This window comes from Mustela lutreola, chromosome 17 (assembly GCF_030435805.1).
Source record: "Mustela lutreola isolate mMusLut2 chromosome 17, mMusLut2.pri, whole genome shotgun sequence".
In the NCBI taxonomy this organism is placed as follows: domain Eukaryota; kingdom Metazoa; phylum Chordata; class Mammalia; order Carnivora; family Mustelidae; genus Mustela; species Mustela lutreola.
Genome location: NC_081306.1, coordinates 20,222,974 through 20,444,037, shown reverse-complemented (window position 1 = coordinate 20,444,037; position 221,064 = coordinate 20,222,974). Strand labels below are relative to the sequence as shown.

The 221,064-nt window shown below is 54.2% G+C and overlaps 5 protein-coding genes and 2 long non-coding RNA genes across 23 annotated transcripts; 3 read left to right on the top strand and 4 right to left on the bottom strand.

Annotated features, from left to right (window-relative positions):
- Positions 1-34,825: 34,825 nt before the first annotated feature.
- On the bottom strand, positions 34,826-79,389 carry SRL (sarcalumenin). Of its 2 annotated transcripts, XM_059154872.1 has the most exons (7): positions 71,582-71,833; positions 46,178-47,200; positions 44,454-44,555; positions 43,316-43,411; positions 39,520-39,636; positions 38,565-38,798; positions 34,826-37,388 (listed from the first exon to the last, which is right to left on the bottom strand). In XM_059154872.1, exons 1-7 carry the CDS (start codon positions 71,640-71,642, stop codon positions 36,577-36,579), a joined length of 2,445 nt encoding a protein of 814 aa, XP_059010855.1. In that variant the 5' UTR covers positions 71,643-71,833; the 3' UTR covers positions 34,826-36,576. The 2 variants fall into 2 exon arrangements, with proteins under 2 accessions (XP_059010855.1, XP_059010856.1); XM_059154873.1 differs by lacking the exons at positions 46,178-47,200; positions 71,582-71,833 and adding an exon at positions 79,234-79,389.
- A 271-nt stretch (positions 79,390-79,660) lies between these two features.
- On the top strand, positions 79,661-82,138 carry LOC131819348 (uncharacterized). 2 transcript variants are annotated; one of them, XR_009349160.1, is made up of 3 exons: positions 79,661-79,885; positions 81,446-81,552; positions 81,675-82,138. It is a non-coding gene; the product is annotated as an uncharacterized LOC131819348 (long non-coding RNA). The 2 variants fall into 2 exon arrangements; XR_009349159.1 differs by having other exon boundaries at positions 81,446-82,138.
- On the bottom strand, positions 81,965-116,711 carry TFAP4 (transcription factor AP-4). 10 transcript variants are annotated; one of them, XM_059154321.1, is made up of 11 exons: positions 116,615-116,711; positions 112,891-112,994; positions 110,431-110,626; positions 101,301-101,473; positions 98,295-98,420; positions 86,902-87,067; positions 86,687-86,785; positions 86,104-86,274; positions 84,759-84,899; positions 83,813-83,965; positions 81,965-83,052 (listed from the first exon to the last, which is right to left on the bottom strand). In XM_059154321.1, exons 4-11 carry the CDS (start codon positions 101,345-101,347, stop codon positions 82,858-82,860), a joined length of 1,098 nt encoding a protein of 365 aa, XP_059010304.1. In that variant the 5' UTR covers positions 101,348-101,473; positions 110,431-110,626; positions 112,891-112,994; positions 116,615-116,711; the 3' UTR covers positions 81,965-82,857. The 10 variants fall into 10 exon arrangements, with proteins under 10 accessions (XP_059010304.1, XP_059010306.1, XP_059010309.1 ...); XM_059154323.1 differs by having other exon boundaries at positions 110,431-110,551; XM_059154326.1 differs by lacking the exon at positions 101,301-101,473 and having other exon boundaries at positions 110,431-110,551.
- Positions 116,712-119,345: 2,634 nt separating this feature from the next.
- On the bottom strand, positions 119,346-123,520 carry LOC131819871 (uncharacterized). Of its 2 annotated transcripts, none has more exons than XR_009349369.1 (3): positions 122,769-123,520; positions 119,779-120,591; positions 119,346-119,580 (listed from the first exon to the last, which is right to left on the bottom strand). It is a non-coding gene; the product is annotated as an uncharacterized LOC131819871 (long non-coding RNA). The 2 variants fall into 2 exon arrangements; XR_009349370.1 differs by having other exon boundaries at positions 119,779-119,931.
- A 184-nt stretch (positions 123,521-123,704) lies between these two features.
- On the top strand, positions 123,705-144,864 carry GLIS2 (GLIS family zinc finger 2). Of its 2 annotated transcripts, none has more exons than XM_059155269.1 (7): positions 123,705-124,226; positions 138,629-138,871; positions 139,692-139,864; positions 140,653-140,829; positions 140,913-141,046; positions 141,142-141,260; positions 142,124-144,864. In XM_059155269.1, the coding sequence occupies exons 2-7, from the start codon at positions 138,700-138,702 to the stop codon at positions 142,921-142,923; spliced, it is 1,575 nt and encodes a 524-aa protein (XP_059011252.1). In that variant the 5' UTR covers positions 123,705-124,226; positions 138,629-138,699; the 3' UTR covers positions 142,924-144,864. The 2 variants fall into 2 exon arrangements, with proteins under 2 accessions (XP_059011252.1, XP_059011251.1); XM_059155268.1 differs by having other exon boundaries at positions 141,139-141,260.
- On the bottom strand, positions 144,795-208,964 carry LOC131819867 (mitochondrial import inner membrane translocase subunit TIM16). 4 transcript variants are annotated; one of them, XM_059155266.1, is made up of 31 exons: positions 208,789-208,962; positions 206,224-206,320; positions 205,061-205,135; positions 201,351-201,421; positions 200,775-200,958; positions 197,961-198,037; positions 188,451-188,501; positions 182,861-182,947; positions 182,312-182,394; positions 162,172-162,226; positions 161,646-161,703; positions 161,423-161,568; positions 161,248-161,340; positions 160,991-161,137; positions 160,340-160,466; positions 159,879-160,054; positions 159,286-159,394; positions 159,093-159,179; positions 158,869-159,011; positions 158,690-158,794; positions 158,525-158,610; positions 157,609-157,750; positions 157,421-157,510; positions 156,760-156,876; positions 156,358-156,493; positions 155,867-155,958; positions 155,254-155,340; positions 147,497-147,581; positions 146,408-146,544; positions 145,939-146,004; positions 145,421-145,580 (listed from the first exon to the last, which is right to left on the bottom strand). In XM_059155266.1, exons 1-31 carry the CDS (start codon positions 208,846-208,848, stop codon positions 145,494-145,496), a joined length of 3,156 nt encoding a protein of 1,051 aa, XP_059011249.1. In that variant the 5' UTR covers positions 208,849-208,962; the 3' UTR covers positions 145,421-145,493. The 4 variants fall into 4 exon arrangements, 3 of the variants coding, with proteins under 3 accessions (XP_059011249.1, XP_059011248.1, XP_059011247.1); XM_059155264.1 differs by lacking the exons at positions 145,421-145,580; positions 145,939-146,004; positions 146,408-146,544; positions 147,497-147,581 and adding an exon at positions 154,523-155,139 and having other exon boundaries at positions 208,789-208,964; XR_009349368.1 differs by lacking the exons at positions 155,254-155,340; positions 155,867-155,958; positions 156,358-156,493; ... (22 more) ...; positions 206,224-206,320; positions 208,789-208,962 and adding exons at positions 144,795-145,060; positions 152,630-152,770 and having other exon boundaries at positions 145,442-145,580.
- VASN (vasorin) lies at positions 166,814-177,871 on the top strand. The gene is made up of 2 exons (XM_059155267.1): positions 166,814-166,972; positions 175,213-177,871. Exon 2 carries the CDS (start codon positions 175,223-175,225, stop codon positions 177,242-177,244), a length of 2,022 nt encoding a protein of 673 aa, XP_059011250.1. The 5' UTR covers positions 166,814-166,972; positions 175,213-175,222; the 3' UTR covers positions 177,245-177,871.
- Positions 208,965-221,064: the final 12,100 nt, after the last annotated feature.

Genomic DNA, 221,064 nt, shown 5'->3' with positions numbered 1-221,064 from the left:
ATCATCTTATCAGAGACTTACCAACTGCTACTCTTGCAAATAACTAATCGTATTAGAATCAGGTTCAGGTTTAGAGAAAACCTCCAAATAACAGTTGCTTAACCCATTCTCATTGCGATACATCCAGAAGGCTCAGTCTGGGGCTGGTCTGGCAATCCATGGCATTGGAGAACGAGGTTCCTTAGAGCCTGTTTTGCTCTTTCCTACAAAGGAAAAGTCATTGTCCAATACCTGAAGGTCCCCCTTCCATGGAGGATAGTATCTGGAGCTCCAGACAGGAAGGTGGAGGAGGGAGAAGAAAGACATGCACACAGCACGTCTGCTCATATCAGAACAGTCATACCGCCAAGTGACTTGCAAAAGACTTTTTTGAAAACCAATTTCACTAGATATAGAATTCTAGATCGATCATTTTTTTTCTTCCAGTGCTTTAAAGATGTTCCAGTGTCTTCTGGTTTACATCGCTTAATATGAGAAATCTAGAGAAATTCTAACCTTTGTTCTACATTTATTGTATCTTTTTATCTCTGAAATTAAAGATTTTTTTTTCATTATCACTGGTTTTCAGCAATTTGGTTATGATGAGTCTGGGTTTGGTTTTATTTTTATTCTGCTTGGGATTCTTTGAGTGTCTTAGCTCTGTCTATAACTACCTTTACAGCTTTCATTAAATGTGGAAAACGCAGGTGCCTGGGTGGCTCAGTGGGTTAAGCCGCTGCCTTTGGCTCAGGTCATGATCTCAGGGTCCTGGGATCCAGTCCCACATTGGGCTCCCTGCTGTGCAGAGAGCCTGCTTCCTCCTCTCTCTCTCTGCCTGCCTCTCTGCCTACTTGTGATCTCTGTCAAATAAATAAATAAAATCTTTTTTAAAAAATGTGGAAAACGCTTTGGCCATTAGCTCTTCAAATCTATTTTTTTTTAAAGATTTTATTTATTTATTTGAGAGAGAGAGCATGTGAGAGAGAAAGCACGAGAGGAGGGCAGGTCAGAAGGAGAAGCAAACTCACTGCTGAGCAGGGAGACTGATGGGGAACTCGATTCTGGGATTCCAGAATCATGACCTGAGTAGAAGGCAGACGCTTAACTGACTGAGCCAACAGGCACCCTCTTCAAATCTACTTCATCCCTGTCCCTCCTCTTCCTGGGACTTCATTACACACAATCACACATATCCATGCTGCTCAACATTGTCCCACAGGTCAGAGAGGATCTGGTGGGGTTTTCTTCTTTTTTTCCTCTGTGCATTAGTGTGAATGATAAGTATCCATTACCATGCTTACGAGTTCACTGATCTGTTCTGCTGCAGATTCTAATCTCCTATTAATCCCATCTGGTGAAAGTTTCATTTCATATATTGAAATTTTCAGTGCCACAAGGAGCTTTTGGGGTTTTTTTACTATCTTACACTTTGCTCCACATTACATGATTTCCTTTAAGTCTTTGAGGATATTTGCAGTGAGTGACTTAAAGTCCTTGTCTGTCAATCATTTCATCTCTGTCATTTCTGACTCTGTTTCTATTGACTGATTCTGCTCCAGATTATGGGTCACATTTGATCACCTTGTCTCATGTCAAGTAATTTTTTATTGGATGCTGCACATTGTCAACTGTGCAGTTTTTCTTTAAAGATTTTATTTATTTATTTGACAGACAGAGATCACAAGCAGGCAGAGAAGCAGGCAGAGAAGGTGGGGGAAGCAGGGATGATGCGCAGAGAGCCTGATGCGGGGCTCGATCCCAGGACCCTGGATCATGACCTGAGCTGAAGGCAGAGGCTTAACCCACTGAGCCACCCAGGTGTCCCCAACTGTGCACTGTTGAGTGCCAGAGTTCGCTGCCTTCTTTTCAAGAGTACCAGACTGTTCTAACAGGAAGTCAGGTTATTTGCAGATTAGGTTAATTCTCTGAAAGAATGTTTTTCAGCTTTGTTTGGACAGATCTTTAATAGCCTTTCCTGTAGAAATAGTTCAGCTCCACTGGTGATGCTGACCCTTCTGCGGTCTGTGAGGTGCCTGTGCTCGGTGACAACTCTCCACTCTAGCTGTTTGGAGCTTGGGTATTACCCAGGTCCTGTTCAGTTTCCAGTTCTCCAGATGGCCTCTGACCAGCTTCACGGATTTTCCCCCTGTGTATTTGTGGCTTAGTATTTGTAACAGTCTCCAGATTCTCAGAAGTCTTTCTCTGCATAGGATCCTCCTCTCTGGGGTTCTGCTCTGCAAATCTCACCTGCTTCGGGCTCTCCAAATGCCTGTATCTCTCTCCTCAACTCAGCAAGATTGCCATGCTCTGCTCGCGGTCTCCCTATTGGGCTACTTGGCTATGCCAGAAATGCAGGGCTGGTTTAATATTAGAAAATGTATTAATGCAGTTAACCACATTGCCATACTAAAGGAGGCATGATGATCTCAGTAGGCAGAAGAAAAAAAATCAATGAAATCAGGAAATTCAATAACTGTCTGTTTTTAAAAATTTCAGCAAACTAGGAGTAGAAACTTCCTTAGCCTAATAAAAAAGTACCTGCCCCCCACCCCCCCAAAAAGAACTATAGCCAACCTAATAGTTTTAAATACATAGCTGCAGCTGTAAATAGGGTGATCAGGTCTCACTGAGAAGGACACATCTGGGCAGAGATTTGGAGGATGTGAGAGAGGGAACCATGTGGATATCTGAAAAACAGTGTCAGAGGCAGAGGGAACAATCAAGGCAGCAGGAACAGTGTAGAGAGCACCTGCTGTGCTCCAGGAACGGGAAGGAGGCCCATGCGTCCGAAGTGCAGAAAGGCAGAGAGTGGCAGACGAATTCGGAGAAGCAATGGGGGTCACATGCCACTGAAGGTCTTGAGGTTTTACTCTGAGTGGGATGAGGATCTGGAGAATGAAGAGAAGAATGGAGAAGAGTGACATGACTTGTCTTAAATCAGTAGAAAAGATCTCTCTGCACATTGTGCTGAACATCAAGCGTAAGAAGGCAGGGCAGAGGCAGGAGAACCAGCGAGGAGGCTGCTTCAGGAGCCCACGTGGGAGATGACAGTGGCTTGGTCTAGCACATATCAGTGAGGGCAGTTAACAGCGGTGACACAACGCATATGTTGTCAAAGAGGAGCCAGCAGGTTTGCTCATGGATCTGATGAGGAACGTGAAACCAACCAGAGTCAAGATGACTCCAAGGTCATCAGTCTGAGCAGCAGGAAGGACAGGAGGATGGAGAAGACACACCTATAGAGGGGTTCTATCCTGGTTGCTTCTGTGTACCCATAGGAGAGAGTGGCTAGGAACACTTAAAAACCCTCCACCCGGGGCACCTGGGTGACTCAGTGGTTAAGCCTCTGCCTTTGGCTCAGGTCATGATCTCAGGGTCCTAGGATGGAGCCTCCCAACCGGCTCTCTGCTCAACAGGGAGCCAGCTTCCCCCTCTTCCCCCTCCTGCCTCTCTGCCTACTTGTGATCTCTGTTTGTCAAATAAATAAATAAAATCTTTCAAAAAAGAAAAAAAAAAAAACAACCCTCCACTCGGCCACAGAACATCGTTGTGTCTGTGTGATTAGCTCCTGGAGCAGCCCTTTGATTTGCACTGATCCAAAGCCAACTGGGACCCCGCAGGCAGCCTCTTCCCTTGTGTCAGCGGCTACGGCTGCTCACACTTCAGACCACTAGCGAGAGTGGGGGAGAGAGGACTACCCCATGAGGTTTCCTCCATGAAAGAGGATTTAGGCTTAGGCTTTTGTCCTCTAATTCACAACACCGATTTGATAACGTCTTATTTTAGAGATCCTTTGGAGTCACGGAATAACCACAGAATGCACAGGCTACTTTAAAATTGTTTATCAGATTGTGGTGTCCAAAGTCCAGCAGTCAATTCATTATGTTGGCTTGACTCCCTCCATATGGAGAACCAAGTTAAAGCTTCATCGTAACACCAATCTGCTCACTGTGTGATTATCAACATTTTCTTACTTAATGCAACATCAAAATATCATCCTTTTGGGGCGCCTGGGTGGCTCAGTGGTTTAAGCCTCTGCTTCGGCTCAGGTCATGATCCTAGCTAGGGTCCTGGGATCAAGCCCTGCATCAGGCTCTCTGCTCAGCAGGGAGCCTGCTTCCTCCTCACTCTGTCTGTCTGCTTCTCTGCCTGCTTGTGATCTCTGTCTGTCAAATAAATAAATAAAATCTTTTTTAAAAAATCATACTTTATTTTAAAATGGGTATCTTTTTATATTTTTATCCAAATGTTGCCCAAAAACCCCTCATGTTCCTCTATTCACTATAGTTGGAGACTTAGTGTCTGCTCGTCAATAAACCATTTACAGATTTTTCTCGAAGACCCATGACCAAGGCATGGAGCTACATTCATCATGATACACATAGACTTTGAAAAAAAAAAAAAAATGAATGACCGGGTTGGGGGGGGACAGTATTTAATTAATTAATTTAATTCTATCAAGGCCAACAGAAAATTCACTTGGACTCAGTTTTCTTCTTTCCTTTTACCATGTAATCAGACTGTGTTTTCAAGAAACATTCCCCTCGGGGCTCCTGGGTGGCTCAGTGGGTTAAGCCTCTGCTTTCAGCTCAGGCCATGATCTCAGGGTCCTGGGATCCAGCCCCACATCAGGCTCTCTGCTCAGCCGGGAGCCTGCTTCCTTCTCTCACTGTCTGCCTCTCTGCCTACTTGTGATCTCTGTCAAATAAATAAATAAAATCTTAAAAAAAAAGAAAAAGAAACATTCCCCTCCTCTGTTATCTGTGTTGAAGAAGAGGAAAATAATACTTGAGATCGATTCTGACTTTTCGGTCTAGGAAACTCCCTTCCCAGCAGCAGGTACCTGTTTGCAGTGAACCTGGAAAGCACACGCACAAAAAAAGTGGAACCCATGGGTGGAAAAAGGTGACACAGACCCCTCTGTGTGCACAGTCTCTTCCAAAACCAAGTGTTGGCTTATCACTGTATAGTCCCAGACTCACCCTCCCCTCCCTGCAAGGGGAAGGGCAGAGCCCGGAAACACATGAAGAGATGCTCCACATCACTCCTCGGCAGAGAAACGCAAATCAAAACCGCAGCAAGATGTCACCTCACACCAGTCAGAATGGCTATCATCAAAAAGATAAGAGAGAACAAGTGCTGGCGAGGATGTGGGGGAAAGGGAACCCTTGGGCAGGGTTGGTGGGATTGTGAACAGGCATAGGCACTGCGAAAAATAGCAGAGAGGTTCCTCAAAAAATTAAAAATAGAGCCACCATACCACCCAGTAATTCACTTCTGGGTATTTACCCAAAGAAGACAAAGCACTCATTCAAAAAGAGAGATGTGCCCCTCTGTTAACTGCAGCATTATTTGTAAAAGAGTCAAGACACGGAAACAACCTAAGTATCCATCAACAGAGGAGCCGATAAGAAGATATCTCACACACACACACACACACACACACACACACACACACACGATAGAATACATTCAACCATAAAAAACAAGATCTTGCCGTTCACAACAATGTGGATGGACCTTGAGGGTATTCTGCTAAGTGAAATAAGTCAGGCAGAAAACAACAAATACCACAGGATTGTGCTTATATGTGGAATCCAAACAAAACAAAGCAGACCAACACACAGAACGGAAGCGGACTCCTAAGTACAGAGAACAAACTAGCATTTGCCAGAGGGGATGGGGTTGGGGGGATGAGTGACATAGGCAAAGGGGATGAAGAGGGACAGACTTCCAATTAAAAAATAAATACGTCGGGGCGCCTGGGTGGCTCAGGTGGTTAAGTGTCTGCCTTAGGCTCAGGTTGTGACCTCTGGCCCTGGGATCGAGCCCCATGTCCGGCTTCCTGCCCTGCGGGGAGCCTGCTTCTCCCTCTACCCCTCCCCTCTGCTCATAATCTCTCTCATGCTCTCTTGCTCTCTCAAATAAATTAAGATTTTAAATAAATAAATAATGCATCACAGGGATGAAAACTATACAGGAGAAAAGGAGGGGGAGAATCAGCAGAACACCCCCAAAATCTAAGCCTATGCAAACCTGAATGTTGGCACCTTTTCCTTCAGGGTATCTGTCCCCCTCAGCGAGTCCAGCGCTCCTTGACCGGACACAGACTGCGGGGTCCAGAAGACAGGACACAAGACCAGAGATTAAACCCAGTTGAATGAAATTTGCCAACTGGGTGACTTGGGCAAGTCATCACTTACGTCTCTGGGTCTCAAATCTTCTCCTGCAACATGAGGCTATTCTAATACTGCCTTTGTCCATCCCAGGGAGGTTCGTGAGACCCAAGTAAGAAAACCAAACAGGGAATTGCTTTGTGTGCAATGATGAAATGCAGGCTGGAAAAATGTAGTGTGTTATGCTATCACGGTTAGTCTTAGTCCTGCCACTGAAGGTGTGACCTTGGGAAAGTTACTAGGTTGTCTAAGCTTCTACATCTGTAAGGCAGGGAAAATATGGCCTACCTCAGATGATTAAAATAGGGATTAAATAGATAAAACAGACACTTGGCTTTCCCAAGCCCAGGGGAGGGCTTCTCCTCCTAAATAAGAAGATAAGGAGTTGCTAAAGGAAAGCTCTGCATCCTGCTACTCTTCCTTCTTCCTGTCTGGAACATAAGTATGAGGCCTGGAGGTGCAGCAGCCATCTTGCAACCATGAGACAAGAGGCTTTAGAATAAAGGCTTCTGCTAAGGATGGAAGAACAGAAAGTGGAAAGAAGCCAAGTTTCTGGTGATCCCTGATACTAGTCCCAGGACATTTCCTCTGAACTTTCTGCTACAGAAGAGAAAAATTGCTTTTTATTGGCACCAGCCTGTAAAGTAGGGCTTTCTGTTGTTTATATCCACTATACACCGCAAACAGATACACTGTCTAAATTTTTTAAAAGATATTATTTATTTCGAGAAAGAGAACATGCAAGCAGGTTTGCGGGGGTAGGGGGCAGGGAGAGATGGAAGGAGAGAGAGGGAAGTGGACTCTCCACTGATCGCAGAGCCTGATGCAGGGCACAACCCTGAGATCATGACTCAAGCTGAAATCAAGAGTCTGACGCTCAACCGACAGAGCCACCCAGGCTCCTCTGTCTTAACTTACATTAAGTCTGGTCTCTACAGAGCACAGGTATGGGACAGGGCCTTGGCATGCGGCTTTTATCGTGTTGGCTGAGACAGCTAAAATAAATAAAGTTTGAAATTGAAGTTTAAGGACTGGATGAAAAATGTTAACCATGAGAACTCTGAGAAATTTGAGAAGCCTCATACATTTCACAGATGATGAAAATTGCTGTATTATTAAGTCAAAAAGTACCTCTTGCAAATACTTTTCTTTCTTTCTTTTTTTTTTTTTAAAGATTTTATTTATTTATTTGACAGAGAGAGATCACAAGTAGATGGAGAGGCAGGCAGAGAGAGAGAGGGAAGCAGGCTCCCTGCCGAGCAGAGAGCCCGATGCGGGACTTGATCCCAGGACCCTGGGATCATGACCTGAGACGAAGGCAGCGGCTTAACCCACTGAGCCACCCAGGCGCCCTGCAAATACTTTTCTTAAAAGTAAATGAATATAGAAGTACCTGGGTAGCTCAGTCATTAAACATCTGCCTTCAGCTAAGTTCATATCCCAGGGTCCTGGAATTGAGTCCTGCATTAAGCTCCCTGCTCAGTGGGGAGTCTGCTTCTCCCTCTCCAACTCGACCCTGCTTGTGTTCCCTCTCTCACTATCTCTCTCCGTCAAATAAATAAACAAAATCTTGAGGGTGCCTGGGTGGCTCAGTGGGTTGAGGCCTCTGCCTTCGGCTCAGGTCATGATCTCCCGGTCCTAGGATCGAGCCCCACATAGGGCTCTCTGCTCAGCGAGGAGCCTGCTTCCTCCTCTTTCTCTCTCTGCCTGCCTCTCTGCCTACTTGTGATCACTGTCAAATAAATAAATCTTTAAAATAAATAAATAAAATCTTGAAAAAAATTAAAAAGTAAATGAATAGAACAAAAGGAGTACAAGACTCTTACCATGAAAATTACAAAACACGACAAACCAGAAAGTAGATTAGTGGTTCCCAGGCTGGGGCTTGAGGTGGCTGGGGGTTAAGGCTAAGGGATGGGCACTACTTTTGGGGCTGATGAAAATGTTCTGGGAAGATGGTGGAGATGCCCAGACAACTTTGTGAATATAAGCGCCACCCCCAGAAATGTGCACTTTAAAAGGGTGAGTTTTGTGGAATGTAAATTATATCTCAGTAACAAAGAGTGGGGAAAAAAAAATGAACAAGAGTTAAGGAAACTAACTAGCTACTGAGAGCCCTTTCAGACTTCCATCTGAGTGCAATCATTGACCCCTTAGCCCAAAGACACGTCCATGGAAATTTCCACTGGGGATAAACTGAAAATTCCGCTCATATTGCCTCCTCTTTGGCAACGTTCCAGGCATCTTCTCTCAGTGGTTATGTTCACATAGCTCATAAAGCAGTGAAATTAAAAAAAGAAGAAAAAAACCCTCCATTTGCAACCATCTAGTTTGCAATACCAACACAGAGAAAGCAATCAGGTCCTTTCAACGACTTGCAGTGTTGGTCCTCTTCAACTCAGTACCTATGATTTTCCAGGTGGCAAATACGAAGGTTGTGGTCTGTTAATAGTATTGCGGTCTGTTGTTTATACTTATAATTAAAGGAAGTACAATATATCCATTAGGAGCTGATAAAGATGTAATTTTTCCCATTCAGAAAACCTCCATAAAGATGGATACATTTAGGGGCACCTGGGTGGCCTGGTCAGTTAAATGCCCAATTTTGATCTCAGTTCAGGTCTTGATCTCAGGGTCATGAGTTGAAGCTGCATGTTGGGTTCTGCACTGCATGTGGAGCCTACTAAAAAAAAAAAAGATGGATAGATACAAATACTTTGTGTGGTTCCTGGAATACAGCAGGTGCTCAATAAATGTTGGCTACTATAGTTATTAGCAGAGGCCAGTAGACATGCTACAGAATTCAGAAGCCTCCCATTACTGTGTCCTCCCGAGGTCCCCAGGCCTGGCTAACCCCCCATTCAGCCTTCCACAGTCGGAACAGATGGCGACATAAGGTCCTGCAACTGGCTCAGGCTGAGTGATCAGTGGCCAGTCGGGCCTCAGTGTGTCCCCTCCACCGTCTGTTCTCAGACGAATCATTTCTTCAGGCTCAATCCCACCCATGTGATCCATTCTTGCTGCCATGTCGGTGTGTGAATGCATGAACTTTCATCCATGGAAACGACCCTGTTGCCACCCAAACTTTCTCTAGGAAGGAGGAGGGATGGGTCCGTGTGGAGACAGTTTGGTCTCCATGGCATCAAAGCAAACTGCCCCCCAACACACACCAAGGAACTAGAGTTCTGACCTGGACCCCAACACATTAGCTAACCACAGAGCCAACCTCGGGCTCCCACAGCCTCAATACAGTCCCCTGCCCCCGCCGAGACACCCGCGGTCTCCAACCACACCCCCGACCCTGGGCCCCAGGCTCCCAGCTATCCTCTGATATAGAGGCTGGGTTTGGGGGACCCAGGGTGCCAGACAAGCAGGATGTCCTTGCCACTCCCCAGAGCCAAAACACCTTCCTCAAAAAGCAAAGACATGAAACCTATAAACAATCAAAACTTGTTTCCAGACCGTCAGAGTTCTCCCGCCCTGACCCATCTATCGTGCATGTACATGTACAGACACGGAAGACAGAGAGCTATAGAGACAGATACAGATACCCAGAAAAGAGATGCACAGATATGGTCTCTGAAACACTACTCACATTTTCTGGTTTCACCTTGTCAACCTGGGAAGAAGTATTTTACTGATGAGAAAAGCCAAGATTTACAGAGATTCTTTTACACTTAGCTAAGGTTGCCAGCTGCCAGGAGACGAAGGGGAGCCCGGCGCCAGATTGGAGGACCCGAGACACTGTGATGTACTCTTTCCATCTCATTTTCACTGGGCACCGAGAGCCCCACCTGAGCTCCACAGGCTTTCCTGCCATTTCTCAGACTCGGTTGCCCATGGCATGGCCCAGCCGCCCCCCCACACTGCATCCCACTCCTCACCTTCCAAGACTACTCTTCCCCAACTGGCTCCAGCTCACGGTCTGCCTCCTCCCGATCCTGCCTCCAACACCAGGAGTACTCACCAGTTCTTCCTCAGTTCTCCCTGCCCGAGCAAAGGCTTTGCTCAATGGAGTCAGGGCTTTTTGACTTCACCCCCAGAATCCAACTCTGGAAGAGTAAGGGTGGGATGGAATCTCTGAATCCTCAGGCTTGGCTCAGGAGCTTGGACAGAGCCAGCGGGCAAGGGGTACAAGCTGCATAACTGAGCAAAGCAAGTGATATTTTCACATCTTGCGATGGTAATTCATGGTATTATCCTTTGAGTAATCATTGACCATGCCGCGGATCTAAAAATGAGGACACTGGCTGGATTACATGCCTATTGTTTTTGTACTGTGGTAAAATACACATAAAATTTACCATGTTTAAGTTCTAAGGCATGAAGCATATTCCCAGTGTCACGCAACCATCACCACCATCGACCTCTGAAACTCTGCCTCCATTAAACACTAACTCCGTGCGTCCCCTCCACCAGCCTCTGGCAGACACCATTCTACAGTCTGTCCCCACGAATCTGACTGTCCCACCGGCCTCCCTCCCATAAGTGAAATCACACAGTATTCGCCCTTCTAAGTTTGACTCACTGCACTTCGTGTAACGTCTTCAAGGTTCACCCGCATTGCAGCATGTGTCAGAATCACGTGGTTTTCACCTTTTTTTTTTGGAATCTTGATACCCAGTGCAGAGCTCAAACTCCCGATCCCGAGATCAAGAGTAGAACCGCCTTTCAACTGAGCCAGCCCAGCGCCCCAGCATCACACAATTTTTAGCAGACATTTACTCGGTCATCAGAAAATATTGAAAACCTCCTGTTGCAAGCAGGGCCAGTACTCAGTGTTCAAGCTAAAACAAAGCAAAAAAGGTAAATGATAGAGTCTCTGCTCCAAGGTGTCAGACCACTAATATCATTTTGAAAGGGTCCAGTGTGCTGCTAAATGAGACAGGGGACACAGCCAGCCTTCCTCTCCACCCTCGAGAACGGCTTTCTATGTGCCAGCCTGCAGACTGCAGACTACTTCCCAGGTAAATCTATTGATTCCAGAAGACAATTTAAAAATGGAATTGGCTAATGGGAGGAATTTCAGGCCACACTGGGGTAGTGAGCAAACAAATGACAAAGAAAGTCAGGTATCCACTCGTCAGGTCGTACTTGGGGACAGCATTGCGTGGACGCTTCATCTATGGCTCTTTCCAGAAATCCTAAGAAATCCTAAATTGCCAAGACTCTCCATACAGTAAGACCAGTCCCTCAGCACCAGCCATCTCTGGTGAACCTGCTGAGAAGCCACCAAGAAGGCCTCAGATGGACTAGAGACCCGAGTTCCACAAGGTGGCGGGAAGTAGAGTTAGGGAGGTGGCATTGACTGAGCTCTTAATCAAGCCAAGCAACACGCTAAGCGCTTCCACACACAGTAGCCCATCGAATAATGTCAACAACGAAGTCCAAGAGACACCATTGCCTCATGTGTACAGAGGCAGAAACACCGGCTCAGGTGAGCAAACAGACAGCCCAAGGTCACACAGCTAATTCGTGTCAGAATCGGGCAAACAAATTCAGGCCTGTCAACCCCAATGCTCTTTTCTTTCACCCATGATGCCTCTTGTTCCGTGACGGGGTGATTCCGTGACATGTTCCTCATCTCCAGCCCCGCCCCGCACTGCTCCTCCCCTGAAGACCCCAGACATACATTTCAGGAAATGCCTCAGAGGTGGGACCAGCCGAAAGCACAAGGAAAGCTGTTATCCTCCACCCCACAGGAACCACAATGGGGGCTGGAGGGGGTCCCTCCAAAGAGGTCCATCTGGAAAGGACAAGACTTCTACAAGCCCTTAAATGAGAAAGGAGCAAATGCCTACAGCACCAACAGCTTAAGCACGGGCAGGGCTTCTGACTGAAACGAAGAACACTCAGGCAACTTTTCTAATTAATGATGGTTGAGTCATGCAAGGAAGGAAAAGTTGGCTCCAAGCTGATTCTGAGAGAAGGGTGCCCTCTGTGAAGGGCCTGAGTAGGCGTCTCCTGCAGCCGTATCCCCCACTCTCTCCTCCAACACTGATGCCACACCTTCTGGCACTTTCTTGTGGATAGAGGTTGGAAAAGCAGGAGGCCTAGCCCAACAGGTTTGGGAGAGCTCACTCTGGGCCAACCAAATGACTGGTGGGGAAGACACCTCTACATGGTGAGTAGATCATGGCTGGTCTTGTGCACCAGCCACAGGATGACCTGAGGGCCAGTGGCAGGTCCCAGCCACCTCCCCACGTGGGTGTCACTGCCTCTGAGATTTTACCTCTAAAAATGTCTTTCTCAGAAAGCTGTCATCAGCTTCAGAACAATCACAAAGTCACTGCACTCTAATCAAAATCCCAGTCTGGGACTTGACATAATTCACTCCAGATTCATATGGAAGAGCAGAGGCTGAAGAATCTCTAAGAAAAACCTGAAGAAGAACCAAGTGGGAAAACTTCACTCCTTCTTTTTTTTTTTTTTTTTTTTTTAAGATTTTATTTATTTGAAAGAGGCAGAGCCAGGAAGACAGCAGAGTGGCAGAGGGAGAGGGAGGAGCAGACTCCCCACTGAGCAGGGAGCCCGATGCAGGGCTCAATCCCAGGACCCTGGGATCATGACCTGAGCCAAAGGTAGGCTCTTCACCGACTGAGCCACCCAGGCGCCCTGACTTTACATCCTGATACGAGAATTCATTGTAACACTCTAATGATTAAGACAGCATTGTTCTAACAGCACAGGGATAGACAACACAGCAAAAAACAGACTAGAGAACTCAAAAATCCATTCAAATACAGAAACTTGAGAAGTATCAGAAGCAGCAACACATATTGGGAGAAATGTGGACTATTCCATAAGTCGTGTTGGAGTTAAACAAAAAGTCTTTCTTTGGGTTCCTTTCCCCGGGAGAAGTCTTCTGGGGAGGAGAACATTAATCAACTCCTGGTAAAGTGTTAGGCATAGAATCAGACGGACCTTGAAAGTCACGGGATCCTGCCCAGGGCAGGAATCTCTGACAGTATCTGCTTTTATATCCCAGGGATGTAAAAATCGTAATCAGGCAAGGAAGGCCATCCCACGGCTGTAAAGCTCCTATAGAGTTCTTTATATTAAGCAAAACATTTTCCCAAAACTTCTTCCCCTCCCCATATAGCACAGGAATAAATGTGTTTCCTCAAGGCTGCCAAGCAAGGCCCCGAGCATCTCCCAAGGCCTCCAGTTCTCTCAGTTATGCTGGGGGCAGGACATTCAATGCACATGCCCCCCCTAGGATGCCTCTGATGCACCCATTCTGAATGATGCCTGTGTATGATATTTGTACATACACACACACACACACACACACACACACACACACACACCACCACCACCATAACAGAGGGAAAAGCAAAAGGCTCCAAAGTAAGGTAACACAATGAACCCGAAGGGGGTCTCAGATGTGTTAGGTGGGTGTTCCTGGCCATCCGGTAGACCCCCAGGCAGCAGGCGCTCTGCCATCAAAGTCATTCATTCAGTTCCCCTCTCATACTCTGCTTCTTCCCATCCATTTTCTCCTCTTCCAAGTGTGCGGTTGATTTCGCCACATTTCCCAGTCACTATGGCATGGGTCCCCAAGCTGGGCCCTTGTGGAGGTTGCTGGCCACTGTAGCTCAGGGAATAGCCTAAGGAGGGTGGTCGGGAGTTGGGGGCACTACAGTTTCTCTCGGGAGGGAACAAGGGGCCGGATCAGCCTGGGCCTTACCTTCGTAGTACAGCTGGTGTCCAAAAGGGAGGACTAAAAAGGTGTTCTCTTGGTTCATGGAGGGAATAAGAGAACACAGACTTCTTGGTTGTCGTGTCCCCAGAGAATCAGCTTGATTCTGAAATCCAGATGGAGGGACTCAGTGAGAATCACTGTGTGACCAGCTGCTTCTTGCTAGTGATCACTCGGGGCTCTGAATGGGGTCCTGAATCAACCCCAAACATCAGCTCCACCGCCTGTCCACCTACCACCCCTCCGGGGCTTCCAATTTCCTGTATTAAAATAAAAATTCCACTTAGGAATAAATTTAACCAAAGACATACCAGACGTCTATGCTAAAGGCTACTAAACAAAATAAAAAGAAGACCTAAATAAATGAAGAGGTATACCATGTTCACAGATTGTAGGACTCAAAATTGCTAAGACATCAGTTCCCTCCTGAATGATCTACAGATTCAATGTAATCCCAATCAAAATTCCAGGAAGGCTTTCTTTTCAGAAATTACCATGCAATTAAATGGAAGTTTAAGTAGTCAATGTAAGTAGAAATGAAACAGATGAGAACAGCCAAAATAATCTTAAGAAAAACAAGGCTGAAGGGCTTACAGTAGCTGATTTTAAGATTTACTATAAACAATAATAATCAAGACAGTTTGGCATTAACATTAGAGTACATAAATAGGTCAATGGAACAGCAAACAGAGTCCAGAAATAGACCTACATATATGATCAACTGATTTTCAACAAAAGAACCAAGATATTCAATGGGGAAAGACAAATACCTTCAACACTTTTGGACAGACATAGAAATAACTGTCTATCTAAAAGGGAAAAAAAAGTGAACCACAACTCTATATATCACACCAGGAACAAGCTGAAATGGATCCTAGACCTAAATGAAATATGGTGTCGTTAAAAAAAAAAAAAAGGAAAAAATATCTCCATGACCTTGAGGTAGGCAAATATTGCTTAGGCAAAACACAAAAAGCTCTAACTGTAAAAAAAAAAAAATTTACAACTAAGCGCACCTGGGTGGCGTGGCTGTTTAAGCATCTGCCTTCAGCTTAGTACATGATCTCAGGGTCCTGGGATCAAGCCCTGTGTCCAGCTCCCTGCTCAGCAGGGAGTCTGCTTCTCCTTCTTCCACTGCCTGCTGCTCCCCTTGTGCTCTTTCTCTCTGTCAAATAAATTAAATCTTTGAAAAAAAAGAAAGAAAGAAACGAAAAGGGTAAACATATGTCCATGGGAAGACTTTTACAAGAATATCCATACCAGCTTTATGCATAACAGCCCGAACTTGGAAACAGCCCAGATGTCCATCTGTAAGAAAGTGCGGTAAAGTCATTCATTCTACTCAGGGCAGGGTGGGAAAGACACAAACTACCGTCATAACAACATGAGCAAACCTCGAAAACATTATGCCTGCTGGAGGAAGCCGTGCACAAGGAACACCTGATACATGACTGGAATCAGAGAGCTCCCCGAGCAGACACAGTTCATCTATGGCTGGAAAGAGAAGCCACCATGGCTGCTTCCAGGGGTGGGGCGGGACAGACTGGGAGGCGGTGTCAAGGTCTTTCTGGGGTGATGGGAACCTTCCCCATCCTTTTATAAAATAACAGTTTTATTGAAATATATTTCATATGCCATAAAGTTCACCTTTTTAATCGGTACAGTGCAGTGGGTTTTTGTATATTCATAGTCACTCAACTATCGCCACCATCTAGTTCCAGAAGAAACCAGACACCCACCAGCTCACTCCCCACCCCCAGCTGAGCCCTAGAGAGACCGTTTCACACCATTCTGCCAACCACCCATCTGCTTTCTGCCTCTATATGTCAGCTGATTCTGGGCATTGCACAGAAATGGATTGAGGTACTCTGAGGTCTCATGTTTGGTTTCTTTCACTCAGTGTCATGCTTTCGAAGTTCATCCAGGGGCGCCTGAGGGCTGCAGTCGGTTGAGCGTCCAACTCTTGGTTCCGGCTCAGGTCATGATCTCAGGGTTGTGAGATGGAGCTCCATGTGGGGCTCCATGCTAAGCATGGAGACTGCTGGGAACTGTCTCTCCCTCTGCCCCTGCATCATGAGCTCTCCCTCTCTCTGAAGTTAATAAATAAATATTTTTTTTTAATTTTTTAAAGGCCCCAGAAAAAAAAGAAGAAAGAAAGAATACAAGAAGAAAAGAAGGAATGGGGGGGGGGAGATGAAGGAAGGAAGGAAAGAAAAAGGGAAAGGAAGGGGGAGGGGAGGGAAGGGGGGAATTCACCCAAGCCCGCAGCACTGGTTTCCCTGTGGGCTGCAGCAACGGCTCTCGGTGGGATTGGGCTGTGCCAGGATCACCAGTGACCCTGCGATAATCAGAGCATCTACCTAGCAGGGCACATTCTATCCTGCAGAGGAAACCCAGCATTTGCTGCCAGGGCGCTCAGCTGGGTGGCAGGGTGTCTGCTTTGGGCTGGCCCACCCCGTAGAGGCCCCTGAGTCTGAGCACACTCTTTTTTAAGACTATCTGAGTCTGCTTCTTACGAAGCAAATCTGTAATGCCAAGATGTCTTCATTTCTGCTGCAAAAGGGAGATGTAGCTGGTCAGCTGGGCAGTTCTGTCTCTTGATGTAAATCAATAAATTGACATCAAGTTTGCCATTTCAATACATCTATTTTACATCTAAAGGGCTGCTGTGTCAGAATGGAGGGAGGAAGGGCCCTTAGACCGTCAGGTGGTTGCAAGACTCTGTGCAGGGCTGGAGAGCTCTGTTCTAATTGTGTTTGGGGTGGGGGTTGGGAAGCAGGGCACAGGCAGAAAAAAGTAACTCGTGACATGGGTGGCAGACACCAAGCACTGTCCTAGTGCTGGCCACAGAGCACACATGCCGTGAAGGCTCCAAAGGCAGAGAAGCCACATGCCACCATTCTGTCCACACACGCTCTGTCCAGGGCTCTGGAAGCCAGGATTCATTAGGTGGGGCCCCAAGCTCTAAGCTGCGCCCTCGTGGTCTAAGGTCGCACACTCACTTGCCAATGAAGAACTGAAAAGCACTGTAGGAGTCATTAAATGGAGGGGTATCTGAGTTCTGCCAATCTAGGACTTCTGCCTGAGAGTGGGGGAGTACAGTGGAAGCAGGGAGACAGGGGGCATCAAGCTGGGGACATGCCAGAGAGAAGAAAGAAAGGCTCTCAGAGTGTTGGCACAGAAGTGGAAAGATGCACCAACCAAAGAAGGTCTCCTTTGGACCAGAGAAGTGCTCGTGGCCAAGGTCATCAGCAGGAACCAAGGCTGAGCTGCATCCTGCTGGAGGGAGAGGGGGCTTGGGGCAGGGGGACCCCCTGGAAGAGCCAGCACAAGCTCCTGAATGATGGGAAGAAGCAAGACATGCAAATAGGAACACACAGCAGAAACTGGGTCTCTGGGCATCCTGCACGGGGCTGGCTGAACAAAGACCCCCGAAAAATGTCTACTAATCCCCAGATCCTGTGGCCATGTCACCTTCCATGGAAAAAGGGACTTTGCCAATGTGATTAAGAATCCTGAGAAGAGGGGCGCCTGGGTGGCTCAGTGGGTTAAAGCCTCTGCCTTCGGCTCAGGTCATGATCTCAGGGTCCTGGGATCGAGCCCCACATCGGGCTCTCTGCTCAGCGGGGAGCCTGCTTCCTCCTCTCTCTCTCTCTCTCTCTCTGCCTGCCTCTCTGCCTACCTGTGATCTCTGTCTGTCAAATAAATAAATAAAATCTTAAAAAAAAAAAAAAAAAAGAATCCTGAGAAGAAGGGGCACCTGGGTGGCTCAGTGGGTTAAGCCTCTGCCTTCGGCTCAGGTCATGATCTCAGGGTCCTGGGATCAAGCCCCACGTCAGGCTCTCTGCTCAGTGGGGAGCCTGCTTCCCTCTCTCTCTGCTTGCCTCTCTGCCTACTTGTGATCTCTCTCTCTCTTTCAAATAAATAAATAAAGTATTTTTTTAAAAAAAGAATCCTGAGAAGAAGAGATCGTCCTATGTGACTCGGGGGGCCCAGTATAACCACAAGAGTCCTCTTCAGAGAGATGTAAGAGGTCAGAGTGTGCAGTAGATGAAACCATAGGAGTCAGAGGTTGGGGTGATATGGGGAAGGGACTGCAAGCCAAGAAATGCTGGCCAACCCCAGACACTGCACGGCAAGGAAATGGAAGCCTCCAGAAAGAACATAGACCTACAGACACCTTGGTTTTCGTCTGGCAGGACTCATCTCAGACTTCCGACCCCAGGCCTGCAGGCAAATCTGTGTTGTTTAGAGCCACCGAGAATGGTCATTTGTTCCAGCAGCAAGAGGAAACTCATTTACTCCAGAATCAGTGGAAAAGCAACTTAGGCAAAGTCTCCTGCCTATCCCCTCTTCCCACCCGCAGCAGACACCTTTCCCTCTGGAGACTTCATGCCATCTAGAAGAGTCAGGCCACAGAAGCATAGATAAAATGTGCTCCCACTAGCTGCTGCTTCCCTCATTCGCTCACTTAGCCGGTGACAAGAACGGAGCAAGGTTTGTGATCCGTACCAACATCCCTGCCCTCAGCAAGCTCGGAAGCCAGTGGGGGAATAGCAGCACAGAGCAGAGCCAACGGGAATGGCTTCCCGAGGATGGAATGGCCCGGCACAGTTGGTCTCAGCTGGGCAGAGGGAGCACAAGGAGGAAGGCAGGCAGACCGGGCTGAATTTAGTGGAACGGAGGCAGCAGGAGATCACCTGGGAGAATGGAGGCCAGAGGCCAGGACAGGCAGCTCCCCGCTATGAGGTGGAAAAATTGCCCCATGGCTGCTCTCTTGGACCCCACATTCATCATACAAGAAGGCCAGGAGCTGCGGGAAGATTCATGGCAGAGATGGGTGAGGGTTCTAGGGACAACCCCCCTCGTGCAAGCACAACCTCAACCTTCAAGAGACAGTAGCCAAAAGAGATGGTGCAGGCAGGGAAGACCCTCCAGGGCTAATCCCTCTGACCCCGTTCCTCCCGCAGAACCTCATCCTAGGATTCGTGCCCCTGCAGGGCCACGGCCCATGACACACAGACCTCAGGGGCCACGGGCTCCCTGCCATCCCCTGCGGCGAGAGGCAACGCAATCTTCCCACTGCTTATGTTCAGGAGCACAACAAGGAGGAAGAAATTCCCTCCCGGGGAGTAGCCTGGCTTCCCGAGAGGGTCTCTGACCTGAGCCATTCCCAAGACGGTTCATATCACTGATGTCAATGAATGAGCCAAGTGTGTTGTCAGAGTCGCACGCACAAAAACAGCCACATTGTTGAAACGGCACTGCGCGTGGGGAGTGACCAGATGACGTTTGGTCCCAAGGGCAAGGAAATCTGGAGGTGGAAGGAAGGAGGAGAAGGGCAGAAGGGAAGGAGAGAGACGGAGGAGGAGAGAGGGGGAAATGCCGACAGAGGTGGAGAGAAACAGGAAACACATCTCCCCTCGCACAAGGGACACAGTTCAGACTTTCCAATTCAGAGAGAGCCTTCCAGGACCCCTGACCTCAGGAAACAATTCTGGGCCACAGCAGCATTACAGGCTGAGGCCACAGGGACAGAGTTCAGGCCTCTAACCCACTGAGGCCACCGACCTCGTCCAACATTCAGATCAGAGCAAGAAAGAGAGCGTGAGGAATTGTATTAAGTACCGAGGGGGAAGATCTTGCAAGTCATTTTTCAATTGTCACTATTTAAGTGCAAAGACTGAAGTCTGAGAAGCAACATTTTATTCTCTCTAAGCAATCAGAGATAAATAAAAAGGAGAACTCTCTGTACTTAGTAAATCTGCGTTGGTGTGGGCCCACACTCGGCAGAGCACGGCGGAGGGGGTGGGCAACGTTGCGGGGCTCCTTAGCGCAATTCCCACTCCAGATGGTGCAGGCGTGGAAGCCGAGGGGGCTGCCGCTGAGAAGGGAGAAAGCGAACGAGGAGAGGAGCCCACTCCACAGAGAGCCACGGGAGCCGCATGGAGAAGGGCGAACCCTTGCTGCTGGGGTGCACAGAGGCGCCCTGACATCCACCGTCCCTGCTCTGCCTGGGCCACGAAGGCTCCAGAACCAGAGGCTGTGGGCTGGGCTAGAGGAGCTGTAGGGAGCTTGAGGGGAACGGGCAGGAGAGCAAGGAGCTACGAGCTCTATTACTAACTGGCCGCACAGCCCTGGGCGGGCCACTTCTTCTCTTAGGCCCAGTACCCCGTTTTGATAAGGATGGTGGGTGGAGGGCTCACACTCTTCCTGGTAATGTCTGGGAGCTCTGGCAGCATCATCGTTGGGTGAGAGGGGCTTGACAACCCTGTGCCCCCAATTCTACCCAAATATGCTTCTGGTACTTTTCACCTTCAAACATTAGCCATCTTTCCTCTAGCTCTCCTTTCTATTTTCTTTTAAGATTTTTATTTATTTATTTGACAAAGAGAGACACACACAGCGAGAGAGGGAACACAAGCAGGGGGAGTGGGAGAGGGAGAAGCAGGCTTCCTGCTGAGCCAGGAGCTCGATGTGGGGCTCGATCCCAGGACCCAGGGATCATGACCTGAGCCCAAGGCAGAGACTTAACTGACTGAGCCACCCAGGCGCCCATCCTCTACCTTTCTTTTCTTTTTTTTTTTTTTTCCCACAAAATATCACTACCATTTCTTTTTCTTTTTTTTTTTTTCATCCTCTAGCTTTCTTAGCCCCTTATCTTTCTTCCTAGGCCAGTAAGTGTGCAAGGGGGCATCCAGATATATCCAGGAGAGATGTGCAAAGTTGGAGTGACACAGTGAAGCCTCAGTCCAGGACCCCCTGCTCCTCCACGGGTGTCTTGTCTCCGCAAACCTGGTCTGAGTGTGTCCAACACACAAGCCACAACTTGACCTTTTTCATACTCCCCCAAGCTCCCAGCACACGGCCAAGCACAAATAGACACTCGCAAACACTTGGTGACGAAACCATTTTCCTTCGGCTCCAGTGACCAGCAGGGCCAACAAACAGATTCAAACCCGAGGTGACCACAGACAGTCTCAGAGAGCCTCTCCCAGTGGACGGGCTTCCCCGCTGCCCGGGATTAATAAAGCGCCAGGGCCTTTCGTTAACATGAGCCAGTCACATTTCCCAGCACGGGCGAGCCTACCACTTCTCTGAAGCATTTTTTTTTTTTTCCCTGTACTGTTTTTCTACAACTGGAATTTTCAAACAAAGGAAGGGAGAAAAGGATGACTGGAGATCCCACAAAATACACTACCTGAGTTTTGTTCAACAACAGCCTTACCCTGAATACCTGCCATGTCCAGGCACCAAGCTGGGACCTCAGAGACAGAGACCTAAGCCACAGCAGCCCCCACTCTTGAGCTGCGGTCCAGGTGCCCCCTGAGCACAGAGGTCACAGCAGTGACTCTGACACTTTGGAAACCAGGAGCTGGCATTTCTTCAGGTCGAACCACAGAATCCGGTCGACTATGGGCAGTCAGTGGGTGGGGCTCCCTTCTGCATTCTACCCTGCCCCCCGAGACTCTGGGGCCGCCTTTGGTGCCCCACCCTGGGCTCCAGTAACATGCATATGATGTCACTGTCTCGATGTGCAACAGTCTTGGCAAGTTTCATCCAGAGCCCTCCAGCACAGATTAAAAAGTAAATCCATAGCATTTGGACAGAACTTTACAGTTTACAAGGCACTGTCATAGTCACGGTCCCAGCTAAGCCTCCTGGGAGCCCTAGGAGGTGGGAGGAGTACATTATTACCTCCCGCTCACACATGAGGGTACTGAGGCATAGAGAGCTGAAGTGACTTACCCAGAGTTACCTGGTTTGGAAGCCAAAAAACCACATCCTTCCATGTTGGTTCTTGTCTCTGAGCCTAAACGGGAACTCAGCAGAGACGGGCTAGGCTCTGCCTGGCTGGCCTTAGCAGCTGGTGACTGGAGAGTTTCTTCACAGAAGGAATAAAGGAGAGCTAAGGAATCAGGAATAAGGGGAAAACACAATGATGCCTCATCTCCTACTAACACTTCATGCTTTTCAAAGAACTCACAAAATTTTTTTTTAAGATTTTATTTATTTATTTGACAGACAGAGGTTACAAGGTGGCAGAGAGAGAGGAGGAAGCAGGCTCCCTGTTGAACAAAGAGCCCAATGCGGGGCTTGATCCCAGGACCCTGGGATCATAACCTAAGCCGAAGGCAGAAGATTTAACCCACTGAGCCACCTAGGTGCCCCAGAACTCACATATTTCTTACCTCATTTGGTTCCGAGAACAATCCCAGAAGGTCAATAAGGCAAGTATTTATCATCACCAAAAATGGGATCGGAACTAGTCCCCAGCTCTTCTGATTCCAAGGCTCTTTCTATAAGCTAAGGAGGGCACGCTTGCCACTTGCACCCTCCTCTTGTCCCTTTGGTCCTGAAAGGTCAAGACCAGAAGACCACTGGATTCCCCATCTCTTGTGTGGCCACACACATCCAGCTTATAGTGACCTTTCATTTCACCATGTGTCCCCTGCCAGAAACTGGCCCCAGAAAGCAGCCACCTCCCCCAACTGGTTTTACAGAACTGAATTTATACAAACTGTCCACCGAGGAGAAAGGAATCCGCTAAACTATCACTCATTTGCTTAGCGGACATTTTCTGAACAGGGTACCGCTCTGGGCTGCTGGCGGGGAGTTTGAGAAATGCATCAGGCACATTCCCTGCTTACAAGATGCTCACAATCTAGTTGAACCGACGAAAACACAAACATGCACCTGACAAGCTACACAACATTCATGAATACACAAGATGGAATCAATGTCACGACAGAGTCATCAGTAAAGGTCTATGTAAGATCAGCACCATGCTGGCTGGTGGAAGGGAAGAGCCTTCATGGGAAAAGCGGCACTGAAGCTGGGCCTTGAAGGATGAGTTGGAGAATCGTGACAAGTAGGAAGATGCAGACTGTGGAAACAGCGTGAGCACTTGGGAGATGGGCACAGACCCCGGAGAGGGCAGCAGCAAGCCCACCTTGGCCACAACCTCAGAACAAGGCTGGCTGAGATCCAGCTTAGACGGCCAGCTAGCTCTGGGTTGGGCCCTGCCCCGGCACCATCTGCCTCTTCCTTCCTCAAACTCGATGGACTGGCTGCACGTCCCACCAAATCTTAACCGCTTAAGTGCTTGGCTTTCCTGCTCTCTACTGGGTTCTCACGCGTGTCTTCCTTTCCCAGCTAGACTCAAATACTGATCTTCTGATTCCTTGAGAACACAGGACGGGCATCTCTATCCTACCCCAGCCAGCACAGGGTGGGCACACAGTGGGTCCAACAACCTATCGACTGGCTGCTGAAGCCCATCGGCCCAAGGATCATGGGACGAGAGTTGTGCAAACAAGTAGGGCGAGAAGGGGCAGTGCTTATAATAGCCTGGGATTACAGGAACAGGATTAGGAGAAGACACACACTTCTGGTTTCTAAAAACATTTTATAGAACTGTTGTTCCTATAGAACATTTTATAAAATGTTCTAAAAACATTTTATAGAACTGATCTCAATTTAAATCAAGAGACTCAGACGTGCTGGGTCACTCTGTGGGACTGCCCTGTAGTTCACCTTCAGCTCTGAGATCAGCCTCCCAGGGTCCCTTTAACCCGTTTTCCTAGTTCCTTCCTGTCAGCATCTTCCAATGAGACATGGTACCTCATGCCTCCTCTTGGAAAGAAGGATGGAAGGATGGCGCAGTGGACATTTCCAGTGTGGGGACTCGAGGACGATGCTGGAGGAGAGAGGGAAGTCAGGGCTGGGCTGGGAGTGGGGAGGACCCTAGGGCACAGAGCAGCATCCTACCAGCTGGCCTCTGAGGGGCTGAGGTCTCACCTGAAGTGCTGGGTGGACGGAGCTGACAAACAGGGAAACTGGATAGGGCCAAAACCCAAACGGGTCACAGCACCCCCAGAATGGAGCACAAGCAAGCAATCAAGGTAATCAACTAGGAGCAATGTTGGGGGTGAGAGGGGGGAACCAAATGCCCAGGTGGGTTCAGAGACACAGAAGTTCGTTTTAGGGATTTTCTAATCCAACCCTTTTCTCTAACCCTCCAAGTAGGTCCCCTAACGTTCTTTCCTGTGACGGTCTAACCCTGTTCCACCCAATATCTCTCCACATCTCTGACCTTCCAATCCATCCTCTGTATTTGCTGCCCCAGTGATATCTCTACAACACAGATCAGTTCAATGTCTCCCCTCCACCTCCAGAAGGTCCAGCGTCTGCCTGACCCACAAATGCCCTTCACCGTGAGACCCAGGCAGGCCTTCAAGCCTAACCTCCTCTCTGCATCCCCCTGACTTCATCTCCACCCGGCTCCGCCCCCAACAATAACACCATAACACTCTCCCAGGATGCAAATCTCTCTGGTCTGCCCAAAGGATCCCAATTTCAAGGCCCAGCTCACATGCCTCCTGCGCTGGCCTGTCCCCCCAGCCAAGATGAGCTCCTTCCTCTTCCACGCTCTCTAAACACCTCTGTTCAACCTCGAACACCCTGACTGCTGGGGATTTACAGAGACTGAGAGACCACCAGGGTTAGGGACAGGTTTTGCCCTCTCATGGTCCCCCCTTGTGCTTACTTCACTCAGCAGGAGTGCGTCATCAAAAACATGTTTCCTGGGGCGCCTGGGTGGCTCAGTGGGTTAAGCTGCTACCTTCAGCTTGGGTCATGGTCTCAGGGTCCTGGGATTGAGTCCTGCATCGGGCTCTCTACTCAGCAGGGAGCCTGCTTCCCTCTCTCTCTCTCTGCCTGCCTCTCCATCTACTTGTGATTTCTCTCTGTCAAATTAATAAATAAAATCCTTTAAAAAAAAAAAAATGTTTCCCTAAAGAGCAAAGCCCTTTCCTACATAGCCACACGGGGAGCTCCTGGTGGGGGCCAGTGACTCCCAAGGTTGTCTGATGTCCAGATCGGCTACAGCTTCTCACTGTTTCCGTGCCCCTGCAACTGGATGGCTCCCCACTCATCTGGACCTTGAGACCCCGGGACAGCAACAGGCACTTGCACGAGTGGGCCCCCAAGCTGCTAACTGCAAAAAGAGCCTTGCGTGCCTCTCCTAGGGAAGAGCCCGGATTCCCAAGGGCTTCCAACAAAGCTGTAGGCGGCGACAGAGCAGGTGAGTCATGTCGGTCCACACTTGTCATCCTCGGCTGAAGGGCCCCAGCGTCTGTCTGTCTTGGGTCACTGTGAGCAGACTTAGGTCCCAGGGAGGGGGTGCTGCTGTTCTGGCCCTTGGTGGTGAAAACAGGCATGACGGCCTTTATCTATGACAGCAAAACATAAGGAACCCGGGGAGCACATGGCCTTGGAGAACCACTCTTGGGCCATCCGTCTGCCCAACCTGTTCACCACTGCCTGCCCACATCCATGTCCCTTCGACTCCCCAGATTCCAAGTTCCTCGAGAGAGCTCCACAGGTTGTCCTCTGCCACCCAACCTCCAGACTCAGCCCAGACACTTATCCTGCAGGTGAATCTTGTTTTAAGCCAACTCAGCATGTAAAGTTGAGGGATTCATCTTCATTTTAAAAACTTTCTCACAAAAAAAAAAATAAATAAAAATAAAAATAAAAATAAAAACTTTCTCACCACAAAAGAGCTCCCTTGATGTATTCACTCCCTAGTGGATTACCATACTGTGAGGGCCTCAGCGAGAGGCTGGAGAAAGGAACACTGTTGCAGGATAGTCCTTGTCCTCAACGAAGTAAATAAGGTGCCTATTGGAATTACCGTAAATACAGGAAATAACGTGCTCAAGCCTTTAGGGGAGGCGCATAAGGTGAGTCTGGGAATCTGGAGGTGAATGAGTTTGGAGGGACAGTATCGGGGAGGTGGCATATGAGCTGGGCTTTAGAGAATGGGTTCCTTGCTGCCATTCAGGAACAGGTCAGCCGGCCAATATACGGAGGAGCTGGCGTCAGCAAAGGACTGAAGGAGGACACGCAGACCATGGGTGGAACCAAAAGTCAGACAGATCCATGTGGAAACGCACCAGGGTGGGCTGAAACAGCACATCTGACAGGCCCAAGCCCCAGGAACACAGGCCACGGCACAAGGAAGGGGCTCGGAAGAGCAAAGGTCAACATGAACCTAAACACTGCTGCAGCAGGCTCATTCTGGGTGAGGAGTGTGCCAGGATGACCTTGGAGTAGACCACAGGTCCAATGATGGCTCTACAGCTGGGTGATGTTGAGCCAGTTTCCCAACCAAAGTCTTGGACTTCCATCGGCAAGGCCCCTCCCTAGCACTCTCTACCTAGTGTCCTACTAAGAAATGAAATGGGAAGACGCAGAGCACCCGTGGGGAGCCGTGGCAGGTACCCCGCAGGTAATTGACCTATGTTAGCCTCCTCCTCTGTGCTTGAGGAGCTGGGACAAGGAGTGAGTGACAAGTACAAGACCAGGTGGGGCTCTCCAGGAAGAAAGAGGCCAATGAAAGAGGACTGTAAAGACGGGATGGTGCAGGAAGAGGGACCACAGTGAAAGGAAATGAAGACTTTACAGTGAACTTTCTGCCCCACAGCTAGGCCATTGTAGGGGTGCGGGCAAAAGTCCCCACCTTGGGGGCAGCTGGTTCATCCCTGAAGAATGCTGCGTTCTGGGAGCAGCACCAATGATGCAGTTAGCAGAACTGAGCTAGTGGGTGGAGCGATGGGTAGGAGCTGAGCCGGGAAGAGGCAGCATCCTGGACCCCTGCCCAGATTGTGGGGGCACCAGAAATCAGGACTGGATCAAGATGGCTTCAGAGAATAGAAAACTCCAAAAGCTTCCACTAGGAAAGCCCAGGAGTCCAAGGGTATTTTTGCTTTTTTTGTTTGTTTGTTTGTTTTTAGATCTAGATACCTGCTCTTTCTTTCTTTTTTTTTTTAAGACTTTTTTTTTTTTGCAGACAGAGATGACAAGTAGGCAGAGAGGCAGGCAGAGGAAAAAGGGGAAGCAGGCTCCCCCACCGAGCAGAGAGCTTGATATGGGGCTTGATCCCAGGACCCTGAGATCATGACCTGAGCTGAGGGCAGAGGCTTTAACCCACTGAGCCACCCAGGCACCCCTAGATACCTGCTCCTTTAACCTGAATACCAGCTCATTACAGGCCAGCAGCAGAGATACCAACGGGCAGGGGACTCACCTCCGCAGAGAGCCTCCAGGCCTACAGAGAGGAGGCCCACTAAGGATCTTCAGGGAGACGCACCATCTAATCCTGTGTGTGTTCGCTTCTCACTCATTCACTCACGCACCCACTGCATAAACGTCCATAGAGGAACTACCATACACAAGATCCCGGAGAGGCAGGTGGCAGCTTGGCTGTTCACGTCTCCATTCCGCAAGTTGGTTCACCAGTCATTTTCCTTATCTGTCAAGTGGAGAAAATGGGGTTTAGAGAAAATGCAGCAGGACAACGGACATATCTAACACAGACCTGTAAACTGTTAATAAACCGGTAGAGGGAAGTTTGCAGGTTACTGCGGATAACTTTCATTTGCTCCTCCAGGTCCTTTCTGTATCCTTTTCCACCTGGACTGTGCCTTAGGACTTACCTATATAGACTAATCAACACTCCCTTACCCTCTGACTTCCCACTGGGTTTGGTCCATGGAGAGCCTTGACAAATCATTGGGTTTTTATTCCCCCAACTGCCTTTCTGAGTCCCTTGACCTGAAGTCCCAGCTCTAGCAAGATGACCCTCCACACGGCCTCTCTGCCTCCAGGCATAAGATCCCAGTTACTAGCTCCAGGGTGTGTTTCCCACACTCTGCCTCAAATTACCCATTCAAAATGTGCCATCTGTTTTATGCTGGCCCCTAACATACATGGTGTAGGAGAGTGAAAACAGGCCTGGGAATCAGGAGACTTGTGTCCCATCTCTGCCACCAGCTGATTCTGTGACCCTGAATGCTCTTTGCTTTAGTAGGCATCAGCTTCTTCATCTGTAAAAAGAACAGAGGGGACCACGAGCCTCTCTAATGCTACAATTCCCTGCCACTACTAGGTGCTCTGTGAAGTTAAATCCAGAAAAGGGACACATGTAAGGGAATAAGGCTTCCTAGTGCAGAGGGCAAGTTAGCCAGCTAAGCCCCACCCCAACTCATCCTTACCCAGGGGGCACCTAACTCTTTTCCAAGGACTTCCCTTTTCCTCCCAGATTCCCTGGGAATTAGATGCCCACATGATCTCCACTCCAAAGCAACAGCCAACAAAACCCAGGAAATTACAGGTAGCCAAATGGCCAACACTGATTTAGCCACAAAAGCCCCTTCCTATGTTCTGGTATGCCCAGGGGGCCAAGCAGAGAAGCAGGTACACACTGCTCCTGTGCATTCCTCACAGGGCTGCGAAGGGAAGTGATGGCCTCTCACAACTAGTCTCTAGGGCAGAGGGACCAGCATCCTGTCAGAAAACCCTGAACTGAGGGACACCTGGGTGGCTCAGTCATTAAGCGTCTGCCTTCCGCTCAGGTCATGATCCCAGGATCCTGGGATGAGCCCCACATTGCATCAGGCTCCCAGCTCAGCAGGAAGCCTGCTTCTCCCTCTCCCACTGCCCCTGCTTGTGTTCCCTCTCTGTCTCTGTGTCAAACAAATATAATCTTTAAAAAACAAAACAAAAGAAAACCCTGAACGGAGATCCCTGTCACTGGACACCTTTCAAAGAGAGGCTAAGGACTAATAATAGGAGATTTCAGAAGCTCTGGAATCTGTTTTAGCTCCTACAAGTGACTCAGGGAACCCCAAGAGCCATGAGAAAGACATTCCAATGAGAACGTTACCCTCCAAATCTAGAATTTCCACCCGCCCCAAGTGCCTTCCCATTCACCTTCAACCAGAGGTAGTGCAATGTGCCAAGGGAGGACTGGGTTTCTAATACACAAGGGCAGGACGAAAGGGCAGTTTGGATACCAAATTCTCTGAGTTTCCGGCAAGGTAAGGGAGGTGAGACAATCTCTTTAAAATCTGTGTCTGGGCTGGCCACAGGTTCAAACCACAACCTGATAACGGCCACACCAATGTCTCTGACGTTCTCCACGTCCCCCAAAGGGCTCCGGAAACCGGTGGCCTCTCCCCGTAAGTCTCAGCAAGTTCAAAGCCTTTCCCGGTCCTAAATCAAAACTTCCGAGACGCTCAGGGCTGCCAGAGGCCGGACAGCGCACAGAACGGCTGGGGCCCAGGGAGTGCACAGGGGGTAAAGCCCAGCGAGCAGGGAGGGAGACCCCTGGGCTGAGTCACCCCCCGCCCCACTCCGCACCGGCCACCTCGCCGAGCCCCGCTTCCCAGGAAGGGCCGCCTTGCGCCTACGCATGCGCGAGCCTCGATGCGTGACTCGGGAGCGCGCGGCTCTGGAGGGGGCGGGGCCGGGCCCGCAGCCGCGAGCCGAGCGCACGCGCGGGGCGGGCTCCCGCGGGCGGGACTTGGCAGGACCGGGTTCCTCTGCTCCCCCCGCTGGGGGTCCGCGGGTTTGCAGTAGCTAACTGCTCTTTGGGATAGCGGTTTGTGCTAAGGAGCCGGCTTGAGGGACAAGGCGAAGCTCCGCCAGGGGCCCGGTTCCCCACCCGGGTCCAGAACGCCCTATTCGGAGCCTTAGTTTCCCCTCGAAAGCGTGGGGGTGCAGCGGGGAAGGCGGGCCCGTGATCCTTTCCCGTCGGAAGATCTGCACCCGCGGCCGGGCCAGGAGCAGCTGGGGTCAACCAGGAGTACCAGGGTCCAGGGCCCCAGAGGGGCTCTTAAGGAGGACCAGACTGCTGAGGTGGGCTTCCTCCACAGCCTCCTTACGGGGCTCTAGCACTGGTCCCCAGCTCCTAGCGCTGGGGCAGCATCTGGGGAGGACAGAGACCTGACGGCCCCCAAGCAGGAGACCGTGGACCACATAGGTGGGCTTGCCGAAATAGGCTTCTTGGTGCCAGCCTCTGGTCTCTGTGAGCCCCGCTGCTGCTGCCCGCCAGACTTTCCCTGCTTCTTCATGGCCCCCGCTGTCCAGAAACTTGCAGTGGCCTCAAGCCCAGACTCCTTGAGCTTCCATTTGGGGGCCAGGTTTCCCTAACCCACATCATCTCACCTTGACTGGACACTGGCCATTCACAGATGTCTTCCTTTTTGAGACTGGGCCCTTGGTCTTCCCCCAGGATCCGTGGGCCTCCTCCCTGCCCTTCCAAACCTGACCAGTCCTTTAGAGTGGAGCTAGAATTCCATTCCCTTTCTAAGCTCTGAATCCCCAGGGTGTCCCAGCATTCCCCCCAGTATTCCCAGGAGAGTCCTGATGTTATTATGTAAAGGGATTCTCCTCCCAAAGGTAATCTGTTAAATGTTTAAATAGTCTGTGTGAATGGGTGGAACTTTTCAGATAATTACAATGGAGAAAGAAAGTCCTTTGCCCCACCATGTGTCCTGTATTGTGATTGGGACATGTAGCCGGTTTTTCCCCAGGATCTGCCTGGTCACTCCAGTTCCATGCCCTGTGTCCCTAACTGGATGTTTAGCTCCCCTAGGGCACAGATTATACCTGAACAATTGTGTATACTCCAAATCTTTTGAAGTTTTGATAGGGGAAAAAATTCAGAAGTCTGGAGAAAATAGAAATATAACCCAAATAATTTGCACTCCTCACAAATATAAAGTCACTCTTTTGTGTGTCAGAAAAATGTACCATCAAAATAGCTTTAGGCTCCATATTAACACAAATCAGTGTGATTGAATGTAGTAGAAAGGATAGTGGGATGGGTAGAAAATGGGCCATTTCATTTGGTTTGTCATGTTTTAGCTGGGTGAACTTGGACTTCTCTGGAGATGCAGCTTCCCCGTGCTGGATTTGGATTTAAGGATAATAAATATGCCTGCCCCCATCTACTTTACAAGATGATCAGGGTGAGGATCAAATGTGAAAGCTCGCTCTCTCTCAAATAAATAAAATCTTTTATTTTTTTAACATTTTATTTATTTATTCGACAGACAGAGATCACAAGTAGGCAGAGAGGCAGGCAGAGAGGGAGAGCGGGAAGCAGGTTCCCGGCTGAGCACAGAGCCTGATACGGGGCTCGATCCCAGGACCCTGAGATCATGACCTAAGCCAAAGGCAGAGGCTTTAACCTGCTGAGCCACCCAGGTGCTCCAATAAAATCTTTTAAATAAATAAATTTTCTAATGCAAATCATGTTTAAGTGTTTTAAAATTTTGTTACCATCAAGTGTCAAGATGCTGACGGACCATTAAAAAAAATCAGGCAATTCTGTGTGTTTGCCAGTTTCTGAAGAGGGAAAGGTCTTGAGATCAGAAAGACCAGTGTCGGGGCGCCTGGGTGGCTCAGTTGGTTGGACAACTGCCTTCGGCTCAGGTCATGATCCTGGAGTCCCGGGATCGAGTCCCACATCGGGCTCCCCACTCCATGGGGAGTCTGCTTCTCCCTCTGACCTTCTCCTCACTCATGTTCTCTCTCACTGTCTCTCTCTCAAATAAATAAATAAAATCTTTAAAAAAAAAAAAAGAAAGAAAAAGAAAGACCAGTGTCCCCAAATGTGACCCTGGGCAAGTAAGCTCGCCCACCCTGCTGTGAGTCAGGTTTCAGATGGAATTCTGGCCTTCCCACTTCCACACGCCACCTCCCCACCGCTCTGACCATCAGTCTTCTCATCAGTAAAATATGAAGACTAGTAACAACATGGAATGCTTGCTGTGGGCTGCATACTACTTCAAGCACACTACATGTTTTAGTGATGTCATCCTCCCCCCAGTCCCACAGGGGAAGGGGGGAGCTATTTGTATCTCCATTTCATGGCTGAGTATTCTGAAGGACAAAACTGTCATTTGCCTGATGCTGCCCAGCCAGTAAGTACTGGAGCCCAGGACGAAACCTAAGCCATCCAACCCCAGAGTCTCTAGTCTTTTCCATGCCAGATGGCTTCCTACCTGTGGGGTTGTGTGAGCACTGAACAAAATAATAACATGGAAAATACCTGGCCTGTGGCCTGGCGTGTGGCTGTTAGAATTACCACATTTTGTCAAGTGTAACTGTGGGAATGTCTATAGGTCTCTAGCCCAGTTATTGGAAAAACTCTAGAAGCTGGTTCTCTTCCCTCCTGAAATGATGAGAAAACAGAACAGGCTCCCCAGTGCAAGCAGACACAGAAGAATGCTCAATTAGGCAGGTTACTTTTTTATCCTTTGATACAGGGAATAACTTAGAACCTGTAGGATATACCTTTGCTACAGGCAAATTCATATCTCTACTCTCATTTTCTTGTTTTTCTTATGCTTCTCTTTTATTGCCTTTACAGTCTTCTCAAGAAAAATTAAGGTTTCCCTGGACTGGGAGAAGCTTGAGTCGAATGTCACAGACAGTAGAATCAGCACAAAACATTGCCGGTACTTTTAAGTTTTTGAAGGCTCTAACTTCCCCCTTAGTTCACAGGGGCGGGGAGGAGGGGCTGCAACTGCAAAGCCAGAGCCTTGGAGGTGTCCTCCTATGGCTGGGTTTTCCTGGGTCTTCCCCTGGCTGGGGCATCCATCCCTCCCCGTGCACACACCTGCCTACACCTGCTCCCATAACCTGTCATCCGCACGTCATTCATACAATTACTTCTTCACAGCCACACCCAGACATACCTTTCCACTCCAGGACCCTCTATACACCACATATGGCGCACAGACACCTTCTTTACTCCCCCCAAACCTCCTTACTGTTTCATTCATTCTGACAGCTTGCAGGTAATGAGCCCTCCATGCTGGGTGCTGTGCTACATACTCAGAGATCTTTCGGCCACAAACACATACACGAGGGCTTGCACACACACTGATTTTCCGTGCAGGCATTTGCACACCCCTTGTACATATAACCACAGGTAACCCCCACATACGCAGATACATACAGATCCCCGTGGAGACCCCCTGTCTGTTAGGCCCTCCTTTATCAGGCTGGGTTTAGAATGATCTTCGATTTTGTTTTCTCCGTGGCATCCAGCTATCCTCATGGCAGACAGGGTAAAGGTGGTCAGTAGGGTACAGGGCTTATGAAATAGCACAATTTTGAACATGCTGGCAGGTTCTAGTGTGTGATGTTTATCTGTGAAACATCATTCCTCACCTACTTTCCGTTTTCCAGGGAAACGCTCCATATTTCTCCCAGTCATGGGAAAACCCTGGTTGCAGTCATGGGCGGGAAAGCTGACCTGGGGGAGGGTGGCAGTGGCCTGATTTAGGTCAGGGTACTCTGTTGCTGACTGTGGACCCCCGAATCAGAGGAGGGCAGGGGAGAGGGAAGCAATGAGTCACACTCTACTCATCCCACCCTGAGATCAGCCTCTCCCGACAGGAAACCCAGAGCGGGTGGCCACCGAATTCTCTTCCCTGTGCTGACCCCCTCATGATGGCACGTTGTTCAGTCTCACACCCCCATCTATTTCCAGCCTCCCACTGGCTCCCCAGAGCCCAGTTTCTTCCTTTGCATACACACTCTAAACCAGAGTGTGAGGTCCTCAGGACCCCAGAGGTAAAATTTCAAAGTAAAGGAGATCTTCTCTGAGGAGCACAGGGTTGGGGAGTCAAGGACAGTGTAAGTTCCCTTTAAAAACAAGTACAAGGAGGAAGCCCGGGATCCTGATGCAGGGAGAACCACTTTCAGCAGAAGCCAAGAAGAGGCACTGTCCTTCTATTCAGCCCAGACTCTCCAGCTCCCTCCCCAGAACCTTCAGCTACCAAGTGGGCAGCGGCATGGTTGAGGGCACAGACAGAGTGAACAGAGTGGTATGTCTGCCCCTCTGAGACACTTGGGGACAGAAGCTTCCATAGTTCCTATGAACGGGCTACCACCACAGACATCAGGGAGAATGACAGCCAGGGGCTGAGGAGAGATGATGTCTTCGTCTCCAATTCTACAACGGGAAACCTGGGTTTCAAGGTCATCTTTGACATGGGGAGGGGGGTGCTAGAAGCAGCAGAGGTCTAGAGAAGAAGCCGCTGGGGGTGTCTAAAACACGAGTGGGCAATTCGTGGATTATCTATCTATCCCTAAGAAACTTAGAAAGTAGCACTCGGGTTTGGGAAGAGACGGGAAGGATGAACAGGCGTAGCGCAGAGGATTTTTAGGGCAGTGGGAATACCCCATATTCTCTAAGGACAGACACATGGTGACACACTTGTCCAAACTCGCAGAATGCACATCAACGGGAGCAAACCCTAATGTGTTGACTCTGGGTGACTCTGGCCTGTCTGGATCAACTCACAAGTGGGAACACATGTCCCACTCCGGTGCGGGTGTTGCTAGTGGGGCAGCTGTGCATCGTGGGAGCAGGGGCGTGCAGGAAACCTCTACCTCCCTCTCCACTTTGCTGTGAGCCTCAAACTGCTTGAAAAACAAGTGTTAATAGAAATAAGTCTAAGAGGAAGAGAAAGGGATTAGGCAGGCTGGAGACCGTGAGAAAGCATGAGATGTCCCAGAGAGATTGAACTTTATTGAGATTTCCTCCCAGATGAAATCAGAATGGCATTAACACTGGAAAGCTTCCACTTTGGAGAGAAATAGCACTGTTCAGGCACAAACACTTACAGATAACTCCTCTTGGGGGAAAATCTCAGGATCCTCAATTTACCCCAGGTCCCAATCCACCCCCACCCCGCAAAGAGTCAGAATTCTACTTGAAATCCACATCCACAGAGCAGGGCCCAAACAGCATGGAAAGCCCAGGCGGGCCGGCTGATGAGCTTACTGGCAATTCAGAGAAAAGGCGGGTCAACGAGAGAGGAGAGGGAAAGGAGTGAGAAAAGGCAAATGAATGGAACGAAGAAAGGGAGAAACAATCACACTGGTCATGTCATCCCCCACCCCGTGAAAACACAGATCCTGAATGAAGGTACCGGCCTCCTCACACCCATTTCCCCCAGAGTGACGGGGCACTGGCTGCTGGACGGGTCTGCACTGTGCACCACCCCGCTGCATGGAGAAACCAGACCTTCCTGAGCTGCTCAAAGGCACTGGGAGCATCAAGGAGCAAGGCGGGAGGGCAGACTCTTGAGACAGTAGGTGTGGTGAGGCAAGGGTGGATTTTAATGAGAAGAAAAGCAGCTCGTTGGGCCCTGGTCACCAGACTCCTTGGGCGCCCCAGCAGGCCCCAGCGTTCTGCTTGGCTCTGTCCTTAGAAGCAATGTCCTGTAGGCTCTGGTGCCTCTGGCTGACTTGTGGGAGGTTCCAGGCCCTGCTGCAGCTTGCACCCCAGTGCTAATCCTTCTGGGAAGCAGGAATTCTGAATTCTCCGCGGGGACCTGATCTGATTGACCAGCAGTTCACTTCCATGGCCTCGTCCTCGGAGTGCCTCCCATCTGCCTTCATCTTCACTTTCCTTCTGGTCCAAGGTGATCTCCTGGTGCTGGTGGGCCCTGACTCAGGCCTCATGCTGAAGCTCCCCAAATCACTCACTCCCAAGGGAGACTGGCTCACGAGGCCACAGGTGCCGCAGAGGGCAGCCCAGGGCCAGGTCTCCTGGATTTGCACAAACCATTCACTCACCTACTTTTCATCAAAAGGTTCCTTCCCTCCACTCCCTGCTGCTCTCCGGGGTTGCGCACCAGCCAGGCAGGAGCCTCACAGCACATCCCTTCTCCATGCCCGCTGGCCTCTGCAGTCTCCCTCCTCTCTCTCTCGGACAAGGCAGGACATGCATATTCACACGGATTTGAAGGCACTGGCTGCCCTGTGGTACGCGTGGTGCAAACCAGTATCAGTTCAGGCGGACACTGAATGTGAAGCCTTGGCTTCCACCTGCACTGAGTGCCTGATGCTGGTTCTGACTCGTGGGCAATCACTCTTGAGTTTTGAGTGTTGGCACATCAGGGAATGGAGAAGAAGGGGAAGGAAAAGCCATGGCGTGAAAACCAGGAGGGAACGACTCTTCTGCAGAGCATCTCTGCAGAGAAGGTATGGAAACTGCCTCCTCCTCATCTGGGGGAGATGCGCTGCCCAGAGAAGACCCTCAGGAAAAGGAGCAAGGTTTCCATCGTCCCCTCTGAAACCCACCTTTGGGGTCTGAGTTTTCCAAGACATGCAATAGACAAAGACACACTGCAAACCAATTAACCCTCTGAGCCTCTCTGGTACTTGCACTGAAGTCACTTCCAAGAAGTAAATTACCTGAATGCATGGAACACTCAGCCTCCTTTAGGGGCAGAGAAAGACACTGAGCTTCCCAACCAGCTTAGAGAACTACATCAGAGAAATGGCAGGGGGAAGGCAGCGCCTTCTCCTGGCCCAGGGGACTCCTGTTCTCTCTCAGCATTCTGCTATCCTAAACTGTTCCCCTGCCCCATGAGGAAGGAGGGAGGAGGGCCTGGAAGGAGGAGGGCCAGGAGACTGCGTGAGAGGAAGTCACGAAGGACCCAAGCAGCCCTTCAGAAATCAAGTCTTCCCTCTTTTTCCCAGCTTAGAGACATAAAAGAGAATTTCAGCTGCTTTCAGCTGGACACGCATCACTTCAGTATACACTAGAATTTAGCTGCTTTCTGTCCCTTTGCAATAGGACCCAGGAAAAGCTGGCAGGGCCTGACCTGCCTCAGTCAGGCCCCCCACGGAAGCAAGGAGATGGGCACACTATATAATTCACAGTTTCCTCTTGCCTCCCTTGACCCACACGTTCCCCCACCACTGGCCTCAATTAACTCCCAAATCTCCGGCATGTAAGGATTCTTGCCAGTGTGGCTCAAAGGGTTAATAAACCAGGACTTCTCAGACAGGACACAAGCTCATCCACCAACAGGAACCCCAGAACGGAGACACGATGACCTAGTGTTTCTTATAGCGATTCTTTGGGGTCTCGCCACACCCTGTTTTGTCACAGTTGAGAGCACCTGGATTCTTTCCTAGCCCGAGGCTTCCCAGGAGGCCGGGGAGCTCCTGTGTGATGGCCCGCTCAATCTTCTCCAGGAAGCAGCCCCCCATATAGGAACACTGCTGGGACAGCAGCTTGAAACTGGAGATGGGGTTGATGCCAAAGAAGTCCTTGTAGGCCTCACGGTTGGGAAGGTCAAACTTGCTGACGTTGGTCTTTGCCAGGATGGTCTTGAAGATGTAGAACTTGTCGGGGTCTTCCACAATGTCCTTAAAGACCAGCTCTCCATCGCTGAAGAAGGTCATTTTGTCCTTGTAAGTCTGCAGATAGCGGTCAACCAGGAGGGCATGGATGCGGACCCGGATGGCATGCTGGCGAATGAAGGCGATCTTGTTCTCCAACCTGTTCTCGATAACCTGGTTCAGGTCTTCCAGAAGAGAGATCTCTTCCTTGAGAAACAGGTCCCGGTGGGTATCGGGCTTGTAGTCTTGTGGCCAGAAGGAGCTGACGTACACCCTCGGGGGCTCTGTGACGTTGATGAGTGGGGCCAAGCTCCAAAAGAGGGCCCCATAAACCCGCATAAGCATCTGTGTGGCCAGGTTGTCGGCCTTGTTCAGGATGATCCTTATCTGGGACTCACGTCCCTTCAGCTGGCGGAAGAGCATCTCCAGCTCCAGACCCACATCCAACTTGGTTGGGTCAAAGACGACAAAGATGAGGTCCGCTCTGTCGATGAACCACTGGCACACGTCATTGAAGGGGTAACCTTGGGATGGGGGGGGGAGTAAGAAGTCAAGCTGAGCAGGCTCACCCTAACCCTTCATGCCCCCTTCCAGAACCAAACCATTGCCTGCACTGAAGGAAGTAAAGGCAATAGGGATTTTCTGGGCTTTTAAAGACTCAAAGAATTAACTGCGTATCTCGTGGGCCTTGTAAGCCCTGAGCCAAGAATAGCTTGATCCTTGTCTTAATCTATGGAATCCAAGGCTCCAGGAAAACAAAATACTTTTTCAAAGTGGAGATCTTTCTACTGTCGAAAAAGATATGGGACAGTGGCAAAGACATTGAGGGGATGACGTCAGGGAATTAGAAGGATATGAGGGAGAGGATGTGCTATTTAGGGGGAAGCAATGTGGAGCTGGCCCAAGACCCAGACTGAAATTTGGTCTCTGCCACTGGCCAGCCCAGAAGAGTTAAAGCTTCCAACCTTCTCCATTTTAGTTACAAAATGACAAGAAGAACAATAGCACCTAGGTCTATATAAAGATTATGATGTTGCTGTAAGTAACAGAAAACACCTAACTAAAACCACCTCTCACATGGTAGGTTCTCAACATATTTTAACTCCTTCCACTTATTTCCAAAATGAGGAGACTAGGAATACCTGTCTTGAAATTATGCTACAACAATCAACGTAATGCACATAATTATCTGATGCATAACAGAAGAAGAAAGGTGAATTTATTATCATAATTATTAGTGAGAGTATTATTACCAGTAATAAAATGGTCATAAAATCAAAATAAGAGTTACAACCATAAATTGAGATCCACCATCTGGGCCTATAGTCCTACAGATGCCCTGTGATGACTCATGGCTACATACAGCCCCGTGTCATGGTAATCCTTAGCGACCTCTGTCATAACCTAGTGTCTGCTGGGCCCAAAATGCCACTCTTCTCCCATTGGAAGAGAATTTTGGGAAGTCTAATACAGGCTTATGGTCAAGCAGGCCTGGTAAAATAGACCCTGGACCAGGAGGAGTTTGAGGTCAGGTTCAAACCAGAACCCGAGTTAACCAGAGGTCAAGTACACATGGACTGGGATCCAATTTGCCTTGGACAACGCTGGCCATCTTTCCTCTCCCCTGCCTGCCTACCACCCGCCGCTGAACTGTTTTCTAACACAAAACTCAAGGTGTTCGGACACAAGTGCTCTATTACCTCTTTCTTGCTGCTTGCGGTTTTCGATGATGCCTGGTGTATCCACGAAAGTGACTCGCTCGAGAAGTTTGTGGGGAACCTCAATGCCAATCAGCTTCTCTAGGAAATTCTGGCCAAATTTCTCAAGGGGTGAGAAGGACCGGGCGCTGTCTGCAGCCATGACGATACCCTCGATGGTTTTCAGCTTGGGTCCATGCATGAGGACGGTGAACTCAGAGGTGGTGGGCTCAGCACCTGCACGCATGGGCATGAGGGCAGTTGGAACACAGTCACCTCTGGGACAGAGACCCTACTACAAAGTAAGTGGATAAGCAAGGGGTTCCAGGATGGGTTTGCCCCAAGAACTAGATACCCTGTTTGCTAAGCTAGTGTCTTCTTTCTTTTTTTAACTGTAAAATAAATGTCACGAAATTTACCATTTTACCCATTTTGAATGTACAGCTCGGTGGCATTAAGCACATTCATACCACTGTGCAGTCCTCACCACCATCTGCCTCCTGAACTGAACCTGTCCCCATTCATCCCCCGCTTCCCAGGCCCTGGTAATCTCTGCTCTACTCTGTTCTCTGTGGATTGGATGACTCTAGGCACCTCCTAAATGGAATTGGAGGACATCTGTTCTTTTGTGTCTGGTTTATCTCATTCAACATAGTATCTTCAAGATTCATGGATGTTGTAGCATGTTTCCGAAATGTATTCCTTCTTAAGACTGAATGATACTCCTCACTCTATCATACGGATAGACCCTTTGGTTTATCCATTCATTTGTCTGTGGATGTTTGGGTGGTTTCCATCTCTCGGCCGTTGTTTACAAACTCTCCTGTGAACACGGACTACAGCTGGCTTCTTGTATGTAACTCCCATTGTTCTATCGAAGACACCCATGACTATTTCATCATGCCCACACAGAGGACACTGCCATGCCAAACACACATACACGAGAATCCGCTATTACCTGTATAGAGCTGATAGCGAGTGTTTTCCAAGCCGAGGAGGTAGTTTATCATGGTGGACTTGCCAACACTCCACGGTCCCAGGAATAGCACCATGGGCTTGGAAGTAATCTCCCCATCTGTAGGCAGCAGGAATTAGACGTGGAAGTGACTGATGAAGTTCATACAGGAGTGACACAGTGCTTCCCGCCACATCCCAGTCCATCTAATGGAGTTTGAGAATTCTACACAGGATTGGGCAGGGTATGGCGATCAGTGGCATGTCTCTTGCTATGTAAATGTGATCACCCAGTTAAAAGACACGAGGAGATGTGATTCTGGCCTTACACAGATCCTTGGCACACAGGCTCCAGAAGGAGAAGATGACATCAACAAACACTGACTCAGAGCTCACTGTGGGTGAGGCCTCTTGGTTTGCATCTGAGGAACTGCTCATCAGAAGGGGAGAAGGGAGCTGCCACAGGGGGAGGGATTAGAACTCTGCTACCTGGGAACGCCTGGCTGGCTCAGTCAGTGTAGCATGTAACTCTCAGTCTTGGGTTTATGAGTTCAAGTCCAACACTGGATGTAGAGATTACTTAAAAATAAAATGTTGGGGCGCCTGGGTGGCTGAGTGGGTTAAGCCTCTGCCTTCAGCTCAGGTCATGATCTTAGGGTCCTGGGATCGTGTCCCATATCAGGCTCTCTGCTTGGCGGAGAGCCTGCTTCTCCCTCTCTCTCTGCCTGCCTCTCTGCCTACTTGTGATCTCTCTTTCTGTATCAAGTGAATAAATACAATCTTTTTAAAAAATAAATAAAATGTTAAGCGGTGCCTGGGTAGCTCAGTTGGTTGAGTGTCTGCTTCAGCTCAGGTCATGATCCCAGGGTCCTCGGATCGAGCCCCGCATTGCACTCCCTGCTCAGCAGAAGCCTGTTTCTCCCTCTCCCTCTGCTGCTCCCCCCTGCTTGTGCTCTCTCTGTCTGTCTCTCTGTCAAATAAATAAATAAAATCCTTTATCAGCACCACGCTCTAACCAACTGAGCTAACCGGCCAGCTGCTAAATAAAATCCTTTAAAAGACAAATTTTTTTTTAATTAAAGAAAAAAAAAAAAACCCTCTGCCATCTGGATTGGTAACACAAAGAAAAAGACATGAGATAGGCTCACACAATCTTAGACATCTTGGACGGGAGCCTCCTGACATCCTACCTCAGGCTCAGCCTGACCCTGGGCTCTGGGCCAGTCTCAAATTAGCCTCCAAAGACCACGATCTATTTCCCAGGACCAAGCACTGACGAGGCAATTCTTGGGCCCCTGGGCCCCATGTCCAATGTCAGGAAGAGCAACCTGCCTGGGCCACACCAGTTGGGGTCTCTAAGAAGGGAAAGTAGAATCCTTCAGTGCTTTCAAAACCAGGGGGTAGGGGAGACAGGGCCACTGGCTGCTGATTCACAGGCTCCTGCTCTTGCAACTTGTCCCTGAGCCACAGCACCGGGACCAACCCAGCGTCACATACACCTCACATTCTCCAACCTCTTGGTCCCCCTGAACCTGGCTCATAGGCCCTGGACAGTAGATCCTCTTTTTTTTTTTTTTTCCATTTTGATATATTTAATTTCTTGGTTCAAAAATCAGAAGTATATTGGGCGCCTGGGTGGCTCAGTGGGTTAAGCTGCTGCCTTCGGCTCGGGTCATGGTCTCAGGGTCCTGGGATCGAGCTCCACGTCGGGCTCTCTGCTCTGCGGGGAGCCTGCTTCCTCCTCTCTGCCTGCCTCTCTGCCTACTTGTGATCTCTGTCTGTCAAATAAATAAATAAAATCTTTAAAAAAAATCAGAAGTATAAAAGGGTATAGAGTCTCCCACCCCTATCCCCTGTCTGCCTCAGTCATAACACCCATGACGTACTCTTCCAGACATTTTAATGCACGCAGTCTAAGCAACAGGAGCAGATACCACATTCCCCATCTTCTTTCTACAAAGAGGAGTGAGTACAGTATTCCTCTTGTTCTGCACCTTGCTTCTTGAGTGCTGGTTTTCTTTCTCTGAGGTGAAACTTAGTCCCAGAAGACCAAGATGGTGTCTCGTAAGTGGCAGGCACATATATAATTGCCTGAAATTGATACCACGGCCCTGCCCCATTCCTCTCGGCCTGCAAACACACACGATGAGTTGCTTGCCTCCCTGAGTGCCAACACCTGGCTCCGGGACAGGAAGGGATAGGCAGACTAAAGGGGTGGCAGGAGTCCCTAGTTATAACCACAAAGATCCTAGGCACAGTGTCTTTCACCCAGGTCCAGGGGACACTAGGGGAACTGGATCTTCCAGCTACCTCTGAGAAGAACTATAAACGGGCTCTCTGGGGGCTGCTGTTTCAGCTGTCTACAGCAGGGGGCGTTACTGGCATGTGCAGGAGGCCACAGGTGAGCCGCTGAGGTTCCCCTGCAGGCAGGGAGGCAGAATCCCTGGCACCAGGACATGGGAGGGGAGAGAAGCCAAGCTCAAAAAGCAGGGATCAGAAGGCAGGAGCGCCCTCCCCCGCACAGCACCATTCCATCCGCCAGCCCACAGCCTCGGGCGGGCCACTTGGGTGGGTCTGTGGGCTTCAAGGGAAGGCCAGCGTGAGGACAGGAAAGCCACAAGAGAAAGTCACCTCACACATCTCCTGTGAAGCCCAAGAGGATGGTTGCCTCTTGGGCTTGGAAGAGGCTGTCCGGGAAGTCATGGAATAGGGCATTCTCCCCAAGAAGGAGCAGAGAGTTCCAGCTCTTGGTTCAGCTGTGTGATCCTGAGAAACCCAGCATTTCCCTGTGCATCTTGTCCCTCTTCTGTGAAGCAAGAGTAATGGGCACCCTAAATACCCTGCCCACTTTGGAGCCTTCGAGAGCATCACACAAGAGAATATGGCAGTTGCCCCTTCACACAGGGAAAGATGTGTAACACCCTCTCCGTTCAATCTGATACATTGTGAAAGTTTTCGGGGATGAACAACTCAGGAAAAGCACAGGGCTGCTGGGCAACAAGACTCTCCCAGACCAATATCAAGGCCACAAACCCCTCTGACCTAAGGAGACTTGACAACAGCTACAAAAATGTTTAACTCCACAGTTACACTTTGAAACATCTGTCCTACAAATGTATCTGCACATACATCTACAAATCTGCACATACATCTATAAATGTATCTAACAATTAGAGTCACATTTGTAACATTTCACAGAGCCCTGTGCTTTTACCATTTCAGTCAAATACAAACAGAAAAAGACATGCTTGCTCCTGGGAGCAGAGCAAATGTCTGCAAGTATTTGCAGGAAACTAGAACAGAGGAAGGCTCTGAGGTACAAGTAGAGATGCTAAAAATCAAGAGAGGGATTTTTATTTTTCAGTTCATACTATTTTCCACTATTTGATGGGGGGGTTAGGCAAAAAGTATCCCTTGTTTTTATTATTCCAAAAATCAATTTTTAAAAGGATCCAGACCCAAGGAAAGCTGACCAAAGTGATAAGAAGAAAAGAAAAAAAAAGGATTCTGGGCCAACTAGGGGTCTTAACACATGATCTCTTCCCTGTCAGGGGGCTCTGGGGGGACGGATGGAAATTGGCATCATGGTCCTGGGAAACCACAAGCATCCTACTGAACCATGAACACATGCAAAGTGATCCCCACAAAACCCCATGCAAGTTAGAGCACTCTTGAGGGGAAGGCTGGTCACATGACAGAGGCCTGGGGGGTGGGATTTAGGGGTGCTGGGCTCCATGTGTTCCTCATGCCCACCACTCACAGAGCTCAAGAGCATGTGCGGGCATCAGCCACGAGGGTACCTGTGATCTCGTGCTGCCGAAGTTCGTTGTATTTGTATGACTGCTCCAGGGGCTTGATGGAGGAGTGGTAGATCTTTCGAAGCCGCTGCAGCACCACTGGAGGCAGAGAAGGGTGAAAGGGAAGAGACCAGCTCACCTTACAGGGTAGCTCCCCCCAAGGCCAGTGGAAAGCAGGGCACCCCCATGTCACACCCCAACCCATACCTGCCTCCTCTGGCAGCCTCACAGGAGTGGGTCCACATCCCAACCCTCAGAAACTGTTAACCAAAAGGCATGCCCTCCCACCCTCAAAATCTCCTGCACTACTTTTTTTTTTTTTTTTTTTTTTTTTTTTTTTTTTTTTAAAGATTTTATTTATTTGACAGACAGATCACAAGTAGACGGAGAGGCAGGCAGAGAGAGAGAGAGAGAGAGAGAGAGAGAGAAGCAGGCTCCCTGCTGAGCAGAGAGCCCGACGCGGGACTCGATCCCAGGACCCTGAGATCATGACCTGAGCCGAAGGCAGTGGCCCAACCCACTGAGCCACCCAGGCGCCCCACTACTTTTTTTTTTTTAACCTGATCCTCTTCTCCCTCCAGGGAAAAGCAACTCACAGAGTGAGGCTGGGAGCCTGCAGCATGTGAGGCCCAGAAGGAGGAACGGGGGCCCCAAACCAGGCCATCTAGACCTGACCTTCCCACAGCTCCCCTCTAGCTGTGTGTCCCACGCAAACTGTGCAAACTGAGGCTCCTCTGAGCTCCAGCCAGCTCGTCAATGAAGAGGAGGCATGAGCCCTCCTGAAAGCCTTGGGTTATTCTGAGCGTGAAGTGCCAGAAAGAAAAGAGCTTTATAAACTTGTAAAAACCAAAACAGATGGGACGAACTCTTAAGAGCAAGCTTCCCCGGCCGCCACATGAAGGCTGGCACTGGGCCCCAGGCAGCGGCACTGGGATTTGTCCTTGGCCCTGGCCCTGTTCCCTCAGCTTGGATCACCTCTCCTCCTCCCTGCCAATTAAGAACCCCCACCTGGGCCTTGAACGCTGCTTTGGGAGTCTCTTCTACAGGGCCCCCATCTCCAGGGCTCTCAGCCCTGGAGACCTGCCTGCCTCAGAGCCCAGACCCAGCCCGACCCCCAGTCCCAGATCCTTCCTCTGGTTACCAGAGTAATCATCCACTGGCTTGTCCTCACTCAGCATCAGAGTCTTCTCGATGTGGGAACGGTCCCTCATCTGGGCTTCTTCACTCACATCCTCTGCCTCTTCTGGGGAGAGAAGCAGAGGGCAGGGTTAGGGCAAAGCAAAGAGCCGGGCTTTGCTCTTGGCAGGAAAAGGCATAAGGAAGAGCCGAGGGAAGGCTTGCCAAGTTCAACTGAACTGAGTTATATCTTGAGAGACTCTGAAAATCTAAACTCAGCTTCTGCTAAACTCCATGATCCATTTCACATATTCAGCAAAAATGAATTGAGCACCTAGCATGGGTCAGGCACAGAGCCCCACACTGGGAAAGCGGTGGTGCCCAAAACAGACACAGCTTGGAGAGTCTTCCTCTAGTCTCATGGGGAGAGGGGGAGAAATAGTCTTGAAAGTAAGGTAATAATTATGGTCAGTGTTGTGGCTATGGCAGGAAAGATTCCAGAAGCTACAAGGGCCTAAGGTGTGTGCCTGTGAAGTCTCAGCAGGCTGGTCAGAAACCCCACCTGGGAGCTGAGATCCGAGGGGAGGAGTTAAGTAGGTGAAGACGGGGCAGGAGACAGGAGTGGTTTAAAGGAGCCGGCCTTACTTCCTAGCAGTGCAGGCAGCCAGAGAGAGGCTCCAAGCAAACAACTGACCCAACAAAATGAGCATTTTCTCAGGATCACACAGGCTGCTGTGGGTGGGAAGAGCTGCGGCTGGATGTCTTGGGGCAGGGGGGTGGCCAACCCGTTGCTCTGCCCAAGCAGGAGAAGCCCCGGTGACCCCCTGCAGGCTCCCAGGCCTACCAGGTGGGATGGACTTGGGCGTGAGGGATAGGGGAAACCAGTCCCACAGCCAATGGGGGCAGAGAAGAATCACTGTGTCTCATGCAACACCTCAGGAACAGATTCTCCAAGATCCCCTGGGACAGCCCAATCCCAGACACAGTGAGGGGTGGGGGGTGGGGGATGGGGGTGCCTCCAGCTGACTGCAGGCCCTCCCCCTTGTGGAGAGTGCAAATACCCAACAAGCAATGTGGAAACTAAATCCTGCAAGGAAATATGTGGGGGGGCCACACTGGAGACAGATGACTGAGCCCAGGCCCTGTACCCTGCAAGTCGCTCTTGGTCCAGGCCAGCATATTCGGATACAGCATGGGGGGTGCTGGCCATCCCTAGGATGCACTGCATCACTAGTGTCGGCCCTGCCCTCCCCTGTGCCCCACCCCCCAGGCCTGCAGGACACCAGGGTCCCTCATTATCACCATCCTGACCCCATTCCCCATCCACCCCACCAGACCTGGCCTAGCCTTCAAGGGGAGACCCCAGGGGGCTCTGAACACACCCTACCCACAACTCTCTCCACCAGCCTGCCACCACAGGGCCTCAAAACCTGACACCGTGCCCCGTGTCCTTCAGGTTAAGGCAGTGGTCCGCACTGAAGTGGATTGACGGACCCTAACAGGAAAGCTCCAGAGGGCGTCACTCAGAAGTGACCAGGTTATTCTGGGCTGTCCATGGTGCGACCTCCCATTGAGCAGCCCAAAGGCCCCTCATGGGCCAGGCATCCTGGCTGGGGCCTCCACCCAGCAAACCAGGAGCTGGCTGCGGGTTCTCCTACCACAACCTGTCCCTGCCTAATCCACCACACACGTCTTGCAGGAAGAGAGCAGCTGCCCCAGGGGCTGGGATCAATCTTCATGCTCCCCTACCCTGAGGCCCCTCCTTAGGCTCCTCTGCCTCGTCCCCCTCGGGTCTTGTATTCAATTCCTCAGAGCTCAGCTGGGGCCCCTCATCTCCAGGGCTCATGGTTCCTACTGCTTCCTGGGGTTCCCCGGCTTCCTCTGAGGCACCCCCAGTTTCTTCTGAACTCTCCCCGTCGCCACTGTCCTCCTCAGATTCTTCAGATGGTGCTCCTCCTCCTTCCTCGCCTCCACTGTGGTCACCACTCTCTTCTTCAGAGGAGGCCTCGTCCAGGGCCTCCTCGGTCAGCCCTGGGGCCTGGGCCTCAGGGGGGTGGTCCTCCTGGGTGTCCCCCGCCTCAGAGCTCCGTGCATGGCTGGTCTCTGAGACTGGGCTGGGCTCCCCCTGGTCCTCGGCTCCCTCCTTGGTTTCTGTGTCCATGTCCAAGCCTCCATCTGGCACTTCTGGCTCCTGATCATGCCCTGGGCTGTCCTGTTGTGTCTTAGGGGCGTGGACCTCCGTGACCTCCATGGCAGGAGAGGCTCCCAAGCCTTCTGGTTGCACAGTCCCTCCTGCTGCCCCCTGTGTGGGGTGGTCCCCTAGAACCTCCTCAGCTTCCTCGGGGACTGCGCCACTCCCAGCCTGCCCTTCAGTCGCCCCCTCCTGTCCTGGGCCCTCTCCCAGTCCCAGCTCTTCCCCAGGCCCGCCCTCTCCTTCTGCTGGAAGGATGCTGGCTCTGGGTGGGCCCACTTCTTCCTCCCCGGGTCCCGCAGGGTCCCTGGGGGCAGCTGACTCTGAGGCTGAGGCATTGGAGAGGCTGGATTCGGGACCAGGGCCCGGGCTGGCGCTGGCAGGTGACCCAGCGGCTGTCTGCTCCGAGCTCTCAGCCTCCCTGCCATCCGGGGAGTGAAGGAGCAGGGTCTTCTCTTGAGGGGCCGCCTCCGCATAAAGCGCCCTTTCCTTCTCCTCTAGACTTGCTTCTCCAGCAGAGAAATGATTCTCCAACAAATTGCCAACATCTTCCGTGCCACCCGAAGCGGAAACTTGCCGTTCTAAATGATTAGAACACCATTGGTCAGTTTCACAGGGTTGGCACTCACTCTGCTTCTCTAAAGAATCTAATGCCACTTAGTTCCTGTCCTCTGGAAGGGAGGTGTAGACCTCCCTCCCTGCTCCTCACAGCTGCCCTCTGAGGCAAGCAGAGTGGCCATTACTCGGACTTCCACCCAAGACCTGGAAGCTGTGGCTTGGGAATTATCACCCACTCTACACCCCTGGGAGAGGGAGCAGCTGAGCTGCCTCTAGAACCCCACCCTTGGCCCCTGATTCTCAAGCCTCCACTGGGTCCTGATCACCATGAGGAGGGAAATTTAGCGATCCCTTCCAGTACTTCCTCAACCTTGCAGCAGGCACGTGCAGCGAGGCTCACCAAGAGATCTTTCCAAGATAGGACAGATGCTTGGACATTCCACCCCTTGGTCAGTTCCTAGAGTCATTAACCGGCAGGCTTTTTACACTGCTATCAGCAAAGGAGTGAAAACAGGTGTGCGCCGGCCAGATCATCTCAGGTTCCACAGCAAGTACTTAGGGGATTACTTGTGGCTCTCGGCCTTATTAAGTCACACATTCAACTCTGTCTCCTTATGGGCAGGCATTTGCTGGCCTTGCTAGCTTAAATTAGAGGGGACACGGCCTGAGGAGGAGGAGCTACCCAAAACAGGCAGGGCCAGGGCTTCCCGGTGGCCTTAGCCAACCCCTTCCCGAGGGGATCCCCTTCTAAGGGCCCGTGGCTTTACCAAGGAGAGCTGAGGGTGCAGAGAGAGCAGAGCAGGAGAGAGTCCATGGGGGCCTAGTCTGTGCCAGAGACCTCCAGCAGGAGGTAAGTGGGATTTAAGTGTAAAATGGGGCCAGGAGAAAGGATTGAGACTACCCCTTCTGTCCCCTCCCACCCAGGTTGGGACCTGTTTAAGGGGGAGGCTCCAGGAGGGGGACAATGGAGGTCTGGCACCCTATCTTTCTTTTTTTTTTTTTTTTTTTTTTTTAATTTATTTGTAAGAGAGAGAGTGAGAGCGAGCACAGGCAGACAGAGTGGCAGGCAGAGTCAGAGGGAGAAGCAGGCTCCCTGCGGAGCAAGGAGCCCGATGTGGGACTCGATCCCATGACGCTGGGATCATGACCTGAGCCGAAGGCAGCTGCTTAACCAACTGAGCCACCCAGGCGTCCCAGCACCCTATCTTTCAGTAGCTGATACAGCCCCAAAGACTCCCTTAACTCACAAAGATGCTTTCTGAGGAAGCAGCATCCTCCCTCTGCTGGGGACAGCATGGTACTCCCACCTCTGCCTCCCACAAAAAAAAAAAAAAACACATCTTGGAGCTCCCCTTTTAGGGTGGCCTCCAAGGGCCAAGAACAACTATTTTCTCACTGACCCCTATAGCAGCAACCTGCGATCAAACTCAGGAGGAAATTTGGGTGCCTTTAATTATAAAGGAGCCGCTTATATTGATAGGACACTTTCATACTCATGACCTCACTTGACCGCCTTGATTACCATCAGACACATTTCATAAAATCTAGAGAAAGTCTTTGACTTGCCTAAGACAGCAGGTGGCCAGTGGGTGACTAGAATCCAGAACTGTCTACTCCTCATCCAAGCCTCCTATGTCAACCTGTGTTTAGGGGTGCACACGGGAACCCCTTCTCCCTGGGACCTCACCCCTCCCTGCACACGCCTTCTGTCCACATCCAGACTGCAAGAGCTAAGGCTTTGATAATCCTCCCTGTGTTCCCCCAGTCCCTGAGAGCCACAGAAAGTGCTAGGGAGAGAGGTCCGTGGTGACACCTGGGTACAAGGAAATTTCTGGTTCCCCTAGGGGAGAGCTGGAGGTTACCTGTTAAAATTTTCTTTCCTTATCTCCTAATTCTTCTGTTTCCATCTCCATCCCCCCTGACTCCCTGGAGAAAAACTTATGGCAGGAACTCTGTTTAACTCATCGATACTGACACTCTCTGAGCAGCAAGATACAGGTACTATACCTCATAAGAGATAGATTTGTACAAGCTTTCAGTGTGCCAGGCAATGTTAAAGCATTTCATGCAAATAAGACATTAACTGATCTTACTCGATTTACTTCATCCCACTTGCTTCTGGAAGACAAGTCTTCCTCTTGCTATTTTTATAGCTGAGATCAGGACTGAAATCTGAGACACTGAATGCCTTGCCCAACACACAGCTGGCAACTGGCTGAAGCCATTTAACTACCGAGCAGCAAAGGAGGCTGCCTGGCCCTAAAGTGGGGTGTTTCACCCACGCTGCTCAGAGTGTGGCGGGGCACCTGCAGCAGCAGCAGCAGCAGCAGCCGGGAGCTTGGTAGAGATGCAGACTCTCGGGCCCCAGCTCAGACCCACTGAATTAGAATCTGCAGTTTCACAAGATGCCCCGGTGAGTCATTTTCACTTTAGTTTGAGAAGCACCAGACTATACCAGAGGATAAAAATGCTTCTGACGCAGTGGTTCTGGGCACTGGGTACACATTGGAATCACCCAGTTCTTGGTGCCACTCTTCCCCTCTCCTCAGAGGTTCTGATTGAATTAGGATATATCCCAAGCATCAGGACTTTAACAAAAATAAGCAAACAAACAACAACAACAAAACAACCTTGAGTAATTCTACTATGCAGCCAAAGCTGCAAACCACTGATAAACCAAATAATCCTGAGCCCTGAGTCCCTGAGCCCAAGACTTCTGCTCCTGGACCCTCCCCACTCTTGTGCCCACTGGGGACTCCCAAGTTGGATGAGTCACCCAAGGCTTGGCATTCGCCCTTGGAATAGCAATGGTCCATGCTTCTCTGGAGAATCTAGCCCTTTCCTCAGGCCCTGTTGCCCTCTATTATTGATGAATATAATGATGATTATGATGGTAGGGATGGATGGTGAGGAAGGTGATGGTGGCAATTGTGGTGATAGTGATGATGATGGTGGGGATGATGGTAAGAACTGTGGTGATGGGGATCATGGTGAGGGTGATGATGATGGTAAGGATGGTGGTGATGGTGATGATGACATAAGGATGGTGGTGGGGATGGTGGGGATGGTGAGATATGATGGTAAGGATGGTGGTGATGGTGGTGACAATGATCATGGGAATGGTGGGGACTGTGGAGATGGTGGTGGTGGTGGTGATGACAATATAAGGAGGGTGGTGGTGATGGTTATGGTAGTGATGATGGTAAGGATGGTGGTGATGGTAGTAATGATGGTGGGGACTGGTGGGGATGGTGGGGATGGCGGTGATGGTGATGATGATGGTGGAGATTGTGGGTCGAACATACTCTGGGTCTGACCATCTGTGGTGTTTCTAATATTCTCAGAACACCCTGTCTCTAGTAAGGATGAAAGGGCTACATAATCCCAAGGGAGATGAGGACCCCATACTTTGGGGGCTTAACATGAACTTCACATTGTTTATTCCCACTCCTGGGCCCCTGACAGGAGTGTGTGTGTGTGTGTGTGTGTGTGTGTGTGTGTGTGTGTTTCTGTGTGTCTGTGTGTGTACATCCATATCCTTTCCTGGTTTTTATGATTTAGTGTCAAGCTGTCACTGTCCTGCTAAGCAATTTGGAGCATAAAGTCCAAGGATGATGCCTCCATGCCCTGTGACCTTTCTTCCCAGGCTAAAAATAACTGATGGAAAAAACTCTCAATGAAACAAGCTGTGCCACTGGACCCCCAGAGCCCAATTCCCAAGAAGCAGCTATGCCATTGGGCCTGATAATCTCCTCTGGGAGGCAGTCAGAGGCTCTGAGTAAATTCAATTCCATGAAATCAAATCCAGTGTCTTCCCTCCCTCCCTGATTTCCCCAGCATCTAGCTGAAACCCCCCAGTGGCCCCTGGAGGAGGTGGGGGAAGGCACAGGGCACCCTGGACACCCCAAAAGGGTTCAGACCCTGGTAAGATGACTCCTGGTCTGCCCCAGGACACACAGTGCTGTACTGTATGTGCTGCTGCCAAGGCAGCTGCCCTGACCTGGGCAGGCCTGGGTGCTTACATCAGAGTACACGAATAGCAAGCCCCCAGCTCAACCCCACAGATCACGGGAAGGCCCGCGTGCCAGGCAGAGCATGGCCTAAACCAGGTCTGCTTTCTCTCCTGACACCGCCTCTGCCGTCTTTGGAGTCAGCCTTTCGGCAGCTTGCCCCACCAGCGGCCCCAGTGGGGGCTCCAGGCTCAGTTCCTCTCTCTACCACCAGTCAGCTCCTAACCCATTCCAAAGCTCTTCTCACACAGACTCAGAACTGTGGAGTCACCAGGGGCCTGAGTCCAGGTGCAGAGGAGGAAGCTCTGGCCAGGGAGCTTTAGAGATTTTCCCAAGGTCAGGATAGGGTTGCAACAGAGCCCAGGTTCATGGCTCTCAGTCCAGAGTTCATTCTGCCCCCATGTAGCTCGCAAACCATGTCCCACGAAGGCTAGAGCTCCATCAATGAGTCTCATAGGTGTGGGAAGATGAAGGAGCTGGGGTTCAACCACCCTTTATCTCCTGGCAGCTGCTTCCCTTGGGCCTGTCTGTGCCTCCCAGGGACAGGATAGGGGGCCTAAGGAAGGGGGGGTGACAGCCACTGCTCCTGCCTATCCTGCCTTGTCCCTAAAAATTCCATTAGCTTCCTATTGATCATTTTCCCCAAAAGTCCAAGGAGCCCCCTGTATAGCATCTGCTGACCAATGTTTGCCACGCACTGAGCTGGGTGATGTCTCACCCTCACGCAGAACTGGTGGTAAAACCAGAAGTGGTTTTACGTTCTTCTTCCCTGCCCCCGGCAGCCCTCTGAGGCATGGGAAGCAAGGACTATTAACCTCTAAGGAAGCAGACTCAGGAAAGTCATTTGCCCAACAAGCATTCCAGGAATGGGCTCGAGCTCGGGCCAAGACACAAAGCGGAGTTCCCGGGCCACGTGTGGGCAGTACCAGAGACCGGCAGGGCTTTCCAAGCAGGGACGCCCAGTCTCCAAGGGCGGGTCAGTGTAAGCTGCATGTTCCAGAAGGTGATGCTAACGAGCACCGATGTTTGAGAACCATGGCTCTGAGCCACCCTGGCTGCCAGGCGTCAGGGAGTCTGTGTTGAAGCTGGAGATCAGGAGAAGGAAGGTCAGAACCTGAGATTTTGTTTGGCTGAGCTGTACTCAGGCCAGCTCTAGAGGCTGAATTTATTCAGTGCTTCCACAGAGTAGAAGGTAAACTCAATCCCACCTGTCCAAGACTCCTTAGCACATGTGTTTCTGAGGCTCAGCCAAGGTTATCCTCCATGTGTCTTCTCATCCATTTCAAATTACGGAGTCCAAGTCACACACAGGTAAGATACCTTTGACGGTCACACATACAGAGTCACGTAGATGAGTCATCATAATAAGGCCCCAGAGAGACCATCGCTTTCCAGTTCTAGCCCTGGACACTTGTGTACCCAGGAGTCAGGAACACCAGTCTTGCATCCAGAGGGTCCCACGTCTTTCACCAGGCTGTCCTTCACCCAGACACTCAGACAGCTTGTCTGCCATGCCTCAAGTATAGCTGAGAGCCCTCGAGAAAGACAGTTTACAGAGCCAGAGCAGGAGACTGACCCCTTCTGGGTCCTAGATCTTGTCTCCAAACACTCCTGGACTGGGCCAATGGTCAGCAGCCTCTTTAAGTGTCACATTTTTTTTCTTGACCTTATTAACTGAGTAAATGTTCACCACTCAGGGCCCCTCGTTCTTTCGCTTCTTGGATGAGCCTTCAGACAGCTTTGCAGATGCCCGTGCTGAGGACCCTAGAAGGGAAGTGTCCACATCCTCCCAGAACCCCGGGACCCTCTCTCTTGCCATTTGGTTGGACTTTACCTCTTTCCCCCTGGACAAGGGACCCAGGGTACAGTGGGTGAGGCTGCCATCCTGGGAAGGTTCTTTGGCCCCCTGGCCAAGCTCCTAAAGTCAAGGTTAATCCCACCAGGACAGCTAGTCCCCAGCTGGACTCCAGCCCCAAAATGATTCACCCAGGGGATAGGACGCAATGACAATGGCACCAATCAGAGAGAACCATGGGATTAGGAGTCAAAAGTGACCGCCTCACAGACCAGACAAAGTGTTTTGATTTCACTGGTCAAGAACCGAAAACTCTGAAGAGTGGTTGCCCCAAGGACACAGTTAAACCCAAAGCCAGCTCCCCACCAACCAAGTCTCATTGGCTTTCCTGGCACCAGGCTACCAATCCCCAGAAAGGAGAGGGGGTGAGCCAGCTTCGAGTCTATCCTCTTCGTCCTCCCTTTAAAAAGGATTAAGACTTCAAGACAATTGCTTTAACCCATAAAGTTCAGAGAATTACAGAAGAACTCCACCCCCCATTCCCATCCCTAATTCCTGGGAATTCTTGCTTTGGGCGCTATGGAGAGAAATCACACACAACCCCACAACCATCACATATACATATTCTTGTTACTGATGCCCAGGGGATTCATGGTTCTGGATGAACACTCCTTTCTGAAAGGCAAATGCCTCTGAAAGAAGTAAAACCCGAAGTCCTCACCCCTTACTGTGACTCAATGATTAAAGGGACAGCTTGTGGAAAACCCAGTTTTCCCAGAGATCGGCCCTGCCTGAAGTGAAGAGAAATCCTTGTAGGAGTCATTGGATAATACTTCCTCCATTCAGAGGGGGTGAGCTGAGCAGGGGAGGGAAGGCAGGAGGGAGAGGTACATGCTAGATCCCGAGACAGGTAGCTGGCACCCTCCACCTCCCACCTTCCCACCCAAAGACATGGAGTCCCCCTGGAGTCTGGAAGATGACCTCTGGGAGGTCACCAGGCAGGGAGAGACCTCCTGAGAGCCAAAGGAGTGTGGCTCCCTAAGGTCCTGGTCAGATGGCTGCCCTGAGTTCTGGTCAGAGTCACCTGGGCTTGGAAATGGGGTGAACAATGACTCACCAGACCCACCGCATCCCCAAGACAGGGAAGCAGGGGGGAGTCTGCTTGATTCTTGAGCTTGGGAAATGGATCTGATGCTTTCCCCAGCCTGGGCTAGGACCACATCTTGGGGCTTCCTTCTGCCAGAATGGTCTCTGGATGGGGTCAGAAGCTCCTCCATGTCTCACTAACTGGCAATGTGACCTTGGTCCTCACTCCCCCTGCACCAACTCCATTCATCCATAAAATGCAGGTAATAATACCTCCTTTGCCATCCCCTTCAAAGTATTTTAAGCATCAGTTGATGTTTAAAAGCATCCTGCAGGGCACCTGGGTGGCTCAGTAGGTTAAGCCGCTGCCTTCGGCTCAGGTCATGATCTCAGGGTCCTGGGATCGAGTTCCGCATCGGGCTCTCTGCTCAGCGGGGAGCCTGCTTCCTCCTCACTCTCTCTCTGCCTGCCTCTCTGCCTACTTATAATCTCTCTCTGTCAAATAAATAAATAAAATCTTTAAAAAAATAAAATAAAATAAAATAAAATAAAAGCATCCTGCAATGTCAGATATAATAATACTAATTTCCTAGAAAAGCAAAGATGCCAGGCCAAATCCCAAGTTCACCGAGTAGGCCAAAACAGAACAAGCTTTGGACAGGAGCCAAAATGGTTCACCTTCACTCCACTCATTCCAACCCTCTGTTTCTGGGGGGTCAGTCAGTGGGCCAGGACGGTCTTTCTGCCGAGGGCTCCTTCTCCCTTTCGAATAGCCAGAAGCAGCTCGGGCGTAGAGTTGTGGGCATGCTGGGGGTAACCTGATTTTTTCCATGAGGTTCCAGCTGGCCTGGGATAAGAATGGGCCTCAGCTGTCAACACTCCTGGGCCCCAGATCCCATCCTGCTGAGCCCCACATTGACTCCTGTGGTAACTGACCCCCACCACTTCCAGTCAGTCCTGACTCACCCAGAAACTGGCTGAGGCAATGCACATCTCTCTCTCCCAGACTCCTCCCAGACCCCCAGACTCCTCCCTTTCACCACTGAAGGGAGGTAACCCTGCATGGCACCCCTAGCACAAAGGCACCCTCAGGAGGATGCCTAAGACGACCCACTTGCGGGCCGCGTGTGTCTCACCCGCGTGTGGGTGAGAGGCTCTGCCTGAAGGAAGAGCAAATAAGGGCCCATCTCAGCTCTCAGAAGTGGCAACACAGCCAGAGAGGCCACCAAGTGCCGGCATGTCCTCACTGTCCTTGGAATAAGCGAGCCCAGGGAGCAAAGCAATAAGCCCTTCAGAAATGACTCCAGTCTTGAGAAAGTCGCTTTGACCGTGTCACAGAGATGGAGCGAGAGAGACACTTCGCTTGTCCTGCTGGCCTGAAATCAGAACTAATGTTTTTGCAGCTTTGAAGGGCTCCACCCATGGGTCTGTGTGATCACAGGCGGCCCCTTCACCACCACTAGTGGTACCCAGCCTCCCCAACACCCGTTCAGAAGGTGTCCTTAGCAGATCACACCTCCAGCTGCCAAGATGACCAGAGAAGCTGTTTGCCCCCAAGTCTACTCAGAGAAGGTTACGGAGGAAGATCGAGCCAAGGGCAAAGGCTAGAGCAGCAATAACATGAATATTCTGCCTGGTTTGTTGCCCTGTGTGCTCCGGTCCAAACCCCCTTCAGCAAAACTGCTATCCAGATGCCAAGACAGATCTTTCCACCTTCTCTCCCAAAAGGCTTCACCAAACTCACAACAGATGGGCTCCACTCCCAGGTCCTCGAACTCATGGCCCCAAACCGCAACTTGTTTTGGTTATTTTTGTCTTAGAGATTTGTAGCACTGGAAGAAAACTTAGAAATTAACTAGTCCAGCTCACTCATTTCACAGCAGAGGTGACCTTCTGGAAGCTGCCTACTGAGCTGGGCGCAAGGCTGGATGTAAACACAGAGTCCTGGATCCCCCATCCCCTCAGAGATCCAGCACTCCTGGGGTCACCCATCTGTTCCCCTGGCCTGTTCCTACAGAAGGCATAGTCTCCCAACAAGGGCCAGCTGAGGGCTCTGACATCCAGCTGGGTCCCCCAACAAAGCTCTCCATGGAGATTTTGGGAAGGACTGGGGTAAGGTTCAAGCTCAAGGAAGCCCTGTACACCCAGCCCAGCCCTGCATTCCTCATGACTCCGATTGCTCTGGTGTCACAGGGAGGAGAATGCAGGGAGGGGCTCACTATCCTCGTCACCAGGGGACAAAGGTCAGCTGGTTCCACGAAAGCTACATGAGATCAGCCCTTAGCTTCTGAGTTCAGGATTTGGAGAGGCCAAATGACACCAGCCAGAAGAGACTTCCGGAGTCTGGGTCACAAGGGAAAAGGAAGAAGACCTCTGCCCGCTCACTGCTCCATGGACTGTACAAACTCTCAAAGCCTCAAGGGCACTTCAGAGCTTGGAACACCACAGGCAAGGAATATCCAGGCAACTCTATGGTAGAATGTTCTAGAAATCCCATGTCTCCCCAGGAGCAGGCTTCCCAGTTTATATCCTCAAATGGCCTGGCCCAGTGACCCTCAGACACGTGGGCCACGATTTCCCATTGAGATGTGGCTCTGTCCCTCTCACAGAGCTCCCCCTCTGGACATCCCAACCCCCAGGGAGAAATTATTTTAGGCAATTAAACTCAAGAATGACTTCCTTCTTGTTGGCATTAGTGTCACCAAGGGCCTGAGCTCTTGTCTTGTCTCTTCAAACACTGAAACCAAAGGAGGCTCTTGTCACCCAGAACTTTCTTTCCCTTCAGCAGTCTGGTGACCATGCAGGTCAGGGCAAGCGGAATTCTAGTTCCCACGGGGCTCCCCTGGGGAGAGGAAGGTCAAAGCCAAGGGCAGGCCAGAGGGCGGGGCAAGAGCAAGTGAACATTCCACACTCACTGCCCCTGGCAAGTGAACATTCTACACTGAATGACCCTTCCTGATCAACACCAGGGGCCCCACATAGTCTCTGCCAGGTTCCATCTGAGGCGCTCCAGCCAACGGCCTGTCTGCCCCCAGCCGGGCAGGACCAGGGCCCCAAATTCCTGCATCAAAGCCCGTTCCTGGAGCTGCTGCCATGAAACCCAACTTGGACAGCTTTAAGCCACAGAAGTGTTTCGATCCCTGGTCATGGGAAGCCTTTTGCTTGAAACTAATTAAATATGGAAGGAAAGAAGGAAAGAAGGAAGGAAGGAAGGAAGGGAAGAAGGAAGAAAAGAGAGAAGGGAGGGGGGAAGAAAGGAAGAAATGCCTGGCCCCATAGTTCTGGAGCCCAGAAGTCTAAAATCGGGGTGTCTACAGGGCCATGCTCCCACCAAAAGGGCTAAGGGAAGCTCCTTCCTGCCTCTTCCAGCTTCTGGTGGCTCCCGGCACCAGTCCCTGGCTCATCCCTGTGGGTTTCCCATCTTACTCACACAGCACACACTTCTCCCTATTTTGCGTCTCTTCTCCTTCACATCTAAGGGCACCAGTCAGATTAACTCACTACATCTGCAAGGAACCTATTTCCAAATAAAGCCACACTTGGATGCACTAGGAATTGGGACTTCATCCTGCCTTTGTGGAAGACACAAACCAACCCATAAGAGGTCCAGATGGCCACACTGGTCCCCGCCTGGAACACTCTCCTGCCTCTCCTCAGGTCTGACCACACCCACTCCCTCTTGCCAGCCTACAGCCTGCGGCCTCCATAATGTCCTCTGCTTCTCACCCCTCCAGGCTACATTATTCCCCTTGCTGACCTCAACTGACCACAACCATCCACACTGAGCCAAGTGACATAGCCCCTGCCCCATGTGACCTTCGGGGGGGCATGCCTGTCTCTGATCTTCCCTCCTCGGTTGTCACTGATTCTGCAGCAAGAGGTAAACCCAAAGCCTCTTCATGTCCCCCCAGGGCCTGAGAAAGCCCTGAGCACTAGACTCACACAAACCAGCACCTGCAGAATCCTCCAAGGAACCGCATTCAGACCCCATGCATTTCCAACAGTCTCCCCCAAGTGCCAGCCTCACTGTTGTCTACTCCACCACTGCTTGGACTAGGTAATTCCAGCTCACCCCTGGGAGAACACCCTGGGCCCCTCAGTACTGAGTACTGACGTGCTTCTACTCTGTGCTCCTACAGCACTTGTCACCCTATGTCCCTTTTAACTTGTATCCCCATTTCAATAAGCCCCCTGGGGCCAGGGCCTACAGTGTATCCCCACTAGGACTGCAGGTGTCCAGCCTGGGGCCTGGCAGATATCCCAGCACAGCAAACACCTATTGGATGACCTGAGAGCACCAGACAGTAATGAGCCTCCTCCCCTGGGTCAGCCCTTCTCAAGATGTGGCTCAAGGCCATCTGCAAAAGGATCACAGAGGAGCTTAAAAGTTAAAAAATCCATTCCTGGGCCATTCCTCAAACCCACTCAATCATACTCCACGTGAGGAGGCAGGCAAGGCTGATGTCCATCAGCTCTGGGAACATTACAGGTCTGGAGCCTAGCTGGCCTTGCTAGCCTACTGGGGGATATTCCCCCAGAGAAAGCACAAAGGAGCAGACAGAAGTGGCAGGGCCTCGAAGAAGCTGCCTGTGGGATGGAGCCTGGTGCTCAGGCAGAGCTGCCCGGTTCCAGGAGCAGCCCTGGGACCCTGGGACTCTCAGGGAGGAAGAGAAAGACAGAAGGACAGAGGGGCCAAAGTTGCTCTCCCCTAATCAGCAGTGGAGACTTGAGCAAGAATTTCAACTGCTCTGTGCCTGTTTCATCATAATAAAGTGGAAAAGAAAAATACCAGGTTTGTGGCGCCTTTATTCCACAGCTATTGATGGAGTGCCTACAATGTGCCAGATAGTGGGAGGCTCAAATGACCTGCAATTGACTTCTGAAAGCCAAATAATACCAGAGATGTATAAGGTATTTCTAGGGGCACCTGGCTGGCTCAGTGGATGGAGCATGTGACTCTTGCTGGGCATAGAGATTACTTAGAAATAAAAACTTTTTTTAAAAAAATGCATAAGGTATTCCTAATATTAAGACAAAATCTCCCGGGGCGCCTGGATGGCTCAGTCAGTTAAGCATCTGCCTTCAGTGCAGGTCATGATCTCAGGGCCCTGGGATTGAGCCCCGCATTGGACTTCCTGCTCCGCAGGGAGACTGCTCCCTCTTCCCCTGCCCCTCTCCCTGCTTGTACATGTGTGTGTGCTCTCGCAAATAAATAAATAAAATCTTTAAAAAAAAAAAAAAAAAAGACAAAATCTCCCAAAACCCGTCTCCACACAGGAATGTGCACATTGGGAGCGCCTGGGTGACTCAGTCAAGCATCTGACTCTCGATTTCAGATTTCAGCTCAGGTCCTGATCTCAGGGTCATGGGATCAATCCCTGTATCTGGCTCTGTGCTCAGCAAAGAGCTTGAGATTCTCCCTCTCCCTCTGCCCCTCCTCTCTCTGTCTCTTTCAAATAAATAAATAAATCTTAAAAAAAAAATTGTGGGGGTGCCTGGGTGGCTCAGTGGGTTAAAGCCTCTGCCTTCAGCTCAGGTCATGATCCCAGGGCCCTGGGATCGAGCCCCGCATCGCATCAGGGGCTCTCTGCTCAGTGGGGAGCCTGCTTCCTCCCTCCCCATGCCTGCCTCTCTGCCTACTTGTGATCTCTGTCAAATAAATAAATAAAATCTTAAAAAAAAAAAATTGTGTACATCAATGTTCAGAGAAGCATTACTCACAAGACCCAAAAGGTTGAAACAACTCAAATGTCCATCAACTGATGAATAGATAAACAAAAGCGGTCTATTCATGCAGTATTATTCAATGAATAGTATTATTATTAGTCAACGAATATCCATTCCTTGTGGAGTATTATTCAATGAATATTTATTCTTTGTTACTCAGCAGCTAAGAAGGAATGAAGCCCAGACATCTGCTATAAGGTGGGCGAACTGTGGAGACATGATGTCGGTGAGAGAAGCCGTACACAAGAGGCCACATACCATGTGGTTCCATTTGTATGAAAGTCCAGAACAGGGAAATGCACAGAGATAGAAAGCAGGTTAGTGTTGGGCAGGGGCCGCAAGGGCAACTTGCAGGGAATGAGGAGTGACAAGGGCACAGCTTCCTTTCGGGGGCTGATAAAAAAATGTTCTACAATTGGGACACCTGGGTGGCTCAGTGGGTTAAAGCCTCTGCCTTCGGCTCAGGTCATGATCCTAGGGTCCTGGGAGCCTGCTTCCCTCTCTCTCTCTCTCTGCCTGCCTCTCTGCCTGCTTGTGATCTCTCTATCAAATAAATAAAATCTTTTGAAAAAATTAAGCAATGCACATTTTTTAAAAACTACTGAGTTGCACACTTTAAATGAGCATATTATATCTTTTTGAATTTTATCTCAATAAAGCAATTGGAAAAAAATAAGGATAAAGTGTTCTTGGTTCCTTTCTTTCTCCAAAACTTAGCTAAACCTGTTGTCTGCCTTCAAAATCTATCATCCATCCAATCATTTCTTCCACCCCCAGCCTGTCATCTCTCATCTGGGTTGTGAAACAGCCCCTCCCTGAGCTCTGCACCCTCTCCCCCTCTGCACAGGCTCTGCTCCCACTCCCTGGTTCCCTCCACACAGGCTTGCTCCTCCTGGAGCAAGTGCACCAGACCCCCTGCCCCCCTGTGCTCACTCACTGTGCTTTCTGCTGGGAAGGCTCTTCCCACACAGCCGCCTGGCACCCCACTCTCCTCCCCTGAGACTTGGCTCCTTGTCACCTTCCTGGCAAGGCCCTCTCCTGTCACCCTGGTGACACTGTCTCCCGACTAGCCTTCCCCCTCCCCAACCTAGTCTTTTTTTCCACTGCCCCTAAAATCATCCAATAAACTAAATAACTTTCTTATTTGGTTTCCTCGTTAGAGATTTTATATCCCAGAACCTTGGACAGACATTGGATGGGTGGATGGATGGATGGATGGATGAACGGGTGATGGTGGCAAAATATAAGGCCTTCCCTCCACTCAGTGGCAGAGAGTTCCAGGAGAGAGGAGATTCGACACTGGGATTCAGAACCAGAGAAGTACCCTTGGGTCAAGTCATTTAACCTGCCCAGGACTATTTTTCTGTGATCAGAAGGTCACAGAAGCAGTTGCCTTATCGGCTCAGAAGATTGTTGTGATAACCATGACCTGGATTCCTGAATTAAAGACCCTCCCCTTAAACACAGGGCGTCTAATTGGAGGGGAGAGGAGGGGGCATGAAGAGAGAGCTCACCTCGTAGCAGCAGTCTTAGGGACGGGTAGGGATGGGGACCATAGGAGCTCCTTTGAGGAGGAGGGCATTTGGGGTTGATCACTGCAGGAGCCAAGGAAAGTGGTCAGGAGGATGGGAAAAGCCAGACAGAAGAGAATGAGGAATGCCAGGCTAGGAGTCCAGATGACATTCGCCAGGAAGCTTTTCTAGAAAGGCCAGCAGACCCTGGAGACCTGTCCCCATCCCTGATCTCCAGAAGCAGGACAAACCACAGAAAGGAAACAGCTACAGTCACCAGCTTCAAGAGCTTCCTCTGGTCTGGGGACCCTGAAGTCTGCTGTGAGGAGACCCAGATACCTACCCTTTTAGCCCGCAAGGAGGGGCAGAAAGGCAGACATGCCAGGAGGCAAGCCTCTCACTAACAGCCGCAGGGGACACACCTCGAAGTTCTCTTTCCAAGGGGCTCCCTCAGAGGCTGGGGAGGCACCGGCCACAGCTGAGGCAGGAGACTCTGAGGAGCCCCTCAAGGCAAGGGCAAGGGTAAGCTCACACAGGAGAGCTGGGCCTAACACTGCCAGGTCTGAGTCACTGGCTTCTGGGCCTGCGGCTCTCTCCATCACATAACCAGCTGAGAAGCAGAGCCCCCAGGACAGGCTGACTCCACGTCACTCCATACTGGAGCACACTCAACAGGGAACTGAAGAACTCCCCCCCACCAGCCTGGCCAGTACAAGCCCTCGGCTGAGCGGCCTCCTGGAATTGCCTGCCCCTGGCCAGCTGTCCATCCACCCATTCAACACACTTGGGCTGGGTGTGTCCGCCGAGCTCCAGATCAGCTGCTGGGGCAATCGTGTGGGCCATGGGGCCAAAGAGAGGCCCAGGGAAACAGGTGCTATTTGTGCCCAGCAGACGACCACCAGCTAGGGGGCAGACGGACACTACACATTCAGAGCCAGCACCTGCTCTTCTGTCGGGTCCGAGGCTAAGGAGCCAAAGAGGTTGAAGGGTACCCCCTCCCCCCAATTCACATCTGGTAGGAACCTTGGAAGGGGACATTATTTGGAAATAGGGTCTGTGCAGATGTAATTAAGGTAAGGCCACACTGCATACGGGTCAGCCCTAAGTTCAATGACTGGTGTCCTTACAAAAAGAGGAGAGGACACACAGACACAGAAAAGAGGCCATGTGAGGACACAGGCAGAGCCTGGAGAGATGCATCTACAAGCCAAGGAACACCAAGGACTGTCTGATCCGCCAGAAGCTGGAGAGGCAAGAAGGATCCTCCTCCAGAGCCTTCAGAGGGACCAGGGCCCTGCCAACCCCTAACTTCTAACTTCCGGCCTCCAGAACTACGAGAGTTTCCATTTCTGTTGTTTGAAGCCACCCAGTTTGTGGCCGTTTGTTACAGTGGCCCTGGAAAAATAACACAGGATTAGCACTGAAGCCTGGCCCTATAAGATCTTCCCAACCCCTCTCCCACTAAGCGGTGGTGCTTCCACCAGCCCCGTGACCCCAGGTCCTGACCCACCTGCTTCCCTTCTCTGCACAGTCAGGCTACTTATTTTTAGCCCCTGATTATATGGTTCCCTACTCCTGTCATGAGCGGGGACTCTCACCCCTCCTAGTTCATAAGCTCTTTGAGGACAGAGAATCCGAAGGATATTAACAGCCCTAAGGAGGGGCAGAGATGTGGACGGATTCCCTTGATTGTTCAGGTTTCATGATATTTGAGGAAACCAGTGGCAGATGTCAAGCCAAAGGAATAGCAGGAACAGCCTATAATTACTGCCACGGTCCTTTCAACCTGAAAAAGTATCTGATATCAAAAAACACGTTAAGCATCCGATAGCCATGTTTAAAATTTAGTCACAGAACAATGCCACGCTGTAAATAGGGCAAGTATTATTATCCCATTTTATGGGCAAAAAAACAGGTGCAAAATGGAAAAGGACTTGGTGGAGGGTTTGTGGCAAAGCCTGTGCTTGCCCAGCACTCTGGTCCCTTAGAGCTCACCATGCCCCCCTCCCCTCGCCCCAGGCGGCCTGCTCTGCAACCTGGGTGGGTAGCCTCGGGTGACAGGGCTCCAGGTGAAGAGGCTGCTGGCCTAACTATCAATTCAGGAAGGAAATGAGGCAGGAAAAGTCAGGAGAAAGATGGATTTGCCCCTGGGCTTCTATCCCTCTCACGACCTGTACCCAGGCTCATTCCTGAGGCTAGGATGGGCTCCCCAGGCCATGGCAAGGGCTTCTCCAATCTTTCCAGACCCCTTCCTGGTGTCCTGACTTCCTGGGATAAACCAGAGAAATAAGTGTTCTTCTACCAGCTGACATAAAGGATAGGAGGAAATGCAGGAAAAAACAAGAGACCCACAAGTGGCCAGAAGCCCCTCTGGTGGGCATAGGTGCACAGAGTAGGCACCTGGAGGACCAGGTGCACTCAGAGACATAGTTTCTATGGCAATGGCTTCATCAAATTTATACCTATTGCCATTTGGGAAAATTCCGTGGGGGACAACAGGGCTGGCCAAGGTCCTAACCGAATGGCCACTTGGAAGAGGACCAGGGGCCACAGTTTTGGCAGTGAGCTCGTAGGGGGAGGGAGTGGTAAGGGGGCTCCCAAACACCAGGGCTCTCCCGTGGCCTCATTCTGGTTTGAGTTCCCAACACAACCCACTTCCTGCAGGCCCAGAACTCCAGGCCAGACTTTGTCTGCACCTGTTTGAGCTCAGAATGCACTCCCTGCTCTGGATGGACCCAAAAATATCTGGGAGGGAGAAGAGGAGGGGCTAGAGTATGCTGAGGGCCCAGGGAGAGCCACCTGGCTCAGCATTCCAGACCCTTCACCCACCAGGGTGGTCTGATCTCCCCCAACAGGAGCCCCACAGCAGAGCCAGAGCTGGACTCCTCCTGCCCCTGCCAATGCAATGCTTTGAGAGTCCCCACTCCAGGTTCTGATCGCCTTCCTCCTCTGCCCATACAAATCGTCTGCTCTTTTATTGGACACTGTTTAGCGCTTTGAACAAACCAAGCAAACCAAGTGCCATGCTAGGCACTGCTGATGCAGAGGGGAGCAAGTTCAACAAACACACAACCCCTCTCCTCTCGGCACTGGCACTGACACTGAGTGTCCCCTTCCTCCCGGGGAAGCTGAAGCCCTATCCCTCCATGAGGCGGACCTTCCAGCCCTTCTCTGAACTCCAACCAGAACCACTGGGGGAGGGGGAGGTTAGTTCAATTTTCTCACTGTGCATGTCATAGCCCCAAATAGAAGTCAGCTCCTGGGGGCAGACACAAGGCCGTTCCTGTCTGGACAGTGCGGCTGGCCAGGGCCTTGGGCTGGAAAGCTCGCTTTTCAGAGGAGGGCCCCTATTGGCACCCCTTTCCTGTGTCTCTCCAATGTGTTCCTCCTCTCGGTTGCCACTGTTTCCCCCACATCTCTTTCGTTCTTTGATTGGCACTTAGTTAACATGGTGTTCTGTTCCTTCCCCGTACACAATCCAGTGACCCTACACTTGCACTCGTTACCCGTGCTCATCATGACAGGTGCGCTCCTTCATCCCCATCACCTGCTTCAGCATCCCCCACACACAAACTGCTTCCCTCCCGTCATCATCGGTTTATTCTGTAGCGTTAAGAGTCTGCTCTTGCTTTGTCTCTCTCTTATTTTTTCCCTTTGCTCATTTGTTCTGTTTTTTTTTTAATTCCACATATGAGTGAAATCATATGATACCAGTTTTCCTCTGGCTAACCTATTTTGTTAGCATTATACTCCCTAGCTCCATCCATGTCATTGCAAATGGCAAGATTTCATTCTTTATTATGGCTGAAGAATATTCCTATATAAACACACACTACTTTATGAATTCACCTGTCGACGGACATGTGGGCTGCTTCCATACCTTGGTTACTGCAGATAATGCTGCTGTGAACATCAGGGAGCATGTACCCCTTTGAATTAGTGCATTTGTATTCTCCCAGTGAATGCCCAGGAGTGTGACTGCTGGGACATAAGCTGGCTGCATTCTTACATCACTTGCTGACCACACACTCTGCTTCTCACCTCTAACCGTAAATTCATTCTGTTCCCAACCCAGGGTGCGCGCCCCAGGGAGGGCCTCATCTCCCCTTTCTCCAGGACTCTACACTGGGCCCTCCTTCTCCCCGAGGCTAGCCACACAGCCCACACCCACTGGTTGCCCTGTAGCACTCGGAGTGGACAGAGAACAAGAGGGTCAGTGCTTGTCGAGGTTGTAAAAGACAAGCAGGGAAGAAGAAAAGCCTTTTCTCATTGCGTAACAGCTTTGCAATGAAGCTGGGGAGCCACCCTCAGCTAGGCCAGTGTTCCGCCTGAAATCCTTCTGGGCCCCAGGATTTGGAATGGAAGGAGCAGCAGTGACTATGTTTTCATGTGGCTCTGATGACATGGTCCCAGGGAAGAGAGGCTCCTATGGAGGCAGCAGGCAGGAGCTGCCTGAAGGCACCATAGTCTCCTGGCCTTCAAAATCCAGCCTGTAGGCACACCCACCCCAGAGCAACGTTGGGCAGCCTCCTCTCTGCATAGATAGGCAGGAGCTTGAGAGCCCTGGAGAGGAGACCGTTGCAGGGTATGGCTGGGGGTATGAATGGCTGACCTCCTAACAGCTCCACACTTTCAGAGGCAGGAACCTGTTCTGCTGCCCACGCCCCCAATCCTGAGACCAGGCCACTCAGGAAAGGCTGCTCAGGAGCCCTCTGTGAGGGAGGATAAGGAAGTGACAAGCATGGACAGGTCCCTACCTGGGACCTTGACTCGGAACAAAACCACCTTCAGGGCCGGAGAGGGATGCGGCTGAAACTAAAGCAAACAGGACTTCCCTGATCCCAAAATGAGCCCTGCTGACGGGCGTGGCAAAGGCCTCCCAGCCAGGAAAACACCCCAGAGGGAACCTGAGCCTGGGCCTGTCTCTGTTGCACAAGAAGAATGAGAACCCAGGCGTCATCCTGGGAACTCACTGCAAACCTCCAAGCCAGCTCCCACGAAGTCACTGATCCTGTGGAATCCAGACACAGAGCTGTCCCTGTTGCAGGCCCAGGGGACACCTTAGGGGGTGGAGTTTGGGGGTGGACTTTGCACTGGCTCAAGGGGACAAGGTTACGAGGGGCCAACAACAGCTGGCTCATCGTTGACTCGATCTCTGGGCTCTGCCTGCTTTTTCTCCAGCATCTGAGACCAGGCTCTAGTCTTGGCCCTGCTGTTCCATTCCAGGAAATGTGGGGCAACCAGTCTCCCCTTCCACCTCACAGTCTGGTTCCTTCCCTCCTACCCCACCCCATGGCCCTCCAGGCCCTCTGCAGCAATCCTAGGGAAGCCTGCGAACCCCACCCCCTAGTTGAGCTCTCTGGCTGGCACCCCAGCTCCTGAGTTTGCCTTGGAAGTACAATGTCCCTCTGAGGCCCCCAGGACGCCATGTTATGTGTCCCCTAAGATCTGCCCCACTCACCCCACGTCTGACACTCTGGCCACTTCCTCTCCACCTTGTGTCCGTCAGTCCTTCTCTCTCTTAGGACCCTCACCATCGGCCCATAAACACACTTAATCTTTCTAGTGTTGAGAAAGCAATTTGCTACCTCTGCAAACCCCCTAGCCATGTACTCCTACGTGTCCTCTATCCCTGCCCAAATGTGTCACTTCCGTGCCCTCCCTAGATGCACATAAGGCCCCCGAGCTCTGCCAGAAACCTTGGAGATATCAAAACCAACACCTCCTCTTCCTCCGTATCTCTGTGGCATTCCATCCCTTCGACCACCCTTCTAGAATGCGCCCTTCCCTTGGCCTCCAGGTCACCATCTCTTCCCAGGTCACTTCCCCACTTCCTGAAATCCACTCATCTTCCTCTTCCCACTGTCCCAACCTGGCACTGTCCGGTGACCATCCCTGAATCCCTTCTTCTCTCCCTGCAAGAGCTTCCTTCATGACCTCACAGTCTCATCTTCACCCGACTGGATCTCATCTCTGGACTTCCAGACCTGACCTTCACTCCTCCAATATCCCGTATCTCCATCCCTTGGCACTCCAAATTTGTAATGACCCAAATGAACTTTTAATATCTGTTCTTTTCTCTCTCTCTCTCTCTGGCAAGAGCACGCCTCCAGTGACTAACGCCAGACCCATGAAGGCTCCCTCTGGCAGGAGACCAGTAAATTTCCACCCCAGCGATCTGCTGGGTCTGCCCTCCTCTCCACCTCCACTCCCTCATGGAGTTCACGCCCTCTAACCTGCATTTCCAACAGGGTCCTCCAAGCCTCCCTCACCCTCCGCTCCCCACAAACACCTGCTGGAGGGATGCTTCCCAAGCCTTTGGTGGTCGCCCACCGCCCACAGCACAAAGCCCCCTCAGAGGCTAAGCACGCAAGGTTCTTCACAGCTAGCCCGACCCAGGCTTCCAAGAAGCTTTCCACGATCCCACTTCACTCTGCGTACACTTTTCCCTGTCCAGTTCTCATCAGAGCCACAACATTTCCTGACAGCGAGTTCACTCAGCCTGTCCCTTACGTGGAATTCTCTTCCTTCCATTATTCCACGTCTGAATACTACTTTCTTTAAGGCCCATCTCAAATACCCCATCACCTATAAAACATTTCCTGGTCTACCCAGTCAAAACTAATCTCCCCAGGCGCTTCCACCCCACGTCACTCTACCTTTACCTCTGTCCCCACACTCACATGTGTCCTGCTTGTGTTCGTGCAGGTACAAGGTGGGAGACGCCCTATCTCCCAAACTGGTGGCAAGCATGCCAAGGACACAACACCTGTCTGGATACCCCCGGTACCACACCTAAACAACAGGAGGTATGCCATAAATCTGGGATGATTAATACATGGTGAGATGTGGAAAGGTGTTTGAATGAAAGGCTTTGCACTCAGGCAATATTTAAATACAAGGGTTTGGGCCACAAGTGGGTCTGGATTTGGATTTGGAGCAGGGAAGGTGTCCAGGAGAGAGCTAAGCCCAACATCCCACAGTAGCAGACCCTACCCCAGCCAACCATACTGACCACACCTTTGTTCCAGGCCAGGAGGCACAGCACCTAGACCCTGCCCTTGGCCCTGGGACCCTGCCAAAAAGGAAGAGCCACTTTCCTCCTGTGCCTCTAGTGATTAGGCTCCTTCCCAGCCCACCACACTTAAATGAGCACCAAACGGCCAGAGGGATATGGCTGGCCTCATCTGACCTCCTCCTGCGGGAGCAAGGAGACCTGAATCTAGCCTGGCCCTGCCTTGAACTAGCTATTTGACTTTCACTGTCACACCCAGACATGGGACAAAATCAGCATTTCCCACTCTAGTTCCATGGGCCACTAAGCAAGGTGGCACATCCATGGGCAAATCCCAGTGAATGCGTTGCAGACACGATGTGGGAAGTGGCAGACCAGATGCTCCCTATGGGCTCCCCCAGCCACACTGAGGCAGAGTCAGGAAAACTGCTTGAGACACAGCTTCTGAGGGGGCTGCAAAGGCTTCTGCTCTGTCCCTAAGACCCCTGAGCTCATGACCTGCTCTCGGTAGCCCTCCCCATGGTGGGTCATGCAGCTGAGCTGCCCTGTTGAGGGAACACAAACACAGACCTTTCTGGAGATAACCAGACTGGGGCATGCTAGGAGGGGCCACAAAGGGGTTCCGGACAGACCCTCATCAGTCATGGAGGGGCAGGTCAGCCCCAGTGTGCACCAGCTTCTCACCACTGGGACGGCAGGGTGCAAGTCTGCAGACCAGGGCTGGGCTGGAGAAGGATAAACAGACTTAGAATCCCTATCTGCCCCACTCTCCACACCAAGGAGACAGCAGGAACCAAAGACGTCCCAAATCCAGCCTAACAAACACCAATAGCAGGAACCCAAATGCCTTCTCAGCACCGGCCACTCCTTACCCCACCCCACCCCACTCTCAGAGGAGTCAAAGGATCAACAGCATCCGGAAGAAAGGTCCTCACAGGTGGCCTCTCCAAAGGCAGAGGGAGTTAGGCGGCCATCAGAGAGAGACACTGAGGGGAAGACAGGAACTCCAGGGTTAGGGGAGATGGCCCTGGGCTGCACATGCCTGTCCATAATTCACTGCCCAACCTTGTGTGCATCTCTCATTCCTCTGGCTTTCGCTCTTACTTTGACAATGAGGGGACAGAGTAAACCAACTCAAGGCTGCTTTCCCCCTGTCCTTGAGCAGGCCTGTCACCAGGCCAGGTCCCCAAGACAAAGACGAGAACCCCAGTGGTCACAAATGTCTGGGGGCCATGGATCAGGAGGGGGTGGAGACCTGGGAGGTGCCTAGTGATTGGGCTCTGGCAGCTCCAGCTGTACCTAGCATCAGGAGAAGCCCTTGGTCCCTTGCTTGGGAACAAGAAGAAGCTGCCATGGTCCAGAAGACCACAGAAGCAACATGGGGACAAAGAAAGAAGGGTGGCTTCAGTCCCAGGAAGCAGGAAAAAAAGGAAGCCATGCAGAGAGGAGTAGGGTGGGAAGAGGGGGTGGGTAGGGTGGGAAGTTCAGGAGTAGAGCTGCTGCCTTTGGGCAAGGTGGCATTTACTTAGTGGCACAATTCTAGGGGGAAATCAACCAGTAGGAAGGACTGTCATTATATGGGCAGGGAGAAGGCACACTTATGGTTGGAACCTCCCAGCAGGTGCAGGAAAGAAAATCCTTCAGGGTAACCTACAACTGGAGCAGTGATAAAATCAATCCCCATGGAAGAACCCACAGCGCAAGTGAAGAGTGGGAGTGAGGCGAGAAGGAACCCTGCATGTGGTGAGCAAGGTCCCCCTGGAAGCCAGGCCAGGGCCACACTGCAGAGTCCAGGAAGCAAAGCGCATGTGCAGACAGGATCTTCGCACAAAGTGCCTGCCTGCCTCTTCTCCCCATGATCCATGGCAAGATCCTCCCGTGAGGCCCATAAAACATTTCAGATGTCCAGTTCCCTCGTTGGGATAAAAGATGAAGGATGTCCCTAAAAGGCTAGAAGTCCCTGAGCCTGCTGTGTGGAAGCGAGGCGAGGTGGCAGCTGGGGCTGGGCGGAGCAGGGCAGGGGCTATGAAGGGGAGCGGACAGCAGTGGCTTGGGGCTCAGGATCCAATTACACTGCTGTTTCCATACTTAGCCACCTGACAGCCCTTTGGAATCCTCACCACTCCAGCCACAGCAGCCCTGCAAGGCCCAAATTAACTCAAGGGCAGCCAAGGGCAGGGCCCAGCGGCACATGCAAGGCCAGAGCCCCCCACCTCGGTCCCTAACCCGTCAAAGGGAACATCATCTGCTTCTGCCTGCCACTTGCTTGAGCGGCGGGGGCTGAGACCTCAACAAACAGAACCTCAAAAGTTGGAGAGGCTGCAGCTCTGGACCCCATGGTCCCCTGTACGTCTGAGGACTGCCAACTCATAGCAAGGCGAAGCGGGAGACCCAGATTCCTGCAGGCACCCCAGATCACCCCTGAAGCATCCCCAAGGGGGACCCAGCCCCAGGAGTCTCAGGAAGAGAGAGGTGGCAAACCCTCTGGTGTCCCCTCCATGCCTATAAATAACCCCCATGCTGTAACCCGAGCCTCCCCCTCACACACAAAGCGCTCAGATCCCAAAGGAAAAACCATTCGCACAGTCCCCCGTCCTCTTCCCCCGGCCTAGGTCAGGGATACTCTGGAGTATCCTGCTCCTCTCCTGAACTCCGTACCCAAGCCCCAACTCCATCTTCAATCCTGTACCAAACTGACCACTCCTCTTTCCCACCGGTCCCCAGACAACCCCCAATTCTGTCCTATGCACCCAGTCCTCAATCATGCAAAGCCAGCCCCTTGCCTAATCTCCACCAGGTGGGAGGGTCAACACGACTCAGACCTCCAGAGCCCCTCCAGCTCCAGGACTGGGCTCTTCTGTTCATCTAGGGGAGTCCTCTAGTCTTAACTTTTGGGGTCTTCTTCCCCACCATCCACTGGTCAGACCTACCCTCTGGCTCCCAGCCCTTGGCTCAGGCCTCACACCTGCCTGCACTGCTCAGTTCATGGCTCCTACTTCCTCTGGCCTCCCCACAAGCCCCCGACTGCACTTGGGGTCTCTGTACCCAGTTTCTTCCGGGGACCCAGGGAAAAGGGAATGGAGACGATGGTGAAACCAGCCAGGAGTAAAGGTTTGCCATCAACCCCAGGAATCCCAGAGGCCTCATCCCCCATCTATCACTCAAGCCTCTCTCGTCCCTTCGCCCCCCAAGGTAAACATAAAACCTCGGGGTACATGGGGGTCACCGTCTGGCCTGGCTGACAGGAGTTAGGGTCATACCTGTTTGTCCTGGGAGCAGGAGCGAGGCCACAAAGCAGCAGAGCAGGACCAGCGTCCTCATGGTGACTGCCAAGAGAGCCCAGCTGCTCCTCGCCTCTATTTATAGGGCTGGTGGCGGCGCAGGGTGGAGGAGAAGGGTCACACAGTCACTAGGGCAACTGGGTGGACGTGATGGGGAAGCAGAGCAGACCCTGACAGGCTGCACGGAGGCTCGCTCTGCCACTGCCCTGCCAGCTGCCAGGCCCCGGAAGGCACTGCCCAGGCCGGATTCTCTCCCCCCAGCAGCCTTGGGGTCATGTGACACAGGTCACAGGGGAGAGGTGGTAGAGAAAACGTGAGGCATCCCTTGGGTTAGGTCTGGGGGCTGGGAACTCAAGTCTTTGCAGTATCTGAGCTAACTTGTTCTGAAGTCTGGGACAAGTCAGTGACCTTCAGTATGCCTCAGTTTTGTGAACAAAGGAACCTATGTGATAGCCACCGACTGAGGTCTTGGCCTCTCCCCAAAGGTCAGGAAGGTGAAGCCACAATGGCCGGTTAAAAGAAACCTGCAATATCTGACCTCTGAGGTTAGTGGATAGATATAGAATGCTGACAGGACCGAAAAAGGGGGACCTAGGAGATGTGTACCCTGCTGTGATGTAAGCCAATGGACAGAGATCCATTTCCAGTAACAGGGGGCTCCAGAACCTTCCATCATGTCTGCAATATGCTATTTGATGTAATTTTCCCAAGAGCATGTGAAGGCCCCTAAGAACCAGTTCTGTGAAGCTGAGTGACAGCAGACACTGGTTGGTCGGGCTGGGGGGAAGGCATCACTGTGAGGGTAGCAGCTGGCCATTGACGAAAGGGGCTGAAGTCAATTGGCCATTCTTCTGTGGGCTTTACATTGAACACAGCCTTACTGAAGTATAATCCACATGCAGTACAGAACACTATTCACATCTGATACATTTTGACGTACATGTAGAAACACGATTAAAATAACAAACTGGGGGCGCCTGGGTGGCTCAGAGGGTTAAAGCCTCTGCCTTCGGCTCAGATCATGATCCCAGGATCCTGGGATCAAGCCCCGCATCAGGCTCTCTGATGGTGGGGAGCCTGCTTCCTCCTCTCTCTCTGCCTGCCTCTCTGCCTACCTGTGATCTCTCTCTCTGTCAAATAAATAAATAAAATTTTTTTAAAAAATAAATAAATAAAAATAAAATAAAATAACAAACTGATTCCTCACTCCCAAATTTTCCTCATGTCCCTTCCTCGTTCCCTCCAACCACCCCCTTCCCCACCGACCACCAGGGAGCTGCTTTCTGTCCCTACACCTTATTATGCATTTCCTAGATCTGAAAACAAATTGAATCTTATCGAGGGTGTTAACTGGTTTCTTTCACTCACCATAATTATTTTGAGACCAATTGCCACTGCAGTTACATATTGATAATTCAATTTCTTCTTCTTTTTTTTTTTTTTTTTTGCAATAGTATTCCACTGTATGGGCTGACCACAATTTGCTATTCATTCTCCTCTTGAGAGGACATTTGGGTTGTCTCCAAGTTTGGGCAACTACCAAACAAGCTGCTGTGAACATTCGTACATGATCTAACTTCTACACGTTCACTTTCCCTTCTCATAGGGAAGATCACAAGATCACATAGACAGAGATGACAAGCAGGCAGAGAGACAGGCCGGGGTGATGGTGGAATAGGCTCCATGCTGAGCAGAGAGCCTGATGCGGGCCTCGATCCCAAGACCCTGGGATCATGACCGAGCCAAAGGCAGAGGTTTTAACCCACTGAGCTACCCAGGCGCCCCTGCTTAATTTTTTTCTAAGATGTTGGTGCCTTTTTACATTCCTGCCACCAGTCCCTCCACATCCCTGCCAATCCTTGTAGATGTGTTGTGGTATCATATTGTAGCTTCAGTCTGTGTTTTCCTGATGGCTAGGGATATTAAGCACATTTCCATGTGTGTATTGGTTGCCCACTTCTTTCATGTCTTTGGTGAAGTGCTTGTTCAACTCTTCACCTACTTTTTAAAAGGGTTGTTTCCTTTTCAGTGTTGATAGTTTTTTTATATACACTGAATACAAGCCCTTCCTCAGATATTGTAATTTGTAAATATTCTCACCATTGGTGGCTTGTGTTCATGTACTATAGTGTCTTTCAAAGAGCACAAGTTCATAATTTTTATCAAATCCAAAGAACTCTTCACCTAACCCAAGACGCCCAAGATGTTTTCCTATTTTCTCCTAGCAGTGTAATAATTTTAGGTTTTACACTTAGATCTATGATCCATTTTGTGTAATTTTTAATATGTTGCAAGGTATAAATCAAAGTTTAGATTTCTACATGTGGATATGCAGTTGTACCAGCAGCATTTGTTGAAGACACTGTCCTTCCACTCAAACTGCCTTTGCAACTTTTATTAAAAATCAATTGACCGTAGGGGCGCCTGGGTGGCTCAGTGGATTAAGCCGCTGCCTTCGGCTCAGGTCATGATCTCAGGGTCCTGGGATCGAGTCCCGCATCGGGCTCTCTGCTCAGCAGGGGCCTGCTTCCTTCCCTTCCCCTCTCTCTGCCCGCCTCTCTGCCTGCTGTGATCTCTCTCTGTCAAATAAATAAAATAAAATCTTTAAAAAAAAAAAATCAATTGACCGTATGTGTGTAAAGCTACTTCTGAACTGTATTCTTTCTATTGGTCTGTGTCCTTCCACTGTGATTTCCTAATCAGTCTTGAAATCATGTAATGTGAATCCCCCAACTTCGATCTTCTTTTTTTTTTTTTTTTTTTTTTTTTTTTTTTTTTTTTTTTTAAAGATTTTATTTATTTATTTGACAGAGAGAAATCACAAGTAGATGGAGAGGCAGGCAGAGAGAGAGAGAGGGAGGCAGGCTCCCTGCCGAGCAGAGAGCCCGATGCGGGACTCGATCCCAGGACTCTGAGATCATGACCTGAGCTGAAGGCAGCGGCTTAACCCACTGAGCCACCCAGGCGCCCTCGATCTTCTTTTTAAGAGTCTCATGCTCTACCGACTTCGATCTTCTTTTTAAAAGTTGTTTTGGGGTGGGGGCACCTGGGTGGCTCAGTGGGTTAAAGCCTCTGCCTTCAGCTCAGGTCATGATCCCAGGGTCCTGGGATCGAGGCCCGCATCAGGCACTCTGCTCTGCAGGGAGCCTGCTTCCTCCTCTTTCTCTGCCTACTTGTAATCTCTGTCTGTCAAATAAATAAATAAAATCTTTAAAAAAAAAAAAAAGGTATTTTGGGATGGATTCCTGGGTGGCTCAATCAGTTGAGCATCTGACTCTTAGTTTCCACTCAGGTCATGATCTCAGGGTTGTGGGATGGAGCCCTGCATGGGACTCTGCGCTCAGTGGAGAGTCTGCATAGGATTCTCCCTCTCTCTTTCCCTCTGTCCCTCCCCCCATATTCTCTCTAAAATAAACAAATAAATTTTTTTTGAAAGATGTTATTTATTTTATTTGAGAGATATAGAGGGAACAGAAGCAGGGAGAGCGGCAGAGGGTGAGAGAGAAGCAGGCTCCTCGCTGAGCAGGGAGCCTGACACAGGGCTCAATCCCATGACCCTGGGATCATGACCCGAGTTAAAGGTAGATGCTTAACCAACTGAGCTACTCAGGGGCCCCAATAAGTAAATCTCTAAAAGAAAAAAACTCAGGGGCCCCAATAAGTAAATCTCTAAAAGAGAAAAAAAAAAAAATGCCCCATCAGGGCTCAAACAGGTCCCTGCACAGACATATCCATAGCAGCACAATTAACAAGAGCCAGAAGATGGAAACAATCCACGTGCCCAAGAGAAGATGAGCGGAGGAACCAAGTGTGGCCTATCCATACAATGGGATATTATTTAGCTATAAAAAATGAAATTCTGGGGCACCTGGAGGGCCTCCCACATGAGGCCAACGTGCTCCAGGGTCACATGCCCACCTGCCGCCTCATCTTGCCACAGGATCCCTCCCGGATCCCCCAGAGAATGAGAAGGCCTCTCCCCTGATCACAAAGCAGCAGCCCCCCACCAACCCCCAGTGCCTGCCCAACTCCACCAACACCTCCTGCTCCCCATAGGGTAGCAAAAAAATGGATTTTCATCAATTCTCTCTTCAAGTTTTCTGACCATCCTCTTTATCTACCACAGGGAGGAAGGCAATGGGAGACAGACGTGCTCATTTCTGATACCCATGAAGCACATGGAGCCTTCTCTAGTCATGTTCCTGCTTCCTCTTTAACTGGATCCAGAGGCTGTCCACCAGAACAGGCTGCACCCTGGGGGTGGGGTGGGGAGACTGTGACTTAGGCCCCCTAATTCAGGAAACTCTGCAGCTGTCACTCCTCGCTCCTTTTCAACACCAGGGGTGTGGTGGAGGGGACAGTGGGTTTAGGGAGGACATTCCTTTCTACAGCTGCCGCATGGAGGCCCTGCACCCCGCAGTCCTACCCTCTTCTTGGTCAGCATGCGCTCCTGTCCATCAACACCAGAAACTTGCAACTCAGCGGGGCCACAGAAGAGAGGGGACCAGGACACGGGGTGGTACTGGCTCTACACCTAGCCCAGGACCTGCAGGGCCAAGAGAGGGCAAGCAGAACTTCAGAGAGAATGATAAAGGCAAATGCCACAGTACAGTGCCATCCAGGAAAGCACAGAGGCAACTAGATAAAGAAGGGACAATCGGAAGGGCTCGGGTGGGACAGGATGAAGCCAGAGCCAACAAGGTCTGAGGTGAAAGATGGCCAGGCCAGCCAGCTCCAAAGACAGCTAGAGGATTTCCCTGTGCTTTACATACTTGTCCGAAGCCATTCTAAAGCCAGCTCATCAACTGCTAAGGAGGCTGAGGCCACAGGAAGGCTCCCACCTCCACCAGACAACCCTTCAAATGTCGCAGAGCGGGGCCGACTCCTCCCCTGCCAAAGATGCCCCAAATAGTGGCATATGTGGCATTTATTTATGAGAACCCACCCTGTGCCAGAAAAGCATGAAGACGGCTCATGAGTACTCATAAAGTTTAACAAGCAAGCAAGAACTGAAAGTTAGAGTACAAGAAAACCACACCAAGGCCGGCACACAAAAAGGAGCCATTTGTAAGGCTGACACAAACACGAATGGCACTGCATACGTAAGGCCCTCACATGTGTGTAACTTGATCACTCGCCAACTCACAGTGTCCTTAAAATAAGAACAAACCAACTGCTTGGGAGAAATGAAATGACTTCTGATACTGAGAGACTCTACAGGAATTTCTTCCAAGGATCTTCTTCATAAGAAGGACACAGTGTAACTTAATGATCCTTGAGAACATCAGCAGACATACATTTCCATGAGGTTTATCCCCAACAGACACCCTTAAAATAGCCCAACAGAGGGGCGCCTGGGTGGCTCAGTGGATTAAGCCGCTGCCTTCGGCTCAGGTCATGATCTCAGAGTCCTGGGATCGAGCCCCGCATCGGGCTCTCTGCTCAGCAGGGAGCCTGCTTCCCCCTCTGTCTCTGCCTGGCTCTCTGCCTACTTGTGATCTCTCTCTGTCAAATAAAATAAATAAAATCTTTAAAAAAAAAAAAAAAAAGTGTTATGGGAGCTTCCTTGCTCCTTCTGCCTTAAAAAAAAAAAAAAAAAAAAAAAAAAAAAAAAATAGCCCAACAGAGGCCACCAGGAACCAATAATGCCCAGTCCCCTCCCCAAGAACCCAAAGAGGGTCAATGATACGTGTTCAGGATGTATTTTCTCCTCCGCTGCCACTTTACCACTTCACACACATGACAGTAGAAGGGGAAATTGGCACAATTTATTTGGGGTGACAATATCTATTAAAATATATTCATGATAGGGGCACCTGGGTGGCTTAGTTAAGCATCCTACATTTTAAAAAATATTTTTAATTATTCCTTTATTTGAGAGAGAGAGAGAGAGAGAGAGAGAGGGTGAGAGACCACAAGCAGGGGGAGCAGCAGAGGGAGAAGCAGGCTCCCCGCTGACCAGACCCTCCCAGGACAGGATCCAACCCAAGCCGGAGGCAGACACTTAACCGAATGAGCTACCCAGGCACCCCAAGTGTCCTATTCTTGATCTTAAACTCAGATCATGAGTTTAAGCCCCATGTTGGGCTCCATGCTGGATGTGGTGACTACTTAAAAACACAATAATAATAAAATAAAATAAAATAAAATATATTCATGATAGCTGTTTAAGTCACAAGCAACCCAAACGTCCATGGCTAGGTGAAAGGCTAAATCCACTGTGGTATGTATTCATGCAACAGAATATACTTGGCCATAAAAAATGAATAAACTGCTGATACACAGAAAACTGTAAATGCAACTCAGAGACATTGTGTTGGGCAGAAAGGCAGACAGTAAGAGTATAAATACTATACGATTTGTAGGATGATCTAAAATAGGCAAAACTAGTCCATGGTGACAGAAATGAAAATGGTGGTGAGATTTCACTCCACCCCCACCAGAAAGGCTGAAGAGATGCAGGCATAGTCTGATGATGCTGACTGCCGGTGAAGATGCAAAGCAACTCCGACTCGGCTGGTGTAAAACGATCCAGCAACAACCATACCAAACGCAAGCAGATAAAACTGGTAACACGTGACTGAGTAAGGCTGGTGCGCTGCACCGGGCACAATGATCTGGTTCTGGTCTGGACCTGAGGTATGCAAGACCATAACACTGGGGAGGCTGGGTAAAGGGTACACAGTACCTCCCTAGACACCTAGTTGTTTCCACAAAAATTTGTAAAGCTTTAAAAAAAATAAACCACTTGGGGCGCCTGGGTGGCTCAGTGGGTTAAAGCCTCTGCCTTTAGGCTCAGGTCATGATCCTAGGGTCCTAGGATCAAGCCCCGCCTTGGGCTCTTTGCTCAGCAGGGAGTCTGCTTCCCCCTCTCTCTGCCTGCTGCTCTGCCTACTTGTGATCTCTATCAAATAAATAAATAAAATCTTAAAAAAAAACACAAAACACACTTGAAGCCCTGGTGGGGTGCTGGGTACACGGGTGTATATTGAGTTTGTGAAAACTCATGGAGCTAAACACTTAAGCTATGCTCCTCTTCTGAGCGTGTATGATGTGATACCTCAGTAAAGAGGTTTTGTGGGAACACTGCCTTGATCCTGTCCCTCCTAGGCCCCCAACCCTTCAGGAAAAATAAAGTCCAAGCTTCTCAGCAGCCTTGGATGTCCTATGCCATCCCACTCCCACATCTTCTCCACTTATTCCTCCTCCCAGGCCAGCCTGTGCAAAGCCTGCAGGACACCATAGCCTTCCAGGCCACTGGGCCTGGCCCCCAGGTGGCGTGGTCATCTGGACTGGGGCCACTGTACAGGTAGCTGCTAACCCTAGACCCCTGTCACTGTCCCCCTCATGGCTGCTGACCCTGGAACCCTGTCACTGTCCCCTCGTGGCTCCTGACCCTGGACCCCTGTCACTGTCCCTCTCGTGGCTTCTGACCCTGGACCCTGTCGCTGCCCCGTGCGTGGCTGCTGACCCCACATAGGCATGGCCAAGGCAGACAAGCTTCCCAAACGCGGCAGGAAGAAAAGAATGAGGTATTTCCTTCATAGTTTCTTACATTCGTCACCTGTTCTGAGATGACACTGTGGATGCTGTGGCTTAAAAATCAAACATGTCATTAAAATTAACGTCACCTGTTCCTTTCACTGCGGCTCTGTTCCTTCCACTAAGACTCTCGCCGGCTACGGCACTGACACCTGGGCGCGTCCTTTGCCCCCTCAGGCGCGTGAGGAAGTAGGCGAGCGCCTCCGCGCGGGGAACACGCGGAAGCCGCACGTTTGCGGCGTTTGCGTGCGAGGCGTGCGTGAGAGACCGCGGGGGGCGGGGACAGGGGCGGGGCCAAGAGTGCAGGCTGGCGGGAGCGCGCTCAAGGCCGCCTGAGGCGCCAAGGAGCATGCGCACCGAGGGGGCGGGATCGGGGCGGCCGTGTCCGGGAAAGGGCGGGGCCGCCTCCGCGCCCTTGACTTCCGCTGCCTGCTGCGGAGACCGCCTACTGTCGCCAGGCGCGCCAGAGGATCGGAGGAGGGGGACTTTCCTGCCCCGCCCCCAAGTTCCTCTTCTGGCCTATAGGAACTGAACAGTCCCGCGAGCACCGGAAAGAGGCGGAGCCTCCGCCCTCGCCGGGCCTGGCGCACTGGGCCCACAGCGCCCTCTATTGAGGCTCTGCATGGAAGGAGCTCTGCATTGAGGAGCTGCATGGAACCTGTCCCAAGCGCTTTGCACCTGGCTCTTTTGAAAGGGTAGCTCCTTGGTCCTTGGGAAGGGGCGTCCCCACCCAGATCCTAGGTAAGCCCCTCCCCTCAGACACGCCTTCTAATGTAACTAAGTAAATTCATCGGTATAGACCCAAAAAAGGAACATTTGCTATAACGCTAAGTGAAAGAAGCTAGCTAGAGTAAAGAGGCTAGACATTGCATGATTCCATTTATACGACATTTTGGAAAAGGCAAAACTATAGAACAGATCAGTGTGGTTGCCAGGATCTGGACTACAAAGGGACAGTGGGAACAATGAGGATGAGGACTGAGGACTGTAGTGATAGTTAACACAACTCTACACATTTGTTAAAACTCATAGAACCAAAAACTAAAAGGTGTGACTTTTAGCAAAAGTAAGCTACACACTTTCATTTTTAAAATTCTAGAACACATTCATCTTTAAAAACTCCAACAGAAAGCAGATTGGTGGTTGCCAAGGGCTGGGAGGAGAGAGGAGTGGGGAGAGACTGAAGGAGGTAAAGAGTTCATTTAGAAGTGATCGAAAGGTTTTGGAAATGGATAGAGGTGTCGGTTACCCAACAATGAATATACTATATTCATTCACTATAAAGTGAATTGTTCACTTTAAAATACTTAATTTGGGGCGCCTAGGTGGCTCAGTGGGTTAAAGCCTCTGCCTTCAGCTCAGGTCATGATCTCAGGGTCCTGGGATGGAGCTCCACATCAGGCTCTCTGCTCGGTGGGGAGCCTGCTTCCCCCTCTCTCTGCCTGCCTCTCTGCCTACTTGTGATCTCTGTCAAATAGATAAAATCTTTAAAATAAAATACTTAATTTTAAGTTATGTGAATTTCACCTAAAAACATTAAAAGTTTGGGGCACCTGAGTGGCTCAGTTGGTTGGGCGACTGCCTTCAGCTCAGGTCATGATCCTGGAGTCCTAGGATCGAGTCCCGCATCGGGCTCCGTACTCGGCGGGGAGTCTGCTTCTCCCTCTGACCCTTCCCCTTCTCATGCTCTCTCTATTTCTCTCTCTCATTCTCTCTCTCTCTCTCTCTCAAATACATAAATAAAATCTTTAAAAAAAAAAAAAAGAAACATTAAAAGTTCTTTAAAAAAAAGTTCAGGCTCCTGCCTCCCTTTCTATTCAACAAGCTGGTGTCTAGAGGCATTCACTGTGGGGTGAGATGTGAAGTGGTTATTCCTCTCTGGCCTCAGTGCCCATGTACCTGTCACAATGCACACATGACAAAAAGCAGAAAAAGGGGAACACTTGAGGGGTTTTTTGGTGTTTTTTTGTGATCTGGGTTTTTTTGTTTTTAATTTATTTACCTATTTGAGAGAGAGAAGAGAGCACGGGGGGGGGGGGGGGGGCAGGTAGAGAGAGAAAGAGTCCTAAGCAGATGCCACACTGTGCGTAGAGCCCAGTGCAAGGCTCGATCTCATGACCCTGAGATTACTAACTGAGGCAAAACACAGAGTCAGACACTCAACTGCTCAACCGACTGTACCACCCAGGCACCCCAAGGGGAGCAGTCTGTAAAGCTCTCTCTGGGCACAGAGGATTAAGAGACTTTAAGGTCCACCACCCTAACCAATAAGGCAAACTTCCCTTGCCCACTGACTTCCAGCTTCAGATGATGATGAAACTGAGGCTCAGAGATCAACGGGCTCCCCCAAGAAGGAACTGGCTGCCGGCAGACTCCAGGACCTGCTCTCTTTAACACCACACCAGGAGGTAACACTCCCTTCCCTTCTGTAGCTGGGGAGACTGAGGTTCAGGGAGGTTACACAAGATGAGGAAGTGGCAAAGCCCAGGGACAACCAGGACCCCTGAACATCCTGTGTCCTTTCTCTAAGACCTAGGAACCTGTTTCTTGGTGGTTCATTCTCTCCTTGCCTCCCACCAAGGAGTTGGGAGACACTCCTCCCACTCCCAACACCATCTCCCGTCTCTGCACGATTGAGGGAGTAATCCTGGGAACCCTGGAATCTGGAACCCTGACTGCTCATTGCAACACAAGCTGAGGGAAGTCATCACACTCAGGCACACCCAGTCCCCTCCGGGGGGCCCCAAGAACACCCCATACTCTACTCCAGGAGCCTTCCCCAGCTCCTCAGGACAACACACACCCAGAAGACACAGGACCTAAAAAACAAAGTACAAACTTTATTTTGTTTCTTTATAAAGGCACGGTGGCCTCTTGGTTTTTCCCCCCACTTTCTTAACAAAATATAATAGTTTCTCCTTGAACACAAAGACCTCAAAATTGTAAGAAAAAAAATTTTCAAAATAAAAAAGCAAAACAAAAAAAAAAACAAAACCAAGAAACAAGAAACAAAAAAGATAAACGAAACCAAAACCAAAAAGAACCAACAACAAACAAAACAAAAAGAGAGAGACAAAGACATTTTTGGGGTAGAAGATGGGAAATCCGGAGGGAGAGGTGGGGCTGGGTGGTGATGGGGAGTGGCAAATCCTCGTGCTGAGCCGAGGCCGGGAGGGGAGGGGAGAAGGGCAGCAGCAAACCCCAACCGAGAAGCACTGTAGACTCCCGGGCCCCCAGAGAGCCCCGACCCAGCCAGACCCCCAACCCATGTAAGTGCTTACAGGAGAAAGGAAAAAAAACAAAGAGGAGGGAAAGAGTCAAAAACTGACGGTCTCAGGCTGGCTCTGGGGAGGGCAGAATACCTTGGGGCTTTGTTTGATTTTCCCTGTTCTTAAAAACACGTTGAAATGAAAAAATGCTTTTTGGCGGAGAGAGGCCAGGCTGTGTCAGCTTCCCCCAGCCTCTGGGGCGAGGCCCAGCCCCAGGTGTCCCGGTGCTCCCACGAGCTCCTGCCACCCCAGTCCCCGGGACCTCAGGCCAGGTGGCTTCACTCAAAGGTGGATTTACAGTATTGAAAAAGAGGTCATAAAAGAGACCCAAATGACATCATAATTTTGTAAAAATTCCTCACTCGTTCACCTGCGTCGCTCCCTGTTGCTGCCCCCCCCCGGCCCCCTCCAGCCCCAGGAAGGGAGAGGAGGGCTGGGGGGTGGTCAGGGAAGCCCCCCGTTCTCTGCTGGCTCCTCCCGGCTCTGGTCCATGGCGTCGCTGTCCGAGGCCTCCGAATCGGAGGCGGTGTCAGAGGCGTGGGCCTCTGGGCAGCTGCGGGCTGGCTTCACGATGACCGCTCGCCGCTGTTCCTCCTCCTGCTCCTGCCTTTCCTGGGTGCCCTCGATGTGCTGGATCGCCTGGGGCGGGGGGGTGGGGCAGGCTGTGATGAGGGCTGCTGGGGACACTCGGACAGCCACCATCCCCTCCCAGCCCCCCACACACACCCCAGAAAGGCCCACAAGTGAGCCTGGCAAGACAGCGGCTGGCCCGCCCAACCTTTGGAACTCCTCTGCTAAGCTGAAAAACTCCTCGGGAGAATCACAAGCGTCCCCCATGGATATATTTCAAAGTGCCCATTCACTTATGCAAGGTCTCTGTCATTAACTTTATTATTCAATTTACTGGGTTTATGTGAAACTACAGTTGCAGGGGTTGATGGGGTTTTCTGGTTTGGTTCTTTCTTTCTTTGTGACTCTGTTGGGTTGCCCAAGGGGCACCACGCGAAGGTGGGCACAGCAGAAACCTTGGGCCTGACCCACAGAGCCAATCATCTCCTTTCTTTCTCCTGCGCTGGAGGCTTCCCTGTCTCCCACCCAGCCGCTGCCACCTGCACCCCGCCCCGGGTCCTGGGAGATGGAGCTAAGGGGAAGCTCTAGACCAACCCAAGAGCTGGATGCAGAGAAGCCTGACACCAGGGCTCTCAGGGAGCAAAGAGCCCTCTCCGCAAATCCCACAGAGGGAAGGAACGGGGTCTTCCAGGGCATGCTGCCCACCCCCTCCTTTCTGCCCAAAACCTTCTCTGGAGCCGCCTCCCACCACAGACACAGAAAGGGAGACGCGGGGATGGACACAAAGGGGCCTGTTCCCACAAGAGAACCCGTCCTCAAGCCCAGGTACCTGCACAATGGTGTCCAGATTTTGCCGGGACGTGGAAACAGAGTTGATGACCGAGGAGGGGCCCATGGTGACGACGTTGATGTGGTGGGAGGGAGGGGGTGGCGCGGGCACGATCACTGTGGGGTGGTGGGTGGGGGCCGGAGGGGGCAGGAGCTGCAAGACAGAGGCCCTCAGTCTCCTTTCCAGGAGCTGCCCCTTCCCTTCTGTCGCTCACAGAAGGACAGCCCTCAAAACCATCTGCTCTGAGAGAGCCTCTGCCAGCCACCCCAGCCCTTGAACTCCTTCACTCAGAGGGCCAGCCAGTTTGTGCTTCACCTCTCTTATTTTAAAAAGGAAGGAAAAAGGTTCAGAGAGACACTTCAAGCCATCCGAGATCCCGTGCCCCCCTCACCCTGCTCTCCAGCACAAAGGAAGCACTTCAACATCTAATAAATCCCGTGGCTGAGGGGCACCTGGGTGGCTCAGTCGGTTAAGCATCCGACTCTTTAATTTTAGGTTAGGTCACGATCTCAGGGTCATGAAATCCAATGTCAGGCTCCACGCTCAGCAGGGAGTCGGCTTCAGAGTCTCTCTCCCTCTGCCCCTCCCCACACTCGTGCTCCCTTTCACTCGCTCTCTCTAAAATCAGTAAATAAAAAATTTTTTTAAAGTAAATAAATCTTAAAGAAAAACACACTGGTTGTCAGGAGTGTAGACGCTGGGTTTAGACGGCCAAGTCCCTGAGGATCACGAGTGGGCATACAATGTAACCTTTCTGTGCCTCAACTCTGCCATCAGTAAAATCGGAAGAGTAAGAACTCAGGCCTCCAAGGGCCACTACAAGGCTTCAGTGCCCTAATGTTGCAGGGCACCTGGAAACCAGTCACCTTAGGCCCTGAGTCACCCCACCGAAGCCCACGGGCACGGATACTCAGGTGAGAGCCCCTCCCAGACGCCTCCTGCTCACCTGGGTCCGCAGGTGCTGCTGCTCCCGCTCTAGTTTCTCCTGGTGCAGCAGCCGCACCTGCTCCTGTTGCTGCTGCAGCTGCACCTGCTGGGCGATCACCTTGAGCTTTTCCGGATACATGTGTGCCTCCAGCGAGCGCACCTGGGGGCAGGGCAATAGGTTCAAGGGCAGGGCTTGGACCACAACCTGGCACCTCCCCTCACCGCCAGACCAGCCCTGGGACCGCTGAGGTAGGCCACCCTAAGCTCTGTCCTCCGCCAAGCCCTAGTATGGCGCTCGGCCACCCTCAAGGTAGAGACCAAAGTCCTCAGCTCAGCCTGCTGGGCTCGCCATGACTCATCTCCTCTCCGGCCGCCCACTCACCCGCACTCTCCTCCTACCGCCAGGTCCCTGCCCAGGCTGTTCCGGGCGGAGCACCCTTCTCCCCTCTCTGCATGGTTGACTTCCAGACTTGACCTCCCAACCTCAGCAAAAGTCACTTCCACAGAGAGGCCATGGAGCAGCCGCTCTGCAACCAGCCCAAGTCCGCCTCTCTGGTGCCCACTGCTGGCATGTGGTTTTTATTACAGCTGTGTTTTTTGTTTTTTTTTTTTAAGATTTTATTTATTTATTTGACAGACAGAAATCACAAGTAGGCAGAGAGAGAGAGGAGGAAGCAGGCTTCCGGCTTAGCAGAGAGCCCGATGTGGGGCTCGATCCCAGGACCCTGGGATCATGACCTGAGCCGAAGGCAGAGGCTTTAACCCACTGAGCCACCCAGGCACCCCTACAGCTGTGTTTTTATCTTACTGTCTTTTGTTAAGAAGTCATTTACTTGAGGGGCACCTGGGTGGCTCAGTGGATTAAGCCTCTGCCTTCGGCTCGGGTCATGGTCTCAGGGTCCTAGGATAGAGCCCCGAGTTGGGCTCTCTGCTCAGCAGGAAGCCTGCTTCCCCCCTCTCTGCCTGCCTCTCTGCCTACTTGTGATCTCTGTCTGCCAAATAAATAAATAAAATCTTTAAAAAAAAGAAGTCATTTACTTGAGAGCGAGCAAGAGCGAATGCCTGCCCAGACAAGTGGGGGGCAGGGGGTTACAGAAGGAGAGGGACAAGCAGACTCCCCACTGAGCAGGGAGCACCACATGGGGCTGGATCCCAAGACCACGACATCGTGACCTGAGCGCCCCAGACGGACCACAGCTGTGTTTTTACAGTGTGAGATCCTCTGACTAAGGTTCCTCCACCCATACAGACAGTGACCCTGAGGAAAGTGAGCTGTCTGCTTTGGTCCCCACTGGGTCCCAAACTCGTAGGTCCGGAACAAGGCAGGTGCTCCTGCAAATACCTGTTCAACCCAGGAGCCTCACCTGCTCCTCCAGCATCATGCGCACCGAGCGCTCCTTGTCCAGCTGCTGCCTCAGCTCGATCATCTCCCGGCGCAAGTCCTCCGCCTTCTCGTCTTCCCAGATGTCTGGCGACCCGATGCCCTCGTCCTTGTCCTCGGCCCGCCGCCGCTTGGGGGATGAGCCGCTCAGCTCCTGGGGACCCCAAGGGGCTAGTGAGTGTGCCCCCATACTACCAACAGCACCACCAACAGCAGCGAAGTCAGAGGACCCCTCATAACCCCCAAGCCTGCCTGGCCCAGGTGCACCGGCACTATGGAGCCCCATTCTACAAAGCCAAAAAATGGCCAAAGGCCAGGCAGGGAGGCAGAATGGACTTGCTTTCCAGAGCCCACCCCACTGCACTTGACCGATGAGTAAACTGAGGCCCAGGAAGGCAAACGCCTGCAGTAGGCAAGTTGGTGGGAAAGATGCAGCCCTTAACCCTATCGAAGTCCAAGGCCACGGTGGAGCCAGGACAGGCCAAACAAGGGAAAGGGAGCCAGGAGGACAGCAGGGCACTGAGACAGCAGCGGGGCCTCCACAGGGGTGGGGGGAGGGGCACTACCTGGATAAAGCGCTTGAGCTGTGTGTTTTGCTGCAGGAGCCTGGTCTTCTCCTGCTCCAGGGAGAAGATGTACTCTGCCGTCTGCTGGAGAATGGCTGCCTGGGGGTGGGAGGGACGCGTTAGGGACCCTAGCAGGCAGCCTCTGCCAAGGCTCACTTTCTTCTCCCCACCGGAGCCCACCATTTCCTCCAGGAAGCTTCCGGGCCCTAGCCCACCTTGCTGAGCTTCTCTCCATCTGTGTGGGGGATGAGGGTCTTGAGGGACTGGAAGCCCGCGTTGATGCTCTGCATGCGTCGCCGCTCGTTGCTGTTTGCGATCTCCCGCCGAATCCGCCGCTCCTGGTCCCGCTGAGTCTCAGGGGTCAATGGAATGTTGGCAAGGCTGCGGAGGACAGAGACAGACTCAGGCTAGGTACCCTCTGTGCCCTGCCCTGGCGGGACCCTGTCTTTCCAATCCCTCTGCAGAGGGCCCCTAGTAGAGCTATCATTCCCTCCCGGTGCAGAATTTGTCTACACTTACCGCAGACCAGGAGGGTGATGGAGTAGTATACTCTGAGAAGCCCCCAGGTCCCAGCCCCAGTGTCTGGCCGGCCTGTGTGGGTGGGGCCCTGAAGCCTGAATGGCTACCAAGAATCTCTGTGATTCTGATACCAACGGCCCTAAGACCAAGTGCAGACACCTGTCCCTGGGACACTTCTGAGCTCCTTATTACACACCTGGACCACCCTCCCTCAGCACTGCCCTCTTGAGGACTGGGGAGCACATCCCTCCTGCAGCCTGGCCCCAGACAGGGCTGAGACTTCAAAAATGAGACAGGTACCCCTCACTCCAAGAAGGGGCATCAGACCAAGCGCTCTTGGAGACACTTCCCCCCAAGCCCACGAACCCCGAGGCAGACCCACCCAGTGCCAGCGAAGCAAAGCTCCCAGCATGCAGTCGGCAATGTTACTGCAAATTAAGTGACTGCATCCTACAGGGGCAGCAGCCAGCAGGGTGAGAGAGAAGGCGGCCAGTGGAAGGGGGAGAGGCTGTGGGCCCAGAGGCATTGGCAGGAGGCAAAGACAGCAGTGGGGCTTGTGGGCCCAATGCCACCGCTCCCGAGGGGTGGGCCTGTGTGTGGCCTAGAGGAGGCATTCCCCCTTTCCTGGCCCTCTCCTGCAACTCCCCCGCCCCTGGCCTGATGGCTTCCAGATGCTGGGCTCCCAAAAGAGGCCACCGGCCCCACCCAAAGCCACAGCCCTGGCTTCTTCCTGAGGGGCCCTCCTGGGGTGACCTGGTCCAGGCCTGGGCCAAGAGAGCTCACACCCCTTGTTCTAGAGAAGTGGGGAAAAGGACTATGGGCAGCCTTATTCCATCGATGGGGACCCGGGGCTCAAAGAGGTGCCCAAGCACCCATGCCCATCCCTAGGTGGAAAGGTCAGAAACCCGGAGAACACATCTGTGAGAGCTGGAGACAACCAAGACCTTTCCTGGCCATCCCCCCCCTACCCTGCCCACCCCATCTGTCCCATTCCAGGCCTGCAGGATCCTGCACTTGCCCTTGTCCCTTCCTGGGCCTTGGCCTTCTCTCCTGACCGAGAGGCAGTCCACATCAGCCTTAGCTGGGGGTCCACAGACAAGCCCTCTCCTCCGCCAGCACCCCCAAGCCCTCCCTGGACCCCCTCCATCAGGATGCAGTTTCCTCCTGGTGCCCTGGAGTGTCAATGCTCGAAAGGGGGCCACAACCCTTTCTTCACAGATGAGACTTGGGGCTCAGAATGAGGGCCAGAGTCTTAGAATCAGACTACCAGTCATATGGCTCCAATTCTAGGCCAGAGGCACCTCACTCATCCCAGTTTCCCTGCCCCGACAGTGGAGGCAATGGGGTGGCAGGGAGGATGCCACCCTGAGATCTGATACACAGTGGCTTGCCTGCCCTTAGCGGGGGGCGGGGCGGGGTGGGGGGGCGAGGGGACTGGGAGGGGGGAGGTGAGGAATAGAACCTAGTCCCCACTCCCTGGTCTGGATGTACCCTCCAGACCCTCTGTGGTGGGAGGGTGGATTACAGAAGAGGTGGAGGGGGAGAAGAAGATGAAGAGGGGGGTCAGAAGCCTGGCTGGCTCAGTCAGAAGAGCCTATGACTCTTGATCTTGGAGTCATGAGTTCAAGGCCCATATCGGGTATAGAGCTTACTTAAAAAAAAAGAGGTGGGGTGAGATGTCCAGAGGAGGCCAAGCCACCAAGGTCAGACAGCCAGACCAGGGTTCAACAGGCACCTGCAGATGCCAAGGCCCAGCTTTCCTACAACTGCTGATGATATCCTCCACTGATGGCTCACGAAGCGGCTGCCGCTTACCAGAGCCCCGTGTATGGTCTCAGTAGATAGTGTCCCTGCCCCTCCCGGAGAAGAGTGGGACCGCACAGAGCTAAAGTGACCTGTCCAAGTCCACCATGAAAGACAGGAGGAGCAGGGTGCGGGCAGCGAGGCTCCTGCACATTCCAGCCCCCACTGCCCACCCCCCGCCCCTATCCAAGTCCTACCAACTCCCCCGGACCCACAGAGAAACCAGAGTTCAGTCCCACCTCCCCCAACAAGCCAGCTCGGCCGCCCATGAAAATCTCTGCCCCGGGAGACCCTCAGCTCCATCCTTCTCCCCAGGATGCCCAGGAACTAGGGACACCAACGGAGAGTAAAGGACCCAGGCAGGGGGCAGGAGCCCGCTCATCCTGGCTCTTCGGAACATTCCAGCCATTCTGCTCCCTTCGCCACCAAGTACATCCGCCCAGCCTCCTGGTTCAGGAACCAGCTACAAGGGAACCTAATGCAGAAAACAGACTTCACCCCAAAGCTGCAGTTCCTCATGACGGACTGCTACCAAGGCCCTAATGGATAACTCACCTAAATAGTCCTGTAAGTTACAGGTTTCCAAGTTTCTCTAATACTCAAAAACTCAGCTGAGTTTCTCTAATACAATGTCGACTAACGAGGGGTTCTGATTGGCGGAATGTTGACTCATCAGGGGTTCTGACTGGCGAGAGCATGGCGAACCAGCTGTTGACCGGTGGAATCATGGCTAACCAGGGGTCCTGATTGGTGGGCGTGCTGGCCAACCAGGGCTCCCGAATGCTGACCAACCAGATTTCCTGCAACAGAGGACTGTTCTAGCTACTCTACTAGATAGGGATAAAGGGGATTTTTCTGCAAATACCTCAAAGTTTCTTGCACTTCTGAGTTTCGCGCACATAAAGGTGATTTACAGGAATGGTAAGGGCCTCCGACTCCTCCACACCAACTTCAGACTGGCAGGTGAGCAGAGAAGGGAACCTGGTCCACTGACACCCAGCGTCTGTTGCTTCTCTCCTTCCCGAACTGCCCTCCGACAGCCAGTCTCCAGAAGGGCAGCCAACGGCCAAGAACAGTTTGGGTACCACCCATGGGTGCCGAGACTGCCACCCCAATACAGAGTAGCCCCAGACGGCCCCCTGGGAATAGCATCAGCATACCAATCAGAGGCTCTATAGTAGTGACCACACTCAAGGCAGAATCCTGACCTGTACCTGTTCTCCTGCCCAGCCCAAAGGCAAGTAGTCCCCATCCACCTATACCCCCAGACTTGGTTCCAGCCTCAGATTAGCCACGGAGAACTCTCATTTTCCATGGCCCAAAGTCACTCACACACCTGCCACTCAACAGTGACAGTGAGAAGTGGGAAAGCCTACATGGGATTTCTTCCACAACCCAAGAGGAGGACAGGAGGGAAGAAGCGACCCTTGGCAAGGATCCCCAAGGCCAAGTACTGAAGCAGCTCAGGGCCTTCACCCAGTCGCAATGCTTTTATCCATACACTTCACTCTGCCCAGCCTGCCACCCCTGCCCTCAGCTCTGAACAGAGCATGGCCAGGCTGTTCCCATCAGGAACACCTCTCGCCTCCCTATGGCTTCCTTGGCCCCTCAGATCAGAGGGAGCTCCCTGCACTGTGTCCAAGTACAAACCAGCCTGGCCATTTGCTAGCCACGGAACCCCATGCTAAGGCACTTCATCTCCCAAAGCCTGTTTACCCACCTGTAAAATGGGGGACTACTACCTCACTTCATAGGGTCATGGTGAAATTTACAAGACATGGGGGGAGGGGCACCTGGCTGGCAGAGTTAGTAGAGCATGAGAGTTTTGATCTTGGAGGTTATGAATTCAAGCCTCACATTGGACACAGAGAATACTTTTAAAATAAATAAATAAGGAAGGAAAGAAAAATGATCCTTAGGTTCTAAAAAAGATAGGAGGAGGGAGGGAGAGAGAGGTGGAAGAAGAAAAAAAGAAATTGAGAAAAACAGGATGCCTTGTTTTTCCAGGTTGTACCCAAGACTCCAGGAGATCCCACGATCTCACTTACGTGGTTCAGCACCAGACTCTGAGCTGTTAGGACAGCTCCTGCACAGTTTCCCGCACAGAGTAGGTGCCATATACATTCTGGATTAGGGACTCAGCACACACTCCAAAGGCCCTGTCTCTCCCTCCCAGGAACTGGTCTCTTTCCCTCCACCAAGCGCAGCAGGTAAAGACCACAATCCTCCTGCCTTTACGAGTTTTGAGGGCTACTGTAAAAGACACCAGGTGCTTTCCAGACACACAGCCAATCTTCACAGGTGCTCCATTTTACAGAAGGGGAGAGCAGTGCAATTACACAGGTCCAAAACTACCCAGCTTGGGCATGAGCAGGGCTAGGAGGGTAATGCAGGGTGCAGGACCCACACCGGTGCCTGCTGTGCAGTACAGCCCCCTCCAGTGGGCCTGGGAGAGCGATGAGAGAGGGAGGGAGCCCTTCTAGTCCCTGAGGAATGGAACGAAGCCAAAGCCCGCCAGCCTCAGGAGCCAGTCCACACAGCCGAAATGTCCCACCCAGTCTACACACCACCTCACCCCACAGCTGCTTCTGAAAATGAACAAACCCAGAGGGCCCAACTCCACACCCACTGCACGGGCTTACAACTGTCTCACAGATAGGCAGGCTGAGCAGGTCCCCATGCCCGAGCCTGGGGCACCTGACCCCAGAGACTGCTGGACTCCTATAAAGCAGGGCTTGGGACAGGGACAGTGAAGCCAGAGTCCTCAGAGGCCAAGAGAGGATTCAACAAAGTCCTAGGCCTGGCAGCCAGAGGTCCCCAAGCCTACCCAGGATCAGGCCCAAATAGCCCCATCCAGCTGTTCTCTGAGCAACCAGCCACTAGGAGTAGGAGCAGGGCTCTGGGATCAGGATTTAAGTCCCAGCCCTTCCACTTGCCCTTCTCAGGCCTGTGTCCTCATCCCATATGAGAATCTTAAGGCCGTTTAACTGAGAACAGTATGAAAATTCAGTGAGAAAAATCTAGCAGAACGAGTTCCTAAAACATACTAAGAGCTCCACAATTTTTTTTATTTACCTATTACAGGTAGGTCCTCCCGGCAGACCTTCTGGAAGGGCCAGTCCGCAAAGTGGCTACCACCCTGGCTGCCCACCACACTGAACTTGAAAACTGTTAAGGTAGAGGAGCCCTAGGGCAAGCTGGGGTGTGTGTATATCCATGCGCAGCAACCTTCCCCAAACCCGATTTCTGCAGCCCTTGGTGTCAGTGTCCACCAGTCTGGGCCACACCGCCCCGGGCTCCTCCTCCCTCAATCCCCGCCCAGCCTGCCCCGGGCGTCGGAGCACGTGGCCCCAGCCCTAGGGAGCCATTTCGCTCCAGAAGCATGGTTCTAAGGGGCCTGTGGGTTCCAAACTTGGGCATACAGGAGAGTCCCAGATGCAGCACTGCCATGTCCCGTGGGCCATGTCCAGTGCAGATGCCCAGGCCCTTCTGGCCATTGAAGTTGCGGCATGTACCTTTTAACAAGTGTCCAGGGCAACGGGATGCAAGAGTGGTGCACACACCCATCACCCTTGGTGAAGGGTGGATCTGGAGCAACCCGGGCCAGAGCTGGGAAGTGGCTCCTGGGGAGGGCCTCCGACCTAGGATCACCCACCCACGCACCCACCGGGCTGCCAGACGGAACGCTTTCGGTTTACGGCTGGGGGGGGAGGGGCGTGCGGCAGGCAGCGGCCTCGTGAGGCCAGGGGCGGCGTCCGGTGCCCCCTCGCCAGAAAGCACTCCCACCGGGCCTGCCTGGCCGGTCCAGCCCTCGGGAGCCGAGCTTTGTGCGAGGAAAGCGTGGTCGGGAGGCGCCTACAACTCCCACAATGCCACTCCGGCGGGGAGCCGGGAACTACAGCTCCCGAGAGGCTGCGCGCCGAGGTCCGCCTACTCCAAGAGGGCTGCAGAGTCACGTCCAGGCCTCGCTAGTAAACAGCGCCCGGGCGCGGGCGGCAAGCTAGCTAGCTGCCGCCAACGTGCCGGAGTCCGCGGCGCCCCCCGGCTGGTAGTGCCGGCCTCTCGGGTCCCACCCATCCTCGCGCCCCCACTCGAGCACGCCCCCCCAACCCCGCCAGAGCTCCGCTTGCTGCAAACACATCACCCGGCTCCCCGATCCCCCCCCTCCGCGCCCAGAGCCGCGGCGTGGCTGCATTGTAGCCGCCCGCGCCGCGGCCCCACGCGTGGCCCGGGCCCCCCAAGTCCCCTTGGAGGGGAGCACCCGGAGACAGCGAAGAAGGAGGGAGAGGAAGGAAGCCGCCGCAGGAGGGGGAGGAGGAAACGCGGGGGGGAAAGCCACCAGCACCAAGCATGGCCGGGACTGCTGCAGAACCACGTGGGTCTGTTTGCAATTTACAAACGTCGCGACTCGCCCGCCTGCAGTGGACAAAAGTGACCGGGGCCGCTTGGGGCCCCCATGTTCCGGGGGAGGAGGGTCCCCCGGCAGCGCAAGCCCGGCGCGCGGGGCTGTAGCGGCCCAGGGCGGCTAAGAAAGGCGAGCGGGGTCGGCAGCGCGGGCCATGCGTGCGCACACGCGCGCCAGCCCAGGCGGGCTGGCCGGGGGCTGCAATCATGGGAAGGGGGTGGGGGAGAGGAGGAGTACACACCTACAGAGCCCTCCTATCACTTCTTTCTCTGTTTTCCTGAAATGTTGCAAAGAGGGCACCTTCTGAGTGGGCACCATGAAATACTCCATAGCGATCGGCCCCCCTCCTCTGCACGAGCCGGGTCCCGCGGTCCGCCGGAGAATGCAAGATGGAAATCCGAATCAAAGAGCAGCGCCGGACGGAGCTGCAGAAACGGCCGGTCCCAGATGCTGGCGGCGGCGGCGGCGAGGGGAGGGAGGCGGGCGGGAGGGGCGGGAGGGAGGTCTCTCCGGCCTGCCTCCCCGGGCGTGTGTATGTGTGTGTGTGTTTGCAGCTGATCAGATGTCTGTTTCAAGGCGGGAAACAGCTGGTGAAAACTCAGCACTCCCCCGGCCTCCTTCCGCGGAGTAAGGAATTGCATGTAAACAAAGGACTATTTGCAGCGCTCCCCGGGCGCCGCGAGGCCCGGGCAAGAGGGGCGCCGGCCCCGGGGGCTGGTTGCGACCAGGGTCTGCGGGCCTACCCCCCCGGCACCAGGAGCCGGGGGCCGTGGGCCCGCTGGGGGGGCGCGGCGTGAATGGAGCGAGCTGCGGCCGAGCTACATGCGCCACTATGGGTGATGAGGTCCATCAGCTGACAGGTTGGCAAGCGTTGCAAAAAAAAAAAAAAAAAAAAAAGGCCGCCACCGCGAGGGAGCCTAGCCCGTGCGTCCGGGGTCCGGCAGAGACTGCCTGATGCAGGGTCTCCGTACTCGGCGGCTCTCGGGGACAGAGGGCGCGCAGCTGGGCCCGACGAAGACGGCTTAGGCAGCCTGGGGTGCTGCTCGGGGCTTTTTCTTTTTCACGGTTGCAGCTGCATGGAGAGGAGCCGCTCTGGCGCGCTCCCTCCGAGCCCAGGGCCCCCTGGAAACTTGCGTCACAGCCACCTCTTCCCACATGTAACTTGGGGCCGACTTCGGAAGCCAGCCAGCCCCCTCCCTCCCTGCCTGCCCAGTTGGCCGCCCAGCCCAGACTCCGGAGCCTGGGAATCCCGGAGCCGGGGAGGAGGAAGCAAAGGGGGGCGCGCCGGGCGCCTCAGATCCTGGGGCTGCCTTAGGAAACGGGGGCCCCGTTGGGGGAGTGAAGGGTGGAGACTGGCCAGGACGGCAGCGGCCCCGGGGGCAGGCTGCCAGCGCGGCCCGGAGGTCTGATGGCTGCTGCCTAGTACCCCCTATTACCCAGCCTCCCACTTTCCCCCTTCGCGGGGAGGCTGGACAGCAGGAGGCGGAGGGCCGAAGCTTCTCATTCATGGCTAAGCCAGTGAGGGAGGGACTGCTCCTCCACCAGGGTGCGCTCTCTACTACGGGTGGCCGCCCGGGGCGAGGAGGGAGGGACGCTGTGGCGGCTAGCTTCCGTCCTCCCTCTCACGTCCCCTCCCCTGGCTCCTGGAGGATTGGCCCCTGGCTCAGGAAGACCACGCCTGCCTTGGAATGTCCTCCCTCCTGCCCACCGCCTTTCCCAATCCCATCCGCCTTCAAGGTTCCGCCCAAATCGCGCCTCCTAATTAAAATATTCCCACTAATCGCAAGAAGTTACTGTTACTTTAGGAACTATCATTGTTACTAGATATTGCGACAACCTTGCAGATTTTTGCATGCATGTTCTCCGATCCTTAAAGCAACATGTTGGGCAATTTCTCTAAGTACAGATCCCAGTCCCTGGGAAGTCTCAGTATGGGGCAGGAAATGTGCTCAGGAAATGATGACTTCTGGAGGGGCAAATAGGATACAGGGCCACATGACTTTATACACTGAGTCAGGTCTATAATGCCTTAATGGAGGAATGAAGGAATGAATGAATGAGAACCGGGAGAAGTTACGCTTCTCTTAGGGAACTCGTTCCCCCTGAGGGCCCTGTCACTCAGACTGGTCTCCCCATTTATGCAAAAGCTGCCGAAATGATGCCCCCTTCCCCCCTGGCCCCGCCCCCGTCTCAGCTGCCCCTCCCCCAAGGCCCGAAATACCATAGCAGCCTCCACCTACCACCCCACTCCAGCTCCCTCCCAAGACTCAGCCCTCTTTGCCCAAGTGACACAAGACTTCCTCAAACTCCAGGCTGTCCCCATTCCCAGGACTCCCAAAATCGGTACACTGTGCCCCCTGCAAAACCCCCTGCAAAACCGATTCTCTCCGTCACCTTCCTGCTCTAAATTAGGGTCAGCAAACTTTTTCTGTAAAGGGCATGTAATACTTTCCCATTGCTACTGTAACAAATTAACACCAAGTTCCTGGCTTAAACCAATACAAATGTATTCTCTGGAGGTCAGAAGTCCAAAAGGGTTATATTTGACTAAAACCCTGCTGTTGGGGATGCCTGGGTGGCTCAGTCGGTTAAGCGTCTGACTTCTGCTCAGGTCATGATCCCAGGGTCCTGCTCCAAGTGAGCCTGCTTCTCCCTCTGCCTGCCGCTCCCCCTGCTTGTGCGAGCACGTGCTGTCTCTCTCTCTCTCTGACAAATAATAAAATATTTTTTAATATAGTTTAACATTTATAAAAAAATTAAATCCTGGGGTGCCTGGGTGGCTTAGTCAGGTTAAGTGGCTGCCCTGAGCTCTGGTCATGATCCCAGGGTCCTGGGATCAAGCCCCACTTGGGGCTCCTCGCTCTGTGGTCAGCTCCTCCTCTCTCTGCCTGCTACTCCCCCTGCCTGTGCTCTCTCTCTGGCAAATAAGTGAATAAAATCTTTAAAAATAAATAAATTTTAAAAACATAATCCTGGGGACACCTGGGTGGCTCAGTGGGTTAGGCCTCTGCCTTCGGCTCAGGTCATGGTCCCAGGATCCTGGGATCAAGCCCTGCATCAGGCTCTCTGCTCAGCAGGGAGCCTGCCTCCCTTCCTCTCTCTCTGCCTACCTATGATCTCTGTCAAAATAAATAAATAAAATCTTTTTAAAAAATAAATAAATAAAATAAAATCCTGTTGTCAGCAGTGCTGCATTCCTTCTGAAAGCTCTAGGGGAGACTCCTTTCCTTACCTTTTCCAGCTTCTAGAGACTGCTTTTTTTTTTTTTTTTTTTTAAGATTTTATGTATTTATTTGACAGAGAGAGACATAGTGAGAGAAGGAACACAAACGGGGAATGAAGAGGCCGCAAGAAGGGAGCCCAATGCAGGGCTTGATCCCAGGACTCTGGATCATGACCCGAGCCAAACGCAGATGCCCAGTGACTGAGCCACCCAGGCGCCCCTTCCCATGTTTCTTGACTGTGACCCCACTCTAGTGGCTCACTCCAACCTCTTCTTCTATTACTGTATCTCCTCCTCCGACTCTGCCTACTCTGCCTCTTTTATGATGACCTTTGGCCCACCCAGATAATCCAGAATAATTTTCCCATCTCAAGATCCTTGCCTTAGTTGTATCTTCAAAGCCCCTTTTGCCACATAAGGTAACTTACAGATTCTACCAATTAGGATGTCAACACCTTGAGGGGACCATACCATTCTTAGCTCAGAGGCCATACAAAACCTGACAGAGGCTGTCATAAGCCCCAGCAGTTCCACTCTTAAGTATATACCCAAAAGAATGAAAACAGGGACTCCAACAGGTAATTGTACACCAGTGTTCACAGCAGCAGCACTCACAGCAGCCCAAAAATGCAAAGCACCCACTGTCCCTCAAGTGATGAGTGGGTGAACAGAATGTGATCTATCCATACAATGGAATATTATTTAACCTTAAAAAGGAATGAAGTGTTAATATATACTACAGTACAGATGAACCTTGAAAACATGGTAAGTAAAAGAAGCCAGAATACAAAAGATCACATATTGTATGATTCCACTGGCATGAAATACCTAAGATAGGCAAATTCAGCCGAGACAGAAAGTAGAGCAGAGGTTACTGACGGGGTGCATGTGGCGGGGTGGGGGGTGGGGGGGGATGGGAGTTATTGCTTAATGAATATTCTGTTTCTGTTTGGGGTGATGGAAAATTTTGGAAACAGTGATGGTTGCACAACATCGCAAATGTAATTAATACCACTGAGTTGTACACTTTTAAACATATTTCATTTTCATTTATTTTAAGTAGGCTTGACACCCAATGTGGGGCTTGAACTCATGACCCCAAGATCAAAAGTCACATATTCCACCAACTGAGCCAGCCAGGCGCCCCTGGAATTGTACACTTCAAAATGGTGACAACAGCAAACTTTATGCTATGTACATTTTACCACAATAAAAGAAAAAATTGCCAGGGAGCTGGATTTGACCTGTGGGCTCTAGTTCCCTTGACCCCACTGATACTGCCAAAGGCTTGACCCTTTATTGTCTCACTTCCCTCATTACCCAGCTTAGAATTCACACCCATCAATATAATCCTTCCCTTGCATATCTAACCCTCCTGCCTGCCTTACCCTGACCCTCCCCACTAGAGGAACAGCCGGAGTAAAGGAAATCCCACAATCTAGCTGACTGATCTTATTTTCACATCCCACAGTGGAAACTCCTATTGCCCTGGTCTGTTTTTCCTCCCATCTTTTCCTCTCTCTTCAAGACCTTCATCATCTCCCCCACCTTCTCACTCAGGTGCAAGACTTCAGGTCCTGTTTCTCTGAGAAAATGGGACCAACCTTGAGGAAAAATCCCACAAGCGCCTCTTGCTGCTTCTGCCTTCCTCTCTGTACCTGTCATCCACCATCCGCCCATGTCTGGGTGAACGTCCACGCTCTGTCCTTGCAGGGACGACCCCTCCGTGAGTCTCATTCAGAGATGTTGCTCCCGCATCCTCACTGCCCGCCCTCTCTTGGATCCTTTCCATCACGAAGAACAAGCTGTGTTATTCCCATTTAAAAAACAAAACAAAACAAAACACCCACAACCCTCCACCCCTTCCAGCTACCACTCTCCCTGCTGTTCTTTACAGCAGAACTCCGTAAGTGGGTGTTTTGTTCAATCTCCCTTTCTCTCCTGCCCACCCCCCAACTCCATGAAAACTACCCTTGCAAAAATAAATTTTAAAAAAGAAAGAAAGAAAGAAAAGAAAAGAAAGAAAACTACTCTTGCATCACTGGTGACCTCCAAGGAGCTCTGTTTTCTGTCTTCGCTGTATGTGACCTTTTTGTTCTTTTTTGCTTGGCATCTGGGACACCTCAACAGCCAAAGTCCTTAGACCTTGTCTCTGTCTACACACACATACTCCCTGCTTTCTGGACATCAGAGTTCCAAAAAGGACCAGAAGCTATATGGTATGGTTCAGAATCCAGGTTCTGCCTGAACCCCAGCTTCAGGTATTAGGGGACCACGGGAAAGCTTCCTCACCGGGAACAGATGCCCTACCGCACCCGGCTTACAGGCTGTTGCAAGAAGTCTGTGATTCACCTGGCATGTCGGAGCATTAGTAAGCAGTAATTATTACCGCTGATGCCAGGCTGCCATGAGCAGAGCAGGCCAGAGAAGAATGACAGGGTTTGGTGGTGGTGTGCAAGGGAGGGACAAAGGAGGGGCCTAGCTCTTCTCCCTTCCTGCTAAAACCTGCCACAGGTGAAAAGTACAGGTGTATTGTAAAGTTCTTTGCTGGGCTTTATGGTAGATGCCTGCACGTAGGGCCAGGGGGTTTGACACTCAGCCTGCAGACCATTTGCCCTCTGAAGTGTATGGCATGGGAGGGGAGGTCCTCTGTAAAGACTGAGAGCAGTTAACTGCCCTGTGTTAGTCAATCTGTTTTTAGAAATGCCGACTGTCATCTATGTAGCTGACACACAGCTGGCCCCCTGAAGCTGGATTCTGGCTGCAGACCCCGGGCAGACACTGCTCTGGAAAGTAGACATGGGGAGGGGACTAGCTTGACCCCGGGGAAAAGAGCTGGGACCACAGTATGGCCTCAGAATATGGGCCCTCCTTCCTCTATACTGTCAAATAGGAGTCCATCCAGCTCCCTTCTTCCCCACTGCTGCCCTTCCCCCAACCCTATCCCCAAATTCCAGGTAGGAAGAGTGAAAGAGAGTCATCGACAGGCTTTAAGGATAAATGAATCAAAAAAATGTGGTATGCATCCAATAGGTATTACTTACCCAATAAAAAGGAACAAAGTACTGGGGCCCCTGGGTGGCTCAGTCATTTCAGCCTCTAACTCTTGTTTTCATTTCAAGTCATCATCTCAGGGTGATGGGATCAAGCCCTGTGTCGGGCTCCACACTGGGGGTGAGCCTGCTTAAGATTCTCTCTGCCAGGGGCACCTGGGTGGCTTGGTGGGTTAAAGCCTCTGCCTTCGGCTCATGTCATGATTTCAGGGTCCTGGGATAGAGCATCACATTGGGTTCTCTGCTCAGCAGGGGGCCTGCTTCCTCCCTCTCTGCCTGCCTCTCTGCCTACTAGTGATCATTCTCTCTGCCAAACAAATAAATAAAATCTTTTTTTTTAATTCTGTCTACCCTTTTTAAAATTTTTAAAAACATTTTATTTATTTATTTGACCAACAGAGAGAGATCACAAGTAGGCAGAGAAGGTTGGGGGGGAAGCAGGCTCCCTGCTGAGCAGAGAGCCCAATGCAGGGCTTAATCCCAGGACCCTGAGATCATGACCCAACCCAGGGCAGAGGCTTAACCTACTGAGGCACCCAGGCGCCCCTCCCCCACATTTTTAAAAAGGTTTTATTTATTTATTGGATAGAGAGGACACAAGAAGGGAGGAGGGGCAGAGGGTGAGGAAGAAGCAGACCCCCTACTGAGCAGGGAGTCTGATGCGAGACTCAATCCCAGGACCCCTGGGATCATGACCTGAGCCAAAAGCAGACACTTAATCAACCACCCAGGGGCCCCTCTCTCTCCCTCTCCTTAAATAAATAAAATAAAATGAAAAATTAAAAATATATATTAAAAAAAAAAAAAAAAAAAAAGGAGGGGCACCTGGGTGGCTCAGTGGGTTAAGCCGCTGCCTTCGGCTCAGGTCATGATCTCAGGGTCCTGGGATCGAGTCCCACATCCGGCTCTCTGCTCAGCAGGGAGCCTGTTTCCTCCTCTCTCTCTCTGCCTGCCTCTCTGCCTACTTGTGATCTCTCTCTGTCAAATAAATAAATAAAATCTTAAAAAAAAAAAAAGGAGGGGCGCCTGGGTGGCTCAGTGGGTTAAACCTCCGCCTTCGGCTCAGGTCCTGATCCCAGGGTCCTGGGATGGAGCCCCGCATTGGGCTCTCTGCTCAGTAGGGAGCCTGCTACCTCCTCTCTCTGCCTGCCTCTCTGCCTACTTATGATCTCTCTGTCAAATAAATAAATAAAACCTTAAAAAAAAGGGGGGGGGAGCAAAGTACCAATATGTGCCACCACCTGGATGGAGCCTGGAACCTGGTGTTTAGTGAGAGAAGGCAGTCACAGAAGGACTCAGGGTATACAATTCCATTAAGTTAAATATCTAATATAGTCAAATCCAGAAACAGGTGGCAAACGAGTGGTTGCCAGGGGCTGGGAGCAGGAAGGAATGGGGACTGCTAGCTAATGGGTAGGGGAGAGATCTTGGGCTGATGAAAATATCCTAAAATTGATTGAGGCAATGATTCCACAACTCTGTGAATATACTAAAAACCACCCAATTGTACACATTTTTTTTTTAAGATTTATCTATTCATTTGTCAGAGAGAGAGAGAGAGAATGTGCACAAGCAGGGGGAGCAGCAGAGGCAGAGGAGAAGCAGGCTCGCCACCGAGCAGAGAAAGCGGCACTTGGGTGGTTCAGTTGGTTAAGCATCTTCCTTCAGCTCAGGTCATGATGCCACAGTCCTGGGATCAAGTCACAAGTGGGGCTCTCTGCTCAGCAGGGAGCTTGCTTCCCCCTCTCTTTCTCTGCCTGCCTCTTCGCATACTTGTGATTTCTCTGTCAAATAAATAAGTAAAATCTTTAAAAAATAATAATAATAAATTAAAAATAAAAATCTTAAAAAAAAAAAGGCACCCATTTATCATCACTCAGTTCCAGAGGTCAGAAGGCCAGGTAAGGCATGACTGGGTTCTCAGGTGTCACCAGCTGAAATCCAGGTGTGGGCCAGGGCTATGATCTCATTTGGGGCTCTGATCCTCTTCCAAGCTCACGGGTTGTGGGCAGAATTCAGTTCCTCTCAGCTCTAGGATTGAGGTTCCTATTGTCTTACTAGCTATTGGCCAGGGACAAGGCTCAGCTCCTAGAAGCCATCCTCAGGCCCTTGCCCTCTGGCCCCCTCATCTGAGCAACAGAGACTGTCCCTCATGCCATCCCTTTTCTCGCTTTGAGTTTCTAACTTCCTCTTCTATGGGCAACCAGAGAAAACTTCCTTTTTTTAAATTATTATTTTTTTATTTTTTTAAAATTATTATTATTTTTTAAGATTTTATTTATTTATTTGACAGACTGAGATCACAAGTAGGCAGAGAGGCAGACAGAGAGGAAGGGACGCAGGCTCCCTGCTGAGCAGAGACCCCCCCGATGCAGGGCTTGATCCCAGGACCCTGAGATCATGACCCGAGCTGAAGGCAGAGGCTTAACCCACTGAGCCACCCAGGCGCCCCTAAATTATTTTTTTAAAAAGATTTTGTTTATTTATTTGACAGAGAGACAGAGCGACAGAGGGAACACAAGCAGGGTGAGTGAGAGGGGGAGGGAGAAGCAGGCTTCCCACTAAGCAGGGAGCCCGATATGGGGCTCGATCCCAGGACCCTGGGATCCTGACCCAACTGAGTCACCCAGGTGCCCCAACTCCCTGCTTTTAAGGGCTCACTGATTAATCTGTCTACTTTAGGGTCAAGTGTGCCATCTCACATAAGCTAATCACAGGAGTTACACCGCATGCACAGGTCCCACCCACGCTCAACAGGAGCGGAAGACTGGAGGACAAACATCACTAGGGGTCTTATGAGAACCCAGCTGCCATAGACGGGAAACATGCGGGAGGTGCCAAGAAAGTTAAGGGATTTCCCTAAGGACATACAGAGAACCAGAGATGGGGCCTGAATGGCTGTAATTTAAGGCTTCTTCCTCCACACAAGTAGGCCAGGACCTGGGAGATGTACCAAATGGCCTTTTTTTTTTTTTTTTTTTAAGATTTTATTTATTTATTCGACAGACAGAGATCACAAGTAGGCAGAGAGGCAGGCAGAGAGAGAGAGAGAGAGAGAGGGGAGGAAGCAGGCTCCCTGCGGAGCAGAGAGCCCAATGCGGAGCTCGATCCCAGGACCCTGGGATCATGACCTGAGCCGAAGGCAGAGGCTTTAACCCACTGAGCCACCCAGGTGCCCCCCAAATGGCCTTTTGAGCCCCAGCGTGCACTAGTGTATATGGGGACCCCAGCCTGCTGGTTGAGGAGGTGGCAGGGGTTCCAGCTGTTGGAGCTGGAATGAGGTCCCATAGAAACAAATGCTCCTGCAAGGGAGAGGATCTTGAACACTCCCAGGAAGGCAGAATAAGAGTCAGATGGCCCTTCTGGGGTCTGGAACAAAGGCCAATATTCCCAGTGCCCAGGTCCCCTTTACTTGCCCAGACAGGGAGAGATCTCTGAGCCAAAGAGGCTAGGGTCCCCCAACCACTAGAGGGCGCCTGGCACACACGATGCTTTGTGTTTAAGGCTGGTGTGAACACATTTGGGAACCCAAGGTAGGTACTGGGGTGGAGGGGCTGACCACCTGCCTCCCACACCCTCAAGGTTCTACAGATCTGGGGGGCATCTGGCTTGTCTACATGCCCTAAGGCCCTGGCCTCCTGATGCCTGCTTCCTTCTTCCTGCTTAATCTGTTTCACTTTGCTCAGAAGCAAGCCCTTGAAAAGGGCAGTGGACCTCCACTTCTGATATGCACCCCATCCCCATCTCTGGTCCTTTTCCCAGTGTCTCCAGGCCTGACACTTCAGCCTACTGCGGCGGCCCCCTGCCCTCACCCCTGCTCACACTCCATCATTGTGCCCTGTCCTGGACTTGGTCAGCACCCAGCTCCTAACCTCATACTCCATGGGAAACCTTCACCTCCTTCTGTTAGGAGATTTTCCCCTGGAGAAATGTGGGACCTGACACCTGGCCCAGGCCCTTTCCACAAGGGAATTCAAGGGGAAGTGGGGACAGAGTCTCAGGGCATCTAGTCAACATTAAAATGAGAGCAAGTCAGGAGGCACCTGGGTGGCACAGTTAAGTGTCTGACTCCTGATTTCAGCTCATGTCATGATCTCGGGTTGTGGGATCAAGTTTTGGGTAGAGCCTATGTCGAGACCCACATCAAGTCCCAATCGGCTGGGCTCTGCACTCAGTAGGGAATCTGCTTGGGATTTTCTTTGTTGCTCTCCCTCTACCATCACGCCCCCCCCTTAAATAAATCAATCTAAAAAAAAAAAAAGAAAGAAAGAAAGAAAAGAAAAGAAAAGAAATGAGAGCAAGTCAGCCCAAAAACTAAGGGAGTGGGCAAAGTTTGAGCAAAGGCACACAAAAATCCAGGAGGGAGGGCGCCTGGGTAGCTCAGTGGATTAAGCTGCTGCCTTCAGCTCAGGTCATGATCTCAGTGTCCTGGGATTGAGGCCCGCATCCATCCGGCTCTCTGCTCAGCAGGGAGCCTGCTTCCCCCTCTGTCTCTGCCTGCCTCTCTGCCTACTTGTGATCTCTCTCTCTGTCAAATAAAATAAATAAAATCTTAAAAAAAAAAAATCCAGGAGGGAGTATTTGGGATTCAGGGGGAAGGTACAAAGCATAGGACGACTGGAAGAGGACAACTAGGAACACTATTGGACTCGGGGAGGGTGTCCACTGTTTGTCTGCAACGTCAGCTCTCCTCTGAAGGAGTGACAGAGATGGGGAGGGAAAGCTGGACTTCAAGTCCCATTTGAGGATAGAAAAGGATGGGTGGGAACTGGCCAAGCTGGGAAGGGACAGAGGTCTTCTCTGATTGGAGAGGCTGCAGGAGTGGGTCTCCCTGGGGAGGCGTGGGCTTGGAGCCCCAGCATACCCAGAGGCACGTGTGTCTGCGTGCATCCATGGCCTGCGTCTCCACAGGCCAGCTGCTGCCCTGGCAGCTTTACTCCCATTCTGTTAAGCCCTCACTCTGGCACCCAAAGTTCTGGGATACCCTAGGGACTTGCCCAAGATCATCCCCTCTAGTCAGGGTCAGGCTCCTCCCAGTTGCCCATGCTCCTGCCCCCAGAGTGGCTCCCATGCTGGCACCTGCTACTGGTGGCAGGGTCCTGGACAGCAAAGGCAAGGCCAAGTGCAAGAAAGGAGCCAGCCTGGGTGTGGGGAAGGATGGGGGGGTGGGGGAAACCACGGTCTACGTGAAATGACAAGGTCAAGTACATGGTGAGATAGAACCCACATTCTGTGGTCAGACAGACTTTGGCTGTGCCCAGACAGCCAAAGTAAGAAACAACTCCTGGGGATCAGAAAAGGCTGTGGATTCAAGTTTGGGTAGACAGGGAGGAAGGAGAAGAGAGAAGCACCCCAGGGGGGATCCAGGCTGGAGCAAAGGGGCTGGTGTCAGGTGGGCTTTCTCCTTCCTCAGCACCTCTGGACCTTGAGCCCCTGTCATTCATTTCTGGCCAAGCCGCCGCCAGCACCAGCACACCGGGGGTTAACTTCTGTCTGGTGCAGTGGCCTCTCAGCAGCAGCAGCAGCAGCAGCAGCAGCAGCAGCAGAAGCTGCAATGTGAGAAGGGAGGAGAGGGGCAGGGCTGGGACAGGCAGAGTCTCAGCATCGGGGAGAAGAGACTGTTTCCCTGGCAGGACCCTAAGGCTCCACTCCTGCCTCAGGATGGCTGCCTTCCTGCCTTGTGCCCAGGGCTGGGCACTCCAAGGGTCACAGCCAGTATCCAGGCCCATGGGCCAGGCGGCAGCCAGTCTGTCAGTCTGTGCTGCAAATCAGGGGAAGGGGCCCAAGGGCCGTACCCAAGCAACCAGCAGAGAATGCACTGGGCCCCGCCCAGCTTCCCCGAGCACCAGGTGGGGAGCCGGACAGAGGGCAGACTAGAGAGAATGGAAGGTTCTTTGGGGTCCCGACCTCAGAGGCCTGGCCTTGACGTCCCCCTCCTTGAGCAGAACTGAGTCATAGGAGCCTCCCACAGCTCCAGGGCAGGGAGACACACAAAGCTCCCTGCCCTGTCCCTGGGCTGGCTGCCAGGCTGCCTTCATAGTGAGGACCAACCAGAGACGGGTCACTGTGTGAGAGATGCATGCATGCGTGCTGGGCACCGAGTGAGCTCCTCATCTCCCTTCTCTTGCCCTCTCATCCACCACACCACTGGATTCACAGGTAGAATTATGACCACCGCTGCCAAAGAGCAGAGGCTCAGAGAGGTTAAGAAACTCACTCGAAGCCACGCAGCCAGAGCAGACTTGAACCTGGGCTTGTTTAACTGGCACCCTTAGCCACCATGCTGCTTAGGAAGGTGAAAAAGCGAAGTTCACCAGCAAGTGAACCTGGGTCTATGGGCCAAATCCAAGAAGGGCAGCCCTGGGATCCCCAGGAAAGCAAGGTGATATAGGCTGACAGCAGCATCCAGAGGACACGGGAAATGTCTGGTCCCAGATCTGGGGATGAATCTGTGGCAGGAGGGTCCTCCTATAACTCCAGGTGCATCCCCAGAGCAAGGGTACTGCTGCTGGCCACATGACGGAGTGCCGCTGCAGCATTTACTATGAGGCAGTGCTCAGCAAGGCTCTGCTAAAACTGGATGGAAACACCTCCAGCAGGCATCACGGGAGCCTGCCTGGTGACCAGGAGCCAGAGAATCCCTCCGCTTCCAGCAGCATGACCTTGACTCTCCTCTCTGAGCTTATTTCCTGATCGGCCCAAGTTAGAGCACACCAGCATCAACGTTCAGGGTTTCTGTGAGGATTACAGGAGGTGTTTGTCCAAAAGCACTTGGACTGGGGGTGCCTAGGTGGCTCAGTTAGTGAAGCCTCCGCCTTCGGCTCGGGTCATGATCTCAGGGTCCTGGGATGGACTGCACATGGGACTCTGTTCTGCAGGGAGCCTGTTTCCCCCTCTCTCTCTGCCAGCCTCTCTGTCTACTTGTGATCTCTGTCAAATAAATGAAAATAAAATCTTTAAAAAAAAAAAAAGCACTGGGGAGCCTGGGTGGCTCAGTGGGTTAGGCCGCTGCCTTCGGCTCAGGTCATGATCTCAGGGTCCTGGGATAGAGTCCCACATCGGGCTCTCTGCTCGGCAGGGGGCCTGCTTCCCTTCCTCTCTCTCTGTGATCTCTTCCCTTCCTCTCTCCTACTGTGATCTCTCTCTGTCAAACAAATAAATAAATAAATCTTTAAAAAAAAAAAAAAAAGCACTTAGATTGAAAACCTTCTTTTTTTCTTTTTTAGTAATTTATTTATTTATTTAGAGAGAGCCAGCACACTCGGGGTGGGGCAGAGGGAGGGAGAATCCTAAGCAGGCACTGTTGAGCATGGAGCCTGAGACAGGACTTGACCTCACAACCCTAAGATCACAACCTGCATGGAAACCAAGAAGCAGAGGCTTGACCAACCAAGCCACCCAGGCGCCCCTGAAAACCTCCTTCTAGGGATGCCTGGGTGGCTCAGTGGGTTGAGCCTCTGCCTTCGGCTCAGGTCATGATCTCAGGGTCCTGGGATCAAGCCCCACAACAGGCTCTCTGCTCAGCAGGGAGCTTGCTACCCCCTCTCTCTCTGCCAGCCTCTCGGCCTACTTGTGATCTCTGTGCCAAATAAATATAATCTTTCAAACAAAACAAAAATCCTTCTTCAAAAAAACTGCACATGCACGTTCATAGCCGCGTTATTCACAAAGGGTAGAAACAGCCCAAATGTCCACGGACGGATGAAGGAATGAACAAATTCCAATCTAGCCAAAGCAACAATAAACAAGTATCCAGCCACAGAAAGGAACAAAGCGCTGACACCTGCCACGGCACGGGGGAACCATGAAGACACGACGCTCAGTGAGAGAAGCCAGACACGTAAGGCCACAGAATATGAAATGTCCAGAACAGGCAAGTCCACAGGGACAGAAAGCAGGCTGATGGTTGCTGAGGGAGAGAGGAAGGGGCAGGGACTGCTAATGGAGTGAGGGTTTCTTTTTATCTTTGTTTTGTTTTTGTTTTTAATCAATTGTATTTTTCTAGAGGCGTTCAAAGTTCATAGCCGTATGGAGCAGAAGGTACAAAGATTTCTGCCCCCCTCCCACACACACATGCCCAGCCTGTCCCATTGTCCCCACCCTCCAAGTGAGCCGTGCATTCGTTGCAACTGGTGACCCTGCAGGGGTTTCTTTCTGGGATGATGAAAATGTTCGGGAATTAGAAGATGACAACGGATGCAGCACTCTGAAGGTACTAAAACCCACCGGGTTGTACACTTTAAAAGGGTGAATTTTATGGCATGTGAATGATATCTCAATTTTTATTTTTTTTTTAATATTTTATTTCTCCATTTGACAGACGGAGATCACAAGTAGGCAGAGAGGCAGGCAGAGAGAGAGGAGGAAGCAGGCTCCCCGCCAAGCAGAGAGCCCCAGGTGGGGCTCGATCCCAGGATCCTGAGATCATGACCTGAGCCGAAGGCAGAGGCTTTAACTCACTAAGCCACCCAGGCACCCCAATAACTCAATTTTTATTAATTATTTGTTTTAATACCCAGACATGGAGGCCTGAACTCACCATCCTGGGATCAAGACCCGAGCTGAGATCAAGAGTCAGACGCTTAACCAACAGAGCCACCCAGGCGCCCCTATATCTCAATTTTTAAAAAGCACTTGGAAAGAGCTCAGAAAATGCAGCTCTCGTTAATACATCCTTCAACTTCAGAGAGTCTGTCCTGTGATGAAAGAGATGAACATACTTTCACAAGCTCAACACCCAGAAGAGAACTGGGCAGAGCAGTCCTGGCAACCTGGGACAAGTGACAGAGTCAGGCTAATGGCACAGGACACACGAAAGTGACCAATGGTGGGAGCCCCTGACTGCCATGTCAGCTCTGCACAGAGCTACTGAATGCAAGGCCGTGGGGAGAATAACCCAGGGGCACAAGGCTGGCAGGAAAGGCTTCTGCGAGGTGTAGAGGGTACAGAGCCCGGGGGGAGGGGGGCATGGCCACCCTAGCTCTCTGTGTGCCCCAAGCAGGTTATGGGAGGTGCTTTGCTTCAGTTCACAAATAGGAACAAAAAGCTTGCAGTAGGTCTGCTCTGTGCCCTCCCAGAAGGTCCAGACTTCCAAGTTCCACAGGTGAGAGAATATACAAGATCAGCAAGTCTGGGCCAGACACACAGCTAATGTGGCACTGAGGGACAGAAGCAGCTACTCCTCAGAACCCAGGCCTTCCTCCAGCCCCAGGAGGAGCTGAAGGCCCACAGAGGGACTCCGGAGGCTGGCCTGAGCCTGTAGACCCACAGGTGAGGCACCACATAGGCTTCTCTTCCCACCCATCTCCTGTCCCTCCTGCCTCTCCCCTGTGTACCCTGTGTAGTCCCCAACCCTGTCCGGGGAGAAGCCAGATAGTACAAAAGCCTTGCAGAAGGGAAAGGGCCATGCCTGCTGTGAGTGTATATATATATATATACATATATATATATATATACACACACACACACACACACACACACACACACACACACCAGATAGTACAAAAGCCTTGCAGAAGGGAAAGGGCCATGCCTGCTGTGAGTGTATATATATATATATATATATATACACACACACACACACACACACACACACACACACGAGATGCATGGCCCTTTCAGACCACACATATCCAGACAGAATAACCTAGAACCTATGTAAAGGGAAGAGAAAGGGAACTAGTAAGCATTGTGTCTCCTCTGGGCCAGGAAGGTCCCAAGGGATTTGCACACACTGTCTCATTCAATCCTTAAAAGAATCCTGAGAGATTTCAAAGATGAAGAAAATGAGCTTCTGAAAGCTTAAGGAAATTAGCCAGCAGGACACCCAGTAGGTTAAGGCCATAAAGCTGAGCACAGGGACGTCTGGGTGGCTCAGTTTGTTAAGCGGCTGCCTTGGGCTCAGGTCATGATCCCAGCATCCTGGGATCAAGTCCCGCATCAGACTCCTTGTTCAGTGGGAAGCCTATTTCTCCCTCTACCTGCCGCTTTGTCTGCCTGTGCTCACTCTGAGAAATAAATAAAATCTTTTTTTTTTTTAAAGAACTTATTTATTTATTTGACAGAGAGAGAGAGGAAACACAAGCAGGGAGAGTGGGAAAGGGAGAAGCAGGCGCCTCGGTGAGTAGGCAGCCTGATGCGGGGCTCGATCCCGGACCCTGGGATCATGACCTGAGCCGAAGGCAGACACTCAATGACTGAGCCACCCAGGCGCCCCAGAAATAAATAAAATCTTAAAAAAAAAAAAGCTGAACAGTGTCCCAGAAGCTGGTCCTGCATAGGAAGCTTAGCAGATTGGGGGTGTGGTCCGTTTCTGCCCACCAGCTGGCATTGGCTCCTTTGGGGGACTCCGTCACTCCCACTTTCTCCATGTGGTTCTAGGGGTGCTGGCCCTGTACTGGGGCAATCTCCTGAGCTAGGCTTGTCCCTCAGCATAAGATGAGCTGGGACCTGAGAAGCCAAGGGGCTTGCTGGAGCCCTGAGGAGAGGCAAGCTGGGAGTTCTCAGGCTTCCGGAAGCACTGACGGGAAAGCAGAGCAACACAGAGGACACTGGGCCAGGAGAGGGAGGCCACGGTCCTGGTGCCATAGCAGAGTGTCGGACTAGCTAGGCCCTTGGCCCACGCAGTTACAGGAACTGTTCACTGACTGGTCTCTGAAACCACGTCTAAGTGCAGATCTCTCGCCTCCCTGCCCCAGGCTGTTCACACAGAGGATCTGGTCCTTTCGGGGCTGGGTCTCACCTCTTCCAGAATCCTGGGGTGGGGCAGTGTTGGACGCTCTGGGCCTCCTCCTAAAGCAGCTCCACCGCTTAGTTTGACCTTCAAAGTTGGCATCTGCTTGCAGGAATCTGGCTCTCTCCTTCTGGAATTCAGCCTCCAGATGTCAGATCCAAGGCGGCAGCAGCGGCTGCACAGGGCTCCCCCCAGAGTGAATCAGCTGCATTCCAAAGGTGCAAACACAGACGCCACACCCTCGGCAGCCTGAGGCTGCAGACTTCCTCCCCAGGCCCGCCTGGCCCCCACTCCCACTCCCCTCCCCCTTTTTGCCTCTTCCCAGCCAGCCGGGGGCGTTGGGCTTCCTTTCCAGAGACATTCTCCTGGAACTGCAACAGAGAGACAAAGAAAGCCACTGGGGCCGGGAGACACCCTGATCTGCTCTTCGGACTCTCTCTCCTGCAGCGAGCGCAGACCCCGGCCGGGACCTCCCAGCACTGTGAGCAGCATAGTGGGGTCCCTCCACTCAGCAGGTGCCTGAGCACCTACTGTGGGACAACCAAACACGATGCCAACCAGCGCCTGGTATCAGGGCGCTCAGTCCAGCGAGAGCAAACAGTCCCAAGGGTGGGAAGAGCCATAAAGGAAAGACAGAAGGGCTGAGACAGACAACCAGTGACAGGGGGCGGGTGGGGGGGGCGGTTACCGGGGTGGGGGCCTCTCTCAGGGATGACTCATAAGCTGAGCCTGAAATCTCTACAGAGCACGTCTCCACCATCATTTCCCTAGAACCAGGGCAGTGCCCAGAGAACCCCAACCACGTAGCAGGCTACCATCTTAAAGCATACAATCCAACAGTTTCCAGGATCTTCACCATATTGTGTCTAATCAATTCAGAACATTTTCAACACCCCAAGACACCCAGTCCCCATTAGCATTTCCTGTTCCTCCCGAGCCCCCCCCATCCCCCATCCCCAGTCCTACTACTCAGGTGCCTTCTGCCTCTAAGGATCTGCCAATGTGGGATGCTTCGAATCAATGGTACCATAAAGCACGTGGCCTTTTGTTCAGGCTTCTTGCACTCAACACATTTCCAAGGTTCGTCCGTGTGGTAACAGGCATCAGTGCTTCGTTCCTTTTTGTGTCCAGGAACACTCCACTGTACGGATGGACCAGGTTTTTATTTACTTCATCTTCAGCTGATGGACATCTGGGTTGTCTCCTCCTTTTGGCTGCTGTGATGCTGCCGAGAGCATCCCTGTACAGGTTTTCGCATGGACCTGTGTTTTCACGTCTCTTGGGCAGATACTTAGGAGTGTAAGTGCTGGGTCAGATGGTGTCTCTAGGTTGAGATGCTGCCAGACCGTTTCAAAGCAGCTCTGTCATCTGACATTGCCACCAGCACAGTGTGAGGGCTCCAATTCCTCCCTAGCCTCCCCAATACTTATTACTGCCCCTCTTTTTCTTTTTCTTTCTTTCTTTTTTTTTTTTTTTTTTTTTTTGTTACAGCCATCCTTATGGCTGAAAAGTGCTATCTCACCCAGGGTTTGGCTTGCAGTTCAGGAACCAAGCCTGCCATGTGGCTCAAGGTAACCCCAGGTCCCCAGTCCCTTCAAACCCTCCATCAGGTCCTGCTATGATCCATGTCACAAGGATCAAACCTACATCCAGTCTAATTCAGTCTACCACTTGAGGGTTTCAGGTACAAGGAAAAGCGGGGAGGTGGGAGGAGGGTCCTGGTTTACGACCCCAGGGCAGACAGGGAAGAAAAGAGGCCACACGGAAGTTCCCACAGGAGTTCCTATACATCTCTTTCTATCTGTGCCCCCACTGAAATGTAAGCTCTGGGCATGCCACAAATATGTGGTGAGTGAATGAATGAATGAATGAATGGATAGAAGATGGAGAAAGAGAACTGATGTGGGGGCTCAGGGGTTAGAAGCTCCAGTTCTGAAATGAAATGGTTCACACCAGAATCCTACTTCTGCTCTTTTATAGCTGTGTGCCCTTGGGTGAATCACTTGGCTTTCCCCATTACAAAATAGGCCTAACAGGGACCATATACCTGACCATACACCTGGTTTTGAGGATTAAATGTGATAATATAGACCAGGCACTATTATGTGCCAAGGATTCTTACAGACGAGGTCATGTAACACCCATATTCACAAGAGCCTTACGAGGCAGGATGATTGCCAGCTTCAAGCTCAAGGAGTCTGTTGGGTCATAAGGCTGGTGAGGCCAAAAGCAGGGATCTGAACCAACAACCCAACTCTGGTCAGGGACACTGACCCAATGCTGCATGGCCCCTAACAAGAATACCGGGCCATCCCTGAGCAGGTGACAGATGACCTGGCCCAGAGGGGGACTTTCCCCTTCAGTGGAGGCTCCTGGGTACAGTGTTGGGCTCTCAGCAAAGGGTGCAAGCTACTGCGGAGTCCAGCGACCCTTAATGCAGGATAGGCATGAGATGCTGCGAAAGCTGACCTTAGACATGCAGGAGAGGGGCGCCCATCTGGCTCAGTTGGTAGAGCATGCAACTCTTGATCTCAGGGTCTTGAGTTCAAAGCCCACACTGGGAGTGGAACCTCCTTTAAAAAAAAAATAGTTAAAAAAAAAAAAAAGAAGAAGTTTAACATGCAAGAAAGAGGTAGGGAGACCCTGAGGCTACATGCCCGGGACACCCGAACCAACACCAACTGGCAACTTGGGTCAGTGAGCAGATAGACGGGAGGATACCTATCCTTTTATCAAGGAGAGCTTAAAGAAGTCAGAGGTTCCTGGTGGGGAAGCCTGGCTCCTGACCTGACTCCCTTAATGGCAGGTGCTCTGTTCCTCCATGAGGGTGTGCGGCCTCGGGACAGAGCCGCGCAGAACCCACACCTGCAGGACCACCTTAGGGTGACAGGTGTGAAGGGATTCCCCTCAAATCAAAGCGTCTATCAAGAAGAGCTGCAATGGGTTGGCCTAGGGGGGACATCAAGTTAGGCCCTATAAAAATTAGCCTGGCACAGCCCAGAGGCTGAGCAAAAATACCAGGGATTCTCCCAAACAGAGATGGGCGGCCCCCTCACTTCTGCCTCTTCATCAAAGGGAATAGATGGCCTAAGGAGGGAAACTTAAGGAACACCTGTTTTCAGGGGCCACAGGCAGACAGGAAGACGGTATAGACCGTAGAGGGCTGAGGAGGTGCGCAGAACCACCGGCTGCTGGAGAAGCAGCTGAGAGGTCTCTGTGCCAAGAACTGGTTGAGGGGCAGCTCAGGACAGAACAAGGAGCTCAGAAGTAAGTGGGGGATGTAGGGCGGACTGCTCTTCTGGGAAACTTGGCAGCGGAGGGCTGGAGACAGGGCTATCGATGGAGATTCCATCATTTATTTTAAACAGGGGAGAAGCTCAGCTGATGACAGGGCTCCAAAGGAGACTGGAATGCGTTTAAATCCAGTCATGGAAAACAATTACACACACCAGGCTCCGTTCTGCTAGAAAGCTCCGGAAGGGGTTTCTCCTGGCTGCCTGGCTGGGAGGTCCAGCACAGTAGTTTTCCAGGTTGAGTTAGAGGACCACCTCTTAAACACGCAGACCCCTGGGCTCTGCCCCAGACTTGCTGGGCCAGCAAGCCCAGTGTGAGAGCCTGCTGGGGCTCTAAGACTTAGAATATTGCCAGAGAGGCAATGAGTCTGCAGGGAGGGAGGGACCAACTCAGTATGAAACAATGCTCAGAGAGTGACTGTTCACCAGCCCTGGCCCACAGGGCTTACTTGAGGGGACCGAATCTCCTCTCCTTCTGGCATGCTATCCACATAAGTCTCACGACCCGTCTCCCTCTACCTGCGCACCCCCATACTCATAGCCCACCTGGCCAGTGGCCATAGCTCCAGCCGTCCCCTTAGTTCAAGGCCAGGCCGTGCAAATGGGCCCGAGGTGCCCAGGGGGACTCATTTATCCTGTGGGCCCAGCTCCAAGACCAAAGCCCCAGTCTTCACAAGGAGGAAGTCCCTGGCTGGATGACCCTTTCAGGGGTCCTAAAATGCCTCTGGACTCACCTATACCAGTCCCGCCCTGAGGAAGAACTGACTGATTTGGCCTAGACCCAAAGGCCTGGGGAAAAGGCCCAAGGACGGTGTAATAGGGAAAAAGGTTTACAGAAATAGCAGAAAGTGTCTCTGTCTCCTTTGGTCATCATCTCCACAGAGTATCTGTATTGGGGGGGGGGGGGTGTCTCCAAGCCAAATAAAAGTATATCCCCTCTGGGTGCCTGGGTGGCTCAGTGGGTTAAGCCGCTGCCTTCGGCTCAGGTCATGATCTCAGGGTCCTGGGATCGAGTCCCGCATCGGGCTCTCTGCTCAGCAGGAAGCCTGCTTCCTCCTCTCTCTCTCTGCCTGCCTCTCTGCCTACTTGTAATCTCTCTCTGTCAAATAAATAAATAAATCTTAAAAAAAAAAAAAAAAAAAAAGTATATCCCCTCTGCTGGGATGAATCAACTCCCTGAGCCAAAGGGCTTGTGAGCTGGAACAGTTTGCACTTGGATCCCATCTCCTGCTACTTTACAGCTGTGCACTCTCAAGCAAATCACTTAACCTCTCTGAGCCTTTTTCTCTTCTATGAAATGCACCTCACAGTTAGTGCCCCCTGTGGTCCAGTGCCACCAGGACCTCTGATTGACTGCTGACCTGAGGCTCAAACACAGAAAGCTGGGTTCCACTCCTAACCTCAGAGCCACATTTCCTGCCACAGCCCAAAGGGCAAGACGGGGAGTTGTGTCAGGCAGAAGGGACGGATTGCATAAGATTCACCATCCCTGCCCCCACTGGAAACCCACAGGCCTTCTTAGGATTAGAGGCACAGGCAGATCTTCAGAGGAGCACAAATACATTTCCCCTGTTCCCACAGCACAGAAGGAGTCAGCACAGCCAGCAGAACCCAGATTGGCAACCCTGAGGCCCCTTCCCAACCCGTCTGGGCAGCAGCAGTCAGAGATCCCCTTGCTGGGGCAGACTTGGGAGGATTTTATGTGTATGTTTTAATTGCTCCGGGCTCATGGGGCTGCTGAGTGATTCTGCTAGTCCTGCAGTTGCACACAGCCTGCCTGCCTGGCACTGCCTTTGTTACTGCTTGGGAGCACTCAGCCACTCTGGGCTCCCCCCTCCCCCCTACTCCCAGAAGCAGCAGGCTCTGGGCCTTCCGCCCTCCCTCCCTGAAGCCACCTGTACCTGCTCCAGAGCCTGGAGGGGTGACAAGTGCTTCCCAGACAATGAGAGGCTCCAGGGAGAACAGACATACTCAAAGGCTCCTGCTGCACCCTTGTTTTGTGCACTGAATTCAGGCTGGGGTTCAGGGCTCCTACTGCTGGGTATGCACTCCAGCAGGCTGCCTTTGGGGATGATTATTGGTAAAAAAGGCCCTGTCTGCCCATCCTTCATTCCAGGAGGTCAGTCACCCCCCGCCCCCATACACACTTTCCCTTTAGTACTGTGGGAGGAAACTGAGGCCCAGGGTAGAGGACCTGTCTGGGGCAAGGTCACCCCACCCTGGGTCTTCTGGGTGTGTTTCAGGCAATGATATCAATCTTCTTGGGGTCCAATGCTGCATGACCTTGGTCAAGCTATTTAACCTCTCAGCCAATGGTACTGTCCAGTCTGCGTTGTCCGGAGGCTGGATGGAAATTATATGCATCAAGCACCTTGTACTTTGCCCTGTACCTGATCAATACCTGACCCATTACTATCATTACTCCATCCTTTTCATTCTCCCCTCCCTCCATTCCAGCCACCCCCTACCCTCCCCGCTTCAGGGGCCCGTCAAACCCCAGGCACCGGCTTGTTCCCAGGCTTCTCCTGAGGGACCCTCCCTAGCCGCCGAATAGACGCTCTTCTCTTTCCCGGCTTTTGTCCTCGCCTTCACACTCTGACACTCCAGGCTGTCTACTGGTTCACCCCGCGGGCCTCTCTCGCCCTGGAACGTAAGCCCCCTGAGGGCAGGGCTTATGCGGCACTGTCCGCCCTCCAGCCCCTCACCCCCGTGTGCGAGCGCTGGAGCGCGTGAAGGAGTCCCATCTAGGGAGACTGGCCCCGGGGCCGACCCTGTCCGGGGGGCAGCCAGCCCGACCCGGGGCTGGTGAAGGAGCGCGCGGGTGTGGGGGACCGCCGGCCGTGGCTGGCGACGGGACGCGGGCTCCAGGGGGCGGCGCCGGGGACAAAGGGTGGCCCTACCTGTGCAGGGGGCGCGGGCACCTCCCCCAAGGTGGCTCCGGCGCGCGCCCGCGAGGTCACGTCCCGGGCGCGCCAGCCGGAAGGAGGCCCCGCGCGGGCGGGGGGCGGGGCGTCATCGGGTAGGGTACGCCCCCAGGGCGAGGGGCAGCGGCTGGGGGGCGTGGCCACTGGGCTGGGGCCGCCTCGCACTTCCGCTCGCCGGGGTCGGTTATTCATATTCATAAGGCGGGTGAGGGGCGGGGCCTGGATCCCCGCGACGCCCCGCCCCCGGGCCGCGGATCCCTCCCCGGCGGAGGCTCGGGCCCCAGTGGGGCGCCCCCGGCTTCCGCCTCCGGGAGGGAGTTTCCACTTGGTCACAACTCAAAAATGTGTCGCTCCTGCTCCTCCGCCCCCTCGTTTCTGCTCTGGGCGGGGGGTCTCCTCCCTCGGAAGGCAAAGGGGCGGGGCCAGGAGAGGGGCGGCTCCTCCTTCCTGTGACAGGTCCATTGGGATGCAGCAGACCCTTCCCTTTCTCCTTTCCTCCAATTTAGCGGGAGTAATAACAGTCATTTTAATTTAATTTAACTTATTTATTTGACAGAGAGAGACGGGGAGAGAGGGAACACAGGCAAGGGGAGTGAGAGAGGGAAAAGCAGGCTCCCCCCCGCACCAGCAGGGAGCCCGATGCGGGTCTCGATTTCGATCCCAAGACCCCGGGATCATGACCTGAGCCCAAGGCAGACGCTTAACGGCTTAGCCAGCCAGGCACCCCAATAATACTCCTTTTTAAAACAAAATAATGGTTCTATTTTATTGACCGCTTATTCTGTGCCAGGCACTGTGCCTTTTATACCAACTACCTCTTTCAATCCTCTCAACGGTCCCACTGAAGTTAAGTACAACATTTACCAGGCCCAGAAGCTCAGAAAAGTTGAGTGACGGAGGTACCCATTATCACACTGCTGGCCTTGAGCTTTTCCAGAAAGGTTGGTACCAATGGGTTGGAGGAGGGGTCAGGAGCTGTGCCCCCGCTCCCCACCTCCCCCACTGTCTTTTAGGAAACAGGCTTACCTAAGGCCCTCCTAGCTGGCTGGGAGTGGCTGAGGGATGTATCAGAATATTCCATTTGAGGGAAAGCTACCACTGGGGGAAAGCAAAGCATGAAGGCAGGACAGGCTACACACATTTGCCCGATCCAGTGCAAAAAGAAAATGTGAGGCCCTGTGTTCCAAAATGATTAAGAATTTCAAGAAGGTGGGGCGCCTAGGTGGCTCTGTGGGTTAAAGCCTCTGCCTTTGGCTCATGTCATGGTCTCAGCAACCCCCCCTCCCCCGACACCCCCCCACCCCCTACCCCCATATCGGCAGGCATCGGGCTCTCTGCTCTGCAGGGAGCCTGCTCCCCCACCCCACCGCCTGCCTCTCTGCCTGCTTGTGCTCTCTCTCTCTGTCAAATAAATAAATAAAATATATTTTAAAAAAAATTTTTTTTAAGAAGGTGATGACAACATTCAGCCAAGCCTAGGCCCTGCTTAAGTACCAGGCTTGTGTGACTGTACAGGTGAACGTGCATGAAGCCACCTGATGAAGGGGCTCAGGGGCTCTTCTAGGACCTGAGAAACCAACAGGGACATCCCCACCTCCAATGTCACCTCACGCCCCAACCCGCCCCACCCTGGGAGCCTCACCTCCATGCTGACATCCAGGGCTCAGCTCCAGAGTTACAAAAGCTGAGCATTTCAGGTTCTCTAGCACTGGATTCCTGGGGGGTCGGGTGAGTCCTATGGGGAGAGCATGTCCTGAACCTGAATGACTCAGCTGGCCCTTGGATATTCTCAGCGCCGGCCACGTGGACAGGTAGGCTGGCTCTCACTTGCCAGGCCCAGCGCAGGACTCAGTTCTGACTCGATGCCCTCCTTCCCCGCTGGAGCAGGGAGTGAGGGAGCAGCCAGGGCTGCTTCCCAGAATAAACACCCCACCCAGAGTCAGCCCCAGCCCTACAGGCACAGCAAGCCAGAGCCAACGGGAGAGAGCTCACCAGGCCCCAGCTCAAGGTTAATAAGTCACCCTGATCTCACTCCCTCTGTCACTCCATCCTTGTTCCTGGGCCCCCACTCACAGTGGGTTGCAGGTTTCCTTAATAACAATAGCTACTATTTGTTGCATTCTTTCGAAGCCCTCCTGTGCTCTCTGCACTGAGGCTCACACAAACCCATAATAAACATGATGATCACCATTTCACAGATAGGGACACTAAGGCATGTAGAGATCCCATTGCTTGGCTAAGGTCAAGGGCTGGAGTGTGGGGATTACTGCCATTCCTCCATCCCGGTTCCGGTTCCGTTGTCTCTCCTACATCTGTATTGTAGATCATTGGGCTCACTTTATGCTGTCTTGTATTATTTACTCTCAGTGCCTTGAATAGATTAAGGCTCTGGAAAGACAGTAACTGTGCTTATACCACTGAGTTTCTCTGGACCCAGCCTTGTGCATTGACAAGTCATTTACTAAGCATCTATATTGTGCAGGACACCCTCCTTGCAGTGTGCATGTGTGTGAATGAGGGACTTGTGCCCCCTCTGAGTGATAACAGAGGAGGGGTCCCCACCAGACCGAGAGATTTCCTTAAAGACACGGATGGCAGTGCCTAGCCCAGTGTACACAGTAGGCCCTCAGTGAATGTTGATGAATAAACACACAATAGAAGCTTAATAAATATCTACTGAATGAATGGGAACCTAGGAGATGTTTAATAAGTGTTTATTGCTAGGGCGCCTGGGTGGCTCTGTCAGTTAAGCAACTGCCTTCAGCTCATGTCAAGATCGCAGGGTACTGGGGCGCCTGGGTGGCTCAGTGGGTTAAAGCCTCTGCTTTCGGCTCTGGTCATGATCCCAGGGTCCTGGGATCGAGCCCCACATCAGGCTCCCTGCTCAGTGGGGAGTCTGCTTCTTTCTCTTCCTCTGTAGCTGCCCCTGCTGTGCTCTCTCTCTGTCAAATAAATAAATAAAATCTTAAAAAATAAAGATGTAAATCTATATAAATAAATAAATAAATGTCTATTGTTGAAGGTTTAGGAGAACCAGATTGAGCCCCCCAAATGTATCTGTCAGCAATTATCTTAGCTTGGGCTGCTATTAACAAAATACCACAGACTGGGTAGCTTAAACAACACACATTAATTCTTACAGTTCTGGAGGCTGAAGTCCAAGTTCAAAGTGCTGGCTGATTCTGTTCCTGATGAGGACTCTCTTCCTTGCTTGCAGATGGCTGCATTCTTGCCATGTCCTCACATGGCTGGAGGCAGGGAAGTTCTGAGCTCTTTCTCTTCTTATAAGGGCACTGATGCTATCATGGAGACCCCACTGTCATGACCTCATTTAAGCCCAATTAGCTACCAAAGGGCCCATATACAAATAGTATAATATTGGGAAGGGGTGGTTAGTGCTTCAACATATGACTATGGGGGGGGAAAACATTCATAGCAGATATATTTATGCAGTAATATTTATGAAATATTTACTACGTGACAGGCACTGGGCAGGACTGGGCAGGACCCTGGAGGGGGGTGTGACAAACTGTCTTGTGTTCTACTCTTTGGGGAACTTGGAAACTTACAGTCTTGTAGGTAAGACCTTCCATAACACAAGAGAGGGGAGCAGGTACCAAAGTGTGGGAGCTGAGAGTAAGGACTCTTAGAGGGAGGAAACCCAGGGTAATGGTAGGAAGGAAGACATCCCTCCTTACCCACCTTTTGCTAAGAAGGAGGAAGCCAAGCCTGGCCTGCCTGGTATGCTGCCTCCCAGAAAAGCACAACGCAAACAAACAAACAAACAAAAAACCCTTTGGAGCCTGGCGCTCTCAGATGTTCTGAACCCCCACCCCAGTGGGTTATAACACAAACTTTGGAATCAGATCAACTGAGACTGCAATCTAGCTTACGCATCTCACTAGCTTCTAAGACCTTGGCCAACTTACTTCTCTGTGCCTCAGTTTCCTTCTCTGTAAAAGAGGAATAATAATAGGACTCACCCTCAGGGTTATTATTGTGAATATAATAAAAGTACAGCATCAGGGGTGCCTGGCTGGCTCACTTGGTGGAATATGTGACTTGATCTCCAAGTGGTGAGTTCAAGCCCCATCGTGGGCATGGAGCCTACTTTAAAAAAAAAAAAAAAAAAGAGGGACACCTGGGTGGCTCAGTTGGTTAAGCAGCTGCCTCCGGCTCAGGTCATGATCCCAGCCCACATCGGGCTCCTTGCTCGGCACGGAGCCTGCTTCTCCCTCTACCTCTGCCTGCCATTCTGTCTGCCTGTGCTTGCTCTCTCCCCCTCTCTCTCTCTGATAAATAAATAAAATCTTTAAAAAAAGAAAGAAAGAAAGAAAGAAAGAAAGAAAGAAAGAAAGAAAGAAAGAAAGAAAACAAATTCTGGTATAAAGAACTGGTCTGGCTGAGAACTGTGGGTTTCTGGTTGGGTCAACTCCAGCAAGATTATATAGTTCCTCACTCTTGCTAGGTTTACAAAAGCTAAATTTAGGGGTTTATCTGCAGCTAAGGGAGTCCATCTGGGTCCTGGAATTGTGGACACCAGGTAGTGATGGCTAGTAGGTGTTAAGAATGTACTTCATTTGGGGTACCTGGGTAGCTCAGTCCCTTAAGCATCTGACTTCAACTCAGGTTTGGATCTCCAGATCCTGGGATCAAGCCCCCTCCTCCCGCTCAGGTAGGGTTTCCTGCTCAGCAGCACATACCCTCCCCTCTTACCCTGCTCAGTGGGGAGTCTGCTTTTCCCTCTCCCTGTGCCTTGCCCTCTGCTCCTCCTGCTTGTGCTCTCTGTCTCTCTCAAATAAATAAATAAAATCTTTTTTAAAAAGAATGTATCTCATTTCATCTTTACAACAACCTTAGAAAGGAGATACTAGTCATCATCCCAAGCTGGGAATCCCAACACAGAGTTCTCACCTGGGAGCAACCTGCTGGTCCTTGAAAACAAGTGTGTGAAGAAAAACAATGAGAAAGGCCCTCCAACTGTAAAGGTTCCCCCCCCCCTTTTTTAAAGATTTTATTTATTCATTTGACAGAGAGATCACAAGTAGGCAAAGAAGCAGGCAGAGAGAGGGCAAGAAGCAAGCTCCCTGCTGAGCAGAGAGCCCGATTTGGGGCTCTATCCCAGGACCTGAGATCATTATCTGAGGGCAGAAGCTTAACCACTGAGCCACCGAGGCAGCCCTGTAAAGGTTTCTTATGGTCCAGTGTCCCTCATGGCACGGAGGTTGTTGGACTTATCTGGTTACTGATTTCAGGTCCCACTGGACTGATTGTAAGACCCACGAAGCGAGGGCAGCTGGGGTTGTTCACTCTCGTTTCCACTGTCGCGCACTGCCTGGCACCCTGCAGGCACGCCATGAGCACTATTAACAGATAAAAGTAGCCCCTTGCACACCTTTTTTCAGTATACCTAGATTCCCCCAGGGCTGGAGGCGGACCTACGGAGGTTTAACAACGCTTTGCCTCCAGCCGCAGGGCCGCGCTTACAGGCTGAATCGTCGAGATTCCAGAAGCCGGGAGGTGGCGCTCTGCGGCCCTCAGCCCCGCCCCGCCCCACACACCGCCGGGACCCGGAGAGTCGGCCCTTAGCAGCCCCCTCCTAGAAGGTGCTAGGTCCCAAAGCTGGCCTGCCCCCAGGCCCATCTGCCGGCTAATGTTTAACCTGGTCTCACTCCACATTATCCACAGGAGGGAAGTCGGGGCGGGATGGGGGCAGGAGAGGTCACCTCCAAATCGCTCCTTTCCAGACCTACATGTCTTTCGTGTATCGCCCAACAAGTTCACGAGCACCTACTCTGGTGTATTCATGTAAGTCATGAGTACCTAGTCTGTGGCTATTCATTCCACCATGATAAGCACCAACCATGTATCCATTTGCCCAAAATATAATAAGCATCTACTGTGCGTCCATGCAACAATTTAAGAGCAGGAATTCTGTGTCCATTTATGCAACATGTACATTGGCTTAACATGTAATGAGCACCTGTCCTGTGTCCGTCGTGCAATGCCTTGAGCACCTACTATGTGCCAAGAACTGTGCCAGGAGACCCACAGGCCTCTGCTCTGCCAGGGACAGCGGCATCAAATGCACACAAGACGACAAAGTTACAGGGGGAGTCAGATGCCTCACCTACAAGAAGATGCTTTTCCTCTCCTGGACTCAAGGCCAACCGTGAGGCGGCAGGGCTGGCCAATAGCAGGAGGACTGTTTTTGAACCAAGATTGCGACCCGACAGCAGAGCAGCGAGAAGATAACTGGGCAGGGGCTCCAGACTGGCCCAAACAAGACACACTCAAGAACGCGAGTCCGGGATAAGCTTCAGGAAAAGACAGTTTATGCGGGTGCTGGGCTTTAGCTCGCGCCGGCATCCACTCCTTCCACCTCCTAACCTTGGGCGCCGCGCCGGGAGCGGAGGGTCCGGGTGAGACCAAGGACCCCGGCGGAGTTCAGGCTGGGGACGCACGCAGGTTGTCCCAGCTCCTGGGACCAAGCCTGGGGCCGATCGGAAGGCCGGACTGATCCCGGCCGGACCTCGTCCTAATTCCACGGGCGGGGACCAACCCGGGACATGGAGGGAGGGTCTGATCTCAGCCTCGAACCCTGGCTTGCGCCTCCCCGAATCCGAAGCTGGGGCCTCTGCCCGCCCGGCGCTGCCCGCGCGTTCCTGGAACTGGGTTGGGCGGAGAAATCAGGGCCTGCGGAGAGGCATTCCTGCCGCCCTCCCCGCAGCCCGGGGCCGCGGGGGGCCTGGCCAAGGTGACCCCGCGGGAGGGAGGCGAGGGGCCCCCGCCCCCTCGGCCGCAGCGACCTCCTCCATCTTCCCGGTCTTAGGGGCTTTTCCTCTGGGCCCGCTCGCCCTCCCTCCGGTCAACGGCGCGCCTGCCCCCTCCCCCGGCTTCCCCAAGGGCGGGACATCCCTCCCCCCCCCCGCCCCCGCCACCCCCAGGCCACCTCCGGGCCGTGTCCCAGCGCTGCCCTCGGGCCGGGGGCGGGGCCACGGCGGGAGGGGGTGTACCGGAGGATGGGGCCGAGGTGGACGCGCGCCGCTCGGCCGCGGCCCGGCGTCCCCTCCCTCCCGGTACCCTCTCCTCGCGGCCCCGCCGCCCTTGCTCCCACCCCTCCCCCGGCCCAGCGCCGACTCCCAGCCGCCCCCTCCCCCCGACGCGCACGCCCAGCCTGGCAGCTGGCGCCCCGGGCCTGGGGCCGCCGCGGCGAGAGGGGTTTGCTGGGAGGGCGGGCGCGAGGGAACCAGCGGGGGAGGGAGGAGGGAGCAAGGCCGCCCCCCGCGCCCCTCCTCCTCCCCCTCCTCCGAGGCTTGCCGGGCCCTCCTCCCGCCGCCTCCCTCCTCCCTCCTCCCTCCCTCTCTAAGACATCCCCGCACGGCCCGGCCGCCGCGGCCACCTTCCCTGCCGGAGCTGCAGATGTGGCGGAGCGGCCGGGCGCCGGGCGGCCGTGCCAGGGGAGCCCGCGCCCCGTGAGCCTCGCGCCCGGGCCCCGGCCCGCCCCGGCCCCTCCCCCGCTCGCTCCCCCGCCGCCCCCCGACCGCCGGAGCCCGCAGCCGGGAGCCCGACCGCCCCCGCCGCCGAGGTAGGAAGCCTCGGGGCGTCGCGCCGTGGGGACGGGACTGGGAGGGCGGCGGGGGGGCCGGGCTGTCGCGCGGAGGCCTGCAGGGGGCTGCGGGACCCCAGGGTCGCCTCCTCCTCCCGCGTCTCCGCCGCGCCCCGGGCCATTGTGAGCCCTCGCCGGGGCCCCTGCGCTCGCTCCCTCGCTCGCTTGGCTCGCGCGCTCCCTCCCTCGCCGGCTCCCCGACCCGTCCCTCAGTCTCTCCGTCTCTCTCGTGCTTCCTTCCCTCCCTCCGTCCGGAGGCCCGGCCGACCCAAGACCGGGCCCAGGGCGGGAGCAAACTTCGGCGGGGAAGTTGGGCGGCCGCGGTGGGGGCGCGATGCAGGGTGAGGGGGGGCCCCCGGAGCCTGGGCACAAAGTTGTCTGGGGCAGCGGGGCAGTCGCCCCTTCCCAGGGCTGCGCCGGGGCTGTTTCTAGGACGGGGTTTGAAAGGTGTCTCCTCCCTTGTCCCGGAAAGTCTCCCCACTGCTGCGCCTGGCTAGCCTGGGCCCTTCCCCGGCCGGGGGAGGGAGGCGTCTCTGGGGGTCAGGACGGGGTGCTGCCGCGTCGGGCCTGGGAGCCGGAGTCCTGTCTGGCACTTGCTCCTCCTCCACTGCTGTCTGGGTGGAAGCAGAAGAAGCTGGCAAAGTGAAGAGGGCAGGAGTATCCAAAGGGCCTGAAGGAGGGTCTGGAGGGAGTGGGGGAGGGGGCGAGGCAGGCAGGTGCATCCCGAGGGAGGGAGATATGGCACCCTGCTTCCCCGCAGGCCCCCGGGGAGTGGGGCTGGAAGCCAGGCTGGCACCTGGAGGCCTTGGCACACTGCCCTGGCCTGTCGGGTACTCAGGCCACAGCAGGGCAGCATGCTGCTTGTCCGCCTGTCCAGGAAGGACCGCCTGGCCTGTCCTCCCAGGGCAGTGATGGTTGCAGGGATCCTGGCCCTGCCCTGGAGCCTGGGAAGCGGGAAGGGATCCTGGGAGGAGCCCTGGGCCCCCAGCCATCACAGCCCAGGATCTTGGCTCTGAAGGGAACGCTTGACACTGAGGGGGCAGCCAGGCCGGCCGCAGACCTGGCCAAGGCCTGGGCTCTCGTGGCTCTTGGTCTAAGCCAGGGACAGGGCCTGAGCTGTGGTCTTCAGAGGTGGCCTTCCTGAGGGTCTTACGTCCTGGAGGGAAGGCGGGGCTTAGCTGAAGCTGAGGGTCAGCAGGAGACACTCCGGTCCCCCAGGGCCTTCCGCAGCTCCCAAGCTCAGGGAACGGGAAACTGACCCCTTCCATCTGCCCACCCACCCAGTCCCCTGCAAGCCCCGCTCCTGGTGCCACAGTGCCACAGCTGTTCTAGCCCGTCCCACACATCCCTCCCCACACATCCCTCCCCGTGACCTGGGAGCCTTCCCCCTCTGCTCCTCCTTCTCCCCTCTGGGCCTGGGCTGGGCCTCCCAGCTGGCCCTCGCCCACTCTGGGGGAAGGGCTGCACCTGGGGAGCCCTTCCCAGGACACCCCTTTCCAAGCTGCAGCCCAGCCCATTTTACAACCCACCCCCAGCTCTACTTGGCCCTGTCTACAGCCAGCCAGCCAGGAGGCAGTGCCAGGGGGTTGGGGCACAGTTTATGGGGGTTGAGGACCCCTTGGAAGCGTCCCTGTTTTCCTTAGCTCCTTACCCTCCCCCTCCTTTCCGGAGCTACCATTAGCGCTGACCCTCTGACCCCCAGAGCCTGCCCACCCTTCCCTGTCTGTGACCTTTGACCTTTGGTGTTAAATCCCTCCAGCTGGGGCTCTTTGGCCCCTGAGTGACCCTGGCCCAGGTCCCCTGGGGGGCCTCTCCCTGCTCCTGGCTCTCTACACAGGGACACCTGCCAGTCCCTCCCTCACTGATGGGGAGGGGGTGCCCCAGGAAGCCAGACGGTGAGTCACCCCACTTCCAGGCACCACTGCTTTTAGAGTTGGTGGCTTTGGGGGATTCGGTTGAGCCAGGCCACAGCATTGAGGGTGAGTGAGAAAAGCCCCTGGTCTGGGAATCTGATCTCCTGGATTGGAGTTTGGGCCAGGCCACTAACTCCCGGGGGCCTGTGGGGCAGCTCCCTCTCACCCCCTTTCTGGGTCTCAGTTTCCTCATCTGTAAAACCAAGAAGTCAGACAAGGTGAACTTCCGGAGCTAGAGTCCCTCAGAAAATTTGTTGGGTGGGGGGGTACTGAGAAGTGGGGTCAGGCCAACAAAAGCCAACTCTCAATTATCCGTGGGTGGAGCCAATACGAACAACTGGATGCCACAGACATCCAGAAACCTCATTTCAAACAATCATGGGAACCGCGTCCCCCCAAAGCTTTTGTTGTTTCTCAAAAGCCAGCTGCAGATGGGGTAGCCACAGCCATGTCTTCTGCCTGGGCTCCCCTCACTGGGACTGCCCGTGGAGGGCGAACCCGCCTGCAGGAGGACAGAGCTCTGCCAGGGACCCTCCTTGGGGCCTGTCAGAGGCCCTGGACCCCTCTCGGCCCCACCTTGTGGCTCCCACACTCCCCTCTCTCCTCCTTCCCCAGCCTGGCCTTGGCCCCAGGCGGTGGGAGTGTCTTCTGCCACCTAATCCTCCTGGGGTCTGAACTGTGGTATAGAAGGAAGAATGTGTTTTCCTGACGACATTTTCCCATGTGCGTTTTCATCTACCCGGACTGGCCTGGAATCCGAATTTCCCACTTGGGCGAGGGGGGTGGGGTGGGGATGGGCGCTGGGCAGAGTTTGGGGCAATCCCAGGATGAGGGAGGGTGGCGACAGCTGCGGCTGGGGGACCAGATGTTGGGGCTGGGGCCTGCCGAGGAGCTGGTTGGGAGGCATTTGGGGTGGGGCCCTGGTGCTGGGAGGCACACTGGGGTTTGGTGGGGGAGATGGCTGCTCCTGGCTCTCCCCTCTGGCCCCGAATGTCTCCCCAGGTTGCATATGGGGCCGGGTTGGAGGGGAGGCCGTGGAGGCCCCTCATGCAAGCAGGGCATTTAGCCTGCAGCCAAGAGGCCCTGAGCTGGGTGGAATGGGGGGAAGAAGCTTTTCTGAGGCTGCAGGGGGTGCTTCCCTCTACTCAGGGTTCTTTTTTTTTCTCTTCTTTTAAAGATTTTACTTATTTATTTGTCAGACAGAGATCACAAGTAGGCAGAGAGGCAGGCAGAGAGAGAGGGAAGGGGAAGCAGGCTCCCTGCTGAGCAGAGAGCCCTCAGGGGCTCGATCCCAGGACCCTGGGATCACGACCTGAGCCGAAGGCAGAGGCTTAACCCACTGAGCCACCCAGGCGCCCCTCTAGTCAGGGTTCTTAATGTGATTTTATATCTCACACAGATGACAGAGGCCAGAGGGTGACTGGTGGAAGGTGCCCGGCCATCCCCCCTTTACCTGGAGGTGGGGAACGTCCATGGTTGGTGAGGGGGCAGCTCAGGGCCAGCCAGAAAGAGGCAGCTCTCCCTTGCCTGAGTTGGTTCCCTTGCTATGGCCCCAATAGGTATGGGGCGTCCCCTCTCTGAGATGGGATGCCCGGCCTTTTCCCAGCCTGCCACCAAAGCGGGGTGTGGAGGAGCACAGCTTTTGCAAAGCCCCTTGGGACACATCCCCCCAACCCCGCCTCCATGCCAGCCTGGTGAATACTGAGTCAGGTGCTGCTGGGGCCGGGGACTCAGTATTTCCCACCTCCAGTAGCACTTCTGGTGCTCTGCTGACCTGCCAGAATTGAGGCTTCACTGCTGGGACAGGAAAGGATGGGCTGCTGGGGGGTCCTGTGTAGGGGCATGGCCCGGAGTAGAGAGACCCCCATTCTCTCTGGGGCTCCAGCCCAGCTCTGCAAACCTCTGCTGTTCTCCAGCTCAGGACAGTGCCTGCTGAGGTCCCTAGGGAGGCAGGGTATCTGGGGAAGGAGTGCCATGGGGAGAGGAACTCCCAGAGAAAATCCCCACCTTCCAGCAGCCCCGGGAACTTGGCAGGGCTTGACATCTGTCACCTAGAATTGCCACATCAGCCCGTTGAGGAAGATCCATTGATCACTGACAAACAAGGGAACTAAAGCTTTGGCTGGAATAGGGCCAGTGGGCTTCTGGGCCCAAGTTCCTGGATCTGCTCTGGCTGGTCGGGGTGGTACCTGGTGGTCTGTTTCCCAGCCCGGGATGAGAAGGGATCCTGTTCTGGAGGGGAACCCAAGCTGCCCCAGCAGCTGTGCACACTCAGCCCCCAAACCTCACCCTTTCCCTGGCCTTAACTCCAGACTGCTCTGTGGGGGAGGTGAGGCCTGGCCCAGGTCTGCAGGGGCCCCTGGCCCTTCTTCCCATTCCAGCACTAGTGGTATGGGACCCTTCCAGGGGAGCTCTGAGGGGGCCTCTACCCAGCTGGCCCCCAGGGAGCCCCGGAGCCAGACCTGCCATCCTAGCACCCTAGGATGCTTCTCTTCCAAGCTCCTTCAGGCTGGGCGGGAAGGGGTCTCAGCTCTGGGCATCTTGAAGGGCCGGAGCTCTGGCCTTCTCCTCCTCCCCCTCCCAGATGGGATGGAGTGTTCTGGTTAACTGGTGGTCAGGCTGGGAGGAGCCTGGGGGCACGGGGATGTGAAGTGATTCCAGCATTGGGGTGTGCGTTGGGGGGACTTTCCATCTGCTCCAGATGCCCCTGATGGGGGATGGGCAGAGGGCCTGAGAATCTTCCAGTGCCATGACTGGGGGTCTGGGGAGAGGCTGGGCCTTCCTCGGGCCCTTTGTCTTCAATGCCTGCGAAGCCAGGTAGTACAGGGACAGCCCCGCGATGCTGCGTGCGACATGTGTGCGCACACATCCTCCTGCCTTGGCAGATGGCTGCCCAGGGAGGGGACTGACCCAGCCCCTGGCCCCCTCCTCCAGTCATGGCCAAGGACTGGTGGGAGGCTCCGGAGGCCCCAGGAGACCGGAGCTGCCTGACTCAGTCCTGGGAAAACAATCCTGCCCAGCTGACAGAGGGTCTTGTCTCCTTTGCACAAATGCACTCACAGGCTAGTGCCCCACTGGGACCCTGGGAGTCTGAAGGCTGGGGGTGGAGGCTGCTTGGGGGGGAACTGACACTCAGAGATTTGAGGGCTTGGCCTGGGATCACTTGGGGTTAGGGAGGGACAAAGGGGGACCAGAGCCCAAGGCTGTCTGGCTCTGGCCCCTGAAATGTCAGTTCAGCATGGGAATCCCCTCGGCTCTACTGTCCCCTGCTCTATCCTCCCATCCCCTGTGTGGGCACAAGGGCGTGATGTGGGGGCAGCTGCGTCCAGAGGAAGCCTGTCGCCCTCCCTTCTCCCTATCATCCATCTGGGTCTGGCTGGCAAGTCCCAGCGTGCCTGAGCCATTTCTCTCCTGGGCCACTCCCTCCTACATCCAGAGCCCCCCATCCCCACACTTTCAGGCTGACTGCCCCTGAGCTGCCATGTCCCCTCCCCCCTGGGCTATGGGGCCCTCCATTGTCCTGCCTGTTCTAAAGCTCCCCCCCACCCAGTACTGCTGGCTGGCTGCCCGCCAGCCCCACCCTCTTTCAGGCCAGGCCCACACCACCACCTCAGGACACCTAGGGCTCACCCTACTGGGTGCTGTGGACCCTGGGCCCCCAAGGGCCTGCAGCAGGCCAGGCCTGACAGGGCACTACCCAGTGGGTGTTTCCTTTTGGGTTTGAAGACTGCCCCCAGCTTCTAGACTTGCTTTGCTGCCAAATGGGACAAGCAGGGGACAGGTAGGGGAGGCAGGAAAGAGGGGCTGTGGGCAGGGGTGGGGAGGGTAGGAGTGTGGGGGTGGAGTCCAGAAGTCATGGCAGGGCCCCTGTTGGGCCTGGTCACTGGCTGCTCTGGGGGTGGGCCCCATCCCAGCCCTGGGTGGGAGTGGCAGGAGAGAAGCTGGGGGAACTGGGCCCTACCAGTCATCCCAAGTGAATCAGGGAGATGCTGGCCACCCCATCCTCATCCAGGTCTGCCCACAGGTCCTTTGCCCTGGACAGGGAGGAGGAGGCCTCTGTGCCAAGGCCCAGGCCCCGGCTCTCACCTTGACCTTGGGCAAGCCACTTCCTTCTTGGGGCTCAGCCCTTCCATCCTTCCCCACCTCCCACGGCTGGTGGGCCCCACAGTTGGATTCATTCCTTCAACGGACATTGCTGAGTGCCAGGAAGAGCGGAGGGCGGGTGTGATGGTGCTGCTCAGGGAGTGGTTAGGGAGCTCAAGCTCCAGCGGACTTGAGGCCAGCCCCTTCCTTTCCTGGATGGGGAAACTGAGGCCCAGAGCTTTGCCCACATCAGACTGGGGCAGGCCAGTTTTCTGGCATTGAGCCCACAGCACTTGGCATCACTGCCCAGTTCCCAATGGTGGAGGGGGTCAACTCAGCATGGGGGCTGTGGGAAACAGTGCAGTGCTCCCCTCCAGGAGGGCTTCCCTGGCTCTAGGACTCCCTTCTTGGAATGAGGCGCCGAATGCCAGCAGCAGGGGTTAAGTGCTGGGGCCAGAGGTCGGGGCAGTGCATGTAATACCCCTTGTGCAGAGTCAGGCATCCAAGGTGTGTTCATGAGCTGGTGGCATTACAGCAGGAGCAAGGACTTGGACCCTGGATCACCGTGGCAGGCAGCACAGGCTGCCAGGGGGCTGGGAATGCTTCCCTCAGCAACGCAGGGACAGGAGCAGGTCCTCTGCTCAGCTGTCAGGCACCTGCTGCCAAGAGTCTGAGGCCAAGAGAGAGTAAATCAGGGAAGACTTGCTGCAGGAAGGGGAAGGAGGCAAGTGGCAGCTGGGGAGAATATGGGAATGTGGAAGGGTGTATGGGGGCCCTGCATTGAAGAGGTGAGCATCGGGCTTGTGGGAGAAAGAAAGGGAATCCTGAGAAAGGAGGTGCTGCTGGGGAGAGCTTGAGGGCAGGAGCCTCTGGCCTGGAAAAGAGGAGGGTACTTTCTGTGTAGAGCACTCCATGGCTCCCGGTGCCCTCCAGGTCCTGGCCCAGACCTGCTCTTGGGCCTCCTTCTCTTCTAAGTGACAAGCAGTTTTGCTGAAGGTCAGCTGGGGCCACACCCCCAGCCTCTACAGCACTGGGCCCAGAAAGAGTGTGGGCTTTGGAACCTGGCAGTAAACCCCAGATGTGCTACTTGCAAGCTCTGTGACCTTGGCAGGTGACTGAACCTCTCTAAGCCTCACTCTCCCCCCTCTGGAAAACGGAGACTAGCACCTAATTTGTGGGGGGCCGGGAGGATGAATGGTGATGCTGAGCGGGAGGCAGACTGGCCTGTCTGGGCTGCAGAACAAGTTAGGACCCGATGTCCCAACACTTCACCCTGTGTCCCCACTGCTTGGGAGCAGCCCTCCCCCACCCCGCTGCTCAAGCTCCCCCACCGAGGTCCAGGGGCCTTTCATCCTCATTCATCTGGAGGCCCCCAGGACTGAGTGGGTTGGAGGGCCTGGTGTTGGAATGCATAACTGAGCGGTGGGGTAAATGAGGCGGAGGGAGGGGAGGGCCAAAGTCCAGAGCCCGCCTTGCCAGCCTCCGCTCTCAGTTGGCAGGTGCCATTCCGTGGGCCTGGTGCTTGTCCCAGGGTAGTGGGAGGGGTGAGCCGTGGGCAAGCCCCCAGGACTCAGGAGGTGCTTATCGGGTTGTCTTACAGTCTGACTTGGTTGGGAAACTGCAGTGTTGCCTTCCCTTTGGGGCCTGGGCCTCATCCCTGCGGCTCGTCCTCATAACTCCTGAGTCCCAGACCGGTCACATGCGTGTCCTCTGTTTGGTGTTTGAGCACAGGTGTGACACATATGGATTGCCTCTATGTTGGGGTGCGGTGAGTGCCCCTCCATGTCCTGTGGGACACTGGCCATGGCCTTTGCTGGCCCCAGGGAATTCTGGCAGAGTGCCCAGCTCTGCCTGTCCATCCTGAGTGGCAGTGCTGCCTAGTGGGGCCTGGATTGCTACTGCCGAGGCCTCAGTGAGTGTGTGTCCCTATCGGGCTCCCCCCACCCCCATGCCAGCTCCTCCTGGGGATTTGGGCGGCCTGGGGCCAGCTCTTCCCTTCCCACTCTGAGGGCAGGCGTGGGGGGTGCTTGGCGGGCTTGCCTCTGGCAGAGGCCCAGGTGCAGGCAGTGCTCAAAGCCCCACGCACCACCTCCCCACCCCCCCGCCCCCAGCAAGCTGGGCAGACAGGAAAATACCAGACATAGTTGTACAAAGGTGGCTGCAGGCAGGCAGGCAGTAGGGGGTGGAGGCCACTGAGATGGGGGCCTAAGGGAGGCCTCTGTGCCAGGCTGGCCCCTGCAGCTGGACAGGCATGCACATCTGTGTGAGTGTGCTTGTGCATATGTGGGTGGGGTCCATGTGTTGAGTTGCTACCGCCCCCAGCCTGGCAGCATTGGGGAAGCCAGAACTGGGGGAGCGGTTGGCGTGGGGGTAGGCCTGGGGAGCCAGCTGTGAGCCTTCCAGCTTCAGGCACTGCTCAAGTATCTGGGTGACCTTGGCAGGCTGAGTTATTGCATGGGGCACCCCCAGCCCAGGGCCAGGAACAAGAACCCTCGGGGCCACATCTCCTGCGTGCCTCGCATGGGGCCAAGCTCCTCCTGCGGGATGTCCCCAACCCCCACCTTGCCCCGTGAGCTGGCCCCTTTCTGTGGTACCTGTGTTTCTGACCAAGGCTCATAGGGGGCAACAGGGACCCATCTGAGGCCCCACAGCCAGGGGAGAGAGTACAGAGGACCAGCACCAGCTCACCTGACTCCGGGTAGCGCCATCTAAACGTGCCCGTGGGAGAAGTTCCTGGCACACACCCTATTCAGGTGCTGCCCAGCTGAGGGCTTTCCTGAGGCCCCCATGACTAAGGGCAGAGAGCTCAACCCTCGCTGGTCCACCAGAGGCACTTGCTCCCCCACCCCCGGCCCCCCGGGGAATCTGGGGAGGCCCCATCTTGGGATGGGAGAGGGGCCGGCCTGCCAAAGGAGAGATTCCCAGGAAGGCAAACCCTTGGTCTTACAGAAAGTGTGGCCAGCCCCCGGCCCCTCTCCTGGGACCTGCCAGGCTGGAGAGGCCTCAGGATAAGCCCCTCCCCCTGGGTCCTGGGAGGAGGTCTGCTCCTTCCAGGGCTCCTCAGGGCCTCTGGGACCTCCCTCCTTTTCTTTGAGCAATTGGGCTCCAGAAGGTGGCTAGGGTCTGCTGTGGCCACTGCTCAGGACAGCTGGTGCCGGAGGCCCTTTGAGGGGCATGAGCTTGTTTAGTTGCACCTTATGGTGAAGGCCAGGTGCGCTCAGGTGAGGCTGAGACAGTGTTGTCTGTGGATACCATGGGGAGGGTCCGTCCCCCACCCAGCGGTCCTCATAGTTCTAGACTAGCCAAAGGCTGGGCGTGTCAGTGATGGTGACAGTTAATTCAATAAGTTTGATCGAGTACCTACTATGGGCCCAGCATTATTTTAGTTGCTGAATATTACATAATAATGGGAAACATTAAGAAATCACTGGATGTGTGCATCACCACCCAAAACCCAATGAGAAGTTATTACGGTTACCATCATCCCCTTTTAGAGGCAGGGACAATAAGACAGGGAGGTGACCTGCCGAAAATCACATGGTCATATGGGCAGGAAGTAGCAGACCAAGGGGGAGACCCAGGTGGTCTGACTGGGATTTGGACCCATGCTCTGCTGCCTGCTCAGGAAGGGGGGCGCTGAGAGGATGAGGTCTGCCTCTACCCCTGCCCCCAGCCCCTGCCGCCGGGAGGGTGGAGCTCTTGGCCAGAGCAGGGAGGGAGCAGGAGCAGTTCCCAGGAATGTGGGGCCGTTTGCTTTGGCAGCCGATCTGCCCTCAACTCTCCAAGCCTCCCTGTGGGCGCCCCCCGCCCCCAGCTGGCCCCTCCAATGCCCACCCACTGCCTGCTGCCCCTCCTAGGTTCTGTACATAGCTCCCACAAACCCCTGGGCAGGGCGGGGGTGCCAAGCTGGACCCCTTTTGCCTGCCCTCCCAACATCCATGGGCGAAGGAAGGGCTGATAGTGAACATGGCTTCAGGACTCACCTGGGCTTGAAATCCAGTTCTGCCACAGACAAGCTGTGTGATCTTGGATGGGTCGCTTAATCTCCCTGGGCCTCAGTTTTTACATCTGTAAAATTGGGGGTGGCCAGAACCTGCCTTAACAGGTGCTGGCTCTTCGTCTGACTGTCTGTCAGACTGGCTGTTGGTCCTGTTGTCATGTAACCTTTACCCAAGCCTTCCAGGGGGCTTGCTCCCCACTCCAGCCCTCAGCTTCCCCATCTTCAAGAACTGCATGTCGGTAGCAATCTTCCCAGGCACCAAACACCCCAGCACCCACAGAGCACAGGGGAGGCTGGGAACTTACTTCCCCTTTCCATGCCATATCAAGAAAGCCACTGGGCGGGCGCCTGGGTGGCTCAGTGGGTTAAGCCGCTGCCTTCGGCTCAGGTCATGATCTCAGGGTGCTGGGATCGAGTCCCGCATCGGGCTCTCTGCGCGGCGGGGAGCCTGTTTCTTCCTCTCTCTCTCTCTCTCTGCCTGCCTCTCTGCCTACTTGTGATCTCTCTCTGTCAAATAAATAAATAAATCTTTAAAAAAAAAAAAAAAGAAAGAAAGCCACTGGGCTTTTGCAAGGTGCGTCTTAGACCCCTGTCCCCAAATCCTCAGCCAGATGGGCCATGGCTGACCAAGGGGCAGTATCAGGACCACAGGGGCAGTAAGGGGGGGGTCCCTTATATGGCCCCATGCTGCTGTGGGGTGGGCAGGGAGAGCTCCCATCTTACAGAGAGTCCTGTCCTCTCTGCTTCTGGCAAGGAGCCCCTGAGTGTTTCTCAGAGTGGATATGCCTAGCTGCCCCCTCCACCTACACAGGCTGCCCTCCAATCCCCGGGCCAGCGGGCTAACTCCCTCCAGGCAGGGAAGGAGAGGCTTTATCCAGCGTGGAGTCCAGAGCCCACTCCCCCCACCCCCAGCCTGGTGACTTCGAGCCTCAGTTTCCCCATGTGTACCACAGGGGCAACGACGGCATCTCCTCCCAGTAGGGGTTTTAGAGGGCTCAGAGAATTCTTGGACAGCCGGTGCTTGGCACAGGGTAGTGTTGGACGCCTGCTCACCGCCCCCCGCCGCGTGGGGTGTGCGTCCCGCCCCACTACACAGCGCCCGGGCGCGGTCGGTAGCGGTCCGAGCCTTGGTTTCCCCCGCCCCTTGCGCTCGCCCCGCGCTCGCCCCGCCCGCCGCGGGTGGGCTCGGCCGCCAGGTAGGCCGGGCGGGGGCGCTCGCCGGGCGCTGCAGCTGGGGGCCGTCTGCGCGCCGCGGGGCGGGCGCACAATAGCCGCCATTGTCTGGGCCAGGCCGGCGGGGCGGGCGCGGCGGGCGGGGGCCGGGCCCCGGGGGGCCAGAGCGGCCCACCCTCGGGGTGACCCCCCGCCCCGCGGGGAGGCCGGCCGGGGTCCCGCGCCCGCCCTGCCGCCCCGGTGGTCCCCGCGCCGCCCCGCTTCCTCCCGCTCCCTGGGCTCTAATTAGTTCCTTTCGCAGCTGGAGTAGCGGCGCGGCGCCCGGCAGCGCGACCACCTCGGCGCCGCCTCCCCGCCCGCCCGCCTGCGGCGAGGGGTCGCGCCCGGCCGCGGGCTCCGCCGCCGCTTCCGAAGCTCGCCTGTCCTCTAGGAGCCACGTGAGGCACCCTTCTGGGGGGCCCTCGCCTGCTCTGGGAAACGCGACGCCCGAGTGGCCTCCCTCCTGCCCGCCTGGGTGTCAGGAGCGTCGAATCCGGTGACGGGCCTGTCTCCTTCTCTTGTGAGCCTCGGAGGCCCAGAAGAGTGCCACCCTGGCTGTCGCCGTGCCCCCTTCACCCAGCCGCGGAACAAAGAGCAGAGCCGGTTCAGAAATGGCTTCTGCAAGCTTGGGGGTGGGGAGTGGAAGGAGACACCTTGAGGTTGGCCAAGGTCAGGACAGGAGAGAGGTCATAGGGGGTCTTCCCTTTGGTGTAGGGCCCCCTTCTGGAGGACAGTTCTGGGTGGGGCAGGCTTTTGGGCTGGATTCTTCCTACTTTCCCAAAGGAGTTGGTCTCTGGACTGGGTTCTGGGTTCTTTGTGGGAATGAATCCCTGCTTCCTTGGGCAGAACCCAGTGACAGGAAGTGTGTATGTATGTGTTTGGGAGGGGTTCTCTGGGGACTGGGCCTGCTGATTAAGCGGGGGTGCTGGAGTCCCCACTCCCACCTGGGTACTGTGCCTACCCCTCCGGGCAAACAGGTTCCTCTTGGCCCAGGTTGTGGGGGGGAGCTCCCTAGTTGTATGTTGAGGCATGTCTCCTGCAGGTCTGCAAGATGACCCAGGGTCTAGGACTCCTCCCTGGACCTCTTCTGGCCTGGGACAGAGGGCAGTAAGGCAGATAGATGCCAAAGGATGTTACCTGGGCAGGGTTGCCAAAGCATCAGTTTGAATTCCCAGTTCCCAGACCATCCAGCACACATGGTCCCCTTCTCTGGAAGGTCCAGTTGTGGGTGGAGGCTGGAGGCTGTGGGGAGGCCTGTGGCCCTAGGCCAGCTGAGGGACCAGGCCACCAGCCCTTCCTGGCTCCTGAATTCTTAATCAGCATAAATATTTACTTCCTTCCTCCCCTCCCAGGCTCCCAGCGCAGAGGACTTCAGGGAGGTTGGACTGGGCCTGTGTCTAAAAATAAACAGGTGGAGGGACAGGCAGACAGACAGACATAACTGGGGGAGGGAGGTCAGGCAGAGGGCAGCTCCCTGCCCAGTCAGAGGAGGGGGGGGGGTCCATCCATCACTGTCATCCACCCACCTGCCCACCTTGGGTCTGGAGCGCCTAAAGGACAGAGTGGCAGCCTGATCCCAGCCCCACTTGCCTCACTGGGAGCCTCTGGCCCATTCTCGGCCTGGCTACAGATCCAAACAGATCTGATTGGTCCCACCTGATGCAGTTTAACTGGGACAAGTCAGGTCACAGACTGGGTCCCACAACCAAGAGTGGCTGCCTCTCCTTGGGCTCCGATATTTAGCCATGTGCTGGTAGGTAGGGTCTTGGGATGTCCTCAAAGCAGAGGGTCCTAATTGAGGTAGGGGACTGCCTTGTTCCCTGTGTGCCTGGAGGGTCTTGGCAGAAGGAGAGCTTGTCAAGGTAGATGAATGGGCCAGGACTTGGGACCAGAGAAGATTGTCCAAAGTTGCTGAGGTGGATGGCCTGGAGGAAAGATGAGTGAGGACGTGAGGGCTGTCCTCCTCCTTTGGGCTCCATGAAGCACACACGTGGGCAACTCTGGTTCCCAGAGAGAGAGAGAGAGAGGTGCGTGTGCACACATGCACACACAAACACACACACGCACAGCTGAAACTTATGGTCATGTGCCATGTGGTGGTTACGGGGTGTTATGTATTAAATTATGAAAACGTGGATTTGGTGAATGATGTGGAGTATCTCATAGTGTTGCCTTGTTCAATGGATAGATTTTCAAGGTGTAATCACCTCAATTAGCAAATGCAAGAACACACTTCGACCACATGTGGAAAGGTAGCCCCTGGAAAAAGTTGGAGGTTGGAATAGAGTTGACCTTGTTCTTGGGTCATTTGAATGTGAAGAAAATCACACCATTGATAATTTCTAAGAAACCGTGAAAATACCAGTGTGAGAACGTATAATAAAAGAATATCATCCCCCCCCCCCCGCCCCCCGCAAAAAAAAATGATGGATGGATGTATCTTATTAACCAACCCTGTCCGGGGCTGACCTGGCTGGGCCACAGTCTCCAACTGCCCCCTGGTGGCGACCCAGAGCCCTCGGGCTCCCCGTGCCTATGGGTACCTTTCTTCCCGACTTACCTGGGAGGCAAGGCCCCCTCTCTGCAACCCCATCCCTTGGGCCAGGCTCTGCGCAGCTCACCTGAGACAAGCTCTCAGCCTCCTTCCCTTGCAGGTGACCACAGCTGCCTGGGAGGCCTCTCACGGTGAGCACTTGGCGATCAGTAGTGGAGAGCCACTAACAGTGACCTTGGAAGATGCTTGTTGCTCTTCTGGTTTGGTTCTGGGTCCTCAGGCTCAAATCAGGCACGTGATCCTGAGCACAACTTCCCATTTGGTCAGAAATGACCTTTGTGACTTGGCTGACCAGTTCCCAGAAGATCTGGCCTTGAAGTGGGTTGCTTTGCTGCTTCTTAGCTCTGTGACCTGAGGCAATATCTCTAAAACTCAGTTTCATGGCAAAATGGACTCTCTGAGCTTTGCCTCTAAAAGTCTTGAGGGCAGTGGATATCAAAGCTCTCAGCAGGTGGTTGGTGCTCCTGTGTCCCGGGGCCAGAGCCCCTCAGGGTCCCCCTTCCCAGGGAGATAGTGCTTATGCTGCCGCACAGCCATGCCTCCCTCCCCTGGTGGCCTCTGTGGGTGCAGCCCGAGAAGCCTGAGGTCACGGTGTCACAGTACTCCTGTCCTCCCCCAGGTTCCTTCCTGAATCCCAGCTTGGGGGCACCCCGCTGCCTACAGCCACCTCCAACCCAGCACCCCATCACCATGCACTCCTTGGACGAGCCGCTCGACCTGAAGCTGAGCATCAGCAAGCTCCGGGCGGCGAGAGAAAAGCGGGAGAGGACGCTGAGTGTGGTCCGGCACCGAGCTCTGCACAGGGAGCTCGGCTTGGTGGATGACAGCCCCACCCCGGGCTCTCCGGGCTCCCCACCCTCAGGTACAGAGCCCCTGGCAGGGCAGGGGAGTCTCCAGCCCCGATGGAGCCATGGCAATGGGAAGAACATCCAAGGTGTGTCCCCCAGGATGTAAGCAAGCCCCTCATAGCTTTCAGCTTAGAGCTAGAGCTCTTGTCCATTTATCCTCCCAGCAGTTTGTCTCTGGAGGTGACACTGTCCCTGGGGGGAGGCAACTGATCTACCCAGTTCATGAAGCTGGCACAGCAGAGTCAGGATTCAAACTAGGCCTCGGGGAGGACATGGAGGAGCTGGTAAGGGGGAGCAGGGGATACCAAGGCCCTGTGACCCAACTCCTGGGCTTTGAGGCAGCATGGCTGGTTAGTCAGGTCCGTTCAGATTGGGGACTGAGCCCAAAGAAGTGCTTCTCGGGGGTGCTTGGGGCTCAGGACTTCCACTCTGCCTGCCCAAGAAGCCCGAGAAGCCCGAGACCTGAAAACCAGACCCACCACGTCTGAGCTAGAAGGCTCTGGAAGCAACCTGGCCCAAACCCCTCTTACAGAAGGGCGCAGGGAGGCAGGAAGGGGCCCGGGAGAAGTCAGAAAGGTCCCCAGCTGGCAGGGTGACAGCAGGCCAGGAGCCTGGCTTCAAGCTCCCGTTCAGTGGGTACTTCCCACTCACGGGCTTACCCAGCAGCTGAGCTCTCCTGGTGGCGAAGGCCACACACTCAGCTGTGCAGGCTGCTGCTCAGATGCTTGGGGTCCCAGCGTGGTCTGGCGGTGTGGCTGGTATCTGCTTCCAGGGTCATGGTGGGGGATTCGGAGACTACCGATCTAGTACCCCTGAAGAGTGCTTCTCCCTTAGGCTTCCTGCTGAACCCCAAGTTCCCCGAGAAGGTAGAGGGACGTTTTTCGGCGGCCCCTCTGGTGGACCTCAGCTTATCACCGCCGTCCGGGCTGGACTCTCCCAATGGCAGCAGCTCACTGTCCCCTGAGCGCCAGGGCAACGGGGACCTGCCTGCAGTGCCTGCTGCCCCGGTAAGGAGGGCGTGAGGGTTCTGGAAAAGAGGTGTACTGGTCTCCTGAAAGGACTACAAACTGGGTGACTTAGAACAACAGAAATGTATTATGCTGTCACAGTTCTGGAAGCTAAAGTCTGAAATCAAGGTATTGACAGGGCTGTGCTCCCTCCAAAGGCTCTGGGCAAGAATATTTACTTGCTTCTTTACAGCTTCTGGTGGCCCCCGGTGTCCCCTGCCTTGTAGCTGTGTCATTCCAATCTCTGCCTCTGGTGCCACTTTGCCTTCTTCCTCTGTTGTGTATTTTTGAGTTCAAATTTCCCTTTCTCTTATGAAGACAACCATCACTGGATTTAGTACTCCCCAATCCAGTATGATCTTTTTTTTTTTTTTCTTTTTGAGAGGGAGATAGAGAAAGAGAGTGAGCAGGGGTGGGGGTAGGGAGAGAGGGAGAGAGAATGGGGGTGGGGGACAGAGGGAGAGGGAGAGAGGGAATCTTAATAAGCAGGCTCTATGCCCAGTGCAGAGCCCAAGCTGGATTTGATCTCACAAACCTGAGATCATGACCTGAGCTGAAATCAAGAGTCAGATGCTTAGCGGACTGAGTCACCCCAGCGCCCGCAGTGTGACTTCTTAACTTGATTGCATCTACAGACACCCTATTTCCAACTAGGCTCATAGCCATAGGTGCAGGGGGTTGGAACTGGGACAACTCAACCTGCCACAGAAGGAGACAGAGCAGGCGGGCGTAGGCCTGCTGGCCCAGCGGGGGGCACTAGCCCACTCTGCCTTCCCCCTGCCCCCCAGGACTTCCAGCCACTGCGTTATCTGGATGGCGTCCCCAGTTCCTTCCAGTTCTTCCTGCCTCTGGGCTCCGGGGGGGCCCTGCACCTGCCTGCTTCCTCCTTCCTTACCGCCCCCAAGGACAAGTGCCTCTCACCAGAGCTCCCCCTGCCCAAACAGCTGGTGTGTCGCTGGGCCAAGGTGAGTTGGGGGGCCAGGAAGATGGGGGCCGGGGCTGGGGTGGGCGGCCCCATGCAGACTCAGAACCCTCCTCTGCCCCGCAGTGTAACCAGCTCTTCGAGCTCCTCCAAGACCTGGTGGATCACGTCAACGACTACCACGTCAAGCCCGAGAAGGACGCAGGGTACTGCTGCCACTGGGAGGGCTGTGCCCGCCACGGCCGAGGCTTCAATGCCAGGTGAGGGGGAGCGAGGGGGTGCTGGGCAGGAGTGGGAGGGGGTCTTGGGTGTCCCGCGAGCGGCGTCGAGCTCCCCTGTGGCCTCCCTGGAGCAGGTACAAGATGCTCATCCACATCCGCACACACACCAACGAGAAGCCGCACCGCTGCCCGACCTGCAGCAAGAGCTTCTCGCGCCTGGAGAATCTGAAGATCCACAACCGCTCGCACACAGGTGAGCAGCCGGGGTGGGGAGGGTAATGGGGGGGCGGCGGGGGGAAGCCTCTCCGGGGGCTTGATCCTTGGATCCATCTTCCTGTGTGGCCCCGGCACCCTTGTCAGTGTGACCATCCGCTGGGTGCCACCCACTAGGCAGTGCTCACTCCAGCTCCCGGTGGGGTCAGCGCTGGCAACAGAGCCACACACCTAATTTTAAACTTCCTAATTGCCAAAAAATGAAAGAAGTCCTAATTGCTGCATTGAAGAAAGGACAAAGGAATAGGTGAGATGAATTGTAACGAAATTCCTTGAATCAGATGTATTAAAAAGCCAGCAGTGAGACACGAGTTAATTCTGTACGAAGTCTGGAAGCGCAGTCTGGCGCGTGCCCTTCCACTCACACAGCACATCTCGCTGCGGGCCCGCCGCACGTCAAGGGTGCCCTGCCTGGAGCAGCTACCAGACATGGGTTCAATCTGGAGGCATTCTGCTGTGCCAGGACCACATCCAGCGTACAGGGCATTCTGCAGTGCTCACTGTGGGCGCCCCCCCCAGTAGGGTCTTCAGCAGCATCTAAGCAGATCTGCGGTCCTGCCTGTCGAAGTGGTCACTGTCCTCCCCAATTCAGAGCACAGGACTGAGGCCAAAGGCACGCACATAGGCCACAGCAGAGCGGGGAGTGATCAGGCCAGCTTCTCCGTGGCCATGCCCTGCTGTCTGCACCCGGGATCAGATCTCTTGCCAGAGATCAGATCTCTTGCTGGGGACACCACCCCTCCCATCGGACAGTCAGTGCTCTCAGGGGGACCGCATCTAGGGTGAGGGGCCTGGGGTCACCCCGTGTGCGCAGAGGCCCCTCATGCCTGCCCCGCCCCGCAGGTGAGAAGCCCTACGTCTGCCCCTACGAGGGCTGCAACAAGCGCTACTCCAACTCCAGCGACCGCTTCAAGCACACACGCACCCACTATGTGGACAAGCCCTACTACTGCAAGATGCCTGGCTGCCACAAGCGCTACACGGACCCCAGCTCGCTGCGCAAGCACATCAAGGCCCACGGCCACTTTGTGTCTCCTGAGCAGCAAGAGCTCCTGCAGCTGCGCCCGCCCCCCAAACCACCACTGCCCACCCCCGATGGCAGCCCCTATGTCAGCGGAGCCCAGATCATCATCCCCAACCCTGCTGCCCTCTTTGGAGGCCCCAGCCTGCCCGGTCTGCCCCTGCCCCTGGCCCCCGGCCCCCTTGACCTCAGTGCCCTAGCCTGTGGCAATGGCGGGGGTGGTGGGGGGCCGGGTGGCATGGGCCCTGGGCTGCCGGGCCCTGTCTTGCCCCTCAATCTGGCTAAGAACCCGCTGCTGCCCTCACCATTTGGGGCTGGTGGACTGGGCCTGCCTGTGGTCTCCCTCCTCGCTGGCTCCGCTGGCGGCAAAGCCGAGGGGGAGAAGGGGCGTGGGGCAGTCCCAGCCAGGTCTCTGGGCATGGAGGGCCGCAAGACGCCCCTGGAGAGGACTGAGAGCAGCCGCTCCTGGCCAAGCCCTGACGGACTTCCCCTGCTGCCAGGCACTGTGCTGGACCTGTCCACAGGCGTCAACTCGGCAGCCAGCAGCCCGGAGGCACTCGCCCCTGGTTGGGTGGTCATTCCGCCGGGCTCTGTGCTGCTCAAGCCAGCCGTGGTGAACTGAACCTGCCTGCTGGACGGCTACCCGCAGCCTGGCTAGCAGCTCCCAACCCTGCCCCTGACGAACGGAAACTTTTCTGCGAAATAGCAATAATGTCCTCCTGCCCCCAGGGCCTGGTTGGCTGGGTCCCCCAGGCAGACCCAGCCCCAGACAAGCTGGGCAGCAAGGATGGTGCTAGAAGGTCATTGGTGGTGTCCCAGGCTCCGGAACAGGGGCTGGTGCTGCCAGCCAGGGTGAGCCGTGCTCCTGGGTGCTAAGGCCTCGCTCGCCTCCAGCCCTCCCCCTGCCCTGTCCTCCACTTAGCCCTCAGTCTCCCAGCCCCCCTCCCCCATGCCTCCCTCATCCATTCACCAGCCTGGGTAGGTCATCCTCCCTCCCTGCCTTGCCCACCTGCCAGCCATGTCCCCATCCTGCCTAGCCTCTCTGGGCCCCTGTTCTGGGGGCTTCTTGGACCCCTTTCCCTCTGGCCCACCCTCCAGAGGGAGAGCAAGACAGACGCAGGCAAAGCCACAGGAAGAAGCCACCTTATCCCTATGACAAGGCGCCTCCAAACTCAGAGAGGGAGGCCCGCTCTGCCAGCTGCCCCTCACTACTACTAGCCCGTCCAAAAACAGCCAGCACTACCGGAGGCTCGGCCCCTTCCCCGGGCTGGACGCTCTCCACAGTGCGGGGACTGCTGACCACTCGCCTGCCCCTTCACTGCTGGGCCTTCTCCCTCTACTTTTAGGGAGCCCTGAGCGAGGGGAGAAGCCAGGACGCCGGGCCCTTGCTTGGCTCAGGGAACAGGTGGGGCAGGGCTTGGCTTGGGGTAGTGCCACTCTGCACAAGGGACTATGGAGGTTTGCAGGGTGTCAGGAGGTAGGAGGCTGGCCAGGGACAACCCCAGGCTGGGACACAGCTCCCATTCTGGGGGTGTCAAGTCACAGCCAAGCACATAGGGGAGGCAGGGCTCCGGGCCAGTGCTGGGCATGGGAGCTTTCCAGAGGCCATGGACTGAAAGCCCTGGGCTTGGGGGTGGAGAAGCAAACAAGGATGGCCATAGGAGCACCCGAGCCCTCGGCCTGGGAAGGGGAAGCTAGAGGAAGGAGCCTGGATTTAAGACATGGTTGTGTCCGTCGGCTATTTCCCAGAGCCTCTGTCTTAGAGGTGTCCCCACTCCTGCCCACCACCTCCCCCATGGCATGGGCCAGAATAAGCTAAGGACGCTGGTGCTCCATGTGCTCCACAGCCCATGGCCCAATCCCACCAGGCCTCAGGGCCCCAGCAGATGCTTCCCCTCACCCTGAGCCCTCACTGTTCCCTCTCTGGAGGTGGCCTGGTGCCACCTGGGAGGCGCTGGCCCAGCAGCCAGGACTCCTGGCCCCTCAGCCACATGACCAAGCACTCCATTTCCCCTGCTATAGAACTGGAGGCTGCGGGCCAGCAGGGGGTGCTCAGCAGCCCTGCGGACTCTACCCTCTCCCGACTGCCCTTCTGTCCTAGAGGGGGTGCCCTAACAGGGCCTGGCAGTGCTGCTTCTGCCCCTTGAAGGGGCTGTGAGCAGAACAGGAGGGAGCTGGTCTCCTTTCTTCAGGCCCCACCCAGGACCCAGGCCTTAAGTCCCCAGCTGGGGGCCAGGGCTCTGAGACTCAAGCCCAGGGAGCAGAGGAACAGGGCACTGGAAGGTGACGTTAGCTCAGCATGTGACTTGGTGATAGACCAGGCTCGAAAGGGCTGGTGTACGTGTTGTTGTTGTGGGTTTGTTGTTGCACATTCCAGGATATCAGTATTTTAACAGGTTCTAAGTGCCTTTCTATTGTAGCTTATGTTTTTCCTCCTCTTGGCTCCATTGCTGTTAGCATAGAGTTTAAAAAAAAAAAAAAGAGATAAGCTAATGACTATAACAATATATTCCTCCATGTGAGAGGAAGTTTATAAAGAAACAATAAAAGTGAGTTGCAAAGATGGTTTCTGTCTTGGCTGTGCCACGAGTGGAGCCTCCCTGCTCGAGAACTCTGACCAACCGTCTTATGCCTGGCCTGGGTCTCCCACCCCCAGCAGGCAGCACCCAAAGATCCCATTCCAGGGTTTCCTTCCAACCCTGCGGCTGCCACTACTGCCAGGTCTGCTATTGGGAGCTGGGAAGGGGCAAGTCCTGAGGCTGCAGAGAGAGAAGATTTTGGATAAGTATCATGGGTTCAGGTCCTCACCCTGCCACTACCTGCTGTGACTTTGGTGGGCGAAGCCTTTGTTCTGGGGGAGACACAACTCCCTGGCCTTTGTCCAATGGGAGTCTGGTGAAGGCTTCTCTTTCCTGGCGGCACTGGAACATTCCACCCAGATTCCAGAGATGCTAGCGGGAAACCCTGCTCAGGGAGAGGCGGCTTGTGGCAGAGCCGGGGGTGCAGGGCTCTGTACCTCGTGGGAAGGGTGAGGGAGACCTAAGGACACTGATGCTGCAGGAGGGGCCTGGCACCAGGAGGGCAGGACTGGCTGGAATCTGGATGTGTGCACTGAGAAATGCAGAAAGGACATTTATTACCAAACTATAAATTAAAGGAGGTGGGCAGGGTGCAGTGGGGCGAGCTGAGCGGTCACGTTTTGGGCATCTGTTCCTTCTCTCTGTTCTCCTGGGCCTGGATCCTGAGCTCCTCCTGCAGGCGCTCCCAGGCTCGGACCACCTGGGGAGGGAATCAGAACCAGGCAGGACAGTGAGTGGGATGGACCTCTGCCCTTCCCAGGCCCTGCACAGCAGCGAGCATGTCTAAGCTAACAGCTTGGGAAACACAAGTGCTTCCTTTATCAGTGCCCAGCACTCCCAGGGGGGACAGGGCCCAGGCAATTCAGCCCAAGCGGCTAGGCCCCATGGAGCTGAGGTAGCTGGAGGGAATGGCAATTTAGGGGGTATTCCCTGAGGCTGGGGCACCAAGGAAGGGCACAACTTCCTGCCTGCCAAGTTCTGAACTTCCTAGAAATGAGGGGCCCCAGTGAGAAGAGGCCCCCTTGCGTGCCCTCCTCCCAGCATCGAAGAGCACTCACCTTGGACTGCAGGTAGAAGGAGCCACCCACGGACTTATCGTTCACCTTGAATAGGTGTTCGTAGTTCTGCAGAGGAGGGGAGACAGTGAGAGGGTGTGCGGTCTCTGGGTTACAGAGGCAGGGGAAGCTAGGAAATGACAAAGAAGGAAAGCCAGAGGGTTCAACCCTGACGCCCCACGTGTCCCCCCATGTAACCCCGAAGCCACTGTCACTGCTAGGGGACAGAGAAGTGGACAGGTGCCCACGGGGGGAAGGAGTTCTGTGCCACTGCCTGCTTCGGGCGTAAAAATGGAGTGACAAGCAGCTCCCACAACTTGGGAGTCCAAGCTGGCTGCAGCCACAGCCTCCACACCCGCCTCTTTCCGCCGAGCCACCTTCACTCCTCCTGATCCTGGTGGCCCGACCCCTCAGGCCGCCATTCTGGTCTGCCCAGGCAAGACCCACCTCCGAGCCAGCCTCGTAGTCTCACCTTCTGGATCTCCTCAGGGCTCAGCTTGGAGACATTGAGAATCTGCTGGGCCTCCTGGAGGCTGAGGCCAGACAGGTTAGAGGCAGCTGCAGACTGGTGTCCAGCACGTCCTCGCGCATCAGCTGCCGCCCGGCTGGCTATGTGGACACACTGGTGAGTGCTCAGCCCTCAGGGGCCCAAAGGATCCCTTGGGCCTTCCACATAGGCAGCGCAGCATGCCAGTTGGCATGGGAGAAGACATGCGCAGGAACGGGGTGCATCCCCTCTCCAGGAGTGGATTTTTTGGGAGGGTTGGGTGGGGAGTCTATGAAGTGAAGTCTGAGCCCACTGGAGGACAGGAGCAGGTTCTGGTCCCCAACCCTGGTACCTGGTGCCAACCAAAACCATGAGATGGCCCTGTCCCACTCCTCTCCCCTAACCCCTCATCCCAAGTGACAGCAAGTTGGGGAGCTTTAGGCTACAATGGGAAGCAGGACGAAGCTGTAGGTAGGAAGAGGTAATAACAGCTCAGGTGAGACCTGGCCACCCACCAGTTTCATAGATGGCAAAACAAGTGGCTCAGGTGACCTTTTCCATTTCAGTGACCCTAGAATCAGGAGCCACCAAACTTTCTCTTAAAGGGTCAAAGAATAAACGTTTTAGGCTTTGCAGAGCAATTAGAGTCTGTGTTGCAATTATGTGACTTTGCCTTATAAGCAACCAGAGGGTAGGGCTGTGTTCCAGTAAAACTGTTTACAAAAACAGGTGGCCAGGTGAGCCAGCTTGCTACCTCCTGCCTCCATGTTCATGTCAACCAAGTTTCCCTTTCTTTCTTTCTTTCTTAAAGATTTTATTTATTTTTATTTATTTGACAGATGGAGATCACAAGTAGGCAGAGAGGCAGGCAGAGGCTTTAACCCACTGAGCTACCCAGCCGCCCCCCCAAGTTTCCCTTTCATGAGAATGTCCCAAAATCCAATGATGTCCCCCACCCCCAGGAAATGCCCCAGGCTGCTGAGGGTCTCTGCATTCACTGTGGGCCCGTAGTGAGCGGCCACAGATGGGAAAATGTGACCTGGGCCGGAGCTGCCAGCACCCCCAGAGCCTTACCTGCAAACTCCTGCCGCAGCGCTCTTGCGAAGGCCCTGCCCACCACCTGCGCCCCCATCACAATGATCTGGGCCAGGTACTTGGCCTGTGGACAAAGCAGGTACCTGGTTAGCAGGCTGCATTCTAGAGATGGGACCCTGGAAAAGGCGGCCGAGTGACAAGGTCTCGGAGGTGATGAAGCACAGAGCAGCAGCCACAGGTGACTTGTTCCAAATACCCTGAAAAAGAGCCTCTGCTCTGGGTGGTTCAGGTGCTCACCGGACAGACGGCTGGGGGTGAACCCAAGGGAGTCCCCAGGGACAGACAGGACCCCCCCCACCCCCTGCCAACGGCCTTCACACAGGAGGGGAGGAGCTGAGGTGATGGGGCTGCAGGGCCCAGTGGCTGCGCCCAGACCATTAACTCGCCCTGCATGTCCCTTCTGAGCTCCTGAGACTGGCAGCTCCCACCTCTGTTCAACCAGCCGGTAAACTCAGGGAGCCAGGAGCCTCCTCAGTTCCCAAGATTAGTGACCACCCTTCCAATTAACACAACAAAAGTGAACAAGACTCTCCACCTTCAAGCAGCAAAAAGCCCACGGTGGGGGGGGGGCTGCTACTGAGACAAAGATATGGAGGGCCAGCTGCTGAGGGAGAACAGGACTGGCCACCAGCTCCTCCACTGGTTCAAGCCCGTGCAGAGTCCCATAAGCTCTGCTCAGCACCCGGCCTACAAGGATCCGCGGAAGCCAGCTGTGCCCTCAGAGCTCCTGCACACTGACCCGCCCAATGGGGAAGCGTCTACATTGGCGCAGCAGTTTTCTAACCCAGTACAGAAGAGTCTCATGAACCATGCCCAGGAGGACAGAAAGGCAATGGAAGAAAGCCTCAAGATGAGATGGAAACTCAGAGAAAAGATATTTCTCCTGGGCTGGATTTTGAGGGCAGATGGAATCATGAAGGGAGTATCGGGGCTTTCTCAGCAGTGGGACCAGGGCGAGCCCAACAGGAGAAAGTGTAAAGGTTGTCCTGGGAGCAACCTAGAGCACAGGGGACGTGTAAGGTCGTTAGAGGTTAAGGGTAAAAAGGTGGCTGAGATAGGAAACTGTACAGACCGACTGAGAACAGAGATTACACACAAACAGCACATGTGGCAATGGCCCTGAGCCTTGTGTGTGCGACAGCACAAAGCAGGGTGTGCGGAGGACCCAGAGAGCACTCACTGCGGGTCGACACTGCTCACGGGCATCCTCCCGTGGTTTCCCTTTCTCTTCTTTGCACTCGTCTGTCATCACACGTTGTCACTCAACAGGTATCAACCGAGCCTGGGTGCCAGTCACCGTATTCTACTTACTGTGCCATTCAACCCCAAAATTCAAGACACCAGGCACAGAGAGGTTTAATGATCAGCCTGAGGACATGGCTAGTCCTCAAGGGGAAGGTGGGTAGGAAACCCCAAACTGGCGCTGTTTGCCGTGGCATCTCCAGGCTGCCCACCCCACACAGGATCCTACAGGGAGGGCAAGTGAGCAACCTGACCAGGACCAAGAACCCAGCCAAAGAGGGGCTTGTCAGATTCCAGTGGAATCCGGACTCCCAAACTGGCCTGGTTTGGCTTCCAATGAACCTGCCCTTATGGGCGGAGTGGGATGTTGGTTCTGGGACGTTAGCAGTAATTAATAAATGGAAGTGGGTTTGGATTTCACAACTAAGTAGAAATTTCCTAAGTCCTGTATTTCACACTAAAAAGCAAAGCTCAGTGAGGACTCTTTAGTGATCAAAGGGAGGGGGTAGGGCAGCAGCCAGCTGTGCTGTGGGTGGCAAGACAAACACGGGGCACACTGCGGGTTGGGAAGTTGCCTAACCTCTCCCTCCAAGCCCAAAGCCCCTCCCGAGTGGGAGAGGAGGTTCCTGGATGGACTGCTGGTCCTGTCTGGGGCATGGAGAGGGTGACAGGCCCGTAGGTGACTTCAGAGGGTTCCCTCGGCCTGCACACCCTTCAGGCCTCAGACCATGCATTCATCTGCTGCCCCACGCCCAACGGCAGCCCCACAGCTCTGGCTAGTACTGCCCACTGACTTCTCTGCCCGGAGGAGTGGCTGCTGCTCAGTAATGAACGTTGAGAAGGTACTACTGAGAAGGTAGAGGGGCAGCTCCTCAGCCACAACTGCAGACTTCAGACCACTACAGCCCGGTCACTCCCACTGCTGGAGCGCCACGGCTGCACAGTGGCTCGGGGGGCCTGCGGTTTCAGAGGCCATCCCGGCTGGCTAAGCAGGCTGCCTGGCTGGCCCGCTGAGGCCTCTCCAGGGGAGGAAGTATGGTGTGTGGTCATATAGGCGACCTCTGGAATCACCTGTGTGCCCGACACAAACTCTCAGGTTCCCTCAGCCTATTTCCTCCCCTGTGAAATGTGCCCAATAACAGGGCTGTCAGGGATTCGATTAGATAATGCTTGTAAAGCGTCTGGCACAGAACCTGGTGATATAATAGGTGCTCAGTAAACGTTGCTTTTCATCTATTACACTTCTTCGTTTCACAAAACTTAACAAAGCTCAGACACTATGGAGTAACAGCTTTTCCCAATGAGGCAACTCATTTGACATATCCACTGATTCCTCAGGGGAGAAGGCTGCAAAAAACCAGGCTATGTGCCAAGGGCAGTGAGAAGCAGTGTAGAAGAGGAGGGAGAAGGCTGCTTTGGAGATATAACCTAGACTCCTGGCTTGTTTTCTAGTTAGCTGTGTGGCCCTGGGAAAATTACTCAACCACTCGGAACCTCAGTTTTCTCACCTGCAAATTGGGGAAAATAATACCTTCCTCACAGGAGGGCTGCAAGGTCCTCAGGAGGCAATCCACGTAAAACCAACCAGGCAGTCAGTGGCAGGTTCAAAGCAGCCCAACCTTAACCTTCGCTTCTGGACGAGACCCTGTTGGTCTAGGGATCATCCGCTCATTCAGTACCCAGCGCCAGCTATGGATCAGCCACGCTCAGAGTTCTGCTAGTGACAAGGAGTGAGGAAGACTGCCACTAGCTGAGGCCTCTCCCAGAAAGTCCCAAAACATCCCATAGTCCACTGACTGACACTTGGGCCTGAAGACCCTGGACAAGAACAACCAGCTGACATGGCATCCAACTCAGGACAAGAGCAGAAGGGCACAGCCAAGAACCGGGGGACTTTTGGGAATGTGGCTTATCTCATGTTAAGTGCATCAAGAAAGGAACCTGGCTTTCAGAAAGACCCATGTGCAATGTTCCCTTCAAAGCCCAGTTCCAGGGGGCACCTGGGTGGCTCAGTGGATTAAGCCGCTGCCTTCGGCTCAGGTCATGATCTCAGGGTCCTGGGATTGAGTCCCGCATCGGGCTCTCTGCTCAGCAGGGAGCCTGCTTCCCTTTCACTTTCTCTGCCTGCCTCTCTGCCTACTTGTGATCTCTGTCAAATAAATAAATAAAATCTTTAAAAAAAAAAAAAAAGCCCAGTTCCAGGCTCTTGGGCCAGTGGGCAGAGACTGCCACCGAACCTAACCTCCTTCTCAACGATGCACTGAGGTAGGAGGGGGGCTTTGTTCACCCAGAGCCCCCACAAACAGCCTCTGGCATCACAACAAGGCAGGAGAACAGTCAGGACCATGGTATGCCTGGGGCCCCCACCTATGGCTGGCATGGCAGCCTGACTGGCATTTCTATGAATATGACAACCAGCTCACCCTTGGCAAAAACTCTATGCCCCCAGACAGGGTTTCCAAATTCCCGTTCCTACCGCTCCCTCTGCTGGAGGGCTTCTGTCACACAACTCTCCACAGTCACTGCCTACAAACTCAGTCCACTTCTTAGGCGGGCATTCTCAGCTCTAACTCCAAATAACTTCTCTGGTTTTCTCTCCCCTCACCTCTCTCTGCCCTGCAGCCATCCATCTACGTTTAAGTTGGCTCTTACTACTTTTACCCCGATGTCTCCCAATTCACACACAAGTCACTCTTCTCAAATACTCAGCGATGTTAGTGTCTTCACAAACTCTGTAAATACACTAAAAAGTAGAGTATCACTAGTTCCAGTACATTTTTGTCACCCCCCCCCGACACCATACCCATGAACCTTGAATGCCCTCCCTACTACTCTCATACTGTCAAAACCCAACATCCTTCAAGATGGTACCGCTCCCCACCCCAGTGAAACCGTCTCAGAACACGATCTTATCCTATTACCAAGCTGTCATATTTTACAGACTTGCCCAATTCCTCCTTTAGGGATACAAACTCCTCAAGAGCAACATTTTATCTGGCTCTGAAGGGTGGCTCAGAGTGACACCCAGGAATGCATGACAGGGACCCGGTTGGAGGCTTCATTGTAGGTCGTCAAAAAACACGGCAGTGACCAGGTCAACACTCATCTCTGACACCGCTGGATGAAATGACCCTGGAGGAATCAAACTCCCTGGCATTCAGGGTCCTCCTCAGTGAAAAGGGGACAAGGACCATACGAATTTCATAAGCATTAATGAGAGAACCCACATGAGGCCTCAGCTCAGGGCCTGGCACCTGCAAGCCCTTAGGGTATCCTTACTACTGGTTAAGAAGTGGCTTCCCAAACCGACTGCTTCAATCACCCGGGGGGACTTCTAGAACCTCCGTGGACAGAACTAAGGACACTGCATTTTTAAAGGGTCCCCAGGTGACCTGTCGCAGCCAGTCCGGCCCAGCTCTCTGGACCGGCTCCGGGTGCCAATGGTACCGCAGAAACGCTCAGCTTTCGGTGTCGCGGGGCCTGGCGAAGCCCCGGGTGTGCTACTTCCTTGGCAAAGTCTCGGAGCCCGTTTCGTCAGCTTTCAAACAGGGACAGTACTACAGGGCGATACCACCAACTGGCTGCGAGCCTGCGCAGGGACTCCCGGGCCAGGTCTCCGCGCGGGGGCTGTGCGCACATGGCGACCGCCTCCGCTGGGCATTTTCAGGCCGGCCAGGCCCGCCCTGCCTTCTGTGGCCCCGGGGCCGCCAGAGCCCGCCGCAGTCCTCCCGGTGCGACGCCCCCGGACCCAATTCCCCCCGGGCACGTAGGCGGCGCGCCCCGCCCGCAGCCCGGCCAGAGTTCGCCGCCCTGGCCCCAGCCCCGAAACGGCCTCCCTTCCCGCTCAGCAGGGCCCTAACCAAGGCTCACCATGGTGGCCGCTCCGCCTCGGAGTCGCGGGCTCCGGCTCCCTAGCCCCACGGTTCCAACTCAAGGGCGGCCGGCGGGTCAGAGGTCAAGGGAGAGAGCGCATGCGTGACGCCTTACTAGGCATGCGCACTGTTCCGCCCCGGGGGCGGGGCGTGTGTCGGATATAACCAGTGGGCGGAGTCCGAGGCGGAATCGGCCTCGGCTCAGAAGACAACCGGGGGCGGGCGATGGGCGGTCCCAGGACCCAGGGTCGCCCTCCTGTTTATCCCGCCGCGCTAGATGCGACAGAATGAACACATCTGTCAAATGCGGGGCAATTTCTTCCCTTGTTTTGGCAAAATATTTCGTCCTAAAGGATATGCAATAAACATAAAACACCCCACGAACATAAGTAGGGTGCGGAAGTCTCACAAATATATAAGAAAACAGAAAACTTCAAAACGGTTTTCCTTCTAGGTTCCTTCTGTCTGGAAAGGGCATCTCTCTCAAGTTCTTGCTCAAATGTCACCTCCTCAATGAGGCCCACCCCGTTCCCCACCAACGCTGCAACTCGCCCCGCATTGTGTTTTAGTAACTGCTTTTAGTAACTGCTTTGAGATAAAGTTCACTATTTTAGAGCGCACAATTCAATTCTTCTTAGTGTACTCAGAGTTGTGCAACCATCACCACTAGAACACCAGAACATCTTCATTAAACTCCCCCCCCCAAAAAAAAAACTGCCCGCCCTTGCCTCCCCCAGCTCCAGGTGACTGCTAAGCTTTGTCCTGTCCTTTGGATTTCTGTTATTATTATTATTATTTTTTAAAGATTTCACTTGACAGAGAGCCAGAGATCATAAGGGGGTGTGAGGGGGAATGGTAGAGGGAGAAGGGGAAGCGGGCTCCCTGCTGGGCAGGGAGCCTGATGCAGGACTCCACCCCAAGACCCCAGGATCATGACCTGAGTGGAAGGCAGATGCTTACCTGACTGAGCCACCCAGGTGCTCCTCTACTGGTCTGTTCTGAACAGCTCATGGAAGCGGAATCATACTGTATGTGACTTTTTGTGTCTGGCTCTCAGTCCCCTCTATTTTTTCCCCCAAAACTTCTTTCTTATCACCTTCTTCCATATTATCATAATTCATTTATTTTATGTTCACTGTTCATAACCTGTTCCTTCCCACTAGAATGTAGATTCCTCGTGGAGAGGACTTTTATCTTTTCTCCACTCCTAGATAGGTGGCTGGCAACGGGAAGGTACTCAACACCTAACCCTAATGAAGGTTAAGTCAGGCTGCCTTGGACAATGTGTTGGACCACTGCCCTTTCCTCCTAATCTCCAAATTCTTTCTTCCTTCAGTGCGGTGACCACCCTTTCTTTTGTCTGAAATGCTCTTGTGGCTCTGTGGCCTTCAGGCCTCAGCTCTCAGCTTAAAGGTTGCCCCTCATATTCTGAATACCCTGTTCTCCCTACATCTTGGCTGCTCCCTTTCCACATTTGTCCCCCGCTTTTTTTTTTTCTTAATTAAGTAATGTCTATGCCCAACATGGGGCATGTTTATCTCACTACCCTGAGATCAAGAGTTGCAGGCTCTACCAACTGAACCGGCCAGGTGGCTCTGTTTTGTCTTCTTTATGGCTTTCTTCATGGTCTGCTTACTTGCACACAGTCTGGCTTCCCAGCACAAGTGGAACAAGTACCTCGAGAGGCCTGGTCTCTCTCGTTCATTACGGCGTCTACCATCCACAGCACTGCCTATGTGCTGGATGAATGAACTAACTCGTAGCAGCAGAAAAGAGCTCAGGAGCAAAGTGAAGCCTGGGACAAGCGGGGACCCAGAGCCAAATTCCCTCATCCATCCTTCTGTTCCCTTTCCCTTCATCAGCCAAAAGACCACAGCAGCTCAAGAGGTCGCCAGCTTCAAAAAGTTTAATTGCTGAAAACATCCAGGGTATACTCAGGCCAGTCCCTGAGGGGTTCACAGCCCCCTGAATTGGGCCCTCAGCTCTGTAATGCCCCTTTCTCCTGGTTTCACACCTGAGGAGGAGGGCAACTGGTCCCTGTCCCCTGAGACTGGTGCTGCTCCAAATGGCCTGGCAGGGGGCCAGCCCCCAAGACTCCTGATAAGAAGTGGGGCAGCAGGCGAGAGAGGACAGCGTGTAACAACTGAAGGTGCTGGGCGAAGCCAGCCCAGGCTGGGACCAGCCCAGGGGTGTGCTACTGACCCCCACTCCCCCCCACCCCACGCCCACACCCCTGGCTCCCCATGCTAGCAGGCAGCTGAGGAAAAACAGCCAGTCCCACAGAAAGCAGAGGTGCAGACAATCCACGGGAGCTACAGTGGGGCCCAGAGGCCAGAGAAGTCCCCAAGGCTCAAAGGAAGCCAGGGCTTTGGGATAAAGTGTGCCAGAGCCAAGAGGCCTCTCCCAGCTGGAGGGTGAGATGTGAGGCGTGCAGAGGGCACCACGCCAGGTGGTTCTAGGAGGTGGCAGCGGCCGGTGAGGCTAGAGGTAGTGGTGGGCAGGCTAGTCCTGGGGAGATAAACCAAGGGGGTGGGGGGTGAGAGGTCTGGGGAAGGGTGGGGGGCGTCGGCTGCAAGGTGACGGACGGAGGGAGGCGATGCCAAGGTCCTCTTCTCTACTCACCCACTCGTCCTCGTCCACACCTTCAAACGAGTCCTGGGGGAGTGGATCCTCCCGGTTCCCTAGCTTGGCCACCATGGCATTCAGCAGCTAGACCGGACAGGAGAAGAGTTGGGAAGGCAACAGGACAGGACTTCCAAGCCCAGAACACAGGACCTCACACTGAACCCCTCAAGATTGTGAAAAGAGCCATTTTCATCAGAGCCATTACATCTGACGAAGTGGTTGTTTTCACAGAAAAAGAAACCTCATCAGGGATCAGGGGGCCAGAGGCAGATGGACACACAGCACTGGAGTCCCAGGGCGGCTATCTCCGCACACTGCCTCAGACGCTCAAATGTGCGCCAGGGTCCCAAACGTATTTGGGTCTCAAAGTCTTGGCTCTGTTTGGGTTGGGCCAGGCCGGATAGGGACCTCTTTCTGCCCTTCCCTGGCTTCCTGAGTCCCCTGCCCCATGGGTCAGCTACAGGGGTCTCCCCATCAAGCTGCCCAACTGAGCGAGGGATGACACCAGCTCCTGCCTCAGCTTGGGCTGGACTAGAGAATGGGAAGCCAGTCACCAGGTGTAGCCAGGACCCTCTGCGTGCCACACTGGCCAACTGTGTCCTGTGCCTACCTCTTCCTTCTTTTGCTGGTCCGACTTCTCTTCCAGGTAGAGTGCTGAGGGTGGGACCCGTCGGGCAGGGGCTTCACGGGGGGCCTGGCTCACTGAGGTGGGGGAGGGACAGGCATCGGACATCAGAGAATCCCCCTGGTGAGGACTCTTTGCCCAGCCCTTGATTCTTGGGGAGGAGACGCCAGAGGGGGCAACATCAGCTACTCCACCCTCTGTTCACAAGGCCCATTAGGGGTACCTGGCAGTGTGCGTGTGTGCCTGTGTGCACGTGTGTTTGTTTCTGTCAGGGTTGGAAACACAGACCCTGTGCTCTGTCCTCAAAGGGCTCAGAGTCTAAGCCTGGAAATGCAAGCACCCCATCCTTGGGAATGCCAGGGGTTCCTGTGTCCCATCAGGGACAGGGGGACCTTGGACTTGGCCATTTGCCCCTTTCTCCCATCCCTACCCACTCCCCTGCTTCCCGCTCACCACCCCCCAGCTCCTCATCCTACCTGGGGTCATGCCAGGAGGCTGCAGGCTGAGAAGCTGGAGCTGCCCATTGGCACCGGCCAGCCAGGCGCTGGCACTGAGCACTGGCTCCCAGCTCATGGCTGTGTCTGGGAAGACATCATCCTGGAAGAACTCTTTCTGTAGGGAAGGAGGAAGGGGCTACCCGGAAGCACCAACCAGATGCCCAGGGCACATGAACATCCCTTGGAAAGGCAGTAAGGTAAGACCCAGGACCCCGGGCTGGGCCTTCTGCCAGTTTCAGAATCTCAGCAGAGTAAGCGGTACAGGTGCCCCAAAGAGCAGTGAAATGGCATTGTTTGGTGACAGGGCCAGTCAGGCTCCAAAGCTCCTGACGGAGGTTGGGAAGGGGGACTAGGTGTTGGGTGCCAGGCCTCCAACCGTACCCTGACTCGGGGTAGCCGGAAGGCGACAGGCTCCAGGGAGGTCTGGCGAAGCCGCAGGCATCGGGCAAACTCTACTTCCCGCACGTCACACTCCGTCTTGGGCAGGAGGATGAAGCCCTGGGAGAACAGGGGAGTCTGAGCTGCCACCGGGGCCTTCCCGGAGCGCCAGCACCACACCCTGTCCCTGAACCGCGGCGTGCTGGCGGCGCTCAACTGCGAGCTCTCTGGAGGAAAGACGCCCCGATGGGTAGCCCTGATGGTGACTTCACGCTACTGACAGAATGTGTTCAGTGCAGAGCTGGGGGGACCCGTGTGGTAGCCCTGGAGAGTGTCTCCACTGACAGCTCCCACAGATGTACTAAGTAAGCCCAGCAGCACAAAATCAGCTGTAAGATCAGCTAAAATGAGTGAGAAGTGATACACTGGATGTTTATTGCCCTGGTTTTTAATGTAATTTATTTGTAGGTTCATATAACTTAAGATTTTATGGATTAATTTTTAATAGCGGTAGAGTTTAACAGCCAGCTCCAGAGAGCCGCCAGCCGGCCCTCGCCCAGTGACCTGCTGACCTCACAGGCCCCTGCACTTCCCCATCTGGCCAGGAGAGGGCGAGGGAGCCCGGTGTCCTCCAAAGAAAGGAGGACTAGGGAGCGCCCCTCACCTTGTGGGGGTCCGGCGAGGTGAAGCTATTGCACTCCAGGAAGAAAGGAGCCTCCGGGAGCAGCTCATACAGGAACACGCGGGTGTCGCCCTAGGTCGCGGGGTGGTGAGAGGGAGGCGGCCAGGTCAAGCTGCCTTCCTCCCCACCGCTCACCTGCCCACCAACCCCACCTGCATACCCCAGCCCACCTTGCCGGTGAGTAGCACCAGGCTGGTATCTGGGTCATAGCTGGGAAGCAGAGTAGAGGGAGCCACGTCCAACCCCAGGACCGCCAAAGGGCCACCAGCCAGGGCCTCGGTGGGATACAGAAGCAGCTGGCGCTCACTTCGGCTGCAAGGGAGATCCGGGGAACAGAAGCAGACTCTTAAAGCTGCAGAGGCCTGGATCAGGGCAAGGACTCTGGCAAGCACCCTGGTCAGGCTGGGGACCCAGAGGGCTTCGGAGCCTGACGGGGCTCTGTCCATTCTCTTTCCTGATCCAGTTCCCAGAACTACTGGCCTAGAGTCACGCCACAGCCTCATCCCTGACTGCTACTCACTGTTGTCCCTGACCCTTCTCGGCACAGTCCTAACACTGCACTGTTACCTGACCATTAAGACCTCTAGTCTGGACTTATCTCCCCACACTCAGTTTCTCATCCTCTGCTCCGGCCTGACTGGTCAGCTTCCTGGCTTTTCCATCCAGACTTGAATGCCCTCTCCCCTGGGTTTCTGGGTACTAGCTCTTTTGTGGCTCAATTCAGATGACATCTCCCTTAGGAGGCCCTCCCTGGTTCCTCCTCCCAAGTGCCAAATACCAATCCCTCGGACCTCCCTAGTAGGCTTGGTTTCTTCATGCTCTTTACCTGGTCCCCACCAGGCATGGGCTCCAGGCAGCAGCACGGGGTTCTTACCTTCTGGGTTCCTAGTTGACTCATTCTTCCTCTCCACCTCCCTCTTTCCCATGCATCCACCAATCTACCCACCAACCCACCGATACATCCAGCCATCTTTCCACCCATCCAATCAGTGAATAGCAGGGACAGGTTTTGATGCCTAATACACGTATGGGCGTCTGGGGAAGGAGGACACAATTAGCTGGGGATGGTGGTCCCCGAGTCCTTACCTGTCAAAACCAGACACCAGCAGACAGTGGCCATCACACACCCAGACTACACGGGCTCCACGGGCTCCCTCGGGCCCTGGGCCTTCCTGTTGGGATACAGCATGTGAAGCCCAACAGCCATCCCTTGGGCAGGTCTGGAGGCTGCCCCCAGTGTACCCTGCTCACCTGCAGGGGCTCAGGGCCACCCCGGGGCTCATAGACCCGCAAGTACCCGTCCTTGCAGACAGTGGCCAGATGCTGTCCGTCGGGACTCCAAGCCAGGCTAAATATCTGGAGGCAGGTGCAGACAGATGTGAGAGGCAGCTCTGCGCATATGGCTGGGTCCCTGCCCACACACGTCCTACCTGGTCCCGGTGGCCCTGCAGCTTCAGCCGCTCGGCTCCCGCCTGAAGGTCCCAGATCCGAATGGTGAGGTCATAGGAAGAGGAGGCCAGCACATCGGCGGCCAGGGGGTGGAAGCGCAGAGAGTAGATCTTCTCTGTGTGGCCTTGGGGAGAGGCATGGGGGAATGTTGAGCCCCTCAGGAGTCACCGCCCATCTCCCAGCCCCCACCCTGGGCCCAGCTGACCTGTGAGCACGGCCTCAGGTGTTGTGAGTACCTCCTGCAGGCCCTCTGGGGGCACCCGCCACAGTCGGATCCTGGCGTCCTCCCCGCCTGCAGAATGCAGGCTCATCACTGCTGTGCCCAGCACCTCTGGGCTCCCCCGGCCCTCCTTCAGACCCCCGAACCCTCCCTCAAACCTAGCACCCAGCCTCCTTACCCACAGCGAGGCGGCAGGGGTCAAAGGGGTCCCAAGCCAGATCTGTCACAGCTGCCCCATTCTGCAGCGTGGGCAGTGCTGTGTCGGGCAGGCGGCCAGGCTTCTGCAGCTGTGGGAGGCAGCGCCCTGGCCCATCAGTAACAGGCGGGGAGCTCAGTCCCCAGGGGCTGCAGGACAAGCTGTGTGCCCGCACCCCCGCCCTCTGCAGCCAATGCCCCACGGCTGGGGGCCCCAAGCTCTCTGCCTCAGCCATCTTCAGCTGAGCCCCAGGTGCCAACTATGAGGTCCCAGAAAGTGACGGGGGGCAGTGTGGAGCGGAGGTAAGAGCTCAGGCTTGGGGCCCAGGTAGCCTGGGTTCGAATCCCAGCTTACACGGCCGTGTGACCTGACAGGGCACTAAACCTCTCTGTGCCTCACTGCTCTCTTCCATCCGTAAAACGGGAAGAAGAGTGGTATCCCTGCGGGACAGCAGAGGGGTTTTAAGGGGATGCACGGTGAGTGCCCATCACTGAGACTGGAGCTGGTGTGGATACCCCATGCCCTTAGCTTCCTGCAGGGCCCTGGGGCACACGGTGGTGGGTGGGGACCCTCACCTCCAGCACAGCCACTTGCCCGCCACTGCTGAGCAAGGGCACGGCCACGCGCAGACGGTTGGCACAGAATCCGTCACTCTCGCCGGGCGTGGTGAGGTTGAGCCCCTTGAGGTTGGTGATGTGGCTGTCTCGGTGCAGGACGGTGCCCTGAGCATGGCGGAACCTGGAACTGGGGCCTGGCAGGCGGCAGGGACAGAGCCACATGAGGACTCCCTGCCTGTCTGCTTGCCCTGAGTCCCGGCTGCCTGCTCCCCTCACTGCAGGGCGCACGGCCCGTGCCCCAGCCTCTGCCAACACAACCTGCCCAGAACTATGCCTGGAAACAGGACTCAAGCCCAGAACTCCAGGGAACATCGAGGCTGCCCTCTTCCTTGAGACTCGCCTCATCCCAAAGGGACAGGTGACCCCCCGGGAGGGGAGGTGAACATACACAGGTTTAGTTCCTGCCCAGACACACGTACCCAGCAGGCTCTGCAGGGACCTCTGGCTGGGGCTGGTGCCGATGCCACTGGAGCTAGAGAGCGAGGGCCCCAGGCTGGAGGGCGTGCAGGGTGAGGTCAGCGAGCTGAGAGGGGAGGAGAAGCCCTCCTGGGGGAGAAGCACCCTGGGTCAGCCAGCAGGCCCCCAGTGTGTTGGCCAAAGCGGAATGGCGCTGGGGTCATCAGTCTGGGCCCCTCCTCCCGGCTGGTGGGACACTGTGTGGGCAGGAAGCCTCACTGTGGGGTGTTGGGTGGAGACATAAACACCCACACTGACCAGGGCTGGAGGTGACACAGTGCAAGCTAAGCTTCAGACTGCGTGGACAGAGGGTGGTAGCTGCCAGCTCCTAGCTTTGTAGGAGAACAGGCCCAGTTTGGTTAAGATCTGCCAGGATTTCAAGAGAAGCCAGAAATCTGGATTTTCTGTGAAAGTCTTGCTTTTCATGTGTTTGCTCAATTTAGAGAACAGTGCGATGTTCTTTATTTATGCTTCACGTGTTTCTCTCTCTTGCGCTTAACAGCTAAAAAAGGCTCAAAGACCATCAGGCGGCCCAAAGTTCTTGCCAGCTTTGACTCAGGGGACCCACGGTGGCGGCAGGATGGGGAGGACAGGCGGACAGCCCAGGTACTCACGCTGGGGTCCGCATCACCCCCGGGGGTGTCTGCAGGCACCGCCACAGCAGGTGGGGCTGCATCGGGCGTGGGCTCCGCGGGGGGCACCAGGCAGGAGGTGAAGCTGGGGTAGGGCCGGTGAGCTGGGTGGAGGCTCACCTTCTGCACCTGTGGGAGGAGGCTGGCGTTTGAGATAGGGGGATGGGACAGGTGTTTGAGGCTGGGTGAGCAGACAGCCGGACAGGACAGTGCAATGGCCTGCCAGACCGTGCCCCTACCTGCTGGTTGCTCCCAGCCCACCAGGCATGGGGGTCAGAGGCGGGCACGCAGCCTGCGGTGTCTGGGAACAGGTCCTCGTGGAACTCCACAGCCTAGTAGTAGTAGACAGGTATGTGGCCGGGAAGGTCCAGGCTGCCCGGGCCCTCCTGGCCCCTCACCCAGGGTTCCCCTCACCTTGCGAGGCACGTGGTAGCTGACAGGCACGATGGCCATGTCGCTCAACTGCAAGACGCGGAGCACCTCGCAGCCCATGACGGCCAGCGCCCGCCGGGGCACAAGAGCCGCGCCCCGCAGCACGTTCTCCAGGAGGCACTGGGTCACTGTGGGGGACACCACGGGAAGACAGTCGGGGAGGGTGGGAGAGAGGAGGGGTAGGACGGAGGAGAACAGGGCTTACCTGGGCTCAGTGCTGGCTGCTGGGGGGCTACCTCATAGCAGTACAACTGACTCTCGCCCTGAAACAAGCCCAGCCTGAGTGTGGCCACTCGCGGTCAGGCCGCCTGCGCCAGGCCTCCTCCGCGGGCACCAGCTCCGTACCCCAACCCAGCTCCCGCCCCCTAGCCCCGCTCCGTCCCCACCCCGCCCCCCTCCCGCTCCCAAGCCCACACCAGCGCCCCGCCCTCAGTTGGCTTCACCGTGCACACAGTAAGAACAGGGCACAGTCCGGATTTACAGAGCGCCTTGCCAGGGGCTAACCCTGAGTGTTGGCCTTGTCCACAAAGCTGACATTCTTGGGCGTTACAGTCATCCCGACCTGAATGCCCCTCAGCCTGGCAGGGGTGCAGCCTGGGTCACACGGCTTAGGCTTCTTTCTGTCCCCAGTCTCCCAGGTGGCGGGCTAGGTCAAAGGTTGTGACGGACCTGGCACGTGAGGGCACTACACTTGGTGGGAGGCGCTGACAAGGACGGGCACTCTTGCTCACCTTTCCTGCCAGGATCAGGAGCCCGGAGTCTGGGTCCAGCAGGGGCAGAAGAGACCTGAGGGAGAAAGGGCTAGTGGACAGGATGCGGCCAGCCTCTGTCCCTGAGGGGCAGCTGGAGAACGGTCAGCCTCGTGACTCCAGATGGGGGCTCAGGCCAAGCGCCACGCTGGCGGGGAGGGATGTGGCCCCTCTAGCTGATCCAGCCTGTCCCCTGGGACCCTCCACTTTCTCTCTCCCTGTGGTACCAACACACGGACGCTGAGCACATCCCCATGTCCCAGCGTTTCTTGCCCTGGCTTCCCCATCTGCCCACCTGCTTCACTCCAGGACTCATATGGACCCTGGGCATAGGGAAGCTGGGCCCCCCTTCTACACCTCAGTCCTGAGCTCCATCCCAGGCTCACCAGCTCCAGAAAGAGCCCACATGCACTCTGTCCCTGGGTTCCCATTGTGGCCAGCCCACGCATCAGGCCGGAGTTACTAAGGAAGCCGAGTGGGCCTGCTGGAACCAGGGACTCCCTCCATCCCTGCCCAGTACAGTCGTCCTGGGTGTACCAGGTCTGCACTAAGGTTTGGGGACCCCCTCCTCAGTTACCCCAGGCTTCTGAGGACATCTTAGAGACTCAGAAGCCTCCCCAGCATGACTTTAAAACTAAGCCAGGGGCTGGGACAAGGGCCTCCTTCGCCCTTCCCTCCCCATTCTCCGTCCCGACCCTGGATGGGGGGCAGTGGCTGGGAACATAGAGGGCAGGCTGGAAGCCCCCAGCACCCCTGCCACTCTATACCAGTCACCTCTGGACCGATGGCCTTTCACTGCCAGGAGAATTCTGACAGGTGCCTTCATTTGGTAGTTTCTTCTTCCGGTCTCGATTTCACGTCCCTAGGAACCCAAGGGCCTGGACTCTCACCCCAGTCCTGACGCTGCCCCTCAAACAGAGACCCTTCCTCATTGTCGTCCCAGTGGTGAGAGGTCGCCCAGCTGCGGCAGCTGCATCTATCCCTCACCCAGACAACAGAGGGCCCAGCTCCCCCTTCCCTGTCTATCCATTCCCTCCCGGCCAGCTGCCCAAAGCCTGCCTGCTGCCCACCTCTCCTCCCTACCCTACTGGGAGCCACAGAGGGGGCTGGGGAGCTGGGTGGGGCCCTGTCTCCACAGCTTCCGGGAGTCCTCCGGCCCGTCACCTGTGAGTAACAAGGCTCTAATTACCTTGGGTCAGCAGTGTAAGCTGGGCTCAGAACTGCCCTTCTTGACCTGGTCTGACTAGTGCCTTCTGTGGGGGAGCAGATGGGCAGGGGAACAAGGTTGGCGAGTGACCCGAGGTGCACCCCACACGGATGCTGGCTCCACTGGGGTTGGAAGCAGGTCCCTTCAGCGGGACCTTCATTCACTCACTCCTTCACTGCCAACCATTCATTCCTTTGCCAAGCTGATCTGTGCCCAGCCCTTGGCTCGACCCGTAGCTGGGACTAGAACTGAGTGCAACGGACCCCACCTCTGTCCTCAGGCTGCTCACGGCTGGGCCTGAGAGCCAGACACAGTCATCTAAACATATGAAGGAAAAGCTCCCTGGGGACGCATGGCGGGGGTGGGGAGGGCAGGGGGACCTGACTTTGGCAGGCTGCATGGGAGGGGCATGTTCCCTACGCCCCAAGGGCTGAGGAGGAATCAGCCAAGTGTGGAGAGTACTCTCCAGGCAGTTAGAGCAGCCTGTGCAAAGGCTCTGAGGTGCAGCAGGCAGGTACTTGGTCTGTTGGGGAACAGAGTGAAAGATGATGTGGCTGGTGGCCTGGGCAGTGAGGGGGAGGGGCTGAGCTTCCAGTGGGGGTGGGCAGAGGCCAGACAGAATGGGGCCTACATAAGAAGGGGAATTCTGCATCCCTCCATCAGACAAGCAATAAGAAGCTAATGACACGTCTTAAGTGAAAGGGGACAGGATCAGACGTGTGCTGAGCGGAGATCACCATGTGGAGATGGACAGGAGGGTGTGGAGAAGGGAGGTGAGGGGCTCAGGGTAGCATCTGAGAGGAGTGGAGGGACTCCTGAGGCCCCACTGTCACCTGGACAAGAACTGGGGAACGGGCCCGTGGGTGGCATTGACAGCTCATCCCGGCTCTAATCCAACTTCCTCAAGACGCGCCACCTGGCCTCCCTGCACTCCCTCCCCATCAGCCCAAACTGGCCAGCCCACTGACTCAGGCGCTGGGGGGCGCGGGGGCAGGAAGTCATGGAGGGCAGGGCTGGCTCCTCCAACAGGTCAGGCCAGTCTTCCTCGCTTCGGGGCAGAGCCATCCACGGCACAGGCCAGGAAATGGGGTCATGGCACCCAGCCCCCAGGGCTGACCAATAGCTGGCACGGGTCTGACCCCAGGCTTGTTAAGAGAGCCAAGCCAGGTCTGGGTCTGGAATACAGAACATGGTTCCTGGCAGAGGACCAGAGGTGGTAAGAGCTGGCACGGGCACCTCTCCCACTGCTATGCTATGGGGCAGGGCTGGCATCTGGGCCTGCCATTGGAAGGACTCTGACTCAGGTCCAGGGGTCTGCTCCAGAACGAAAGTCACAGAAGGTCTGGAGCCCAGACCTGCACAGAAGATGCAGGACAACAGTGGTACCAGGTCACAGAAGGGAGGAGTTAGCACCTGATAATCCCACCAGCTTTCCCAATATTCCTGTATTTAGCACAGGAGGTACTGCACGTCAGGAAAAGCAGCTTTAAGAGTTCTCTGGGTCTCCTTGCCAGCCCATCTCTCCCCTTCAGACCCACGAACCTAGATATCCTGGCGTTGTCCCTCGTCAAAAGCAGTCCAGGTCCCTTGGATCTGTCCTGGCTACCCAGACTGGGCAGTTGGGAACCCCCTCCCAGACCAAGCCTTGCCCCACACTCCTAGCTGCTTTAGAATCAGGTTCTAAAGGGGTGTAGTACCTTAATCCCATATGAGGAGAGAATGGAAAAACTAGGGGCTGGAAGCTATCCTTACACCTCTGGAGGGAGTGGGAGTATAGCATGTGTGAGTCCAGGTTCGGGATTGGGGTGTGGGAGAGACCCTTTAGGTGGGTGGGATCTCCCTATTAGCAAGAACTGGGCACAGAAGCTAAAAGTTTTGGGGCCTGTCAAGAAGTCCTGTTCCTTAGGGCGCCTGGGTGGCTCAGTGGGTTAAAGCCTCTGCCTCAGGCATGCTCAGGTCATGACCCTGGGATCGAGCCCTGCATCGGGCTCTCTGCTCAGCAGGGAACCTACTCCCTCCTCTTTCTCTCTCTCTCTGCCTACTCGTGATCTCTGTCTGTCAAATAAATAAATAAAATCTTAAAAAAAAAAAAAAAGAAAAAAAATGAGAGCTTTAGGGGACACAAGGCCATCTGACCAAAGCCATACAGTACTGACCGCAAACTCAAATGTCTCAGGAATGTGAGTGAGTGAAGCAGCCTGGTGGGAGACATTTGGGAGTGGTGGGGACTGGGGCAGCCAGTGAGCCTGGGCCTCCATCAGAGGGGGGCAGCTACTACTCAGCCCTTGCCCAGGCTGGGAAGTCCCAGACAAGCTGGGAAGTCCCATTTTAATGTGAAACCACCAGATTTTTCAATGTTGGCAATGGCTTCAAAGTTTTAAAAAGTCCCAGACAGGCCAAATGAAACGCAGCACTGGCCCAGGAGCAAAAGTTCACACGCCATGCCCCACACGTACATCTACACCAAGAAAAGTGTGTAGTGCAGGCCGGGTTGGAGGAGATGGCAGGTATCCCAAGGCTTTCCGAAGTTGGGAGCTGAGCTGGTCCCCCAAAGCTCACAAATGTGGATCAAGAGGGCAGAGCATTTTCCTGGAATATTCCAAGGCAGGGGATTTTTCTGGACTAGTCTAGCCCTTGACACTGCCCTCCCCCAACCAAGGGCCAACATCAGCAGCACTCAGGCCCCACCCACGGAAGGTGAGGCCCAACCTCCCACCCCATCCCACTCCTCCAGTACTGTGGGGCCTTGGGCAGACTCACTTCCCTTTCCCGTGTCTCAGTCCCCTCATCTAAAATGTGGAGAAGGTCACCCAGGGACACTCACCTACCCCCAAAGCCTTCATGGCTAAAAGGACCCCAGAACTCAGATTCGGCATTAGAGATTTTACTTCGGAGGTTCTCAGGGGACTGTGTGTGGCCTGCCCAAGAGTTTTTTAAATTGGGATTAGCTACCAACAATAACACATTGAGAGATTTCAACTAAAAAACCCAGATTTCCAGTTTCTCTTGAAAAACCTGAAACTCTGGCAGACTGGGGCAGGTCATAGGGGTCGAGCCTTTCCACCAACCCTTACTTTCCCTACCCACCCATCGCCACCTCTCCAGGTCTCCACAAGCTATGGTGTTAGGGTTTAAACACTGTCCTTATGCCGCCCGCCTGGTATGCGCAGGTATCCGGGTTTGAAACTCTTGGTCTCAATATTCTCTTGCTTTTGCTTTTACGAAAAACGGACCCGCCCAGAATCATATGGCAAACTAGTGGCACAGCAGACGGGAGCGCGGGACTCCGTCCTCCTTGGTCGGGAGGTGGAGGAACGAGTTTCAGGCGGCGGGCGAAATGACCCCTTTAGCGGAGAGAGGAGGTGGGTCTCTATCGGCCCCGCCCCGCCCCGCCCCAAGGGGGAGAGGCCCCGCCCCCAGCCCTTAAACCGCGACCCGCCTCCCGCGAGCTGACTCCGCAGCCCAAGCCCGGGGCGGGGAGAACCGAACGCGGCTGCCTCGGGACCCCGGATCTCAGGACCCCATCGGGCCGGCCGGCCCACCCCGCCCGGTTCCTGCTGCTGCTGCCGCCGCCCGGTGAGTGTCTACCGGAACGGGGCGCTGCGGGCGGAGACGGCGGACGCCATGGGGCGGGCTATGCAAAGCGCCGATCACGCGCGCGAACTACCCCCCCGTCGCGCGGACAGGCACTCAGGACGGACACGCGACCCCCAGCCTCGCACAATCACCCGGACTGACCGGGGTCCAAGGCGGACGGGCCCCATGCACCCCCTGCCCGCCCGACTTGCCCCCTCCTCGGGCAGCCCAGGATAGCCCTACGACCGCGCGCGCCCGCGCGCGCGCGTACAAGGCTCACCGGCTGGTAGCCGGCAGGGCTGTGAGCAGACAAAATAAACACCCCCTCCCTCGCTTCCTCCTCCCACGGCTGGGCCCTCCGGCATGACCAGTTTTATGAATCAAACCCCTTTGAGGGGATAGTCAAGCCATGGTCTTGGTTACTTTTACCTCCTGGAGTGGGACAGTCTGGTTCTGGGCCTGGAGCCCCTGTGCAGATCTGTAGATTGGCCACCTGGGGGTACTGAGTGCCCTTGTCACCATACCTGGGGCCCACAGGTATGCAGCTTTGGGGAGGACTGGGGATGGCTAGGAGGTATCCGATGCCCCCTGGGGGGCAGGGAACAGATCTTGGCTGGCTGGGGCCCTTCCTTTTCCAGATATTAGGGTGCCCCAGCTCTGCCTCTGCCAACCACAGGGCTTTGCTTGGGCTATGAACCCAATGGCCAGGAGCCAGCTTAGTCCTTTGTGTCCCTGGGCTGGCAGCTCTGGGGCCTGAGGGCTGCTGAGGTCCCCTGTGGTCACTGGCAGGCCAGGCGTTTGGTGCCAACCATTCCGCCTTGCCCCCATTTGTTAAAGATTACCACACCAGGGTCACTGACTGCCTCTCCTGCTGGGGCCCAGGGGTGGAGTCTGCAAGGTGGGAAGGAGGGAAAGGCCCTGAAGGTCCCCGTGTCTCCCTGCTTGCCTTTTGCACCAAGGGCAGGTGAGGTTCTGGAAGAGGCACCAGGACCCAGAGCCCTCCTCTCCAGGGCAAGAGCTTATGGGGCTGGGACACTGCACTAAATTTCAAAGGTTCCTTCCTGCTAGGCTGGACTTTGGGTGTTGAAGGCAAAGAAGGGTAGCTGGGTAGATGCCCCAGAGGGCACTGAAGTCCAATATGGGCCCAGCTGTTGGCAAGGCCCAAAAGGGATAAGGCAGGCGTGTGGGGGGATGGGAGAGAAGTCCCCTGAGTTGGCTGTCTTCTCCCAGGGGAATCAGCCCCCGGAGCTTCTGTAAACAGAGTGTCAGAGGCAGGAAGAGGGCTCTGGTAATGTGCAGCCCAGCTGGATTCCCTCCAGACCATTATCTGGCCCAGGGAGGGAGGATGAGCACACACGTGCCAGACAGGGGGCCCGGGCACTGGCTGTCCCCACCTCCCCCAGCTGCATACTGAAACAGCTACTCTGGGACCTGGGGGTCCGGAAGGTCAGATGTGGTCAGTGGGGGACTGGTGTCGCAGGGCATCTGCTGGGACTCTGACAATGAGGAAAGGGAAGTGAACATGACTAGCCCCTCAGATACTGCCCCGACCTGTGTTCTCCCTCAGAAGCCTCTGTGGCAGGCAGGGAGATGCCCTGGGCAGGGTCCACAGTTTCCGGTTCCCATTCCTGACACCCTCATTCCCCACAGCCCTGGGGGAGCTGGAGCAAGTCCCAGGTAAAGAGGGTTGAGTCCTCATGGGGTCTTGTAAGTGGACCCTTCCCCTGAGCTGGGCAGGTCCTGCGAAAAGGAAAGTGGGGTCTCAGCTGCCCCCAGGAGGCAGCTCCCACCTCAGAAAGCCAGCCAGCCAGTCCCCCTTGGAGACCAGAGAGAAGGCTAGGTGAGCCTGTCCCACAGAAGCATCCCTGACCATCTACAGGCCCTGAGCTCTCGGGAAGGGCATCAATGCCACTGAACGGGGTTAGTGGCCCCTCCCGTAGCCCCCTCAGCTCCCCTTAGAGTCCCTCCCTGAGCCAGGGAGCCCAAGGCTCTCTGCTGCCAAGAAAACCAGCTCCCCTCACTGCTGTGGAATTTGCAAGAGTTCTTGGAGAAGGGGGAGGGAAGGAGGGAGTGTGTGTGTGTGTGAGAGCACGGCCCAGTGGGCGTGTGTCTGGCGTGGGCATGTGTTTGCGCGCGCGTGACTGGAACAAGGCTATGTTTGGGGGCGGGCTGGGGTGCTGCAGGAGTCTGAGTGCACCGCAGGCAGACAGGGGCTCAGCCTTCCTCCTTTTATCGGTTTCCACATTCCAGAGTCAGCCGGATTGCTTTCCTTCAGCTGGCTGGGACGCCTGGCTGGCCAGGCCCTCAGGCCTCCCCCACTTTTCCTCATTCCAGCCTCCCTGGGTATGAAGAGGCTGAAGCAGGCTCCCTCGAGCCGCCGTGGTTTGGGGGGATAGAGACAGGCAAGGGGCCAGTTCTCCAGGTTGGGGACAGTCCCCCCAACCAGTCTCCTCCAGGGGAATGCAATAAGGCTGACATTCCTCTGCGGCTGCCTGAGAGATTTAATTAAAGAGGGAGGAGAGAGCTGGCTTGCACTGAGAAGGGGCTGAGGCGGTCACTGGGGCCCCTACTGGCCCTGGGCCTGGATGGGCAGCGGTAAGAACTGAGAGACCCGGGTTGGGGAGCCGGGTTGCGGCTCCCCTGAACAGCTCACAGACCCCAGGAGGGGCCAGTTTTGCCGCAAGGGAACTGAGGACCCTGGGCATGGCAAGAGTGAGAAGGGCAAAGATCCCTTCAGGGCCACTTCCTTCTCGGTCCCAGACAACCTGGGCCCAGCTGGCTTGAGCTGGTGGCCTCCCTTGGTGACTAAGGTCTTCCTCTGGCAAATCCATGGTTAATTGCAGGGTTAGGGCCTTACTTGATGGATGCTTGGCCCTGGGTGGGGACAGGACAGCTAGGAGGCCCTAGGTCTGACTGAGCCTAGCCCCTGTGGCATCACACCCGCGCGTGCCGATGGTGGCATCTGGACTGGCCCATTTCTAGTTGGGCCACAGCCACCAAATAGCTCCTGGGGAAGCAGGTGTCCTCTCCCAACAGAGTGGCACCTCTTCCGACTGAGATGACATATCTCGCCACCCTGAGGGCCCACTTGGGCAGAAGGGCTTTAGTCACCAGTCTCCCAGTCCTGGGCTGACAGGTCTGGTGGCTGCCAAGTCACCCACGGTGCCACTGAAGGCACCCATTTGGGGCCAGGCAGCTCCTGCCTGGGAGGAAATAGGAGGGGAGAAAAGGGCCCAGCTCCTGCTCTTTTGGCACGCCCAACTAACCACACCTGCTGGCGACCCGGACCCCTCCTTGGACATCCAGACTGTCCCCCTTTGCAATCTTCTGCCCCAAGCTCTGAGCCCTGAAGGGGAGACTCACTGCAGGAGCTTCTCCAAAATGCAGCTCTGCCTGGGCCTTATCCAATTGGCAAGGAGTGGAGAGGCCCTCAGGAACTTCCCAAAGCTTCCCGGGAGAATGTGATGTGTACCTGGGGTTGAGAAACCCCTGGGGTTAAAGGTGGGAGACAGAAAGACAGCGAGGGAAGGGAACTGGATGAGGTCACAAAGTGGTGCCTTGGGCTTCACGTGCAGAATGAGCAGAGCCGACTGCAGCAGAAGGTAGAGTAAGGGAGAGGAACCAAGACCAGTAGGGACTCCCGGCTTCATGACATGACAGGACCAGACTGCGGTCTCCAACCTCACCTTGTCCCCTTCCTCTGAGAGCCTAGGACGGAGACCCCAACCTCTCTGCTCTGCTGTGCCCCAGGAGTGGGGAGATGGGCGGATCCAGCCTCGGCTCTGAGTCTCCTCAGACACGTCAGCGAAACCGGAGCCAGCCATCCTGGCCGCCGGCATGGTCCCCGCCTGCCTGGGGGGGTGGGGTTGGCAGACTCCTGGGCTGGGCTGCTGCCAGGCCTGGCCGGCAGGCCTTAGCCCGGGGGTGGGGGTGGGGGGCACTGGGAGCCAGAGGCCCGGAGCCTCAGGGTCAGTCCTGCAGCACCAGACCCCTGCACCCACGCCACAGTTTCTGGCCCAGGAAGGGTTTGTGTTGGCCTCGTCTGTCCGACCCTATGTCCCCAGCAGCCAGGCATGTGGCCTTCCCCAGGAGCAGTGAGATGCGCAGTCTTGGCTCTGATGTGGTCCCCCAGATGCCTGGGGGTCCCACCCACTCACTAGCACCTGCCTGACCCAGGGCCCATGTGTGACTGGGCGCCTCCAGATGTCCCCCACACTCAGATGTGGGTGAGGGCCCCAGGGTCCCACTGTGAGCGGAGGAGGGGTTCCTTACTCATTGAGCCTCTCCCTCCGCTCCCTTCGCCTACTCCCAGGTCATACGCTCAGGGGGGCCGGCCAAAGCACAGCCCACTCCCCCGCCCCCTTCCAGAACCAAATACACTCCTTGTCAGGCTACTCTCTCCAGCTCCTATTCTCCCACACTGAGGATGAAGGCCAGCCTCCACGAGGAGGCCTTGCCCTGGGCTCAGGGGGCCTCCTGTCTGGGCGGAAAGTGCCACGAAGCCCCTCCCACACCATGCCATCCTCCCCCTGTATGTGCAAAGGCAGGACTCAGGTTTTACGGGTAACACCTTCAGTAGCTGATGTTGACTGACCACTTAGCTCGCGCTCCGAGTACAAACCAAACAGCCCAGCGATCAGGCACTATAACCGGGAACCACCCCCCACCGGCCCTTCACAGCCAGGAGGGAGGTGAAGGGTGGAGAGGCATGACTGCCATGCCACCAGGCTGGGATCGCAGGCAGTGGGACCTTAAGAAGCCCCATCCCAGTAACTGTCCCCTGGAGGGCAGCACCGTCAGCAGCAGGAGCCTGGGCCTCAGTTTCCTGCCTCTTCCCACCACACCACGGTGGGCCAGGCCAAGGCGAGGAGGCTGCAGGGGGCAGGTGAAAGAGAGATGACCTGGACCCTTTGCCCTCCTACTCCCACGGCCCCCCAAGCCCCAGGGCTGCCTCCAGGAGACTCTCCACATCCTTTGCAGAGGGAGAGGTCCCACCTCTCTGCCTTGGGTCAGCAGATCAGGTATCAAAGCCCAGGCCAGGCCTCTGGTCCTTCAGGACTGCTGGAGCTGCAGTAGCCAGGCCAGCCATGAGCTCCATGAGACACCACACCCCCAGTGCACACACACAGCAGAACGGGCCCAGGCAGGCGGAATCGCCCCCAGAACTTGTTAAAAGAACTCCCCCACTTAAAAACAAACAGAACAACACAACACTACAAGCCCAGGTGCTCAGAACAACTCCAGAGAGTGAGGCAGGGCAAGTGAGAAACTGAGGCCCAGAATCGGAAAGGGACATGGGAAGCGATTTAGGGGCAAATTTGGGCCCAAATTCAGGCCTCTATGTCCTGTTGCCCTGCCGCACCCTGTCCCATGACTGGCCTTCCCCTTCTGGGTCCCCTTCTGGGAGCTATGCGATCTGCTCTTGGTGCCAGGAGAGCCCATGGCAGAGCCCCTGGAGCTGCCGGCATCCGGCTTCTCATTTGCTAAAGCCCCAGGGCTGACTCCTTGCTCTGGCCCAGGTGCTCACCCTGGCATCCCAGCAGGTGGGAAGTGGGTTAGCTGCTGCCTGCTGGGGTCTCCCCCACCCAGGATGCCAGTCGCTCTTTTTCTGACCCAGCCCCTGCTCCCCACAGACTCAGCCAGATGGCCACCCTGTGGCTGGACAGACCTACAGCTCCCCCAAGATGACTTAATGTATTAAAGTCATGGAGCGAAGCCCAGAGCTCCCACATCAGTCCCTCCTCAGTGTAGAGTGGGGAACGCCCCCCAGTGCACACCCTGGGCCCCCAAGGGCCACGCAGGGCTGTTCAGTTTTAAGCACTCCCAGTCCTAGAATGTGTGACTCTGAAACGCCTGGGGAGACACTGAAGAAAGCAAGGCTCTGAGAGAAAGCCACTGTCTGTGGCCTCAGAATTGCGATGCCCCGGGCCCAGGCTGCCAGGAGTGTGAACTCTTAACTATGACCTTATACGTAGCCCAGGGGGAGCTGAAGCCGCAGGGGTAGCCACATGTAGGGTCCCCTCCCACCTTGGAGCCTGGCTGCGCCCTTCCTGACCCTGCCTGCCCCGCTGGGAGGCTGATTCAGGGGAAGGCGGCTCACCCCACATGTGGACGTGGGGGGCGGGGGGCGCTCACAGCCCACATCTGGAGGCCAGGCCACACCCGCTGCCTTCTGAGTCAGTGAGGGTGGAGTGGGTCCCCCTGCGGGAAAAGGCCGGGTGTGGTGCACGCAGTCCCCTTGGGGTGGTGCCGGCAGGGCTAGAGGGGCACAAGGCCTTCCAGGTCCCAGTCTTAGCTTCCCTCTGACGTTCAGTTAGAGGCTCTGCCCCACCGTTCACTCAGCAAAGATGAGCTAAGCATGCTCTGGGACACAAGGGAGCAGACAGGCGTGACAGCAAGGGAAGGGGCACCAGCTGGGGGTCGGGGTGCCCTCCCTGGCTGGCCTCTGAAGGGTCGTCTTCAGTGAACAAGTGAGGGGCAGAGGGTGATCGGCCTGCTTCCCTGGCAAAGGGGACCCTGCAGGCGGGCAGGGCCTGTGCAGGCCCAACCTGGGTATAGGCCTTGACCTCGAGCTAGTCTCCCTGCTGACTTGTCGCATCTCTCCTGGGACCACCTGCCCGTCCTCTGCTTCACACTTCAAGGGGCCTGTGTTCCTGGGGGAGGAGCCTGAGGGATGGCAGCCGGGCGGAACACAGGCTCGGCTGAGGGGGCCGTGTTACCTGCCATGGCCTGATGGCTGGCAGGCATGGGGGAAGGGGAGGCCGGGCCCCAGCACAAAAGGCCCTTGTGTGAGCAGAAGGCGCCTGGAGAGGAGTGCCGGCCTCTTAGGGACTCTAGGCGCCTGGAGAGTGGGGACTGCTGCTAGGGTGGCCCCTGGGCTCCCCCAGGAGCCTGAAAGGGGGCCTCATACTGTGGCCCCATTCTGTCTTAAGCAGTTCCAGCTACAAGCTGGAGTCCCGAGCAGCTGAGAGAGCTGCCCCCACATCAGCAGGGCAGGACCATCACAGGCTTCGGGCCCAGCTGCACCTGGACATGGTTAAGGACCTAGGCTCCGGCTCGGATTTCCTTGCAGTGGGAAGGCAGCAAGTCACTACACCTTCTGGAACCCCCTTCTCTTCTGTCACCTGGGAGCAGTGAGAATAGTTTCCACCTGCCATGGCTATGCGGGGCACCCCACGAGAGGACTGGAAATGCAGGGAGCTTGCATGGGAGAGGAGCTGCTGCCCCTCTCAGTACTCAGGCCAGAGTGGACCCCAAAAAATGGTAGACAAACCAGTCCGCAGAAAGTTTCTAGCCCCAGCACTGACTCTGGGGTCACCCCATACCCAGTGTCCCTCAGTGTGCCCCCCTGGGTAAGCCTAGGGAGACCAGGAGCCCCCCACCTCTGAATCTGTCATCACACCTCAGAGATGGGGATCTTAAAACCAGGGCTCCCTGCCTCCCTGCTCCCTACCCCACAGGAGGACACCTGCCAATGGCTCAGACCCTCCTCTGCCCCCTCCCTTGGAACATTCCCCCTAGCCACATCCTGGAGGGGCCCTCAGCTCCCATACTGGGCAGGTCTGACTTCACAAGTGGAAAAACACCGATCCCATAGTTTCCATGTGAAGTCTTCCCGCTGCGGTCTCCTCACTCGGAGGACACAGAGCGTGGCGGCAGGGGCCGGCGGCCCGGGGCAGCCAGCTTCTCTGCTTACGCGCTGGCTGCCAGCCCCTTCTCTCGCAGATGCTGCGGGGAGGGCCTGCTGCTCTAAGACCCACGGGGCTCCCTCCTCGCCTGTCCACCTCAGTGGAGATTTGCGGGGGGGGATGGGACTTGAAGGGAGGGCACAGAGCCTGATGCTTTCAGACCACGTGTTTTCTCTGAGCTGCAGACACAAGAGGGCTGGAGTGAAGGAGATGGCAGCTTTTGTGGTCACTGAGTATTTGGGGGCCGGCCTCTCTCTGCACGCATCAGCCCACTGAGCCCTGGTGACAGCGCAGGAAGTAGCAACTGATAGCGTAATGAAGTCATGTGAGGGCTCAGAGTCACTCGGTGAGGGGCCGATGGGGCTGGGACAAGAACAGGGCCGGGGCACTGGGGACCTGACTCATAACTACTGTGCACTCTTGGACTTGGAGGAAGGGAATGGTGAAGGGGGCTGGGAATTCCCTTCTTGGTCCTTCCCCAGCGTGGCTGTCCCCTGGGCCCCTGACTCATGGTCTCCTGCCTCTCTCTCTCTCTCTCCCCTCTGCTCCCAGGAACCAGAAGATGTGCTCCAGAATCCCCCTGCGCCTGCTGCTGCCGCTGCTGCTGCTGGCCCCAGAGCCTGGGGTGTGGGGCTGCCCATCTGGCTGCCAGTGCAACCAGCCACAGACGGTCTTTTGCACCGCCCGGCAGGGAACCACTGTGCCCCGCGACGTGCCACCCGACACAGCGGGCCTGTACGTCTTCGAGAACGGCATCACCACGCTCGATGCAGGCAGCTTTGCCAGCCTGCCGGGGCTGCAGCTCCTGGACCTGTCGCAAAACCAAATCGCCAGCCTGCCCAGCGGGGTCTTTCAGCCGCTCGCCAACCTCAGCAACCTGGACCTGACGGCCAACAGGCTTCGCGAGATCACCAACGAGACCTTCCATGGTCTGCGGCGCCTGGAGCGCCTCTACTTGGGCAAGAACCGCATCCGCCACATCCAGCCCGGGGCCTTTGACACGCTCGATGGCCTCCTGGAGCTCAAGCTGCAGGACAACGACTTGCGGGCACTGCCCCCGTTGCACCTGCCGCGCCTGCTGCTGCTTGACCTCAGTCACAACAGCCTCCCGGCACTGGAGCCTGGCACCCTGGACACGGCCAACGTGGAGGCACTGCGGCTGGCTGGCCTGGGGCTGCGGCGGCTGGATGAGGGGCTCTTCAGCCGCTTGCGCAACCTCCATGACCTGGACGTGTCTGACAACCAGCTGGAGCGCGTGCCACCCGCCATCCGGGGCCTTCGGGGCCTGACGCGCCTGCGGCTAGCGGGCAACACCCGCATTGCCCAGCTGCGGCCCGAGGGCCTGGCCGGCCTGGTGGCCTTGCAGGAGCTGGACCTGAGCAACCTGAGCCTGCAGGCCCTCCCGCACGAGCTGTCGGGCCTCTTCCCCCGCCTGCGGCTCCTGGCAGCCGCCCGCAACCCCTTCAACTGCGTCTGCCCCCTAAGCTGGTTTGGGCCTTGGCTACGGGACAGCCACGTGGCACTGGCCAGTCCAGAGGAGACACGCTGCCACTTCCCGCCCAAGAATGCCGGCCGACTGCTCCTAGACCTCGAGTATGCGGACTTTGGCTGCCCTGCCACCACCACCACAGCCACAGCACCCACCACAAAGCCCGAGGTGTGGGGGCCCACCTTCTCCCCTTCCAGTCCAGCCCCCACCTGGCTCAGCCCGACGGAGCTGGTCACGGAGGCCCCCAGCCTGCCCCCTGCAGCCCCGCCCACGGTGCGGCCTCCATCCCGGCCCCAGGACTGCCCGGCCTCCATTTGTCTCAATGGCGGCACCTGCCACCTGGGGGTGCAGGGGCACCTGGAGTGCCTGTGCCCTGAGCTCTTTGTGGGCCTGTACTGCGAGAGCCGCGTGCGGCAGGGGCTTCCGGCCAGCCCGGCCCCGGCCACGCTGCAGCCGCCGCAGCCACCGGCCCTGGGCATCGAGCCAGCCAGCCCCACTTCCCTGCGCGTAGGGCTGCGGCGCTACCTGCAGGGCAGTGCCCTGCAGCTCAGAAGCCTCCGCCTCACCTACCGCAACCTGTCGGGCCCCGACAAGCGGCCCGTGACGCTCCGCCTGCCCGCTTCCCTTGCCGAGTACACGGTCACCCAGCTGCGGCCCAACGCCACCTACTCCATCTGCGTCAGGCCTCTGGGCGTCGGGCGAGTGCCGGAGGGCGAAGAGGCCTGTGGGGAGGCCCGCACACCCCCCGCCAGCCGCTCCAACCACGCGCCTGTCACCCAGGCCCGGGAGGGCAACCTGCCGCTCCTCATCGCGCCCGCCCTGGCGGCCGTGCTCCTGGCCGCGCTGGCGGCCGTGGGGGCGGCCTACTGCGTGCGGCGGGGGCAGGCGGCGGCGGCTGCGCACGGCAAAGCACAGCTGGGACCCGGCACTGGGCCCCTGGAGCTGGAGGGCGTGAAGGCCCCCTTGGAGCCGGGCCCCAAGGCGACTGAGGTCGGTGGGGAGGCCCCACCCAGCGGGCCCGAGTGTGAGGTGCCACTCATGGGCTACGCCGGGCCCAGCCCCCAGGGGCCCCTCCCCGCCAAGCCCTACATCTAAGCCTGGGAGCAACGAAGCTGCGAGGCCGGGCTCTCAGCCCCGCTGGGACCCGCCGGCGCCCTCCTGCGGCCAGACCGAGGAAGTTCTCAGATCCCTACCGGGGGACACAGCAGGGTGGGCACTGTGTGACCACAGCAAGACCCAGCCCCTCCGTCTCCTCATCCATGAGATCCTGGGACCCAGGTGACCACCTCGAAGGTGCCTCCAGCCTGCGTGCCTATGAGGAGGGCGTCTGCCCTGTCCTCTGCAACGTACAACCCCTGGGGAAAGGTGGGGCGTGCCCTGCCGTGTGCTGGTAACACAGGCCCAGGGCTGCCAGGGCCCCCCCTCCCAGGGAGACTCTGGGGGCCAGTGAAGGAAGCCCCCAGAAAGACAGCAGAGGAAGAGTGGGGCTGGGGATGGGGCGTAGGGTCAGCCTCAGCCCCAAGGAGCAAAGGAACAAAAGAAACTGGAAGGACAGACACTTTAGGAACATGTTTTGCTTTGATTTTTAAAAATATATTTATGAGATTCTTTCCCATTTATTCTGGGAAAATGTTTTTCAAACTCAGAGACAAGGACTTTGGTTTTTGTAAGACAAACAATGATATGAAGGCCTTTTGTACGAAAAATAAAAGATAAAGTGAGTCTGTTTCTCTAGCGTAGCCCAGGGTACCTGGGCTGGGTGGAGGGAGGGTGGGCATAAAGGGCTAACTCTCTTTGGGGGAAGTGCCCTCTCCCCAGTGGGCACTAGGCCCTGATCAGCAGCCCCTGGGCTTAGGAGGGCTTCCCGACCATGCCAGGAAGGGTGGCCCTTCCAGGTACCCTGCGCTGGGCTATGTCTGCCCAGCCTCAATCAGAGTGCCTGGTGCAGCCTCTCAGCTGAGACTGGTATGCAGGTGGGAGCAGAGCTGGGAGCTGAGCACCTTCTAACCTCGGAGAAGAGGGACACGGGGGCGGCCTCACCCCACCCAGGCCCAGTGGTCTGCCAGCAGGAACTGTAGTGCTCCTGGGAAACTGGGGAAGCCTCGTGGCAGAAAAAGGCCAAGAGGGTCCCCAAGCAGCCCTCCTTGGGGAAGGGCCTGATAGGCATTTCACTGTCTACCTTCATCTGTGAAGGCCCTGCAGGCCCCCACAGATGGTGGTGAGCCAGGCAGAGCACACAGCTCAGCCCTCCCTGCAGTTCTGACAACCGTCTGCGTGGGCTCAGGCTAGGAAACCCTGCTCCCGGCCTCTTGCTCCAGCAGCAAAGAGGGGTCTTAGTGGAGGGTCAGCACAGATTCTGAATGACAGAAACCCTCTGTCAGAGTGGAGAGAAAGGGCCAAGCCAGGGCTGTTAGGGGCAGATGGCTCAGGGACAGGACCAAAGGTCTGAGGCTGGCTTGCAAAGGCCTGATGGCCCTGTGATGCCCCTTTACTCTCTGCACTTGGGATGTGCCAGGCTTTCCAGAAACCCCGGAAGTGGGAGTGTTTTCCAGGAAGGCCATAGACTATATGGGGGCAGGGCCAGGGATGCAGGACTGCAGCTCTGGCCTGGCCTGGGTGCTGGGAGCTGGGAAACAAGAGCGCTAGCACAGCACCTTCTCCCATGACCCTGAGACGGGAGGCAAAGGGGGCCCTGGGGCCACAGAGAGGCGTGGCGAGCACTAAGCAAACCTCCCGGAGGCCCCATCCTGGGTCCCCTCTGTGGGTCACGGCCCCTGGGCCCCATCAGCCTCGCCCTGCATGGAAGGCGGCTGCTCAGCCAGACCTGGGGAGCAGGCCCTGTGGCTCAGGGCATTGATGTCAGCGCCGAGTCAGGCCCAGCCACGCGAGGCTCTGGATTCAATTAGCGGCTGCTGAGGGTTCTGGCACGGGAAGGAAGGAGGTAGGTGGTGGGTCGTGGCGGGCAGAGGATGGTGGCAGTGAGCCTGGGTGGGGCCCCTTCTTCTTGAGGCAGCGGTGGGCCAGGTGGATTTCCTGTGAGCCTGGGTCCCATTAGGGGAGCGGCTATGGCAAGGCCTGCCCTCCCCCTCGGCAGCCCTGTCAAAGGGGCCATTGTGGGCCTGTGGGCTGCTGCTGAACACAGCATTGGCTGTTGCATAAATGTTTTCATTGCAAAGCCAAACCTGGCCTAGTGGGATGGTAGGGGGTGGGGTGGGGAGGCGGGACCCAAAGATGGGCTGAAGATCACTCCAGCTCTCCCAGAAAGGGTATCACATCAGATCAGGGGCTGGGGGAGTGGAGGGAGGCCCAGGGGCAGAGTGGAGACCAAGCCAAGGCAATCCCAGGGCCCCAGGGCAGGGTCCAGGGACAGATGTGGAGAGATGCCAGTGGGATTTTGGGTCCTTGCTGCCGCAGGCCCTGTGCCACATGGACTCATTAACGCCCAGCAAATGTCCTACAGTGAGAAGCACCGGCTGGGAGAGGTGAGCCAGCAGCTTGTTCAGGGCAGGCAGGGATAGGATCCCGATAAAGGCACCCTGGCCCAGTCCCTGCGCTGCCAGCCATGCAGGCCTCCAGGAGACGGGTGGGGCCGCCATGAAGAGCAGAAGCTCTCTGGTGTGAAGCCCCAGAGACTGAACCCCAGCCTCCGCCCTGCGCGGACTGGCTGCTGTGGTGACCTCAGCAGATAATGAACTTCTCTGGCCTCAGACGCCTCTTGTGGATCACGAGGAGATGTGTCCCCCTTTGCCTGGCGCCCGTGATGGGTCCAGCTGACCTTTCACCCACCCAGAAGCATCGCCCCGAGACAGTGTTTCCGCGCCTCCCAGTCTACAGCAGGAGCTACTCCCTCAGTGCCAGGCCTACCCTGCCACTTACCCTCCCACCTCCACCCTGCCCAGAGCTTGGCTTCGCGGACAGGCCCCTGATGCCTTGCTCTTCCAACCATGCCATGCATGTCTCCTCTGAGGGAGCCTTGCTCCACGGACCATGGGGATGAGCAGGGAGGAGGACCCAGGTGGGAGCCATGACAGAAGCCTCTGGGAGGGTCGGCCCTGGGCGTTCCCTGGGAGATAACAGGGAGAGGTGTGTGCCTGATCCTCGGCCCCCTCTAGCTTTTAAAAGAACACTCCCTGTTCTGCTCAAATTAAGAGGGAAAATCTGTAAAACAGAGAAGAAATTGAAGGGGTACAGTGGAACTCCGTGCCTGTCCCCGCATCTGACACCCGGCATGCTTCCCATCTACAGTCCAGATCACTGAGCAGAGCTGACACCCAGGGGAGCCCGAGGGGTTCCACCACCACACAGGGCTGGAGAGTCCCCACTCCCCTGCCAAGGGTGTGGCCTGGCAGGGCAGGGGCCAGGCCTGGGGGATGGAGGGGGTGGGACACGGGTCTGGCCACCCATCTGGGAGTGATTTGAGAAATTCCAGGCCCTGCTGGCCCTGCGAAGCTATTCTTAACTGCTCTAATTACAGGGTCAGCCTTGGCCAGTGGCACCATGGGGTCTGGGCATCGTTAACTCCTCCAGGGGCCAAGCTGGGGATGAGCAGGGGCTGCTCTGCGGTGGAGGGGGACCCATCAGGGGCCAGGGGTGGAGCCTGGAAGGCAGGAAGTGGTGGGAGGAGGAGCACTTGATGACCAACCCTGGGTCCCCTCTCCAGGCTGGGCCAGCTCCCTCCGTTTGCGGGGGAGCCGGGTAGGGAAGAGATGGCCTGGCCTGGGGAGGTGTGGAGGATGAGATACGAATGCAGCATCAGGCCCAGGGGCTCTTATTCTTTCAACAAAGGGGCCCCTTGTGTCTGCCCCCTCCAAATTCCCAGGGCCCAGAGTAAGCAGAGGCCTTGCACTATGTAGTTCGAAAGCACTGGATCTCACTCAGCTTCGCTTTCCTCATCAGCAAAATGGGCCTCACCAGCCCCCCAACCTCTCTCGGGTTTGTAAGAAGTGATGGGAGTGGAGGGTCACTGCCACCGTTAGCCCTTCTCTGGCAGATGCCCTGGCAAGAATTCTTATGGCAGTCAGGCTTCTGTGCCCTCAAACATGGTCCACGCGATTCCCAGAGCTTAGACAGATCACTAGGTCTTCTGTGACTCAGTTTCTCCAGCCATGAAATGGAAGGGGAAAGGGCTGGACAGACAGCCAAGAATGAAAACCCTCTCCTGGTTCTAACCTTCATAGGTCCCTGCCTGGGGAGCAGGTGGGGTTCCCAGAAAGCCCCTCCAACACTTGTGACTGAGCAGGGCAGAGGCTTCTGAAAAGGAACCAGGCCCCCAGCTCCTCCTACCCAAGCCAGGATGGTCCCTCACTCCCAGCGCCTGTTTCCTCAGCTGTGATATGGGGAGTCATCTCTGACAGCCTCCTGTGCCTAAGCCACAGGGAGCCCAGGCCCCCTGCACAGAGCTGGCTTGGCCAGTCCCCACGGCTCCATCACAGACCCCCCTGCACACACTTCCAGGAGGATGGAAAACTGAGAGGCACTTGCAGTCCCAAGCCACTTGGGCACACCCACCTCCCCACCACACCCACAACCACCAGAGACAGGCGTGTGGCCAGGGCTGAGGAGGTTCCATAAAGCCTGTCAGTCCAAGGCCTGCCTCCCTCTGTCCCTTGTGCCTGCAAGCTTGCCAGCCCGTCTGTCCCCATGTCACCCCATGTCCACCCTGCCATCTACTGAAGCTTTGGTCTCCTTGACCCTCGGCACCGCCAAAATGGCCCCAGCAAAATCAAATACGTTCCCACACTTCCCACCCATATGTCTGCCAGGTCACAGTCCCTGCCCTGACACTCTGAAAGCCTGCATGAGCAAGGGCCCCTGCTGTGGCTGGGGACCGGGTGGGATGGGGTCAGGAAGTTCCTCTGCTCGGGCAGAGTGGCCTCGCCCCCACAGGCCTGCTGGAGGAGCCTTGAAGGGCCACGACCGGGTTTCTTCTGCAAGACCTCGCAGACGAGCTTGAGCCTCCGACCACTTGGGTGATGAGCCCCTCACTGACAAGGTCTGGGCCGGGCCAGGCAGTGCCACCCGCTTGGGCCCCTCCACTCCACAGGTGGCCTTGCCATGGCACAGCAGAGGCCCTCACCCCGAGTGTCCACTATAGGCTTCAAGACATCATTCATGCCCTTGACCCTCCCTCAAGCCCAGCCCCAGTGTGCCAGCTGCTCCTACCCGGGCGAGGTGTCCAGGCTGAGGGAGGCGAGGGCGCTGGAGAAGTGCCGGGTGTCCCAGAGCTTCACTTCCCGCTCCCGCATCTGCATGGAGGGGGCAAAGAGGGGCTCAGAAGGGCCCATCCCTCATCCCCCTGGGCTCCCTGGGAAGCCAGCATCTCAGGACACAGCCTGGCACAAGGGCACTTGGCCCAGAGCAGCCCTTGGAGGGTGGGGGGGAAATGAGTCATGCCAGGGAGGGAGAGTTTGGGTTTTCATGTCCTGCCCCTTTAAGGACCCCTAGGTGACAAGGGACACGGGGGCGGTTCTGTCCATGGACTCCTGGGAGTGGTGGGGGCAGGCTGCCACAGTTCCCAGGGTCAGGCTTAGCTATTGCGAATGGAATCTGCCAGTTTTCAGCAGCTGGAGGTCCCCTGGGGCTCTGAGACCCGGCCGCACACAGGGCCGTATATGGACAGGCCTAGAGCTGGCTGGACACCCCTCACCTCCCAGTGGGCCTCATCCCTACCCTCTGGGTGTGGGTGCCCAGCCCATCTGGGAGGAGCCCTACCTGGTTGAAGCCAGTGGACACAAGTTGCTCCTGGGTGCCCATCCACGCCAGCCGACCATCCTTGCTGTTCCTGTGGGCCTCCGTACTCTGGAGGAGACAAAAGATGGCGCTGTGCCGCTGGGGCCTCCTGGGGTGGGCCACCTGCCTGAGAGCCCCACGGAGGGCAGAAGGGGCCAGGGTGGTGAGCCCCAGCGGCTGGGGGACAGGGGAGGCCTAGTGTCATGACACGATGGACCCCAGCTTCACCTTGGCTGAGGACAGCACCACACCCAGAGGGCTGACCTGGCACCAGGCTTAGGCTCAGTGCCCCTCTTCCAAAGGGGACAGTAGGGACTGCCTGGTCACAGGGCCAGGGCTCAGGGTGGCAGCACACCCTTGTCCTTCCAGGAATCCCAGAGGAGGCACTCAGTGGCCAGTCGTTATCCCCAAGTTCTGGGGATCCCCATGCTTTCAGAGACCCTCATTTGTGAGTGGGGCTCACGTTCACAGGGCTATCCAAGGACCGACTGACACTACACACGAGAGGGACTGGCTGACTGCAGATCACGGGAGTGTGAGCATCACGGCCACCTCCTGACTGCCAGGGCCTGGGGAGAGGGCCTGGTGCCAAGCTCTATGGAATGGTCCCCGGAGAGGGCAAATAAGTGCCCCTCCTCGCTTTCCCCCAGTACGGGAGCTGCCAGCACGAAGGCTTCCTGAGCCCAGGGAGAAGAGGCGAGTTCATACGATAGGCGGCCCCGTCCCCAGGGCCCGGGGTGGGGAGGAGAGCCCAAGGAGCAGAGGGGGCCCAGAGGAAATGCAAACAGCTCCCTCCCAGTCACCTCGGCCCCTGGAGCCTGAGACCAAAGACCCTGTTACCAAAAATAGCTCACCCCAAACTGTGGCCAGCTTCCTCCAAGCTTCCCACGATCTCCTTGGGAATGAATGAGGGAGGGAGGTAGCCTGGGAGGAGCTGGCCCAGCGTCCCCACCCCAGCCCGCGGAGGCAGACCCCAGCGTGGGAGACCCTGGAATGGCCCATGTTGTTCAAGGGGCTTTTCTCACTGCTCCCCTCCCCACTCGGCAGCCGGCACAGGAAGTCAAGGCTGCAGCCTGAGAACCAGGGCCCCACACCCCGCTCTACATACGAGGGGCTGTGGGGCCAGAGCTAGGTCAGCCATGCCCTGACACCCTAGAGGCAGTGGTGTCACACAGGCCCTCCCTTTCACTGGCGTGCAAATATCCCAGGCGCAGAGCAAACCAGACCGCTGGCAAAGCGTCATGTGTCACTCATTCGTGCACCAGACCTTGCGAGGTCTCCCCAGGCCAAGCCCCATGCTAGGGGCCACGGTGGGGCAGGTGGTTCTCGGATGCTTCTCTGATGGATGGTCACGTCAGTGGGTGACGCGGGACTGCTCAATCATAATACGAATGTTCGAGCAGCGTTCTCTGCTAGGCACTGGGAATATGTGAAAGTAGAGAGGGTCCCCCGCCTCACTGAACACACAAGCTGGGAGACGGAGCTGAACCAAAGAGAAATCCCTATGTCCCTGCACGTTATTGTAAGTGCCAGGAAGTGAAGGTTAGGGGCCGCGGCTCTGGGTGAAAAGCTGCCTGGTGACTGACGGCCTCCCCCCAGCATGACAGCTCTACGCCTCTGTGCCTGTTCCCTCAGCTGGAGAAGGAGCCGTGTAACGGGACCACCCTCGGAGAGCTGCTGTGGGAAGGGTTAACACTGGTGAACGCCCAGGGCTTGTCTGGCACATACCCCATATACATTTTCTTAAAAAGCCTGATAACGGAGTACAAAAGTATAATAGAGGGAAGGAAATTAAGGTGACATGTGAGCGAAGGCAGGAAGGATCAGCAGGTGTGAGCCAGGCAAGGGGGCCAGCACCTGTGATGAGTGGGGACCTGGGACCTGGGTGAGCAAAGAGGCCAGGGCCACTGCAGGGGGCAGGAGGCGAGGGAGAGGAGTTGCCCCCAAGCCTGCAGGGCATGCAGGCTGCAATGAAGCATTTTTCATTCAGTAGCACAGATCAGGGACAGAATCGACCTTGGCCTGTCTCCCATCTTCCTATTTTACACATGGAGAAACCAGAGGCTCAAGGAGAAGACACCTGCCTCAAGTCACCTAGTAAGACAGCTGTCAGCTCTCTGAGCCCCCTGCCCCCTGTGGGCTGGGTGATTGTTCTGTGTTTGTGTGACAGGGACCTGAGGTGACAACAGATGAGGAGACTGAGCAGCAGGTAAAAGCCAGCAGAGCTGGGACCAGGAGGGGCCCCAGGTCCCAGCTGCCTCCTACCACACACGCCTGGATGAGCTCACACCAGGGGACCCAGGCTGCCCACAGGGTGGTGATGGGCAGGGCATTGGTCTCTGAGGACACTGAAGGCACCAAGGAAGCTGAGATGAGGCAGGAGCTCAGCCTGGGCCCAGCATGCCCACTGTCGGCACACTTGGCTCAGTGTGCCCGGGAGCCACAGGAGGCCCTATGGAATGGTGCTGGGTTGGCCTGGGGCTGGGTTGGCCACTGACCACCTTCTCCTTCCTCTGTCCCCAGATCATTAAAATGATTTGTATTTTATTTTTTAATTTTTTTTTTAAGATTTTATTTATTTATTTGACAGAGAGAGATCACAAGTAGGCAGAGAGGCAGGCAGACAGAAAGGAAGGGAAGCAGGCCCCGTGCTGAGCAGAGAGCCCCATGTGGGACTCGATCCCAGGACCCTGAGATCACGACCCGAGCCGAAGGCAGCGGCTCAACCCACTGAGCCACCCAGGCGCCCCTGATTTGTATTTTAAAACTGACAAGTTCTTCTTCCCTGACCTGAGCAGGACTCAGGGAGGAGCCCTCTCGCCAGATGCCCAAATTCTCATTCTCCGGAGCAGAGGAGAGGTTTGGCTGGAACTCGGGCAGTCTGCCACCCCGAAATCCCAGCTCTGTCACAGGAGGCTCTAGGGGAAACTGCTGGTGGTAATCCCCGAGGCCTGCAGGCCAGGCCTTGGGCTTTCCCCCCTCACAGGGGTAGCCTTTGTCCCAACAAGCAGCAGAGCACCTTGCCCAGGGAGAAGTCCCTCAGTCCCCTCCTGTCTCCCCAATACCTGGCCCCAAGGAGAGAACAGGAGGGGCCGACTGCCCAGCACAGGGGCGCCAGGAACAGGCACATACCCGGCATTCCAGCTGCGGTACAGCCAAGTCCCCCCTCTGTCGCCAAGGCAACGCTTGCTGTATGGGGCAGGGCAGCTGCAGGAGCAGCGCAGGGCCCCGAGGACCTTCTCTGGTGTAAGACCCCTGCCACCCACTCATGCCCCTCCTCGGCCAGGCTCAGGTCTACCAGCCCATGCCAGAGGTCAGATGGCTGACCCGAGGGCAGTGCTGAAGTCTCACAGCTCCCTGGACACCCCTTCAGCCATAGGCTGCTCCATCCCTGGCACACCCACAGCTTCAGGCCTTGGCCACCCCCACCCAAGCTCCCAACAGTGAAGGGGTTGCAGTGTCCAACAGATAAGCCCGCCTAGGCTGCCCTGCTGTGCCCCTAGGACAGAAATGACCAAAGGGCCAGATTTATAGGACAATCATGAATGTGGAAAAAGATTGTGTGTGCCAAGGGCTCAGGATATAATAAATGGTCATAAATGCAATCTAGATATAAGGTGGGGGATGGGGAACAGGAGGGAGTTGCTCAAGCATCTCCCAACCCAAGCTCAGGTCACCCGGGGCCCAAAAACGACAGCAGGGGGAGGACTCCCCAGGGTGCCCCACCCAGCTTCCAGGCTGTAGTGACAGCCTCTAGTGCATCCTCCCTTGACCCCCCTCAGCTGCACCCCCCTCTCTAGTGGGGAAGAAGGATCTCAAAAGAAGGCACTCCCAGAAGGTCTCTCCCCTGAGCGGGCCCCTCAGCTCACACCGACCCTGGCCGCCAGCAGCGGTTTTCCTAATAGAAGCCAGGTGTGGGCCAGATGCCCTGGGCGGAAGTGGGGGGCAGGGCCACGAGGAGGGCAGCATTCCAGGCCCTGCTGCCCCCGCACCAGCACCAGCGGCAGAGCCCAGGCAGCATCCCAGCAGCTGGGAGGGGGTAGGAGCCACCCACGCTCTTCCCAGGTCTCCTTGGCCCAGAAGCCCCATTCAGGGGGGCTCCCTCCTGAACCAGATCCTCTCCCCCTTCTTCTAGAAACTTGGAGCCCTTTGGACGGCAGCCACTCGGTCTCCACCTCGGCACCATCACTGTCTACCCCACCACCACTTGCTGGAAGAGGCGGCAAGAAAGGAAGAAAATGTTCAGGCCAGGGGAGCTGGCCCCATACAATGCCCAGCTGGGGCAAGAATGGGGTACCATGCGTGGTGCCCCGGGGCTGGAGGTGGAGGGCCTCAACCTCCCTCCTGCAACCTGGGATGCCCCCTTCCGAGCAGAGGCTTGGAGGTCAAACACGGAAAACTCTAGTGGGGCGCACTGCTCATACCCCACTGTCCTGGGACATGGACAGGCGCCACCCCCAGCCACCGGGCCAAGCTCCCCGGGAAGCAGGGCCACGGTGGGCTGGAATGGGGGTGGGGAGTGTTGAAACCACGCCTGGCAGGCTTGGTCAATACAGGACCTCCTTTTGGTCTTTGGCCGGTCAGAAACAGAACCAACTAGGCTACCGTGGGCAAAAAGTCGCTGTGGCCTACGCGACGGGGATCCTGTGTGTGCGTGTGTGAAGGCACATGCTAAAGGTATGGGGGCAAGGCCCCACACCCCTCGCTACTGCTGACCAGGTTTAGGCTGGTGAATGGCCCTTGACCCCAGGTAGGGAACAAATCCTAGAGATGGAGACAGGGTGTCTGGGAAGGGCCTGGGTTTCGCTGGGGAGCTCTTCCCCTGATCTTTACCTTCCTCAGTAAAGAAGCCTCCTCACCTTCAAGAAGAAGTTTTCAAAACTGTAAACCCGCTTATCTTACTTTCTGCTTAAAACTCTCTTAACGGCTTCCCATAGCACCAGTGACAGGCCCTTCACCACATGCCTGGTACTGAGCTGATGTCAAATGAATGAATGATTCCCCAGTGGCTCAGTGGCTGTAGCATGAACCCAGAACCCATCACCCACTCAGCACTCAAAAGGCCCCAGGCACCCCAAGCACTATCACCGACAGAAACCAAACATGCTCAGTGCCTGGGTCCCCCAGACCCCAAGTACAGAATGAAGGTCCATTGGCTGTGAGGCTGGAAGGGTACGGGGTGGGCGGCTGTGTCTTTCTGGTTACTCCAAGGCTGGCCTCTGCCAACTGTGCCAGGATAAGCAGGGAGGCATGAGGGTCTCAAGGAAGAAGAGGAAGCTGGAATCTCAGATTAGCTTCCTAAAGCCACAGGACGCCTCCACTAAGGCCTGTGGACAGCCAGGATGCGCCCTTCCCTGTGATCCAAGCCAGGTCCTCTCAGGACCCAAAACATGTTTCCCAGAAAGAACTTTTGGTAGCAGGAGCCCACTCCAGGTGACCCCTACACACCCATCAGGCCTGGGCCAGGGGCATGGGGTGTGGCAGAATCTCTGCTAAGAGGCAGAGCCTACCCCCACCTATACCTGCTGGAGCCACTAGAGCCTCAGCCCAACCCCCAGCCCACACAACTCACCTGGGAGGCCCCTGGCTTTGTTCTAGGGTCAAAGATCCGCAGCTGCTTGTCCTGGAAAAGAAGAGAGGAGTAAATAGAGAGTGTACTTGGGACAGGTAGGGTCCTTAGAGGCCAGCCTCTCTCCCCTACCCAAAGGCTCTGATGGCCCCACCTCCTAGTACACAGGGCTGCCATCACGCACCAGGTGACCCCTCCCCAGGCTGGCTCCTACTTCTCACTGCAGGGGGCAGGCCCCCTTTCCTGCCCCAGTCACCCACACTAGAGAACTCAGATACAGGAGTTCACATTTGCTGAGCACCTACAATGCGCCAGGCCTACTACACGCATGATCTTTCCCCATCTTTCCAGCCACTTTATGAAGTGGTGCTATCACCATGACCCCGTCACAGATGGAGAAAATGAGGCCCAGAACCAAACTCTAGACTACCAGCTGGTAGATGCCTGGCCCTGCGTTCAGCTCAGCCCAGAGGAGCACAAAAGATGATGTCATTTCTACACCTAAAGAACATGGTGACTAACCAGGATAGCAAGTTTACACATCCCAACCATCACTCGTCATACAGCTACTGACTCAGATTACCTAAGGCTGGAGACAGGAATAGGTAAGACATATACATATACACATACACATACAAATATATATATATATACACACACCAAATGAAGTGCCCATACCATGCAGAAGGACTCTATTCCCTTGGAGTAGTGGGTGTGCCTGTGCAGAAATGTACACGCATAAAGGACTGGGGAGAAGGGGGGAAGAATTTACATCCACTGACTACTTACAGGCTTGGCCATGACCAATCGTTAAGTGCTACAGGGACGGTGGAGAATAACACGGATGGTGTGATTCTGCTGCGGCAAAAGTAAACAAGGATCTCTATGTGACCACATTCCTGTAGCTTTTGCAAGTTTGCTGAGCAAGGAGAAAGGCCTTGAACAGCATGGGTTGTGTGTTAGTGCTGGGGACGGGGAAGGTGGGAGGTGATCAGCTCTTCTTCTTTTCATCTTAGCACAGTTCCACTTTGCTGCATTCAGGGTGGACTCATATTTTCATATTTTGAAAAACAACGACCCAGCAAGGAACAATCGGAATTTGAAATGAAAAACACAGTACCACTTACACCAGCACGAAAAAATGCGAAATGCTTAGCTATAAATCTAACAAAATACGTACAAGATCTATGGGAAGGATATTACAAACCTCTGATGAAAAGAGTCAAAGAACTAAACAAACAAGAAAGTCCATGTCCATGGATAGGAATATAATCAGTAATCAGTAATGTCAAAACGTCCCTTCTTCCCAAGTTGATCTACAGATTCAACAAAATCCCAGTGAAAACTCCACCAAGTTATTTTGTGGTTATGGATGAACGGATTCTAAAGTGTATATGGACAGGCAGAAAATGCACAGTCAACACAATCCTGAAGGAGAAGACCAAGTCGAAGGACAGACAGGGCCCGACTTTATTCTAAAGCTCTGCTAACCAAGACAGTATAGTGCTGGCGTAAGGACAAGAGATCAAAAGAAGAGGACAGCCCAGAGCCAGAACTCCACAAATACAATCAGCCAATATTTGACAAAGAAGTGAAAGCAATACGTTTGAGAAAGGACGGTCTTTTCAACAAATGGTACTAGAAAAACTCCACATCCACATCCAAAAGGATGAATCCACACAGAGACTTTACATCTTTTACAGAAGTCAACTCGAAAGGGATCACAGACCTACCTGTAAAATACAAACCTATAAAAGCTCTAGGAGATAATACAGGAGAAACTCTGGGTGACCCTGGATTTGGCAAGGGTTATCTATTTACTTTTAATTCACTTTCTTTCCTTTCTCTTTTTTTTAAAGCTTTTTTTTTTTTTTTTTTGAGAGAGAGAGAGAAAGAAAGAGTGCTTGCAAGCAAGCTGGGTAGGGGCAGAAAGGGACCAACATGGAGGCGGAATGAATCCCAGGCAGACTCCGCACTGAGCAGAGTAGAACCTGACATGGAACTCTGTCTTCCAACCCTGAGATCATGACCTGAACCGAAACCAAGTAATGGACACTTAACCAATGGAGCCACCCAGGTGTCCCTGGCAAGAACTTCCAATATTTTTAATTTTTAATTTTTTAAAAGATTTTATTTATTTATTTGAAAATGAGAGAGAGCACGAAAAGGAGAATGAGGGAGAAGCAGACTCCCTGCTGAGCAGAGAGCCTGATATGGGACTCAATCCCGGGACTCCAGGATCATGACCTGAGCCGAAGGCAGTCTCTTAACCAAATGAGACACCCAGGCGCCTGGCAAGGACTTTTTAGATACAACACTGAAAGTATGACCTGTGAAAGATAAAACTGGATTTCATTAAAATCATACACTTCTGGTCCACAGAGACACTGTTAAAACAATGAAAAGACAAGCCACAGACTGGGAGAAAATACTTGCAGGCACGTATCTGAGAGAAGACTTGTATCCCAAATATACAAAGAACATTTAAAACTCAAAAATAAGAAAACAACCCAATTAAAAAAGTGGGCAAAATGGGGTGCCTGGGTGGCTCAGTGGATTAAGCCTCTGCCTTTGGTTCAGGACATGATCCCAGGGTCCTGGGATCGAGCCCTGCATGGGGCTCTCTGCTCAGCGGTGAGCCTGTTTCCCCCTTCTCTCTCTGCCTGCCTCTCTACCTACTTGTGATCTCTCTCTCTCTGTCAAATAAATTAAATAAAGTCTTTTTTTTTAAAAAGTGGTTAAAAGACCTGAATGAACACCCCACCAAAAAAGACACACAAAATGAAAAGTGAACACATGAAAAGATGTTTAATATCACATCTCATAGGGAATTATAAACTTAAACAACAGTGAATTACCACGCCACACCTATTAGAATGGCTAAAATTTTTTAAAATGGTATCATCAGGGGATGCCTGGGTGGCTCAGTTGGTTGGACGACTGCCTTCGGCTCAGGTCATGATCCTGGAGTCCTGGGATTGAGTCCCGCATCAGGCTCCCAGCTCCATGGGGAGTCTGCTTCTCTCTCTGACCTTCTCCTCGTTAATGCTCTCTCTCACTGTCTCTCTCTCAAGTAAATAAATAAAATCTTTAAAAAAAAAATGGTATCGGGCGCCTGGGTGGCTCAGTGGGTTAAGCCGCTGCCTTCAGCTCAGGTCGTGATCTCAGGGTCCTGGGATCGAGTCCCGCATCCAGCTCTCTGCTCAGCGGGGAGCCTGCTTCCCCCTCTCTCTGCCTGCCTCTCTGCCTACTTGTGATCTCTCTCTGGCAGATAAATAATAAAATCTTTAAAAAAAAAAAAAATGGTATCATCAGATGCTGGCAAGATTACGGAGAAACAGAAACTCTTATTTGCTGATTGGAATACAAATGGAACAGCAACTTTAGAAGCCAGCCTGGCAGCTTCTTATAAAGCCAGAAATACTCTTGGGCCACCTGGGTGGCTCAGTCGGTTAAGCGTCTGCCTTCAGCTCAGCTCATGATCTCAGGGTCTTGGGATCCAGTCCTGCATGGAGCCCCACATTAAGCCCCCCGTCAAGCCCCGCCTCAGGCTCCACGCTCAGTGGGGAGTCCGCTTGCCTCTCTCCTTCTGCCTTTTCCCTGCGCTTGTATGAGCACACTCGTGCTCTCTCTCTCTCAAACAAAATATTTTAAAAGGAACTTATGCCCGTATAAATGTTTAGGACACTTTTAAAGTTGCAAAGAAGTGGAAGCCATCAGCACGTCCCTCAACAGCAGAAAAGATCAGCTGTGGTGCATTCACACAATGGAATACTGTGCAGTGATAAAGAGAAGGACTAAGAGGCCAAACCATAAAACTTCTAGAAGAAGGCCTAGGTAAAGAGCTTCACGATGTCAGATTTGGTAATGATTTCCTGCACAGGACAGTAAAAGCACAGGGAACAAAAGCAAAAACAGACAAGCGGGACTACAACAAACTTAACTTTTGTTCCTCAAAGGATGCAATCAGCAGAGTTAAGAGTCATCCAAAGGGAATGGAGAAGAGGTCGGCAGATCATGTCTCGATAAGGGATTAGTATCCAGAACAAACGAAGAATTCGTACAGCCACAAAAAAGTTAAATAGCTCACTTTAAAAAACGGGCAAAGGACTTGAACAGATAATTCTCCAAAGGTAGACCAATGGCCAAGAAATATACAAAAAGATGTTTACCATCACTAATCGTCAGAGGAACGCAAAGTAAAACCACAACGGATGATCACCTCACACCCGTTAGAATGGGCCCTGTCAAAAACTCAGGAAACAAGCATTGGCGAGGACCTGGAAAAGTGGGAACCCTCATGGTACAGCCACTGTGGAAAACAATGTGAGAGTTCCTCAAGAAAGTAAAAATAGAATTCCCTTATGACCCGGCAATTCCACTGTGAGTACCTCCCCCAGGGAAGTAAAAAGAGGGTCACGTTATCATTCACAGCACTCACGGCAGCGTTCTGCACAACGGCTGACAGACGGGGGCCACTCGAGTGTCCTCTGACAGAGGAGTGCACAAACACATGTACGGGGGAATATTATACAGCCGGGAAAAAGTTCCCATCCCATGACACAACACAGATGAACCTGGAGGACATTTTGGTAAATGACACCAGCCAGTCACAAAAAGACGAATAGTATATGGGTCCATCTATGGGAGGTGTCTAAGCAGGTCCACATCACAGATATGGAGTGGAGAATGGTGCTTACTGAAGGCGGGGGCTGGGGGGTGGCAAAGGGAAGCTGTTGTTTAATGGGTGTGGGTATGGGGTTTCAGTTCAGGAGATCTGCTGCACAGCAATGTAAGTAAACTTCACCTAACTGTCTACTTAAAAAGGGTTAAGACGGTAGGGCGCCTGGGTGGCTCAGTGGGTTGAGGCCTCTGCCTTCGGCTCAGGTCATGATCCCAGGGTCCTGGGATCGAGCCTCACATCGGGCTCTCTGCTCGGCAGGGAACCTGCTTTCTCCTCTCTCTCTCTGCCTGCCTCTCTGCCTACTTGTGATCTCTGTCTGTCAAATGAATAAATAAAATCTTTAAAAAAAAAAAAAAGGGTTAAGACGGTAAATTTTATGATATGTTTTTTACCACCATAAAGAAACAGCCACCAGCCCACCAAAAGACAGGAAACGCCCATAAATGTACATTACTAAGTTAAAGACGCCAATCTGGAGAGGCTGTATGTTGTGTGATTTCAGCAGTATGACATTAGGGAAAAGGCAAATCTCACAAAGATAGCAAAGGAGTTGGTGGTTGCCAGTGGTTCGGGAGACAGAGGGAGGGATAGGGGTGAAGCCCAGGGCACTTTTAGGGCAGAGCAGCGATTCTGCACAATGTTGTCATGTGGACGGCTGATGTCCTGCACTTGTGGAAACCCCTACAATGCAACACCAAGAGTGAAGTCTCTTGTAAACTCCGGCCTTTAGTTAATGTGGCAAAATTGGTTTAACCATAACAGACACAGCATCCCAACCAACATGAGACCAGACGGGAGGAGGACGGATATGGGAACTCTTGTACTGCCTGCTTGGTTTCTGCCTGGTTCCGGCCCAGGTGCTCGGGAGGCAGGGCTGCAAGCAGTCCGTGCCCAGTACTGGACTCTGCAACCCACAAGTGGTCACGGGGAACTGCGAAGAGAAACTCAGACCTGAGACGAACCTCCAAGGACAAGCAGAGCTTGCACTGGGAAGGGGAAAGTATTCACAGGAAGTGGAAATGCATGAACGAAGATGTGGAAGCAGGAAGTTGCTGACATGTGATGTGAAGGGGAAGACAAGGCCAAGACAAGGTGGTGGGAATGGAGGGGGCGGTGGGTGAGAGCACAACTGGAGAAGGGGGGGGCCAGCCCAGAGGCCTCGAAAGCCCGGCCTCCCCTGGCAGACCAGTCCCAGGTCTCCCTGATGCACCTGGTGGGATCCCAGGGCTCTTGGGTCACTCCTGGTAAAGTCCTCACAGCTGCCGTTCACTGAGCACTTGCCCTGTGCCACGTGGGAAGCAGGCCCAGGCCAGGAACCAGCTGACTGTGCAGGAGCACCAGTCCACGCCACTCCACAGCTCTGCAGGAGGATGCGATGTCGAGACAGACAAAAGAGGACAGAGAGACACACAGGACCCAAAGAAGCAGAAAGAACAATGAAACACGGAGTAAGATGGAGAGAGAGGACCACTAGAGATGGAGAACAGAGACAGGACAGCAAGAGGCAAGGAATAGGAGAGACAGTGAGACTGTGAGAGACAAAGGATCTTGAGAGATGGTGGGCAAGACAGAATGCCTCTTTGTGGTGCCGGGCTGGCTCAGTCGGTGAACTATGCGACTCTTGAGCTCAGGGCTGTGAGTTTGGGCCCCACACTGGGTAACACAGTACGTGGAAATAAAGAAAGAAAGAAAATATATTGGGGAACCTGGGTGGCTCAGTGGGTTAAAACCTCTGCATTTGGCTCAGGTCATGGTCTCAGGGTCCTGGGATCGAGCCCCACATCAGGTTCTTTGCTGGGCAGGGATTCTGCTTCCCCCCCCTCTGCCTGACTCTCTGCCTACTTGTGATGTCTGTCAAATAAATAAATAAAATCTTTTAAATAGATAAAAAAGAAAGAAAATATAGAAAGGCAAAAAAGAAAAAAGAAAGAGAAGATGCCTCCTGGCAGCAAAGGCCACTCACTCCCAGCTAAGCAACAGAGCCCCATGGAGAGCCCAAGGGCCTGGGTTTGGACACCAGCTCCACCACCTACGGGCTCGGTGATGTGGGCAAACCCCTGAGGCTTAAGAGGATCACTGATGGCAGCACCTCTCACGGGTCAAAGTCCCAATTCTTGCCACACTGGGTACTCCCCAAAGGCAGCCGGGCCAGCAAATGCCGGAGCTCGACACTGGATCCACACCAGGGGTCACACTTGGCGCCAGAGACTGGGCCACGGCAGGGGGGGTATAGCACTGGAGCTCGACACTGGATCCACACCAGGGGTCACACTTGGCGCCAGAGACTGGGCCACGGCAGGGGGGGTATAGCACTGGGCTATGGAGGGGCACATACCCCTGGGCTCACAGGCACGACCAGAGCACGCCGAGCGAGAGCACAGCTGGTTGGACTATCCATGAGGCCAGCGCGCCCCCTAGCGGCTGCCTGCCTTTCCCTTAGTGGGAAGAGCTGGGAAGGGAGCAGAAGGGGCTTCTGTGGGACCTGGAGGGAATCACGGGTCCTGGGAGGCAGAAGCAGACAGCCAGGTGGGAAACGGTGTGCAGAGCGGGAGGCTCTGGGAGGAAGCAGAGTGTTTCCCATACCCCACCTGACTCAGGCAGCGCTGTGTGTAAACCCAGAGCTAGTTTGCAACCACTGGCAAAGGAGGGCGCAGGCTCCTGCCTGCTGAGGGCGGGCCCCCTCACTGGCTCCCTCAATGCTCAGGATGAGCCCATGGGCACCTCCTTTTGATCTGCAGTCACGGGGTGGCCTCCCCTTCTGCACCATTCCCCATAGGTTTTTGCATTTGACACACCCATCCAGGACCCTTAGGATACCCCTTAAAACAGAAGTGGGTGGCAGTGAACGCAGGACTCTGGTGCCCCAAGACAGCGCTGGCAGGTCATGAGAGTGGCAGTCACACCCTGCTGGGCCAGCGTCCCCTCCAGGACGCTGAACCCTGACAACGGCATCGTAAGGTACTGTGTCCCCACAGGGAAAGCCCCTAGGTCCAGGAACAGTGTGGAGAGTGGGGGCGCTGGGGGAGGGCTCCACTCCAGGGACCCACTCGGGAAATCTGCGTTGTTCCTCCCTACAACTTTAGGTTCCCTGGGTCTAGAGGGGACGCGGAGTTCCTCTGCATTGAGCTGTGGCCTCACCACACTTATTCTTCCTCCAGGGACACCGGCAGGCAAGAAGCTGAGTCATCACGCCAATAGGAAGGGGCAGGACACAACAGGGCTTTCTCAGCTGGGTAGCTCTTCATCCCACCTCACCCTTCGAACTAGGTGGTAAATGAGGCTCCGATCCCTGGGGAGAGGGGCTGGACAGCTCCTGAACACTTCCTCAGTCAACCCTGCACATGAAATCCCCACACCTGACAGCCTCTTCCCCACACTCTGGGTCCTCCTCCCCGCTCCACCATACCCTCCTGGGAAATCACGCCTATCTCCTCCCCACGAACACGGTCTGCCACCTAACCACCAAGGCCTGCCTCCAGCACCGCCCCCTCTCCCAGGAGCTGCAATGCTCCTTACCATTTCCCCATGTCCCATCCTGTCCCACTGCCACGGTGCCATCTGACCACGCCACCCCCTCATGCCGCATCCCCCACACACCACACCCACTGCTCTCACCTGGCCTTGTACTTGCCCTCAGCCCACCCCACCTCCCGTGGACTGTAGCTGCCTGCAGCTCCTCCTGTGGACACTCCACACCCGGCCGCTTCTAATGCAGCAGAAACCCCGGGAGACATCCCTGCGTCCTAATCCATCTTTATGGAGCCACAGCAAAAACCGAATCAACCACGCTGGGCTGTGAGCTCTGTGAAAGGAAGGTGCCTCTCCGACTGCTCCATAGGCACCCCAAGAAACAAAAATCTATATACAAATATATTCAGACGTTACAACCTATGAAACGAGTAAATTGGTAAACTTATACGATAAGGTATTTTGTATGTTTGTTCCATTACTGGTGGAACGAAGAACGCATTTTTATGCAGAACAGAAAGGGCGGGGTGGAGAACCTGGGGGCGTGACCTCCACACATACAGAGAGACATGCCTCAGAAGGGATCAGAGAGAGAGATGTCAAAATGGTGACTGGTACGGCCCCTGGGGGGAGGATCACAGGTGATAGTTTTTTCTTTACTTTTCCACTGCTCTCTCAAGTTAGTGAAATAAGTACAAACGACTGCACTTTGGTCACCATAAAGCAAGAATTTCCCGAGACCATCTTCTTCCGTCCCTCCAGGTCTCCTTCTGTGCGCCTCTCTCTCACACACCAGCGAAGGGTGTGGAAATGCAGGGCAGGGAGGGCTTCTCACTGGAGGGGGAGGGGGAGGTCCCAACCCTGTCCCCTCCTCCTCAATGAGGGCAGGCCCAACCTCATTGTCTCTGGGAAGCCATGCTCTCCTGTATGGAGACTGAGTAAGAGAACCACACTGCCTTCCAGCAGGGGCTCCTTCGGGGCTGGCAGCCCCATGGACCGCAGAGCATAGGCCAATGTCTAGAACCTACTGTCTGATGAACTGAATGGGGGGAAAAGCTGATTAAAAAAACTGGGGTGGGGGGGTTTATGGTGCCTGGGTGACTCAGTCGATTTGAGCATCCAACTTGTTTTTTTTTTTTAAGATTTTATTTATTTATTCGACAGACAGATCACAAGTAGGCAGAGAGGCAGGCAGAGAGAGCGGGGGAAGCAGGCTCCCCACCGGGCCTAAGCGCTTTCCTGACTGGTAAATATAGCCAAACCCGCCAGGGACAGCCCAGGACATGCGGTTCCCAGCGTGATATCCCCGCACAGAGCCGGCACGCCTCAGTCCATACCACGGGCATTTCCCCAAGACTTACCTTGCATGTCGTGCCCACCAGGGCTCCGTCCCGGCTCCAGACAACACCCTGCACCAGGTCCCCATGGGCCGCCAGCTCTGCAGAGAAGCAGCAAGGTTAGGAGGGGGTCCAAGGTCTCCCCACGCTGTCCCAGGCAATGGGGGCACCAGGTAAGTGGGCACAGGAGGGCCCAGCTCAGGTGCCCAGGGCGGAGGCAGCAGCTGCAAGCTCTCTCTTGAGTGGGAGGAGCAAGGCCAGCATCTTCCTCCACCATCTCCCTGCACTGCGCCTAGACTTCTTCCTTCAGCCCTGCCCACATCGGGCCACACTTCTACTCTAAAACCTTCTGAGCCTCCCTACCCTCACTCAGCCCAGCTCTCACGTCCCACCCAGACTAACGTCCAGTCTCTCACCAACACAGCCCGACTGAGTCACACCAGCTCGTGGCCAGGACACACACATTTCCACCCCAGGCCTCTGCTTGGGCCATCCTTGCTCCTCCCCCAGCATAACAGTTTTAAAATACGCCCACGAATTATGGGATGCTCGTTCTATTAGAGGTTGCACGGTCTCCCCACAAAAAGATGCTGGGATGCCTGGCTGGCGATGTTGGAAGAGCATGTGACTTCTTGGTCTCAGGGTTGGGAGTTCAAGCCCCACACTGGGTAGAGAGATTACTTAAAAATAAATAAATAAATAAAGTTAAAAGGAAAAAAAAAAAAGATGCTGACGTCCTAACCCTCAGCACCCATGCCGTACCTTTCTTTGAAAACAGTCTTTTTAGAAGATCAGCTTAAGCTGATATTGTTCAGGATGGGTCCTAGTCCAGTAGGACTGGTCCTCATGGAAAAGGAAACATGGATGCACAGTCAGACATGCACAGGGAAGAAGACAGGGAGAAGACACCACATACAAACCGAGGGATGCCTGGAGGGCCTGGGACAGACTCGCCCTCATTGCCCTCAGAAGGTGCCACCGTGCCCGGACCCCTGGGTTCCAGACTTCCACTCTCCAGACTGTGAGACAGGAAGTCTCTGTGACTTGAAGTCATCCAGGTTGTGGTGCTTTCATTACGGCAGCCCTCGGGCTCCAAGGCACACTCTCTTCCAAATGTGGAGCCCCATTTCCTCCCCCTTGAGTGGAGCCAGGCTTAGTAACTCGTTTCTACTGAAGACAGTCAAGAGCACATGGAGGCGTGTGACTTGCAAAGCTGGGCCATGGAAGGCACTGCCACTTCCTCCCTGCTCCCTGCCCCGTGGTGGTCCACCAGAGGCAGCCAGCCTCAGGCTGTGGCGGGGACTGAGATGTTCTCCTCATAGCCAGCACCATGTCTGCAAACCCTCTGAGAAGCGGAGCCTCCTGCCTCAGTCAAGTCTCCTGATGAGGAAGCCAATGTCTCAGTCACAACCTCGTAAGAGACCCTGAGCTGGGACCACCCAGCTGAGCAGCTCCCGAATCTCTGACCCTCAGAAACTGTGAGATAATAAATGTTCATAAATATTCTAAGCCTCTATGTTCTGGGATAATCGGTTCTGCGGCAGCAGATAACCACTCTGCCCGGGCTTCCTCCCCCGGGACTAACCCAGGCCCTGCTGCCCACGTGCTCCATGGGCTGGACCCCATTGTTTAACCTCATCTGTCACATGGGAATGGCAGCGGTGGCCTGTGGAACCACTGTTGGCAGGAAGGCCTAGCACTGTCCAGGGCTGAGAGTGCTCAAGACACAGCAGTTACAGCTGGGTGACCTCCTACTGACAGACTGCCTGGTGACCGTCCCCTCTGCTTCAAAGGCCAGACCGGTCTCCTGGATGGTGCCAGGAGCTGGGTAATTCACAGCGGCCCTCAGTTGCCCCCTTGGTCCCAGCCCCAGAGGTAGGGATCTCACCTCGGTGAGCCTGACCCATGCTGGATGCTCCCCAGACAGCCCTATAAGGCAAGGCTATCCTTTAGCTCTCGGAGCCCTGTGTCTTTGCCCTAAACAGGGCATGCGCGTATCAGGGCCTCGGCAGAAATGACACCGGGGCATCACCACAGAACGCTAGGCCTCTGCATGGGTCACGGGGTCACAACCATTCGCTGAGGAATCTGACCCAAAGCTGTCATCATCTGTGCTGGTCTGAATGTTTGTGTCCCCCCCACACTGAAGCCTAACTCCCGCTGGGACGGGGTCTGGAGGCAGGGCCTCAGAGAGGTGACCGGGTCACGAGGGTGGAGCCTCCTGAGCCACATCAGTGACCGTATAAGAGGTCCTGAGAGCCCCCTCATCCCTTCTGCCAGGTGAGGACAAAGCACTGGAACAGCCATCAGTGACCCGGAAGCAGGTTCTCACGAAACACCGAGTTGGCTGGCACCCTGACCTTGGACCTCCAGGCTCCAGAGCCACGAGCAATGAATTCCTGTTGTTTGTTTGTAAGGCACCCTGGCTGCGGGGGCAGCTTAGAGCAGCCAGACTTGGAACGCACCAAGACAGGCTCAGCCGTGAAAACCAGTGGAGAAGCTTCGGGGAAGGGGCTGCAAGACAGCAGAATCCTCGTCTGGCAGAGAGGCAGCCAGAAGTTTGCTTTCAAAATTGAACTGACATAACACTCAAGAAGCAACACTAAGAAAGGTACTTGGGCATAGGGAGGAAAAACAATTTCACGAAATGAAAATACATGCCTACAGGAAGTGGGACGGAGCATTTGGGATACGTCTGCTAGACTCTCACCACCTTTCCTATCACTGACACACGAGCCGTTAACACGTATCCTGGAATTCACGTTAAGGAACACAGAGGGCGACAGCATGCCGTCCGGACGGGGGCTGCCCGGGGAGGGCGGCCAGTGCGGCCTGTACCTGTGAGGGGCTGCTGCTTGACCACGTCCCAGAGCTTCACGGCCGTGCCCGCTGCGCTCACCAGGACGCCGTCAGCGGTGGGATGGAACTGCAGCCCATCCACCTGCACGGGTTCCGGGCCCAGCACCAGTCCAGGCACCGAGGGCAGCGCCTGGCCAGTGGCAGGCAGGCGCCACAGCTTCACCTGCGGGAAGGAGGAAGTCCGTGAGCCCAGGCGGTGGTACTTGGGCACAGGAACCGTGTATCCCATGAGAAGACAAGGTAATCCAGCCCAAGATTGCAGCATGTCATCAGGGGTGTCGGTGCGGGGAGGGGCAGAGACACGGGGCAGGGGCTCTGGTCCATCCCTTCCAGTGTCCCACACCACCCCATCCCTGCTCTCCTCAGGCAGCCCAGCAACGGGACAGCAAGTCAGGGCCACAGCTCCTGCCAAAGTCACGGGAGCATGCTGGAGCCAGTGTAGGCTGAGGAACTGAGGATCTGGGCTAACCCAGCTCTGGAGGCCTGTGCAGGAGCCAAGGGCCCTGGAGGGTACTGGGAGGGACATCAAGCAGCTCATCCAGCAGGTCCACTCACCGTCCTGTCAGCTGAACCCGTGGCCAGGAGGAAGTCATCAAAGGGAGAGAAGTCCAAGTCTGTGACCAGGTCTGCAGGAAAGCAATGGCTGACACAGGCCTGGCGAGAACTTCCCAGAACTTCGGTTCCAGCCCAATAGGATATCTCCCCAAGGTGAGGAACCACAGCCCGGGATTTCAGAGGTGGGGACAACTCCGCCCACATGGCGGCAGGCTGAAAGTCCACGAGGAAAGTCACACTGGAAATTCCCGCCTGTGATACACATCCCCCAGGATAGGCAAAGAGGCCCTGGCATCAGGATGTCAGCACGAAGCTCCTCAAAACCCCAAGCACCTGCATTTGCCCCAGATCCAGAGCCCAGTGCAGGGCCCGGCCCGCAAACGTGTGAAAGAATGCGAGTGTCAACCCACGAGGGATTCACGAGATGGACAGACACCACCCAGCCCTGACAGACCCTCAGCACCGCCCCAGCGAGACACACACGCGTCTCTGCAGACAGAACAAGAGGTGGGCTGAGTGCGGGGCCTCTCAGGTCAGGGTTCAGGGCAGCTTCATGGAGGAGATGCAGGGAGCCCTGAAGAACATGCAGGACTAGAACAGGTCAGAACATCAGGGAAGCCGGCATCTGGGTGACACGTGCAAGCTTGGAGTTCTCTGCCCCTCGAGACTGCACCGGGGGGGTGGGGGGCCACAGAAGCGACTGGCTTCTCTCTTAAGGGAATTAAACCAGGAATTGGGAGGCCTCGTGACAGGGTGCCTCAGGGACTGGCCTGGGTGGGGTGGAGGGCAGCCAGCCGGGAGGGAGCCTTCGGCTCCCGTGCCAGGACTCTCCGCAGGCCTGCATGTCCAGCTGCTCCTTCGGTTTTGGAAATTCCCCAGGCCTTCAGCTCTAGAAGCTCTCCTCTAAATCCCTTTTTGGCCAAAGCAAGCTGGAGTTGGTCTCAGTTCTTTGCAACCCAAGAACCAGAGCTGCTCACCTCTGGAAGGCCAGGAGGGGGAGACAGGGACACACAGAGTGAGCCACAGCCCTGAGGGGAAACCCCCATTTCCTGAATCTCAGGAGGAGGGTGAGGAGGTCAGGGCTCAGTGTGGGGGGTGGCAGGGAACTATGAGCATTCTGGCCAGGCTTGCGTCCCCAGAGGAAGGAGCGGAGCGATTATCTCTGCAGCCTGCCTCCACTGGGGGTCAAGCAAGTCTGTGTTCCTCTCGGGCCACAGCCAGACTCCAGGCATCCCAGCCAGAACAGAAAAGAGAAGGGGCAGATGAAGACAGGCACCCCTTGGGACAGCCCTGGTCTGGATACCTGGAAGCCCTGCCACCCTGACTGTGAGGTCTGCACGGGACAGGGCAGGGCAGGGCCCAGCTGGGTGCCGCAGCCAGCATGAGCAAGCTGGCGTCCCCAAGGGAACAAGAACCAGGGACATGGTCAATCTGAGTACTCAGCTGGCTGGCAGGCCTGTGTCCTTTGCATGCATTTATCTCATCAAATCCTCACAGCGACCCCTCAGGATGGCCCTGTGGTGTGATCCCAACAGGGGGGATGAGGACGTGAGCACAGAAGGGGTTTAAGTAACTTGCCCAGAGCCACACATCTAAGAAAGGACAAGGCTGGGCGGTCAGTCTGGTTTCAGAACCTATTCCCTCAGCACAGCACTACACTACCCTTCCCAGGTTGGAGCAAGTCCCCAGCCACCCCACAGCCCAGACCACAGGAACACTCTGAAACACCTCCCAGCCCCCTGCTGCCTGGGCAGCTGGGCTGAAGGGCACCTGGCCCTGAGCCAGGAGGCAGAAGGCACCCCCGAAAGGCAGGGGAGCAACAAGAGGCCAGCCCACCGCACTCTCCCCCCTACTGGTGGCACCTTGGAGGGCAGACTGGTGCCTGCTGCTTCGAAGGCAGGTTCTGAGGAACTAGAGGTGCCCCCCATGCAGCGTTCCAGCAAGGCTGTGAATAGCTGAGGCCACAGGGAGCTACACCTGATCAAAAGAGGCCTGGTCCAGCTTCTCCTCAAAGGCCCCCCAGTAATGGGGCTCGTTACCCAGCAGGCACCAGCAACCTGGGGCAGCTCCCTGAGGGGTAACATGCATCAAGAATACAGGGCTCAGGGCCGCCTGAGTGGCTCAGTTGTTAGGTGTCTGCCTTCGACTCAGTTCATGATCCCAGGGTCCTGGGATGGAGCCCCGCATTGGGCTCCCTGCTCCCCAGGAAGTCTGCTTCTCGGCTGCTTGCCACTTCCCATGCTTGTGCTCTCGCTTTCTCTCTGTCAAATAAATAAATCTTTAAAAAATAACAAAAACTTTCTTCAGGAAGGTGTAAGAATGGATGAGAAAGCAGACTCTTGCCATGCATTACAACAAAGATGAATCTCAGAAGGTTATGCTAAGTGAAAGAAGCCAGATTTGAGAGACTCCACGCAGTATGATTCCATTTATGAGAAGCATCCAGAAAAGGCCGGGCCGTAGAGCAAAAGCTGGCAAACGTTTGCTGCAAAGGGTGAGGCGGTGAATACTTAAGGGCTTGGGGGCCATATGGTCTCCGTCACACCTCCTCAACTCTGTGGTTGCTGAGAGAAAGCAGTCACAGGCTGAATGCCAATGAAGAGGGTGGCTGTGTCCCCAAAAACGCTATTTACAAAGACAGGCAGCTAGCCAGACTTGGCCGTGACAGTAGCTCAGAGACTCTGGCCACAAAGCCAGAAAGTAGATCAGCTGGAGCCCAGGGCTTCGGAGCCGGAGGTGGAAACGGATTAACCGCAAAGGGGCAGGAAGATCCTCTGGGGAATCGTTCTAAAATTGGGTTTTGGATGCCCAATTCTGTCACTTCCATAAGAGTCATGGAGCTCCTCACTCAAAACAAGTCACATCAATGGTACGTAAACGATGCCTCAATAAAGTCGTGAAAGGCTTTCAGAAAGAACGAGATGAGAAAGTGTAGATATCGTGTTTAGCACACCGAGGGCTCTCAACCAGGCTTCACCACGGTTACTTAATTGGCCTCTGTCCTCATCAGCTGGACCCCGACACTGAGCCGCACACTCAGACTGGGGACCTAGGGCCAGCCCTCTTCCTTCCCCCCAGGCAGCCTAGCAGGGGCAGGAATGCAAGCCAAAGGGGCTGGCCTGCAGCCGTAGCAGCAGCTGGACAGGGAGCGAAGAGGCAGCTGGGCCAGGGCTGCCGCAGCCCAGGGAGAGCGAGCTGTTCCCTCGGAGCGGGCGGGCTGCCAGGTGGGCTGCCAGTTGCCCCCAGAAGCAGCTGTGGCTCACAAAAGCTCTCTTTGTGAGGCCCCATCTCCAGCCCTGAAGCACGGACAGCCCCCTCCTAGAAGGGTGTTGAGCAGCCTGGCTGAGGAGGAGGCCTGGTGGTGAGGGGTGGTCTGCTGGGCTCCAGTAGAAGACGCAGGGCTAAGAACCCCAGAGGGTTGAGTCTGCCACAGTGCACTCCACGGCATCAGCCTGGAGCCTGGTGCTGGCCGGGCCCGTCCCCGTCCTCTCAGGTGGGCAACCTGGAGCACTCAGGTTCCCCTCTCTCTGCCCAAGTGGAATTCTCAACCAGGACCCAGCGTTCCAATATGGACACTGTACAAAGGCAGAGCAAGGTATAGTAGGAGGGACCTCTCCAATCATGGGACTGTGGCTTCAGGTGAGTATGAGTCCCTGCACCCAGGGAGGGAGGAGCAAGTTCTAGACTTTTTTGATCCAGTCTCCACTCACCTGAATGGCAGCCGAGGTAGGTCACGTGTCTCTTGTCCTCTCCTTGGCCTTCCAAAGGCACGATGCCCAGCACACCTGTCAAACACATGTGGGCTTCTGACTTCAGTCCTAATGGGAACTGTCTGCTGCCCAGGGCACCCAGAGGACAGGAGACCCAAAAGCTCAGCCTTAGACCTTCCCAGAGCCTCCACTAATCATAAGACAATATCCCCCTGGACACAGTGATTGATCCAAGATTATTTTCTTTTCCTATGAAAGAACATGTGACATCAGATGTTCAGAACATATTGAAGAGATTGTCTCTTTTTCACATTGTAGGTCATATGGGATCAGCTTAGGGCCACCAGTGGCCAATTTCCCCAGCTTTACTTGAGAAAGAAGCCATCATCCAAGGGCAGCAGAGCTCAAGAATAGGACACAGGTCAGGGCCGATGGCATGTGTGAGCCTCTGGATACGGCTCTGCCCAAAGCCTCTGCATGTCTTATTTACAGCAGCCAAAGAACTATCTGAATTTTGTTTAACTCAGTTTGATGTCCAAGTCATCACTAGTGACCAAAAAGTCCCAACTAACATAGGGGAGCTTTTCAAATCTTGGTGTTCCTATTGACTCCAGACAATCCCAGACCCCCAGATAAGGAATGGCTAGCATATGGGGATAGCTGAAAACGAAGAGGATAGTCCTCTCCTTGTCATCCCGGCCAATCTGTTAAAAACCATAACCTGGGACGCCTGGGTAACACGGTCAGTTAAGCATCTGACGTTTGGTTTCGGCTCTGGTCATGATCTCAGGGTCCTGGGATTGAGCTCCATGTTGGACACCATGCTCAGTGTGGAATCTGCTTGACATTCTCTCTCTCCTTCTCCATCTCCCCCTCCCACTCATACTGTCTGTCTCACTCAAATAAATTTAAAAAACAAAAACAAAAACAAAAACCACAGGCATTGTAGTTTATACAAAGTATGCGTATATAACCGCATCAAAATCAATCCATTTCTGCACACTGACCACTTTGTAGGGGTCTAAGGACCTGCAGGGTGTTGACCTCTGACCCCCACAAGGAGTCTTCAAGCCTCCAGTCTGAAATGAGCCTGCCCTTCCTCCCCATCCTTATTAGGCTGACAATATCTAAATGTCCATCCACATCCATGTCCAGCTTCCTACCTGGACGGTCAGAGTTAAATGCAATCAAATGACAGCTGGATTTGATCTGGTTCCCACATGAGGGTGTGGTTCCTGCTCGAATGTCACTGATCCAGGTCTGAAAATAAAGAAAAGAATTGTGACAGCCAGGTCTCTGCTCATAACTAAGGCAGGGGCTGCACAATTAGAAATGCATTTCTTTGGATCTAACCCTGTGCCCACTCACATACTCCCTTAGGATATGCAAAATATTACTGAAATGATAACCTCAATCACAGCGGAGTAATTTGGTCTATTAAATCAGTTCTCTGATAAGGGGGAGAAGACTGTCAGAAGGGAAGCTCTGCATAAATGTAGTCAAGAGGCCAGGGGTTATTCCTGTTAAAAGGGAGAGAGAAAAGCAGAGAAAGCAGAAGTGAGCACCTAAAACAGAAGACAGACTCAACTTCCTCCAGGGCATGACCAAAGGCCTCCCCCAAGCACAGGGGTCTCCTTGCAAGCCCCAGGAGAAAACACTCAAGCTCAGAAAGGGGAAGAATCAAGGCCTCTCCACAAGGTCTCACAGAAAGGTGAACATTGCACCCCCAAGAGAAGGCAATAATGTTAAAACCCCCACATACAGAAGGCAAAGGAGTCGTTCTGAAACTAAAGATCAGCAAGGTCTAAATGTTTTCTCTGTTGGTATCAAAGCACTGCATGACACTCATCTCGGCCACCTGAAAACTGAACACCCTTGTTTCCCAACCTACCCACCCACAGTGCACCAGAAACCGCCTCTCCCATGCAAGTTTCTATTTCAATTTTTACCTGGGTTATCATCTTGCATTATTTCATGTTTACTGTACAAACAGAGTGATAGGAAATACCTTTAAAAGGAGAACAGATCACCTGTCCTCCCATCTCCCTACCCTAAACTATTTAAACCTTTCTCTGTAATCCCTGGTCCCATGCTCATCTGTTTACTTTGCTGGACTATGGCCTACCTGGGACAAGCCCCAAAGCCCACTGAGTATACTCCAGACCCATAAAGGAGTGCTTACTGCATGCAGAAGGACGGTATATTAATGCAAATCTGAGCACCTCTCCACCCCTTGCTTTGCTTTCAACCTTTTAGTACAATGGTTCCCCACTGCATTCAGAAACAACCCAACTTCTTCCTGTGGCCCTTGAACTCTACAGGACTGCTCTGGACCATCTGACAGCCTGCTTCCCCATCACTGCTCTCCATCCACCCTGGCCCACTTTCCAGGCTCCTTCCCACCCCACTCTTTTTTTTTTTTTTTTTTTTTTAAGATTTTTTATTTATTATTTATTTGACAGAGAGAGAAATCACAAGTAGGCGGAGAGTCAGGCAGAGAGAGAGAGAAGCAGGCTTCCGCTGAGCAAAGAGCCCGATGCAGGGCTCGATCCCAGGAAACTGAGATCATGACCTGAGCCGAAGGCAGTGGCTTAATCCACTGAGCCACCCAGGCGCCCCTTCCCACCCCACTCTTCTCACAGCTGGCTGCTTCTCACCCTCCTGGCCTCAGCTTAAATGTCACCTTCTTCCCTGGAGCCTTCCCTGACTACTGTATGGAGATTAACCTCCACGTGGCCATTCATCTCCATCTCCATCCCGGCCCTTCCTGTGTGTTCTTTGGGGCACTTACTAAAACTTGCAGCGCCCTTGCAGGCATGTCTGCTTGCTGGATGTCTCCCTCACAAGACAGTTAGCAGTAGAGAGGAAGTCAAGTGCTGTGGTGTTCACAGTTGTGGTTCCAGGAGCACACGGAAGTACAGAGGAAATACTGTCCAGAGGATGAAAACTGGGCTTCTGCCCCAGTACCCTGCTGTGCGTTTGCTCCTGATGGGGTTACTAGAGGTCAGCTCCTAAGCCTTCCAAATAATACTGGGAGCAGCAGAGCAGGACTGGCATCATCACCTCTGAAGCACACCCCTCATGAGGCCGGCTGCCGTTCCGGGGGGTCCGAGGCGCCCCAACACCTGGCTCAGCTCTTCCTCTGGGCTCAACCTCCTCGGGCTTCCCCAGACCCCACCCAACCCTGGCAGCATCACCCCAGTAAGAGAAGAGCTGCTCTTGCGCCAGCCCTGAGAGAAGGAAGCGCCGGCGGAAACCCGAGGGAGGGGCGCGCCTCTGACTGAGGGGCTCCCGCTCTTCGGCTGACACACCCGGACTCGTCAAGGCCAGCGGAGAGAGCGGCATCTCTCCCGTACCCAAGCACCGGGAAGGGCCGACCGGGGCGGCAGGGAGGAGCTGGTGCCAGCAGCGCCCGAGCCGCGGTCCCCGGCGAGGCCGACCGGAAGCCGAGAAGGCAGGCAGCCTTGCAGGCCTCAGGCCTCGGCGCGGCTGGGCGGGCTACACCGCTTCGGGGGTCCCGGGGCGAGGCGGGCGAGCCCGGGGACCGCGGCGCTCACGGAGCGGTCAGAGAGGGACCCGGCCAGGGATCGCCTGATTCTGTCCTCCGAGTGCGACGAAATAGCCGGGCCCGGGCCTGAAGGGGGCGCCCCCGGGCAGACGGGCTCAGGGGTCCCCGAGCGGGGTCCAGGGTAGGGGGAGGGGCGCAGGGACCCGAGGGCAGGGCTTACCTCGCGGCGGGATGGCCGGGCCTCCGTGTGTCGGAACTTGGACACCTTGAAGCGGCTCATGGCGACGAGGACGGCGGCGGGTGCAGCTTCGAGGACCCGGGCGTCGGCTCTCAGGTGCACGGACAGCAGCCGCGACTCCCGCCGCCTCCGGCCCCACCCGCTCGCGGCCGCTCGCGGCCACGCCCAGGCACGCCCCCGGCCAATCCCAGCCCGCTCCGGCCCACCGGGCTCCGCCCCGGGCATTTCTCCCCCGGCGGGAGCGCCGCCGACCCCGCCCCGCAACCAATCGCCGCGAGGCCGCCAGGCGGGGCCACGCCCCAATGCCGGCGTGCTGGCCGCGCGGGCGGGGAGGTCACGTGCGGCGCGCTGTCCGCCCCCGACCTCGCGGGGCGCGCGCGGGGGCTGGGGGCACAATCCCGGTTTTTTTTTTTTTTTTTTTTTTTTAAAGATTTTATTTATTTATTTGACAGAGAGAAATCACAAGTAGATGGAGAGGCAGGCAGAGAGAGAGAGAGAGGGAAGCAGGCTCCCGAGAGCCCGATGCGGGACTCGATCCCAGGACCCCGAGATCATGACCTGAGCCGAAGGCAGCGGCTTAACCCACTGAGCCACCCAGGCGCCCACAATCCCGGTTTTGTAGTCGGGAATTTTTCCGGAGGGCGGCTCTCCAGCGTCCCGGGCTCGGCCTACGCCGGGCAGAGAAGGGGCAGAAGTAGACTAGCTCCATTTCGGACACAGAGACCACGCTCAGGACAGAGGAGCCGCTGGCCGTGGTCACACAGATAGCGGGTGGCTGCGGGGAAAGGAAGGGGAGCTCAGGTCTGACGCACATCCCTATCGCTGGGCTTACTCCAGCGCCTCCGCATCCCACTCCTCCTGCTTAGGCCAGGTGGACTGAGGGCAAGGGCGCGGCCTTCAGCATCCCCGCATTAGGGCATGTCTTGGCGCAGGCCTTGGGCGCCATAGGGCAGGACTGACACCTGCAATGAAAGCAAGTATGATTTAGAGATAAACGGAAAGGCAGAAACTTGAGAGAAATGGAGAATAACTTCCAGAGCGCCGCTGCCCCACCAATGACTCGCTTAGTCCCCAGACAACTCAGGAAGAAAAGAGAACGACTTCATTTCACCTGGGGCCATTCATTCCACAAGCATATTTCTCTTTGCTTTGAAAGCGAACTACGCTTTCTGCTTGAGAACAGGCAGAACACCTGCTCAGGCGTGTCTGTAAAAAGGACTTTGATCCGAGGAATGCCAATGATTGCTGCAAAAATTTCCGGAGCCTGTGGCAGAGGAGAGCCTGTCCGGAGGTACCTGCCCACAGGGTGATTCTGAAGAAGTTTGCAGTCGTGGAGGGTACCAGCCGACCCCCAGATGCAAGTTCTTTTTTTCAGTTTTCACAACTAAACTGTGAAGTCTCAAAGGCTACTTCCTACCTGTATCCTACCCAGTGAATTAAGAGCGACTTTGATCTCCATAAACTGAAAATAAGAGGCCAGTGGAGTGGACTGAGGCCTGGGATTTGGAATTCTGAGCAGTCCAGCAGCCACTGGATACAGCTTTCTCCGGGGAGCCTACACTTGGAACTCTGGAATTCCAGCAGGGTCCGCAGTGTTGTCTCATAGTTGTGGTGTTTGATTACTGCTGATATTGCTGCTTTTTTTTTTTTTTTAAGATTTTTAATTTATTTGTCAGAGAGAGAGCGAACACAGGCAGAGAGAATGGCAGGCAGAGGCAGAGGGAGAAGCAGACTCCCTGCCGAGCAAGGAGCCTGATGTGGGACTCGATCCCAGGATGCTGGGATCATGACCTGAGCTGAAGGCAGCTGCTTAACCAACTGAGCCACCCAGGCGTCCCTGATATTGCTTCTTTTAAAATCAACAACAACAGCAAAAAAAAAAAAAAAAAAAAAAGTGGATAAAAAAAAATTATATGTGTGTATATATATGATTTATAATTTTTAAGTGTACAGTTCAGTAGTATTAGGGAGATTCACAGTGTTGGGCAACAGGTATCCAGAAACTTTTCAGGCAACACTGAGACTCTGTACTCATCAAACAACAGTCCTTCGTTGCTCCTTCCCACCAACCCCTGGTAACCACCATTCTACTTTCTATTAGTTTGACTACTTTATGTATGCATTCACTTTTTAAGTTTCATTTTTAAGTACTCTCTACACCCAACATGGGGCTCGAACTCTCAACCCTGAGATCCAGAGTCCCATGCTCCTCTTATTGACCTAGTCAGAAGCCCCTAGTCTGACTACTTTTGTTATCATGTCATTGGAGTCCTATGTTATTTGTCCTTTATTTTCCTTAGCATAGTGTCCTTAGGTTTTTTCTTTTGTAGCATGTGACAGTATTTCCTGCCCCCCCCCACAGCCACCTTTTGTTTTCCAAAGTAAGCTCTAGAGTTGCATGCTGCTGTACTACTGACTGAACCAGCCAGGTTTCTATTATTATCATTATTATTTTTTTTTTAGTATTTAGTATTTCGGCCATTAATAGACCCCATTTTATTTATCCATCAACAGCCATTTGGGTTCTCTCACCTCTTGGCTATGGTGAATAATGCTGCTATGAACATAGACATGCAAATCTCTCTTTAAGCCTCTGCTTTCAACTCTTTTGGGTATATATCCAGAAGTGGGTTTACTGAATCACAGAGTACTTATATTTTTTTGAGGTTTTTTCATACCAGATACTGCTTTTAGAATTACAATTATTTTATTTTATTTACTTGATAGAGAAACAGACAGTGAGGGAGGGAACCCAAGCAGGGGGATTGGGAGAGAGAAAAGCAGGCTTCTCTCTGAGCAGGGAGCCCGATGTGGGGCTTGATCCCAGGACCTTGGGATCATGACCCAAGCCAAAGGCAAATGTTTAACGACTGAGCCACCTAGGCACGCCTATAATTACAGTTTTTTAATTCTTTTTTTTTTAAGATTTATTTATTTATTTGACAGAGAGAGATCACAAGTCGGCAGAGGCAGGCAGAGAAAGAAAGGAGGAGGAAGCAGGCTCTCTGCTTGGCAGAGATGCGGAACTTGATCCCAGGACACTGAGATCATGACCTGAGCTGAAGGCAGAGGCTTAACCCACTGAGACACCCAGGCGCCCAATTACAGTTTTTTTTTTAAGATTTTATTTATTGGCGGGGCACCTGGGTGGCTCAGTGGGTTAAAGCCTCTGCCTTCAGCTCAGGCAACACTGAGGTCATGATCCCAGGGTCCTGGGATCGAGCCCCACATCGGCTCTCTGCTCAGCAGAGAGCCTGCTTCCTCCTCTCTCTCTGCCTGCCTCTCTGCCTATTTGTGATCTCTGTCTGTCAAATAAATAAATAAAATCTTTAAAAAAAAAGAAAAAAAGATTTTATTTATTGGGGCGCCTGGGTGGCTCAGTGGGTTAAAGCCTCTGCCTTCGGCTCGGGTCATGGTCCCAGAGTCCTGGGATCGAGCCCCGCATCGGCTCCCTGCTCAGCGGGAAGCCTGCTTCTCCCTCTCCCACTCCCTCTGCTGTGTTCCCTCTCTTGCTGTGTCTCTCCCTGTCAAATAAATAAAATCTTTAAAAAAAAAATAAGATTTTATTTATTTATTTGACAGAGAGAGATCACAAGTAGGCAGAGAGGCAGGCAAAGACAGAGGGGGAAAGCAGGCTCCCCGCCAAGCAGAGAGCCCGATGCAGGGCTTCATCCCAGGACCCCGAGATCATGACCCAAGCTGAAGGCAGAGGCCTAACCCACTGAGCCATCCAGGCGCCCCTAGAATTACAATTATTAATAGTTTAATACCATCTGTTACTATAGATTGTTTAACTCCATGGTATGCAGTAACCTCTTTTTGCATCAACAGTATTTGACTTATAACATCCCAGGAAGGGGACACTCAGACATTATGCATTGCAATTCACATGTAAATCAACCAAAAAGAAACCAAAACATCCAGGCAAAAAAAGAGAAAAAAGCAAATCATGAAGAATTTAAAAATCAGTTCCTCAAAAGACATCATCAACAGAATAAAAAGGCAATCTACAGAATGGAAGAAAATATTTGCAAATCATATACGTGACTGATAAGGGATTCATACGGAGAATATAATAGAGAATTCCTAAAAGTCAATAACAACAAAAACAAACCACTTAAATTTGGCAAGTTTCTGGGGTACCTCAGTGGCTCAGTTGGTTAGGCATCTGACTTCCGCTCAGGTCATGATCTCACAGTCTTGGAATCCAGTCCTGCATCGAGCCCCGAGTCTGGCTCCATGTTCAGGAGGGAATCTGCTTCTCCTTCTCCCTCTGCCCCTCTCCCTGTTCATGCCCCCAACCATATATAAATAAAATATAAATTTTTTTATTGGCAAAAGTTGGGGCATCTGGGTGGCTCAGTCATTAAGCATCTGCCTTCGGCTCGGGTCATGATCCTGGGGTCCTGGGATCCAGCCTCACATGAGGCTCGCTGTTCCATAGGAGGCCTGCTTCTCCCTCTCCCACTCTCCCTGCCTATATTCCCTCTCTTGCTGTGTCTCTGTCAAATAAATAAATAATTTTTTTAAAAAATTGCCAAAAGTCTTGGATAGACATTGCTCCCAAGAAGATATACCAATGGCCATTAAGGGTATGAAAAGATGCTCAACATCACTAGCCATTAGGGAAATCAAAACTGTTATGATACCACTTCACACCCAACATGATGGCTACTACCAAGAAACAAAACCCCGGGAAAATAACAGGTATTGGTGAAGATGTAGAGTAATTGGAAACTTTATGCTCTGTTGGTGAGAATGTAAAATGATGCAATCACTGTGGAAAACACTACAGTAGTTCCTCAAAGAATTAAAAATAGAATTATCATATGATCCAACAATTCCGGGGCGCCTGGGTGGCTCAGATGTTAAGAGTCTGCCTCCAGCTCGGGTCATGATCCCATGGTCCTGGGGTCGAGCCCCACATCCACATTGGGCTCCCTGCTCAGTGGGAAGTCTGCTTCTCCCTCTCCAACTGCTCCTGCTTTGTGATCCCTCTCCTCTTGCTGTGTCTCTCTTTGTCAAATAAATAAATAAAATCTTTTTTAAAAAGAGATTTTTGTCAAAGAGAGAGAGAGAGAGAACAGTACACACAAGCAGGGAGAGCAGCAGGCAGAGGGAGAAGAAGGCTCCCTGCTGAGCCTCCCCCTCATGACCTGAGCTGAAAGCATATGCTTAATGACTGAGCCACCCAGACAACTCCAATTTTTTAAATATAAGTTAACTATGCATCTACAGCAAAGGTTCATGTAAACCTTCCAAATTTGCTTGGTGTCACCTCTTCGCTATTCCTGTTTTCTTTTGTTTGAATTTATCATACTTTCTGCTATTCTTGTTTTCTTTTGTTTGAATTTATCATTATGTCAGATAAGCCTAAATAGGCAAGTCAGGAAAGTCTTTTAACCCTCAGAGGTAACAAATGGACATGTCGTGGGCCAAATCTGGTTCACAGATAAATTTTAGTTGGTTCACATTATGTTTTAAAAATTGGGAAATTTCCGGGCACCTGGGTGGCTCAGTGGGTTAAGCCGCTGCCTTCAGCTCAGGTCATGATCTTAGGGTCCTGGGATCGAGTCCCGCATGGGGCTCTCTGCTCGGCAGGGAGCCTGCTTCCTCCTCTTTCTCTCTCTGCCTGCCTCTCCGACTACTTGTGATTTCTCTCTGTCAAATAAATAAATACAATCTTTAAAAAATATATATATATATATAAATAAATAAAAATTGGGAAATTTCCTAAAAGTTTGGATTTCAGCCATTCTGGAAAAATGGAAAGATTTGGCAATGCTAGGTCCACATCCCCACCTGGCAAAAATGGGTCCACTGAGTATTACCTGCCACGATTACTGCGTGTTTTCCCATTTACCACACTCCCCCTGATGCCTCAGTTTATCTGCCACTACTCCACCCATCCTTTACCTGCCTGGCCTTGGCACCTAGGCTTATGACCTCTGACCTTCTCTCCCAGGAGAGAAATGAACCATGCCCCCAGCTATGTTGAGTCATAGGACTATATTTCCATAAACTGAGGGTTGATGGAAACCGAGCAGAAGAATTTCAGGTTTATCATTCCCACAGCCACCAACCCAAGCTCCACGGCAAGAAGAAGGAAGAGACAGAAAAACACCAGGGGCCAGAGCTTAGTCATGTCACGCATTCCCAGATCCGTTCCAGGTGGAGACAGTGATCCTGGTAGAGAGACCTCAGAGCTCTGAGGCTGTTGCAAAATTGAGCGGAAAAAATTGTGAATTGCAAGGTTGAACTGACAGGCTCCAAGATTCCTTGCAGTCCCATGAGTATAAAAATTACCAGCTTTGTTTCTCTATACTCCTACTGACTCCACTTTGCTATTTGTCTACAAGGACACTGGAAGACCGCTCTCTACCCTAAAGGGCAGTTTATCAAAAGGTGGATCAAATTCCAGCAGAACAAGGATGTCTGGTTAACTTGGGGCCAGGATGATTTCCATTTCACAGGTGCTGTTTCCAAGAGTAATGACTAGCAAACAAGAATTTAGGAATCCAGGGGCGCCTGGGTGGCTCAGTGGGTTAAAGCCTCTGTCTTCGGCTCAGGTCATGATCTTGGGATCTTGGGATCTTGGGATCCTGGGATCGAGCCCCGCATCTGGCTCTCTGCTCAGCAGGGAGCCTGCTTCCCTTCCTCTCTCTCTGCCTGTCTCTCTGCCTACTTGTGATCTCTGTCTGCCAAATAAATAAATAAATAATCTTTAAAAAAAAGAAAAGAATTTAGGAATCCATTGTAGTGAAGTCCTCCTTCTAGAAAATAAAACACTTTACGTATTTGAAAGAATATTAGCAGAGAGAAAAGGGCAGCAAGGGAAAAATAGGGAAGAAAAAAAGGCACAAAAACATTGAAAGAACCTCAGGATGCAACCTTATTCTAAACTGTGAGGCTAAAGAAAAGAAGTTTCTTTTTTTTTTTTTTTTTTTTTTTTTTTTTAAAGATTTTATTTATTTATTTGACAGAGAGAGATCACAAGTAGGCAGAGAGGCAGGCAGAGAGAGAGGAAGGGAAGCAGGCTCCCTGCTGAGCAGAGAGCCCGATGCGGGACTCGATCCCAGCACCCTGAGATCATGACCTGAGCCGAAGGCAGCGGCTTAACCCACTGAGCCACCCAGGCGCCCAAGAAAAGAAGTTTCCATCTTGACGTTCCCTTAATCTTCTGTGAAGTTAGTGGTTTGCATAAGTCAGAATTTTTGCAAGAGAGCATTGGATGGATTCAATGACATAAAAAAAAAATCCTTAGATCTAGTTATCTGCCCTTGAAATGACTGTTTAAGATGCGTGGTAGGGGTGTCTGGATGGCTTAGGCTCAGTTGGTTAAGTGTCTGCCTTTGGCTCAGGTCATGATCCTGGGGTCCTGGGATTGAGTTCTGCATCGGGCTCCCTGCTCAACAGGGAGACTGTTTCTTCCTCTCCCTTTGCCTGCTGTTCCCCCTGCTTGTGCTCACTCTGTGTCAAATAAATACATAAAATCTTAAAAAAAAAAAAAAAGGAAAAGCACTTATAGTTCTCAGCGCAGAAAAAAAATGCAACAAAATACATTTCAAATATTGGCAAAAACTCTCCATATCCCATCCCAGCATGACAGTGCGCCTTGCATTATTATTTTTTGTTTCTCAAATGAAGGCATACCCACATGTTCCTAGGGCTCTGAAGTTTTACTACTCCAAATTTGATATTTTAAAGATTTTATTTATTTATTTGAGAGAGAGAGATCACAAGCAGGGGCAGGGAGTAGAGGGAGAAGCAGACTCCCCACTAAGCAGGGAGCCTGATGCAGGACACATTCCCAGGACCTGAGGATCATGACCTGAGCCAAAGGCAGAGGCTTAACCGACTGACCCACCCAGGCACCCTTGTTTTAATTTTTTACGGTAATGTGAAATGGTTCTAGCAGACACAACATTTCATTTTTGTGGTTATAATTTACAACTAAAGGGAATTCTCACGGAAAAGATTGTCATTTTCTAATGTAACGCTTTTCACACTGGAGTTCCCTGACTGCCAGAGGATCTAGAGCTTTATTCTCAGTGTCTGATTTCTTGTTCCTTTAAAAGAATTTCTTTCATTTCTTCGGTTTGTGAAACATTGCTGAAGTTTAAGCCTCTTTTGGGCAGAAGCATATTTAGCTGTGAGCCAGACACCTGTGGTTTATTTAAAGGGTCATTTAGGAAATTATTAGCACAGAGGTCCCACTGGAGAACACACAGGGGACCAAGGCGAGGACAGTTTGTCTCCGTGCTCTGTAGGGAACTGCTCCCACGGCAGAGGTCATTCATGCCCGGCAACATCTGGGTCACACATCCCGTACCCCCTTGGAACTGTCCTATAGTTGCTTGGGGAGGAAAGGAAATGCTGCAGTTAGAGAAACAGCTGCTTTTTTTTTTTTTTTTTTTTAAAGATTTTATTTATTTGACAGACAGAGATCACAAGTAGGCAGAGAGGCAGGCAGAGAGAGAGAAGAGGGAAGCAGGCTCCCGCTGAGCACAAAGCCCAATGTGGGGCTCGATCCCAGGATCCTGAGATCATGACCTGAGCCAAAGGCAGAGGCTTAACCCACTAAGCCATCCAGGCGCCCCATGAGAAACAGCTGCTTTTTATTGCCTCTGCAGAGACTGGCTCAGGCTCCTTGGTCTTCCCTGGAAGGGATCCTCACTCGCTTGGGGAGGGGAACAGCCATCCCATCGGGTAGTCATGGACTCAGCTGACTCCACTGCAGCCTGGATGGTCAGAGTCTGCAGGAAATCACAGAAGAGACCATACTTAAAACTCCCTACTGGGGTGCCTATCTGTCTATCTGCAGAGCGTGCGACACTTAATCTTGGGGTCAGGAGTTCGAGCCCCACATGGGTGTAGAGATTGCTTAAATAAATAAATCAACTTAAGAACAAAACAGAACAAAACAAAACCTCCCTACTAGCTCTCACTGACCTCATTGCCTCAGGAGAGAGGGAAAGGGCGCAGTGGAACAGTGAAATGACAAGTGTGGGGGCGGGGGGGGATGCCTTGCGTGTCTTTTGCAAGTAACATTTGCTTCTTCTTAAAGCTAAATATTTTGGCTTTAGACTGGAGAAGGGTGGGGAGCAGTGGGTGATGGACACAGGATACATTCTGCCTGGGGCGATGTGCATAGATGTGGCCTGTGTGCTCCTCCCAGTTTTTGGCAATACGCCTGGGATGGGTCATTTTGTGTCCTGTCACAGTTGAAGTCTTTGGAAGGCAGGGAAACATTTTGCAGGTGGGGTGGTAATAAATACTTGCCCATGCCTTCCTTTTGCTGTGAGGAGCTGAGGACATTCAGTGGGAGAAAGGACTGTAAACTAGCAAGGGCTCTCTGACCAGGAACTATTGATCACAATGACACGAAGGTGCATGATTTAAAGGGAAGAGTTTTGGGTTTTTTTTTTTTTTTTAAAGATTTTATTTATTTATTTGACAGCGAGAAATCACAAGTAGATGGAGAGGCAGGCAGAGAGAGAGAGAGAGAGAGAGGGAAGCAGGCTCCCCGCCAAGCAGAGAGCCCGATGCGGGACTCGATCCCAGGACCCTGAGATCATGACCCGAGCCGAAGGCAGCGGCTTAATCCACTGAGCCACCCAGGCGTCCCGAGTTTTGGGTTTTGTTAGGGGATCCCTGGTGTGGATCTTGGCTCACCCACACACTAGCTCTGTGACCTTGGACGAGTTTTTCATCTTGCACAGCTTATTTTGTTCTGTGCAGGGGATGTGGGGGGAAGGGAGTCCATTTGTACATACAGGAATAGTCTTTGCCTTACCTCACAGGACTGTGATCAAAATAGAAAATATGACAAAGCTCTTTGTGAACTAGAAAGAGAATGTTCTGAACAAAGCTGCATTTTTCAGATCTCTCCATAGCCACCAAGTCTGAAATTGGTCCCACAGAATCTCAAGCATGATGATTCCAAACAACAGTGACTCATCATCTTTCTCCCCAAACCAGCTCCTTCCCTGGGGTTTTCAGCTTGGTGTTAGGGGAACAGAAAGAAGCTTATTTATTGTCCCCCCCCCCCAACCAATTATCCAATCAAGATAATCTCTGTTGTGAAGATTTCCAGAGCTTTGTAACTTAACCGTGTTTACTAATTGTATAATTTCCTGCTTCTCTATCGTGACTAGCATGAAGGGGACCTCGTATGGGACCTAGGCTGATTTCACCAGGGCGTCGTTCTGGTGGCTTCCCAAAAACCCATTTTCTTCTCCTTCAGTAGTCACCAGCACCTACTCCATTTCCTGGGGATTCTCTACTTCCTGAGAGGGAATGCAGACTCCCCAGCAATCAGCCTTCCTGCCATCCCCTAAAACAAGAACACACTCCCCCTTTTAGTGTGATTTTTTACTATTAATCATTATGGGGAAATGGAGAGGGGGGGAACTAAAATACCAAAATATGAGGAAGTTACAAAGCTGACAAGGTTTTCATATTAGTGGGGTCTCTGCTGGCTCCTAACTAACGCTGAGGTGGTAAATGAAAATCCTTTCGCCTCTTGTCAACGTTTATTCCTGAAAGTTTTACTTCTCATACAGCACCCTCCCCCACTCTTTCCCCCTAGGTTTTGGGTTCCTTGTGGCCAAGTAACTGTGTCTGAGTTCTGCTTGGTATTCTCAGTGGTTAGCACAGGCCCTGGCACATAGGGCTAAGATATATTGAGCACTTACTACGGGCTAAATACTGTATGAAGACTTCATGTGGATTATCTACTCATTCCTCAGACGATCCTTCGAGGCAGTTACCATTATGTCCCCATTTTAGAGAAAGGAAACTGAGGCACAGGGAGGTAAAGGAAGTTGCCCAAGAACACACAGCTGATAAGTGGCAGAGCTGGGATTCATTCCCAAGCACTCTGACTCCAAGGCCCATACTCTTAACCACTATGCTGAAGATATTTAAATATTGGTTTAAATATTTAAATATTAAATAAACTCTTATCTCCACCTCTCATGTCATGACCACCTCTGCCTTGTTTCTCTAAAATGCCTCCTCTCTAGGTTCTTTAGCCCAAACTCTCAACTATTCCTTACATTTTACAATAGTCTTGTAACTTTTTCATTAGACCTGTGGTTTTTATTTATTTATTTATTTTTTTTTTTTTTTAAAGATTTTATTTATTTATTTGACAGAGAGAGATCACAAGCAGGCAGAGAGGCAGGCAGAGAGAGAGGAGGAAGCAGGCTCCCTGCTGAGCAGAGAGCCCGATGCGGGGCTCGATCCCAGGACCCCGGGATCACGACCTGAGCCGAAGGCAGCGGCTTAACCCACTGAGCCACCCAGGCGCCCCTTTATTTATTTTTTTTTTAAAGATTTTTTTATTTATATATTTGACAGAGAGAGATCACAAGTAGGCAGAGAGGCAGGCAGAGAGAGAGAGAGGAGGAAGCAGGCTCCCTGCTGAACAGAGAGCCTGACGCGGGACTCGATCCCAGGACCCCGAGATCATGACCTGAGCCGAAGGCAGCGGCTTAACCCACTGAGCCACCCAGGCGCCCCTGTGGTTTTTATTTTTAAGATTTTACTGATTCACTTGAGAGAGAGAGAGTGAGAGAGCACAAGCGAGGAGTGGGGAGAAGTAGAGGGAGAAGGAGAAGCAGACTCCCCGCTGAGCAGGGGCACTGGGGCACTGTCCCAGGCGCCCCAAGCCAGTGTTGTTGTTGTTTTTAAGATTTAATTTATTTATTTGACAGAGAGAGAGATCACAAGTAGGCAGAGAGGCAGGCAGAGAGAGGGAGAAGAGGAAGCAGGCTCCTCACTGGCAGACAGTCCGATGCGGGGCTCAATCCCAGGACCCTAAGATCATGACCTGAGCTGAAGGCAGAGGTTCAGCCCACTGAGCCACCTGGTGCCCTGGGACCACTGGTTTTTAAAACTTCTTTGAAACTCAGAACCTGTGGAGAATCTTATCAGTGAAAGCTATGGCTATCACCCAGATTAACATCCACATCCACAAAAATTTGGGTATAATGGGCAGAAGAGGCAAGGAGCATACATCATTTAAAACTCACCAGGGAACCCTCAGTTTCCCTTCTTATTGTTTGCAGGTGGCAGTTGGGGGTGTGTGTGTAAGTTGAAATTCCCTGGTAAGGCTTACTAGACCAGGTTTACCTGTCTAGCCTCATCTCCAGTCACACACCCCAAGTTTAAGGCTTAAACCTACTGACCAACCCCTTTCACACCTCTAAGACATCTGCTTTTGAAGTTCCTTCTCCTTGGAACACTTTCCCC

Excerpts from the sequence above, each read along its gene's own strand:
- VASN (XM_059155267.1), top strand. The coding sequence starts at position 175,223 with ATGTGCTCCAGAATCCCCCTGCGCCTGCTGCTGCCGCTGCTGCTGCTG.
- TFAP4 (XM_059154320.1), bottom strand. The coding sequence starts at position 94,054 with ATGCAATTCCTTACTCCGCGGAAGGAGGCCGGGGGAGTGCTGAGTTTT. Across the intron at positions 86,786-86,901 it reads ATGGAGAGAAGCTCAGCAAG|GCAGCCATTCTCCAGCAGAC; the intron begins GTGGGCTAGGGC and ends TCCCACCCCCAG. Across the intron at positions 83,053-83,812 it reads ATCTGGACACCATTGTGCAG|GCGATCCAGCACATCGAGGG; the intron begins GTACCTGGGCTT and ends CCCCCGCCCCAG.
- SRL (XM_059154872.1), bottom strand. The coding sequence starts at position 71,642 with ATGAGGACGCTGGTCCTGCTCTGCTGCTTTGTGGCCTCGCTCCTGCTC. Across the intron at positions 47,201-71,581 it reads CCTGCTCCCAGGACAAACAG|AACGGCAAGTTTCCGCTTCG; the intron begins GTATGACCCTAA and ends CTAATCATTTAG. Across the intron at positions 37,389-38,564 it reads CCGCAAGCAGCAAGAAAGAG|GTTACCCCTTCAATGACGTG; the intron begins GTAATAGAGCAC and ends CCCCATCCCAAG.
- LOC131819867 (XM_059155266.1), bottom strand. The coding sequence starts at position 208,848 with ATGAGCCGCTTCAAGGTGTCCAAGTTCCGACACACGGAGGCCCGGCCA. Across the intron at positions 161,569-161,645 it reads GCAGCCAGCACTGAGCCCAG|TGACCCAGTGCCTCCTGGAG; the intron begins GTAAGCCCTGTT and ends TGTCCCCCACAG. Across the intron at positions 147,582-155,253 it reads GTGTGGACGAGGACGAGTGG|GCCAAGTACCTGGCCCAGAT; the intron begins GTGAGTAGAGAA and ends CTTTGTCCACAG.
- GLIS2 (XM_059155268.1), top strand. The coding sequence starts at position 138,700 with ATGCACTCCTTGGACGAGCCGCTCGACCTGAAGCTGAGCATCAGCAAG. Across the intron at positions 138,872-139,691 it reads TCCGGGCTCCCCACCCTCAG|GCTTCCTGCTGAACCCCAAG; the intron begins GTACAGAGCCCC and ends CTTCTCCCTTAG. Across the intron at positions 141,261-142,123 it reads CCACAACCGCTCGCACACAG|GTGAGAAGCCCTACGTCTGC; the intron begins GTGAGCAGCCGG and ends CCCGCCCCGCAG.